Source organism: Tenebrio molitor, chromosome 1 (genome assembly GCF_963966145.1).
Source record: "Tenebrio molitor chromosome 1, icTenMoli1.1, whole genome shotgun sequence".
NCBI lineage: Eukaryota > Metazoa > Arthropoda > Insecta > Coleoptera > Tenebrionidae > Tenebrio > Tenebrio molitor.
In genome coordinates, this window is record NC_091046.1 from 10,665,082 (window position 1) to 10,894,647 (window position 229,566).

At 33.9% G+C, this 229,566-nt stretch overlaps 1 protein-coding gene and 2 long non-coding RNA genes across 4 annotated transcripts; 1 reads left to right on the forward strand and 2 right to left on the reverse strand.

The window, feature by feature from the left end:
• Positions 1-24,291: 24,291 nt before the first annotated feature.
• Positions 24,292-202,202, reverse strand: hig (hikaru genki). Of its 2 annotated transcripts, none has more exons than XM_069053161.1 (10): positions 154,147-155,156; positions 121,118-121,324; positions 110,476-110,567; positions 93,527-93,689; positions 88,387-88,560; positions 42,843-42,977; positions 40,473-40,616; positions 28,892-29,113; positions 28,635-28,826; positions 24,292-25,091 (listed from the first exon to the last, which is right to left on the reverse strand). In XM_069053161.1, exons 1-10 carry the CDS (start codon positions 154,214-154,216, stop codon positions 24,892-24,894), a joined length of 1,599 nt encoding a protein of 532 aa, XP_068909262.1. In that variant the 5' UTR covers positions 154,217-155,156; the 3' UTR covers positions 24,292-24,891. The 2 variants fall into 2 exon arrangements, with proteins under 2 accessions (XP_068909262.1, XP_068909253.1); XM_069053152.1 differs by lacking the exon at positions 154,147-155,156 and adding an exon at positions 201,936-202,202 and having other exon boundaries at positions 24,293-25,091.
• LOC138134744 (uncharacterized) lies at positions 108,734-109,475 on the reverse strand. The gene is made up of 2 exons (XR_011160808.1): positions 108,966-109,475; positions 108,734-108,914 (listed from the first exon to the last, which is right to left on the reverse strand). It is a non-coding gene; the product is annotated as an uncharacterized lncRNA (long non-coding RNA).
• On the forward strand, positions 136,468-137,638 carry LOC138122424 (uncharacterized). Its single transcript, XR_011156494.1, has 2 exons — positions 136,468-137,453; positions 137,506-137,638. It is a non-coding gene; the product is annotated as an uncharacterized lncRNA (long non-coding RNA).
• Positions 202,203-229,566: the final 27,364 nt, after the last annotated feature.

Consider the following 229,566-nt stretch of genomic DNA (forward strand, 5'->3'; position numbering starts at 1 on the left):
GAGAAGAAATATTAATTATTTTATCGATTTTCTACGATCGATTTACATATTTTGCTGCTTTTCATTTTTGATTTTTTATGTTTTTTTGTAACCTACCATCTTTATTACAACAAAAATATTAATGGCAAAAGCAACACGAAGATAATGTTCTTTATCCTGTATTTTTAAACTTTGTTTATAGAAATGGATTAAAATAAATGATTATACTTTAACATTGTTTGGAACCAACTACGCACTCCTGAATAAAGTGTCGAGGAATACATTGTATATCTCTGGATTGTATTTACAGTCAGTCAAAGAAAAGCGTGGCCGCAATCATTTCAAAATTGTTTATTCAAATTTCACGATTAGATTAAGTACCTAGAGCTGTTATCTTAAATGAGTACAAAGTCGCATTAATAGCACGTCCAATGTACAACTTGAGAGTGACTTCCTTGTTTGCCCAAATTAATGGGTTAGGTACAGTTGCGGAATTAAAATTTCGGGCACTATTGTCAATGTCATGATATAAACTCTAAAACAACTTTTACGTTAATAACCTCATTTTTTACTCTTGTCATGTTTTTGTCTTTTTGGCATTTAAAAATTGTCATTTTTGGCATAATAACGGGTAGGCAACATATCAAAGCAATGATTTAATTATACTCAATGCAATTAACTGAAAACTTAAAAATTCAAAATTGATTGGGTGACTGACACAGAAAAGTTTAATTTTTGAATGTCAGTCATGATGACAGTAGAAGGTGCTTTACAGAGATTTTGTTGAAGTGACAGAAAAATACTGCCCGAAATTTTAATTCCGCAACTGTACAATGAGGGACATGGAATCCTGGGCAGTCTGCTATTGTCATTTCAAAAAGTGTCAATCTAAATGCACCTTTACTGTCATTCATTATGATTGATATTTTCAAAAAAACTGTCAAATTAACTTAAGCTTGGTTATGAGTAGCTAAGGGCTAAGGTATGGTTTAGAAATTTTGACAACTGAATGACACATCTGTCCAGTTTTCCGTGTCCCCAATAGTACCTACATTTTTTCGATTAGGAGCGACGCTGCTCTTAAATATTCTCTAAGCATCTGGAGATTGAAATAACAAATTTAACATCATTCTCTTCTTTCCTCTTGGAATAGTAACCATTTTGAAAGATTTTTCTTTTCTACCAAGCCATTTTTTGTAGATGATAACAAGTTCAATCATATTTTTTTTTCATTTTGCTTAATCCAATTGTTTGCGAATGCCTTCGATTGTTGAAAACATTTTACGACACCTACAACTTTCTCAACTACAAAAGAAGACTGGATTCGAGAATCTCTTCGCAAACTCATTTCGAAAATATACAGTGCATTTTTTTTAACTGTTGCCATAGGGAATTGCATGGTAAAACTTATACCCCCTGTTAACTTTTGTTCTGATGAAAATATTCAAACCATTTTTGGAACAAAGTTGAAAGATTTTTTAAACTATCGGATAGATTACAATTCAATATCCTAAACTGTCGAAAAAGTTGTGAAAAAAATATTTGTACCACGCCGGAATAATAGTCCGTCGAGCGGCCGCCAGAATAGCGTCCTTGTCGGCTCAACCAGCAACTGCCTATCCCCACTTTTGATTTTTGTCAGTTTCATTTAAAAAATAAATAGCGAGATCTTCTGGTGGCTATGATTAAATTTCTTTATAAAAAAAAACAAAACGTAAAAACGTTAACGCACAAATAATTCAACACATTAACAGAAATTATCAAAGGAATTGTTCGAAATGTTTTTCTTCGACTATTTTGTAAATGTCGCACTGGAATGGGATTTGGTCAGGTTGAGCCGATAGGGACGCTATTCTGGCGGCCGCTCGACGTACTATTATTCCGGCGCGCTTTAAAATATTTTTTCACAACTTTTTCGACAGTTTAGGATATTGAATTGTAAACTATCCGGTAGTTTAAAAAATCTTCCAACTTTGTTCCAAAAATGGTTTGAATATTTTCATCAGAACAAAAGTTAACAGGGGGTATAAGTTTTACCATGCAATTCCCTATGGCAACAGTTAAAAAAAATGCACTGTATACCGTCTTCGTGCAATTAAATATTCATTAATAAGTAAGATCTTTTCTACAAGCTGAGCCTAGGTAACCCGAAAATTCAAAATGCTACAAAATTTCAAGCTTTTTTTGTCCCGACATGACGCCACACCTTTGCTTTTTCATGTACATACATAAACTTGTTGACAATGTTTTTTGCTTATGTGGTACGGTCGCTGGACAAATAAAACTGGGACACGTAAAATTTAATCTATGTAAATCAGACTATTGAATTGTCAATATATTTGACAGTGTCTATGTAAAATGTCATAACAAAGTTAACCTATTTGTGATAAAGCCGTAATTAAACGATGGAGATTTGTAAATTTTGAATTTATGTGATTGTCATTTTTGTCCCAGTTTTATTTGTCCATCGACTGTACATATCCCGTTGTTTTAATTTTCACATACAGGGTGTCCCAAAAATGGCGGACTAACGGTGTACTACGGTGTAGAAGAGACTACCGTAAACGTCAGAAAAATGTTTAAAAAATTCTATTGGACTTAATTGCTGATTTGGCGGTCCTTGAAAGTGGCACTTAACAGGAAAATTATTTTGAAATATATGTATTAAATTGTCATGACAGCTGCCTCTAATCGTACATATTATCACAAAGTACAGGATTACTCACTACCAATATCTCATCCTGCACAATAGTGAATTTAGAAGCTTTGGAAATCGAAAAAAATATTTTAAATCCACTACGGTAACATTGCAAGGTAATGATGTACGAGTACATCTTTGTTTACATTGTATTACCGTTAATAATAAAAATAATAATTATTTATTTTTTTGTCTTAAAAATGTTTTCCATATTTTTTTCGTGTATATTTAAACATCCTGGATACGGTAATAAGTAGTTAGTCCGCTATTTTTGGGACATTCTGTATGTACTACGGCATCTTCACCTATACTTGGGCCAACCAACAGATATAGTAATAAAAAAAAGGGGATGTGGCCTAGTTGCGTAGAACGATATACGCCGAAGCCTGTTTCACAATGAAGCAGGTTCTTTCTAACAAATAGAGAACCAAAAGTATTGAAAAAAAAAACTATTTTGTAATACAAATCGAAAAATGTCAAGGACAACAAACAAACATACGAGTACACACGTGGTCAAACTCCCGAAGCGAGGTTAAAACGAATGAGATGCCGGATGCCGTCAAGTAATTTTTGTGGATGTACATCAGGCTTTCGAAAAACTGCGCACATTTTGAATAAGCCAATTGGAAGCTGCTATTTAAAATACGCGGGCACTAGAGGGCGGTTTTATTACTATATCTGTTGGTTGGCCCAAGTATAGTTCACCTGGTTCCTAAATTTACTTTTTTATTAAATTAAAATAAGTGCTGTAATGGACCTTTACATTTATAAGAGATGGAAAATATGCGCAGTAGATTTGCGCATTCTGAAACAACAGTTGACCGCCAAACCATATTCCCATTGCTTTGTGTTGGTTTACTCGTCGAAGTTATTTTAAAATTACAAGCAATTGTGTGGATGAAAAGTTTGGAAACTTTCCACAATGTTTCACTGCAAACGTTAGTTTAGTTTTATTACCTATATTCGTGTTACTATTCAAATTAATAAAATCACGATTTGTCATTTACATTTTGTTCACTCTTTTCCGTATCCAGTCGCTATCACCATCTTTGTTGTCTGATAGGAGGCGCGCAGTGACGTCACTGTGTGACAAAGAACATCCTTATTTGTAAAGGTCCATAACCCAAAGTCACTACTCTTCCGCCAAAATCCAAACATTTGAAAAATCAAACCAAATATGCGAAATTAAATAAATTGGCCATGTCGTGATCCCCATAGAAGCGGTAATACGAATACCCTACGTTGTGTGTCCCCATTTTTCGTTTCCAACTGCGCTCGCATCGACAACCTAATTTCGGCCAAACACGTGCTCACGATCATGACTTTTCTTGTGGGAAATAAATGGCTGTTATCTGAAATAGACTACAGTTTATTAAGCATCACGCGTTTCTCCCAAGTGTTGGACGAAACACTTCGAATTTTGCCTGTTTTCCCTATTTACATTGCCTAAAATCATAAAGGACCACACGCTACTCGTTGATACATGGATAAGTCCTAATTAATACTACTGCCGTGCGTTATAGGAATAAACAAAGCAAAAACATACCTGTGATATACGTGTCGCGGTTAGGATTATACTATTTGTATTAAACTGCGCAACCCATTAGCGTCACACGTGGTGCACACTTATACGCGATTAACACGTATGCTATCCGCGATTCGTGGATGTCTAGTCGCGTTTTGACGCGATTTGGAAAATACCCAAAAGGAAAGACGGAATGAACAGTACAGGGTTATTATAAATGTTTGTAGTCGAAGTAGGCGTAAAAACTGAATGTAAAATTTATGGTTGACGCTCCACATAGAAAACATCAAAATGATGTGAATAAGTGAGTACGGTGTGTACACATTTAACGGTGTGTTCACACACAGGAATTAAATTGGGTGCAAAACAACTCAATATTTTTAGGATTGGTTGCAAAACAACTTAAAATTTTTGGATTCAATCGTTAATTAAAAAACCGCACCGCACTTTTCACCTAAAAAATGACAGACAGCGACAAAAATTGACAGTTCACATGAAAGCGGCAAAAATGTAATAACATGGGCATGGCCTGCTTCGACTACATTCATTTATAATAACCCTGTACTTACAAACAAACACTCAAATTTCAACTACAACATAACCGTGTGGTTCGAGAGCCGAAAGTAGAGAGACCCAGATGCCAGAGAGCGTTTAGCAAAAATGGCGTCCCACACTCCCAGCAGTCGAAACTCTTGGAGGACCTCTTCGTGCATCTTCGTCTCCCCTCCTAGTTCCTGTTATTTTTTTGTTTCGGCCGCGACAATTAGAATTCAAATTGGGGTATTATAGGGTGTAAAAATGCGTCGAGCTAAATACTTATCTAACCAGGCTTCCAAGGTCATATGTGCGTTTATCCTGGGGGGCTTTATTTGAAGTCATTCGCAAAGTTGCGTGTGCGCAAATCAGCAACATGCGAATGGTATTGCGCATATCGCTAAGCGACCGTTCACAATACCATTCGTATGTTGCTGATTTGCGCACACGCAGCTTTGCGAATGACTTCAAATAAAGCCCCCCTGAACTCTTTATTTCTTAATAATGATCAATTTTTGGATACCTAATCTAATTGCAAAATCAACAATTTTTGATAAACTAAAATGATCAATATTTAATAATTATTTTCTAGAATGTGGAGACCTACCTGTCACTATTTTCCTACATTTTAGTTTACAATAGTGTCGACAATGCCTTCAGTTCGTGACGGTACAAATTTTCGACCAATGAATGGTTTTGAGCGAAAAGGAATTATTGAGATGAAGGAGCAATCGCTCGTTGCTTGAGTCAGGGAAGAGTTCATCAGCATCGGCGTCGATCTGGACGTCCTCGAACCTCGAACGACCACTGGTCGAGAAGAGCGTCACCAAAGAGTTATAGCTCTCATTCAACAAGGGTAACCACAACATTCTTAAAACACGTTAACGTAGCACTGTTGCTGTGGCCTTCTCGTTCCCCAGATTTATCGCCAATTGAACATGTGTGGGATTCCTTTGACTAACTTACTGCCGGCACCGGCGCCAAGGGACTTCCCTCATTTGTTTATTCTAAAACAATATAGAGTACGTGAAAAATTCAATCAAATTGGTCAACAGCTGCTGGGTGATTCGTTTTTTTTTTATGGAAGCTTGTACGGAGATAAATGTAAATGCACTACATGCACTGTGTCTGGTAAATTATATCACATTTCGAATACAATCTGATTTAGTTTTTCAAGATCTTTATTGCAGATCAATTTTATTGCCAGTGTAACTTTTTGTCTTTCCGAATTCTCAAGCTCAGTTCTAAGATTTTTAAATTTTAATATCCATAAATCCCCCAATTTATCTAGTTACGTAGCTTCACCATTCTCGAAAAAAGTGAAGAACTAAGTTCTAAAGCCTCGGTTGCTAAGTAATAGTTTTAATACAGTGCGATCAACAGTTATTTACATCAGGCGTTGAGATTTTCGACGTGTGTCCGCAAATGCTCTGGAATGCATGGAAGTATTTTTGGTTTGTCCATCCAGAAGAAATTTTATCTTCAAGGAGGGCATTTTCTCTCGAAATTGTTTGGGGTTGTTGTCTTCACGTACTGTCTATGATTCCATTATGTTGCGAAAACTACTTTTATCCACTCAAATGATTACAGCACGCGCCTTCGGCTTGTGCTGCAAGCTGCAACCTTCATTTTCCTGGATAAAAACCTTCTTTACTTGCTCATGTAATAATATACTATTTTCACTACTAGTAATACACGGTGTCCCAGAACTCGCGCCCCAGAGAAAAAAGGAGAAATCTTCATAAAAGGACAAATAAATAATCCCAATGAAAAATTTTTCTATGTTGAACGGTATTCAAGAAAAGAACAGTTTAATTCGACCAATCAAAGCATTTTAAGCCATCCAGGTCTATTTCCCGTAATTGTTGCTAGGCTGCATATTTTATTACGTTTTCAATAAACTTTTGAGAAACGTCAGTGTCAAAATTTCATTCAAATAACTTCAAATCGCTTTAGTACCGCCATCGTGGTCAACCGTGCTCTTTCATCATGTATTCTGCAGCGGATTATGTGAAAATGTTGATAATTTACGGAGAATGTGGAAATGTTGATAATTTACAGAGAATGTGGAAATAAAGTAAATCCACATGCTCTATTTTTAAGAGCATTTCAGCAACGATTTTATATAAATTTGTGGGTTGGTCTATTACAGAATCGTGTGGTATGTCTTCAATAGAAATTAGTTTACATGTCAGCTAACTTCCCTCTTTAGGTAGGATCTTTTGAATTTCCTGCACGGTAAGCGCGAAACATTCACCCAGAACTTTTAATGGAGAATTTTTGAATGCAATAACTTTCCAATTTGCTTGAAGACATTCCACATCTTTTTTGTGCTATCGGCTAGTTTCAACACGACGGCGCATTACCATACTTCAGTTGACAAGTTCGAGAAATTTTGCATCAACAGTATCCTCATCGATTGATAAGTTCTGGTGGTCCACGACACTGGCCTGTGCGGTCCTATTGCCTTATTGCTACAGGAGAACAATTTAGGAGTTGCGTTCAGGAAGCTTTTGCCACAATTACTCCTGAAATGGTTACGAATTCTAAACTGAATCTTTTGCGACTGGCACGGTTATGCTTGCAAATGAATGGTGGCCACTTTGAGCACTTCCTCTGATTGTATTTATTTTTCGTTTTATAATCCCTTTTGGCTTGTGTTATACCTTTTCTTCCTGTTTTGTACGATAAGCTCACGTGCATTAAAATAAACAAGGTTGTTTTCAGAACCGCCATTTGTTGTTGTATTTAAAAAAAAATAAAAATACATAGATTCATGTGATCCATGGCGAATGTGACATCTTAAATGACATCTGCCTTAACCTAACATGTTGATGTTGACACTTTAGCGGACATGTCATTCTGACATTATTTAGTTGTGACAATTTATAAACTTAGCAACCGATTTTATTCACATTAACACCTCAGAGTTCCCTTTCTGGAATTGGTGGATCTTAGATGTCTCACAACTCTCTTATGCAAGCCATTAATTGTTCTTCGTTTGCATTTTTAGAATCGAGATTGTCGTCGGCATTTGTCTGTTTTCTCTGGGGCGCGAGTTCTGGGACAGCCTGTATAGTGTAACGTTATCACTTGTCATAGAACACTGTAAAGTTTCATTTTTCTACCTTGGCCCGGTGACAGGTAAATAATTTTTTATTATTAACCAGTGGTTAATATAATGAACAAATTCAAATCAACAGTCACATAGCAACGAAAGATTGTCGTTTATTTTCATAGCAACCGTTAAAATATGACAACTCGGATCGTCGTATCCGACAAAATAATTTTACCTACTTATTAATAATTATTATTATCAGAAAGGATTTTAACCCTCTACGGTTTTAACGTATCTAGTGGTGAAAACAATTGCATATACACCACGGTAGAAAAGTCCCTCCTTCGCTCCTTACATCCCTCGGCGCACCTCGGGATCTATTCTTGGCACTCTGGCTATAATCATGAACTTTTCTACCTTGGTATACAGGCTGATTCACGTAGCCCGTTCATTAGAAACTTTCTGATTTCCCCAAATCATATTAATATGAAAATTGGTAGTTGACTATAATCGACTACTCCAAGTTCAAATGAAATATTTTCAAAATGGTGGTACTTCTGGAAATACCGGAAATCGACGTCACCTTTATTTTTTTAAATAGAAAGGCCCCATTTTGACTTCACATTTCAATTCTACGTTAACTTTTGAGTTTAGAACGTCTTTTTGTCAACATTTATCTGTCATTCTTTTTGACCTATCTCATCTTTTTTGCAAAAAAGCAAGGTTGCAGGGCTTCATTAACAAATTTATAACTCTTGTACCATGGGAAATAAATAATTGATTGTATTGATGTTGGTAGCGTAAACTGTCAACTGACAGACGTCAAAAAATAAATCTCGCAGAGAACCAAGCAAATTAAAAAAAACGTTTAATTTTCATTATGGAATTTGGACTTCTCCGGCAGTAATTTTTCTAACGTCTTTTGTGCAATTTGCCTAATTTGCGGCGGCGTTAGTGATAAACTTTCTTCAGCATTCATTTTCAAACATCAAATGCGAAAATAAAAAAAATTCTGACGTTTTGAATTATTTTTTTTTCACAGCCGGCTAAAATTATGCCACATAAAAAATGTCACCAACCACCGCAAAATTCCCTACATTTAAAATTTTAATTTTTTTATTTATACAGAGTGTCCCCAAAAAAGAAGACGAGTCCATAACTCCGTTATTTATCGGAAGATTTTAATTATCTGTACACCAAATTAAATGGTTGTTAATAGGCTACAAAATGGCCTAATAAATTCAAGTATAGCCCTATGGGCTTCAAGGGTAAACTGTCAAAATATTTTTTTTTTAATGGGAATACTTTTTTTGTACTAATTCTGATAGAGATTTATATTCTGAAAACAACAATGTATCACAAATATACACTTAAATACCAAAAATTTACAAAAAAAAATGTAAAAAACCGCTACTATCGTCTATGTTCCATTTTCCGCTAAACATTGGCGGTATATCTGCGCAATCCCACATGTAAAATTAAAAATTAATTTCACATGTTATTATTTATCATTTGTTTTTCCAGCTACCTTAATTTGGTTATTACACTGTAACGCAGTGCATTTTGATAGCTTTTCGCTTAATGCTCGTCATTTGTTTCAAAAGTTAGTGTTATTTTTTTTAATGTGAAGTTATACTTGTGATACATTGTTGTTTTCAAAATTAAAATCTCTATCAGAATTACTAATAAAAGGTATGTAATCCCATTTGAAAAAAAATATTTTGACAGTTTACCCTTGAAGCCCATAGGGCTATACTCGAATTTATTAGGCCATTTTGTAGCCTATTAACAACCATTTAATTTGCCGTATAGATAATTAAAATCCGCCAATAAATAAGGGAGCTATGGACTCGTCTTTTTTTCTGGGGACACCCTGTATGTAAAATGGTATAAAGCGGCAAAATAGAAAAAGTAGTAGGTATAAAAGATTCGTTGCAGAAAGTTCTTCAAGCACTCATTTGTTCTTCAACTCGCTGCTACGCGGCTCGTTTCGGAATTTCAGATTCGTGCTTGAATAGATGCCGTCTGCAACTTATATTTTAATATACCTACTATTATGTCAAAATTTAGGAAACTGCACTTAACTGTGTTTTACGTTTTTTAAATAAAAAAACAAACAGCCACGTTAGCTTTGCAAATGTATTGTGGGTTGGATTTTCAATTCCGTCGGGCTCATTATCACTCGTGAAATACCCTGTATTTTTAAAGAGCACTTACGCTGCTCTAACAATTTTAACAACTTATACAGTGAGTTTTTTATTTCGCTGAACATACAATGTAAAATGGTTATGTTCAGTTCTAAAGTGGACAAGTCAATTCATTTGACATAGGCAACCAAACTTACAGATGCATTAGGCGTAGGTATGTTCAGTAATAAAAAAACTTACGGTACATATGTAGTTTATCCCAAAAGAAAAAAGATGCTAACATGTACTTGGATTATTATTATCCATCCACTCTTTCGTGTAAATTTGACAAAATTATGGGGTGTAAGTTGTGTAAATATGAAACTGGGAGTGTTTATTTTTTTAGGTATATAAAACACAACAAGAAATTTTAACTCACACATACAAAAATTAGTTGACTGCGGACAAGGATCAAAGTTACAAATCATATTAAGCAGACAGTACCTACTAGAAAATAATGCCATCAACCTTATTTTTTTTATCTTGTGGACGGATGACGAGTTTAGTTATTTTATAAAGCAGTTTAATTTATTGCAAATAACAGCGATACAATCTGCCACCATACAAGACTGACAATATCAGATTTGTTTGATTGATTGATATTTATTATCCAATAGCATCTATAGAATCTGCTCAAGATTCAAACTGGTTTATCGTCTTTCTGTCAGTTTTCATTAATTAGTAATAATTGTATCGGCGGTCCGCAAGAGCATCTGATCACTGTAATTGTATTAAATCTTGAACAAAGGGGTGCAGTGCTCTCGACTGTTGTCTGGTAAATATGTGGTGCGTAAAGTTAAGTAGTTTGTACAAACGAATTAGAAGTTTCTAGAAGGGAATTTATCGACGCCAAATTTGTTTAGTACTTAATTTACATTCCAGTCTCACTTAACTATAAAGTCTTTAAATTATTATGACTAGAGATCGCCCAGCGGTCGACCGTTTTCATTAAATTTTTAAGTTTGAACGTTACTGAGGTTTTTTTATCAAAGAGTATACCTCTATAATTATCGCATATAATTTTTTTGAATTTTGTTCTATTACGTCAGCTGCGAGCGTTTACAAATACGTCATTATGCACTAATTTTCGAGTTACATATTTGAAAAATACGAACGATAGGAAAAAGGAGGTATAGTTTGGCTATGCCATATTTAAAAAACAATAACGCGTTTTTTGACATTTCCTTAGGTTTCTTATTGCTATACTCGTACTGGCCAGGTTTCGCCAAGGCTACACAGTTAATTTGCCTATCTTTTTCAAATTACATATACCGGGTATCAACCACCAAACCTGGCCATAGGCACATTACACATATTAAAATAATATATGAGTTGCTATGAAATATATTATTGTGTAATGTCATATTGACAGCTATAATTATCATCCGTACAAACAATGCCATCAGAAAACTTTTGATGTATCATAGGTAACGTAGAAAGTAGAAATATGTACTTTTGAAATTTGGAAAAGGGAAGAACGATCACAGAGCAGTATTACGCTCAATTATTGGGCAAATTTGACGAAACAAGAATATGTTTCATAGCAACTCATATATTATTTTAATATGTGTAATGTGCCTATGGCCAGGCTTGGTGATTGATACCCGGTATGTATAAAATTGAAATAAAAAAATAATGCAAAAAATGAAAAATAAAATAAAGAACACGTGTTTCTTATTTTTTATACCTATTATTAGGGCACAGTTGGAAATTTTTAGTTAATTAAAATTAAAAATGGGTTTTATTACAAAATATTGAACAGAGATCTGTACAAGTAGGAGTTCTGTATGCTAATGTGTATATGTGTGTGTGTGGAGTCCGTGCCGAGCGTCCCATGCATTCATGACTCCGCATGGAAAAGGGCAGAAGTGCAGAACGGCTTAACACTCGGCCATCCTGACTAGGCTCGTCCCGGGCCTTTCAAGTCGACTGATTTCTGAAAACAAAATAGGCAAACAGTACCTTGAAGTTTGACTTGGTAGCAAAATAAAACTTTCAAGTTTTGAAACAGTACCTGTAACTTTAAAGTTGCATGTCGAATAAAAAGATCTCAACAGGGCTTATCTGAAGTACCATATGCTCACTATGAATCGTCGATCAAGCGATCTCAACAAGGACCAAACTGGGAGTCTAAAATTGAATATCAGGTACCATCAATCTCAACAGGGGTCAGCTTGGAGTCCAAACATCAAATGTAACCTCAACAGGAATTAGCATGGAGTCAACAAAACAAATGTGACCTCAACAAGGACCAAACAGGGAGTAGATAGTCGACAACCAATACACAAATCTCAACTGAGGTCAACTTGGAGTCCACACAGATAAGGAGTTTAAAATTTAATAGTTTACCCTGGAGGCACTTACAGATTAAAATTTTTGGATTGTACTCAACAAGGGCGAACTTCTGGAGTTCACAACAAGCAGCAAAAAAACACTCTAGAACTCAACAGGCGCCAGCTTGAAGCACACCGTTTTAAACTGGATTAGATTTATTGTACCACTGCAAACTAAAGTTTTAATTTTGAGTGTAGAGTCATAAATGCTCTATAAGTTAACACTCCGTTCTGTGAATGCAATAATAAGCAAACAGATAATTGTTTTCGTACTTGTATCTTTTAGAGCTTCCAGCCATGTAAACTTGGTAAATGCATCGACGGTTACCAAAACATAAACATTGTCATTAGCTGTTCTACAAAATAGTCCAAGATGGTCCAAATGGAGTGTATGAAATGGTTGCTCAACCTTTGGGATAGGATGGAGATAACCTCGTCTTTTGCCTGTTGGTTTCTTTGCGCACAGACACGGAATACAGGCATTAATATATTTAGTAACAAATCTCTTCATTTTTGCAAACCAGTAGTTTTTGGATATTGATTCATAAGTTCGTTTAAAACCCGGATGTCCGTTTTCGTCATGATATTGGTGAACAATCCTCCAACGAACGTCTTTTGGGATCAATAATTTATTTTCGTTGTTAACAACTCTACAAATTTTTCCTTCAACAATCCTATAATCTTTGGATAATCTGTACAAACATGTCATGTTAAATATTAGATTAAAATTCTTATATTGTATTGTATTGTAAGAATCATGGCCTCCAGCTATATTTAACCGGTCGGGCCAGGTAGCCACCCACCCCTACCAGAGACGACTGGCGGGTAGTTCTTAGTCTTGACCAGAAGCTTGTAAACTCTGAGACAATAAACAGCAGCCCTAACTTGTGTGTTTAAATCTAAAACCATCCAAATTAACAGGCATTCTGTAGATCAGACAATCGATCCTACAGAATCAAACATAATCCGTTCTCAATTTCATTTTTAATTCGCCCACACTCGTCATCCACGTTTTGAACACATTGTAGCCAATCAGATTCTTTTATCAGACTTGTAACAGGAGGTTTTCTGCTAAGGGCGTCGACGTGTTTCATTTGCGTGCCTGGACGGTAATTTACGTCAAAATCGTATTCGTATTCCTGCAGTTCTATCCACCAACGTCCAATTCGGGGAGTAAGATCTCTTTTTGTCCAAGTAAGTCTCAAAGCATTGCAATCGGTCACAATAGTGAACCTTCTTCCATACAAATAGTTTCTAATTTAATCTGTTTCAAAATAAAAAATCCACCAACAGTGCATTCTCGAAAATACAACCGACAACGTCGGCAACTTTTGTTTTTAATATGGTTTTTAGTGTGTCTGCAAGTGCACAAAAAAATGGGGTTATGAAAGAAAACTGTTGGACAGTCGTTTTGGTCGTAGTTCATGGTGTTTCTTATTCTCATTTTATTATTTCATTCAAAAAGTACCGAGCGATCATTTAAAAAATAAATCGAATTTGCTTTGGAGCCTATGCTATAGCATGGGTTGCCATAGGTAACACGCCGACTCGATTTATTTTTTAATTGATCGCACCGTATAATATGGAATATGGTAGCTAAAAGCTTTTTTCTACTTCCTTCTCTAAAGTGTCACATTTTGCACTGACAAATAGTGTACAAAACGTCACTTTAAAAACGATTGTTCATTAGTCACAACTTGGTGTCCATTCGGGCGTTTTCGGGATATTAAACACGCTCGAAGTTTCTTTAAACACGGCTTGAATTTTTTAGACATATTTAGCTCTAGATCAAGTTGCTATTTTGACGTTTATCAGTTTCGCATCCGGCGTGAAAGAAAACGTCATTGCAGTGGAATAATTCGTTGTATTTTTCAAATATGGACCTGAAGCCATCAACAGTTTGTATCCTGAGAAATATATATATTCCTATTTGGTATGTTCATTTAGTTTGTATGTTTAAATTAACGTTTAATAAAAAAGTTGCTTGTTTCGTTTGTGTGTTCCATTTGTTAATTTGGTCGTAGAAAAAGTATAGTATTCAACTCGTTTATAAACTTCTCTAGACACTTGTTTATTAAACACTCGCTCCGCTACGCTTCGCTCGTGCCTAACATAAAACGCGTGTCTAAAGTGCCGTTTATAAATCTTGTTGCATAATATACTATTTGTACATAATAATTATTTTGTGTTTCGTAAATAAACTCAACAGTTATGTCAAAAAAAATAAACTTTTTACAGGGATTTCTTTTTTTCTGCCAACATAATTCAACAGGTGGTGGATTTTTGATTTTGGGTAATTGTCACTTTAACAACTTCTGGAATTTTCACGTTTTTTCTGGCTAGACACCCTCAGGGCTTCCTCCTAGATCGTGTCCCACCATTCAAACCTTGTGCAAATGCCTTTTTTTTCTCTCTTGTTGTGTTTCAAGGTCGCGTCAAGGTCGCGCCAAGTCTTAGTATAACTAAAGGGTAAGGAAAATTTTCATTTGCACAAGGTTTGACTGGTGGGAAACGATGTCGTAGGATGTCCTGAGGCTGTCTAGCCAGAAAAAACGCAAAAATTCCAGAAGTAGTTAAAGTGAACAATTACCTTATTTTGATTGTCCGTATTTGAAAAAAATATTTTGACAGTTTAACCTTGAAGCACTTTGGGCTTTACATGAATTTAGTACGCCATTTTGAAGCTTATTCACAACCATTTAATTTGGTGTATAAATAATTAAAATCCTCCCATAAATAAGGGAGCATCCATAGCTTGCCTCTTTTTTTGGGGACTCCCTGTATATTATACATAAATTTTATCTTTCTGCACTCCTTCTCCACATAAACTTTAACTATATGCCAAATCTTACACTCCTCTTTGCGCGCAATTTGCTTAAAAAGGGGTACAAAGCTTTTCCTTCACGTATTAATACAGGGTGTTCTGGAAGTTGACGCGTTCCTTGCAATAGGAGGTACTACACATTATTCTCAAGAATTTTAGCCTAAATCTTCTTAGTAAAATGTTTGTATTAACGGAGATAATTGATTGTATATTTTTATTGTTTTCTAAAATTTTAAGTCCGGTCCTGTCCATTTCGCCGCTGTACTAGATTAATAACTAACCCCCCCCCAGAATGGTGTCTTTCCGAAAATCGCTTTGCAATACTCTCTGGACGCTGCAGATGCATTATGATAACGTGATAACATTGCCCATGCATTTGCAACATATCTGTGAGCTCATTATTTTCCTAATAATAAAGCCATTTCGACTAATTAGATGACAACTCTGACAGTAGTTTTGATTAACGTCCATGCTCATTTGATTTTTTTTTGTCAATTCCAATTTCTAACAAATCAGCGCAAATTTGAGCAGGACCGGTTTCAAAAATTTCAAAAAAATTAACTTATTGTATCTTCATTGCCGTACACATTTTACTACGGTGATTTTGGCTAAAATTCTTTAGAACAACGCATACTATCACATTTTAAAAGGAACGCCTCAACTTCGAAAACACCCTGTATATGTACAGGGTGGAACAAAAGTATCAAATATTGGCTGTAACTTTTTAATTTGACAATTTATGAAAAAATGTTTAATATAAAAGTTGATTGGTGTATTATCCTGCATCATCCGGTCTTTTAGTTTGTTCCTAAATTTTTTTGTTCGCTGCTATGGCAACCAACTTTGGTTTTTTAAATAGCACCCATACATTTTTTGTGTGATTTTCAAACAAGCGTATCTTTCTGTATTCATAAATACAGTTTTGCCATTATGGGGAAAAAGAATAAAATTAAAAAAAAAAACAAAGGTGATAAAATTAACTTACTAACTAATAAAATGCAATATCAAGAATGTTGACAATTTTTGTTGAACGTCATGCAAACCAAACAATTTATATTAAACATTTTTTCATAATTTTTTAAATTAAATATAAAAATTGTTTGGTTTATTATCATGCATCACGTTCAACAAAAATTGTCAAATTTCCATGGCATTCTTGATATTGCATTTTATTACTTAGTAAGTTAATTTTATCACCTTTGTTTTTTTTTTTAATTTTATTCTTTTTCCCCATAATGGCAAAACTGTATTTATGAATACAGAAAGATACGCTTGTTTGAAAATCACACAAAAATGTATGGGTACTATTTAAAAAACCAAAGTTGGTTGCCATAGCAGCGAAACAAAGAAGATAGGAACAAACTAGAAAGACCAGATGATGCGGGATAATACACCAATCAACTTTTATATTAAACATTTTTTCATAAATTGTCAAATTAAAAAGTTACAGCCAATATTTGATATTGATTTTGATTTGTTCCACCCTGTATAGATAATAGTTCAAATACGACTGCTTTTTTTAAGATAAAATAAAATTTTCATTTCTCGATGCATTTAGTTTTTTTTTGTTCGACACTGTCAGAATTTGAGAATTTTCTCCTATGTGAACGGATTTTGATAAATGTCACAACTTGTCAAAACGAAACGTCAAGCTAATAATTTTAAAGGTTATAAGCGATTTGGAGCCTTTAAGGGGCTCGTCGAACAAAAAAACGTTGTATTCAACTCGTTCGTGTGTAAATTGGGCCTTTTTTGGCACTCGTAGGCCTTTAAAACGCTCGTTTCACTCGCGTTTTAAAATGGCCTACGCGGGCCAAAAAAGGCCCAATTTACACACAAACTCGTCAAATAAACTACTATTATCTACGATCGCGTAAAAAGTAGGCACTTTTTGCACTAAAAATCGTTGTCAAAGTTGACGTTTAGAGAAACTGACGGAATTGTTCTCTAGAAGTTTTGGAGCACGATTTCTCGCTTTTATGGCACAGAACTGTCAGAATACAACAATCGAATTTGTTGGAAACATTGTTTAGAAGTAGGTTGCTAAACGACGTGGTTCTCAAACGACTTTGGTTATTCATGAAATATTGAACAAATGAATTATTTTATACAAATTTATGTTGAAACCGGTGTGATGATTTCAGGATCGTAGATAAAATGTTGTAAGACATACGTGTAAAAAGTTCCTTTGTTGCACTCACACGAACCCGTTCGTGCAATAAACGATAACTTTTTACACTTATATCTTAAATAACTATTTTTTTGTTGCAAGTAAAACAGACCCCCAATTTACAAAACCGTACAATATAAAGTTTACTCCCAGCGACGATACTTTTTTTTATATTTAACCACGGATCGTGCCAAAACAAATAGAACTTGTAATTTTACACAACATCAAGTTCATATAATATTAATAATATACAGTGTGTCCCCGGATTGAGTTTACAACGGAAATGGGGGTTTCAGATGAAGCAAAAAATGTTATTCCTCTGAAGTTTTTACGTAAAATCAAAAATATTTTTTTTTCCTCTTGTAAACGCAATCCGGGGACATACTGTATAATACCGGGTGATCAAGAAGGACTGTTTAAGTTGGCAGTACAATTAAGAAAATTTTTTAATTCAGTTATTCATAACTGGATATGTTTTGTTGGTTTATTTGACAAATATCTGATATATAAGGCATTCACGATCTTTTTGGGACCGAGTTGGCTATGACCATCTAGTGATTTCGTTGGCAGTACCTCGGTGATAACTAAATTCCCTAAAGGAAATTGACACTTTTTGTGTTAGGTTAGGTTGTTTTCAGTTTAGGGTTATATTTTCTGAATAGGTACATTGTTGCCGGATCTCTTAAATCTAGTTTGTCTTTTTTAAATTAAATTAAATCGTTTAATAGAAATTTTTTATCGTAATAAAATTATTTTGGCAATTTTGACTGTTCCTTTGACGGAAATTTAAATTATTTTTACACACTTAATAAATCATTTAGTTTCGTACGAATATTAAAATAATAAATCTGGCAATGCGGTGGCAAGAAAATGTCGAACAGACACTGACAGGAAAAAAAATTGCATCCGTTGCATCACTGAGTCAGTTAGTCCAACATGAAAAGAAAAAATCATAGCCAACTCGGTCCCAAAAAGATCGTGAATGCCTAATAGGTATAGCATTAACAACGACAAGCCACCAACAACCGGAAGTTACTCCTGTTATACGATTTAAAATACGATCCAGTGTTACCAACTCAAACAGTCCTTCTTGATCACCCCGTATATACAGTATGGAAACTTTAAGTGGAATAAAATTCATAACTTAGATATGGGCGATTTTTGCAAAAAAAAATCTCGAAACAGGTCGATTTTTGTTTTTGCTTGCCTATATTTTGGTGCCTATAGTTTTTGCAGGTGTCACTTGGCATACCCTTACATTTGAAAAAAAAAGTTAGGATATGCCAAGTGACACCTCGTTTGAAAGCCCGCTTCGCAAGGAATACAACGCACTATTTGTTTCCTGAATATTTTCAAAGCCTACATGCTAAAAAATAAAAACCAATTTTATAAGTTGAATTCTATTTAATGCAAAATGGGCACCGTTTCTTTCTTGATAAATTGCAAATCGATAGTAACATGCACCTCCTACGTTTTGTAACACTTCCGCTGAGATTTGCCTAATTTCATGCCTATTAGGTTGCTTAGGGTTTTCAATACTGTTCGATTTTAGGCATGCAATGAGGCAAATTGCACCGGAAATGTTACAGAACGTAAGGATGCATGTTACTAGCGATTTGCAATTTGCCAAGAATGCAACGGTGTCCATTTTGAACATTTGTTGCTTTAAAATAAATCTGTGGCGGTCGTGAAAAAGTAGGTAAGTCAAAAATGTTAATTTTTCAGGGCAACGATTCAAAATTCCACATCATTCCTAAAATCCTGTAATTAAATAGAAACTTCTTTCTACCTGTACTTGTTTTCAATATAAGTAAATTTTAAACTGTGAAAATCTGAATTATTTAACTCATTTTTGAAATTATTTGACTTACTTTTTCACGACCGCCACAGAAATAGTCTTCAACTTATAAAATTGGTTTTTATTTTTTAGCACGTGGGCTTTGAAAATATTCAGAAAACAGATACTGCGTTGTACTCCTTACGTGCTCCTTGCTACGAGGGCAATTTTTTGTGTAATCTACCTAGCCATGAAAGAAAACACATAGGAGAACCAAATAAATTTATTTTTTGCACGAGCGGGCGTGAAATTGAATTTTAAGACGCTGTTAGCGGGCGTAAAATAGCACTTTTCAGCCCTAGGGCCGGTTTTCAGCCCTAGGGCCATATGCCTTTTTATAAATTTTCGTTGACGTTAAAGGCAATAAGTTCAAGGCTGCTGAATTTGCAGCTTTTGCCACATCGGATGGTGTCATTTTCTTCGCCTTGTAACATAATTAAGCTGCGTTATTTACACAAATAAACTGAAACTTTCACGTTTTAATTGTGGTTTTCATTTAAATTTATAAATAACAAAACCATGGTTTTATTACTATGGATATACAGGACCTTCCAAGACGGAGCCCGGGTGCTATTGTATCGTCCCAAATGCATTTTCTTTTTTCATTTAGGAATGTATTAGCAGTGTCTCGTGCAAAAAATTTTGTATGTATGACAGGCGTAAAGGGCATTTTTGGCCCTTATCGTGTTAGAGCCCTTGGCTTCGCCTCGGGCTCTAATCTCACTCCGCCTACTTTACGCCCTTAATACATAAATAAGTATTTCTACATAACTACCTTCAACGCTTATACACTTAATACAACGTTTCTCGAGTTTCCGCATTCCTTCAAGAAAAAATTCTTTACGACGCTCTGCAAAATAAGCATCAACAGCTGTCTTTAGCTCATTTATCGGTGGTAAATTTTGGGCCCCTGTTTTTTTTTTTTTAGTTTTTTGAACAAAAAGAAGTCGCAGGGTGCTCAGTCGGAGCTGTACGATGGATGACGCAGTTCAGTTAATCCACATTCCTGAATTACAGCCTGAATATTGCATGCCTTATGGACCTTGCAATTTTCAGAAAGAAGCAAATTCTTTTGACGCCACGATGAAGGCCGTTTCAATTTCAATGCTTCTTTTAACCTTCAAATTGTCTTCAAATAAACCTCTCCATTGATTGTAGTACCTTTTACCATCTTTCAATAAGCAGAATCCCTTCCTCGGCCCAAAAAATGGTTGCCATGCGCTTTCCGGCCGAAGACTGTGTTTTGGCTTTTTTTGGGGGGAAGCGAACTTTGTGAACCCACTGCATTGATTCTTGTTTGGTAGGAGGGTTCCAGTGATACACCCCGGTACCAATTTGTGGAAAAAAAATAATAGGGGCTTGTAAAGCTTTTTCAATTTTCATGAGAAATTTCTTTCCTGACAAGTTTTGGTCTGGCGTAAGGAAGCTTGGAATTCAAAGTCCAAACACTTTGTTCATGCCGAATCATCGTGCAAAACTTTCCAAACAATATTTTCGGATACTCCATTTCCCCTGGCAATAAAAGTCAACTTCATCCGCCGATCTGACAGCACCAAATCTTCAATTTTTAAAAATCATGTCCAGTTCTTGCCTCAACTGGTCGACCTGGTTTTGGATCATCCTGTGTAGAGTCCCGACCCCAGCGACACTGCTCAGACCAAAATCTTATTTGAAATAAAGATGGGCCGTCATTCCCATACACGATGATCATCCTTTGATGAATCACTTTTGGCCCATTAGCCTCTTTTGTAAGAAATTTTATTCCAGTTCGATACTCGAGTTGAATTTCACTCATTTTAGTTTATAAAAAATGCACAGAAGTCTTCAGACATAACATATTTTGCTGAAACTTTTCTATTCAGGTTCAAAATGTCACAGCTATTTAACAGAATGACAATTTTTATTTTAACTTTTCATATTCATTGCTAGGTAGATTACATAAAACCTTTCAAATGAGGTGTCACTTGGCATACCCTGCCATTTGAAAAAAAAAAAGTTAGGAGTGGTTGCGAACTTCCGGAAGCAGATACGCAAAAACCATATACGTCAAAATGTGGGCAAGGGAAAACAAAAATCGACCTGTTTTGGGATTTTTTACAAAAATAACCTATAATTCATTAATTTTTGTAATGACGCACGAACTGGAACTTTTTTTTTGTTAAATTTTTTTACAAAATATATGAAAGTTCGACAGTTGGCAATGATTTAAAATGTCACTGCCAAAATGAACGAATTTCCAAAACGGAGTAAAGCATCAGTAAGCAAGCAGACGAAGCAGCACATTTTAAAGGCTTTCAACAAAATTAAGAAAGAAATTACTCATGGAGACAATGGAAATGTAAATACGTAAAGTACAAAATTGTAGAAGCAGTGGCGAATGTTTTTTCGGTAAATCCTAATCTAAAATAAAACTCTTCCTAAGTGCTGCACAGGCTTCAGTCCCAGAAGTATGTATAGAATTTTAAATGAAGGACAAGAACAAGGCTTATGGGAAACGTTAGCATCCATGACATATCCACAAATATTGTTAATTTGGTGGAAGTTTCGGATTCGGACTTGGAAAACAGCGACGATGACGAGGATGAGTAGCAAAATGCAAAATTATTTCATTGTTACGTTCAACTGCCTTTTCGTATTTGTGTAGTGCAACTTTGCTTTTTTCTTCAAAATAATTAAACACATTTAATTTCACAATATGTACTTTGATTGGGGCCAATTTTGACAGAACAAATGACGTGACCCATAACCTAATTTTTTAAAAGCCCAAATTCGCGGTAAAAAGATGTGTTCACAAGACAAAAGTTACTAAATTTAGTAACTCTAGTTCGTTATTACAAAAGTGAATTGATTATATGTCCAAGTTATGAATTTTATTCCAGTTAAAGTTTCCATACTGTATAACATTATAATAATCCTTGTGTTATAATAGTATATTATGATTTAATTTAATACCTACAAAATAAAGATTGTGTAGCGTTAGAGATAAACTGACAATGTACTATGGCGAGCATGGAATTTCGGACAGCAATTTACATGTCATTTAAAAAAACCCAATGTAGTCTAAGCTTTATTGTCATAAATGTCATAATAATTAGTTTTGACGGAACTTCAAAATAAACTGTCACAATTATGCACAATTATTTTACATTTTAGTTATTGATTTCCAAAGTTTAATAAAAAATACGGTTTAGTTCTCAGAAAATCACATCTACGCACTTGCAGTTGTTCAGAATTGATGAATGCAATTTGCAAACTGATATGAGACAATAGTTGATATTAAAATGAGGTTATTAATACGTCTAGCACCTAAAGCCTATTTCACATTTTATATCAGTCAAATTTCAAGTCTGCCCGAAATTCCGTGCTCTCAATAGTACTTAATTGAGGAAAAATTAGTGACAAAAGAATTTGTTGTTCCAACAATTATTGATTAATTTTTTACATATTCATAATAGTATATTATGATGCAAGTTTATAAGGAAGCCTTTAAAGCACGCGCGACGAGTTTAATAGCAGGACGCGTATCGGAGTGCTTTTAACGTCGCAAGTGCTTTAAAGGCCCTTATAAACGTGTAGCATACGCTATTTTTTATTATACCTGCACTACAATCTGAAAATTATAACAAAAAAAGTAAATTGAAATACCTTTTCCGAAGTAATCTGTGTCATTAATTGTTGATATAGAAACGGTCAATTGTTGTTGTTTCGTTGCTATTATAAATTGTGTATAAATGTCTATTTACCATTGTTCAAAATACAGGTGAATTTGTTGTTACCTAAGCGACTTTAAAGCCTTAGTGTTTTAATAAAAAATTACATATTTGAACGGTTAAGCAGTTAAACTAAACAGTGCTGAGATAGGCAGCAAAAAGTGACACAAAAATTAAATCGGCATATTCGTATTTTATTAAAAGACCGAGAGGATCTGTCGTCAATTCAGATGCTTGTAAAATTAAGGAAGATGTTCCGTTCATTTGGATACGTCCGCATCTGCATGTCAGGCACTTTATAATCTTGTCAAAAATAAATTGCTCCCTATGATTTAGGTACATTTGTTATTAGGTTGCCATAAATTTGGTTAGGTTGGAGGCTATGTGGTTACTGGTGATAAACAAAAGATATCATAACCGTAAGGTAGCGAATTCCTTGTAACAGTTGCATATGGCTCTATTTCCCGCTAAGTGATGGATGTTTTTTCGTTTCACAATCAATTTTGGTTTCTGGCGGCATATTTAGTTGGGCTTAATCTTTCAATTCATAGTAACCAACCTTAAGCATTCAAAATTACATTTGAAAATTCTAGTTACACACAACATGAACAACGTTATTTCCCTAAAAGTTCGAATTCTAGGGGGTAATTTATTTTTGACACGAGAGTAATGATGGAAATCGAACAGTGTGTCCAACGTTAAAAAAATAAATCATGGCCTCCCATTATGCCAAAACAGCGTGAACGGTGTTTATAAAGAAATGCTATTCAAACTGGCGAATTCTGGTACCGGTTAAAATTAATCTATCTATTTCTGTTACATCCAGTATATCGTTTACTATGAGTAAACATTCGGTAATAAGTTGCACAGTCCAGAGTTAAATAGGATTCGAGAATGTTTGAAAAGGATGTTCCAACTCACTCCTTTACCTCTGTCATTATTGCTTCAGTGGCCAGAAACTACCACGAGCTAAGTAAACTGATACTTTTCCAGAACAACCACATATTGATAATAAAATTTTAATAGCAGCAGGTACTGTAGTAATATAATAAAGTCTTCTGAAAGCCATTTGTAAAAGTAAAAGTTCATTTCTGTGCTTGAGGGCAGTACCTCTTAACTCAAGAAGACAATGTTATTTACGTTAATGAATTAAGTGTACAAAGACAAAAAGCAAGTTTTTCTTGCGATGCTTTAGCACATTTGTTAGAAGTCAGTGGCAACGTGCACGTTTATTATAGTCCACATCTTGGGAGTTCTAATTTAAGAAATTTGATGGCAACATAGTATTTTTATAACTTACTGTTACTTATAACGTCTGGATAATTGTGGCGATATTTGAGTTCAACTGCATTAACTCAACGAGTTTCACGTCGGACAAAGGACAGAAGAATGAGGAAAAACAGACAGTGCCAGTGTTGTGTATGGTAGCAATTCCTTTAGTCAAATGGTGCAATAAATTGTAGGTTTTATTGACAATATAAATTTATTACATTAACTTTTACAGATGAATATAAATTGACTACCTTAAGGCAGTTTTATTTTATTTACATGAAACACTCTAAAATAAATTAATGTCATTGTACATACACAATTCGTTGTAAGTACGTAAACGTTCATACTACAAATATCACTATGAATATCTACAATTTGATAAAAATTTGTATTCGGCATGAGATCATCATGTTTATCAACAACGTTGGTACAAAATAATCAAAATACTTACATCCTAATGAATTGTAAAATTAAGTAGAAAAGTTTGGATCCATCTTTGAAAAACAACAGTACCTAATCTATCGGAGGATTTTTTGAATAAATTTAAAATAAACAAGATCGACCAGAATTGGGTTAACCGATACGCGAGGAATCACTAATGAAAGTAAACAACAGTGCTCGTAACCGAATAACCAATTACTTCCCGTCAATTTCAAGGAAATTAAAGATGTAATTAAAGGGATTCCCGCAGTGTCGTTTTTGAAAGTAGAATCCGTTTTTTCTTTACTTAACAATTATATCACAAACATTCAGTTATATTAACAATTAAATCTGGGAGTAGTTGGTGCAGTTCGGTAATGGCGACGACCATTTTCCGTCTGGCAAACACTTTGGTCTTGCTTCCAGTCGAGCCTCGAAGCCTGGATTACAACTTATCTGCAGCTCGTCCCCTGGTTCATAAGCGAATTTCGTTGGTGCTATGAGGCCGTTGTCGGGCTCGCCCATGTAAGGGCAACGGGGTTTACCTGGAAACAATTTTTGCATTATGGTGGAAGTGTAACAGATGTTCAAGAATTGGTGGATGCGCCGGGAAAACAATTAACTCTATCGATTCCCGAAGTAATTAATTATCTCAAAATATTTACTTAATAAAAGGAAATCTCGTTTAGCAGCAGCAACAGATGTCGTTGCTAAATCAATGGAAATAGTTATTTGAATATCAAGGCTGCGAAATCATTCTTTGACGTGCCGAGAGAAAAATTGTGCCCGAGGTCGCTTGCGACCGAGGCAAGACAATCTCGAGGATTTCAAAGGATTTTGCAGCCAAGGTGTACACAACATTTTGCGTGCAACCGAAAATTTGTAATTATAAAATGAACAAATAAAATTTCCTTCACTTCCTTCATTAATTGTTGAAGTAAAATTTTCTCAAAGAAATTGTTATGTAAGATAACAATTTTTTTTCATTCATTGTTTAGGTAGTACAGTTGGTTGCAACAAAAAACGGGAACTGTCAGAATAAAATTGACACATTTTTACAATTTATTCATATTAGCCGTTCAGGATTGTTTTAAACACACAGCAGGCCAGGATATTTTTTTGTTAGATTGGTTTCATTTTTAAATATTCGCCTTGTTGTCAATTCTGTCATTAATTTAGTTAATAATAATTTACCCATTTTAACATATTAGGAACGTTCTTAAATGAGAACTGCGCTACAAATAAATATGTAGGTATGTTTTATTTCAATTAAAATTTTAGATTACTGTTCCTAATGCGTTCAATTAATTTAAAAAATGTAGCAAACTGGCAGCAGTGTTCGGTTCAATTATAACCTAAAATATATTTATTATGGCAAATTACAATACTACCAACTAAAATGTCAGATTTTCAAAGAAGTGCATTTTATAAAACATGATGTACAAGGGTGTATTTTTAAAATGTACCGAAATTTTACCTACGAAGTTGTAGGACAACGTAGAAAACTAAAAGCAATTAAAAAAAATTGTAGCTCAAAAAATAAATGTCGTTTTATTTTTTGACAGAATTTTTTAAATATTTTTTCCGAGTTCTACATGAAGCCAGTAGCTCGTGATTAAAATATCTGCACCCTTTTCAAAATCACCCTGTATGTATAGTGTGAAGAAACCTTCTTACGAGAGATAGGTTAGAATTATTGTCACAATCAATGACATTTTTAAAAATCATTTGATTAATTGTCAAGTAGACAATTACATAATTGACAAATGGACAAAACCAAATTTACATTAAGAACATTTTCTTTTCCCGTTTTTTTTTAAACCATCTGTAGGAAGGTCTATTAGAAAGAGAAGAATAAACTGAAGGTTGTCATTTAAAAAAAATCATTGCGCAAAAACCAATGACGTTATTTAAACAAATTGCACGTCGTAGGATGATATTTTTCGAAATAAAAACGACCTGTCTGAGCGATTTTCCTAAAAACATCACATAAAGTTATTATGAATTTTGTTCCAAACTTTGTATTCACACTATATATTGGGCAGTGTGAATAAAAATGAAGCAAAAGCTTCTACTTACAATTATTAAGTAAAAGCTAGGTTTGTGTAGAATAAAAATTAAGCCTTTGCTAAATGTAAAAAGTAAAAGCTTATACTTTAAGTATAAACTAAATTTTCCAGCATTTGCTCAAAACTGTGTGAATAAAATAAGTAAATACTCGATATATTAAGTAAAAGCTTAAATATTTCGAAGCCTGAGTTCCCCCTTACTTAAAAATTTAGTAGTGCTTGTTCTCTCGCATAATATGACAACTTTCATGAATCTAAGGTCGCAGAAATAGTATCCTGAACGAATTACAAGTCGAAGTGAAGATTACCACAATTTGTATCGCTTTAGGGAGGAAAATGTAAACTGGTTAGCTGAGCACTTTCTAGGGCAGAACAACGAAACTAGAGGAGGTGCTTTGAGTGCAAAGAAACAAATGCAAATATTTTTAAGGTTTCTTAGTGACCCAGGATTTCAAATAGGAATCGGAAAAGAAGAGCGAGTGAGTGCCTTTAATAGTTGAGATTATTAATCGCCCATTAACAAACGGGTTGATTACAAACATTTTTCGTTGACCGCAAACTTTTTTTTTGTGACAAAAATTAAAGCCAAATTAAAACCAATTTCATCTTTTTCGATGAGACCTTATAAAATACCTTCATCCTTTTTTTGTCCTCAGGGTAGGCCATTTTTAAATTTTTCAATACTTTCTATTCACTTTTCCACAAAGAGTGTCAGAAGACCATTCACATTCAATTTCACGTAAAAATCACGGTTGCTAAGAAAACCTAGTTACCTTTGAAAAATATGACACATAACCAAAAAGGTCGGCTTTTGAAAAAGTGAATTCGTAATTGTGCAGTTATGGAGCTATAAAATATAGAAAACCCTGCTGCACTACCTGCTGCAGTGTTGGTAAGTGCAAACAATCCATGTTCGAGGTTGTTTATACAGTGTGGAATAAAATGATTTACATTTAGTTACCTTTGCATTAGCCTTGTAAAAACACGAAATGCCGCTCTACAAAAAAAAAGCCTAACCTCAAAATATATATCCAAATTCCAAATGTGATTTATTGCGAAGGGATGATATGAATGCAAAGTTGAGATTGAAATTAAAAAGGAGCTAACAAAAGCAAATCACAGCTATACTAAATCACAAATTAGTAAATTGTAACAATTGTCAATTCGATTGATGACATTTATTGACAGAACTAATAGTTCGGCATTTCGAAAAAAAAAGTAGAGCGGTACAGGAAAATTTACATGTGCAAAAATTCCAAAGGTAGCTAGATGTAAATCATTTTATTCCACACTGTACATCAAAATATCATCAAAACGTCAAAATCGTAAAAATCGTTAATTAATGAAAAATAGTGTATTAATGAGGTTCATTAATACACTATATTTTAGACAAAATAATTCATTAATATTGAAATTAACAAGCGGTCAACGGAAAAATAATTTAAGCAAATGCTTAAATTTTCCAGTTTTTGCTAGTAAGTAAAAGTAAAAGGTTATTCACATCATTTTAAGCAAATGCTTTTAGCAAAAGCTTAAACTACGTAGCAAAAGCTAAAGCTAAGACTAAATACTAAAAGTAAAGACTTAATTTTTATTCACACTGCCCATTGTTTAAAATCACATAATCAGTGCAAATGTAATGTTGGCTGCATCACAAATTTCGTTAGGCTCATTATTACTCGTGACGCATCCTGTATACTTCCTCTAGGAAAAACAGTAAGTGTGTCATTATTGTTTATGGTAATACATACTGTTATTACTTATTACATACAGATGGAGGTGTTACATTATCGTTTATCAGATGTTTTTAGTTCAAAAGCGTTCGTTTAAAAAATATACAAAAAACAATATTGAGTAGTTGTTCGCCTTAAAAGCTTTGTGTCTATTATTCGCCACAAAAAATACGACAATAAGAATCAACATCAACAATGAAAGAGGCTTAACGTAATCCACCGGTCCACGATACATTTTATTACGAGAATTACATGAAAAATAGGAAAAAGGATCGTGCAGACTTACAAAAAGGCGGCGGATGGGACCAGAATCCGTTCTCCGTGCAGATGATGCTGGCCTCGCCTTCGAGCTGATGGGCTCCCCTGCACGCGAATTGTACCAAGCTGCCGACGGCGTATCTGCCGCCGTCCATTCCCGCCGCCTCCGACTGTATGAGATGGCCGTTAACTGGAATAATGGGTGGCGGACACTGGATGGCTGGCGGTGGCCGAAAAAAGTCCGCGTCATAAACGACGATAAATTCGTTACCACAATATACTTACGGACGCACTTCGGTAATGGTCCCGACCAATTTCCATTTAATTCGCACTCTATACCTGGTGGGCCCATTAGCCGATAACCCCACGCACAGCTGAACACCGCTCGCCCACCATAACTGTTGTTGTGTTCTTCTAACTGCAAATGGGGTTCGTATAATCCACCTGGCGTGGATAATGACTCGCATTTCACCAGTTCGCATCTTGGCACCGGCGCTGACCATTTACCTAATTGGGGAAAAGCAAACGTAAAGAAATCACAACCAGCCAAAATCATCCAACTTCTCTTTGAAACTTGACTTTACTTGGGTGTGCAAGAAATGTACTTATTTTACTATACTAGTTATCGACACAGTAGTGTCCTTTGGGTGTGTTTTCATTCAACGAAATTAAAAAACAAATGTAAATATTTCGTATAAAATTTAAAATAATAAATTTTTTCAAGAATAAATCTTAATATGCATCAATCTGAAAATCAGTGATTAAATATCAATAAGATAAAAATAAAGTTAATAAAATACCAGAAGAATCTTATCAGTATTTTTAAAATTCTCACATTTTTGTTCCGAATTTATTTATAAAAGATCCACTTCAAAAAAAATCTGGGAGAGTTAATGGAGTAAGTGGCATCTCTCCAAGAACAAGACAAACATCATTATGTGAATCTAATGCTTCAGAAGAATTGATGGTTCCGACCACCTCAAATAAAGAAATAAAAGCGACTTGTTACAGTTTTAGGCAGCGGCGGATTATAGGTTCTTAGCACCCTAGGCTGTGCTAATCAAATCTCCCCTTTTAATTGATGTAAAGAAAATACTTGTACCGGGAAAATGATAATGTAATTTCGGTTTATGTAATTTTAAATCAAGTAAATAAACAATTATAGAGGGTATTTCACTAGTGATAATGAGCCCGGCGGAAAATGCAACTTACAATACATTTCCAAAGTATGTGGCTATTTTAAATATCGCATTGTTTTAAAATGAAGTCATGAATCCATGATGACTTTGCTTCCAATAATTTTATTTGTCACAAGAGACATTTACGAAAAAGTCAAAATACGATGTTTAAAATGTATTCGACGATGAGAAAACAGACATGATTCTGATTTATGGCGAATGTAATAAAAATGCTTCTGCCGTTGCGCGTTTAGATATTTTCTCAAAAACTCTTGGTTTTTTCCCAATTTCATTTAACCAAGTGAATGATGTTTATGTCAAAATTTACAAAACTGTATACAGTTAAACAAACATGAAACATCATGCCAAATGTTTAATTATGTACCTAAAATCTAAAATGTGTAAAATTCTCGATTCTACTGCCAACAAAGTCAGATCGTTGAACTTTGGGTCGACTATAACTACTATAGGTACTATTTGGCAAATAATATTTAACTTTTGTCAGAGTAGAAAATTACCTTTCCGCTGCACGATTTGCTTTACAAACTTCAGCAGTATTGAACACTTTTAACATTTCCTAAAGCAGTAATTAAATATTTCAAGTCCACACATTTCTAGGAAAATTTTGAATCTAAATCTTCTTTCTACGCAGTCTGCAACGATGTTGCAATAATATATTCATCATTCACATTCATTGAATTTAAAAAAAGGCTTAAGCTATCTTTTCAATTCAACGTCTCGTTCTTGCGTTTATTCAGCTCACTAACCAACATGTTTGTCCATTATCACGTATTATGTGTTCCTAAACATTTATTTTTTTCACTCTGTGTCGTTCTGTCGTTCTTTGTCTCGCTGTTTTAAAAAATTTGTTCCATAACACACACATCTTTGAGTTGACACTGACAATGAGAAATTAAATTACATTATTCAACTCCTCGATCATCATTTAATTTACGAATGAGCACAATATCGAACGTATTTGGCAAATTTGTTGTGTTGCAGGATTCGTTCTTGCAGACCAGACTATCTACCAGACATGTTGCAGGCATTGTTATTGGCCTGTGATCAAAATTTTAATACCTAACCATAGTTCTTGGAATGTCTATAAAACCGCCGACTGCATGTCAATCGCCTTATGTCCCACATTACAGCACTACAGTGGCATCATTATAATGAATGTACCGATTAATAAAAGCTAATGGCGGTGGCTGTCGATGAAATAAACACCAACAATATTATGATTAGTGAAACATACATGAGACAGAACATAAAAACATAATAAACACACATAATTGACAAATTTGTATTTTATCTAATAAATTAATTTTCGATATTTTTAATGTTTTGTTTGGCGGTTGGTTGGGCGTCTTCGGCGGCGCCTCCTTTTCCCTTGGTGTACGTAAATATGTATTTAATCTTATGGTATGGATAACCGCCGCTGGTTTTAATGTTGTTTAAAACTAATCGAACGAATCTACGAGTATGATTTATAAATATGATATGATCTCAAGTCTAATAAAACCGTTAGTTTTAAACCACTTTAATTCTGTGAAATAGTGCATTTCACACAGTGGTATTAGTAGTTTATTTGACGAGTGCCAAAAAAACCCCAATTGACACACGAACGAGTTGAATACAACGTTTTTTTTGTTCGACGAGCCCCTTAAAGGGTCCAAATCGCTTAAAATCTTTAAAATTAGCTTGACGTTTCGTTTTGACAAGTGGTGACATTTATCAAAATCCGTTCACATAGGAGAAAATTCTCAAATTCTGACAGTGTCGAACAAAAAATAAATTCTCAATACGTGTTTATATGCATTTTAGCAAAAGAAAGATTTGAGAGGTTAACCTATCGTTTATGGCGTATCTTGCAACTATATTACATCACTTTGCATCTTTTTGAACGTATAAATGTATTCCGGAGAGTAATACTTCAAAGGTGAACAACTTCCTTAAAATATTCTAATCCAGGTCAGAAGATATCAGTTTGTCTTTGCAATAACTCCGGGATTTAATTTTTTTGTGTGTTTTTCTTTACGAGACTCCTACTACTGAGGATATACTCCATTCTTTATCTTGGTGAGTGGTCTTTGGGAAATTTTCAGCCGTCAAGTTGAATTTAGGGGTTTTTGAAAGTTCCAATGGAAAAGTGCGTTGGTAGTTGTTGAAAAATATTCAAATATTACAATAATGTACTTACAGAGACGCCGCAAAGTCTTTTTATTTATTATTTTCCTGGTTAAATTGCTCATAATTCATATGGACCGAGACCACCGACACATAACCTCAAACGTGTCATCTTCATATCGCATCGTTTTCAAAAATTTTAATAATTTGCCTGGGAATTTCAAAATGTTCTAGACCGGCCACACACTTTCCGGTCAAATTTGATCCGGTTTTTGGTTTAAGAATCCGGTTAATTTCTCACACCCAAACTTCTTTGCCACATTGCCCGGCACGGGACGGGAATAATGTTCGGTCGACGCTCGACGGTCGGATTGACCGACGACGGACGCCGATAATTTTCATATCGGGAACGGTTAAATTTAAGAATCGATGTGCACGGCTTATATATTTACATTTCGCGACATAAGATTGTGAGATTTGGAGATGAATGCTGGACGAAGATTCTGAATTCGAATGACAGCGATGACAGTTAATATTTGATTTACACGGCACACAAATTTGGTGGAAAAAGTAAAACTTACAAAGCTACCCATGGCTTGCTTGATCGCATCGACCACTCACCAAGATAAAGAATGGAGTATATGTATGTATCTACACTGCGCGTTTGATACGGGGATGGTGAATTCAAACGCCACAAGCGCAGTGAAGTCAAGAGAAAGGGTAACTTTGTAAAATCTATAAACAAATATTGAGTGATTCAAAATGATTGTGGATAAGTACGGCAACTATGTACGAAAATGTATGTGGCGACTCTGTAGGTAGGATAGAGTTGACATTTCTTTGACAGTTCATAGTCGTGCAATTTTGAAAATTGTCAACTCAATGTGCAATGGTATAAAAAAATCAAATGGACGTTTATGAAATGTCATACAAATGACAACTATTCCCCATGCACACACTTGCCACATAGATTTTCGTATAGAGTTGCCATACTTATCCACAATCATTTTGAATCACCCTATATATGAAACTGTGGTTGTTGTATTCATTTAACTGAACGATTTAATAATACATAATTACTCCAGTATTATAAATATATTAGATAAAAATTTAAAAAAAAAAATTGTATTATTTTTGAAAACCAAATTCTACAGCTTTTCTGTTCTAAAATTCTGCCCATTAAATCATTGACAAATGTCAAAAGAACATATTATTCTAACTTTGGTATTATAATTTAACAAAACTACAAAATATCTGACACTGAACAAATGCAGATATTACGCATTATACAGAGTGTCCCCAAAAAAAAGACGAGTCCATAGCTCCCTTATTTATCGGAGGATTATCTATACACCAAATTAAATGGTTGTTAATAGCCTACAAAATGGCCTAATAAATTCAAGTATAGCCTTATGGGCTTCAAGGGTAAACTGTCAAAATATTTTTTTTCAAATGGGATTACATACCTTTTATTAGTACATAATTCTGATAGAGATTTTAATTCTGAAAACAACAATGTATCACAAGTATAACTTCACATTAAAAAAAAATAACACTAACTTTTGAAACAAATGACGAGCATCAAGCGAAAAGCTATCAAAATGCACTGCGTTACAGTGTAATAACCAAATTAAGGTAGCTGGAAAAACAAATGATAAATAATAACATGTGGGATTGCGCAGATATGCCGCCAATGTTTAGCGCAAAATGAAACATAGATGATAGTAGCGTTTTTTTTTTTTGTGATACATTGTTGTTTTCAGAATATAAATCTCTATCAGAAATAGTACAAAAAATATGTAATATTTTGACAGTTTATCCTTGAAGCCCATAAAGCTATACTTGAATTTATTAGGCCATTTTGTAGCCTATTAACAACCATTTAATTTGGTGTACAGATAATTAAAATCTTCCGATAAATAACGGAGTTATGGACTCGTCTTCTTTTTTGGGGACAGCCTGTATAATAAATATAATAAAATAAATAAATAAATAAATACATGTGGACAATATACGAAGATCTTCAGATTTGGCAACTTATTTACCACATAACCTCAATCTTCCATTTTAAAATGATAATGAACATCTTGCACATGAGATATAAGAAAATATATTCTGTGTTAACTTTAAGAGGGTAAAACAGAGTGAGTTTTTAGTTATTTGATATAAATGTTTTAATATGGGCAGAAAACACACTGGATTTTTCTGATAATTTGGTAAAATTCAAAATACTATTTGACAAAAGTAACTTTCATAAGCAAATTAATACAAAATTCGTCTTTAAGCTTGAAAGGTTTAAAATTTCTTTTGAATGAGCAAAATTCCGATTAATCTTTCAATCAATTCGTTGAAAACGCAAAAGAAAAAAGCAAAACGTTGATGACTTTTAACATTTGAAATGTAACTTTTTTTATATTTTAGATTCCATTCAAAACTTTTTAATGAACGATTTAAATTGCCCAAAGTCATACTGTTTCTAACAAACAATTTAGGAGATTAATGAAATGTTGTTTCACTTTTATTTTTCACTTAAGAAACTCATTCAAAAAAGATGTCATCGGTAGTTTTTGATATAACTTGAAAAAGTAGAGATTTTTGGCAGAGAAAATTTACAGATTTCAATTATAAATAAAAATTTTAAATCCATTCTTTCTAATTTGTCCATTACACCTAAAATTGTCAATTTCAGTCCCTACTAAAGAGAGAGAAGTTTTTTCCAAAATTAAAAGTAATCAGAACTGTCTGTGGAATAAATTTATTTTTAGTTTTAATAGAGAGTAGAACTTCGGATAAGCAAAACAGAACGGCGATCATTTCATAGTATTCTGGCGATCTCACAAATAGCGCCGCGAGCCATAGCTCCGTTGTTTATTCTCTGACTTCAATAAATAAAACAAAATTGGTAAATGATTCTAACCAATTGTCCAAAAAAATGTAGTCAAGCATGTTGTTAAACACCTTGGCCGCGAAATCCTTTAGCAACCTCTAGATTGTTCTGTCTCGATCGCAAGCGGCCTCGGCGACGATTTTTCTCTTGGTACGTTAAAGAATGATTTCGAAATAAAAGAAATGAAATCATTCAACCTCAGAGAAATTTAGCTTTATGTAATAAGTGTTAATAATGTTAATGATTTTACGGTATACCTACTGGGTCGTAAACATCTGTTTATCTATCTCTGTCTGTACGTGTAAAGAGTCTCATAATGGGCTAGCTCTGTAATAGTATTTAACATTACTAGCATGGTAAAAAGGGTTTTTACTGACCTTCTGAAGCCAGTAAAAATTTTTACCGGGCGTTGCCATGCTAACATACTAAGGTTAAAATGCAAGAAATTTTATAAAAGATTTACGACCTAATATACCGTAAAACATTGTAAACTTCGTCCAGCGAGAGATTGGAAGATTTTAAATTGTATTAAATTAACCCAACACTACAAAATGCACTAGAATGAGAGCATAATTTCAGGGCAAAAAAAAAAGGATATAATTCAAATTTTACGTGCGCTAGGTACTACCGTACTACTTCCTCTACGTAGAGTTTAGTGCTTTTTATGTCAACCAATCTCTCGCTGGACAAAATTGACAATGGTCGACCGTTACCGAAAACATGCTCGCACAGATAACAAGCTCGCTATCGCTCGCTCATTAGGTGCCATGCTCACATGTAAAGTTCTATGTAACGGTTTTGCATCGTAAATAAGTATAACAAACTTTTTTTTACATTTTTACATTTATAGTTATCCACTAGTTATTACAAGAAAAAATCTGTGGAAAATTATAAACAGACTATCTTACTCGCTGTACTTCAAATAAAATCAAAGCTATTACGTATTGAATATGTATTTTGCTGAACAACCTGGTCCAGACTTCAAGAGCTTTGCGTAAAAAAAAAATATAAATCGGGTGTGGAATCATATAAGATATAAGATGAAGTGCAGTGTGTCAGCCTCGCATTTTTATTAATGTAGGTATAATTCTCCCAAGTAACCTCTGTTAATGACCAATTATCTAGTTCTTAAGATTAGGTACATTCAATGATTAACCATTTAGTCCAAACTGAAATGCGTGGGATAATCACTATTCTAAATTAACCAACTTTAATAGTTAGGTCTAATAATTCAAATTTCGCAATTCAGTTCTGGTATAACCATAAAACTGTCGGAATTCATTTGAATATAGAGAGCATCAAAGTTTGCACCATGTCTTTAAGATGTAGAGCACTATTCTTTCCTATGCAAAAGATTACCGACGTGCATTTTGATTTAATATGCAAGCGCAAAAGAAAAATGAAACTTAACAAGGGAACTTTTCAGGAAGAACCGTAATAATTTAAAGTTTTAGTATTTAATTTTTCATCCAACTCATTGCTTCAAATTATCACAAAATATGTCTTTCAGTAAATGTTGCTTTTAATTTTTCTCCTACGCCCGAGTGCTAACACTAATTAATTACTTATTCAGTGTTTATACATTTTCTCGAATAATTAATACGAGGGCTGATTTTTACCATTTCTCCAGCGCCGTTTTTGTTATTGTTATGGCTAAGAAGACTGTTAAATTTGAAGTTTATTTCAACGTTGCTCAGTTAGCGTTTGCGACATTATTTAAATAATTTAACCGCCTGATGACTATCACCAGTAGTAATCATGATAGCCATTTTGACCCAACGAAATTAGCCATCCTGTATATTTAAGCACTATTGATTAGCCTTAGTTAAATTTGATGCTTAGGGTTTCGGTTAAATGAAACCATCATTTCGTTTGTTCATGACTCGGGAAAATGTCGACATTCTCGCATCCCACTACCCAAAAACTTTGTGTCATAAAAAAATATTGTCGTTTTATATGGTACGTTTTAGGAGTACTGAAAAAATAAATATAAATGTAAACGTAAAAAATATATAACATTAAACATAAACAACACGAAATGGTAGGGAAGAAATAAATGTTACCATTTTACTTTATTACCTAGCGCAGCACTCAAAAAGTTCATTTAGACATGATGCTTGAGATTTCGCTTTATCATAGAAGGGTGAGTGGTGGCACACTCGTCGACAAAAAAGCGGACCAATGCTTGGATTTTACTGAATTTTATAATTTAAAAATCGGAAAAATTGCTTTGAATTTAACGATAATAATTTTAATATTTAATGTTCGTATTTTTTTTTTTTTTTGAAATTACAGCATTTGCTGATTCAGTAATTTCTTCAGGTTGTTCTACAGAAAAGTCTTCGACGTCAAGCTTTTTCCATAAACAAACTCGTCTGCACAAATGTTCACGGTTGTCCCAGTTTTATTTGTCCATCGACTGTACAAGAAGCTCACAGAATTAAACGAACGTTATGCTAGCTCAACTACAGATATTTTTTTAACTCACAGCAAATAAATTTAGGGAGTTTGTTTACATGAATGCTGAGATCTGTTCTTTAAAATTAAAAATTGTAACGTAATTTCCTGCGGCTTCGAATAAGCTTAAAACCAAGAACTTGTGTACCTCCTAAGTCTAGAATTGATGTTCCCTAACAAAAAATTTGAGACTTCATCTCATGTTACTCAATCTTTGCATAAAGTTTATAATCATCTTTTTGTTTTTGTTTTTACTATTTTTTTGTTGTTGAGAAAAGTTGCTAAGAATCCTTCTATAATGCATTCATTTTTGTAATGACGAACTAACTGGAACTTTTTTTTTAATTTTTTTTTTTACAAAATAAATGAAAATTCGACAGTTGGCAATGATTTAAATTGTCATATTATTGTCTTATTGTCACTGCCAAAATGAACGAATTTCCAAAACGGAGTAAAGCATCAATAAGCAAGCAGACGAAGCAGCACATTTTAAAGGCTTTCAACAAAATAAAAGAAATTAGATAATGGAAACGTAAATACGAAAAGTGCAAAATTGTAGAAGCAGTGGTGGATGTTTTTTCGGTAAATCCTAATCTAAAATAAAACTCTCACTAAGTGCTGTACAGTCTTCAGCCCCAGAAGTATGTACAAAATTTTAAATGAAGAACAAGAACAAGGCTTATGGGAAACTTTAGCATCCATGACATATCACCAATTATTGTTAATTCGGTTGAAGATTCCGATTCGGACTTTGAAAATAGCGACGATTACGAGAATGAGTAGCAAAATGCAAAATTATTTCATTGTTACGTTCAACTGCCTTTTAATTTAATTTCACTATACTTTGATTGGCACCAGTTTTGACAGAACAAATGACGTGACCCATAACCTAACTTTTTGAAAGCCCAAATTCGCGGTAAAAAGATGTGTTCACAAGACAAAAGTTACTAAATTTAGTAACTCTATAGTCTATTTTTTTTAAGAACGAAGCGTTGCGGGAGATAGGGACTAAAATTGACAAATCAGATTACTCTATTTTGCACCACGTGACAAGCCTTATTTACATTGAACTATAATTACCAAATTATTTTTAAAAATATCTAATCTTTGACATTATTTTTGAAATATGTCATAATTTTTGCGTCACCGTCAAATTCTCGTGCACAAAGTTAAAGTGTCGTTTGTTGGTGCACGATTTCAGTAGCATAATGGCAAAACAACAACCTGGTTCTGTTGTAAAAAAAATCGAGGGGAAAGCCAATTAGTAGTGGTCAGAAAATAATAATACATAATATCTACGCGAAATTTAGAGAGCAGAATGAAGCGCTCTCCAAAACAGAAATGGTAAAACGGGTGTCTGAAGCAGCGGGAATTGGTCTGACATTAGTTTGGCAAACCATTAAGGAAATGGAAGAAAGCCATGCAGTGAAATCGCCACCAAGTAAAAGGAATCGCAAAATACTTTTTGATGAAGGTCTGGCAGAGGTAGGTAACAGCCCAAAAGTGGCAAAATTGCATAAGTCATGATAGGTCATGTACTTCGTCAAGAAGAGGACATGTATCAATTAGATAATGTTGCAGACGAAAGGGAATTGGAATTCACCGTCAACACAGGCTCGAGTGACGAATCAGATGATCTTGAGTGGGAATTAGAAACAGGAGATGTTTCGACCGAGAACGATGTCCTTACTGATTACGTAGGTAATTCAACTCGATGGTGTATTTTTCCACTGAATAAGTTGTGGATTATTATCTTCGACCACTTCTAATGAATGCAAGTTTTCACTGCACTTGTAACAAAGGATTAGGTTGTTGTTTAGTTTATTATGTATTCCAAAAGAAAATTTAAGTCCTTTTTTATGTTCTTGTTTTATTTTCAAGTAAACGTAAGATTCATCGAATGTTGTTCTTGTTCTTAATTGAATTTGTAGACAATAATTTATAATAAAATGCCAAAAAACAAATAACATTGAAATTTTCTTCGTTTTTAAAATTACCCCTCTACTATAGGCAACCAATTTTACACAATTCTAAGAATTGTATTGTGTAAATGGGGCGGCCGATGCTGATGCCACCTACTTCGTTCTTAAAAAAAACACACTATAGTTCGTCATTACAAAAGTGCATTAATTATAAAATTTTATTTCTTCTGATAATACCCAACGTACATTTTTTGTTTTGTTAATAAACTACCACGTTGAAGTTAAACGGCTGCAGCAAGCTTCAAAAGCCATTAACTTTATCTTTGCTTGTCTAGAACATAGACAGTTATCCTCTGTGGGTATGCTGCTGAAGGCGGCGGAGCTAATAGCACGAGCAAAATTGTTCAATATTTACCTTTAAGTACATTATGCATCTTTTATTCACACAAACATTAAAAATAGTAATTACCCAGCAGAATCGTCGGCTACAGAATACACGTCGTGTATTTTTACATCAACAGTTTTAATAAAGAAATTCTCTTCTTGGGACACCTTTTCCATGAAAAAACCTTGCACAGAAAGACAAATACTAGAAACAAAATCACGTAAGGAGATGAAGGTTTGATAAAGGTGATAAATCTAATATGGATAAAGCTAACTCATTGTTAAGTTTGTCTTACAGTTTCTTTTTGTTCTCATTTTTGGTGTTTGCAAGGACATCTATAATGCACAACACTCAACTCTGACATCGCAATAAAACAGCAATTTCTTGAAATGTTAATATAGAAAAAAGTAGAGCAGATTCTGTGAAAATATTTATTAAAGATAATTCAAATATTGAAGAGATCTTTTCATCAGTTTTAGGGAAAATCCTGAAATAATTAATTGTAAGAGTATGGATATTATCTTAGGACATTTAGTTTCTTATCGGATCAAGTTAGCTGTAAAATTTCCCATCAGCAAAATTAAGTTTTTATGTTAGTGAGTTTTAAATGCTGAGAGAAAAACTCATCTGCAAATTTTCGTCGGTCCAATTTAATTACTTACGACGGGTAAATTTTCTACTTACTTTTTTTAATAAAGCAACACGGCCTCAATGAACAGAGCTTCATGTCAGAATGTAACATTTTTGGCAAGTACAAATGCTCCAATTCGTAACTTTGGTAGAAACATGTCTTCCTTTCAGGAGCAAAGCCTCGTGTCCGTTTCTGACATGGCCATTACTCAAGGGATCCGCGGAAACCCCGTTCCAAGTGGATTGAAAACATAAGTAGTACATGTCAAACATGACTCACCGGAAGCTTGACAGGTGAGATTAGCTGCACCGTTAACTTTGAATCCCATCGGGCACTGGAATATGGCGGTATGACCGAGCCTGGTTCCTTCCACCCTCACCGTCAGATGTGGTCCGGATACGGAGATTGGATCGCAGTGCACTGCTGCATGACGACAAAGATGATTAGCTAAAATTGGTCGTGTTTGGGAAAATTTAAATTGATTGATTGTGCCGGGCGGTGCATGACGAGCTGACAGAACAGAGAGGTATTCTTGTTTCCCCATTGTGTTATGCAAGCTACAAGTGTAACGGTTTTTAAAAAGTTTCCCCTTCAATAAAATGTACCTAATGGTTTTCAAAAAAACTCGTGCCGAAAGAAGTTCCTAATTTGTTTTCGAGTCATGACCACAATTATTTCTGCTACCAGAAAATAATCAGAAGAATTCCACAGGGATTTTTTTTTATCAATAAATGAATCATCCTTATACAGTGCGTGCGTACAACAATACAACAAGATATATACAGTGTTATTCACGAGAGACTTCCTATGAAAATTTCGTTATATGCAACCCAAAATACAAGAAACTACTAGAACTTGATAATTTGTTTAATTCGAAATAAGTTAGCAATCCAAGCAGCTTGGTGAATAAGATTAATCATGACACTTCCTCTTTACTTATTGAGATTATGAGCAAAAGTTTTTACAATTTTTTTTGTTTGCCTGGATGTTGTCTATTTGGAAATCGCCGTCTGTAAATAAATGCAGCTTGCACAATTTTTTTTATATTCTCCATATTATATGAGAATCATATCCTTCTTTTCACCTTTTGTGTACTATCGAATTCATGAAAAACTAGGACAGCAAAACGTCGTAGTTATCTCAACTTTTCAAAAATGTTGTAGAGTAACGTTTCTACGTACTTTATTTTAATTGGTTACTAATGTCCAAAATGTCAAGTAGATAACCTAAATACGTTTGACGTTCGATTGAGCATTGCTAAATTCAAACTGTCATAATGACAGACGTTGATATTTGACATTTTCATGTAGCCCAATTTACTTCAACAAAATTTTGCTGTACTAGTTTTTCATGAATTTGATAGTACAGTCGTTGACCAAAATAAAATAGGACAAAGTAAATTTCGATTGTGTAATTCCATATTTTTGCGAAATCCATCTCTTAGAAAACAAAAGTGTCAAAAATAAAAAAACAATTCTCATAAGTGTCATCATTCGACAATATTTCAAAAACTCACAATCATTCAATTGAACATAGTGACAGTGACGAGATGACAAGTGAAAAAATACAACCTAACTTTTTGTAAATCAATCGTCAAGTCAAATCAAGTTGTAATCTGAAACACATACGCCTCAGTTACACTACACAAATCTTTGAATTGTGAAACTGTCTAAGCTAACACTTTGTATTTTATTTTGGTCAACGACTGTACATACATTATGAAAAAAGTCTTGAAAAATTATGATTAGTTAAACATGTGAAAATTGATATGACAGACAATAAGGGCCAGCAATCGTTGAATTCAGTATTACTTTTTATAAATTTAGGATTTAGGAGGCTAGAAACTATTGGAAATTGTAGTTTCGGTTGCATATAACGAAATTTTCATCGAAGTAGTTTTTAATTCGTTCCTATCGTTGGTTTTTGGCAAATAGACCAATCTGTAATTCTAAGTGGTCATTTTTTGGGATAGATTACATTTTTCTATTCCATCCAGTGGCGGCGCAAGGGGAGATACTCAAAAATTTTAAATCAGGAGAGGAGTCAAATGTTATATATTTTTTTATCCTCTATCCAACACTGGAAGAAGTTTTTAAATTTGAATTTTAAATGTTATTTGCAACAAGGAGGACATCATTTCGAATATTTCTCTAATAACTTATTTACATAGGTATATGTTTGCTAAAATATGTTTGCAGTTTTGTCTTTTTTTAATGAGTTCAATTTTTCACGCCCCCCTTTCTAAGCGCGTACGCCTATGTCTATTGTCAAACACGGAATGTGTCATCAGAATGACAAACATTTGCGTTGCCAACATACGAATATGAAAAAACATCAAACCTTTTATAGTCACTTGGTATAAAATCGTGATAAAATTTATTTAATCTAAATAATCGCTTTTTTCTGTTTACCAACTGCCATGGACGTTTACACAACATACAGCAATAAAGGCCTCATAAACACTTGACCTCTCTTGTAATAAATCCTGCAAGGTTTTGCGGCCCGCCTTCAGCAAATGCTAGCAAAAGATCGTGTTACACTGGGAAAACTTTATTGGAAACTTTTTTTCTGACAAGTAACTAAACGGAACTGGGGCTAACTGTTATTGTCGGAAAATTTGCAGCGATCCACATTTTTGGAGTTACTTACCTGAGACTTGTAACGTGAGGCTGTTCGTGATTCCACGAGGGGTGGCACAAGTGAACGTCCCGGAGTCTTGGGGCTTCACATAATAAATCGATAATCTATACTTCCAATCACGCTCCTCCGACGCTATTGCCCAACCTGGAACAATTTGTTTGCTTCGATAAGTCTCTGACGAATTTACCTTGTGTTTCAAGACAACTCGAGCCGCAGGAACGGTGATTGAAAGGGTCGTTCCGGGGAGATGTAATCGGGTCTTTTGTTACTTGCCAAAGGAAAGTAACTCAATAATTTTGTTTGGGTGGATAATTAATAAAAACTTAACTAACGTGTCATCGCCAATGTCGGCGGCACAGAGTGGGACTGAATTTTAATCAACGTCGACCGTCGTTTATTATCATATAGTCTGTGCGTGGCGTCGTCGGGGCTATTAATTATCTTTTGTACCAGATTATTCAAAAATTGAGCAAAGAAGTTCAACAGTTAGTCTAACAAGTGACAACGGAAACTGGCACGATTATCATGCGATTTTTGTACAATGCGATCGACAAAATAAAAGTTAGGGGCGGCTATGGAAAACAAGTCTTTTGAAAACGTAGGGGGTAGTTGTAGCTTCAATCATACTAGCAGGAATGACAAAGAGAGGAAGAAGAAGTTTTGGCGAAACTTTAATAAACGAGATTTTCATGACAAATCCAGTCACCATTTTCTTCATCCCCGTTTCGAAAATAGGATTATGTCATGAATGTTTTGTGTTCTCTAGTAAAAATCATTTTGCAAAATACAATTCACCTAAATGTCAAAATTGACAAGTGACGCCTTACGATTTCAGAGATTTTGTTTTCAATAGCCGTCTCTCATCTCTTTATTTCTTTGTTGATCATATTGTTTTTTCTATAGCAGATGTTCAAGTGTGATTTTATCTATTCCAATCAAAACGTCAAGTAACTAGTATTTTAACCGCAAGGGTAGATAAAATGCTACTTTAACAGCAAGGATAGATATAGTATTTTTTTTATTACCCTCATACTAACGAGATTTTAAAACCTGACACGATTCGTAATGATAAAAAAAAATGTTAATAAGAAAATACAAATGCTATAGAAAAAAATAGAATATTATACACGACGATAAAATTTAATTATCTTCTCGAGCGTAATTAGTGTCTCGACTGACGTCTCGACGCTAAAAAACGCTTTCGAAGATAAAATGCAATTTTATCGTCTTGAATAACCAAATAAATAACTAATGTATCGAGTGGCATTCGTCAATCTGCAGACTCTGTAGAGTAAATGCAGTACCTATCTATCATTTGGAGAGTATAATAGTAGTTTATTTGACGAGTTTGTGTGTAAATTGGGCCTCTTTTGGTCCAATTTACACACGAACGAGTTGAATACAACGTTTTTTTGTTCGACGAGCCCCTTAAAGGCTCCAAATCGCTTAAAACCTTTGAAATTAGCTTGACGTTTCGTTTTGACAAGTTGTGACATTTATCAAAATCCGTTCACATAGGAGAAAATTCTCAAATTCTGACAGTGTCGAACAAAAAAAAAATATTTAAGTAAATTTTTACTAAAAAAAATTAATTCGGAGTTTACATCGACGTTCATTGAAAGGTATGAAAGGCTAAAGCGAAGAAGGAATGTTACGTTGAACGGTTAGGTTTACAAACTGAGGTCGTTAGAAAAGTCTTACAAGGAGAGGTCGCCAGATTTGGGACGGCTTTTTGAACAAAAAAAATCATAGTGGTGGCTCCGACTGCCCATATCACCACCGCCCAAACGCCCAAATTTACGAGAAAAAAAAAAGGCAAATTTTGAGGCGTTTCTTGCGCCCGCCGGCGCCGGTGGGCCAGGTCGAACGCTCGACGCTCCGGGTTCAAATCTTTTTTCCGAAGTTTGTTTTTTTTTATTACTGAAAGAAAGAAAACGCATTATTGACTCATATTAATAAAGAGGTAGCATTGGCTTTTGCTTGCAATAAACAAAAGCATAGCATATGCGAGCAAAGGTTAGAAAAATTGCTAGCAAAAGCAAATGCTACCTCTTTATTAATATCAGTCAATGTAACGTTCTTTATACTCTTTTTGTTTTTTAATTAAATTTTGTAAATCAAATTAAATTAGGTTGTAATTTTTTTATTTTTAAACGCCTTTAGCCGACTAGTCCACTTTCCGAATCAATTTCTACAACTTTAATGATAATTTTGAGTTATTTGAACTACGAGGGCGTATTGATATGTTCTTAGCCTAATATAGAAGCAATTAAAATTTCAAATTCAGAATATTTTATTACTCAACGTTGGCTCCTTAAATTAATACACTTAGTACAGCGAGCCTTTGATGCCTCTAACTCTTAAAAAAAAATGTTTTGTCTTGCTTTGCAAACTATACCTCCACAGTTTATATTACAAAAAAATGTATGTCCTTTTAGACTTTTTTTCAATTGAGCGAATAGATAATAGTCCGAGGGGGCTAGATCTGGAAAATAGGGCGGGTGTTCCAGTAATTCGAACCCTAGATCCCGAATTGTTTTCATGGCAATGTGTGATTTCTGTACAGGTGCATTAATCTGCAAAAACAGTACACCTTTCGGTATGATGGCCCGCTTTTTTTTCTTGATTTTCTCTCGTAAGCTCGTTAGTAATGCTCCAGTTAATTAGTGCGATTCTGTTTCAAAATTTAGCAATATTGTTATTGAACAACATTGATTTTGCATAGATGCGACCAATCAACAGCTTTATATCATAGCAACTACAACATTGTTATACAGGGTGATTCTGAAATAAGTTTGGGAAAAAAACTGGTAATTGGTGATGATGAGAAGAAGTCATTGACAAAAAATTTTTCTTTAAAAGTTTTTTCGTTTTCGAGATATAAATGATTGAAAATTTGGTCAAAATTGCTAGTACGCTGCTGAGTTAAAGGTGATTACCTGATTATCTTGGTAGTTTAGCAACAATAATAATCAAAGGTGCCCGTCAGTCACAAACGTAACCTTACTCACCTCTCGATCATTTCCATAGAAACATTTACAAAGCAGTGTGCTTGCACCTACGACTTTATTATGGAGTTGCTAATGAAGTGAACAAATTCGGATAAATTTTCCCTATTCATAGGCGTTGGAAATACAAGGATATAGGGTAATTTCCATCCTTTTGATTTCACCTCCAAAAGTCATTTACGCAGAATTATTTTGTGTCAAGGATACTCCACATTTTTTTTCCAAACTTATTTCAGAATCACCCTGTATAGCAATATTGGTAAATTTTAAAACAGAATCGCACCAATTGTCTGGCCCTTTTCTTGATAATAAATTTGATAAAAAAAGTGAAGTAAGAACCTTTCCAGTTGATTTTTGCGTCCGAAGTTTCTTTGGCCTTGGAGAACCACAATGCTTCCATTCCATCGACCGCTGTTTTGTTTCTGGGTCGTAAAAATGGACTCAAGTTTTAACCATGGTCACAACACGGCTCAAAAAGTCTGCATCTTCTTCAAAACGGGTACAGATTGAGCGCGATGCTTCCACCCGTGCTCGCTTTTGGTCTGCATCCAAGCATTTGGGAATCCATTTTGCCGAAATTTTTTTCATATCTAAATCTACGTGAATTACGTGATGGACACGTTCATACGAAATCTTTACTGTCTGAGCTATGCGTTTCAACTCAATTCGTCGGTCTGCTAATATCATGTCATAAACTGCATTAATATTTTCCGGGTAGACACCGAGATCGGTCTTCCTGGTCTCTTCTCATTTTCAACAGAAAATCTCCCTCTTTGAATAATGCAATCCAATTTTTCAGGGTAGCGTACGAAGGGTACTGATCACCAAGTGTATTGAGCATATCTTCGTAAATCTGCTTACCCCTTAACCCCTACAAGTACAAGTACCTAAGGATAGCTCGATACTCCAATTTATCAATTTTCACAATTGCAGTTGACATGCTATTTTTCAAATTTAATTTCTCAGCAACGCTTCAACTTCTTGAAGTGAAGTTTCACAGTGACAGTTCTAATAAGCCATTGGTTTGTTTTCATAGTAAAAACATTTTGATTTGTAAAAGGGAAAGGGCCTAGGCTAAGTGGATATCAATACCCCCTCGTACTTTAAAATGACAAATGGTTCCACGTCCTATATTTTTCGTAATTTTCAAGGAACTTGGTTTACAGGGTCATTATAAATGATTGTACCATCGTAGTTGGCTTTGAAAACCTACACAAATTTTGGATGTACCGCTAGCTTCGCAACGTTAGACAAACTAGTAGACAAATTTCCACTACCGCCAGCAGCGCTACCTATCGGCGATGCTATTCACAGTCATGTTATGAAGCTTGCGGCACATTCAACAAAGCCACCAACGCCTACTACGATGGGACAATCATTTATAATGACCCTGTATTATATGCTGGAGAACTAACTGATTAACTTTTTTCATTTTGTTCTTTATTTTACGTTTCCGTTGCTTCTCATTTGCTGCTTTCCCCTTTACTTCATAGAATTCATTCCTGAGTTCTGCTCCCAATCGGACGAATCTTGCTTAGGTATAGTGAAATTTTTTTAATAAACAATTGTCAGTGTCAAAATGAAGTAAAAAACCATACTGTACCATCCTAAAATTTGGACATATGGACCAGCTGTATAACAATTTGATACCAAATCATGGTTAAGGTTATGTTCACTTCACTTCCCGTACCTTTCTTCCGTGAATTCATTTTCAAAGCAAATTTAATGAGAAATCAGGAGAAACCTTTTCGAATTTGAAATAAACTCTCGCTCGTTAGGGCGCAGGCTCAGTTACATAAAAAAATGTTGACACTCAATGTGACCAATCGTATTATCATGAAAATCACAGTTTGGCTCATACCAACAAGACAACGTTTTGACAATTGTTTATTAAAAAAATTCCACTATATACTTGCATTCTGTGTAGTAGAAATGACAAAATAATTTTGAGTTTTGAAATTTACCACCCAAAAAATAACGTTCATAATCAAGACGGTAATCATGATGACAATAAAGTACGGATTACAATTTTTTTTTTTTGAATTGACAGACAATGACGGCCAAAATTTTTTGGCCGGCATAGTACATCATTTAAATCAAGTAACCAATTTTTATAAGGCAGATAATTTTATTTGAATATTACATTAATATTTGGTCGTGGTGCCGTTTGCATTTATAACTGCACTTAGTTTACGTGGCATAGACTGCACTAAATTCTCACTTTTCTTGTTCAGAAACTTTTGGAATTGGCATTTTTGAATAACTTAAGTGTATGATATAACGTTAATAGACGTCAGAACAACAAAATTACGCATGCAAATAATAAATAGGTGTACGCGATTTTTTTTAATACAACAATACATTAGGAGAATTCAAATCTTTGGGGATAAATACATAGAATGCTAAATATTTTAATTTAACTAGTCAGGGGGTGATTCACGAAACTCGGTAAGGCTCGATAAGGCGTTGCAAATTCAAAACCATGACAACCGACATTGTTGAAGCATTGTATCTGCCGTTTCGTTAACGATTTGCAAATTTGCAAAGTTTCGTGAATCTCCTCCTCAGTCGCTTTTTTTTGCTATAATGTCGGATGAAAACAAAATATTTCCATTTTGGTAATAATTATGAATGAATTGCTTGAGTTCTAATAAACTTCTAGAACTGTAAACTTTAGCAATGATCGAAGCGTCATAAATAATTGTCTGTTCATATTTTGTTTTTGCCATAAACATGACTTCACTAAACTAAACTCTCGTCTATTGTATAATATCGAATATTGGACTAACACTTGTCGCATTTTTCTGCATCTCTCACTCTACTTTGGCAACTTCACTATCTTGAAATGCTTTAAACCTTCGCTTGTCAAGTTCTTGTATTTCGACGCCACTCGTTGAAAACTTCAATCCAATGTCAACGCAATTACTTTTTTAAATTTTTTCATTCAAATTTTTTCGTCATCCGCTTTCAGTAAATTTTCTTTCTTCGTAACGTTTCATTATCTAATACAATTAAATTCTACTATGATTGACAGAACTGAAATTTGAACGAAATGTGATGATGATGAGTAAACAGTCATAAATGTAATGAAAATAAAATTCAGTAGCAATTTATTCAACACGTTATTAGTCTAATTTTTGTAATGTCCTGATGCTTATCTTATACAGTAGAAATGTATACAGTACTGTAGCCCGTTTATATGTCAAAGATCCACCACCTGTTGTTGCTTAAACAATAACCATCCCTATAATACCTACGTAATAACAAAGAGAGTACAAGGTGCCACAACTGAAATTGCACCAATGCGGTTTCCTTGTTTTAAAGCATATTTCCTAGGAGTTACTTCGCATTGGCGTACATTTTATAAAATATGGTATACAAGGGTGTATTTTTAAAATGTGTCGAAATTCTACCTACGAGGTTGCAGGATAACGTTGAAGACTAAAAGCAATTAAAAAAAATGTACCTCAAAAATTATATGTCATTTGAATTTTTGACACAGAACTTTTTAAATATTTTTTCCGAGTTCTACATGAAGCTAGTAGCCCGGGGTTAAAATTATGCTGGTTCATTCTGGGACACCCTGTATAACGCGATTTAAAAAATACAAATAGCCTTAATAGAAGAATTTAAAAAATTAACCTAACCTTCAAAAACGAACAGTTTTGTCTCATGTATTTTTGATTTAAATTGCGATGTTGGTGGATCATTGATAAGTGAATGAGCTTTATATTGGGTAATAAGTGCGGAAACGTACCAATTTCACACGGGTGCATCATTTTCGCACGATAAATTACAGGTGGATTGGGTTTATTAGATCAATATAATAAAAAAAAAGACAATTTACTCGTAAGTTAATTTGTCATTTGATAGGTACTATGGCGGCCACAAAATTTTGGCCGTCACTTTCTTGACATTCAAGAAAAGTGTAAATAAACCTTTAGCAATCGTAACCCTACTTTCGATTCTTGTCATTTTGACAATCAATTTAAACTGTTTGGAGCTCAGATATTCCAAAAATCCGACATGAATGAACAAAATTAGAGCAATCGTACATAGATAACCTGAGGTAAACGTTCTGTGTAGTAGAAATGACAAAATAATTTTGAGTTTTGAAATTTACCACCCAAAAAATAACGTTCATAATCAAGACGGTAATCATGATGACAATAAAGTACGGATTACAATTTTTTTTTTTTAATTGACAGACAATGACGGCCAAAATTTTTTGGCCGGCATAGTACTAGATACCCAGAGCCTAAAGATTTTTTTCCACAGCAATTTCTAAACGTTGTGAGCAATTATCAATTTTGTATCTTTCTATAGATCTACGGTCAAGTGCTGTTCAAATAGTTTTTTGAACTCACTAACTTCAAAATGACATTTCGCAAACGCAACAGTTAACCGTGAACGTAGATTCGCGCACTAGTGCTTCAAAATCATCCAAAAAACACTGGCTTTTTTGAGCATTCTGAAAATAATTTGACTTGATAATAATAAAATCTGGTTTACAAAACGTCATTTCTCCAATTTGGATGTTGAAAATTTCGAAAGAATGAAAATAAATCGCTATTAATTCGATTGACACTTGGGCAAGCGCCATCTATTCACTAAATTGGGAACTATTGGGTAATAATTTAAAAATGCTAATGTTCGTTTCAAAAAATATTGTACAAACCTCGATGCGCGAAGACGTTTCGGCACATTCGCGCAAATGAAGCACTCGCTCCTTCGTCGCTTGTGCCTCAAATAATGCGCTCATGTGCGAAAAATGTCTTCTCGCACTCGGTTCGTAAATAACTATTAGTTTATTGAAACTTTATTATTTTTAATTTTTTGCAGGCTGTTCCAACAATATACATATTCCTTCGGACTTGTTTAACTTTAATTTAAATACATATTCTTTGTTATTCACTTTTTCCTATCCATCAAACCTACAATAATATCTTGTTATTTAAATATCTTCCAGCAAGTGCTAAAGCACACTTTATTAGATAGAACTCACCTTTCAGTTTAGTGTGGCGTCTAAGAAATGCCCACTTAAAAATGTTTTGCTGTAAATCAATATCTACAATTTCATTCAAGAGCTTTTTCTCTAAACAAATAAAGAAAAAGAATGGAAAGGAATTGTGTTCCTAGTCATTTAATAATATCTTTTTCAGTGATTTTCACGGCAGACTGACTGTTGCTTTTTTCTTTTATGCGAAATAAAATACAATAACTGTCATTAACACCAGCAAAATGCATCCATATACAACCCAATGTACAAATTTTGTTTAATTAAAAAAGAAAAGAGCAGTTTAAAAGAAATACTCATTTTACCAGATGTGGAAGCAAAGACTTACGAGTAAGTTACAAATCATATAACTGACGTTAAACAAGAATAATCCATCACAACCCTTGTGTTGTGCGTTCGATCTTTTTTAACGTCAGAAGGGTTTCTGATTGACATAAAGTTCCCGAAATCAGCCCCTAAGTCTTGTTTTGTATTATAACTTTTAGCTAGCTAAGGTGAAACAATATTAAGACTTAGAGATCTCAGTTTCTTTCTGAAAATAAGGACATCTTGCAAAAACGTGCATAGCACAGTGGTTACCGCTAGGAAGTAAATACATATTGAAATCTGTACAAAAAGTAAGGTTCAGTTGAAAATGTTCAGACATCTCGTTAGAAGAAAGAGAAAGTATGTAAGGTTTACTTTTAGCAACGCTTTTTATGCAGCATTTCAAGCTTAATTACAGAAGCTTGAACTGTGGTCAATGAATTGTTTCGCATTCAGTCCTTTGTTGAGTTTAAGCTCTCTGATGGAAGTGTCGGATATAACAGTTTATGTTTCATAATTGGTTAACTTGTAATGCTAATTAGTAATTACGTAGTTTGCTGAATTCGCAGATAATAAACCGATTGCTCAACTCCTGTAAAACATTATTAATCAAACATAAAGAGAAATGTTGCGGTGACGGAAATTAATTAAAGTGCAATGAGAAATTGCTTTTTCAAAAAACATCAAACCGTGCGATAAAAAAGGAAGGTGAAATATGGTCATAAAAGTGTTTTGAATCCGAGTCGGGAACTTTGGTGTGGCAAAATGAAGCTGCGACGGAATGCGAAAACAAAAAGGACATTTTAGTTACTCACTTCTACAAATTCTCCCAAATGTGATTTTCATTTTTCACCGATGCTAAGATAAAGGAATAGTATTTGCAAGTAAAAAGCGAACTTAAATCCTGTTTCATTTCTGCAAGAATAATATTAGGGGAAATCCGCAAGGATGACGCATCGTAGGGGATAACGCCGCGAAGACATATTTCGTAATTACTCCACGTTAATTTTTTTAACGTTGAAGCCAATTTTTCATTTATTTACCATTAGGTCTGTTGTAATTTGCGCCGCCTCGAAAGAAACGTTTCAGGTTTTGATAAATTTCATGGATTAAAGTTCGTCCGGGATTGTCGAGGTAATGAATTTAATTTCTTGCTTACGTCTTTGATATTTCAGATTTTGCCCTCGGAAGGTATTTCGTTGTCGTGGCGCATTAAAAATATAATAAGCGAGGAGAACCGTTCGTGAGACTAAGCGCCGCAAATTCCTTGTACATATTACGAACAAATATTATTTGGCACGGTACAGGATGTTTACAAATAAGATAATCCTTAATAGTCGCAGCAATTGCCTCGCAGCTCAGCGGAAATACCGAACGAATCTCTTGAACGATGAAGGCTGTTTTCAGATTTCTGTTTATGATCAGTGCAGTGGCGTAACTTGAAGTTTATGATCTTTTCGTCAATATTTCCGAGGTAAATAGTTTTTGAAACTAAAAAAAACATTCTATCAATTAACCATAACCCCTTTGAAAGCACTACTTTTGACAGTTGGATCAACAATTTCAAATACATATTATTAAAAAAAGAGAAATCTAGATTTTAAGATAGTTCAGCTTCTGGATAAGACATCGACATATTGCTCATCTCTTTGAAAACATCAATATGTTGTACTTCTCCTACCTAACACAACATCTTTGATTCAGTCGATGGACCAAGTTCTGACCTTCAAACCATGACACTTTGGCAGTCTATAAAAAGTTTTCAAAACTGTTTTGGTTGAAATTTAAAGAAGTAAGTATTATGGGCCTTCTTGAGTTCCATAGCCAGAACTTGTCAAATGAGTAGCTTGGAGAGTTAAACAAACAGCGAGAGGTAGAAAATGAAGATCTTCCTAAAGAGCGTTCAAAAAATTTTGTTGTCCTAGTGCTTGCTTTATATTCTGTCAACGTGAGGCGTAGCTTCATCAGCTATCAAACTATGCTTATTAATTAAACGGCATTTATTCAGCGAACAAGCAGTGGTGTGAATGATTTCGTTTGACAAAAACAGTCCCTTTTAGAACTTACCAATGAAAGTTTTCTGGTTTTCTTAGTGCTACAGGATTGGTTTTAGTTTAAATTCATGATTTAATGATGGAAGATAATTTGCGAGAAAGTAGCAGAGACAGTGAAAGAAGAAAGACGGTTAGAAGAAGGTCCGAGAAAATGAAAGGAAAATGTACGTTTGATGAAAAACCTGTCACATGTTGATAACGGAACGGAGAAAAGATAGTGAAAAAAGAACTGAAAGCAGCAACTTGAGAGAGAAGAAAGAAATTAGAGTGCGCGTTATTGTGGATTTTTTTTTGTATATTTAAAAAGGTAGGAAGTGTTTCTAAGAAATTAATAAATCAAGAAAGGGGAGTTTGTTTTGACTTTCCAGTTCGTAAGTGAAATTAACTGAACGGCAAATGGAATTGATGAAGCTACAAAAAGCGTCCAGATCGGAAACGGAACCGATGAAAATTGCAAAAGATGTCGTCCACATAATGGAATCAGGGTGAAATGAAAGGAGAGTTTAGTTTTAGTTTGTAAATAGATATCGTACACTGCCAGTTCGTAGTAGAGTGAATATGGACGCAAGTTCGAAATACGTGTAAATAGAATCAATAAAAAAATACATTTTTACGTAAAATAGTGGAGTCAACTTTGTAGTAAAATAGTTATTTATTATACGAGTTTTATAAGACACCATTTTGTCGCACGCGTTTTTTAGAGCACGAGGAGCGCAGCGACGAGTGCTATAAGCAAACAAATGCGACAAAATGGCTTATAAAACAAGTATAATACAATATTTTTTCTATTTTGCCCCTTAAATTTAAAAAAAGTCCAAAACATAATGCTAGGAAAATCATATTTGGCAAATATAAGGGTTGGTAACACTGGTAAATAGACGAACAATTGTAAGTTTTGAATTTAAAGTGTCATGAAATGCAGTGATCACCTAGCAACAACTCACTATGAGTCACTGCCAACATTAAAAATTTAAGTAAATGTTCCTAACACCACGTATCGAAAAGAGCTCCTTTTCGAAACCCGTTTGAGTGTTATACTGACTGTGTTATAGGTGCAAAATAGAAAATAGTTATTTATTATACGAGTTTTATAAGACACCATTTGGTCGCACGCGTTTTTTAGAGCACGGGGAGCGCAGCGACGAGTGCTATAAAGCAAACAAGTGCGACAAAATGGCTTATAAAACGAGTATAATACAATATTTTTTCTATTTTGCCCCTTAAATTTAAAAAAAGTTCGAAACAATGCTAGGAAAATTATATTTGACAAATATAAGAGTTGGTAACGCTGGTAAATAGACGAACAATTGTAAGTTTTGAATTTAAAGTGTCGTGAAACGCAGTGATCACCTAGCAACAACTCACTATGAGTCACTGCCAACATTAAAAATTTAAGTAAATGTTCCTGAAACGCGTATCAAAAAGAGCTCCCTTTCGAAACCCGTTTGAGTGTTATACTGACTGTGTTATAGGTGCAAAATAGAAAAATGTATTTTTTTAAACAATTACGTTGTTTATTCACTCATAATACCACGAGCAGGCAAAGTTATGTCGATAATTGGTAGGTAAATAAAGAGCGATCAAATTAATTTGTAATCGAGTTATCCATGAATCCGAAATCGTATGTCGATACTTGAACTCCACGCTCCAATAATCACAGCGCGAAACACAGGTTAGATCTCGACATATCAATCGCAAAAGACTCGATTACAAATTAATTTGATCACTCGATAAAATGAATTCCATAAAAACGATTGTTTCTGACACTGCAGCTCCAGTTAATTATTTATTAATTACACACGATTTTAGCAGCAGCCATTCAATAATTTACAATCACCACATTCAAGCGGGAAAGTACAGGAGTAAAGCTTGCTCAATTGAGAGCAGTACAGGGTGATTCAAGTTTTACCGTCCGCACGATTAACCCTATTAAAAAATTAGTAAAAATTACGAAACTTTAGGGTTACATTCCCTTCATATAGGGCTTCAAACGTGTGCAATCAATTTTCCCGTATCACTTCATTCAGAGCCATAAAATTAAAACAAATGATTTTGAGCAAAAAAAAAATTTTTCCGTGCACACTCATAATTCACAATTAATTCAAAGAACACATTTATGAAATTCGCATCAAAAGAAAATTATTAGTTTTTGAATTATTCCAATTTTAACATTAACAGTGAAAACGGCCAAGATTTACAATTGCAGTGTCATAAATAAATACCTTATTGTTGGTAAACATCTGGTAATAAAGATTACCATAAATAACCCACATCAACCTCTTTTGTGAAAGTGACTGCCCAATTAAATAATAAATCATAGCTAAATTTTGCACTTTAATATCAAATTCCATTTATTTCAAAAACTGGTGATACTTTCATAATTTTAATGACATCAAATTTTTCCTAAATGTTTGAAAGGATTCTCAGTGAAAAATTATGTAAATTAATGTAGCGGTTATTGAATTAAAACAAAATATTTACCTGTTTCATTAAAAAATTGGAAATTTTGACAGAACGTTCTACAGTGATACACAATCATTCCTGAATTTTTTGAGAACTTTAAATTGATTAGAAGTGGGTGTTTTCGCTCGGGCGGTAAAACTTGAATCACCCTATACAAACAGGTAAACAGTAACTTGTCACCTCTATTGCAAATTACAGATAACCCGATCCTGATAAGAGGAACATTCAACTAATTTTCTGCAATTATTATATTTACGTGCTGAAGCACTAAATGAATTTAGGCCTTGACACTTTGACAGATTTTCCCCAAAATGTACACATTGTTCTTTTCAGAATAAAAATCTCCATCAGAATTACTAAAAAAGTATGTATGTTCCCATTTGAAAAAAAATATTGTGATAGTTTAGCGTTGAAACCCTTGGGGCTATACGTGAATTTAGTAGGGCACCTTTTAGTCTATTCACAACCTTTTAATTTGGTGTATAGATAATTAAAATCCTCCGATAAATAACGGAGCTATGGATTCGTCTTCTTTTTTGGGGACACCTGTAGAAAACATAAAGTGTAAAATTGTTTCTGAATATCTTAATTTTGACATTTCAAGGTCACAGAATGTCATTATGACGTTATGATTTCACTTTCAGAGATGTAGCTGAAGTAGTTCCAAATTTACATGTGAGGGCCCGACTTTACTACAGCTTCACTGTATATTGGATAGTCATACAACTGGTTACATAACCTATGAAAAATTTTAAAAGTTTGTAAAGAAACAAGAAATGAATAGTATATTATTTTATTTGTTACTAAATTGTAAACGTCATTTATTCGAACTGTCACTTGACGTTGAAAAGTCATTTTATCCAACATTCAATAGTAATATCGTGTTTTACTAGTTAGTTTTAATTGAGTAAACTGGGCTATAACTAGTCTGTTGTTTTAACCCACGTTGCCATTTGCACCGTGGGTTATAACATACATAACCCACGTTGCCATTAGCACCGTGGGTTATTAACGTTCATAACCCATCGGGAGCAGAATTTCATCAATAATGTCATTATCTAAAAATTTTGGAATATTGGATAAAACGTTGTATGGCATACGTGGGTTATTAAGTACTACCCACTCGAGGTAATAACCTACTCGGGCAAGCCCTCGTAGGTTACAAATACCTCTCGTGGGTAATATCTTAAATAACCCACTTATACCATAAATAACTATTTAACTGGCTAGTAGCGTTAAATTGACAGCAGACCAGTTATGAATTTAACAAGTTAGTAGAGAAATTTGAAATTTGGAAAGGATAGTAGCGTTTTTAACATTTGAACATTTTTATTTCTTTGTTTCATACAAATTAAAATTAAATGTACAATTAGAATTTCCGCTAATGTCGAACATTCCTGAAGCGGAAGTGAATTCGCTCGTCATTGGACAATTAATTGTAGAACCTCCCGAAGTGGAAGCCACATTTGTCGAAGTGGAAGCCACATCTGTTGAGTTTCGTCCAGGAAATATTTTTTTCGCAATTTCAATTTTTTTATTGATAGAATCATCCACATAACCTTCCGCAATTCCACTACTTTTCCATCCTCCCGCACGTTTTAGTGTCAAAATATCTCCACCTGCATCCACAACCATTGTTGCTGCTGATCGGCGAAATGAGTGACCTGTGTATAATTCAGGTTCTTGTAGCCCTAAGTATGTTGCAATTTTTTTCGGTACACCGCCAATAGTGTGCTGGCCAACATTGAGGGAAATACATTTGCCATTACGGTAGGTTAAAAAGAAACGTAATTGGTCTGCTTGACGAGGACGAAGAGCTGCATATTTTCTGTACAAAACACAAGGTTGAAAACTGCAGCCCTCATCTGTGATCGTAAATCTCCTTGTTGTTAAATTCTTTGTATTCCGTAAAGTGACGATAATATATTTCTCAACATCTTCTACGTTCTTCACCGTCAACGAGAGAAGCTCGTCACACCGGCAAGCACCAAAAATTCCAAAAATTGTAATCACTTTATATAACAACCAATAGTCATCAGGAGCTTCCACTTGCTCTTTTGTTAAAACCCTTGCCTTCTTCGGCACGTAACGCTCATTTTTTCTCTTGAGAAAAGCAATTACCTTATGAAATCTACAAATGTCAAGTTAAAATATCACTTTTTTGACAACGTCTGTAATAGGGAAACAAACCTGCGAACTTCAGCATTTTCTTTAATTTCCAGGCAGCTTTTTAACATGGACCATTTCGACCACAAAGAATTAGGGCTAAATTTGTCTGATAGTTGGTGAAGATACACCAAAAGAACGTCTTCCGTTACACCAGTTACGTTATTGTTTTTCTGTCAATTTTTAAATTCTTCATATTCTCGTTCATATCTTGCTAAAGACTTCGCTGGCAGTAAACTGGAAGCCACGTTTATAGCTTCCTTTTTGATTTCTTCTGGCACGTTCATTTGAGAAAAAATCTTGACGTAAATAAACAATTTGAACAAACGGCGCGTTGTCATAGTAATTGTACTTCTAAGGTTTCTGAGTTTTGAGCAATAATTTGGAAGAAAACAGAATTTGATCATTTTTAATTTTATTTAGTTGTTTACAATTTAGTAACAAATAAAATATTATACAAGACACGCCAGGTAACTGGTTTTACTGGCTCAAGGAGGTAACTGACTCGTCTTCGACTCGTCAGTTATATCCTCCATTCGCCAGTAAAAACCATTTTACCTGGCTTGTAATGTAAAATACTATAACGACTGGGTAATGATGATTTTGTACTGACATGATTCATCCGAGTCAGTAACCGCCATTACCCGCGAGTAGAATACTATACTTTCTATACGACTATGAAGAAAAATTGATAAATAAGTTTCATTATTAGACAACCTGAAACTGACGTTTATTATTTTATTATATTACTTTGCATACTCGATACCATTGCATTAAAATTGTGATTGGACTTCATAAACTAGTTGCTATGATATTTGCCGTGAGTTTTGAAATTATTATTCAACTGGGAAGGAGCCGTGGGTTAATGAACCTTGTTATCTAATTAAAAAAAAACACTTTAAGAATTACAGTATTGTACGGGGTGATCAAGAAAGACTGTTTAAGTTGGCAACACTGAATTGTATTTTAAATCGTATAACAGGAGTAACTTTCGGTTGTTGATGGCTTGTCGTTGTTCATGGTATACCTACATCAGATATTTGTCAAATAAACCAACAAAACATATCCGGTTGCAGTGTTATAAATAACCGAATTAAAAAATTTTCTTAATTGTACTGCCAACTTAAACAGTCCTTCTTGATCACCCGGTATAATAGGAGTAGAAATAGTAGTTTATTTGACGAGTTTGTGTGTAAATTAGGCCTTTTTTTTAAAGGCCCACAAGTGTCAAAAAAGGCCAAATTTACACACGAACGAGTTGAATACAACGTTTTTTTGTTCGACGAGCCCCTTAAAGGCTCCAAATCGCTTAAAACCTTTAAAATTAGCTTGACGTTTCGTTTTGACAAGTTGTCACATTTATCAAAATCCGTTCACACAGGAGAAAATTCTCAAATTCTGACAGTGTCGAACAAAAAAATATTTTTTATTATACCTGAATCATAATTCCTGTTTTTGACACTAAAATGCGTGCGAAAAAGGGCCTTTAAAACACTAAAGCTTTAAGGGTTGCTTAGGTAACAACAAATTCACGTACATTTTGAACAATGATAAATAGACATTTATAGAAAATTTATAATAGCAACGAAACAACAACAATTGATCATTTCTATATCAACGATTAATGACACAGATTACTTGGAAAAAGGTATTTCAATTTACTTTTTTTGTTATAATTTTCAGATTGTAGTCCAGGTATAATAAAAAACAGCGTATGATACACGTTTATAAGGGCCTTTAAAGCACTTGCGACGTTAAAAGCTCTTAAACTCATCGCGCGTGCTTTAAAGGCTTCCTTATAAACTTGTATCATAATATACTATTATTTAAAACCGATTTACTCATTTCTTAATTTTCATCTGGAAGATGTTTTCCCAAATACATACAGGGTGTATCAAAACGACCGCACCAACTATTTGTAATCGTATAAAGTAGAGTGAGAGGAACATGAAAAAAATAATACAAATGTTCTCCTGATGCTTTTTTGTGTTTCCTTATTTTTCCAAATTTTGATTTTTTTGTTGACATATACAAGCACATGATTAACTGACTAAGATTTATTCAAAAATTGTGTAATAATAGTATATTATATTATAAGTGATAGAAATGCATCATTATACAAGAGTGAGAATTTTGACCGTCGAGTGCGCTTGCGCACGAGTGGGACACTTCTCACGAGTTTCATAATGGCATTTCGATCACGTGTGATATACGACGTTTTATCTTACAGGTGCAACTATTGCAAAAATCCAAGAAATGCAGTTTCATTCAAGTAAAATGACAGCTGTCAAATTTTGTCACTTGTGAGTGATTTATGTCAAGTTAAATGGCAACTGTCAAATTAACTCACTAGTGAGTACTTTATCTCACTTGTCACCGAAAACAATGGTCTAAGGTAGCTCAAAAACTCCACCTGTAAGATAAAAATTTTAAATCTAGGTTTTTAAAAAAGCAAATGGACTAAAAGAAATATAATTTCATTAGTGAATGTTATTGTAATTGAATGAAAACATTTTTGGTTAAAATTTTCTAACTTTAACACACTGTAACTTTTAATTGAAGATAGGAAAACATTTTTTTCATTTTTTTTATCTTCTCTCTGAATTCTGTACAACTGCTAGTAGTTGGTGCGTTCGTTTTGAATCACCTGTATTACAGTTTCTCTGTTGCAAGTTGATCGTTTCTTCTGGGAGTTCTGGGCACGTTATATGGGTAATAGATTTGATAAGTGTCAGGCTTAAAGTAGTTATTGATAAGACTCTTGGAAAAAATGTAAATGTACGGACCATATAACCAATCTAATGGTAATGAGTTGGTAGTTTGACGCTCACTGTTCTAAACTTTTATGTTTAGGAGATTGTCTTTTACCTCAAATGTGATCCAAAATTATAAAATGTTGGGTGAAATGTGGACCTCGTCTTATCTGTTGAAGTATATGCTAACATATATGGCCGTATTGAGCCCTTCATAACGGCGATGCTTGGCATCTAGGCAGTTACGCCACTGTTTATGAGTCGTCGAGCTGTTCCACATGTATCACATCACTTTCTGTTCGATTAGTTTGCAAATTCCAGCGATAAGAAAAAAGAGCCCTTTACAAACGTAGTAAATTTTCATCTCGGCTTAGACAGGGGGAATTTATGTGTGCGATAATAGCGCGGCAATAAAGCAACAACAACTTGTATTTGTCAAGAGCGCCGAGGCGTTCGTTCACCTGGACCCCTTTGTTTTGCAACACATCAAAAAATTCCGAAGCGTGAAAGCAGGTATTAGTGGCATTTATCAATGTGCTTTTGTGGTGTTCTCGCCTTAAAAAACGACCCCTGTCATGAGCTTTTCTATTGGAAAGTGGGAGGCGATGAGGTGAAGGAAAGTGTGCCGAGCAGTTTATGAGTTCGACGGCGCGCCGATTACGTTGTTCTGACGGTCAAAATAAACAATGACGCAGTCGAGAGCTTTAATGAAAAGCCATTTGTTCGCTGTCTGTTTAAGATACGCTTACACCGTCAATTTTTACAGTCTCTCGGGAAGCTCATCGGAACCTGATAACATTTTATCAAATTCAAAGCTCCTACGTGATTTCGAAGGAACCATCGGGGTCCTCTTCGTAGATCTGCTGCTTCGGGTTCTTCGATGACTTTTTTCAGCTATTAATTATAACTTTCGAACTTTCGCTGTTGCAATGGAATTTAATTTGAATGTAAGATGAGCTCGCCTTCAAAGGAAATAATATATTCTAAAGTCGACTTTCTTGGACTTGCCTGATGTGTAAGAAAAGACGAAACAATAATCCTTTCTGAGAAATTGATACATTCTTCAGGGTGACTTATTTACTTTATTATACTTTTTTTCCATATAATATGTACGATAGGTATACAGATCACGTACTTTTTAGGCGTTAGCATAATTGTATCAAAAGTATCTTGATCATAATAACACCAACAAAATTTAGACCTTTTTCTGCATTTTTCAAATAGCTATATTAAATTTTTAATACAATAATAATTTAGCAATGTGCAAATACGTTCAATTCAAAAGAAGAAATTAACTACATAATTGCCTTGTTTAATGAACTATTTGTGTGAAGCTTGTTTAGGAAAAGTTATATTAAGTAAGAAATGTTCAACTTCACTGATTGGTGGATCGGATAAGGTACATTTGACGTTTAATATTTGCATAATATAATTTATACAATCCGTTCGTAAAGTTCGGAATAAAATATAAATTCGATAAAACTGTAAGTATTAATTTCTGATCTGAGAAAAATCCTCGAAGAGGTCAACTTTGTTTTTAAAAAGTGCATATTCTTCAGTACTTTTTTCTTCTTTTTCTGAGGGGCCTTCATACTAGCTAAACGATTAACGAAAAAAAAAATGATACCTTACATAACAATTTTTTTGAGAAAATGACAAATTTTACTTCAAAAATTTAATTTAATTTTTATTGTAAAAATTTTAATTGACTTCAAACAAAAATAAACAAACACGTAAAGTTAACAATAAAATTCAACGCAAATGTTGAAATTGCCTCCCGCCAACCATTTAGCACTCACCGACACTTTATGTACACTGCGTTCAATAATGTCAGGGCTTATTTGTTCCGTTCATTTAAATTTCTCCTCAAAGTTGGCGTTGAAGAGTCGATTGTGAACGCACTACGGATTACGGATCACAGATCAGCTGTTTAAATCTAACCTCACTTTTTGCGTTATTTGTGTTTTTACTCTGCAGTCTGCAGACTGATGAGTGGTGCGTTAACAATCGCTTTTTTAACCCCAACTTTGAGAAGAAATTTAAATAAACACCTGATACAAAAGGTTGTCACATTTTTTATACGTTGGCAATGCAAATGTTGATCATTCCATGTTTAACAATAGACATAGGCATACGCGGCTAGAACAGGGCCGTGAAAAATATTAACAAAAAAATAAAAGTAGGCGACTGGAGAAAATTCTCGAAATGATGTCCACCTTGCTGCAAACAACATTCAATTATTAAAAGCATTGGTCAGCATTTCAGGTCTCACATTTGCTACGGCATGTTCAATCGGTTGTTGCAGTTCTTGCGAATTGTTGAACCGAGTGTGAGTTAAAACAAAGAAACATCCTAAATGTAGTCCGGATTTTTGCCCGGAATTAATTTTTACAATCAGATAAATTAATACCTATGTCCATTTACCATTGTTAAACCTTCCATTTCGAAAGTAAGAAACAACAATGAACGTGTTGTGTTCAATAAAATCGTTAACAAAATAAAGCTTAAATAAAACATTAAAACCTACCCTCACAAAGTTTGCCAGTCTGTTTGTTTACCTCTAAAACCGGACGTATTTGCAATTTGTATTGAAAAATACAGATTTTTTCCCCAACCGTCTTAAAAGAGGTTACTTTTAATATCGTTTTCTGTTACTAAAGTTGATGTTTTTGTAACTGTACAAAAAAGTTACATGTTACTTTTACTTCCTAGTATTAAAAGCACTTTTAATCCTAGGCTTAAAACTTTTTACTTGCAACTAAGAGTTTAAAAGTGAAAACTGTCTCTTTGGTTACACGAATATTTCAATAAAACATCCTCTTTAAAGTGTTAAATGTACCATCGGTGGACATTAAAAGCTGGAACATCCAAAAATGTTTTATTGTATATGAAGCTTTGTCACAAATTGTCCGATTAACTATTGTCACATTGACATCATTCTCTTGTAAAATTAAAATAATGTCCAACTTGTCCGAGTTTTAATGTTTTTTGTTACCTACCGGTTTTGACCACCAAAAACTGATTCTGTGAATAATTAGTAATTAGTAATTACCAACTATTTAATTGGGAAAACAAACAATATCATTCAAAATGAAACAAACTGAACTTTAACTTGATGGTTTTGACAAATAAACGTCATAATTTTTATAACCTTTTCGTAAAAAACCAAATTTAATCGATACAAATTTTGTAATTTTTGACTTTATACAATTGTCATCTTGTCCCAGTCTTTAATGTCCACCGATGGTACTATGAGTTTCGTGCTTTTCATGATATGGTTCCTTTGCTTGGTTTGAAGAAAAAATAGTATGTGTCATTCGGATTAAAAGTGACTTTTAATCGCTGCGCTTCGCCTCGCTATGCAAACAAATTACCCGTAAAAAAAGTATATTCGTACTTATACCGCTTTTAATCCGAATAACACAATCTACTATTTGTTGTTTATTCACTGTGATTAGCTGTGATAAAACGAATGAAAGGAACGAAAACTGGACTGAATTAATGACACTAATATCAAAGGTGACGGTTAATAATGAATAAAAATTGGGCATCTGTTTAAAAGAAGCGACACAATAATATTTTTTTCCGAAGCTTGCTTGATCATTTATACAGTGTGGAATAAAATGATTTACATCTAGTTATCTTTGCATTACCCTTGTAAAAATACGAAATGCCGCTCTACAAAAAAAAGAAAGCCTAACCTCAAAATATTCCAAAATTCCAAATGTGATTTATTGCGAAGGGATGATATGAATGCAAAGTAGAGATTGAAATTAAAAAGGAGCTAACAAAAGCAAGTCACAGCTAGCGTTGAAAGTGGCCACCAACGTTTGTTAATTCAATTTAGTAAATTGTAGCAATTGTCAATTCGATTGATGACATTTATTGACAGAACTAATAGTTCGGCACTTCAAAAAAAAAGTAGAGCGGTACAGGAAAATTTACATGTGCAAAAATTCCAAAGGTAACTAGATGTACTTAAATCATTTTATTCCACACTGTAGATAGCCTGTATACATTTTCTATTGCGGATATTATCCTTCTAACGTGTAAACATTTCCAAAATACCCAACTTTTTTGTAGGTATGTATTTCCTTATTGTTTACAGATAAAAAATGGAAGAAAAACGGTTTGCGATAAAAATTTTCCACCAAGGCAGACCTTGCTTGAAGTAGAAGTAAAACAATCTTCAGGTGGAAGCCTCGTTTCATTTAACCATCACCATCACATTTGATAGTGAAAGTGACAAAAATTGTTTTGTCACTGCTCTTGGAAATTTGGATTTACCATAAGAAAAACGAAACGATAGCTTTAATTTTATGATGGTTTCTTTATTCTTGAAGATCTACAGATGAAGAAACCTAGGGAAATTTAAATTTTGTGTAATTATCTATTGTTTCAATATAAAGCCAATGAAAATGTTTGTAGAGTTTTATTTGTGTGGGCATTTTTAATCATTTTAATGATGTAATGATTATCCAACAGGAGCACAAATCCTGTTTAGATAATTGCAATTTTAATCAATTATGGTACGTACTGAAAAAAGGTTTTCTTGTCTTATTAGTGTGAAAAAAAAAATGGTTAATTTTGACGAATCTTGAAATGAATCTAATTTTTGGTTTCTTTAAAGAAATCTAATTTAATCTATAATTCTTACAAGTCACAATTTTCTTGATTTGTAAGGCCTCTGAATAAAAATCAATCTACGAGTTCACAATAGAAGCAATTTTTTTGACGGGGGCAACACATTCAGATTATCGGATTGTTTCTCCAGTTTGATAAATAGTTAGTTGTATTGATTAAAGACAGGCGCACCAAAAGAAAGGAAATAATTTAACGAATGTCAAAAAGTAAAAATATTTCAAGTATGCTGACCCCATCAACCCATTACAGAACATACGAGTTTGAAAAATTTACACCCAGACCTGTACGTGGCGTTTCAATCATTTCGCTTTATCCTGAACTTTAAAGTTTATCCCTACACGTTTCGTATCGGACGGTTATAAAACAGTTTCTTAAAAAAGAACATTACATAATTATTTCAACGGAAATTACAACCGACGTAAATACAGGGTGCCCATTTTATCTCTTCGCGCCTTACGGTTTAGCAATAGGCAACACATAATACATTGCACAGATATCTTGGTGGAAATTATTTATTTTTTAAAATAAGAAACATAGTTAGCCAAAGTGAAACATTTAATATGTCACAAAGTGCCATAACGCATAACCTAATAGTTTAAACTAGAGTTCCTCTATTTCCAAATTTTTGAAGTATTTGATGACTGATGTCATCCATGACGGTAATATTCAATGCAACCTTTTGAAAATTTTCAAAAACATTTTTTTTTAAACATAGCAATCTCCAAAAAGTAAATTGTGTTGCCTATTTTGTAGTTTTAAGGCGGGAACCGATAAAATGGGCACACTGTACTACTCTAAATAATTTGTTTCAAAATCAAAAATCCACCAACACTGCATTCTACATCGAAAATGCAACCGACAACGTCGCCAACTTTTGTTTTTAGTGTGTTTGCAAGTGTCGGAAAAACTGGGGTTATGAAAGAAAACTGTTGACAATCGTTTTGGTCGTAGTTCATCGTGTTTTATTTATTCTCATTTAATTTTTCACTCGAAACGTGTGATATGGTAGCTACCACCTTTTTGTACATAATAATTATGTTGTATTATGTAAATAAATTCAACAGTTCGATGTCAAATTTTGGCGGAACGTTGGGCCAACCCAAAAAAATGAAACTTATTCTAGGAATTTCTTTGTTTCTGCCAACATAATTCAACAGGTGGTGGATTTTTGATTTTGAAACAGATTATAGATGAGTTTACTCATATATCTCCACTGCCGTGATTAGCAGAACCTTCGTATCTACAGATATTTTCCAGTTACGTAAGTTATTTATACACACATTTCCTTAAGAAAAACCCACAAAATTGGCAGTTGAAACAATAATTATTTAACTTAATCATTATTAATACATTTTTCATGAATATTTTTTTCTATGAACAATTTCTCCCAATCAAATCGCTGCCAAGTCTGAGTTTTAGCCAATGATAGGCACTTGACAAGGAGTATTCATGCACTAGTACACCACCGACTCTATACAGAATGAGTCAATTGTGGGGTATTTCTGAACTGGTCTTTGATGCAACCAAAAATACTAATTCCAGCATTCACTAGATCTGTAATTTAAAAAAAATTAAAACATTAATCCATGATTGCATTGCTTTGAGAATTGTCACCTTTACTTGACAGTTTTGCTAAAACTTGGTTATGAACTGTTATGACTCAAACAATGAGAAAGTGGACATTGTTTCTCATGTACGATGTACGGGGTAGGTAAGTATGTCGTAAAAATGCCATGGTCGCCATGTATCTACAGAAGTATACAAATTTCAGCCACATTTTTGTTCATTTAAATTTTTTACAAAATGAGTTAGCCCTTATTGTTGAAACAGTTGGATGGGAATAAATGAACAAAACAACAACGTAAAGGGGTTCTAGCAGCGCCTTTAGATTTTTTTCTTGCGGGAAAGAGTCTACCAAAGACCTGTACTTACGATTGATGAACTCAAAGAAGTCGTGATGGGTGCATGCCCATAACGCCAGAGACATTAAACAACAACGTTCTAAGGTCCTCTTTAAATAGGGTTGACGCGTGTTTACTCCAAAATGGAATGAATGTTGAACAATTTTTACGTTAGTTTTCTTTTTACGTTGTCTTTTTGCTGATTTAATTTCCCACATTGTCATTATGACGTTTGTAGCCAAAAACGCAATTTTGATTACATTTATTATTTATGTCAAACACAGTATCAAGCGGTAAGTGGAATTAGTATTTTTGGTTGCTTCTAAGAAAATTTCAGAAATACCCCACAATTGACTCATACTGTATATGTAGAGTCGGTGGTGACTAGTACCGTGTGAACAACGATTACTGATTGAGTTGGCAATAAATTCTGGTGACTTTTATGTCATGTTCCAACGAGAAAACCATTTTATTATAGTATTGCCGTTATAACTTTTTATCTGCTCCGCCCACTAAAATTGACCAATCAGAATCAAAGCCAGATTCAATCTGTATACTTTTTCGTCACATTTGGCACGTAAAAAAGTTAAGGTTAGAATTTTGCTGTCAAGTCCACAATTATTGTTTTAGGTTCTAAAAAATAAAATGTCTTTAAGACAATTCGAATGTCAGAAATTTTTACTGTGTAAATCTGATCGTCTTAACAACCTATTTGATTGGTAACTAAGAAAATGAAATGGGCGGGGCAGATAAAATGTTACGTTGTCCTTAGTATAATAAAAGAGTACAAAAACCAAGACGTTTAAATATGAAATGTATACCAGCTGTCAATAGTGTCAATAAAACAAACCGAAATAGGTACAATTCACAGTCTTGAAAATTTCATGTACAATTTTTTATTGCCAACTGAACCAGTTATTGTTGCTCACCCTGTAGATACAATTATTATATAAATATTTTTTTTAAGATTTCATTAACACAGGGTATTTCTCGAGCCCGACGGAATTGAAAATGAAACCCACAATATATTGCAAACCTGCACATTTCCGCGTCCATATCCAGGTTTGCTTTGCAAATGTATTATGAGTTGCATTTTCAATTCCGTCGGGCTCATTTACTCTCGTGAAATACCCTGTGTATATTGTGACATCACTAATATATCAGATAATCCATAATTACGAATATAATTATACAGAAAAATGGTTGAAATAAATTAACTCGATACAATTAAGTAAAACAATTTTGTATAATTGGAACTTGTCACATGCAGTTTTATTTACGTGTAGATACGGTCGATGGACAAATAACACTAGTACACTAAAATTTAATCTATGTAAATCAGACTATTGAATTGTCAATTTATTTCTCAGTGTCTATATAATATGTCATACCAAAGTTAACCTATTTGTGATAAAACGATGGAGATTTGTAAATTTTGAATTTATGTGATTGTCATTTTTGTCCCAGTTTTATTTGTCCATCGACTGTACGTCAATATTTCCAAGTTTAATACATTCATTTAAAAATTAACTGGTGCATAAAATTAACCACTTTTTTGACAAAATTAATGAACCCCTCTCGATTTGTTGTAAACAAAGTTTTCATAATTGTAATATTTTTAGTAAGAACATTATTTAAAAGTGTAACTAATAAAATTTAAAAGCGACTTCTCAAAGACTACCTCTGACTGGATAAAACGCTCCAATTCTATTCTTTCAATCTTATCAATTAAAAACACTCCATTCATTAATGTAAAGAACCTTCAATTTCAAAAGATTAAATTTGAGATTCAAGCGTGCCAACCCCGGCTTCAGCTTTCGATTCAACATTCCTCCTCACAGTGCTATTTTAAGTCTGAAAATACACATTTTTATTTAGTTATAAATTAACTGTTGTGGAAACGTTTAAATAAATAATAGTGTTTTTTGTTTTGTTTTTACAGCCTCAGAGTTGCCGATAAAAATGTTGGCACATTTAATTGTCAATGTAAACAAATATATTTTGTTGGAAGACCCATTAAAAAGCGACCAAACAAAATTCCATCCGCTAAAAATAAATTAATTAAAAGCAAAAGCATATTTTTGCACAATTTTTCTCGTAATTATTCACTGTTCGTTGCACGTGAGTCGTAGCCTAAAATTGCGCTTCTGAATAAATCTGCAATGCCTGCAAGCTTATAATAACGCAATAAAAGGGAATTTCAGATTGGCAATTGAGGCAACATTTTATTGATAAAATTTGCGAAATAGCAATCCTCCAACATCGAATCTGCAAATTAGGTTTGTATTTTCATTCCACGGTAGAACTGCTCCTGTAGTTTTTCATTAGTTAATCCTGCCATGCAAAACTTATATATTATGTATTACCCCATATCTTGCTGGAGGGATGTGACCTATATATAAAGTTGAACTTTGCGAGGAAGTGACAAGAATAAATTCGACTCTTGCTAACACTGGGCACTAACAATTTGTTATGATTAGGGGAATAAATATCAGCTGCGCCGCGTTATTTTTTGGCGACGAAACGCCAGAGATAGATACGTTGTCCACAACTCGAATATTTTTATTTAAAATTATAATATTTTCTCAGTTCTGCTATTAATTTATCTCTGTCATAGTCGTGCCCCAATCTACAAAGAGCCGCATTAAATCAATTCATTTTATGTGAGAAACGTGAGGCATAAAAGTGTTTCTTCAGGTGCTGGCTGCAGTGCTGTACATTAAATTTAAATTATACAGGGTGTCTCAAAATTCGCGAATTCCGAATTCAGAGCGTGGTAGGGAAGGACCCAGTGGAGCTCGAAAAATACTTAGAAAGAAAAATTCGCTCTTCCTGAAGAAGATATAAGCACTTAAATTTTGTTCAATACATAGCAGCCTTCATATCCACTGTGACAAAATACTATTGTAGCTACGTTGCCGTTCCAAACATTTAAGATTTTTTTACTCCAAAGTAAAGCTATTCTTCAAAAAATTATTTTACGTTATTATTTTCCACAATCATCTACACCATAAATAACAATAAACACTGAACTTTTCAGCCTGTATTTGAAGAAAACGCACTTCAAAGAGTGCACCTTCAGACCAATGAATCTTTGTGGGGGGAATCACGATTTTTTTTATTTCTATATTTGGACTACTGAAGTGATCCCCTACAACGCTCTGCATTCGGAATTCGCAAATTTTGAGACACCCTGTATAACTACAATAAATTAAATTTACGTAAGTATATTTAATTAATTAAGGACATGTTTTTTTATTAATTCTGCAGATAATTTTAATTATGTATTTTGTTTTATAAGTGTAGTGGATAGTTTATGAAATTTTCCACGAGACACCTGATTTATACATATTTTCTATACGAGAGTTGTTTTATTATAATTACTACTGAGGTAATCACTATTTTGCGAAACTTGCAAAACCGTTCTATAGAATCATAATGACTTACAAAGGTACATTAAGTTGAAAAGACCTTTATCTAGAATGATAAGGGAAGTAAATAATTCTTACAAGTTCTAACAACTTTGTTTCTACTTGATAGTTCCAACATGGTATTGTTATTAATGTGCATCAAAAACCTCCAGCTTTTAAATTTTATTTGTAAGTATATGCACCACTCAACAAACAATTGTTCCCAAGAACTTTCCAAAATACTTTGAGGCACTCTTTAAATATTTATCTATATCACGGTTTTTTGCAAATGTATGTATTTTCGGTGCACCAAACTTCATAAAGGATAGATCCACCTTAATCTGAAACGTCCAAGCTTTTCCGTTGTTTTGTTGAGTTACAGAACGCAACTCACCGTGCCAGTATCCGGCGTTCATATTTTTGTTTTTCCAGTGATTTGTTGTGAAGTGAACAGTCGGTGTGGTATTCCCTCGAGTCGTAATTTTCTAAGTTTAAAATTCCAACCGTGCAAGGATATTTAAATTTACGTGGGTTATTGCTCACCTACGGGAACAGATGGTGGTACTAGTGCTAGCAACAACCCGTAAATAGTAAATCGCCGTTACACGTGAAATATACGGCGGCCATTTATTTCTAATTTCTCGTGTATTGGTTAAATTGACTTCATATGGGGGCCAAGATATTTATTCCGGACGAACTCAGGTGAAAATTTGAACTTTGAAACGTCAATTTATTCTGACCCAGCAGCGCACACGATAAAGAGTGAACGGCAAAGGAAACGGAAACAAGCTGTCGCGAAGCGTTTATAAGATTTAAATGATGCTCTATCCGGAATGATATCAAAGGGACTCGAATGTTGCGAATTCACAACTCAAGACGCTCTGATCTTGTTCCCCGAACAAAACAACCTAGACGTGTGTTTTCAAGATGACACATTAAAAACACGAAGATGACACATGAGACGGACGGCCTCATTCGAGACTTCCTGTTGAGTGAATTTCTAACGCGAGCTTTTAAATTACAGCTTGGAGCAGGCCAAACGCAGGAAGCTATTTGAGCGTCTGGATTAAAGTGTTTCAAAAAGACCGAGCGGTAAAATGAAAAATGCATTTTTCTGCAAAAATCACACCATATCCAGCAGAAAGCCTCATCGTAAATGCAGGAGTAAATATATGATTCCGAAACCAAAAAAAAAAAACGTCACTACGTACACAACAATTTTTTAAGGATTTTGCCCCGTTTTTAAAGGTAAATTTTAAAAAGCAAATATTTCAAGGATTCTACCCTGTAAAGTATATTTAAAAAAGTAATGATTTAGAATTTAGAAAGGAATGATTTGATAATTCAACAGTCAAGAACTATCAAATCAAGAAAAAATGACCTGGAAAAATAATAAGACTATAATAACCCCCTAAAAATTTCTAAAGCTCGTTACAGGGATGATGCAGAAAACCACACACCCCAATTAAATAAAAAAAAAATGAAACAAAAGTAAAAAGAGCTATAAAAAAATCACTGCTTGTTGTGTGTTAAGACTGGTGTACATTTTATAAAATATGATATACAAGGGTGTATTTTTAAAATGTGCCGAAATTTTACCCACAAGGTTGTAGGACAACGTAAAGACTAAAAGCAAGTAAAAAAATTGTACCTCAAAAATTAAATGTCATTTTATTTTTTGACAGAATTGACATGAAGCCAGTAGCTCGTGGTTAAAATAATGCTGGTTTATTCTGGGACACCCTGTATTTAAAGGTTTACCCTTTGAGACTTTAGGCCATTGGTGCAAAGAAGCCATCGATTTCATTAATGTCATCAGAAACCGACTTATTGCGGAATCAGGCGATCAAAATCAAAGAAATTCCTTTTCGAGAGGACTTCCCTTGCCATTCAACGTGGAAAAGCTGCAAGCAATCGGGGCTCTTTTCCAGATTCCGCATTATAATAGGAAATTTTTGTATTGTAAAACAAAAATATTATGTACTCAATAAATTGATATTTTTTGACTTCTTTGAGACCCTCAAAGGACCAGTCACTTTTCCGGGCTCAGGTTTTTGATTCGGGAGCTTAGGTATGGGTCCACAATGGGCGCCAGGCAGCTATCTAAAGGAGCGTCTGCGTCTTGTTCAGTTGCCGGAACAAGAACTCCGGTTTCATGCCGCAAATTAAAAAAAAGGAAAACAAGACTCGTATGAAAAAAACTGAAATGACGTTTCTTTAATAAATTAAATGAAGATATGTTCACAACGTACATAAATGAAGGAATTAATATTTATTCTAGGTTTTCATTTGTCTGTAAAATATGTACAAATAAAAAAATTGAACGTAAAGAAAGCTTTCCTTTTACAAACGGATAATTATTATAAATGATGGTTAAATATTATGAACGATAATGACGATAACGCATCGAATGCTATTCTACAAGTTACTAATTTACGGAACTTAAAAATGAAGTGGCTTTCCGCGATGCTGTCGCTCTCGGCGGTTAAGATTGCGGTCACTTATCTGCAACTCTGATCGTGAATCCTTGAGGATGACGAATTGGACGAGATGAGGATGATGAGAGGTCAAAACAACGAAACTCGGTAATCGGCAGTCGGCAATCGATAATCGCTAATCGGCAGTCGGCAATCGATAATCGCTAATCGGCAGTCGGCAATCGATGATCGGTAATCGGTAATCGGTAGTCGGTAATCGGCAATCGGTATTCGATAGGACCAACAAGGCCAACAGGACCCAACAAATCCAAATAGTTTCAACAGGACCAAACCGGACCAACAGCTTCAACACGACCAAACATATCCAAACAGGATACAACAGGACCGATAGAACTCAACAGGACCAAACTGGACGAGACTGATCCCAACAGGGCCAAACTGGACCAAACTGTACGAAACTGATCCCAACAGGACCAAACTGATTCCCAACAGGACCAAACTGCCCTTAACGGACGAGAAATGCAAAGATTTGATAATTACCTCTCTGAGTGAAAGAGGAGATCTAACAACGACTTCCTCCGGTAAAAATATGCAGATCGTTGCCGACTGTATCCGGCGATCTCTTCGGAGATGGTACTCGGTAGCGGTATCACGAGATTCCTCCACGACGATCCCGGAATCAAAAATTTTGCGATACCACGATGGACGGTGCAGCTGGCCTGCTCCGCGGTCACCGACCGACCCCTTTTTTGCAACCCCCCTACTTTGCAAATCTGCGTGGCGCGAGACCATCGGCACTTATTCCCCTTTGCAATAAGGCATTACGATTTTCGAATGTACAGCGCATCGAATGATGGTGCTTCCGCAGTACCGCTCGTGCGCTCTGACTTATCATAAGAATGATTATGGCGCCGGTTTGTTTACCCTTTTGGGTTTCTGCCAACGGGGAAAATTGCAAATGGTTTTCGGTAAAGTGCCGGTAAGTCCGCGAGTTTGTTTCGTCAGGCGGCAATCGTTGTTCTTCGCAGGGCCGAAGAGAGAGAAGAGACAGACGGAAAAGATGTAGTTCGGAAAGGAAGAAGATAACGTCCCGGCAAGTGACGAAAGTGTAAGTGAGGAAACATTGCCGTAACGTCACCCGTTGTTGAGAAAAGATTGAATGAGAGAAGAAGAAGAAGAAAATGAGGTACGAGACAGAGATGAATCGCAGCCAGACGATCCAAAGACGTGAGGCCGCCTAAAATTGTGGGGCGAAAACGTGTTCCTCCAGCCGCCCCGTGGCTTTCGTCCTTTCTAAATTCTAAATCATTACTTTTTTAAATATACTTTAAAAAACAGGGCAAAATTCTTAAAAATGTTAATTTTTAAATATACCTTTAAAACAGGGCAAAATCCTTAAAAAAATTTACTTTTTAAATAAACTTTAAAAAGAGGGCAGAATTCTTGAAATACTTACTACTACTTTACTTTATTTTACCCTACGGGCTTTAAAGGATTCCTATACTTTACAGTTCTAAATAAACTTACAATTCCAAAATCATTCTTTTTTCTTTTTTAAATTAACCTACATTTTCTTTTATTCCCCACCCCTCTCCTTCTCTATCCTTTCCCTCCTCTTCCATACCTCTTTCATCCATCCTATCTCTCTTCCGTCTTCGTTCAGTATTTCTCCCCGTTCCTTTTCCTCCCTTTCTCTCATTTCACCGCATCCTCTCCACATGTGCTCGATCGTCTCTCTCTCCTCACGGCACATCCTGCACATTCTTTCCTCCTCCTCCATCCAGTACTTATTTTCTCTCTCTTCGTTCCCACATCTAAATCTCGCCATCATTTTCCTTTCTTTCGTGCTCTCTCTCCCCAGATACACCGGAACCTCCTCTGTCACGCACCTTTCATACTCCCTGTTGTACCTCGCTTCTCTGATTCTCTCCCTTCTCTCCTGCTTGTCCGTATCTCTGTCCCTCTCGCTCAGCTCCGCACACATCCATCTTCCTTCCGCTCTCATTCTTTCCACTTCCTCTCTGGCATACCCGTTCCTCCTACAGTACTTCTCTCTCTCCTTCTCATCCGCGTTCTTTTTCTTTTCTCTATAGCACTCAGTCAGTATCCTGCATTCTTCCCTTCCGCCCATTCTGTCCTCGAACTTTGCCGCTCTCTTTCCCGCTTTTACTCTCAGCTTGCTCCTCTTGCACTCTTCCCTCTTGAAATACATATTTGCTTTTTAAATATACCTTTAAAAACAGGGTAGAATCCTTGAAATATTTCCTTTTTAAAATATACCTTTAAAAACAGGTCAAAATCTGTATAAAAGTGTTGTGTACTGAAAGGGCCTTACTAGTAGTAACGTCTCATCAAAAACATTGTATTTGCCACAAAAAGCAAAAAAACTACTCTTAGGTACCAGTATAATAATTGTCAAAATAAAAAAAGGATCACATGGAAATGTTGCATAAAATCTGGTTCACCCTCGAGTGAAGCCGGAAAAAAAATATTTTTTTCACTACTAGTAATAAAGTCTAACGTTATCGGTTGTCATAGAACACTGAGAAGTTTCGTTTTTCTACGTTGGCCCAGTGACAGGTAAATAATTTTTCATTATTAACCAGTGGTGAATAATGGAACAACCGTCACCTAGCAACGAAAGATTGTCGTCTATTTCATTGGTTAACGTACACGATTTTCATACCAACTGTCCAGAAGTGACAACTCGGACCCGTCGCATCCGACAAAATAATTTGATTAATAATTATTATCCGAAAGGGTTTTAACGTATCTAGTAGTGAAAAAAATAGTATATAAACCACGGTGGAGAAGTCCCTTATAGCCTTCGCGCCTTACAACCCTCGGCGCGCCTCGGACTCTAATCTTGGCGCTCTGGCTATAATCATGAAGTTCTCCACCTTGGTATATAATATACTATATTGTCGCAACAGAAACAAATGTTGCAGTTTAAGGTCCTACTAGTACGCACCGCTACTGCGCACGGGGAATACGTGCACGATTTCTTCTCCTACTTTCCTCTGTATTTGCAGTATGAACTTACACCGTTGCCAGATTTGTTAAAGAATTAACACCTTTTTCTCGATCACTTGCGGAATCAGGATTGTTCAAATTGTTCTGCTTTTGTTACCATAGGGACACAATTTTGTTTATGAAAAATTGTGAAGGTGTATAAATTCGACTATTATAATAGCCGTTTGCACCGTCGTAGCTTAAAAATAAGAAAAGCATAAAACCTTGGTTACAATTATTAAAATCGTAGCAACAATTGTTTTTAAGGTTGGTTTAAACAATGAAGCGATTCTTTAAAAAATTGGGCTAATCACCCTATTACAAACAAGACTACCAATAGAACTAAACAAATTAACAAATTGCTCCAAAACGCACATGATCGAGAAAAAGGTGTTAATTCGTTAATAAATCTGGCAACGGTGTAAGTTCATACTGCAAATACAGAGGAAAATGGGAGAAGAAATCGTGCACGTATTCCCCGTGCGCAGTAGCGGTGCGTACTAGTAGGACCTTAAACTGCAACATTACCCAAGTCAATATATATATATATGACATTCATATTAAGCATAACAGACCAGACATTATTATTTTAAATAAACAACAAAAGCAAGCATATCTTTTAGATATAGCTGTTCCAAATTCACATAATATAACACAGACATATAACACAAAAATTAATAAATATTTAGAGCTGTCCGTTGCTATGAGAAATCTTTGGTGTTTAGAAAAAATTTCGATTTTACCACTTGTAATTTCAGCAACGGGAATAGTACCGCAATCTCTTTTTAAAAATTTAAAAATTCTGGATTTAGATAACACATTGGTAGTTGAAATTCAAAAAGGTATATTATTATACTCATGTCACATCGTGAGGAAGTTCCTTAACATTGACACAGAACATAATACACAACAAAGTCAAAATGCGGAGGCGAGACGCCGGTAATTATGTTGATAAGCACTGCACTATTACTTGATAGTAATATCCGTAATAGTGTATGTACTCCGGCAAAATTGCCGTGCCGCCGGGTGGAGGTGGGATAGTGTATATATATATATATATATAATCAATACCCCTTTTTACCCTTGGGTGTAGGGGTTCATTATTAATTTTACTTTTACTTGTTATAAGTTATCTTAAATTATTTAACTGTGGACAAATCCGGACCAGCTTCTTTTGTCTTGCGCTATCTTTCGCGCTTCTCTCCAATTTAATCCTCGTCTTTCCATCACTTTGGCGACTGTTCCGTTCCAAGACTCGGGGGGCCTTCCCCTTCCTCTTTTGGTGTTTATTCTTGCGTCCCATATTCTTCTGACTTGCCTTGTATCTGCCAATCTGGTTAGATGTCCATACTATTTCAATTGATTTTTCTCGATTGTTGTTGTTACCGGTTCTATTCCTAATTCTTCCCTTATGTCATCATTTCGTTTATGGTCTCTTTTTGTTATTCCTAGTGCTCTCCTGTGGTATTTCATTTCGACTGCTTGTATTCTGTTTTTTTGTCTCTTTGTTATTACCCAAGATTCACTTCCAAATGTCAATACTGGACGAAATATTGTTTGGTACACAGTCATTTTGGTCTTCCTACTAATTTCATTCTTTCCTATGAAAGTTTTGCCTAGTGAATGGTATAGTTTTGTCGCCGCCGATATCCTCTGGTTTATTTCTGTATCTTGCTTCCCCTTGTTGTTTATTGTGACTCCCAAATACTTGAATTCATTGACTTGTTCGATTTTTGTATTTTCAATTTCAATGTCTACATTTTTCTCGTCTTTTGTTATTACCATTATTTTTGTCTTTGCTATGTTTATTTTCATCTGTTGTTCTTTTAATACTTTGTTCCATGTGTTGAGATTTTCTTGAAGTTCTTTCTCGGTAGATCCAAACACAACAAGATCGTCGGCAAAAGCACATTCAGAGATTTTAACTGTTGTTAATTTGTAGTGTCCAATTTTTACTTGCTTCACTTTTTCTTTGGTCTTTTTGATTATTTCGTCCATCATTATTATGAATAGTAGCGGGCTCAGCACTCCTCCTTGTCTAAGTCCATCTACGGTTATGAATTCCTTCGATCTGTTGTTTTTACTCCTGACATAGTTACGGCTATTTTGATACAAACTTTTTGTAGCTGTTATAAGTTGTGGGTCTATCCCTTTTTTTTCTAAACATTCCCATACTTTTCCCCTCGGTATCCTGTCGAACGCCTTTTCTAAATCTATGAATCCTAGGTATAATTCTGAGTTCTTCTGAATTGTTTTGTATATGCTCTCTTTGATTGTAAAGATGTGGTCTTGGATACTGTGGCCTTTCCTAAAACCGCTTTGTGAGTCTGTCATTTGTTCTTCTATTTCTCTTCTAAGTCTTTTTTCTAGTATCCTTTCGTACGTCTTTGCTACTCCACTCAAAAGTGTGATACCTCTGTAATTGTTGCAATCTAATCTATCCCCCTTTTTATATATTGGTATCAGTACTCCTATTTCCCAGTCGTGTGGAATTTTGCCTTCAGCCCATGCTTTCCTGAATATCTTCAGTAATATTTGGGTGCCGTTTCCTCCTAAGTGTTTTATCATTTCTGGGGTGATTCCATCGTGTCCTGCTGCTTTTCCGTTTTTTATACTTTTTATAGCTTCTTGTACTTCTGTTAATGTAATCTCGTTTTCTCTATTTCTCTCGTTATTTATTTCTGTTTTGTTCTTCCTTCCTTCTTTTACTGTTTTTCCTGTTGATTCTCTGTTTGTCTTTGTAGGGTTCAGTAATTCTTCGAAATGTTCCTTCCATCTTTCCATAATCTTATGCTCTTCTGTTAGTACTTCTCCTTCTTTGGTTTTAATGCTATTGATTATAGGCTGTTCTTGTTTCTCCGTTTTCAAATTTTTTAGTACACGGTAAAATAGTTTCTGGTTTTCATTTTTATTTTTTTCCATCTTTCTTCCAAAATCTTCCCAGGATTTCTTTTTTGCTTCTATTACTAAATTTTTCACCATTTCTCGTTGTCTTTTGTAACTCATATAGGACTCTCTTGTTCTTGTGTTTAAGTATATTTCCCATTTTGTTTTCTTCTTCTTAATTTCTTTCTTAATTTCTTCATTCCACCAAGCTGTTTGTTTTTTATTTTTATTTATTACTACAGTTCCGCATACTTTTCTGGCTCCTTCTTGTAGTATTGTTTTGAATGTTTGCCATGCTTCTTCTATGCCCATTTGTTCTTGTTCTTCTTTTGTCTGTTCGATTTTTTGTTCTACATATTCTTTATATTTTTCAGCTTGCTCTTTTTCTTGTAGCTTATACGTTTTTGTAGCTTCATGGCATGGTTTCGATTTATTCTTTGCTCTCTTTTCCGTATCTTGTTTCGTTCCGTCTGCTATTTTCGCTACTAACATGTAATGGTCGCTATAGATTTCAGGTCCTCTTTGGACCTTAGCGTCTTTTATCATTGTTCTTTTGTTCCTTTCTACTATTATATAATCTATAATTGATTTTTCTGCTCGGCTTTGTACTTCTCTTGTTATTTTATTTATTTCTTTGTGTTTATAAAAGGTGTTTGCTATGATTAAGTCGTTTTCTATGCAATATTCTATTAATCTTCGTCCATTTCCACTTCTTATATTTTCTCCATGGTTTCCTATTACTTCCATTGTGGTATTATCCTTTTTTCCAACTCTTCCGTTTAGGTCCCCTATGACGAATACTGTTCCATTACTTTTTTCCACAGCTAAATTCATTTCTTCCCAGAATTTATCTTTTTCATCTGTTTTTTCGTCTTCGTTTGGCCCATACGTTATTATTATTGTTATTGGGTTTCCTCCATTCTTCGCCTCAACTTTTATTATTCTCTCTGATATGTATGTCCATCCTAGTATTTTCTTTCTCCATTTCTCGTTTATCAGGCAACCCACTCCCGCTTTTGCTCTTTCATTTGTCGGTACTCCGCTGTAAATTAGGTAATACCCGTTTCCTACTTCTATTGATCCTTGTCCTTTTTTCTTTGTTTCCGTGATTCCTAGAATATCTACATTTATTTTCTGGCATTCTTCTATTAGTTCGTTCTCCTTTCCGCTTAGTCCTCTAATGTTCCATGTTGCTAATTTTCAATAATTCCTTGAGTTATCCTTATTTCGTGTTCCTTTTCCGTGCCGTGTCTTTTCCATTTTCTGATTTCCTTGTATATGTTTATCTAGTTTTTTGAATCTTGAGGTCTCTTGACTTGTTCTTTTTGTTCTTCCAGTCGGTATGTCTTACTGTTCCATGTCCATATTTTTTCGTTTATTGTTAGTTTCTTGTAGCCGATTCTTACTTTATTACCTTTTTCTTTTTCTGCATTTGCCTCTTCCCGTATCCATCCTTGTATATCTCGTTCTTTTTTGGTGAGGTCATTTGTTATAAAGATCTTTCTATTCTCGTTTTCCCGTAAGCATGATTTTTTCTTCATTATTTCTATCTTTTTCTCATATTTACTCACTTGTCCCACATACATTTCCTTATTGATTTTGTATACACTTTCTATCCCCAGGTTATTTTTGATCCACTCTTCTAGTTTTTTCTCCAACGTTTCATTTTTTTCTTTCGTCAATTCCATTCCATAAATTACTATGTTGTTCTTTTTCTGGTGTCTTTCCATTTGTTCTATTTTATCTTCCATGTATTGCATTTTGGTCTTCATTTCATTGTTTTCTCTCTTTATCTCTTTGTTTTCTTCAGCGAGCTTGTCTAGTATCTCGTGATATTTGTGGTTTTCTTTTCTGATCTCCTTCACTTCTTCCATGAGTTTTTGGATCATGCTTTTCAGGTCTTCCATTTCAGTGTCGCTTCTCTTTTTCTTCGGCGGTGTTCTGACTGTCTTTTTGCTTTTCTTCTTTGTGTCGTTGTTCTCTTCTTCCTCTCTTTGTCTTTTCCGGCTATCGTCTGTTGAATACCCTTCGACGTCACTCTCTTCTTGTTTTTTCATTTGATTTTATGCAGCACCTTCTACCGTTTGCTTGCTTTATGTGTTGCCTATGTCAGAGTAGTAAGGGGTTTTCTTCCGATTTCTTTCCTCGTACGAGAAAAAGCTTATCTGCTTTTTTGTTTCTCGCCGGTCACTTTACGATAAAGTTCTGCTACCGAATTTCACAGTATATTTTGCGTTTATTCGTACGGTTCTTTATTCCTTCCTCTGGTTTTTCCACTATCACTATCGTCTTTAATTACTGTCACTATCACCACTGAGTTTTGGTTTTTATTTCTGCTCGCAACTGCCAAATTTTTGGGTTGATTGCGGAGCGAAAATCACCGTGTTTACTCAACTTTGCCAACTACCATCTGTCTACCCAAGTCAATAATAATACTAATATTTAAATTAACTGAACATAAAATACAAGAACAAGAATTAAATTAATAAATGTATTAGATAAAAAAAAATATCCTCACGTTAATTGACATTTTTTTAAAACAATTCAATCAATACAAATTACTCCCCAAAAAACAAAATTGTTACAGATTTCCCATTTCGCAGGTTAGGTCAGGTCAAGCCCTTCATTTTAGTTGTGTTTTAAGTAATATAAGTACGGTACCTTCCTAACTTTTAAATTAATTTTAGTTGACACGAATTTGAGACGCAAATTCTAAAATAGTACATTATTATTATACGAGTTTTATAAGACGCTTGATTGTGACACGAATGTCACAGTGTGTCTTATAAAATGAGTGTAATATACTATTTTTTCTACTTTGGTCGCATTAATTTGATAAAAACTCAAAAATCTAATTATGAAATAATCTAGGGACTTTTGTGTGGCATAACTTATGGTGGCATTTCTGTGAAATTTATGTAAAATGTCGAATGTTTTAATTGTTAACAGGAGCTCGCTAGAGATGTCGGACGCCGGCCAGCGTGCTATTACAGCAATATACTATGTGAGCCCGATGCCGCTAAGGGCGCTAAGCCATAAAACGACCGAAGCGCTGACACATTCCAGTGCGTCCAAAACATTTCATCAATAATTAATTATAACCAGAAATTTTCCCTAGGCCATGCTACTGGTACTAAAATGTTACAATTCAACTTTTTGGATTTCCTCCTCTAAAGTACTGTCCCTTACGCAGCATCTTCCAAACATTATGTTTTCTCACTCTTACGTCCGCACACAGCTCTCAGAACGAGGATGGCCAATTTGTTAACGTGAGAGGAGCGCAAGTATCTTCCCGACAAAAGAAATTTGTACCAAAGTAGAAAATAGTTATTTGTAACGCGTGACTATTAAAATTTTCACTTGGAGTTGGCTTTGAACGAGTTTTTATTTTTTCTGTTACTTTAGACACACGCAAGAACGAACGACAAATATCAGTCAGTACAATTGAAACATAACCAAATTAAGAGAAAAAACATTTATTGAAATGTCAAACTTGTCAGTGTCTAAGGTGCAACGGAAAACAAAGAATGATCCATAGCCAACCCTAAGTGAAAATTTTAATAGTCACCCGTTATATCAAGGATGCGAAATCGTTCTTTGACGTACCGAGAGAAAAATTGTCTAGACAATCTCAAGGTCGTCAAAGAATTTCGCAGCCACGGTGTACACAACATTTTGTGTGCAACCGAAAATTTGTAATTATAAATGAATACGTAAAATTTCCTTCGCTGTCAATAAAAATAAAGTCGGCTCACATGTCACCACGTCGCTATAGAAACTCGCAAATTAGTTGTTATTAATTGTTATTTATTTACATTTTTAACATGCTGTGCTGCTAAAATTTCTAATAACCTCAATTTTAATATGATGAGATTTTTCACCCTAGGTCAAAAGTGTGCACACCTTTATTTTGGGTGTAAATTGCGGTGTTGTGGTTCTTTGATTAAAAAACAAACAATAGTTAGTTAGTTTGCTAGAAATTAACATGAATATAATCATTGAATATAATCATTGAATCCCACATGCTTACTTTTACGGCCGTCGTCATGGCAACGGCTGCGAAATTGAATTTCGCAGCCTGTTCTTGGTAACGAATGAGTTTTTGGTCGAGATCGTCAGGTCGAGACTTCAATCTCATTCGAATTTTGCGTACTTAATACAAAAATAACTATTTTTAAATATAATATTCAATATATATTATATATTATAATAAATCGAATACCATTTGTCCAAACGATTTGATATTTCACAGAACGAAAAACGTAAGTCATCAATACTGTTTCCTGTTATTTTATCTGATCACAACTTTGGTATTCTGGAAAAACTGCTTTTACTGCGAACCATTTCAAAAAATTTTCATAAATTACAAGACGGAACAACGCATTCTCAGTGGATTCGCCACCGCCGACTCAAACTTAAACAGTGTCGTTTCGATGAAAAGCAATAAAACAAATGGTTTCCGCGTGAAGCTGCAGGCTAGGAAAACATCTATAGAAAAGAAAAATATTAATATTTAAGCGGAGAGATTATCCTAAAAAGTGGCACTTTAATCGACGTTTTAATGGGGTCGTGAAATTTTTATAAGAGGAAGATGTCATCAAGTCTACATTTACGACGGAACTTTGAACAGCTTATGTCGTTTATTTTATACAAGTGTGAATTTGTCACGTTCGAGATAACTTTTCGGGGGTGTAGCACAATGTCCGAGGATTTTGACAACGGTCATTACGGAGATACTCGCGGTGTGCGAACGCAACTCCAAGTGCTACTAAGTATTAATATCCTAAGGCTCTCCCAAACTAACTAAACTTCTTGGGGTAGGTATCTACTAAGTGCTTTTTATTATAAGACATAAAATTATTTATGGTATCTCGTAATAAAATTATTGCATACGGTCCGAACGACAATGCAGATATAAAATCTAGACGAAGAGTGAAAATCGATGCAAGTATAGTCGAGATTAAAACCTGCGTCATAAAATGTTTGTGGTAATGTATTGATAACTACATGATCGCATAATATTTTTTGAAAATGTAATTTTCTACCTTGCGTCATTTATTTAACAAAAATATGGAAATTATTTGTAAAAGTGAACTCCTTATTATCTAGGGAGTTTTTATGACGATATTTGATAAGTGACTGACAACATTCGCAAGCCATTTTCAAAACTGTGAAATTTGATTGTTGACGTTTAGATAGTTATAAAATTAAACAGACAGTGACATTTTTGGCTTTCTTTGCTATTTTTTGACAAATTTGATTGGTTTGGAAAAGGTTTATTATCTGAGTTGTTTTCGTTTTTCAAATCAAATAAAAGTTCAAGTGTTTTATTATTTTGATAACGTTTGGTAATTTGACATGTGAAGCAACAGCCGCCACTCTTAAGAACTAAATTTCACCAAAAATAGTTTCATAATAAGATATACAGAGTAATCAACAAGAAAACAGATCACCTTTTGTTTTATCGAAACATCAACATCGTTGCTTTAAAACTGACGTTTCTTTGACATTTCACCGAAAAATCTACTTACCAGTGGCGTCGCGTTTGACAATAAAGCTGGTAAATTACCCATTCTTTCGAATGTAAAATATTGCTCTTGTTTATTTTATAAATTTTCTTCATTATCGGGTAATAATAATAAAATGCCCAATTATAATTTCAATGTCTAAAATTTATGAGGTATGATTTATTATAAAGTACCGTTTGAGACCACATATTACAGGGTGATTCACGGATAACAATGAGCCTAACGAAATTTGTGATGCAGCCAACATTACACTTAGACAGATTATGTGGATTTAAAAAATATATATTTTAATTTTATACAATATAGTCAACATGCCCGACATTACATTTGTCAAATTTAATCAAAATCATTATGTGGAATAATCAGTAAAAACACAAACTGAAAAACAATGGGGACATGTATTGCTGGTTGCATCATAAGCCTTATCAATATTTAATTAGTTCCTAATTATTATTACATAATTGTACCGTGTGATCAACAATTATTTAGATCAAATAAGGCTTTGAGATTATGGACGTATTTCCATAAATGCTCTGGAATGCATGGAAGTATTTCTGGTTGCATATACCTATTTCAATTTTGAAATTTTTGCCGAAACTCGGTCAAACAGGCATCAACGCGGTATGTCTATTCTCCGTTATTGAAAACATCATTACGAAAGTATGATAAATCTTTTATGTTCTTAAGTTAAAAAAAAAACATGTTTGTGTTAAAATTTGATTCATAGTGACAGTTGTTCGACGTGTATTAGCTGAGTTATACTCCATTCTTTATCTTGGTGAGTGGTCTTTGGGAAATTTTCAGCCGTCAAGTTGAATTTAGGGGTTTTTGAAAGTTCCAATGGAAAAGTGCGTTGGTAGTTGTTGAAAAATATTCAAATATTACAATAATGTACTTACAGAGACGCCGCAAAGTCTTTTTATTTATTATTTTCCTGGTTAAATTGCTCATAATTCACATGGACCGAGACCACCGACACATAACCTCAAACGTGTCATCTTCATATCGCATCGTTTTCAAAAATTTTAATAATTTGCCTGGGAATTTCAAAATGTTCTAGACCGGCCACACACTTTCCGGTTTTTGGTTTAAGAATCCGGTTAATTTCTCACACCCAAACTTCTTTGCCACATTGCCCGGCACGGGACGGGAATAATGTTCGGTCGACGCTCGACGGTCGGATTGACCGACGACGGACGCCGATAATTTTCATATCGGGAACGGTTAAATTTAAGAATCGATATGCACGGCTTATATATTTACATTTCCCGACATAAGATTGTGAGATTTGGAGATGAATGCTGGACGAAGATACTGAATTCGAATGACAGCGATGACAGTTAATATTTGATTTACACGGCACACAAATTTGGTGGAAAAAGTAAAACTTACAAAGCTACCCATGGCTTGCTTGATCGCATCGACCACTCACCAAGATAAAGAATGGAGTATAGCAAAGATACGAAAAATCTGACAGTGTTAAAGTCATAGCCGCCCCTTATCTAAGTAATTGTTGATCGCACCGTATAAATGCATATAGAAATTAACTTAGGACGTCAGTCGGTTATCGATTTATTGCATTAAAACTACCTAAGACATGCAAAAGCGTTTGTAGTGAGACAGCATTGCATGTTTAACAAAGTATATACGAGTACATACACAATTTGCTTCATTTAATAAAGCATAAAAAAGTAACTTCTTCAAAGAATATGAGCGAATATTTGAAATTTTATTGCTCCCTAGTTGTAATCGAAAGATATTTTTAATTTAAACTGAAAACTTGAAATTTATATACGAGATATTAAATTCACGTCTGCAATACAAGCTGTGCACTGATCAACTATTTCTATTCTGTAATAAACACATTTTTCAGACATATTCGTTGTTCTAAAAAACGTTGTTTTTAGAGTTTTTACTTTTAGTAATTCTACAATACAGTAAACGCATGATTACAAATCCTTCGAGTTTATTGGTGAACTAACCAGAATAGAGTGTTTTTCGTAATACTCCCAATCATCAGCCCACAGAAATGATCTTTCAATGGTACTTGTTAATAACGTGCGAAAAAAAAATCGAGTTACCTGGATTGTGCTATTTTGATGCTTTGATTGGTTCAAACCACCATTTTCGCCTACTCTGATTTTTTTTTTTATTTGATCGCACGGTACATCTTGTTGATTTTGAAAATGAGACTTTGTTTTCTTTATGTTTTCTTTTTTTCCGTTCAGTTTTTTGAACAGAACTCGGACAGGTCAACTCTATTTCTTGAAAGAAACCATTTTCCAATGCTTTTCATTTTCCCTCTCCTTTCCGGTCACGCATAATGAGGTCGCCATTTTTTCAAAGGCATTTTATGCTCACGTATCATGTACGAGTTTTATGCTGATAATTCTTGAGATGTCAATTTTAAAAAAGGGTGAAAGGCAATTCTAATTTTACACCGAAATTTACACAAAAAATTCTTTAACTAGAAAGTGATATTCATATGACCTCGAAATTGCAATATCAGCAAAATAATTCTCATATCCACAAACTAAAACTGGAAAGTGCACATTTTTTTCCAAATAAAATGTGATTGATGAACCACTTGGTGTTTGCTACAATTACACTTAGGTAATTGTTTTCCCGCTACCTAACACACTTTTTTCCAAAACTGACACAGTGTCATCATCAGAACCACGATAAAAACAGTTCCATTTATTTTATCTAATTCGGATAATTTTTATTTTTATCCTTAATACTTAAAATTCGTTGCCGTAGGTCCAGAGTTTCACAGTTATTTGACGTAATATTAGCTGAGTTAGCAAAGATACGAACAATCTGACATTGTCAAAATCATAGCCGCCCCTTATCTAAGTAATTGTTGATCGCACCGTATAATTGCATATAGAAATTAACTTAAAACTACTCCAGGGTCATTATAAATGATTGTCCCATCGCAGTTGGCGTTGAAAACCCACACAAATTTGGGATGTGCCGCTAGCTTCGCAACGTTAGACAAACTAGTAGACCATTTTACACTACCGCCAGCAGCGCTACCTATCGGCGATCTCACTCATGTTATAAAGCTTGCGACACATTCAAGTACGTCATCAAGGCCTACTGCGATGAGACAATCATTTATAATGACCCCGTATTTTAACCATTTTTCACTATTCTTATAAACGTTCATATCATTTGCACAACCTCTTCTTTTGTGTAAACACCCTGTCTAGAAGAATTTTTCGTATTCACAGTTTCTTCAAATTCTAAACCTGACATGTATTTCTTTTTTTTTTGTGTGTTTTGCAGATTTTGTATTCCAAACAACTTCTTTCAGACATCTGTGACGTTCTAAGAAACGGGTTTTTAAAAAGGAAAAAGGAAGATTTTTTTAATAAAGATTGGATAATCAAATATTATCGAACAGAATTAGATTAGTATTCTCTTCTTATTTTGAAGTTACACTAACAAAACAATAGAATAAATTGTTTTAAAATCTGAAAAGTTAGGTCATTTCTACTTTAACACGAAATGAAACACTTAAGAATGAAGTAATTTTTGAAACCAATAAAACGAGGGCATAGAAATGATGTATAAATGTTACGACTTCCTCTCACTGATTAATATTTTATAAATTCTGGTTTAATGTTTTAATTAATTTGAGACGAGGTTCGCCCCTTTATGCCTTTCTAAACGACAAGAACATTACGAAGTGCAAAGCACGCACGTAGATAACCCTTTCCTTAACCTCTTAAGTTGCTTCCGACGCCCAGACCCTTTGAGTAAATTAATATGCCGGAACAAGCCGCAAAAAAGTTCAAATAAATCGACCAAGTTCCGGGTCCCGACTTCTCACCCCTTCCCTTAATCCCCTCTTAAATATAACCGCTTCTGGCTTTTAAGTATGTCGGTGGGTTATACACACGCGACAGAACCGGAAAGCTGCACAATGGAAGCAAGAAATCAAATAGAATGTTTACTTTACCGGTGAGATATTGTCCCAGAGGAGACGTCCAAGTCCAATCTGGGGAACCAAGTCGACGGGAAAAGAGACATTCCAGGTGCACAGTCGAACCGGGAAACACCGCCAATTCCCCTCCGGGTTCCACCGATGCCGATCCCGATGGTATCCTTATCAACAGCGTCGGCGGAGCATCCTCTTCGATCATGAAAGACGAATTGAAATTTATTTAATTAAAGACGAACTCGAATCAGTTCTGATACAGTCAAATTGATTTTAGGCCGAACGGTGTTTGTCGGTCGCCTGAATGGCGTCATTTTCTTTGACCCCACCAACAGAACATGTTGAAAGTTACAGTGAAAAGACTTAATTTGTAGCCGGACGAAGTTAAGGACTAATGGCTCAAATTAACCATCCCGGTTTAAATTAATTTTCAGATCTGCCATGAAGGTTTCGACTTAAATAGGGAGTAAAGATCATATTACTGATTTAAATGGGATATTCTCTTGGTTGCTGTTGAAACATAAAACGCGATTAGCATATAAAGTGCTTAATTCGATTAATGCCCAGCCGAAGGATTATGACCCGAAATTCTAATTTATTTATTACTCATCAATTACTTGCTTATAAAATTAACCGGAAACGTTGCCTGAATAGATTAATACAAAATGAGATAATTAATTTCCTATAATACAAACGATACATTAGAAAATTACAAAATCAATATTTAATTAATCTACATGTGGCGTTTGGATTAAATTATCGGGTTCATGTACACATGTGCAATTAGATGGTTCACTTCTCTGTTAGGTGATAGTTGATGTTTATTTTTCCGGCAGGAAATAAAATGCACGTCTCTGTAAAAATATTTAACGCAGATCAATAGATGGCGAGGTGCCAACACACTGTCTTTTAAATGTACTCGACGAGTGCATTTTGAACTACGTAAAAAATTTGTCTCTTCGTAAAAAGTGGATTTTTTACAGTAGCTACATTGTTGCTCGCTCAATATTTCCATAATTTTTCATTTCAGAAATTTTCATAGACTTTCATCGCCTCACAAACTTCAACTAGTCGATTGTAATTATGTTAATCAGAAATTGCAAGTACTGAAGTATGACTAGATTCTGCTTGCAGTTCTATCTGTTTCAGTCGATCAATTAAAACATGAACACTAGCGCATTTAGATATCTTTAAAATTTTCTTCGTTTTCAGTTGGGACACAGCGTGTGATTTTTAATCAAGCGATTGTAGAGTATTGCTTTCCTTTGAATTTAGATTTATAAATGGACTTGTGTACGTGGATATTTTCAAATCACTCTGTTTAGATCTGTAACAAATATATATGTAGTAAGTGAGCATGGATCGTATTGTGTTTCATATTCTTTGTCTGTTCTAAGACGAAGTCTTTCAAGACTAAAATGCTTTCAAGAACATTCAAAGAGTGGGAGTTAACATTTGTTTCTCAGCAATAAAATGTGCATTTCAGTAAGCTTCTATAAAGGAACAGTTGTTCTATTTTATTTCCGGATTGCGAATTGAAATTGGTTGGATTCTGAACATTTTTTGACATTTATTTTTTCTTTAGTTTCTACAAATGAAGTAAAAATTATACGTTAATAAATTACTATGCATTCTCGCAAAAACGATTTTTTCCACTGAAATGAGTAATTTTACTCATGGAAATAACTTACTTGTTTTACTTCACAGGTTTATTTCTTTATGATGTAGCTGAGAAAAGTTTAAAGTTAAAGTTAAATCCGGCTCTAGCAAGCTACTATAAAAAATTGACAATACCAACGATCACAGAAAAACAAAAAGCAGAGACCGAAAATTGTAGGAGTTAGTAAGTGTGTTTAGTTTTGGGAGTTACATACATAACTTATAGCTGATTTTGATTCACTTCTTAGTCCAGAATTTCCTGCATTAAAAACATGTTTTTTTGTTTTTGAAACGATGAGACGAATCATTGTAAAGGTTTGTATTCAAAAATCCTCGAAAACTTTTAGAAAAATGATATGAGTACATTTCCCTGCCCTTATTATCGCTCCAGAATCCACTTTACGAACATCGCGAATTTTTTAAATATTTTATTGACCACATCTTCCGCTCAACACTTTGATTTTCAAAAATTTAACCAATTTTGGTTCCTATTCAATTCACAATGAACTGACTCAACACCAAAAAGTATTTTTTAAAATACGTAAAATTAAATATAGGAACATAAAATAATTTAGGTTGACAAGTGTAAATGTTCTCGTAGAGAGTTTTTGGTACAAGTTTTATATTTCACCCAGTGGCGGTGCAAAAGTTTTAAATAGCAGCAGGAATAAATCGATAAATTAAAAAATTAATATTCGACGAAATGGACCACGTATTGTTCATAATATTTTCTATGAATTTAATAGTATATTAAAATATAAGTTGCAGAAGACATCTTCAAGCACGAATTTGAAATTCCGAAACGAGCCGCGTAGCGGCGAGTTGAGGAACAAATGAGTGCTTGAAGGGCCTTCTGCAACGAATCTTTTATACAATTTTTTCTCTTTTGCCGCTTTATACCATTTTATAAATAAAAAAATAAAAACTTTAAATGTAGGGAATTTTGCGGTGGTTGGTGACATTTTTATGTGGTATAATTTTAGCCGGCTGTGAAAAAAAATAATTTCAAACGTCAGATTTTTTTTTATTTTCGCATTTGATGTTTGAAAATGAATGTTGAAGAAAGTTTATCACTAACGCCGCCGCAAATTAGACAAATTGCACAAAAGACGTTAGTCCAAATCCCAGAATGAAAATTAAACGTTTTGTTCATTGTTATTTATTAATTTGCTTTGTTCTCTGCAAGATTTATTTTTTGACGTCCGTCAGTTGACACTTCACGCTACCAACATCAATACAGTAAATTTTACTAGTCTATTCTAACACGCCAACGACCTATAAAAGCACTCAAATGACATCATTTGGGTGCTAGAATAGACTTATTCTAAACGCAAAATAGAAAAACACCGTTCGAGTATCTGTCACAATTTAATTTGAAAAGATATTCTTACGTAAGTATACTAAAATTTACTTTTAAATTCTTTTCTCTTTTAATAAAGCGATTTAAAACAATTCTTTCGCTATTAGAAGATATCTTAAAATTTTTCACTTGGTCAGCCTCTGCGTCACTATTGGATGGAATAAAAAAATGTAATTTATGCCAAAAAATGAAGATTTAGAAATATAATTCAAGATTCAAGAAATTTTATTCCTTACTTTACACTCGCACTGTATGTCCACTAAATCAGTTACATTGGTTTTACCATCTTGTTTGTTTTATTTTACTAAAGTTTGTGTCAACGTCTTGGCGTAATAAAAAAGAAAAGTTTTCTAACGAAAGTCAAAAAATTTTACACAGAAAACTTTTTGTCGAGAATTGTCTTTCAAAATTGGAAATAAACTAAATAAAATAAAATGAAATGGTATTGCCAAGTGAGCGTGAATACCATGCTATTAATAATTATTGTAATAGTGAAGCAGATGTTGTTTAATACATTCGGGATTTTGGCCAGGTGATTTGGAATCTGAACTACTGTGTGCCGGTCCATTCAAAACTATTGATCCTTCGATATGATCAATTCAAATTTTATTCCTCTCCGTACAACTCCTACAATTTTTCTCATAATCTAAAGACCCAGTTTATCATAACGTGATTCAAATTCTCTCAAGTAGTTTGAGATAAGATGGTAATTTATTAGACCGTGCTTAATTTTTTGGGCTTACTTCAAATTAATAGCACCTCGTTGTTTCTTCAGCCTGAATTTTTTAATGCTGCAAGGTATAATTTTAATCTACCCTTAAAAGTTGCTTTTCATAAATAATACCGCTATGTCGGAAGCTTCAGCAATTATATTGACAAAACAGTTTTGTATTTGTATATATTTTCTTATCTTTCAATAATTATAAAATAATCAGTAGAACTTTTCTTAAATTACAAGCGAAATAACGTGTGTTCAAAAAAATGTGTGGTCCAATGGCCTCTGGTGTTTGCTTTTGTTTCTGATAAGAGTTATAAGGTAGACGACCATCAATAAGAATTTCAGAAATAATTCAAAGAGTTTGGGAAGTAATATAAAATGAATCGTAAATTTCAATTTGCGATTTACCATAACAAATGAAGGTACGATCAAAATGAGGTTATGGATGAAGGATTTGTCAATTAAAGAGACTTTTGAAAAAGACAAAAAACACCACGGCCTGCTTGATCGCAAATTTAAAACTATACAGGAATGAAGCACCACAAATAGAGAACTTATATTTTTGTTTTGAGTGTCCATATATCTTGTAAGATCTACCCATTGGCAGCAGCGTAGGAGTTGAAAACAAATCTTAAAATGATCATGACACTTTCATTAAGAGAATGATTGTTCTCTTCTTTGTTTTCCCAGAAAATGTTTGTATCCCGTAGCCATAACTCATACAACATATTAAGTTTTAGTATAGACATAGTGTTTACGATATTTGTAAATATTTGCATTTGCGGCACGTCACAACAAAACTAAAATTGTTTAAAACTTTGCGTCCACGCAGTAGTGATTTTCGATAATGCACTAAACATTTATTATTCATAGGGCCGTTCTATAGGGATATTACGCAACTCTGAGGATCTTCAGTCAACATTTACCAGTTTGATCATAAACAAACATCCTGGGACTTAATAGTTTGCTCAGGATTACAGAACAGATGCGATTTAGTATTTTGCTTCGAGTTGGCTGTCAGAACACTCTTCTCGTGCTAAAATTTTGTTTCTGCTCGTTGCGTTACAATGTCACGGTGTATATGTTGTGACATATTGTAGTGGCTAGATAATTATTTAACGGCGAACGGTTAATGCCAGTGATTGACAGTGATGTGCATATGCGCCGTGTCAGACCAAAACTAATTTGCAAATTAATGCCATGCACTAATGAATAATTTCGGTGTCGTTAAGCCAGTTTTAATCTGGGTCCCTTACCGACTGTGACACGTGCATCAGCTCGTTTTCATGCATTTCTAACAATTCCACCCAAAGCACCTAATTTAAGAGTTAATAAAGCCCCGTCTGCTACAACAAAATGCACTTCATAACCGGCGGTGAAGCTCGTAATTGGCCTGACAACGCTAACGTGAAAACTTATAATACCTGTGAAGTTGGTCAGGAGAGTTGTGGGCACACATGATGGCAACCTCGACGACCAAACGCCGTTCTGACACCGCGGCGACGCCGTCCCCAGGAGCTTGTACAGCCCCAGCTCACGACATCTTATCTGAAGTTTGGCCTCGTGGGGAAACACCCATCCGGCGGTCTTAAACAATTTACATAGTTATACATGCCGGTTTATATTTCCTCGGGGAATAATATAACAATTAGTCCTACTACACAGAAGGATAATGCTATGTATCAACTGTGAAAGCCACTTGATTACAAGCACAATTCGAATTAATTTTAACCCGCGGGGACAGTGATTTTTTTTAAATTTTCCCAACAAAATGTACGTAACACCCTTACCCCGTTATATATCTCGCTTTTAAAGTCACTTGAAGGATTATTTTCTCTGACAAAAGTGAACAAAACGGTTTTGTGGATGTCACACATAAATCTTTTCGCAATTCCCTCTGGTAATTACGCCTCTCGGTTAAAAATGTAAGTGCAACTAATACATATCATATCTATATTTAAAGCATCGAATAACTGATATATCAAATCTGTTTCTTCTAGACGAAGAAATGTTACCACATTTGAATCACGTGTTAAATACAATTTCTTATAAAAAAAATTGTAGATATGTACTAGATTCACAAATTGAAGAAAATATTTATACCATCTTTGTTACTATTCTTATTGCTTGGGATTAAAAATTCCACAGGTAATATTAAATCTGTTGTGGACTCGCAGAATCCGCAAGATAAAATCGATCTGTACCAGGATTGCAACAAGTGGACAGAAAACCTGACAGCTTGACAAGATGACTACCATTTGAATGACAAGTTTTTTTAAGTGCATCTGTGACAAAACATTCTTTTACAAACGGTATGACTATCACGAAAGGAAAGTGTTACGTTATAGTAGTAGGAAACGATATTTGAAACTCACTATAAAATAAGCTGTTTGTCTCTTACAATGGTTTAAACTTGTCCGCTTCGGCACGCTCCGAACGTTTGCAGCATGATGGTCCGTACTCGAAATTTTGTAATGTGTACCAGGAATTTTGACTGTTTAGATAACAAATGGATTATTGAATTTTCCGGGCCCTTCTAGGTACAAACAAAAAATTTTTAATGTGAGTTTGGTCTTAGACAATTCATTTTTAAATTATTAGATATTATTGCGACCTATTGTCTATTATTTCGCAAAAATTGCAGAGCACAAATGCGTCGAAGACCCCTAGTAGGAAATGTTTAAACACGACCCATTTCTGAACTTTCAATTTTCAATAATGTCAGTAATTTATGACGGCCCACAGCAGTGGGCTGTCCCAACCGTTTCAACCCTCATAAAAGTATTGGTAGGTTATGAAAACCTGCTTAAACCGTTCCAAATAGGTATCGTTTCTTTTCCTACTACTCTACCGTATGTCCCCGGATTGGGTTCACAAGACGAAAAAAATTTTTGGTTTTACGCAAAAACTTCAGAGGAATAATATTTTTTGCTTCATTTGAAACCCCCATTTCCGTTACTATAATCTCAGTATTGATATACTGCATTCTTAAATTAACATTTTCTGTTAAAATTTGGACTTTTGTTTTGTTCAGAAGCTTAAACTTCGATGTAAGGTTGAATTATGTGCAGAAAATGGCGAAGAGTTAATGAAATACTTTTATATTCAATTATCGTTTGATTTAAAAAAAAAAGTAAAATATTTTTTCTGCATTTTCTTTTAATGTCTGTGTTGAAAAAGACTTTTTAATAACAGAAATGGGGGTTTCAAATTAAGCAAAAATATTATTCCTCGGAAGTTTTCGCGTAAAATCAAAAATAAAAATGTTTTTCCTCTTGTAAACTCAATCTGGGGACATACGGTATATCCTTGTGCTAATGGTAACGGAATTGAGGAGTTTTCATTTCTTTTAGTTCGAAGATCACAAAAGTCTAGAGGCTTTCAAAACGTGAAGAATTTTGTAACAAAATAGGATATGTAGATGGTTTTGGAAATTTTAAAAAATAATTAATAAAAAAAACAGGTAGTACTTTTGTACTTTGAATTATGTAAGGATTTATGTCTTTTCTACTGACATTACTTACAAGAGTTATATACTTTCATTCTACAAGTTTTTACGAGTCTTAAGCTGTTGTAAAGTGCATACTGAACCATTTAGAAAAAGGAATAACTTAAAACTTCTACTTTTACAAGGAAGACATTGTTTAATGTGCAACAAACATTTTGCAACAAAAATATTTGCTGGTTTCAAACAGTGTAAAGTGGAGAAACGTTTCTGCTAGTGAGGTGTAATGTTGTTTTAAATCATAATTATCGAGCAGACCGTGATGCGTTTTCGAGTTTATCACCAAAAACTTAAATGAAAAAATTAATCTGCATCCCTGCACGCATCACGTGTTTTTTGTTATCGTTAGCTTTTTAAACTGATTCTTTGCTTTAAAAAATTAAAATGCGACCGAATTTGGTTTAGCTGTTGTCGACATATTGTTAAATGAACACTAATTTTTTTGTATTTTATAGATTGGAAACAATGCTATTAACAAATGTTTCAAATGACAATGTTCCCACTAATGAATTTAACCAACATGTACGTTGAAACTAATCTAAAAAATGATGAATACATCTTTAATTAAAAAGTGCATTTGAATTTGATAAACATTTTTCTGTCCCTGTATACATTTCTTTTTTCTATTTGTGGCAGACATCCAACCACGACTGGAACATTATCGTAGGTATATTCTCTTTAAAAAACCAGGACTACATTAAATATTCGCTTTGAAAAAAAAAATGTAGATTTTATTATGATTATCGTCATATTCACCGCTTCTATTCCTCCCTTAATTCCGTTGAAACGCCATTCGCAGTCACAAGAAGTATCCCGCCATATTGGTCCGAAAGAATGTTTTCTTAGCATCATTGATTTCATTTTATTGGAAACCCTTTTATTCTAGGTGGTAATACCAGATGTTATTTCATCTTATCCAAAAGCAAAACGTGTGTTATTTCAGACTTGTTCATGCCCCCATAGAGAGAGAACAAATTTTATAGCATTGTTTTACAACAGTTTTTTTTTTTTTTTATTAAACTGATGATTGCGTCACGATTTTACTGAAATTTTATCACATTCACGGACAATTAGCTAAATGCTTTGAGCACTGTTGCGAAAATATTTGCTCCATATTCCCATATGGATTTTGTACAAATTACATAATTATATCGTTTTCACTATCCAGGCAAATTCAGTTCTGCCAAGAAGTAGACGTTCCGAACTTACAAATCTTAGAAATTGACAAATTTAAATTTTATTTGAGTTAGACAGAAATAAGATTTTTGTGGCTATATTCTCATTTCGTAAAACTTTCCCAATTCGATTTATTGTGTAAGTTTCTTCGCCAATAACGAAATTATTCCTTACAAGGGTGGTAAATTATTTTATTATCTGTATAGGGGAAAGTCTAGTCGGAATCGGTGTCTAAATTAATTAAGTTGTGTTATTGTAAGTTTCTCGTTGTAATCAACAAGCTGTTCAGTTGCTTGTATGGAGGGGTTAGATAAATAACTCAATATTCTTCCCCGTTTGGTGAGGTTTCTGGAAAAACACACTAGACATAAATGAATATTTTTGTTTTGGTGTATCTAATAATATTACTTCTAAAGTAGCACAACATTTATAAGGGGTACTTTGGTCATTTCTAATACATACACAAAAGCAAATGACGTTACCATTGCAACTAAAGTGATATAAATACAGGGGTATTCACGAATGATAATGGGCCTAACATCGTCCCGACGCAACCAAATAAACATGTTTCTCAAACGAGTCGATACCAGTTGATCTTTTTATTTTTTAATGAATCCAAGACTTCTTTTATTAAGACAATTTCCAGTTGTCATTACGTGACATCTACCAAACCTAAAACGTATTCGAATGACGAAAAAATTGATCTTTTGCTAATTTACGATGAATGTAGAAAAAACGCATATGCAGCAGTTCGATAATTTATGCGGAGCGGTATGCTGGTTTTCCGAAGTTTAAATAACAATAGCCTAAAAAAAATTACTTTAATTTAGATATCAACTTCATGTAAAATTAAAAAAAAAAAAAAACAAAAACAGAACAGAACAAACTGTTTAATTTTTTTTTTTAAATAAACATCGAGCGATCCATTGAATTTGTTATTAAAGTTGGCGCTGGAACTGAAGCCGTAGGTCTTTTTGAATCGATACACTTATTTGTGTATAAATTAATGCTATCGGTGGAGTTAAATGAAGTGCCCGTTTGTGGTTAGAACAAAATGGTGAACATTTTCAGCATCTGTTGTAACATTGTTTAATAAAATAAACATTACCATTGTAATTTTTCTCTTAATCCCTCGAATCCTTAATTCGCTATTTTCTGTTTTACAATTAATTGTCATTAAATATGACAATTGCTGTGATAGTTCAAAATTAGACATGCGTTGACAGTTCCAGCGCCAACTCTAATAACAAATTCAATGGATCGCAGGATATAAATGATCAACGCAGTTCATGGCAATGTATAACTGGTTGCGTTTCAATTTTTGTAAGGCCCATTGTTACTCGTGAATAACCCTGTAGATATTAGTCGGTTAGAAATTTCACCTTTGTCAAAATTCAGTGAACAAGTAACTATTTTTGAAGTAGTTATCTTGAGAAAGAAAATTTTGATGGCATGTTGACAACATCAGCAGATTAATGTCCTTTTTGTTTTACCGTAATAAACTACATAGTTTGCGGGATTTAAGAGGAGTAAAAAAAAATTAAAGACAACCAAAAAGCTATAAAACTGATTTCCGAGTCAACAACAGAAAACATCGATGTTGATATGATTTTGGAAGCTCCATGAATCGTTGTGAAACGAATATCGGAGGCTTGAACGTCGCATATGAACGCGTTTTTACACCATTAACAATGAATTGAGTAAGAGAGAATTATCAGCAAAATGAATACCAAATGCCTGAATGCTGATCAACAGGGAATGAGGGTGACAACATTCAGATCCATTTGCAGCCAATTTGAAGATAGTTGGAGCGTATAGTTACAATGGATGAAACTTGAGTTCATCATGGTGACCCAGAAACCAAAGGTATGTCAAAAGAGTGGAAACATGCTGGTTCTCAACCCAGAAAGTCTGTCGGAAAAGTTCTCGCCTCCATTTTTTTGAGATAAAGATGGAATAATTTTCACTGCAGAAGGAAAATCGTTGACGGGAGATAATTACTGTTCTTTGTTAACAAAACATCGATTAAAAATTATGGAAATATGTGGTGGAAAATTTTCTAAAGGTGTGTTGTCTTTGCAACTTGTTGCCCTTCAAAAATTTAATGAAATCCGTTTTAAAATTGCCGATAGCCTGAGATGACCTCTTCGGATTAGTCTCTATTTTAGAAAGTCTGAAAATGATGAAGGTCTATGTTCAAATAGATATTGATCGTGCTCTAGAGACCTAGTTTATAGACCACAAAAACGATTTTATTTACTTTATGAACATTGTATTATGTGCTCTTTGTGGGGTGATTGTGTGGAACTAAATAATATTATTTTGCAAATCCATAAAAATATAATGAAATTTTTTTAATAAACAATTGTCAATGTCAAAATTAAGAAAAAAACCACACTGTGCCACCTTAAAATATGCGCATTATGGACCAGCTGTATATTTCATAGTCAATTTTATTTAATGGATGAATGTATGAATGCACGTTTTTATTCAATTAAATCAGACAACAAGTAAAGTGAAAATATAATTTTTGGCCGTACTGTCACTGAAATCTACATAATTATTGCAGCGTTTATTCTGACTCTGATTCGTCGATTTGAGGAAAACAAAAACAACTAATTTATTGGTAATTAACAGTTTACACTAAATAAACATTAACTTCAGACTATAGAAAATTGAACTAAATTGAAATTCGCACTCTAACGCTTGTTAGTCACCGCCTTCGCTCTCCAATAATAATTCGTTATCACTCGCTAATTAAGTGACTTCCGGAGATGCACGTCTCCTTTGTATCCTGATGCGACCCTGTCTCGAACATTCCTGGTAGGCCTCTGCGCATCAAGCTGGACCATGAATCATCACGCCATCGAAACTGGCGACATCATCTGAAGATGTTATATGGAGTCCGATTCGAGCAGTCGAAGCGAGCGGACCTGTTTTACGGCGCGCGATAAGATAAGCGGCAAGTAAAAACGAGGTAGAATGAAAAAAAGTGATAGTGAAAGCGAGAGAGACGAAGATCACAAAAGGAAAAGAGAAGAAGGACGAGAATCAGAAGAGAGGATTAACCCATTTCGGAAAAGTAAAAAAGTGGAAAGATCACCTGTTAAAAAGGCAATGGATGAGGAAATGAAAAAGATGTTGGAAAAAATTATGGAGGATGTAGGGGAGATAAAGGAAGAGAATCGGAAGATGAGCCGGGAATTGGAACAACTGAAAAGTATGATGCGTGAAAAGGAAGAAAAATGGGAAAGAGAAAAGATGAATTAAAAGAAAAAATGACAAAATTGGAGGAGAAAATGGAAGAGCAGGAAAAAAGAGTGAGAAAAAAGAATATTGTCGTAACGGGACTGGATGAAGAGGAATGTGAGAACGAGAAGAAACTGGAAAAATGGATGAAGGCAGAATTAGAGGTTGAAGTAAGGGTGAAAGAGATGTATAAAATAAATGGAGGAAAAATGATTGTGGCAGAACTTGAGAGCTGGGGGGAAAAACGGAAAGTTATGGAAAATCAAAGAAAACTAAGAGAAAAAAAAAGGAAAGAGAGTGTACATAGAAGATGATATGACAAAAAAGGAGAGAGACACACAGAAGAAATTAAGAACGCTAGCCAAAGAAGAGCGAGAAAAAGGACTGCGGGTGAAAGTGGGTTATAAAAAGATATGGATAGAGGGAAAAGGTTTTAGGTGGGATGAAGAAAACGGGAAGTTACATACAGCAAATTTTTGAATAAGAGCGTAAGAAAAAGACGACAGGGCAGAAAAGGGAAAACGAACATGGAGAGGAATAAAGGAGAAAACGAGCAAATAAGAATAGTATTCTGGAATGTAGCGGGAATAAAAAATAAAGAGAATGAGTTTTGGAAGTATTTGGGAGAATTTGACGTAGTGGGATTGGTAGAAACGTGGGTGGAAGGAAAAGGCTGGGAAAGATTGGAAAAGAGAATGCCGAGAGAGTTTGAGTGGAAGTGTCAATATGCAGAGAGGGAAAGCAAGAAAGGGAGAGCGAAAGGTGGGATAATAATGGGTGTGAAAAAGGGACTGGAAGAAGAACACGGATCTGGAGTAAAAGAAGAAAGAGGGTTTATGGAAAGAACGGTAAAAAGAAAACAGAGAAAATGGAGAATTGTAACAATATACAGCAGAAGTATGAAAGAAACGAAGAGAATAATAGAAGAGCGAGTAAAAGAGCAGGAAGAAGGAACTCTGGTGATTGGGGGGGATTTTAATGCAAGAATTGGGGGAAAAGGAAGGCGGATGGAAGAACAACAAGCAACAATAGAAAGAAGACCAACAAAAGATGGAATAGAAAACGCAGAAGGGAGAGAACTGGTTAGCTTAGTAGAAGAAAGAGGATGGGACGTACTTAATGGAAACTGCATAGGAGACGAGAAAGGGGAGTACACGTATATTGGATCGAGAGGGGAGACAGTTATTGATTATGTTATGGTGAATGAAGAAGCATGGGATAAAATAGAAGAATTTAAGGTGGGAGAAAGAGTGGAGTCGGATCATATGCCATTGGAAGTGAGGACAAAAGGAAGAGAGAAACAGAGAAGTATGAAGGATGTTAAAAGAAAAATTGTGAAGAATATTTGGACGTAAGAAGGAAAAGAAAAGTATAGAGCAAGACTTAGGGAGGCAAAATACGAAGAAGGAGAAATAAACGAAAAAGTGAGGGAGCTGAGCGAGAACGTAAAAAATGCAACAGAAAAAAAAGAGATAGAGATAAGAGAGAAGATGGGGCTGTGGAAAAACGAGTGGTGGGATAAAGAATGCAGGGAAGGGAAGCAAGCAGCAAGAAAGAAACTAAGAAATTGGAAAAAAGAAAAAGCAACGAAGGAAGAGTACAAGAGAGCACGCAAGAGGTACAAATTAGTATGCAAAGAGAAGAAGGAAAAGAAACGGATGGAAGAAGAAATGAAGATGAAAGGTATAAAGACGGAAGAAGAGGTGTGGAGATACATAAATAGGGAAAGAAAGAAAAAAGGAGAAATAGTGAGTGATAGAATTACTATGGAGGAATGGAGAAAGTACTTCAGTGAGTTGTTGGGGGGTGAGGAAAACAGACAAGAAAAGGAAAAGAGACAACACAGAGTGGGAGAAATAGAAGAGATAACAAGAGAAGAATTAGAGCAACAACTAAGAAAACTGAAAAGGAAAAAGGCACCGGGGAGGGACGGTATACAGAACGAATCGTGGATATATGGAACTGAAAGGGAAGTTGATAGGTTGTTAGAGATAATGAATGGAGCGTGGAAGGGAGAGGGCTTCCCCCAGGAGTGGAAGGAGGGGATAATATGCCCCATATATAAGAAAGGAGAAAAGGATACAGCCAGCAATTACAGGGGGATCACGCTCCTTAATACGGCATATAAGGTATACGCGATGATTGTGGAAGAAAGACTGATGAAGGAAATGAATGAGCGGGGTGCGTTACCAGACGGGCAGGCGGGATTTAGGAAAGGTAGAGGGACTATGGACAACGTATATATCCTGAATCATATAATAGGAAATGAGATAAAAAAGAGGGGTAGCAAGATATATGCATTTTTTGTAGACCTGAAGGCGACTTTTGATAATGTGGAAAGAGACTTACTGTGGGAATACTTGAGAAAGAAAGGGATAAATGAGCATCTGGTAACAAAAATAGAAGAGATATATGAAGAGACGATAAGTAGAGTGAGAGTGGATGGAAGAGTGAGTGAATGTTTCAAGACGTATAAGGGAGTAAGACAAGGTTGTCCACTAAGCCCCAGCCTGTTTGCAGCGTTTATAGGAGATATAGAGGAGATGTTCAGGCAGGGGGGGTCGTGGTGGGCAAAGAAAAAGTGTGGTCTTTGGCATACGCGGATGATTTGGTGGTGCTAGCGAGAGAGGAGAAAGGTATGAAAGAAATGTTGGGAAACATGGAGAAATATATGAGGAGGAAAAAGTTGACGGTGAATGTAGAGAAATCCAAGATGATGGTGTTTAGAAAGGGGGGTGGTAGGAGAAAAATAAATGAGTGGAGATGGGAAAAGGATAAAATTGAAGAAGTGAAAGAATTTAAGTATTTAGGTTATGTGATGAATGAAAGAAACACAGCAGCAGCACAGGTGAGAGAGTTAGTGAAAAAAGCGAATAAGATAATAGGAGCGGTATGGGGGATAGGAGAGAGAAAATTTGGACATGACTTTAGAAGGAGAATAATGATGTTTGATAGTCTGGTGAAAAGCGTGATGATGTATGGAGCGGAAATATGGGGATGGAGAGAGCAAGAAGGGTTGGAAGGGGTGCAAGGAAAATATTTGAAATGGGTGCTAGGAGTAGATAGAGAGACACCGGGCTATATAGTGATGGAGGAAACAAAAAGGGATGGAATAAGAATAGAAGCAGGAAAGAGAGCAATAAGATTTGAGGAGAGGTTGATAGAGAGAGGAGAGTGTAGAAGTTTGCAAGAGTGTCTGAAAGAAAAAAGGAAAGAAATCGGAAAAGGGGTATGGAAAGAGAGGGAGGCATATTTCGAAAGAAATGGGTATGCAGGAGTGGAGATAGAAAGAATGCGAGAGGGAGGCAGAGCAATGACAGATGAATTGGTGCAGAGAGACAGAGATGTGCAAGTGCAGGAAAGAAGAACGAGAATTAGGGAATCTAGGTACAATGGGAAGTATGAAAAAATAATAACGGAAGAACTACCAAAGTACCTAGGAAGAGAGAGTAGAAAGGAGAGAGTGATAATAGCAAGATTTAGGTGTGGAAATGAGGAGAGAGAGAATAAATATTGGAATGAGGATAGGATTAGAGTGTGCAGGATGTGTGGAGAAAAAAAGGAGACGATAGAACATATGTTGAATGAATGCGTAGAATTGAGAGAGAGAGAGAGGAAAGTAGAGAAGAAATGTTGAATGAGGACGGAAGAGGGATCGAATGGATGAAGAAGGTTGAGTGGAGAAGAGGGACAATATGTGGGGAGGGATAATTGTATTTGGAAAGCTGCTAATTTGTTATTGTTTTGAATTATTGTCTTATTTAGTTAGTTAGTTTTAGTTATTATATTATATTTTATTGTATTTTATTGAGTTAGTGGGAAATGTCGAAAATCGGATAATTTATAAACCTGTATAGGTATTAAATATACATACAACAACATCTGAAGATGTTATATATGTATGTATATTTAACCCAGTCTGGTTTAAATTTCATTTCTAACAAACAATTAGCAATTCGGATCTATTTGTCTACAAAAATGTAAAAAAAAGAACTATAAATTAATTTCTAATAAAATAGCTATTTATGCAACGAGTTGCAAACTGAGCGTCTTTTTTGCACTAGACATGACAATTGGACCACGAGTGTTAACGAGTGGTCCAACATGTCGTGTGCAAAAAAATAGCCATTTTGCTACGTGTTTCATACAAGATTTTTTCTAATTTAGTTACGAAAAGCACACATTCTGATTAAAATCCTGTTTAAATCTGCTATTTCAATAATTTTCCGGGATAATACTACTAATATCACTAATGTTACTTTTTAACACTAGTGATAATATAATGTCCCTTTTTTCACTAGTTATTAAATGAAGCACGTTTCACAACTAAAATGACATATCACAATGGTTGCTTTTCGTAACTGAATTAGAAAAATAAATTTTAATAATTGTTGATTTTTAATTAATGTTTTCTTGGTTAATTTCCAATTGAATTCTATTGTAGCCACTCTTGTGAATGAGGTAGTAGATTTTGTATTAGTCTCAAAGTACAATGGAACGTTCTACAATATTATCAAGAAATTAGAGAACATTTTATTATTAATTCAATTCTGGTATATTTGTCATAAAGTCACCCATAGAACTTCTCATTAAAATAGTCCCTTATAATTAAATCGTTAAACATTTCAGCTTAGTTGAGAGAAGTTGTTTTGAATGCTCTCACTCTAATCTCGTTGACGGTTGTGCGAGCTTTATAGCTCATTTCAAGCTTATTCCAACTAGATTTTCATAAAACATGTGAGACGAGATTTTTAAAATGATAACATACTTAAAAACCTATTTTTTAAGCAGATCACAATACAATTAATTAATAACGGAAGTATGATCGTCTCCTTTCGTTTCCTGTTCCATACATATTATTCCCAGTATTGACAACTAACAAATTTGTTTAATTGTAGGAAGCTTTAATTAGGTAAATAAATCACAAACCTTTGATAAAAGATTCACATTGCCATCTTATTATTCTTTAAATATACAAAATTCATTAAACGAAATACTGGAGACCGTAATAACATTAATATTTTATTACAAATTTCTTGCTTTGCAGTACACAAATTCCGCGGCAGAAAGCGAAAGAGTGAAAGCATTTAATGCGCCGTCGTAATTTTCTTTAATTTTCCCATATTTCACAATTTCGACGGCGTAATTACTTTTTTGTTCCGGGATAACGTTATTTTAATGATTTATTTCAAAATATTCTCCCATAAATCTGGCGAGCATTTTTCTCAAACGCACCAAATTAATCAATCTAATTTATCTCACACGGACGGAAGTCTCTTCGTCAATGCTAAAAAAGCGTAATTTTAAAGCTGCGATATGAAAATTGCAGTGTTAAACCTTTGTGGATTACCGACATAAAATTGTTTATGTAGATTATGGAGAGTGTTTGTCTGTTTCAAATGTACCAGAAGAGCCATTACGGACCGTTTTATTCGTCAACATTGGCGGTATTGACTTCATGAATGTATTATTTTAAAACACTCGTGTGAAGCTGTTACATGTTTTTACTGCAAATACCTACATGGAAATTTCATATGTAACAGACAGTAACGCAATTATGTGTCAGGTACTGACGAACGCGTTGTGAATATACAAAGTGTTATGCCCCTTTGTCACTGAAACAAATTTTTCGAAAAAGAAAATATGAAATCGCACTTTTTATTATTCCAATAGAGGATATAATTTTGTGTACATATACTATAATTTTTTTGTTTAAACAAGTTACAACATCTCACCTACTTTTCCACCAACACCATTACACTTGTATTAACAACAGTTCTGTTCGTAAAATTTTTAACCAATTGTTTCTATAGTATTTAATAACTTTAAAAGAAAAATTGGGAAAGTAGAATGTGTAGTTTAATACATAGGAGTAGTTTATTATTCAATGAGCGGATCATGATGCCCATTACTCATCATGAGGTTGATTTTGTGTCACGAGCCGCAGGCGAGTGGCGTAATTCATCCGAACGAGTAATAGCCATTATTCGCGAGTAGAATACTATACTTTTTCTTCGACTATGAATTTATGTGAATACGTTTCATTATTAGACAAACTGACGTTTTGAAATTATTACTTTGTATAGTTGATACCATTGCATTAAAATTTGCGATTGGACTTGATAAACTAGTTGCTATGATATTTGCCGTGAGTTCTGAAATTTTTATTCACCGGGGTCGTGAGTAATGAATCCTGTTATCCAATGAAAAACACTTTAATAATTACAATATCATCCAATAGGATAATTTAAATTATAAATAAAAAAAAAATATATTAAATGCATTAGTGTACTCTGTTAAATTAATCATTTAGAGCATATTTAAGATTAGTTAATAATGAAATAAAGACATGACAGCTATACCTACTAGGTTAGGTTGTAACATTGAAGACACCAAAAATAGATTCTTTCAAACTTTTCGTGCGGTCACTCAGTATACATAAAGTCCATTTATTTTTTATTGAACTTTTCAAGGTCAAATAATTTAAATTTTGGCACTGTAATTATGTTTTGTAAATAGTGACATGCATATAACCAACATAATGTGATTTAGCAATGCTCAATTCAACGTTTACGGTGTTTACCTGCATGTCACTATTTACAAAACATAATTACAAAGCCAAAAAATATAATTATTTGACCTTGAAAAGTTCAATACAAAATGAATGGACTTTATATGTAATCATTTGTGTTACACAAAAATTAATGACTTTGTTATACTACAGTAATTAGATTTAAATCACATTGAAACTGTGTGAGTCACTATTGGATAGTTATAATTTGATTTAAATTTAATTCAAATAATTTGAATGTTGCAGTCAAACTAGATCATACAATTACAAATATATTGGGTTTAATTTTTTTCAATTAACAAACAAAAAGTTAGGTAAAATAAAGGGAAATAAATCCAGCCAATGTACAACATACATGGTGAAATTGAAATGCATCATAATATGTAAACACCATAGTATTTTACATAAGGGAATAAACCGAAAATGTGGTTAAACATTTTAAATTCATCAAGGCCAATTTAACGTAATTCCATCCTGAATGAGACGCTTCTGGAAGGTATAATAAATCGAAACATGAATAGCTGCAAAAATGTTTTAAAAACTAGGGATGAAATTGAAATACCCCCCAAAAACACTTTAAATACACAGGAGCCGCAAAAACGTACTAACGTGATAGCACTGATAAACAGGGGCGTACAGTCGGTTGCAAAAAAATCGAGTAAATCATAAAAATCAAGAGCACTGAATTTTCCTATTTTTAACACATGTAAATCAGGCTTTTCTGACTTTTAATGGCATGCTTTTTCAAATAGGTTATGTCTGACACAAGGAATGTCATCATGTCTGAAGTAAAAAATGAAGTTTTGACATTTTGCTTGTCTCGGTAATATTAAAACTGGCAACAAGAAGGATGAATTAAACTATAGAAAATTTGATGTATATACTCGATTTGTTTGCAATCGACTGTACGCTATTTAAATTTAACCTCACTTTTTGCGTTGTTTGGATTTTTACTCTGCAAACGGAGTGGTGCGTTCACAATCGACTCTTCAACGCCAACTTTGAAGATACATTTAAATGAACATTCTATAGTTTTTTAACAGTCGTATTTTTTACAACTTTTTTTTTTGTATCGGGTGTTTTTTAAATTTCACCTCACAGTAGGCGTTGAAAAGTCGACTCAAAACGCACTATACAGGTTACGGATCACGGATCAGCTGTTTAAATCTTTGATTTACACGAGTGGTGCGTTCACAATCCACTCTTCAACGCCTGCTACGAGGTGAAATTTAAAAAAACACCCGATATTACACCTGTTAAGATTAAGAGTAGAACAAAAGTATTATCTTTTTAGATATTTATCATCAAAATTAATATCTGTTTTACTAAATGTAGGGAATTTAATTATATCTGGTGGCTACATCTGCTAATGTTCTGTACTTCTGTGCCTGCCAACACCTGTCATTTAAAATTTGAACGTGTTAATAAAAATGTATCGCAATGTGAGACATTTATTAAACTCTCAAATTAGTTGTTATTAACTTTATTAACATGCTGCGCTACTAATATCTCTACATAACCTCAATTTTTATATTATGACATTTTTCACCATAGGCCAAAAATGTATAATGTTGCCAGCTCTATTTTGGGTGTAAATTGCGCGCGCTACTGGTCGTTCTTTGAGAAAAAAAAACAGATACGTACTTTAATTCAGTTTCTTTGATTCTGTTTTTGAATCGCTGATTGCAGATAGGGTACAAGTCAGTAAACAGAAATTTTGAGAGACACGCAAAAAAATTGTTTTTTTGGGACTTGCGTATGATAATTGATGGAATTTCAATCAAAAATCAAATACATATTGCAACACATCCTTTTCAGCAGGTTTCCCAAATATTTGCTTTACTCGCTTAAGACTTAGTGATTTTTCAAGTAATAATCACAAAATGCTAGAAAACATGACGTGTATCCTTTCTGCAATCAGCGATTCTTTTATTGTCCTATGAAGAATATAATTAAATATAGGTTGAAAATAGAAAATTGTTGAAAAAGTGGTCACATATTCTTTTTAAGTTTTTACCGGTTTCAGTATAGTTAAGCGTTGGTTTACATTCACAAAAGTTGGATGGTAGGTGAGTCATAACTGTACTAGTACAGTTATGCTGTAGTGACATGTCAACAACAATCAACAAATGAAGACAATATCTAACTTTATTCATTATTAATTCAAACAATCTGAACTAAAACCAACAATAATTACTTAAATAGACGGAACTCTGCCATAGTAAAAATGAACTGCACTTCATAGCATAGGGCATCGGGTAGTGCCTACGTCCATAATGATGAGGGGCAGAGGGGCTATATTTCTTCGACTCTATAAACAAAAAGATAAATATGCTACGAAACTAACACTATGAGCACTTACCAGTTCATGAAAATACGCCAACATCACTGTCATTTACACTTGTAACCTTATTTAGATCCTGCCCTTGTTTGAGTGTCTCTATGATTTCAGATAAGTACCTCCTGCCTTTCGGCCGATATTAAGCTATTTAAAGCTTGTTGTTCTTCATTTACGACGTTTTTCGGTAAAACACTATCATTCAAACTCATTTTGCGAAATGTCTGTTTGTATAAACAACCAAATGTAACTATGACACTCGAACATATCATGCAAACGCGATCAACTCAATCTATTTTAAGACGAGTGTTGGGATTTAATTGTTTTAAATTCTCTTCGGCTTATTCTGAAACCGGTAAACTATTGAACAAACCGCGGATGTTATGAATCATAACAACCTTAGATGTCTTAAAATCCTCGCTCTACGAGCTCGGATTTCAAACCGACATCTGCGGTAGTTATGATAGTCATAACATCGCTAGGTATGTTAATAGCTATTAATCATTTCGTGTACTTATATTTTGGTGTTTCCAACTCAAAAACACCGCCTAGTTCACATCTATGAGTATAATGTTTGTCTCCATTTAAACACAAACAGTAAATCATCAACGACAAAGCTTACAGTGAATTTAATAATTTCTTTCGGTTTTGTGCAGTAGAAACAAAATTATCAATATTTACAGATAAACTATTAGTAATCGCAGCACGTAGTCGATATACTAGGTATTAGCTGGAGTAAGAAAACAACATCTGAAGCTACTTTCAGCAAGGAAAATCGAAATTAAATCTCCCATAATAAAAGATTTGGGCAAACCTATTCACGTAGTAGGATCGTGTCCAAATACCTATTAACTATTGTTTGTTCTATTTACTTAAAACAAAGATAGGTTATTAATTAATAAGAATCCAGTATAACAGTTCTTCAAGAATATTTCATTTCATTTGGATTGAGTTTACTCGTCTGGAAAAAGCTCAGATTACTGTAAAGTATTAAATGAAAATTTCTAAATTACCAAGTCAAGTTTAATCATTCTTTGGAGTTACACTATTAGAAGATATTTAAAATTAACAAGAACTAATTATTTTCGGTTCATTCAACGTTTAATTTGTCGATTTGCTTGCTATACTGCATTTTATTTAATGTGAGGAAAGGTAAGAGAATGCTTTCAGACACATCCCACGTCGTATTAGTTGGCGCTAGGAGGGATGAATTAAACGCAGTCACATCATAAAAAATTATGATTACAAACGTGGGCTCTTTACCGGCGAAATAGCGGCTGCAACATAATATTATTTCGTCTATATAAAAATAGTCTTCCGTTGGCAAAGAAAAATAAGTACGAGTATGTAACTACATAACACTGGTTAATTAATGTGAATATTTAATTAGTCTGCGAAAAGCTTGTTAGGGCTGGCGTTTCTCTGTGATTAAAAACTTATTTTGTCTCCGAAATAATTCAAAGCTTTACATGGGCACCCACTCTCCATTCTGAAAAAAGCCACAGCAATCGTGCAAAAAACGTTTGATACTCACGTGGATCGAAACGTTCCTGAACGTGACGACCAAGTGGGGGTTGATGTATTCCAGCTTACAACTCCTGAAGAGAGGATGGAACCTGCCATTATCTGCAACGAGAACAAGAGGTAAAATTTCACATCCTCTATTTTGGTTTTCCATTCAACAACAAAAAGACAAACGAGACGAGTGTTTTACGTCATCGTGTTTTTCCTAGAGGAGCGAATGACCGACGTTGTTTTTGTCGGCTAATCGCATTAATGTGGGAGGGACAATACGTCTTGTACCATTAGGAGTGATTATCATACACATCGGATAACATCATAATCTGAATTCGAATGAAATAGAGACTAATGGGGCAATAGCGGTGGCAATTTAATACGACACGACAGGAAGTAAACATCGCCATTTTGGGGGGAATGCAACGTAATAAAGTTTATGCAGGACTCATTTCACCCCGACGACCTTTTCCTGGGTCCGTTTCAGAGCAAATAAAACACTTAGAGGAACCTCCCTCGGGAATATTTCAATTTCCTGCATAATTTTTTATACATGTTTTTTTATTGTGTCAGAGCTTAAATTACCTGCGATAAATTTTCGAATGTCTAACGGCAGCATTAAGTTCGTCCTGGGCCATGTGACGTCCGGCTAGGTTTTAGGTTGTCAGCTTGGTATGACAGCCAACCGCTGATATTACGTATTCCCTGTTCAGTGTAACTTTTCTAAATTTGACCGATTTAAAGTTCTAGAAGGAAAGTTTGTTCTCTCTTTAATGCATTCGTTGGAAATTGCACGCCAAGGAAATTTTAAATTGTAATGGAAAACAAGGAGCCGGATTTCCACCGGAATTATTTCAGCTCGCACCTGATCATCAAACCATTGCTAATTGGAACAATGTTTTTGTTCCGAACGGGCTGGATCTTCGTTATTAATGGCTTTTTTATATTCGCAATAAATTTTCAGATAAATCTATTGTTTATTGTGTGCTTGAAATCTATATCCCGCATGATAAACGACCCAACAATATTAGTACATTCGGTTTTAACACTCTGATTATCTAACACGATAATTATTATTTAACGCAGATCAACAACTAATCTCCAATGGTACAATCAAATAAAGACTGCGTTCTTTGCTGGTTAACAACAACAACAAACAATTTTACAAACTGCAATTTTAGGGTTGAACGGCGACAGAGTTGCACATTCAATCGACGGAAATAAAATATTAAAATGCAATTTACTTATTTCAATCATCGATGGTCTGATCGTTGCTCATGCCTATTTGCACTCTGACACAATTGATGCTAACTGAAGCTGTTTGTTGAAGCATATTCTAGTTGAATTTCTAATTTAGATAGCTTGTGTAATCTAATCGTAACCCTGACAGTTCTGTTAAACATTCTATCAAATTCTGTGCGGTTACTTAGACGTCTGTTAATTAAGAAACGGTTCATTCTGGTCCTTTCTCCACTATGATAGTGAAGAATGACCCCAACTTCTGAAATGACTTGCTACTTTAACTCCCCGTCTGGTCAATTCACCATTTTGATTAATTCTCTACCTTCATTTAACTTTATCTTGATCGACAAATCGTTGTGTGTCCCTTTTTTCACAACCATTAATTAAATAAAGGCAACTTGCTAAAGCCTAAATTTATTGTGGCAAGGGGAAGGTTTTCATTTAGTTTTTAAGGGATTTCTCTGCTGCTAAGTAGACGAAGTTGTAGCTTTATTTCGGTTTAATTACGTTAAAACGTCGTTTAATATTCGACTTAGCATAAATTGATTTAGGGCCGGTTTTTCAATCGATGATTAACATTTTGATTTGCTAATCATTACTTCTTGATTAATTTCAAATTAATCATGGATAGCGTTTTTCAAACCAAAATTCAATTATGATTAGCTAATTGAAAATTAACTGAAAGTTTGTTACGTTGGTATTAACTTTTCTGTCAAATTTGACAACTTGGTGGTTTGTGATTTGTAACAATTTCAAATTTAGGTAATTGTTTACTTTAGCTACTTGTGGACACCCTTAGGGCGTCCTCCTACATCGTTTCCCACCACTCAAACCTTGTGCAAATGCCCTTGTTTTTCTCTCTTGTTGTGTTTCAAGGTCGCATCAATGATCATTGATCAATGTCTAAAGGGCTAGGAAAATTCATTTGCACAAGGTTTGAGTGGTGGGAAACGATGTAGGAGAACGCCCTGCGGCTGTCTAGCCAGAAAAAATGCGAAAATTCCACAAATAGGTAAAGTAAACAATCCCAATTTCCGCATTTTCTCCACCTACTGATTGTATTTCTACAGTCTATGCCCCTTGTCACGGTTCGAAAATTTCATTCCGTTCGTTTTTCGTTTTTTTGCGGATTTGGCCGGAGTGGAAGGCCCATGGGTTCCACTAATGCTTGGGGATGCACCATCGTTACTCGAACACCTCGAAAGTAACCTTAAAAGTAACGAATTCAGTAAACTCTCGCTCGCAGTTAGGCTGAGAGTAATCGCATGTTACCGCGACCGTTTTGTTTGTGTCTCTTTCGTTCCCGATCCCTCATCCTCCCGTTCGCTTGTCGTTGTCGTTAATCCTTTCTACCTTGCCTTCTCTTTTGGTTTTCCTTGTCGGCTTTCTTCGTTTTCTTTTCGTTTGGCCCCAGCTGAAGAGGCAGCTGGAATCGTGCCCTTATCCTCACAATTTCAGCGGGACGGTAGCTATATACCGTCGGGTTTGTCAGGTCGCGAACCTTGGCCCTTCGCCAGAAAAATTTCGCTCTTTCCTATCTTCTTCTTTCTTCACGGCCTAGAGTTTATCGGAGTTGAGTAGGTCTTCTGAATGTACCGTTCACTTACCCTCCCCTTTTTTTGACACCAACTCCATAAATTCCCTTCACCTTCTCGTCCCTGGACATTTTTTTTTCTCCTTCTTTCACGGAACTCTCTTCATCTCCCAAAACACCTGGAGACGGTCTCGATCGACGGTTCTCATCGATGATCGACGGCGTAGGCCTTTTGGTGCCTTTGTTTTGATTTTTCTAACCTATCTCGGTCCCGCTGTCGCGCGTCAAAAATTCGAGCACGCACGCACCTGTCGGTTCACGATATTCCTTCGGTCGACAGCTGTTAAGGTCTGTTTTCCTTCACCGAGACTGGTTAGACCTTTTTTGGGCAAGGCGATAAGTTCGCGTTTCGATGCCACTCTTCCTCTTTCGCAAAAGTACCGTGACTGGGTGAACTTCGTGTCAGCGTTTCTTTTTGTGGATCGCACCGATTTTCGGGATTTTCACGAAGTCTCCTGTGCCCGTCAGAAGAGTTGCGTGGTTCTTCGTTTCGTGCTGGATAGCGTACCTTTTGGAACCCCAACTCAATCGGAATTTCCGGATCTTGGGAGTCACGGACTTTTTTTGGCTTTTCGTCGCCCCAAAAAAAAAGACCTCACGCCGACTGAGTAAGTCACAGTTTTCCCGTCGTACGTTACCTAATGGCGTTCTCTTCTTTCTATGAAAGGGTCTTTTAAGCGGATCTCTTACGAGGACCTTTTGCCGGACCCGTTCCAGCGGATCCGTCGAGTTTCCTGTTTTTCTGGCCTTCTTTTTTCATCTCCACCGGAATCAGCAGCGGCCTCAACGGCAGCAGGACCGCCGAGCCGCGAACCCCACAGGACGCCGAAGGACGACGCAGGAGGCTCAGGTCAGATCGTTCCCGAATATCATATCGCGCCTACAGGAACAGAGCCTCCAGTTTGCTCGTGCCGGGTATCTCCTCTCTCGAGGCCGCAGCCGTTTTTCGGCAAGGAGATAACGTCTCTTCTTTTGTTTTACTGTCTCTCTCTCTTGTGTCGCGTGTTTTATCTTGTGTGTGTGTGTAATTTGGAATTCAGACCTTTTTTTGACAATATTATTTGTAAATCCGACGCCGGTAACTTAAGAGTTGCGTTTTAATTCGATACCGTTTGTTTTGCGGTCGCACCGAGCTTGTACAAGTATCGTCGGCGGCTCGCAGGAATTTCATCTTTAGTTTTAATTTATTTTGTGCGTTACCGGTCAGGACCGTTCCTTGATTTTTTTTGTTTGCTGCAATCGAACATCGAACAGTAATTTCATTTTTTTTTACCAACAATCAATTGTACACATTATTTTTTTTTAATGTTCACTTATTGTAAATACTTATTGTACCAGAGGATCTAATTTGATTAAATTTGTTAACTGGGACACGTGTGTTTCTTTTCGGGTATCGGCCCCGGAGTATCGTCGGATCCGGATACTCCCGAAGCATCAGTGCCGGAGGATCCTGGCGCCCTTATCTTCTTGTCTTTCGGGTCTGGCTAATTCGTTCGCTTACCCCGCCCAAGACTGAGCTACCGGCAACAATTGCCAACCGCCGACCCAAAGTAGAAAAATACCGTGGCACCCTATAATACAATTAGGAAATCTTGCTGTGTTAAAGAGAAATAAGTGAGAACAGAGTCAACTGCTTTTATTGTGCCCTAACAGTTGGGTATCAATCTCTAACCATTTTACCAAGGATAATTACATCCATAAAGCAATTGACTCTGTTCTCACTTATATCTAGAAGTACTATAAAAAACTTTTGTTTACATTCGTTAATTTCATTTCGGTTTGGGGGGATTTTAATATAATTTGGACGCAACGCCGCTAGAGCTCTACTTGTGTACACCACAAGTCTCTAGCCACGCTCCTATTGCATAAAATCACAGACTAAAAAGCAACAGATTTTGAGGCGATAGACAGTCACTTCTGAAATAAAAATTTTGCTGGTATTTTAACCCCTGAATTTGATGCAGACTACTCCACAACACTCATCGGCTAGTTTGATAGGAAATAGCTTCTTCTTTTTTTTGTAACAATCTTTCTACTGTTCGCGAAGACAAACGAAAGCGACTAAAAAAATCTTTTTGGTCCCATTCTTTGAAGTGATTGGGCCTAAAGCGTATAGTTTTTGGCCTTCGTGGCTCTTCGTCACTACTATAAGCATTAACGTCATAAATATCATCAATCATTATTCTTTGCTCATGGTTTTACTATTTTAATAATAAATTTTCAATAAATCGGCAATGTCACTTTTGACGTTGATCATTAAATTCCGATTAATTCACAGAACATCGTATGATTAAGTTAATCAAGAATTAACATGAACTTTTTTGTTAATCATAGGTTGAAAAACGGTAACATTGTGTTAATTACAAATTAAACCTTAACCAAAAATTAATCATCGATTGAAAAACCGGCCCTTAGTGTGTTAATCAAGTGATTTCTAACAATAGAAGAAAGAAAGAAAAAAATATCCCTTGTTTAAAAAAATTATGTCTGCGTGTTCAGTGACATGAAATCAAAATAGACCAAGACGTGGCGCAAGTATCGGGTGTTTTTTTAAATTTCACCTCGTAGTAGGCGTTGAAAAGTCGATGTGAACGCACCACTCGTGTAAAACGTCAGATTTAAACAGCTAATCGGTGATCCGTAATCCGTATAGTGCATTCACAATCGACTCTTCAAGGCCTACTATGAGGTGAAAGGTAAATTTGTATCTAAAGAAATTGGTATTTCTGGTACTGGTGTACTTACCTAATACAAAAAAAAAACAAGACGTATTAGGCATTCACGATCTTTTTGGGACCGAGTTGGTTATGATTTTTTCTTTTCATGTTGGACTAACTGATTCAGTGATGCAACTGATGCAAAAATTTTTTCTATCAGTGTCTGTTCGACATTTTGAAATTTTAGAGATACACTCACCGGCACAAAAACGACTCATTATAATTTCTTTAATAAATGATCTTGAATTATATTTGTGTGTATTTTTCTTTATTATAGTTAAATTGGGATATTTTCAATGATCGGGAGTGCTATGATCACCATGGCAACCGAATTGTTTTGTTTAAATACATTATTAGAAAATTTGCGTTACTTCCACGTTGTGTTTTTGTCTGTTGATTTACGTGTTAAAAGATTTAATGTGACAATACGAGATACTAATTCAAAATGCTATTCAAATTTTGGCAATTTTTCATAACATTAAATTTTTTCTGAAGAATTGCTTTTATTTTTTTTATTAAACTTTTATTTGCTGTGTTTAATGTTTTGTTTGTCGGATATTCTTTGGCAAAGAATAACTTAAATAACACTTATCAATACAACATGATATAAAAAAATTTTTCTAAGACAACGAATTACTTAATTATATTAATAAAATTCAAAGTACTTAAGTCGTTTTTTGTGCCGGTCAGTGTACATCGTTTATTGATCAGAACAAGTCTTACAAGTCTGAAAGCTATGGCCATATTTTATCAAAATAATGACATTTCCTGAATATACTCGTATCAGTTACTTTAAAGAATGACGAAAAGCTCATTGTCGCCAATTTTTCGAGGTTTAGGTTATTTTCATCTTACTTATCTTGCTCTGGATAGTACTTGTTGGAGCTTTTTTTAATCTGACTTTTCAGTTGTTTTGCTGATTTCGCTTAGTCTTATCTTTGGTATGTTTAAAATACTTACAAATATTATGCCTCCATGTAGGAAGAAAATCTTTGCTCAAATGGATTTTTAAGATTTTGTAGTATTTCGAGAGTTACAACAACGCAAATAATAGAGCTCTATGAAACCCATAACGAAAATTACACTACCCGACATTTTTGAATTTTTTTTTATAACTGCAGTAAAAACACCTAATCTGGGGTAATTAGGGTCTGTTGATTCTATAAACGTCAACAGATTTATTCTAGCACGTCTAGATTCCGAGTTAGGAATAACATGTGACAACTCATATGCATTAATGTTATTTTTATTAAAACAGTAAAAAAACTTAAAAACCAATGATAATTCTATTGCACATTGTTAACAGACTAAGGACGATTAAGTACCAGTACAATCCAATACAAAACAAATTTATTTTTTTCTTTTATGCGGGCTATCATCTTCCTTTTGAAGAACCCAACAAAAATCACCCATCATAGCGGGATACCATATCCACTGGTACATATGCCAAACACAACTTAAGCCTACTTAATTTTGCACCTTCTAGTGTACTCTTCATGCTTGTAAAAGAAATGAATTTACAATGAATATATTATTACACACGAGTACATAAAAAATGTTCATAGGTGTCTAGTTCGCAAACGTGACGTGATGGAATATGGAAATCGGATGTCATATAGTTCTAATAAATGAAAGGTATAAGAAATTCTCATAGTTGGGTCAGTTAGAAAAATCATGTCGGGTAGTGTTATCTTCAGTTTCAGCAAAATGGAACTTTTGCATCTTATGCTGTTACTAGAGACCATTTCTGGACACAACATTTCCGATAACCGTTATACTCGTAGACACCAAATGCAGTTTATTAATACGTATATCAATAAGTAGTCAGGAAATCAATAAGCCTAGTGGTTCATCAAATTTCACCAGATTTCCTGGTTGACAGAAGTGGTTCCTAGTGCGGTTTTTTTAATAACATGAAATAAAACCAAATTATTTTGGTATAGTTTTAAAATGCTTTCATAGTGTATTACGCTACAAGGTTGGTAAGTGCAATATAATAGAATCAAGGAATGCGTCTCTTCTTTTCACTTTCCAAGATTCTGTTATAAAGTCGTTTTTAAGGAAATTTCGGTGGGTACTTTTCGATGGGTCACCGTTTATAGAATAATATTTAAATATAGTCAATTAATTTGTGACGGTTTTCAAATTGTTTTCAAAATCAGTTTTACCGCAGGTAAATACACATTGTAACATGTATTTTCGGCTCCCTAACTGGTAAACACACCATTGCCTTTCTCTTCAGGTTAAGGTAGCTGCGATTTTCCGACGGATATTGTAAATTTCTGAGGGATATTTACAACATCGGTGGCACGCACGGCCAATATTTTCTTTTTACAGTTACTTTAAAATGAAAGTATTCATACGTCACTTTAATTTAGTGTAAAAGAACACATTTACAGTCGGGATCAATAAATTTTGGACACGTGCTGTCATACATTCTAAAACAACCTTTATACAGGGTGTTTCTGAAATAAGTACATTAATTTTAACTGGTAATAGAACTCATCAAAAGGAACAACTTTTCTCTCTGCCATTTTGGCGAAAAACGTTGCGTAGTGGCTTAAAAAAATAGGAAAGATTTTCCTAAAACCGTTCATATCTCCAAAACTAAGCTACCTAAAAACGTGAAACAACCAGATTCTTACGAAGTGGATTTTTTGTTATACGGGTAGATTTATTTGAACTTCGATTTCGGCGTTAAAACACGTTTTCTGGATGAAAATGTATGTTTTTTTCATATTAGCGCTGATCTCAATTAGCCATTGCAGTATTTAGTGGCGTAGGGTTATTTTAGTGAAAAATCTCTCCAATTTTTTTTTGTAATTAAACATCGTTTTTCGGCAAAATGGTAGATAGAAAAGTTGTTCCTTTTGACGAGTTCTATTACCAGTTGTACTTATTTCTGTTACACGTTGTATATTAAGAACCTGAATTTTGATTGTTGTGTCAATTTTGAAAATGTGAATGTCAGATTTACCAATAAAACATTCAAGAAGTTTTAAAAATCAGACAAATGGAATAAAACGAGGTTTTAAATTTTAATTAATAAAAAACAGAAAATAAATAAATAAAAACTATAAACTTAATATTTTGTCATCGCTCATTTTGACAAATTGTAGATAAATTTGACAACAATTTCATCAATCATGTGTGACAATTTCAATAAAGCATGGTTTAGAGTAATTTTTTTTGTATGACAGAAAAATGATGTCCAAAATTTAATTATCGCAATAGTACATGTATTATTTTTCCGATAAATGTGTTTTTCGATTTTGCGTTTAGAATAAGTCTATTCTAGCACCCAAATGACGTCATTTGAGCGCTTTAATAGGTCGTTGGCGTGTTAGAATAGACTAGTAAAATTTACTGTATTGATGTTGGTAGCCTGAAGTGTTAACTGACAGACGTCAAAAAATAAATCTCGCAGAGAACAAAGCAAATTAATAAATAACAATGAACAAAACATTTAATTTTCATTCTAGGATTTGGACTTCTGCGGCAGTAAATTTTCTAACGTCTTTTTTGCAATTGGCCTAATTTGCGGCGGCGTTAGTGATAAACTTTCTTCAGCATTAATTTTCAAACATCAAATGCGAAAATAAAAAAAATCTGACGTAAAATTATGCCACATAAAAAGTGTCACCTACCACCGCAAAATTCCCCACATTTAAAATTTTAATTTTTTTATTTATAAAATGGTATAAAGCGGCAAAATAGAAAAAATAGTATAAAAGATTCGTTGCAGAAGGTCCTTCAAGCACTCATTTGTTCCTCAACTCCTTTCGCAAATGTGGTAGGCTACATTTTACAGCGCAAGGTTTTTTGATTAAAACACGACCGCACAGCGGGAGTGTTTTAACAAAACTCGAGCGATGTAAAATGCCTACTACATTAGTAATGTTAGTAATCTTTTTGGCCGACGACCCATTCATTACTAAACCAATAATTTTGCACAACCTGTCAAATACCGACATTTGATTAATGATTAATGAAATGGCAGAAAGTTATGTTATGATTACGATTTACACCACAAGATGGCACCATCAGGCTTCAGAAAACAAGTAAATCAATGCGTATCAGTGGTAGCGGTATCTTGTCTTAGTATATGTAAATGGATTTCATTTATGATAAGCTAACCTTTTTTTGGAGGGAAAGCTTAAAATTTTCACGTTAGCTTACACACTCCGTGCGATAAAATGAAAGATAGTTTGGTAAGTGTGTAAAAATCAAAATACCGTGGCTGTTCAAAATGTGTAAACATGTAATATGGAGTTGAGGAGCTCTTGGTGCCGCAGAAAATAACGCAGCATTTAGCTAACGAAAGGCATTCCAGTGTGACTGTTATTAATTTATTAGGTGTCTTGACCAACGACCAAATGTAACCATGACAACTACATACCGTAGTTTTTAGTTATCTATTGCGTTGCTGCCATTTTCATTTTCACTTTCTGAGTCTTTTTTTAATTGAAAGCTGCAAAACAGTTTTTGGTAAATCGGGGTCTATGTTATGCTGTGCTACGCCACTGAAACGCCTGTCCGTCCTTTTTGACACACCCAATATAAACGCCTTCACAGATTAGAAAATGTCAAATTTTTGAGGATAAAAATGTGATATTTATCAAATAAAATCTAAAAAACTGTGCTATCAAAGGCAGTGCCTTATGGTTCCAAAATATACTTTGATGAACATTTTTTTAAATACTGTATTTTATTCATTTATAAATCAATTAATATTTATTTAGAACATATTATTTTGCAATGTATGTATTTACTTATTTAGACTAAATTGAAATTGATATTAAAATTTAATGTAAATATTGCAAAAAAAAAACTTTAATGGTAGCCTTGTAATTGTTCTTGAGCATAACCGATAAGCAGCTCGTCGAAAATATCTATCGGCAACCCAGACTCAAGTGGAAGACATCACAGTACTTTATTCGTGTAATTTAATGAGGTAAACCGATACACTGACGTAAAATAAGAAAACTATGTTGGATAATGGCAAAAAACACCGAAACGAACTGATCCATCTCTCATACTTACGCCGGCTGCGGGATAAATTATTGTTTTTCCAGACGTTAACGGTGGAGAAGTCTGGAAAAACTTACCGTGATTATCGACGCACAGAGGACCCACCCACTGGCCCCCGATGCATTTAATTTTGCAAAGACGCTTTTCACCCAGTGGACCTATCGAACCGGAAAATTTCACTTCGCGAATGTGAGTGTAGTCTTTTCGAATTCTGATCTCCCCCTGTTCAGTCTCTGTACCATTCAGGGCTAGCTGAGGAGGGGGACAGGCGTCAGACGACGTATCTGGAAAAAATAAGCCAAATCAATTTATTGAATCAGAGACAAGCTTTTATTTTTTGTGCGACTTCACTCAACACTGACAGTGTTGCTTAATGGAATCAGTACAAGCTTAAAGTTTATAAGCGTCTAAGCTGTATTGTTTACCCTCAGTGTGTTTCCTTAAAAATTTCAGAGAAATATATTTTATTTAGACATTTGTACAATAAAATTATAGATCTCGCATAATTCAAGTATTTTTTGTTAGGTCCGTAGTTCATTGTAGGTTTTTAAATCTAATTGGCTAATTAATAAGAATCGAACGTACTAAACGTCCAAAAGTGCGATTTGTGCTAATGTGCTTGAGAGTATTTCCTCGCATTTAAGGCGATAAGAGAGAATTTATTGGAAGATGTGATAAACTTCGAATCTACAATGAAATTGAATTCTCTTTGGCCGCTACGATTAACGGCAGGTAATTAAAAATAAATGTAGACTGATGGTAAGTGTAAATATTTAATGCAGATGTGTAATTGTCAAAAATTTAAGGATCTTGAATGTGAGATTAGTTCATTCTAAATTAGTTTAAAACGACAAATAGCTTTAAGTACATAAGGTCATAAGTTTTGTGTATTTTGTAAAGGTATCCTGCAAGCAAGCAAATTTCAGGTGTTTATGTAGTATGAGTCGGAATGACATTTTCAATATCGTCTATCAGACAACTTTATAAAATATGTTGTAACTTTTGAACTCTTAGTTCCAACTCCTGTCACTTGCAATAAATGAAAAATGTATTTCCGTACACAGATATGAAACGGAAAGCGCAAAGGGATGATAAATTATCACGATTTTAATACTAATGCGAGCCAGTTCTTAATTTAAAAATGATGAAGTCGTTTTCGTTGCGAAAATAAAAGAATTTCATTTATCTCTTCTATTTCCCGATTTCATTTCCAATTTTACTCACTTCAGTTATTTCAACACAAGATGGTTTATGTTTCTATTGTTATGTGTAAAACAAGGAAATCCAGAAAGATTCAAGTAAGCGGTAGCATCTAGTCAAGATGAAGTAACTACGAAATATTTGTTTTCACATTCAATTACTGTTTATTTATTTGTTCATTGGATATATTTACAATAAAAAACAGATTTTGTAATCAGTTCTAGTAGAGAAGAAATTATCTACTTCGATGCATTCATGAGGTTTCACCAGAGCAGAATGAGATTTAAAAGTTATTTGTAACGTTTTTGTAATTATCATACCGAGATATCAAAAGTTATCTTGGTTAAAGGTAGTCATGGATTTTCAAATGATTGTGTCAAATAGTTTTTTGAATGTCAAAACCAATTTTCGACAACACTTCCATTGCCATCTAGAGAACCAGGCCTTAAGCCATATAGCGTGTGACGTCACGAGGAAGGCCAAACGTCAAAATTTGTTTACATTTTCAGAAAGTATCAAATACGGTATTTTTAGAATTTGCGTTTCTGATAGGTCTATTATTGTATTTAATTTGGAGTCGTTTATGGCTATCTATTAAAGCACTCGGGGTTTAATAGATCTCTAGATTTTTATCAATATTTCAGTGTATCCAATATTAATGTTCAAACTCTACTTTTTAACATCTGTTGCAGATGTAGTTGCATCTGTTACCTTGAATTACGAATCACCAATTAATACAAAATTCCCTAGAATTTGAAACTTTAATTTTTTTATTTAAAAAGGGTGCAAATTCTAAAAAATAACATAAAAAACTCGTTTTATAAGGGCATTGGCGCACTCGTCCCATAGAAAACTCCCCTACGGCTCGTTTTCTACTCTTGGGACTCGTTTGCCAAATCAACCCTTATAAAACTCGTTCTTTAATATACTATTAATTTAATCATTCTTATGGAAGATTGAAAATTGTGAGATAAGCAAAAGCTTGGTGGCAAGTGTATACAGCGTATACAGGGTGGAACAAAAGTATCAAATATTGGCTGTAACTTTTTAATTTGACAATTTATGAAAAAATGTTTAATATAAAAGTTGATTGGTGTATTATCCTGCATCATCTGGTCTTCTAGTTTGTTCCTATCTTCTTTTGTTTCGCTATGAACCAACTTTGGTTTTTTAAATAGCACCCATACATTTTTTGTGTGATTTTCAAACATATAATAATATCTTTCTGTATTCATAAATACAGTTTTGCCATTATGGGGAAAAAGAATAAAGTTAAAAAAAAAACAAAGGTGATAAAATTAACTTACTAAGTAATAAAATGCAATATCAAGAACGTCATGCATGATAATAAACCAAACAATTTTTATATTAAACATTTTTTCATAATTTTTCAAATTAAAAAGTTACAGCGATTATTTGATACTTTTGTTCCACTCGGTATAATAATTTCAGTTGACACCAGGGTATTTAATGTTCATCGAACGTCGCAAAAGACGTTGAAACCATGGGAAGTATTTTTATACCCTATCAACATTTTCGTGATTGTAAGTCGTTGTAAGTACAATTTAGTTGAAAAAATATTTGCTACACATATAATTAACATGTAAGAAACATTTGTTGTGATTTGGTAGTATTTAAATGATTCACAAAGTAAAAATTACACAAAAACAATAAATACACAAACTTAACCTCACTTGTAAATGATAATTTTCGCGTCATTAATGGCATTTTACTCCACGAAGCAGTAATAATTGTAAAGCCTAAACACTAAAAAAAGGGTGCTAACCAAAAATTTTACTGGTTTTATTAAATTGTGGAGGTTTAATTCATTTTTCGATGAAGCCTTTACTGTGACGTCACGATCAAAAACAATTGCTGCCTTAAGGCATGGCAATGGCACTTCCCACACTTTGCAGTAATGCGGAAGGATTTTTGTGCATGCCTTACAAATTGTGTTGGTATGTTTTGCGAAACTGGTTTTCCAACGGTATAACGTTTGTATAGTCGAATGTGAAAATCTAGGGTGCCATTCTATAATCACTAAATTGGGAGCAACTTTTCCGCTAAAGACAAGCTCGTTAAAAAAGCTTTCGACAAGTGCAATAATAAATACGGGGTGCCATTTGAAAAAATTGAGTTTTTAACATTTCTAGTTTATTATGTTTAAAAAATCGTAGTAGGCATATGCGACTGAGCAGGTTGTTAAGTAAACATTCAGCAGATGCGGCAAACATTCAGGAATGAAACAGCGTCAATTATTTTAATTTATGTGCAACGATTTGGAAGGTACGAATTTTCGAAGGGATCCCTGCAATTGGAAATTCTGGTAAAAAAGACGCCATAGATCAAAAAGGGTGGTAGATAAGTAAAAACGACCTCTATAGATTTGATTCATAATTTAGCATAGAATCCAAACTGAGTAGGTTTCATTTAAAAAAACATAACTTTAGTGTTTTTCTAATATTAGGACACCTGTATATACAGGTTGTCTCAGCTAAGACTTTCGAGCCTAATATCTCTGTTATTTTCCAACGGATTTTTGTGAAATTTAAAATGAAGATATTTTAGACGGTGAAGAATAAAATTTCAGTAATGCAATAACTCAAGTCTTAAAAACGTAATTTTTACATGCCTTTTTAAAATGTTGAATCACTTAAGATTTATATCAAAAAATTGATCGTCAATAAAAAATGCTGTAGGGAAAAACTCGTCCTTGAAAGACGTCTGGTTTGCAAGAAAAAAGCAAAAAACTGTGTTAAACATGGCTGCAAATGCAAAAACGTAGACGCGTATTAAACAAATGCGCACACTATCGCCAAATTTTGGTCACCCCTCTTCGCACAAATGCAGGTGACATATTTGACGTTTATCTTTCTAACCTTACAAACACTCACAAAGTTAAAGACATTTGGACGTAATTTATTATACTAGATGCTTTAATTCTTCCACAAAGGACTAAAACACGATCTGGATATTTTAGCAAGGTAATTTAGTTCACGTACTATCGCGGCCAAAATACTTTGGTCGTCAATGTGACATAAATGACATTCAATTGTAAAGCAAACTTTAGGAAGTTTAACCTTATTTTTTACTAGTGTCAAAATTATTTTAATGTTATCAGTGTCATAGGGGTGGGGTAAATCCCAGCTGCGGAGGCAGGGTTCAAAAGCAAAAGATCAACATGGTCGCGGTTTAGACAACCTTCAGGAGCAAGTAAGACGATTCTATATTTATCAAAAACTGGAGGTGCCATATTTTTGACAACAATAATTTGAAATTGTCATGTATATTGACATTAATATTTGATTTACATTTGAAGTGTCAAAAAGTGACGACCAAAGTATTTTGGCCGCGATAGTACGCTTCCTGTGTCTTCAAATAAATTGACGACTCTCTTAACCTTACATTTTGTAAAGCCTACATTTGGATAGTGTTCCACGAAAAAACGAACTGTGTCATTGAAGTTCTTAGGACACTCTCCATACGTAAAAATGATTTCTTTTTTCAACAATATTGAAATTTCTGCCGCTGTAGTCTATTTTTAGAGTATTTTCAATAAATTTTCACAATTTGACGTTTCTAATAAAGCGCGCCCAATTTTGACAGACTTTAAAGGATGTACAAAATGTTGCTTGGCAATTAATCATCAATTGTTTCAAAAGGTAACTGCTCAAATACCTTCAAATTTTACATTAAATTTTTAACAACAAAATCAAATTTTTTCGTCGAATCAGAAGAGCGATTATATAATTTTTTGTGCAGACACCTATTTTTTAATGTTTAACAATATAATAATAATTACGCTTAATTTTCAATAAAAGAAACATGTGTTAAAATTAAATTTTTTTTACTTGAGGTAATTTTATTATTACTAATTGAATCTTCACCGTCTAACATCTCTGCATTTTAAATTTCAAAATCCGTTGGCAAATAACAGAGATATTAAGCTCGAAAATCTTAGCTGAGACACCCTGTATACAGTGCATTTTTTTTAACTGTTGCCATAGGGAATTGCATGGTAAAACTTATACCCCCTGTTAACTTTTGTTCTGATGAAAATATTCAAACCATTTTTGGATCTAAGTTGGAAGATTTTTTAAACTATCGGATAGATTACAATTCAATATCCTAAACTGTCGAAAAAGTTGTGAAAAAAATAATTTATAGCGCGCCGGAATAATAGTACGTCGAGCGGCCGCCAGAATAGCGTCCTTGTCGGCTCAACTCAACCAGCACCTGACCATCTCCACTTTTGACTTTTGTCTTTTGTCACTTTCATTTAAAAAATAAATAGGGAGATCTCCTCGAGGCTATGATTAAATTAGCTTTTGGAAGGCAGAACATGTAAACATTTATTTATTAAAGAAAACAAAACGTTAACGCACAAATAACTCAACAAATTAACAGAAATTATTAAAAGAAATATTGAAAGTGTTCGACTGCTAGACAATGTCCCAAGCGATCTTGAAAATTTCTTCGCGTGTTTTTCTTGCCCTTAATTCCTCCACAGTTTCTGGTTGATCTTTTATTTTTTTTTAACTGTTGCCGCAGGGAATTGCATGGTAAAAATTATACCCTCTGTTAACTTATGATGATCCACTGCAGATTTGGTGCAAATTTTTGTTTTTGTAATCATGAATAAGACTACGTAATGCATACTGTTTGAACAACGAACGACAAGCAGTTTTATTTTACTAATTTTACTCTTCAAAGTTGAAATTAATGAACGTAAATAATTTGACAAAAAACGTAGTAGGCGATATGGGAACAAAAATTAGGTTTTATATTTTAATTTATTATTTATTTTAATCATAGCCTCGAAGAGATCTCGCTATTTATTTTTTAAATGAAAGTGACAAAAGTCAAAAGTGGAGATGGTCAGATCTCAGGTGCTAGTTGAGCCTAGTGTACCTATATAAAAGTTTACTAAGAGTAGGGCAAACAGCGTGATCCAATTTGATTGGTGGATCACTTTTACCACAGCCTATTTATTTATTTTATTAAAATATACGTCATTGTGACATTCATTGCCGTTCGTCAAATAACAACAATGACAGGCTGCAGTGTAGAAGGATGTAAAAACAGAAGCGAAGATGGTATAATTTTCAAATCTATCCCGAAAAACCCATATAAGCGTTCTATTTGGACAAAGCACATGAATAGAACGCCACCGAAGAATGGAAGAATATGTGCAGACCATTTTTCAGAAGATCAGTGGGAAATTTATGGGAAAGTACTGAAGAAGCATGCTGCACCTTCTATTTTCGGCTTTCCGAAGTTCTCATTAAATTCAAACATAGAAGAAAAAATGTGTGCTGCGTTACCGGATAATTTAAACCAATTTAAAGAAAATTTTGATCACGTCCGTCTCCAAAAAAAAATTCAGAATTTAAAGAAGAGATTGATGATTTTTAAAGTAAATAACAAAAAATTAAGTAATGCCCTCTACTTACAAAAACGTCAAAATAAAGAACTAAAAGAAAAATTGGAAAATGTTTTTACAGAAGATCAACTTCAGGCCATTAGAACAAAAAAATTCAGGAAATGTTCAAACGAAACTTTAACCAAATCACGGAAACGTAAATTTGCATGTGGAACCAGTGGATATACCATGTTGAGAAAAATGAAATTGCCATTTCCAGCAATTCGCACATTAAATTATCATTTACAAAATTTACAGTTTAAGTCGGGAGTTTTAGATGATGTTATAAATTTTATGAAAATTAAGATAGAGACATTCAATAATGATTTTGTTAAAGATTGCATGTTAGTTTTGGATGAAATGGATATAAAGCCTGGATTAGACTATTGCGTTCAAACCGGAACATATGTTGGCAATATTACTTTCCCTCAACATAAAGGTGTAGCCAGTAAAGCTTTGGTAATTATGCTAGGATGAATTTCAACCAGGTGGAAGCAAATAGCCGCATTCTACTACACGGGAGACAGCACCAACGGAATGATTCTAGGAGATATCCTACTAGAAATTTTTCAGAAAACCAGTGAAATAGGTTTAACAATTCATTCTGTTACTTCTGATATGGGGGCTGCAAATCAAGCTATGTGGAGAAAATTTTGGAATAATGGCTGGAAAACATCGTGCCACTAAAAATTTTATTATAAATCCTTCTGATGGACGAAAAATCTACTTCTTAGCAGATGGGCCACATTTATTGAAAAATATTAAGAATTGTTTGGTGCAGAACAAAAGTATACAGTTATCACCATATTTTGTAGAAAAATATAAATTACCAAGCAATCTTGTGAAAATTGAACATATAAAAACATTTTGTGATGAAGAAGAAACTGTGGATTTAAAATTTCCACCAAAATTAAGCGTCGATTTATTGAATACGGGACATTTCAACAAAATGAAAGTTTCCCATGCATTAAATGTGTTAAATTGGGAAATGAGGAAACAAAAAATTTGTCAGGATTGTATGTTGGCTTTAGGATCAAAAACTAAACGAATTACTATTAGACGTTATTCTAAATTTGTAGCTCTAAAGGAATACAAAGCAAGATGTCTGTTTTATGTGACGGACAAGACATTTCAGACTGCAATTTTAGTAGAAAAAGCATTTTCCAATTTAAAAAAATATTTAAAGAAAAATAGCTACAGCGGAAATATATTGAAAATTCTAAAGGATGGAGTTTTTGCCGATCCTGATTATCAGGCAATCAAATTTCGACGTTGTTGTAACATAAAATCAAAGTTTGCATTAAAATTGATGGTTTATCGTTTAAAAATTTATACTGCGAAATTAAAAAGGGAAATCAGAATCCGCCAAAAAATTAAATGGTTCAGCAAGAGTCATGCCATGAGGGATATGGTTCAAAATTTAAAACAATAGATTCGTATTTAGTATTTAAATGAATTTTTAAGCAAAAATATTTATTATTGTTCAATAAAATATTGTTTGGTTTGGTTTTCCAGTATTTTTCATTTTTTTATTTATTCTGATCCGTTAAAAGAAACTCTTGTGACGCTACTGACCTAATGACATTAAACTGACATAAATTTGGATCAAAAATAGTTGTCAAATATACGCGTTTGCCCTACTCTTAGTAAACTTTTATATTGAGCCGACAGGGACGCTATTCTGGCGACCGCTCGACGTACTATTATTCCGAAGCGCTAGAAATATTTTTTCACAACTTCTTGAATTGAATGTAATGAATGTAATGAATTGTAATCTATCCGATAGTTTAAAAAATCTTCCAACTTTGTTCCAAAAATGGTTTGAATATTTTCATCAGAACAAAAGTTAACAGGGGGTATAAGTTTTACCATGCAATTCCCTATGGCAACAGTTAAAAAAAATGCACTGTATACAGCAATATTTCCAAATGTGCAGTAGAAGCGTAGCTATCATATGGAAAAAAGGAAAAGTTGATATCTTTAATAAGAAACAAGTGATGGAGCTTTTTTGCAACTCTGGGACACCTGTAGTAGAGCTTCATCCCTAAATGCTTCCGGAAGGTTATTATATGTCGAGCGTTCATGCAACCAATGCAGGTCCTCTATATTGACAAAACTTAACGATTTTTTATTACAGCCAAGTTTCGCTAAAATTAAGAAAATTATTGTGCCGACGAAATCCACTGTACCAATTACTGTACCAATTATTTCCTTGTGGTGATCGCTTGGGAGAGCCCAAACTTTCCTCTCACATGATATTTTTTAATGAATTATTTATGTTTCTCAAAAGCAGTGCAAAGCAGATTCCGTGTCCAGTTTTATAATTACCATTCGTCAAGACATGTGTAAGTCGTTTTTTTTTCTTCTAATGATAAGCGAAGTTGTTGCACTTTGTGCGTCTAAGTGCAAGCTACGTTCCCGTTATTATAGGATTGACACTCTCATTATATTTAAAACGTCATTGTCAAGAAGTCATTACGATTTCGACCTTTTTGTGTTTCATGCTTTCATTACCATCGTGAAATTTTACAAAACCAAAATGAGTGGAACATTCTGTAGCTGTACAATTCTTCAAAGCAGCGTTAGTCTTTCTTGCTCTTTCAGCAGCAGTTTGTTCTAGCCCAAATTAAACTATGTAATAATAACAGTAGATACAGGCTGTCCCAAAATTGGCGTACTAACTACTTACTATCTATCGAGGATGTTTAAATGTACAAGAAAATAATATGGAAAAAAATTTCAGACAAAAAAAAAACAATTACTGTTGGTTACATACATTACATACATTATTAACGGTAATACAATGTAAACAAAGATGTACTCGTACATTACCTTGCAATGTTACCGTAGTGGATTTAATAGTAGTTTATTCAACTCGTTCGTGTGTCAATTGGACTTTTTTGGCACTCGTGGGCCTTTAAAACGCTCGTTTCACTCGCGTTTTAAACTGGCCCACTCATGCCAAAAAAGGCCCAATTTACACACGAACGAGTTGAATACATGGTTTTTTTGTTCGACGAGCCCTTTAAAGGCTCCAAATCACTTTAAATCAATACAAATACATATGTAGTATAATAAAATAATGCTAAAATATTGACACAAGTTTAGTATAATTTGTCGTAATTATTACAAAATTAAGCAACGTATTCATTTCCTTGCGCCAAATAAGTCTAGTTCTCGCTATTGAATACTGGCAATTACTTGTTGAACTACACATTCATCTACTGCTCAAGCGAACCAGACCAATTGGTAAATTCTAAACATTTCTAACTTTTACTATTAACTACTTTTCTTTCTTATTGCTTAGGGTTATCAAGCCACGAGTTGCAATTATTACTTTAGAATTGTTACTTTGGTTTCTAAAGGCAACATATCTCCACGAAGTTGCCACTTTTTAAGCACGTTGTGTATTTTAGGCTTCCGAGTGTTACACACAGAAAGAGTAAGTGTTGTAAGCCCATGGTATTTTGTTAAGAGCACACGAGATAAGCGCTTCCTTTCCAGATTAATGGTTTCTTATTAAGTGTTTTTGTCTGTACACGAGCGAACTTACATTTCATAGCAGACTCTAACTTATTTGATGATTTTATTTTTTGACTCCACATACTCGTATCACCGAATTTATTTACTTAGTAGCTTGTCACTTCTTTTCGTACTGAGTAAAATATGCCACTGCCGCAGTAAAGATAAATAGACAAAGAGAATTATTTCCGTCGTATTGTCTCAGTGAATTAAACTAGGACAAAGTAGCTCTGGTGTAATCTGTCACAGCGAAATTTGCATTCAAAGAACACAATTGTATTTTATTCCATGCATTCAGCCAAGTTTAACTCCTATGGCCCAACGGAGACATCAATCTGTAGCAACCTCTTGATTTTACCTTTTGTTGCCTTTAAATTAAATTAAGATAAATTAAAGCCATTAAAACTACGTAGGTAAGTGAATTTCTCTTCGCAGACCCCTAATGTAGTTGAAACGTCCTTTCTACTTTTTTGTTAATTAAAGTTGTTAAAACTTTTATTTCTATTGCCACTTTATTCTCTCTTCTAATCGTAAATTTCCCAAAGGGAGAGATTAGTTTTTATGGTCTTATAATTACTGGCCTTTCAAGAAATAAATTCGTTTCCTTAACAAACGTTCATTGAACGTTTCACCGTTTGCCGGAAAGTAATTTAAATACTGAGCCACGCGATAACTAAATGCAATTTATGCTAATAACAACAGTGTTTATTTATTTATTTTTATTATTTTCCTTTACAAACTTTTAGTGGCAAAAGCTGTATATTAGAGATTTTACAATTAAGTTCTTTGTGAAAACGATTAACTCTATTAATTCGGATTTGAAAGGTGCAGCTGGTCGGCACGATAAAACTACATATTCAAACGTATTTACCCAGCTTTAATTCAAAGAATTTAAATAAATGTCAAATAAATATACAAAATATTCTGCAACATCTGGCTCAATCGATAAGAGAAAACTTATTCAAAGAGAATTTTATGAGAGATAACGTATTTTTGCCTTATCTGTGTGCTTGGAATTTTTAACATGACTTTTGTTCGAATTTGTTATCTTGTAAGTGCACTGCAGAAATGAAATTCTAGATGACTAGATAGACGATTATTTAAACTTGACTCGTAACACTACAATACGATTTAGTTTTTAGGTAAAAATATTCACATAATTTTAAAACAAAACTGCGATGGAAAATGTTTTGGGACAAAATTTAAATATTGTAGATCCCCTGATGTTGTTGGATCCATTTACAATTTATCCTGTTTATCAATAAAAAAAAACTCGTCCTCCTGGTTAAAATTTTAATTAAAATTGATAAAAATCTACATCGCGGATTATTATTCTTTATTAATTCGACATGTTTTTAAAATTGTTGGAATATTTTTTTAGCGAGATTCAACCAAGCCACAACAAGGCCAACATTTTATGTTTTTATTATTTGTAAATGGAGTTTCAGATACAAATCCTTGTTTCGATTTATAGAAATGATGTGGCAAACTCGGTAAAATTTGAAATTCATACAATCAGCGTAGCGTAAACAATTCCGTATTGTTGGTAATTTGAATTTGAAAAATAAATCTTACATTTACATTGACAGGTTCTTTCATTGTTCGACGGATTCATTGAAATGGCATCGCGGAGCAATATTCATTGTAACAATGTGGTGATGTATGTGACGCGAATAATAACAACACACGAGAGAAATAAAAATACGACAATTTGCCGTTATTAATGAGAAATTTATACAATGGCGTTCGTTATCTTTCGATGTGCGCGAATTGTTCGAGCGGAAGTAAATATGTTGGATTCTGCAAACTCTTTCATAATCTTTGGACTGAAAAAATAATTGCTGAGGGTTGCAGCAGGGGGAGCAAAACGAGAAAAGTTGCCCCGGCAAGATTACTGAACTAACTTTGTATCTTGTTATAAATTAAATCCATTTTGGAAAATTAAAATGGCACACTCTGATAGGTCGCGAGTAGTACACAAGTAGATGATGGCCGATGTTTTAAAATAAATCAAATAAAAATTCAGTGTAGCTAGCTAATAGAATTTTTTTCTACTTCAAAATCCATGTAATTGCTGAACTAACCCGATTTTTGTAATCGATAAAAATTTAGGTATATTTTTTAAATTTCAAAAATATCTCGAATATTCTTCGTTGTGACCCATCACGTTTTTGCAGACGTACTAAGAAAGATGTCATCTTTCATAATAGGTCATTAAAAATGTAGGTTATTTGTTTTTTAAGTTTGTTTTATACAATGACATAAAAAATTTGCCAAATCGGACTATGGACCGTCATGAAGAAAGAAACATGTCTCCGGCTAAGCGCCAACCATTCTTCTGACAACGCTTACTAAGATCTAAGGAAAACTTAAATTATTTAGAGAGAACATGTTAGAAAATAAACCAATAATAGTAGAAGACATATAACACAAAAATTAATAGCTCTCCGTTGCTATGAGAAATCTTTGGTGTTTAGAAAAAAAATCGATTTTACCACTTGTAATTTCAGCAACGGGAATAGTACCGCAATCTTTTTTTAAAAATTTAAAAATTCTGGATTTAGATAACACATTGGTAGTTGAAATTCAAAAAGGTATATTATTATACTCATGTCACATCGTGAGGAAGTTTCTTAACATTGACACAGAACATAATAAAACACAACAAAGTCAAAATGTGGAGGCGAGACGCCGGTAATTATGTTGATAAGCACTGCACTATTACTTGATAGTAATATCCGTAATAGTGTTAGTACTCCGGCAAAATTGCCGTGCCGCCGGGTGGAGGTGGAATACGAAGATCAAACAAGAGAACAGCCGAATCAGTAGATAATCCCAGGGAAATTATGGAAGCAACTCTGTCCACATTGAGAATTTATATTTATTTTTTAGCCCAAAACCGAAATACTTTTCCCACCAGAGTACCTATTCAAAATTTAACATTAAGAAGGATACAAGTTGTAAATAATAATAAAAATATTATATTTCCGATAAAAATTAAAATTACAATTTTACCGATTTACTTATGGGATGCCCCAATATATGAAAGACGTAAGCGTAACAGTAGAAACAATTCTATATAACTTTTAGACCACTTTAGTTACCGCAGATATAATTATACAATTCGCTCCATCTTGGACTTTTTAGTAACCCATGGGAATATGGATGAACCTAAAGATAGAAACCGCTTTGTAAGCATATTCACTTTATTGCACACCCGTAATGGGTCTTTTTAGAATATTATTTACGTAAAACTTAATCACATAAATGTTTTGTCCTTGGCGTTACGAAAAAGACCCGGTCATCCTTGTTGTTCTTCAACTTTTCTTTTCATCAGGTAATTCCGTAACAAGAATTCGAGAGGAATCAGGTCCGGAGAATGTAATGGTCAATTAATTACAAATTTTGGTTAAACTATTCACTCACGAAAATTGGCCTTGAGAGATCCAACCGTGTGAACAGTAGCCTCATCTTGCTGAAACCACATCAATGCCTTATCTTCTACCTCAAAGCGTACAAAGTTTTCAATCACGCCCCCGACATTACCTCCAATGATCGTTCCTGTATTATAATTGTCATTTTCAAAGAAATGAAGCCCGATTATTTCCTTTGACGTAAGTTAGTCACTTACTTTTGCGTTCACTCAAGCGAGGAGCCATTGTTTTCGAGGGAACATTTCTGACACCAGCATAGATGGGGTATGCGCTTTGCATCAGAATAAACCACCCTTAATTTTCAAAATATTAAGATTTCGGTTCGTTATTGGGTTGTGAACAAATTTTCTTCTTTCTTACTTAGATTATCTGAAAGAAACATCAACCGCAGAATACGTTCCAAAAAAAGTTATCAAAATATTACATGCTTTCCAGATTCTTGAGTTACAAGCATACAGGGTGTTATGTATAAATTTTAACAACAGTACAAATCGCCACAAACAACGGTACCATTTTATTTATAATTTTTCTGAAAGCGATGTTTTTTTACATTTTGCAAACCTTTAATTTGACACTCCGCAGATGGAATAATGGTTAATTAAAACGTAGCAGACAGTAAATAGTATATTAAAAAACCAAGTTTCATAAGACTAGTCTTGAAGCACGAATTCAAGTTTAAAAAATGAGTGGCGTAGCCACGAGTTATTTAAATAATGAGTGCTTCAAGGTCTTATGAAACGATTTTTTTAACGCTATTTTTTTGAAATTTGCTCTTTTTATGCCGTTTTTAAACAATTTTTTTTAATTTAGTCGATTTAGGGATTTTTGTGGAGGTTGGCAATGTCTTTATTTTAAAAGTAAAAATTTGATCTAGTCGCCTTTTGTTTTATCCAAATTCTGTCAGATAATAATCAAGATAATCTTGCATGTACTAAATGTGAAGCTGGCATTATGTTCAACTAACCCCATTTTCGATTTTTGTCATTCTTGTCATCGTGACAGCGATAATCAAAATTAAAATTGGGAAAAGAAGCGTGCACCAGAGAGAAGTGCTACTACAAATCCGTTATGCTAGTGCGTCATGATCTGTAAGTTACGAAAAAGGCGAAGGAAACGCCAAACAGCTTGAAAACCTTCAGTTTGACAAACTGACACATCAGTCATAATGACAATAAATGGTCGCTTGCATTGACTTTTCTGAAATGTCAGAAATTTGCCGGCCTAAATTTATTGTCCGCCATAGTACATCCCCTAAAAATTGTGCTAAAAATACGGTCAAATTTTTCCACTGGACACTTCCTGTTCTTAACACATTTTCTAATTTAAACTGACATGCATGACAAGATAATTCCGCATCAAGCTTTGCCAACCAAAAATTTCGAAAAATGTTCCGTGAATCACAGATGATGACGTGGCGTTCGTTAATACGAGTATGTCTATTAAAGAATGAAAATGGAGGCAAAATAATTTTGTGTTATAAAAACTTAAGACTTTTTCGTGTAAAAGCCAGTCGGTTGTTTATGATGTCATAACCATTATTTTGACGAGTTCTATTGATGGTTAAAGTGAACGTCCACAACACCCTGTATATGCCATTAAAACCTTAGTAATTGAATAATTTTTCGTAGTTTTCTACATTATTTGGCCTTCAAATTATTTTTGAGTCTATTTGAAAATTCTTATTTTTAATTAACTAACAATGAAAATTATATATAGTTCTTTTTTAGCTTTGTTTGGTACATTTTCTTGTTCTAAAAGTCAGAATTTGATTGACATGATTTTTCGGTTCACCATGCGTCATGATAACTATACAGAGTGATCAACAAGAATCTAAATCAGAGCAAGCGTTGCAAATTATCGGTCACGTCGTAGCAAAATCATATGCACATAATCCGTGAAAACATGGGCGTAGACAATTTATGGTCTCAAACGCTATTTAATAAAAAATGATACCTTATGAATTTTAGACGTTGGAATTATAATTGTTCATTTTATTATTATTATAAGATAAGGGAAACAATTTATAAGATTAACAAGAGCAACATTTTACATTTGTAAGAGTAAGTAAATTATCATCTTTATTGCCAAACGCGACGCCACTGGTACGGAGATGCTTCGTTGAAATGTCACATTTCAAAATTCAAGGTTGTTGTTGTTGACAATTTAAGTGATTTAACCTAGAAAACAAATCTTCGATTTCGGCAAAGTTTACAGACGTTTATTGAAGTTGTAAGCAATAATTATCCCAGAATAAGTTGTAAAATGGGTTTTACCATTAAAGAGAAGGCATTTTTATTAGATTATTTTCGAAAGAGGGTGAAACAAGAAAATGAAAACTGACTTTACTTTGTACCCCCTTACACCGAAGAATTTCAAGCCAGATGTCTGAACCTGATGGTATTGGTTATCAACAAGTTTATCAATGTCTTAAAATTATAGTGCCTAATTTTAACACATCATAATCCATCATTAAGAAGAAGTCAGGTCAGTCCTTAGTTCAAATTTTAGAAACGGTGCAAAATGTTCGACAAATTATCAAGGAACATCCCTCAACTTTCGTAAGGCGTTTAAGACAGCAAGTTAAATTGTGTTATGGCACTTATCAGAAAATTTTTAAGAAGGATATTAATTTGTTTCCCTTTGTGTGTTGCAAGAAATAAAACCCACACATTACTTTAAACAAATTGACAGCTTCATAAGGGTTTTTGAAATTATGAGAGGCAAGTTTGATTCTGTCTGGACCACAATGGAGAACATTTTGAGCAGTTTTTGTGAAAACTTATTTTTTGACCTTGGAGTAATTTAAATGTTTTAAACACTGCTAGAAAAATACGAGTAAGTTCTCAATTACCCAAAAATTAGAGAATAATAACTTTTACACTTACAGAAAACAACAAAACAAAGAATTGTGAAAAATAATTATTTTTAAAATTTTGTAACTCAAGATTGTGCCTTATGAAGGAATTTTGTGTAACTGTGTGTTTTTTCCTTAATCAATAATAAATAATAATTAATTATAACTTGCTTTTAAATCTATTATTCATGAATTACAAAAAATTTATAAAGGCAATTAATAATAGATTTTTGAGAGGTAGGCAACCAACAAAACGAGTTGCACAGCAAGTAAATAAAAGCGGCTGATTCATGATGGAAATACGTTTCGATAAAACAAAAGATGAGGTAGCACTCTTGATTTGGTTTCTTGTTGATCACTCTGTACAGTTAAAATATTCTTGCATTTTGGAAACTATCAATGATATTTTCGTCTTCATTCTGTATCTTGTCTTGCTTAAAATGCTTTGTATCATTATCATATGTATTAAAAAATATTTCTTATTTCTATGGAAACTGTTAAGGAAGCAACAAAGAATAATTCAGTTGAACATTGCTGATACGTCAACACAATATCGGTATTAAGAAATAATTGTTATATGCTTTTTTTACAGAAGAAAAACAGGATAAAACGTTCGTTATTGCAGATATAATCTATCAGTGGAAATTTAGTGGTCGGTTTAATTCTGTAAATAGCGCACTCGTGTCTTTTATAAATCGTCCGTCGGATGAAAGCTCCCGGGTACGTCCCTCGACTGTTCCGATTCCATATTTGCGCTACACACAAAATACAAACATGAAATCAAGTTAGGGTGGTACTGTGTAAGAAAATTAGCGAGAAAACTCCGGAGATGAATGTTTATCTTGCCGATCTTGAATTTGAGAGGGAGCACAAGGAGGAAATGCAAATGCCACGAAATAACTTATGGGGCAGGATCAAAGGTGCCTAATATCATAAAATCTACATTAATTCTGTCAAAGATGGAATATTAAGTTCTCTTTTTGCTTTCGTGATAACGACTCGACCCCCACTTAAACGAGCAGAATCGATGGTTTGCGTTATGTTTTGTACCAAATTACAGTCCCGAAACGAGACAAAGATGAATAATTCACATTTGAATCGGCGGCTTGTTCCAGCCGGCATTAGTATTAAATTATTATTTTGTTACGCAACATCATTAATCATCCGGACAGCTCGTAGTGGAAGTTTAGCCGCGGTTGGCCGATATTAATTTGAAATAATTACTGGAACATCAATTGCGATTATGTTAGACTCATTTTAAAATACATAGATGCGAGTTCGGCGAACGCAGGACGTATATTGGCGCAATCTGGGCCTCAAAGGATTTCGCACGAAATGCACCACCGTCTTTCTATTTAAATGTATTTAAATGAGCACCTTTACAACCAATTTAGTCGAAGGGAATTGAAGAGAGAACACAAAAAACGGATGGGATTTCGCTGGATCATTTACAGAGCGGACTAAGTTAGAGCGGCGCACGGGATTAAAAATCCTTTTCTCTATTAAGCCCTCGCTCTACTAATTAGCAGATAACATTGTCGTCTCTGAAAACAAATGCTGCGTTTGGGGGGAGACTTTTTGGGCAGTAAAATACCTACCTATTATTAAGTAGATTGGTCAACAGGCTTAAACCCATTTACAAACCAACAAGAAAGAAAGAAGGAATAAAAATAAATTAACTACGAAGTAGAGAAAATTACTGCTTGACCCAAATAGTTCGTACTTCGTAGTTATGAGTAATCATCCCCAAAACGGCTGAAAATTAAGTATATTTTGGAACAAGTTTTGAAAAGTAATGTTTTACCTAACAAGTGTGCTTGACACAGTGAGTACTTAATAGCCATATGAGTTCCGTAAAATCACAGTTTGCGATACTATTTATTCGCATTTTATGTGAACATGTAAAATATTTAGTTTGTCATTTATGTGGATCAATGAACGTTACTTTAGAATGTTTTGTAAACACTCCGTATCTAATCAACCTCTCCGAATGCTTGCTACAGAAATTCGCCGACTTGCTTCACCTTACTCGTTGCTGCTGAGCTTGCAAAGTGGTGCAATGATTTTTACTAAAATTGACGTTAAAGAAACACTCTAACAACTAGTGAAAATCCCATCAGAGCACGTTCAGTAATTCTTTAATTAGGAGTGCCCAAGGGATACATACATAGATGTAAATTTTGAATTTTAAAATATCTAAAGATAAAGTTGTTTTTTCCTAGCCGTTTATTTCAGCGTTCAGAGCAATAAATGATGAACCATCCTCGTAAAATCTTATAGAAAAATAAACTTTTCAGAAATCATTCTCCGTAAATTGTGACTATGTAATTTCATTGGTTGACGCTAAGATATTGAGTTGTTATAAAAGTCTAGTTATTTTTCAGAAAACACAATTTGTAAGCAAATTTTATGACACCTTGGAAAGGACGTTAAAATCTAACATTCCTTTATAAAAGTTTGATGTTCCGATTTCTTTTTATATCTTAAATTCTCCTTGAAAGCTTAATTCACCGAGATACTACACAAACTACACAAGTACGTCAGGAAGATCAAGTAATAGTATATTACATTACGAGAGTAGTAAAGAACATTTTACGTACAGGTGGATGAATTACATACGAGCGACGAAGGAGCGAGTAATTTAAACCCACGTGTACGTAATCTCGTTACTATTCGAGTAATGTACTATACTTTTTGTACGACCCGTACTAGACTTTTTCTACGATCGGAATGATCCCCACAAAATTTCTAAAAAAATATTTTTCTACGACTTACAGATACAACAGAAATGTATTATTTTAGCAGATGGTTTCATTGTATTGGAATTGTTTTCTAAATATGCCAACAGTACATTCTCAGAAAAGGATTTTTTCTACGACCATTACTTAGAGATACATTATTTTAGCACATGATTTCATTGTATTGGAATTGTCTTTGAAATTTGCCAACACTACATTCTCTGAAAAGGAATTTTAATGTTATTCCTTTGTTTCGAATTTATAAATGTTTGATAAACACTCGCGAAATTTCTTTGGCAGTAGATTGTTTGAGCATTTCCATTATTTGCTTGCGCTGAACATTTTACAGCTAAAATTGAGTTCACTTAGTTAAGAAGCAAATAAAATAGTTATAAGTGTTATTTTTTATTAAATAACGATCGCGCTACGAGATGAAAATGTCAATTGAAAGAAGTCTAAACTGTCACTGAACGGCCGTTGCTTAGCAACAGTCATAGGTGCTGTCATCATAATTTGGCTAAATCGTAAAATTCCCTAACAAGTAGTGGGCGGAGTTAATTTACTGTACAGTGTACACGTACATAAGGAAGCGTTTACTACAGGGGTTGTTGGTGCGATTTTCGCTATTTACATTAGCGGTCGTAAACATTTTTTTTTTAATTATTTGTAAAGAAACAAATTGACTGATTATACAGTATCATTATAAATTATTGTAGTCGAAGCAAGCCATGCCCATGTTATGAAATTTTTGCCGCTTCACACAAACAGTGTGGCGACATTTTTCATATGAACTGTCAATAGCGTCGTATCGTATCGGGTGTTAATTTAAATTTATCCTCAAAGTAGGCGTTGAAGAGTCGATTGTGAACGCACCACGGATTATAGATCACGGATCAGCTGTTTAACCTTAGTGAAGTTTTGATTATTTAGATAGTATTAATTTTTGGCAATATTCCTTTGAAAAAATCATTCTTAAGGTTTTTTGTAATTTTCCACCGTGGAATGATTTAACCAGTAGATTATGGTTAAAATAATTTTGTGTGAGTATTATTAAAAAATGTGCGTCTGCGAGAGATAAGATTATGGAACTTAACAAGCCAATTTTTCAATTGTGTACACAGATGGAGATAACACAAATTTAGGGAGTTTTTCATTAAAATGCCGAACCTGCTGCCAACTCGAGCCAATTAAAAAACACATTAATTTCAAAAGAGCAAACCACAAAGTGTATTTTTCCAGATTTTTCGAACAGGCCCTATTATTTCTTCCCTGCACCTCTTGACGCCACCCAGTGACAACTTTATTTTAGTCGTAACATCATAACAAAGGAACCGCCGTGATACTCGTGTTTCCCGTACATTTGTATTCTAATGCACACCGAACAGCTGATTTTCCCCCTTGGCTCATTTCACCCATATTACAGTTTCGGGGGTTGTTTATTTGTAAAAGTTGTCGACTTGTCGTAATATAAGGCTTGTTTACGACGCGGAGTTTATTTGGAATAACACCGACATGTTTTATTATTTTACACCTTCAGTACCAACTCCCCAAATGATGATTATTTAAATTCTGGACAGAAACAACGGAATTTTTTTCAGAATCGTGCCCACGCCTCATTTTTCGATTGTGCATGACGCAAGACAAGCTCCATTATGAAAAAAAAACCTAATTTATACTGGGCTCGTATCCTTTAAATTCCGACTTTTAAAACTGTTGGGGGCAGTGGAGCGTGTTTGTTCTAGAACCGCAAGACTGGTCGTAGTTCACGCTTCCCTGCCACGCATTCGTCCCTCCTGAGGCTAGCCTAATGGCTTCTGGCACAGCACCTCATAAAAACAACGCGAATGTACTCCTTGCTTATTATGACAGGACAAAATGAAATTTCTGGTTATTTGGTTAAATGCCGTAAAACACCCTTCTACGGCAGACAGCTAGACGAGAAACTCATAATCTATGATAGTTCTTTAAAGTTTGATTGAAACTGCAAGAGATTACATTCTCAATTAGCGCTCCGCGAACATCTCAAATGAGATGCAATTAACTGCAGCAGACGCAAAGTAAATCGCCGTATTTAGAACAGATCTTAAATAAGCTACTCATTTACAAAATCCCCCAAACAAAATATAAATATTCCCAAATTTGTAATTTTGTGTTGGTGGTGGTGGTATAGATGAGATTTTTTAGAAAGGGCTTAACAGTAGCAGACGAATAATGGGGAGCACACTGCATTTGTCAAAGATAAAAATTTATCGTTGCCTTGAAATAATTAAGAAATTGGGGTAAGATTAATTGTTACGTCCATCATATTCACCTGATCTGGCTCCATCCATCTGATTTTCATTTTTTCAACAGTGTTTTTGGTCGAAAGAAACATGTTAAGGTAATTGCAGCTCGCAATATGTTAGCAAAAATGAATGAATAGCGTTTCCGGTAAAATTAGGTATTTCATGAAAATATTATAAAAGGAAAATAAAAAAATGTAAAAGCGTTCGAAACTTAAAGGTCGTGTTGGTCTGTTAGGATCAGGATAAAATTTAGCAGTTTTAACTGGAAAAAATGTTCGCAACTTCACACTTAGCCCACATTCATCCATTAATCAAAAATTGTTGAAACGTGCACGCAAGCACTCTCACTGCTATTCCCTCAATTATCGTAACAAGAGGATGGCAATAAATTAGAGCAGACTTAATGGCAACAGTAGTCATGCCTAAAAGGTTTCTAGCATTACTAGCATTAGCACGTATTAACAGACACAAAGAGCTAATAAGTTCCACTGGAGAGTCCTTGTTGACGTTACACAGCCAAATTAGCGGAACCGAAAGTTTTGGATTTAATGAAAATTTAAACGATACGATTGTCTTCGTTATTGGGTTTAGATTTTCGTAATTAATTAAAGCGGAGTCGGCAAAAATTTGAGATAAAGTGGCAAAAAGACTCAGTTCGAGAAGAAAGAAGTTGTGTAATCCGCTTCCTTGAATGCTTCGGCAATTTAGCCGTAATGGGGCAGATTAGTTATTCATAGTCGATGGTTAATGCATAAACAGTGACAAGAAGTTTATGAATTAAGCGCGGAAGTGGATACACATTTGCAGACATAAATATTTTTAGGAAATTACCCGGAGCTGACACAATGAGAACTGCAGAAACCGGAATAAAGAATCGAAAGAGCAGCCTCAATTTGTCTTGAATGGTTCGAGGATGTGTAACATTATGTTGCGATTCTTTTTGTACAAAGCTCTTTAAATAATGATTTACTGGGAAATTATCCGGAAATATATCCATATTTCAAACAAGATAATTATAAATCATTCAGCTTACTCCGAACAAAACACGTTATTTCGGTAAACCAAAAAAAGGGAATAAAAACAAATTTGACAGGAGCAAATGTAAAATATTTGCAGGCAAGTGCAAAACTTTAAGTGAACCATAAAACATTCAAAATCAGCTAATCACATGAAAAAACTTGCTAAAGCCTACAAAAAAGGGGTTGCTAAATCGAATGATGTATTGCATGAAGTGAAACCCCAAAGGCGAGGGAATGTTTTTTTAAAGAATAAATTTTTTTGTTTCGGTGCTTATTTAGATATTGATTTTGTATATGGTAATTATTCTCCCACAAAAACTTTAGAAAGGTACAGACAGATTATCCCTGTAATCATTAAAATATTTGAATAATGTATGCGAATTAAGAAATTAGTGATTGTGTCGTTTCTGCATTTAAACGTCTCTTAAAAGACGATTACATGATCCGCGACCTTTATTTCGCTCATAAATAATGTTTTTGAGGCCCGGTTGCATAAAGCGATGTCAAGTCCTTGTTAAACTTAACATAATGTCAAGCGATCTGATTGGAGGATATTTAACATTTTATTTAAATCAGCCAATCAAATGGGCGGATTTCCGACTTGACGCGTTGTTAGCTGACATGATGTTAACTGAGCTTTATACAACCGGGCCTAAATGTATTTATTTAGGAAAAATTCGTATCAAAATATAGAGTGAGCGCCAAAAATTTGGCAAAATGGAAATATTTTCCTCCTCGGGCAGGTTAATTGGTTTTTTTTAAATATACATTTTCCAATAATTTTGATTTTTTCAACGCTTTCCGTTTCCGCGCAATAATGTAATTCACAGTTTTTTTAAATCGCCATTCCCATTTTTTTTACAGATTTGAATACACTATTAAATTCTGATTTATGGCGATGTACGATTTATGACCTTTGGATTGGTTCATAAGATATCGATTTTTAAAAATGAAAACAGAATGGTAGGGAAATATCAGTTTAACATCAGAAAGAACTCACCTGAATTTCAATGTCAGTATAGCTAAAATAATTTTGAAATCAATAAACTCATACAACAAATCAAAAGAAAATCTAAAATGCACATTTTTGTAAACTCATCTTCTATCAACAAACAAAAACTATTTAAATTTATTTTCTTCTTGGCAGTACGCTTATCATTTTCAGAGAATTTCAGAATTCTAAATTAAGCACCGGAGTTTCAAAAATGTGCATTTTGGACGATCTTTTAATCTGTTTTTATATAGTTTTTTGATTCCACATTTACTTTGGTGATACTGAAATATTGTAATTTAGCCATGTATTATTTCTTTATTGAAGAATTTATTTTTTGTAGAAATTTCGCAATAAACTTGAAATTTCACTGCCATCCTGTTTTCACTTTTTCAAATAAATATGTCAGAAACTCCGAAGCTCCAAATGTTACACATTATATCGAGTGTTCAATTGAAAAGTTCATTAAGTATAGTGATGTCAACAAGAAATTGCTCCATAGGCTTCGAACTTTTAGGGAAATTACATTTTTCATGTTTTATGTAACTAGAAGTTACATAAAATTTTGAATGCCTAATATTGGTTACTATTAATTGAGAGAATCTTTGCGCAAGTCCAACTAGAAATATCCCCAGAAACCAAAACTGATTCTGAAACGAAAAAACATCAGTTAGCGAGCAATTAGCCATTTGCAACTGTTACAACGAATTCGCTGCCCTACGTTTTTGATATGGTTACGATGATATCTTTTGTTTGTCACCAGAAACCACATAGCCGCCAACATAACCAAATTTATGGCAACCAAGTAACCAATATCTCTAAATCCTAGGGAGTAATTGTTGACATTACTATAGTTTTTGAATTTTACACAACATTGTGAAGTATGTCTTAGATTCTTAGAAGATCAATGACAAAAGTTAGGTTAGGACCACTTTAAGAAGTGATAATTTTGACAAAATTTATTTTATATGTAATGTAATAATAATAAAATCTGGTTTACAAAACGCCATTTCTCCAATTTGAATGTTGAAAATTTTGAAAGAGTGAAAATAAATCGCTATTAATTCGATTGACATGGATAAACGCCATCTATTCACAAAGGGTACACAAATCAGGCATAAAGTTCGTTTCAAAAAATATTATACAAACTTCGATGCACATTCGCGCAAATGAAGCACTCGCTCCTTCGTCGCTCGTGCCTCAAATAATGCGCTTATGCGCGAGAAAAATGTCTTCTCGGACTCGGTTCGTCAATAAATTTCTTTTAAAATGATTCCATAGAGGATTCGACCCACTTAAATTTTTTTAATTCCCTCCCGTCTTGCGTCATCATTAGGTAGAATGGAAAATTGTAATTTATGTTAAAGGATGACTATTTAGAAATACAAATCGATCTGTACTGTACTTTTTTCTAACTGTCCATTTGTAAAAGAGTAAATTATTTACTAATTCATTTAATTTTAATTAATTCGGATGAAAAAGAACTCACAGAGAGTCCTTTTCGGTATCATAATAATTATTTGTATCACAAGGCCAGAAACTGCACGTTTGCGAGCATGAGTGCGGTTTGCAGTACGAGTCGTTAGACGAGTATTGTAAGTACGAATGCTCGCAAAACGGTTTCTGGACGTGTGATACACAAAATTTTTCGTGCCGACTTATGCGGATTTTTGTTAAATGGAAGTTAAAGCACTTGTTCTAATAATTGGTATTATGGACTTTTTTTGTGTTGGCAACACTTACATTTAAACATTTAAATTTTAAAATCAACATGGCTCTTGTTTCCTGACATTTATTAAATTTAATTAATTTGTTTTGTTTTTGACATTTTCCTGAAACATTTGTTGTAATAAATACACCAGCCCATATTCAAGAAGTGGCTCGAAACGTAATTTTAATTAATTAATTTTAGTTAAATATTGCTTCTTTGTAGTTTGTACGTTGTTATAAATAGAAAAACATTTTTAACGAGCCATCCACAGAACAAACATTGACGTTTGATAGAATTCTGATAACAAATGCCAACCGAAACCGATGACAACTCAAAATCCCTACATTTTGCCGGACTAGGCCGGCAACGCATGTGTTTCTGGACGATTTCGAGATCTACAAACTACCGAATTCCGGCCGGAGGCACAAAAAAGATATAGCCGAAGGTAAATATTACTTCGCTGACACTGAATTTTTTTAGAAGCTGAAAGAAAGATTTTACATTGCAAGTGACAATGGAAAACTTATGCTTTTGATAGCATTGCTAAATAGCTGGTCATATTGAGGAACTGAAAATGAATTTATTTTCAATAACTACATTGCAAGAAATCGAAAGATTTTACCGAAAGAAAAAAAAAGTTTTCCTTATCCTTTACCAGAAAAAGAATTTCACAGACATAAGAAAAATGATATTTCGATATGGATTCCAATGCATGTTCAAAAAGGACAAGAAAGAGAAGAAATACGAACTTTCCAAATCAAGTGTCAAAAATGACTGCACTATAAAAATTGTATTAAAACAAAAAAATCATGATTATTGCAGTTGAAAGTTGAAACTGTAATTAGAGGGTACTTGCACTGAAATCCTGCGCTTTTAGAGCTCGTCGTTAAATGCACTCTCTTGCAACAAATGTTGGATCACGAGGTCGCATACCAAATTGTTTGACTTCCACCGATCAGGAAATTGAACATCCAACAGCGCACTTACTTGTTGATAATACATGGTGGAGCCCAATTGTGCTAAAACCACATGTTTACTCTTCCATATCGCGCAAAGTCTTGCATTTCTTCAAATAAAATAACTTCCGTCAGATTTACACAGATTTGTGTTGTTTAAGTTCCTCTAAATCAATATAAAATTGACATGAAGTTCTTAAAATTATTGTAAATACTTTTTAAACCAAAAAAAAAGATGAGGATCTTTTGAGATAGCTTTGGTCCAAGGAATTTTAAATTTTTAAGATGTAGAAATAGTACGATATTTTGATTTTATGCACAAGTAATGACGAATAACTTAAAAAAAAAAAGTGTTTGCAGTGCTGGTAACGAGAGGAAGAAGAAAGGTCTCGAATGGTGGTGGAGAATTTATTATTTAAGTTATCATTTGAATGTTTATGGCCCGTAATGTGGTGATATTTACTGACGACCAGTTAATATTAGGGGTTTATTGTTGGTAAAATAGCGTTAGTTGTGCGAAGCTGAAACCGCCCTTAAAGCAGAGGACGACCAATAAAGTCTAGACAAAAGATTATGGCAAGTGAGGCATTAATCAGCAAAAGGCTGACTCTGTGTTTATCGTTGTTGTTTAAGGGCTTCCATCAAAACTATTCGGGAGTATTCGTGACTGGTATCCTTTACGCTCAAACTGTTCGAAGTTCCTACTGTATCCTTTGTAACTCACTACAATACCACACACAATGACAAAAACTTCACAATACATCTCTCTGCTGTGCTGCTAGAACGCACACATTACAATTTTGCATTGTTTATAGTCTCAAAAGGGTTTTCATTGTGCCACAATTAAACTATTTTGAACCGAACTAACTCGAAATCTGTTGGTTGACGACATCAAAAGCGCAATCGTACTCTGTGCATGTGGACATTCGCCACCGCCATCAGTAGAAAGAAACGAGGGTGCGAGGATAACTAACCGCATTCCAGGACGAAATTTTCACTCGTGCCGAGGACATTGTCGCCTCTCGCAGCTCTAGGTCGTCGCTCGACAAATTCACCATGAAGAATCGACGAAAAAACTACCCAGATTAGAGTGAACAATGTTCGAATGAGGTAAGGACATTTTTCATACGACACTGGCACATTTCCTGATGTGACTTTGATCTATTGACCGAAATTACAATTCCCGTTTGTCTGTTGCAATATGTAGCTTATATTTAACGTTTCTTGTTGTGTAGGAAAGACGCAGACGGAATATAAAAGACTTTAAGGACAAAGGCACAATTTCAGCGTGCCTTTCGCATATTACCTGCCTTGTATAATTTGTCTCGCGTACAAAGCAACTTTTGTATTAAATTTTAACAAACTTCAATAAGAGACTTTATAAAGGTGTCACGCTATCTTTGATCACGATTTTAACTCGCCTATTTCTGAGCTTTAATTGAAATTCTTAAGATCAAAGTACACTTTCGTAGTTGCCAATAGCTCTTTTTATTACATTTTTATGCACAAAGAAATATATGGTCGCCCATTTTATTTACGGACATTTACTACTCCTTTATTTCAAATGTATATTTTTTGTATAGATGCAATGCAATAAACTCTCATTGTCAAGAGGAACTATTATCAACGTTAATGAATTTCTCTAATTGGCAACAGTCGTTTAAATCAAGAGATCTATTGTCACCAACAATCCTTTGCAATTAGAATACTGCAAAAATAATCGAGCTTGTAATGTTTTTTTTTTAAACAATATTACAAAGTTACCGGAGCAAGTGGTATTCAATGATCCAAACCTTTACTAGTAAATCTACATGCATGTGGGCCACTACTGAAAAAGAAGCAAGAGTATAATGTAAGCTTAACTTTTCGAAAAAAGTCAAAAAAATATTGAAAAATAATTTTCAAGGTCACGTAATATGACCTGTCTTTTTACCTATCCCTTCAGAAATCTGACGCTGGAGATAAAATTCGGTTACAAAAACCATTTATTAATTTACTAAAATTGTGTTTAACCGTACTTAATGCCAGAATTATTATTTATTTCTTTGGTTAAAACCTTCATTTGAGTTTTTTATTCAAGGCAAAATTCGTTTTGATAAATAAAACCAAAAGCTTGTCAAATAAAATTTGAAGCTAACGCATGCAGTTGTCATATCCAGGCATGTCCAGCGTAGGAATACGTAGGAATACCCAAAACATTTTGCCAGTGCCAACATAACGATGTGTTTTTCTTGTCTCAAAGGTAATTTGTTGGTTTGTGTTTTTTATTACATTTCGTTACGTGATTTAATTAAAAAAATACGATTTATCTGAGAAAATACTATAGAAAATGAAAAAATTAAATTAATATTTGTTACAAAAAATGTGATTACTTTTGGTACAGCATTTTATTTGTTTTCATGTATATTTTTTTATTTTATAAATGTACGAAAAATTTGAAGAAATAATGAAATATTACGATATATTTTTTTGCTACCTTTTACGAGCATAAGCGAAAAACGACAAAGTACCAATTTTCAGGCACTATTTAAATCCATAAATATAACTACCGCATTCATAGACTACAAAAAAGCCTATGATTCAGTACCACATTCATGGTTAATTAAAATTCTTAAAATTTATAAAATTAATTTGGATTTGATTAACTTTTTATCACATGTAATGACATTTTGGAGAACTACTTTAAATTTATCAATAAACAATACTAAATTAAAATCCGAGCCTATTCAAATTAAACGGGGAATTTATCAAGGAGATTCTTTAAGTCCTTTATGGTTTTGTCTAGCCATTAATCCTTTGACAAATCTATTAAATAGCACTGGATACGGTTTTAATATTAGACATAATAATACCACACTATCAAAATTAAATCACCTTCTTTATATGGATGACATAAAACTTTATGCATCTAAAAAGAATCACATTTTATCTTTATTAACAATAACTGAAAATTTCTCAAATGATATTAGCATGAGTTTTGGTATTGATAAGTGTAAAACGCAATCAATATGTCGCGGTCATTACGAAAATTTAGAATATATAACTAAAGAAGGAGAAATAATTAAAAATTTAAATAAAGGAGAATTTTATAAATATTTAGGTATTAATCAATCAAATCATATTCAACATTCAATTATAAAAGAAAATTTAGAAAAACAATTTTATTTAAGAATTAAATCTATTTTAAAATCAAAATTAAACGGTAATAATTTAATTAAAGCAGTTAATACATATGCTGTTCCATTGTTGACCTATTCTTTTGGTATTATAAAATGGTCCAAAACTAATTTACAGAATATAAATATTCAAACTAGAGTTCTCTTTACAAAATTTTGTAAACATCACCCCAAATCTGCTATTGAAAGATTTAATTTACCACGCGAAAATGGTGGCAGGGGTTTTTCAAATCTAGAAATTCTACAACATAATCAAATTGCTTCACTAAAAAATTATTTTCTTAATAGAGCTCGTGATAATACTTTTTTTAATGCTTTGGTTTCAGCGGATAAAGGCTACACACCTTTAAATTTAAGTGATAATATAATTTCAGATATTGTTGAGCCAAATATACCTGACACTATAGCAAATATAAAACAAAAGTCTTTACATGGGAGATATTTTAAAGAGCTAGAACAGCCAGAAATTAATATTCAAGCTTCTCATGCATGGCTTAGAAAATCAAATATTCATCCTGAGACTGAGGGTTTTATATTTGCAATACAAGATCGTGTTATAAATACAAGAAATTATAAAAAACACATATGCGGTTTACAATCGATCATTGATAAATGTAGGATTTGCGGAACTGAAGGGGAAACCATTGAACATATCATTTCTTCTTGCACCGTTTTGGCTCAAAGCGAATATAAAAAACGTCATGATATATTCGCAAAAATTATACACATGAATTTAGCAGTTAAATTCAATTTATTAAAGGATACACAACCACATTACATTTATAAACCAGAAAGTTGTTTAGAAAATGACAATTACAAATTATATTTTGATCGGACAGTTTTAACTGACATTCACATTCAGCATAACAGACCAGACATTATTATTTTAAATAAACAACAAAAGCAAGCATATCTTTTAGATATAGCTGTTCCAAATTCACACAATATAACACAGACATATAATACAAAAATTAATAAATATTTAGAACTCTCCGTTGCTATGAGAAATCTTTGGTGTTTAGAAAAAATTTCGATTTTACCATTTATAATTTCAGCAACAGGAATAGTACCCCAATCTCTTTTTAAAAATTTAAAAATTTTGGACTTAGAGAACACATTGGTGGTTGAAATTCAAAAAGGTATATTATTATACTCATGTCACATCGTGAGGAAATTCCTTAACATTGACACAGAACATAAAACACAAAAAAGTCAAAATGCGGAGGCGAGACGCCGGTAATTATGTTGATAAGCACTGCACTATTACTTGATAGTATTATCCGTAATAGTGTATGTACTCCGGCAAAATTGCCGTGCCGCCGGGTGGAGGTGGGATAGGACTACTTGTATAAAGTATATTTTTAAAAAATCGATCTAGATCCCAGTGATACAGTAGGGTAAGGTTTTGTTTGGGCTGTAGTTTCACGGAATCTGTTGTTGGGAATACAAAAATAAAAACACTGCTTCAAGGCAAATTCATCGAGCTTTCGAGTGATATATTTTTTGATACCTTATGGGGCAAAAACCGAAGATGGAAGATGAATAGAACTCTAAAATAAACATTCTTTACAAATTGATCTTTTTTTAATCAAATATTTTTTTTACATTTTTATAATTATCAATTGAAACGAAAGAGTGAGTGAAATTGTTTTTGTGCGATTAATTCCTACATACATCCTACGCCAATAAAACGTCCTGCTACTTACTCTGTCATCTGTCAAAAGTGATTAAAACTGCATGCTACTCCGGTCAGATTCAAATTGTTTTTAATAATTGTGTTTTTAATAACTGTAAGTATTATAAAGAAATAATTAGCGTTAAAGTTTGTATCCTGGAATTAATCTTGCCAAAAATAACACGACATAATTTTTTATATCTGATATAAATTTCCCAATTTTCACTTTTGCTTTAGAATTTTACTCGTTGATATTTGGGCATTTTTATTCAAAGGTTAAATAAACCCTCGAGCTAAAGCTCTCGGGAGTAACCAGAATAAAAATGCCCAAATTCCACTCGTAAAATTGTCAAAGCAAAATGTGAAATTGAAAAATTTATCCGATAAAAAAATGAGGTCTTGTTATTTTACCTTCAATAAATATTTTACAGTTTTTTGAAGAAAGAACGACCGCTGCTCTAACACTCACAGAACTTTTTTTTTGCCCTACGAGCTTTCGGATTCATTCAATTTCCAAAATTCCGCTTCGCCACTGTTCCTTTCTTTTTTCCTCGTTTTGCCCTTTGACATAGTCATTTGTATTCTTTATACTGGGTGCCCCAAAATTCGCGGAACAACGTAGTAGTACGTTGTTAAGTAGTCATTAAGAGATCAGGTAAAAATGTTTAAAAAAATCAATCTTCTTTTTTGTAGAATATATGGACCTATTCGTTACACTAAATGTGGCAACATTTAAAAACATTCTGTGCATCCCAATAGTCTGCAAATATTTCATTTTTGTTGTATCCTTGGAAATGAGAGGGAAAAATCAAAGCCGTGTTGCCGTACGCTATTTGAGGTAAAACGAACATAAAATCACTACTTGGAAATGTTGGAGAAAATAGTTGCAAACCTGATCACAATCGATCAAAATTATTAGGCCACTGGCTAGTAAAAGACAAATAGTCAAAATCTTTTTTATTATTTAAAATAAATGAGATCAAAGCTGCATCTTCTGGGCCCCCATATCTTCAAATCTAAGAGGTATAGAATTTTTAAATTATTTTTCTCGTTTTTTTCTAACATGAATTGACATTACCTCATTGAGTTGTTCCGCGAATTTTGGGGCACCCAGTATAAGGGGTGTTTTTTTAATTTGGCGTTAAAGTAGGCGTTGAACTGTCGTTTGTGAACGCAGTATACAAGTTACGGATCACGGATCAGCTGTTTAAATCTTACGCTTTTACACGGGTGGTGCGCTCTCAATCGACTCTCCAACTTCGACGCCAAATTAAAAAAAACACCCTTTATAGTTTATTTTTTAATCAAAGAACCACAACACCGCAATTTACACCCAAAATTGAGGTGACAACATTGAACACTTTTGACCTAGGGTAAAAATCTCGTCATATAAAATTTGAGGTTATTAGAGATATTAGTAGCGCAGCATGTTAATAAAGTTAATAACAACTAATTTCAGAGTTTAATAAATGTTTTACTTTGCGAGGCATTTTTAATAACACGTTTAAATTTTAGCTGCGAGTTTGCGTACTTTCAAGGACATTAAAAATGACAGGCGTTGGCTGGTATAGCCAATAGATATCATTAAATTCCCTATGTTTAGTAAAATTTTATATTTGCAAACAGGCCGTGGTTCTTTGATTAAAAAACAGACTATAACAATTTTCTATTTTTTGCCAGCTCCGTTCCTCTACCCATGTTTCTGCCAGCCCTACTATCTCAAATTGTCTCACGTAGTCTCAAAATTATCCTTTTTTTTTAACCCGCTATGTTCCAGTATATTACCCTCACTTTTGCCGTCTTCGTTATACAGAGTGGCTACGAAAATTGGATTCACTTTTCCACATTTGCCCAAAAGATGGAACTATAAGCAAAAATTAAATGAAGTTGCTGGCAACATTGTTTTTTTTTACGTTATAATGTTTATTCGTTGCTCAATATTGAAATTCATGACAGTGACATTAACAATTATTGTTTAAAAAAGTGACAATTGCACAAAATTGTTGCCATTTCTTTTTTTCATGCTTAAATTTTTACCTTAAATTTTTTCTGAAAATGGCAAAATGAAGAAAAGTGACTCCAATTTTCGTAGTCACTCTGTATTTTTTGCTATGTCCTTTTACCATTTCCGTTGTCTCCGTTTTCTCCATCCCATATTCCTCCCTCTACTGAAAAACCTCCGCGTTTCTTCATTCCATCTCCACTGTACTCCCTTTATTTCCTATATCCCACTTTTACTTCTTTCCCTTCTCTTTTTTATTCTTTCGCGATGGTTCTTAGTTTCTTTTGTATCTCGCGTTCTTGTCTTGTAAGGCCATTGTCTGTGAATATTTTCTCTGTTTCCTTCTTTTCTCTCAGTTTTCCCTTTTTTATCACTTTTTCTTTCCCACTCGACTTTTCCATTTCCACTATTACTTGATCCTTGTTTATGTTGTAGCAGTCTTTGACTTTAGCTTCTTCTAGATTTTCTTTTATAAAATTTTCTATGGCCTCTTTGATCTGCTGCTTGCTCTTTCCTTCACCTCTCCATCCGTTTATCACCGTGTTATTTTTTTCTTCTTCCTTTTCTTCATTTTCCATTTCCTTTACAGCAGTGCTACTCAGACATGTTGTTTTTCTCTTCCTCTCATTTTTGTTCTCTATTCTTTAACGCTTCCCTCAGTCGGTCGATTTCTCTTTTAACTTCTTGGTTCTCTTTTCGCATCTCCTTTATTTCCTCTTTTATTCCCACTTTCATTTCCTTCAGCTTTTTTAGTGTCTTTTCTATTCCCTTGCCTGTTTTCTTCTCTACAGGTGATCTTGCTTGCCCCAAATACCTCCTTTTCCTCCTCTTCTTGTCTTCCTGTTCTGTCTTTCCCTGTTCTTTTCCTTTTTTCTTTTTTCCAGAAACACTTTCACACTTCCTTGGTTCATATGAAAAATGGTGGAGGTGCCGGGCTGGAGACTTTAATGGTGCGTTAAAACGGTAGCGTATGAAAAATGATTGCGGTGCCGAATAAGACACCTCTTGTTATCTCCTGCTGGCCTGATGATGTTACCAATTAAAACTGCCGTCTTGGCATCAGTTTTGTCGTATTTCCTTCCGATTTGGACACCGGGGCCTCTTCAGGTGTCCGCGGGGCCTTGAAGGCTTGCTTGTCTTCACTCCATTTCTGAGTTCGATGCCGGTAAGTCGTACACTCGGGTTGTCAGAACTCAGTAATAATCACCGCTTGACACCGGCACGTGCAACTTTCTTTTGTTGGGAAGATTCTTGCGCTCGGCTCACGTGAACAAACTGGCCATCCTTGTTCTGAAAGCTGTATGCGGGCCTAAGAGTGAGAAAACATGATGTTTGGAAGATGCCAGGTAGGGGATAGTACTTTAGAGCAGGAAATCCAAAAAGTTGAATTATAACATTTTAATACCAGTAGAATGGCCTAGGGAAAATGAGACTCACTAGGAACCACAACAGTGGCGCATCATGCAATGGGAAATTTTCACCGTAGAATAAAACGCAGTTTGTGATGCTCTATGAGCAGCATTACGCCTGGAATTTGTCAGCGCTTTGGGAGTTTAAATTTCATCCTGTATATTAGTAATAAAAAATACAACAAGTTTCATGCTTTAGTCGATTCCAATATATTATGATCCAAAACCATCTGGCAGCATATCTTTTTCACAAAGTAATTCCTCTATGAAATGTCAGTTTAACCCGAAGCACTAATCTAAATTTAGTAAAAATGTATTATGCTGACTGAAGTTTTCAGTCAATATAATTTTTTTGGCTATCTTAGTCTACGTTGTATTCTTTTCGTATTCTGCATTCAAACAGAATATTATGGAAATACAGATGAAATAGTTTGTGTCATTCATTAAATAATTTGAATATATAGACACGGCTAAAAAATATGTTTTAAAATATATTCATCACCGGAATAAATGACCCTTCCGTTTTCAGAGGCAAGTATGTCAAACCAACTGATGAATTGCGATCTTCCGGTGAAGCGACTCAATTTTAAACAGATCGTCAAAATGGAAATACAGCCAGATACGAGTACATTAAAATTAATGTTGCGTTATGGTTTGATTTATATTTATAAATCACATATAAAACATAATACGGCGAACAGCAGAACAGAGCACAATATAGCGCACAACCTCACAAAAGACATGGTGAACCTTTACATGTGAAATGTTAAAGAGAAAATTATTCATACACTATGAGGCGAATACAAATTTCAAATTACCTCCTTTGCATGTTTCTTTTTTAATAAAGAGATTCCTCATTTCTTGGCCAACAAGACAGAGTTATGCCGATGTAGTAACGCAAATCTTCAGCGTCATAATTCAAAATACGGTTCAGCTTGTCTCGGGAAATTTTGTATTCTCGTGTGCAACAATGTCTTATATTGTTGCAGCAGTGTTTCTTATTGTATGCATAAATCCCGGAAACGTTAATCCGTTCCGAAGCTTCTGCCGCAATAAATAAATTCACTTTGCACTCACGGTACCCATAACAGCCCAAATGGCCGATATTTCGGATCAATAACAGCAAGTGAAAGAGGATAATAAGCGGATATAATTAAACGTGATCAGTGAAGCGTAGACACCCTCAAAAAATTAAAAGCAAACACTCCAAGTCCAAAATTACTTAAAAAAGCAAATGAAACGTTGTTGTCCCTAATTTGTAAAGGAATCAATAATTCAAACAAAATTATTTATTAAAGCGAACGTGACCCGAATTCTAATGGGACACAACAACTGTCTAAAATTAAAAGCCAAATAGCTGGAGAAGAAAATCACCTTCCTGTCTAGAAATTATTAATTCAGCCGAAAGGGATGAGTCCGGTCAAAGTTAATATTTAGGGTCGGCAAACCGTGTCAACTCGATGGGTTGCATAATTCAGCTGGTTGTAAAAGAGGTTGGAACATTTCTCAACTGACATTAAATTCCAAAATTAGTTACGTAACTTTCATTCTGAATTAAAATTAGCCATCAGTCCAATTTTAATGAAACACATTTCCACTCGCGGTAAGGGTTTTACAACTGCCCCTGCGAAAAGTTAAAATTCATTCTCAGTCGATAGTTACTGATGGATGGATTCGTTGCATGCTGCAGGATTGCAAAAAAGTTTACTTTGTCAACGTGCACACAGACGTAATAAAACCTCCATTATTGCAGTTATTACAGTTACTACAGAAGTTGTGAGTTACAGTTTGTTACTTCCGTACATGTAAGGTGATTTTCACAAAAGAGTGCAGAAACCGTGAAATATTAATGCACAATTTTGATGTTGGGTTGGCTGATACAGTGTTTCGAAATTCTGAAAGTTGGTTACAATTAATCTCAACATTTGTAAATCTTTCTAAATTGGGTACAACCAACTTTTATGCAGATTAAATGATTTAATTTAATGACATGCTTTGGCGATCACCTATAGAAATATTTTTTGTGTTTAACTATTGAATTGTATCTAGTTCACAAATTTATGAAAATCTTAGAATACATATAATAATAATAATCTGCGACCTGGTATCTGACATGGAGATAGGGGTGGCTGGTCATTAATTTATTGCTCCGGGTGGAAGAGGCGGTGATCGAGAGATAAAAAAATTAAGAGCAAAAAATTAAGTTCCTTGATGGTTTTTTATTAAAATATTTTTTTTGGGTGAATCTTACTGTGCACAGTAAGAGATCAATAAAGAATCTGATAGCAGCGATCTATGAACCTATAAACTTTATGAACTTTCTTCTGCACGAGAAAAATTGACGTCATTTTTTCAATCAAAACCATGAGAAAAAGTTCATATACTGTTGTGATCAGGTTCTCTGTTGATCTCACTCTATTGACTGTATTACGAAAATTCGTCTCAAAATAAATTTCACTTTAATCCTAAATAAACACTCTTAAGGATGCTTCATTATCGTGTTAAATTCGATAAATACAACTCCCAAAAACGTTATTTAAAACTTTACTTCAGCGTATTTTATGAGAAAAATATTCTCTTCAGCTCTTATCTGATTTTACAAACTTATAATGACTAATGGAACTGAACCACGTTTTCAGTTAATTCACTTTCAAACAACTCTTGGAATATAGAGATAAACAAATACCAAATTTTATGCATGATATAGGTACACGAAATTACCATAAACAATGAAGTGCAATAAATATTAAATTGAATTCAGCTTGATTTTAAAATTAACATTTATGAAACTGACGTTTAGTAAAATGCTAATACTGTTTTATTTATAGAAACATGTTCAAAATTTTAGAAGATAATTGATCTATTTAATAAGCTCGCCCTAGACAATAATTATTTCCGACATGATGTGGTAATAAATACCGTAATATGAAGTTGCGGTACGAATATCGTATACAACGTTTTATCTACTATTAATTAATATTGTGAGAGATAATTATTAAATGAGATAAAATTGTATTATAAAAACTAAACTTTCACTTTACGACACTAGAGCGGCAAGGTATATCATTATGATACTCAATGAATATAATAAGTTTAATATTAGGTATTGTTACAGCGTGAAAAATAATGAGTTGGCAATGAAACAATTGAAAAATATTGGTGGTTTTTTGTCTCGTAATTGGCACTGACCGGATGTTTTAACTTAAAAAAAAATAGGTTATGCCGGTTATGTTTATGCTATTACAAAAATGAATCTTTAATGGTAAATTTCAAATTTGCCTTCAACACTTGCCAAAGCTGACAACCGGAAATCCGTTTAGATTACAGTGGTATGTATGTACTCGTAATACCAAAATAATTCAAATTTTCATTGTTACCAACAGATTCATTCTTGATCACGCCGTAGTAGGTAAATGTTATGAATTTAAATTGTATTTTGGTATATACTAGTACATACAGGGTTATTCACGAGTAATAATGGGCCTTACAACGTTGAAACGCAACCAGTTATACATTTTCATCGCCTTGGTGGATCATATATTTATTTAAAAATGTTTAATACATAATGGGCAGCATGATTTCCTATTCGTTAAGCGTTTCATTAGCTAAATAATTGATTAGACAAAGTGAGAGTATATGCCAAGCACTATGTTAGACAGAGACAAAACAATTTACCGACGTTCTTTAACTATAATGAAAGGGAAATCATACGGCCCAGTTGCTTTTAGTTTTTTTTAATTTGACAAAAAGTTGACATCAATTTTTTTTTAGGTCATTTTAGGTTTCATAGACTTCACGTAGCGACAACTGGAAATTGTCTTACTAAAAGCAGTCTTGGATTCATTTAAAAATAAAAAGATCAATTGATATCTAGTCGTTTGAGAAATATGTTTATTTGGTTGCGTCGGGACGTCTTTGGGCCCATTATTACTCGTGAATACCCCTGTATATCTATACCAAGGGAATTCTGGTTGCTTACAGACTCCGATGAACTATACTTCCCATGTGGCTTACATGAGGTCAGTCCATAGAGTTACCAAATCTTCAGAGTTACTTAATCCGGATAGTTTAGAGACTCTCGAGATCGCAGTTTGAAAGAGCACGTAAATTAATATAAAACATACATTTTAATAGGCTTAGATTTGAAATACATAATTTAAAATATACAAAAATTTATATGTATAGTATAAAAAAATTACTCATAAAGAAATTGAAGCAGATCTTGTACGATCATAGTTTCGTACTTAAACTTTGTTATGATCAAGATATATTTCCACTAATGTTGATTTAAATGTTTAAATATATCGTCAAAGTTGGAGTTGAAGGATCGATTTTGAACGCACCACTCGTCTGTCTATAATCCGTGGTGCGTTCTCAATCGATTCTTCAACGCTAACTTTAAGGATAAATTTAAAATTTTTAGGCAGCGAGAAGCGAATACGAAATATTTATTAAAAACCCATAAAACCATAGATTGTGCTTTATAATTTCATAATATAACTCATATTGTAGCGTACCATACCGGCTATTGGGAAACAATTTTCATTTTACATACAAACTAAATTAATTCCACAAAAACTGTAATCCTGCAGTGGCAATTAAAATAATGTTTGTCATCAAAATGTTGGACAAATACATTTAACGATCAATTGGCACAAATAATTTTTAAATAAAACCAGCAAATACAATTTTATTTAAATTTTACGGCGATACAAACGTGCAGTTTTGTGTTGTATGTTTTAAACCAAAAATTCATTCAAATTCAAAACAGAATTTTTGTATTAATTTTTTTTAATAAAAAATTTGTAGTTATTTTTTGCAGTGTGCCTTTTCAATTGTCGAGTAGTTCGTTATCAAAGTGAGAACACAAGGTTATGAATTTGTTAAATATTTGTAATATAATTTAATATAATAAAAAAATAATATCAAATTTTGTTATTGAAAAAAAAGGCATCATTAAACTTGAAATATTTATAAAATTCTCAGTCAAAGATCGTATCTAGATAAATATTTGAAGTTATTTAGAAAAGTAAGGGATTGTCGAAGTCTAGACGTCATTAAATGTTCAACCTGTTGCCTAGTTTAATATAAAAATCCATTAATTCGAGCTCTCTTGTGTAAGTCGTATATAACGAGGTTAAAATAAACAAAAAAAAAAAACAAGCCATTCACATTCTTGTCCGTCTTCAAGTTATGACGTTATAAATAAAATGTTTTATAGCCCAGACGAGAAAATTACAATTTTAATTTTTTAATTAAAAATATGATCATGAAGAAATTTATTGCACAAAAGTTCGCCAAACTTTGTGCGAACAGTTTCCAAATTAGAATGTAATAAGACGTGTATGCAAATTGTAAAGCCTCGAACGACAGGTCATTGAACAAATTGTCAATTCCATTCCAGGGCGTATTTTTCAGGATTTGGTGAACTGAGAATCTAACCCTATTGTAAGGGATTTGATATATTGAGTCCAAACCGCAATATCGGTTTCAAGACTATTTTACATCGAAGTTACGATCCTAAATCCGGCTCAGTTGGATGTGGACATCGAAAGTTATTCTAAAAACAATAACTTGCCTCAGCAATAATTGGCAAGAAGAAATCCATCAAAGCGAAAAAAACTGTCTTAACGTTTCGTGCTCGACTTCAGAGATTACCTTCTTGGCAAACTAGCAAACTTTTTGCTTGATGCGTAAATAATTTACGAGAAAAGTATCTGTCGGCAGATTTAAATTGCGTTCAATGGAGAAAGAGGAAATGGGAGAGACAAGCGTTTCGATAAATTTAATATTGCGTACATAAAAACACAATTAACAAGTTTTAATAATACAAGAAGGTGGGTCTCGAAAAATATCCCCTGGAAGTAAAGTGGCTCTAGATTTCAACTTCTACAATTGTATTTAATGAAAGCAGGAGACGAAAGTTTGTCCTTCCGCGCTTCAAGCTGAGAAGGATGACCAATTTGGGGCCGGGCTCGTTCCACGTTTTATATTCCCCACAAAAGCTTTCAACTTTGCGGCGTTACATTTCATGCATATTCACTTAATTACAAAAATACAGAAATAACTGAAATGCTTTCATATAATCGAGTGTGATTTGTAATTTATTCGTGCAGCAGAAGAGCGTTCTCCTGAAACTGTCCGTTTATTTTATGTGTATACAGGGACCCATCCATTTTTTACAAGATTTGTGTGCGTGCATTATCACTTATCGCTGATCAATTCGCAAGCAAGAAATCCGGGCTTGAGAAGGATATTTGCAGATGTCGGGGGCTATAAGATCGATCCCTCCACCGTTGATATTCGCTGGAATCCAAATACACTTCCTCGAATGACCAAACTATGTAAATATATTTTGCAACAATAACCCAGAATGATACTTGCTTTAGTTAACTAGGTCGAATGGTTCTTGAACCACTGTCAACTTTATGTCTCTTATTTGTCAAAGAAGAAAAATGAGAAAATGAAATTTATATTCACATTACATTAGTTACCTGGTACAGTTAGTCCACTTTACATAATTTAATAGTTATTTAAGATATAAGTGTAAAAAGTTATCCTTTATTGCACGAACGGGTTTAAAATACGAGCGAGGTACGAGGGAGTATTTTAAAGGATGTGAGTGCAACAAAGGAACTTTTTACACGTATGTCTTACAATATTTAATTTACGATCGTGAGATCGTCGCACCGGTTTCAACGTAAATTGTATAAAATAATTATTATTGATTGAATATTTTATGAATAACCAAAGTCGTTTGAGAACCACGTCGTTTAGCAACCTACTTCTAAACAATGTTTCCAACAGATTTTTAGTGCAAAAAGTGCCTACTTTTTACACGATCGTAGATAAAAACATAAAAATACACATCGCAAGAACAGAATGACATCAGCAATATTTTTTATGTTTTACATAAGTACAGTATCTGTCATCATAACCAACATGACGCAATTTCAGAAATTTTAAAGAAATTGATGTGTATACGTTATCAAAATTTGAAATATACAGGCTGATTCACGTAGCCCGTTCATTAGAAACTTTTTGTTCTAGCTGTGAAATGTAATTTGTGTTGGATGTTAGGCTGTATTAGGCTCGTACTCTTATGTGAATAATCCTGTATAATACAAAGTGATAAAGAAGGACTGTTTGAATTGGCAATACAATTAAGCACATTTTTTTATTCAGCTTTTTGCAACACGGCAACCGTACATGATTTGTTAGTTTATTTGACAGATATCTGACGTAACAACTGACAAAATTGTAGGTTATGAAAATATAAATTAAAGGTACACTGTTTTTCTTTTCGTTTTCCTCTTTTGTCAATTGTATTTCACTATTTCTCAAAACTATTTCCTATCTCTATTAAATGTCTAAGGCCCGGTTTCTGGAAACAATTTTATCGGGTCAGTTAATTAACTCTCCGATAAATACAAAAATCCTGTAATGCAATTGGTTAATTTCTAACGTTTCTCTTGATTTAACCGGTCAGTTAGTTATTGGGCCGTTCCAGAAACCGGGCATAAATGACGTAAATATGAAATAGTTTTGAGAAAACCAAAAGAAAAACACTGTAAAAATAAATTAAGCTTGAAACACAGAACAATTATCTAAAAATTAACTAAAGATCGAAGTGCGCCCCATTTTGCTGTAAACATAAATTAACTCTTCTTTTTAAGCTCTCGCAGAGATTCACCAGCATATTTAATTTAATTTGAAATGTCAAATGTTACTTGTCAATGATGCGGCTGTCAGTGACAAGCTGTCAACAATCGGAAGTTACTCCAGTTGTACCATTTCAAAATAAAATTCAATATTACCAACTCAAACAGTCCTTCTTGGTCACTTTGTACTTTTATTTTTACTACAAGATTTATGAGCAAAAACGTACAAAAGACAACCAAAACCACTAGAGCTTTCAATATTATTAAAATACATAAATTTATTTGCACATTGTCTGAAAATAAGAAAAATTCAGAGTTGTAATGCCCTAGAAAAGCTTGTTAAGTAGAAAAAAAAAAAAAGTTTGAGACAAAGTGGCAACGTTTAGATACACACATCGTTATAAAATTTAAATTTTTCGTTGACTCTTAAAGACAGATTGTTCCAGAAACATCGTAAAGTCAACTACAATGTAATTAAGTCAAAAGAACAAAATTTAAATTCGAACAAGTTGATTGGACGATTGGTTTAATTTTGGTGTTTCTGATAATAATCGGAATATCAACAAAAGATTGGAACTACTTTTTGCACTAGCCCTCGATCTGTATCGGGTGTTCATTTAAATTTCTCCTCAAAGTTGGCGTTGAAAAGTCGATTGTGAACGCATCACGGATTACGGATCATGGACCAGCTGCTTAAATCTAACCTGACTTTATGAGTTATTTGTGATTTTACTCGTTGGATGAATGAGTGATGCGTTGACAATCGACTCTTCAACGCCAACTTTGAGGAGAAATTTAAATTAACATCCAATATAATCACCAATCAGTATCGAAAGTCACTTTTTTCTGATTAATTTTTCGTTTTTTTTTTAATAATCTAAAATTACTGTTAGTTTAAAAACACACTAAGGGCCGGTTTCACCAACGTGAGATAAATTTAACTACAGATTAAAATATACGAAAACATTGTTATAACAATAGGTAACTAAAGTAACGAAGCATTTTAAACTACAGTTAACTTTAACTAGCGTTGGTGAAACCGGCCCTTAAATCTTTATTTTTAAATTGAATTCCGCTAAACTTGGAATTTGAGGCTTAAAAATGATCTTCGTGGAAACTTGAAATTTAATGTAATGTTTAAGACTTCCTAGTTTCCATCTTTTTTTAGCTGAAACACGACTCAGGGCATATAAGAGTCACCTCATAAATTATAAAGAAAAGATTTCTGCTAATTTGCAGATTGCAGATTTAGTCCAGCACGTTTCGGCGAAAATTTTCGTGTGCCAACAACTGTAAAAAGGTGGCAAGGTAATTTACTGTTGGATCATATCATTTGGGCTTCAGCAGTTTTAATTTAATTTTTGAAATTTTATCTACATATTTTACTTGCTCATTTTAATTTTCAGCTTGTGAGCCAACGAGACGAGAAAATTCAAATTCACCAGAATCTTGCACGTTTTTATTGCACAGAACTGTCAGAATAAAATAATATAATTTGTTGGAAATGTTTCCAAATTATATTACCCCAAAAACATTGTTATGTATTAATTATTATTATATGAATAATGCACATCGACACTGATCTTGCAATTGGTGCAATGGTCTGGTACTGGGTGTAGGAGGTACAGTGATGGTATCTTGAATCTGGGCATGACTGGCTGTTCCTTGCAAAAATTCATTTGAAATAGCAATTTCATTTTTCTCGAATTCTTTTATTGGTTGCCTTTCAGAAGAGGATGAAGTACGCTAAGAATCCGTTTTCACTTTTAAACACACACCACTGTTGGCGTGACTTCTGAGGAACCAAACCTACAACTGCCTTTTCTGCAATGTCTGCTATCTGTGGAGGAGTGCTCGGCAGATCGTTTGCGTTGTTATCACCATTATTATCACACATTTTACCTTTACTTTTCAAAAACAGTAATGGCGACTGAAAATTCTCAAAAATTGTTTACAAGTAGGTTGCTAAACGACGTAGTTCTCAAACGACTTTGGTTATTCATAAAAATTTGAATCAATAATAATTATTTTATACAAATTTATGTTAAAACTGGTGCGATGATTTCACAATCATAGATAAAATGTTGTAAGACATACGTGTAAAAAGTTCCTTTATTGCACTCACATCCTTTAAAATACTCGCTCGTACCTCGCTCGTATTTTAAACCCGTTCGTGCAAATAAATGATAACTTTTTACACCTATATCTTGAATTACTATTACGCACACAATCATTTTTCGTTTTTTTTTAATGTTGCAAATTGCACTGTCAAGCAAACCCACATCAACTTTACAGTATAACCAACCAGATAAATTCGACAAGATAATTTAGTGGAATAACCTTCAATTAACGGATATTTAATTTACCTAGTAGAGCATGTAACTTGGAAATCCTGGACGATGTGCTTTAATAATCCGTGAAGCTTAAGCTACGCGAATCATGGCAAGCTCTCAACCTTATTATTCTCTTTCGAATGCAAGTTCACACAAGGCTGTTCACTTTAAAGGATTTATCTGAAACATGCCGCATGATCAAACATGTACAACGTTTAAAATATGGTCCTGATTCGACAAACTTGTAATCTATAAACGTGCTATAAATTTGTGTTTGAAATGTCTGTACTTCTATTATAAAAATTAACTCACATTGCCGTCAGGGATTCGTTGTTAATCAGGAATATTTATTATTTAACATCCTGGCAGCTATAAATTACTTCTTATAAAATGTTAATTCGGGTTAGCTTGCAGTTTTTGTGCTGGGTTTTAATTTAAATTTCATTAGAATTTTATATCAACTGCTAATTACCTTATAGGCTCTTTCAGGTGGGATGTTGCCTAACTAACCCTATTACTTGTTAAATACTCAGCTGTGATAACTTAATAAATGACAATTTTTAAATTCGTGCGGAAAGAAAATGTTGCTGTTACCGTTTTACTTAATAGACAGGAAGCAGAAAAAGATTTGTTTCAGAGCTTGCCTCAAATTTGCATCTAAATCCAAATTACAAAATTACTTGGAAGAAATGAAATATGAGGTAATTAATCTACTGCGTACGCTTCCACTGGCGTTATTGGATCATTTATGATTTCCGCGTATTGTACAGCATTTGTTTGGAACAAAGAAAACAAATACAAGAATAATAATTCGCTTGTCCGACTAACCAAAATATTGTTTCCGATCACTCAAGATCAAACGTTCTCGTGTTCAAAAATTTAATTAATAAATCTGTAAAATAAAATATTGTAAAAATTCTTACACGGTTTCAGAATAATTATTCACTCTTTGAAAATGACAGTTCACTTTATGATTCAGCAAGGGTGACTACAATACTCCTGCAACACGCTGATGCAGTTGTACTGCCGTGGTCTTCTGGTTCCCCAGATTTATTGCCAATTGAACATGTGTGGGAAACGATTTGCATTCGGTTGGATAATCTGTTGGCAGCTCCAAGAAACTTGGAGCAACTTCGATGACAAATTAGAGAAACTTGGGATGAGATACCTCAAGCTGACACACGAGTAAGTCATTGTTTCATCATTTGTTTAATAAATTGTTTCTCATACAAAACTAGTAATCAACCATTCTGAACAAATTTTCACATTGAGAATGTAGGTACTCGTATCTCGTCAAACAAATGAGTGAACAGCTGCGGAGTCATTTATTATTAACATTTTTGGTTAATATATTTTTTACGCAGAATATAATAGCCTAATGGAGTCCATTTCGGCTCAGGGACGCGAGGGTCGCGGGTTCAATTCCGACCCAGGGCGATTCGGAAGTCACGTTAAGCCATTGGTCCCTGTCTATTGAGTTGGTCATCATGCCCCTCATAGATTTGTAAAGAATGTCCCCTTACTAAATTCCAGCAAGGTTTCTCCAAACTACATCTACTTACCGAAGACGCCCTAAATTGGCTACAACAAATTAAAAACATATAATTTACCATAATTATTTTATGAATTTCGAATTTTAATTGTAATTTTCTTCATACGAATATATATATATATTTGTAAACCAGTCCTAGACTGTGTAACAAATTTTTTATAATAAACTTCGATCATTTGTTTATCACAAAACAATACAGGTAGCGTGAAAATTTCAATACAGTCATTGTTTAATGTGTTTCACTTGTTGTAGAAGCCAGAACCAGAACATACATATATGTATTTCGATTTATATTTTTTTTATTTCTGTAATATTTGCCTACCTCAAGAAATACGTTATGAGATTCTCGCAAGCCAGTTATGTATAGTTATATAAAAAAATGTGTAAAATAATGTTTCACACTGAAATTGGCAATAAACAAAAACATTAATCTGTATCAGCTGCAAGTAATAGCCTCAACGGTTTACTGAAACCTTATTTTTTTATAAATCATGTAAAATAAATGATGTGACTTAACTATTACACCTACATGATAGTTGAATAAACAGTTTCTGATTCAAAACACAAAACTTTGAAAAATAAAAAAATATTAATTACAATTATATTGTTTGTCAGCCCATCAGGAAATATTCTAGTCTAAATAAAAGAAATCGTAAGCAAGAATACACAAATTGTTAAATAAATTGCTTGCTCTTCAATGTTTAAAGGCATTGTAATTTATGAGCTCGATGCCTCCCACGTCCAGATACTACATTAAAATCCTACAAGCAATTGTGTTTATTATAAAAGAGGGTACAATTCGAAATGTCACTTCTGATCCAGGGGAAATTGGACACATCAAAAAGTGTTAAGTTATCGCATAAAGGTCCACAAATTCGTAGAAAAAACGTTTAAAATGGACTAAAAATAATTGAGAGATCTAAATCTGCAAAAATCAATATATCAGAGTATAGGATGTAAATATCGGGTGTTCATTTAAATTTATTCTCAAAGTAGGCGTTGAAGAGTCAATTGCGAACGCACCACGGATTACAGATCACGGATCAGATGTTTAAATCTAACCTCACTTTTTGCGTTTTTTGTGTCTTTACTCTGCAGACTGACAAGTGGTGCGTTTACAATCGATTCTTCAACACCAACTTTGAGGATAAATTTAAACGAACACCCGATATGTTTATGAGACTAGAATAGTTATTTGTGTGTCGAGGCCCAAAAAGTGCATCTTTTTCGTTCGATCTTCGGTTTCGCGATTTTGTCATAATAGTTTTTCTCGTCATACAAAAAATAATGCACAAAACGATTGTGTGATTACAGGTGATTATAATTTATTTAGAAAAATCTTATTGTGATGCGTTAGATGATTAGGTCAGGTCAGGATCAATTGAATGAATTTTACTTTCTTGTAGACCTTATTACATTATAATTTCCATTTCCTGTATCCCTTTTAGCAGATAGCTGGTTAAGAAAATAAAATTAATTTCAAATTTTATTATAAAAATGTTTTTAAATCCAACCTGACGGGACCCACAAGTTAGATACCTGGGGCTGAAAAGTCGTTCAGTGGCAAAAGTTGTTTTCTACACTGAAACGGGAGATAACAGACCGAGCACAGCAACAAGCTGACAGTCGAAGTCAGGTTGACTCGGTAGCCCAAAAATCGATGAGACCAGATCAAAATCAAAAACCAAAGAAAAACATAATCCCAACAAACCCTCTATAAGTTGTGTTTTGAGGACAAATCTGTCAAATACACTGACTGGCACAAAAAACGACTCATTATGATTTCTTTAATAAATGATCTTCAAATTATATTTGTGCTTATTTTTCTTTATTATAGTTAAATTGGGATATTTTCAATGATCGGGAGTGCTATGGTCACCATGGCAACCGAATTGTTTTGTTTAAATAAATTATTAGAAAATTTGCACTACTTCCATGATGTGTTTTTGTCGGTTGATTTACGTGTTAAAAGATTTAATTTGACAATACGAGATACTAATTCAAAATGCTGTTCAAATTTTGATAATTTTTCATAACATAAATTTTTTTCTAAAAAATTACTTTAATTTTTTTTTTCATTAAAATTTTATTTACTGCGTTTAATGTTTTGTTTGCCGGATATTTTTTGGCAAAGAATAACTTAAATAACACATGAATACAACATGATATCAAAAAAAAATTCTAAGACCATTAATTACTTAATTATATTAATAAAATTCAAAGTGAGTCGCTTTTTGTGCCGGTCAGTGTATTAAAAACCTCAATTTATATAAAAAACGTAACGGTACCTAATTAAAATTTAAAACATGTAAATGTGATTGCAGTAACTCTCAAATATGTAAAAATTGCTTGTACGTCCCTGTCCCTTCCCCGCGGACACAGCTCAAAGCTGCGAGTCGCCAACACCACAAAACAAAAATTACTAGCAGGTAACTTTGCCAACCTTGTTTTTTTATCTAGTGGACGTATAAAAATGAACTCGACTTTACGTGCTTTGTCGAAGTGCACATTTACACATACAAAATTGCTTAAAAAAAACTACCCGGAATGGCTCTCGACAAATCACTCCAAAAACTAGCAGAGCAATCACATACACGTCCTCTCCGTGCACTCGTCCCAGCGCACTGTTTCTCCTCAAAATAAAAATAAATGAACACAAATTTTTGGTACAGTTGCGGAAATAGAATTTCGGGCAATACTGTCAATGTCATAACATAAACTCTCTTGTCATGTTTTTGTCTTTTTGATATTCAAAAATTGTGATTTGTAACATAACGACGGGTAGGTAACAGATGAAAGCCATTATTTAATTACACTCAGACCAATTAACTCAAAAAGCCAAAACTGACACAGAAAAGTTTAATTTTTGAATGTCGGTCATGATCACAGTAAAAGTTGGTTTACAGAAATTTTGTTGAAGTGACAGAAAAATGCTGGGCGAAATTGTGTTTCCGCAACTGTATACCCTTCCTTTCGTAAAACAACAGGATCTATTTTTTTCTTTTCTCACAATTTTCTTATTTTTTCTTATAGCATCTAAACTGATTTTAATTTCTGTTGAGGTCACACGTTTAAAAAAATGATTTTTTGTTCGACACTGTCAGAATTTGAGAATTTTCTCTTGTGTGAAGGGATTTTGATAAATGTCACAACTTGTCAAAACGAAGCGTCAAGCTTTTATGGGCTCGTCGAACAAAAAAACGTCGTATTCAACTCGTTCGTGTGTAAATTGGGCTCTTTATGACCCACGAGTGCCATTAAGAGCCCAATTTACACACGAACGAGTAATATAGTATACCAACGTTCAATATGCTCGAAAAAATACGTGCAATAAGAATAATAAATTATTTAAAATTCAGGATACTTTGAAATTATTAAAACGTTAGCTTAAGGTCAGGTTGTAAAATTTGCAAATTCTCATCGTATTTCCGAATTTTACAGTTCCTATTTTATTAAATAATTTTAATTTTATTAATTAAATTAAATTTTATTAAATAATAAATATTATTCACAATCGGTTAGTAACGTACTGCTTTTCGAAAGTGAGCGGATTACCCCCGTACAATTCAACCGGTCAGTAATGGTGAAAAAAGGAGTCAGTAATGAGTCGTAATCGGTCAGTAATGAAACCCGTAACTGACCTGTGAGGGCGCTATTGTCGCACCAATCGTGAAAATCTCTGTACGTTTTTTCGGTATCGTAATTTGCTTTTCTCCGGTAAGAGATCGAGTGTTAATAAATTGGCGTGCGGATTCCCGCAATTCTGGGAAGGGTTACACTCTATTTCACTATCGCACATTTTGTTTGTTAAAAAATCTGAGCAAATGTCAATTTAGTTTGACTTTTGTGAACTAAAATTTAATACAATCTCAATCGTTCGCGCCTACTAAGTTTTAATATTTTGCCGAAATAAACGATAATATTGCGGACGTTGGTTTTATTTATTTTTTATTATTATAATGTTGCTTGTTTTATTAAATGATTGATTGTGAATAAAATAGTATACAAACCTCGGCGAAAGTCCATTCCTGTCTCGAGAACTAGTTCACCTCGAGGGCAAGCCTCTCGGTAAACTGTTGTTCTCTCGACAGGAATGGAACACTTTCCTCCTCGATATGTAATATACTATTACACACCAATAACGATTTAGAAGATTAATTTAATTTCATGTACGGTTGGTGGACAAAAAAAACTGGGACAAAAATGACAACTATTCAAATCGAAATTTGGCAAATTTGCACCGTTTAATTCAGGCTTCCGAACAAATAGGTTAACTATGATATGATGACATAAGACAAAAATGCCACGTGTGACACAAACATCAAATCGAATTTGAGATGTCATCGGTTTTCAATTCCTTTTTTAAATCCACACAATTTATAAAAACACGTAGGTAAAGGTAAGTTGAATATATATTGCATATTTGTTAAAAACAAGTTGTTAACGGACAAAAAACCTAAACCTAATACTTCGTCATTGCACTATTATTATCAATGACCATCTGTAATCGGCGTGGCATTGATGATACCAACTCCCTGGTATATTCGGGTGATATCTCGTGCCAAGTATCAACAATTTTTTGTTGCAGTTGTTCGACAGTATTTGGACGAAACTCATTTTTATACATAATTAAGGTCATACGGTCCCAAATATTTTCTATCGGATTTAAGTCCGGTGACTTGGAAGGCCACGGTAAAGTACGCACCCCTTGCTCATCCAAGAACTCTCTAACAACCCGGCTCTATGAACACGACAGTTATCGTCTTGAAATATAAAATTTCGTTCACCAAACACATGTGTGACTCAGAATTGTAACATAGACCGGTGCTCTTAGCCTCTCCTCCACAATTGCACAAACTCCTGGGCCCCTAATGCTGATGCATCCCCATACGCTGATTTTATTTGCTGCACATCTATTATTTAATTCAGATTTCTTTATTCTTCTTCTTGTTGTTTTTAAAGAAGCAAGAAAATTCGTCTCCTGTCGAGCTCTGATGACGGTTTAAAATGGATGTAAACGAAGAAAGTTTATCATCTCAAAATCTTCATTATCTGTGGTAACTTTTGGACGGTCAGAGCCTGGTCTTCTTACAATGTTACCAAAAGTTTGAAGTTTTTGTTTGGCAAGCCAACACTGTGTTTTTGCTAATGTTTAGCTCGTTAACAATTGCTCTTATGGTAATACCCTCCCCAAGGCGTTGTCTAATTACGTGTTTTTGTAATTCTGTTAGATTTGGCATTATATCTGACAAGATAACTGTCAACAGTGATTTTAAAAGTCAGTTTTATTTTGACTTTATTTTGACAATTAAGAGCTTGATACAAACGTAAGAAATTTTGCGTGTCCCAGTTTTTTTTGTCCACCAACCGTACTATTATGGTCGTCACTAATGTCATTTTTGTCATTTTGCTCTGTAATTGGTTCTTCTAGAAGTGTTGGGCAAATAAACATTATTATTATTAAAGTCTGTAAAATGTTAAACCACTTCAGATTGTGAAAATTCTCACCTCTGAAGAAAAGAAATACGTAGTCTGATTGTAAACTCAATTTCAGTAGTTACTTAAAGTAACTACACCCTTTCGAGGATGTTTAATTTTCATTCCACTTTATGACTTGATTTATTAAAAAGGTGTTTGAAATTGATTGAATTTCCCAAAGGAAAAAGAAAACGATTTCCTTCAAGTGTATATTAATTGAGTTTTTCCGTAGCTTCCGTTTCCACAAAAACATTTAACGAGAACGGAGAATAATCGGCTGGTCGTTTTTTGCCGTCATATTTCATCTTCCCCCCGGATGGATAACCTTCTTGGGCATTATTTTTAAATCGAAAGCGTCGTTACTGGATGCGTATAAGGTGGATACTTCGGAACTTTTAATTCGGAGCTTTTATATGTGACAGGCGGTTTGTTTCGGGAGTAACAATTTTATAAAGTACGTTTAGGTTGGGAGAACCATTCCGCTTCGCAAACAGACACATATTTTACCAACGAAAAAGGATCACAACCCCCAGCGTGTTGTTGATATTTATGAATGTAATTATTTATCTGCGAATGCACATGAACTCCGCCGTTTTGCACAACACGATGGTGAACAACCCTATTAGCATCGAATTCACGACATCTGCACCATCTTGCGCCCCGATTCACGTAATTTCAGTTTAGGGATGACCAAAATAAGTCACATTTAAAATTCAGAATAAGCGCAACGGATATATGTATGTATACAACTTGATATTTTAGAAGCCGTGCGAGATAAGCTACAGATAAAATCTGGCATGTTTATACAAGTCGTGATCCAAGTTCTAAAACTCGCACACATACATACTTACATACGTGTGTGCAAGAATAAAAAGCTCGGACGCTACACAAATAAAAACGTAATAAATGTTGTGTTGTTATGTGCATTTTTATGCCTATCCCTTACCATACCAGCATTCATCATATTTAAACAAAGTGGGTACCCAGATTTTATGTCTAAAGGGGTGCCATTCCGTTACGATCCTCAATTATAGGGGATACTGCATCGTTGGATACGGAAATCAGAATCATTTTACGTTTCGCATGACCTCCTGGCCCCAGACATTAAAGTGTATCGCCAATTTCAAGTCGATGGTGAAAAAGGGTCTCTCCAACATGATAAAAAATAACCGACAGGATTATAACATGATACTCAAAAATTCTTACATGTACAAGTATGTGTTTTTTTTTAATTTGGCGTCGAAGTTGGCGTTGAAGAGTCGATTGAGAACGCACGAGCTTGTTAAATGAAACATTTTTTTTCTTTGAATTTTTTACGAAAAGTGTCACAAATTGATTTAAAATTTGGAATAAATTAGCTATCAAAATGTATACCCGCCTATAGGTAAGAGAAAAATTTTCTGTTATAGAAACGGAGCCTTGTCAAAGAAGTTACATTGTTATAGAAAAAATTAAATATAGTAAATTCATTTTTGTAATGACGAACTAGAGTTTCCATTATCTCCATGAGTAATTTCTTTTATTTTGTTGAAAGCCTTTAAAATGTGCTGCTTCGTCAGCGACAATAATATGAAAATTTAAATCTGTCCGATTTTTATTTATTTTGTATGAAAATCTAACAAAAAAAGTTCCAGCTAGTTCCTCATTACAAAAATGAATGTATTATATGTAATTAAAATTTAAATTCTCATGGTTACAAAAAAATAGAGACTAAATACGAGTACAAAACGACTCGCTTGATAAAAATTGGGGGCAAAAAATCTTGCAAAACTTGCCAATTTTGCAAAATGTTATGGAAAAAAGTTTCATAAATTGGCGAGTTCTTCACTGGGTAAAAGTAACACACGTATTTCAGATCACCTTGTATACATATACAGTGAGGGGCTAAAGTAACGCAACAATTCATAAACTGTTGAGTTTTGAAAAAAGAGCAAAAACAGGTCGATTTTTAATTTCAATTTCACGTTTATTGACGTAATTTTTTTTTATACAGGTGTCCCTTGTAAAGTTATGACGTCATTATCAATTTTTTTAAATAGCAACCTATATTTATTCGTCATCATTTTGATAGGTCTCTTAACTGTCAACATAAAAGTATAAAAATTTTAACCCCTTACATTAAAAAAAAAATGAGAAAAAAATTGTTGAAAATGCAATTTTTTTTTATTATTTTCTTTATTAATGACTAATTTACTAACTATAGTCCAATTTTTACCCTTTTGCGATGACGTCATTATCTAGTAACTTTACGTATGTTTGAGCTAGGATCAGAAACAAATTTGAATTGATCATAAATAACTATAAATATGTCAAATTTGTTGACAATTGCATCGAAAGGTTATGTTTGTAATCAATGTAATAAGTAAAAGAAATTAAAAATTGTCAAAATGACAGGAGCATAAACTAACCTCAAAGTGATTATCAATAAATAAACGTGCCTTTTTTTTTTTGTTTTTTTCTGTTTCTGTCGTTTCAATAAAGAGAAAGCGAGGAAGGAAATCGTGACGTCACCTCAAAAGGGTAAAAATTGGACTTTAGTTAGTACCGAAAGGCATTGCTATTAGGTTAGGAGCATTTGAAGCTTAATAGCAATCCCTGTCGGTACTAACTAGTTAATAAATTAATCATTAATTCATTCATATTAAAAATATTTTTTAAATTTTCAACAATTTTTTTCTCAAAATTTTTTAAATGTAAGGGGTTAAAATTTTTATACTATCATATTCAAAATTGATGTTGACGTCATAACTTTGACAAATAACGCCTTGTTTAAAAAAATGTTACTCCAATAAACGGGAAATTGAAATTAAAAATCGACCTGTTTTTGTTCTTTTTTCAAAACTCAACAGTTTATGATTTATGGAATTGTTGCGTTACTTTTGCCCCTTACTGTATGTACTTCAACCTTTGTATGTAACGGTAAATTTTGACTTTAAATCCATAAAAGTCAAGAACCCTCTAATTCGTGCTTCTTTATTATAGATGGGCTCAAATGACCAAAAGGTTGCAACTGGCTCAAATTGAAAGTTGCATATTTCGCGATGTGTATGCGCGAAAGATCATAAAAATGCAAGTTTTGTTTTGGTTTTTTAAGGTCTAAAAGTGCAGTTACCGTCTAGAACATATCGTTATAGAAATGTATGATACAAAAGGAAAATGTATGATACAATACAATGTAAAATTAGTTTTAACTAATTACCGATATTAGACGAGAGATTTCAACTAATGCCACACCCACACAAATGTAAAAAAACGAAATCGGTGTTTTTAATAAAAAATAATTAAATTCAACGTTTACTCGGATTTGTGCCAAATTTGATGTAAAGATGTAGAGGTGTTGGACAATAACAAGAGCAAACAAAAATGTTACAACGGACTCAAACAAATCCAATATGGCCATTGCAGAGATCATAAATGAGCAGGATTGAACAATCGATCGTTCAAACGTAAAAGAAAAATATTTGTTTGTACTTATTCGTGTTGATTCTGTTTGTGAGATTTCAACGTATGCATGAGTGAAAATGATTCAATTATTTTGCAAATTAAATGGTCAAAATGTTTCACTGGTTCGGTAATTAAATGAAAACAAATTCAATAAATTGCAGAAAGTAGGAGTGCATCTTTATGATATGTAGACGAATACTTTCTTACTGTAAAATTGTTAAACAGTACCTACAAAAAATATGTACATTTAAAGCAAGTTGTTTGGAGAGGTGAAAAGGGTTACGAGCAGAATACAAAATTACATTTGACAAACGAACACAACAAAAAATTGCGGCCATTGATCAAATTCTTATCAACTGTTTCTTATCCAAACATTTTAAAATAAGAAAGAAGTAGTGGTGATCCTACTTCCCACGGGAGGATTTCGCTAAACTATAAACAAACAAAAAATTAATTTTCATTGATGGTTATTCGAAGCAGATCGAAATTTACCTCGAAGGAGCCACAGCAACTACTGTTATGATTATGAATTACAAAGATATTACAAAGATATTCACGTGTTCAAATAGTTTTTTTCGGCCTCCGTCTAGAAACACTAATGTTTCATGCGTCTAAATCGTCTGGAAACTAGCATTTCCCTGCCTAGGCAAGAAAATCGAAACAGGAATTTTTAATGAAAGATTTTAGGTTGGCAGCACAAAATGTCAATGTCATGTGGAATTTTTGTACAATTTTTTAAGTGTAAAACATTGATGTCGGGCAAATTTGTATCCTTTATCGCAAGCTATACATTGTGTATAGCAGTAGAGGCCGAGGGGGTACCAAGCGGCGTCTTAATAATAACAGAGAGGACGACGACGGTTTTGAATATTTGAGGAATTGACTGCTTTGGTCGTGACTGTCGCTTCTTGGATCCTTTATGCTGCCAATGAAAGAAAAATAAATTCCCCATTCGGTAATTTTTTAACAAAAATTATTATATTTTGCTTTAAATAAATTGTCGGCCGAAAAAATTTTGTGTATTACACGGCTAGAAAATGTTTTGCAAGTGCTCGCACTAGTGCTCGCACTAGTGCCGCCTCGGCTGCCGCCTCTGCTCCACAAACCGTGCTTGCACTTGCAAAATAGCATTTTCTAGCCTTGTGATACAAATAACTATTTTCTACAACCGCCAAAAAAACGTGACATTTATGCATCGTTATCAAGTCGCAAAGTAGGTATGTCATTTTTGATAGTGAAAAAATATTTGTCAAAAAGTTTCCTTGGATGCTAAAATAGTTATATTTTAGCATCCAAGGAAACTTTTTCACAAATATTTTAGCATCCAAGGAAAATTTTACAAAAATTAAAAAAATCAAAAATTCTGAAATGCGGTTGTAGAAAAATAGTGTTTGTATTTCGTGCACAAGATGAATGTTTTGTTGGCGCATTCGAATGAGTTTGAAGTCTCGACCTGACGGTCTCGACCAAAAACTCATTCTCATGCCCCAACAAAAAACAATCATTTTGCGCACTTAATACAAAAATAACTATTTTTTGCATATCGTAATGAAAGATTGAATGATTTATTAAATTATTACATAATAAAATTTCCGATAATAATGCGGAATCTGGAAGTGCACTTTTTTACACGAAAAATCGTAGTGAAAGTAGTACTTTTTGCATCATTTTATTCCATCTCCTTGGAGATGATTGTCAAAGCATACCTATCTTTTTTTGTAATTTTTCGTAAATCCTTTTAGACCAAATTTCTCAACTTAAGTACATACATCGATATGCAAAAAAATAGTGTGTACAACACGTTATGAAAGTCTCTTTTTTTCACTTATTTGCTTGATTAACTCGGGCTACGCCCTCTTTAATCAATCTGCAAATTCGTGAAAAAAAGTATGAGTTTCATAACTAGTTGTACAAATAACTATACCTACATATCCTCCTTGTAGGTAAACTACATTTTTGATTTTCCTCCGTTAATAGCTGTTTGTATATCAAGGCCGCGAAATCATTCTTTAAGGTAGCGTGAGAAAATTTGTCGCCGAGGCCCCTTGCAGGCGAGACAGGACAATCTCGATAATGTTAAAGGATTTCGTTGCCAAGGTGTACAAAACATTTTTTGTCCAACCGAAAATTTGTAATTACATATTAAAAACAAACAAGCAAAATTTCCTTGACTGTCAATAAATACATATAAATTCGGCTTACATGTGTAAATAAAACAATTCATTTTGTAAATAATCGTAATAATATCGGAAGAGATTTGTAGTGAAAGTAATGTTTCAGTTTCGTGTAGGCACTCCTCCTCCATAGTTAAAAAGTACGTATTATAAATTCTGCGATTTCTAATTTCATACCTGAAAAATCTAAACGCCAGTCTTACTTGGAAACTTTGATTTGTATCAAGTATTAAAATGACGTTTACTTTAACGGCTGTCGTTAAAAGTAACGGCCGCGTAATTGGATTTCGCGGCCTGTTTTAGGTCCGGGAAGTGCTCGTTTCGCGTACGGTTGCACAAATAATTTAACTATCCTTGAAAAGAGCCGTTTTCACTAAAATGTAAACCAATTATTTCAATGAAATCAATAATATTTTTATATAAAATGCAATGTAAAATGTAATTGCAATAACTCTCACACATCATACAAAATTCGTTGCTTGTCACTGTCACAAATTTATATCAACGAACTCTACTTTAGAATGCTTTGTAAATACGCTGTTACTAAGCAACCGCGTAGAATGCTTTCTGCAGAAATTCTCCGACTTGGTTCACCTACTTTGTTATTACTCAGTGCCCTTGCAAGATGATCTAAGAGTTTTATTGAGAGACTGAATCACTCTAACCATTCGTTACTATACATATTAGTTATATGTATTAAGTACCAAGTAAATAAAACATATCGTAATAATAGTTTATTTAACGAGTTTCTGTGTAAATTGGGCTTTTTTTGGCATGAGTGCCCACGACTGTTAAAAAATCCCAATTTACACACGAACGAGTTGAATACAACGTTGTTTTGTTCGATGAACCCCTTAAAGGCTCCACATCGCTTAAAATCTTTAAAATTAGTTTAATGTTTCGTTTCGACAAGATGTAACATTTATCAAAATCCGTTTACACAGGAGAAAATTCTCAAATTCTGACAGTGTCGAACAAAAAAGTCAAAACATATTTTCAATTGAGTACAAAATGTCAGTATTCGGTTTGTAAAATGGCGTGTTAAAAATTAAAAGTAGGATTGTCTTGATTCGTTTTGTTCGGAAAAGTACCCAAACTCCAGTTATGGAGTAGCTGCATTATTCGATATAGGAAATCAGAATCACTTTGAGTTTCGTATCGCCTCGTCGCCCCGAGCATTAAAAGTTTAACACCACTTTCAAGTAATTTATCTACAACGGCCTCCCTAATTCCGGAATAACTCCCGAACAACTCACCTCTGTTTAAACTAATAAAATTCTCATTTTACGATTTAATGAAAGACATGTTGGCGGTGGGCGCATCTTTTTTATTTAAATTCGCCTTGATGGCGTATTAAAGCGTGGTAAATTAAATCTGCCGATATTAAAAATTGAAGGATTTTTATTAGGAAATTTCATCGAAATTTTAAAATATATACCTACGTGCAGAAGGCAGAAACAATATCCATTATATTTCCCTGTCGTCGGGCGGATGAAAAAAGCGACAGTTGAAAAGCTGAGGGTAATGAGGCATGGCAGGTGTATCCATATACCATTAGCTCTCAGGATGAGAAGAGAGCGAACCTCAAACCGAAGGTAAGGTATAGCCGATAGTAGATAAGGATGCCCCGATTTATATTCCGAACACCAAATAAATCAAACCAGGGATGAATTCTTAATATAAAGATGTATTACGTGTGTTGAAGGCAGACGTTTATAAAGATGGGTTCCAATTTTTGAGAAAATTATATGCCGACTCGAGACCAGATTACCGCTATCAATAATAACAGAAATCTGAACGTGGTGGTTTCGGGTCTTTGGATATTAAATTAAATCAATTCACCCGGTTTGCAACCAAATCTCCACGTCTTTGTTCTGATCCGGGCTGGCATGCACCTTTGTGAGATAAACAATAAAACCGATAGGTAGATAGATACGCGTCTGTACACGCTCAAATCAGATAGATGCAATTGGAGTAGAGAATTGCGGCGCAAGCGAACGCTGCTTAGGCAAATCGATCTGTCCGCAAAATTTACGACCACTCCACAATAAATAAGATACGATGCTAACTCTCGTAAATTTACACATATTGCCATTATTAGCCATAACAGGTGAATATTCGAAGTCACGTCTTTGATAACGCAGTTCTTATCGAAGTTGGGAACACTATATCTTGGTTTGTTATTTATTAGGTTATACGAGTATAAGTATCGGGCCTTCAAATAAATATATACATATTTAGAGTAGGCGTAGGGCGACATTCTAATTCTGTTAACAGTGTAAAGTAATTTTTGTAGGTAACCAATTATCGTCCGGAGTTACACAGGTTACATAGTAAGCTTTTTTCCAATTTCATATTGTCATATTTCCTTTGAAGGGGGTGGGGGGTGGTAATAGAGAGAATCCACTATAAAAATTAAAAAAAAAATGTTTTATTTTCTTATGTCATTTTCTACGCTGGAAAAATGTTGCAAACAATTGAATTTCTATAGGTTGCTCTAAATATAAATTTATTTGAAGGCCCGTTATAATAGTGACAATTGTAATGTATTTGTGTTAATGCAGGCTGACTCCCAAAAAACACCGCGGACCACATCTCTGTTATTTATTGTCAGATTTCAGCACATAAAAACAATACTACAAAAAGGCTCTGATTTTGATTTTTTTTTCTACATTAACTTCAATGTCAAAAGACAGTCAAATTTCTTTTTTCAATGACCACCTATGATGCCTAAAAGTTGAAAAATAAACAAAATATTGATCAACACTAACACGGATTTTTCATTAAATTTAAGTCAGTATAAAAGAATAGCAAATAGTCAAAATACTTGGACAAATTCAAAAAGATGGCGTCAATTTGAGCAATATTTTTGTATACAAAAATATTGCTCAAATTGACGCCATCTTTTTGAATTTGTCCAAGTATTTTGACTATTTGCTATTCTTATTATTATTATTATTTTGATGGTTTTCGACGGTACACTTGAAAATTTTATTAGAAAGTAATCTAAATATAGATAAATATAGAGAACTGCGCTGGGAAGTGGGAATATAATTTGGTAAAAAATATTTCTCCACGACCCCACACCTCATCGGTAGTTTGTCGCAGTTATTTAATTATCCGTGATTTTTTCGCTAAATAATTAACTGTATATCTTTGGTGTAAGATTTTGATCTCAGTTTTCAAAAATTTTCGTTATCTAACTCACGTCTATAAATTGCTTTGGCAAAATGCCAATTATTACCAAATAAAATTATATTAGACATAACTGTCATTTTGAACTGGTTTATGAATATCATCAAAACGTCAAAATCGCAAAAATCGTTGATTAATGAAAAATAGTGTATTAATGAGGTCCATTAATACACTATATTTTAGACAAAATAATTCATTAATATTGAAATTAACAAGCGGTCAGCGGAAAAATTGTTTGTACAGTTAATTTCAAAATTATAGAGTACACCAAATTTTCTAGAGTATGAAATGCACTTACATTTTTTGTCAATGTCACTTTTGACAAACATATTGGCTAATCTAACTGAAAACGCGAAAGTGCTCATTCTTTCTAAATTACAATTACAATTTATGGTGTTCTAAAATATCAGCGACATTTTATGTTGTCAACTTACCTAACCTCTATAAAAAATATGACGTCCAAATTTCAAAAAGGCATCTTTACATCGACTTCTTGAATTTTGAGGTGCACTCTATAGTTTTGAAATTAACTGTACAAATTGCATGTTTGTTTAAAATAATCTAATCAATTACCATTCGAACTTAGAATTATTAACGATTACGAGTACATATCTCTATGCAAGTTAATGGATAAATTCTAAATTCCTATAATACAGGGTGTTTTCGAAGTTGAGGTGTTCCTTTTAACATTTGAAAGTATGCGTTGTTCTAAAGAGTTTTAGCCAAAATCACCTTAGTAAAATGTGTACGGCAATGGAGATACAATAAGTTAATTTTTTTGAAATTTTTGAAACCGGTCCTGCTCAAATTTGCGCTGATTTGTTAGAAATTAGAATTGACAAAAAAAATCAAATTAGCATGGACGTTAATCAAAAATACTGTCAGAGTTGTCACCTAATTAGTCGGAATTGCTTTATCATTACGAAAATAATGAGCCCACGGATATGTTGCTAATGTATATGGGCAATGTTATCACGCTATCAAAATGCAGCTGCGGCGTCCAGAGAGTACGCAGAGCGATTTCCAGAAAGATACCATCCTGGGCCACGTCAGTTAGTAATCTAGTACAGCGGAGAAATAGACAGGACCGGACTCAAAATTTTAGAAAACAATAAAAATATACAATCAATTATCTCCTTTAATACAAACATTTTACTAAGAAAATTTAGGCTAAAATTCTTAAGAATAAGTACCTCGTGTTACAAGGAACGCCTCAACTTCGAAAACACCCTGTATAGAAATACAGATTAATAACTGACGTGGCCCAGGATGGTGTCTTTCTGGAAATCGCTCTGCGTACTCTGCTACGCTCTGCGTACGCCGCAGCTGCATTCTGCTAACGTGATAACATTTCCCATACATTAAGCAACATATCTGTGAGCTCATTATTTTCGTAATGATAAAGCCATTCCGACTAATTAGATGACAACTCTGACAATATTTTTGATTAACGTCCATGCTCATTTGATTTTTTTTTTGTCAATTCTAATTTCTAACAAATCAGAGCAAATTTCAGCAGGACCGGTTTCAGAAATTTCAAAAAAATTATGTAACTTATTGTATCTTCATTGCCGTACACATTTTACTAAGGTGATTTTGGCTAAAACTCTTTAGAACAACGCATATTATCACATATTAAAAGGAACGTCTCAACTTCGAAAACACCTGTAGATAGAGTTTTATTTATATTTTTATGTTGAATATTACAGGGTTATTATAAATGATTGTCCCATCGCAGTTGGCGTTGAAAACCACAGGTCGCCCTCTTAACCACAAGATCATTTCTCCTTTCTAGAGGGAACATCACACACTGAACTTCAACACTTTGTTTCTGCTGAAGAACAAAGCAGTGAACAGATAGCGAGCACCCTCTCTAGCACGGAAGAGACTGGTGGATCAAACTCAATGGATTGAGAACAACACACAGTTGCATCTCAACACATCTAAACTCTCCAAAATGACAACACCCACTTCTACTTCATCCCCTACAGTTGATGATACTGAGACTTACTGGCGGGATCTGTCCAGCCTATCTTGGCAGCTGATTGAGGCTCCAAGTTTAACCCGGTTTAGAAAGCTCTGTGACGGAACTCTTGTATGGTGGAAGGTGCTGACGGGCAGCATGGAAGTTGAGGTGAGGAGAGTCTTGAATCAAACCGCATATAGGTTTGATCCTTCAGGACTCAATATTTTACTTTATTTAGGTTTTGTAAATCAACTAATTACTCTTCTGTATTTTTGTCATTATAATTTTCCAGTAATTAGAAATGCATACAGGATTATTTACGTAAAATGAGGAGCTTGACCAGGTAAAAATGCAACCTAAAATACAGTTTACAAAGCATTCATTGTGTTTTGGTATTTAAGAATTAAATCAGGAATCCAAGTAGGTATGCTATTACATAATTTGAAAAGTATATCTGTCATTGCATTTTTTCGTTAATATTTAATATTTGAAAATGTGTTCGAACGATGACAGAACCGACATAATCCTACTTAGCTATTATAACTTTTGTGATTTTAATTGCTTATTATTGTTAGATAATAAATCATATTTTGTTAAGAGAGGTATTTTTCTGTCAGAACTTGACATTCATTAGGCTAACATTAAAAGCTATGTTTTATGTGCATTATGATAATGCACTATTGCGAGCACGGAATTTCGGGCAGACTTGAAATTTGACTGATATAATATGTGAAATAGGCTTTAGGTGCTAGACGTATTAATAACCTCATTTTAATATCATATTGTCACATATCATTTTCACAAATTGCATTCATCAATCCTGAAAAGTTGCAGGTGCTTAGATGTGATTTTCCAAAAACTGAACAGTGTTTTATTAAATTTTGGAAATCAATAGCCAAAATGTAAAATAATTGTGCATAATATTTGTGACAGTTTATTTTGAAGTCCAGTCAAAATTAATTATGACATTTATGACAATAAAGCATAGACTACATTGGGTTTTTTTAAATGACATTTAAATTGCTACCCGAAATTCCATGCTCCTAATAGTAACAGGGATCGAGAGAGCTTTATTTATAAATTGTATTTTGGGCTCGTCATCTTACGTGAATAACCCTGTATAAAGAAGGAAAATTAACAACAATAACAATTGTCTAAAAATAAACCGTTATTTTATTTCTTTTTTAGAAACGTCTAAAAAGATGAATAAGAACTCTGACATGAGGACAGAGACATTACGCTCGTATGATTAGTAATTACATTTAGGCCCGGTTTATTCACCTTCAAGTAAATTTATCTGGCCAGTAGTTGCTATGATCTAGAATCTGCTATTGGTAGATCCATGGTAATTACCGTTCAAATAAAGTTACTTGAAGGTGAATAAACCGGGTCTAAGTTTCATAACTTCAAATGGATTTTTCATTTTATAGTTTTTATGTCTGGGGAGGGACGCTTTTGAAATAAAGGCAAAATAATTATTATAAATTATAATGTATGAAAAAATTCAGTAGGGAAACATTTATTTATTCTCAATCTAATTCGAAAATAATAATAAATATGATATTTCCTTTGTGTCCTTTGCAATCTGGAAATATTGATTATTGAACATTTGCCAAAAATGGACTGTTATTCGCTGTATATAACGTGTTATGAAAATAACCTCAACTAGGCAACTAGCCCATAATTGAATGCTTCAGATAAATCAAAAAATGTTACCAAATGATTTGACTTGTCCATTTAAAACAATATTCACAATTTGATGATTTACCTGCATCAACAATATACAGATAGGTAAAAGATCTATTACCATGAATCGCGTGATTAAAAGTCACGTAAGAAATAAGCACGGGAATACAATAATTTAGTAGTGAAAATTCTTAAAATAAATGTCTAGAACTGTCTAACAACTGCAATAAAAGAAATCCATCACCATTAACAACGGAGGTTGTGATTCTGGAAATCATGTAATAGTTATTTATGTTACAAGTGTTGAAAACGATCTATTGCTTTACGAACGGTAATATGGCGCGAGACGCAGTCGAGCGCTGTATGTGCTGCCTTTTGTAATAAAACACATTTTTGAATCATTAACATAATAAATACATATTACTTCAACAAAATTATGTTGGTAATCAATTTAGCACTAAATATGTCAAATGTCAATCTGCCAGTGCTCGAATTTCAAATTCAAACGCAACTTTATAGCTTGCAAGGTCACCAACCGAAATTTTTATAAATAAACCCCCCAAACCTAAAATTAACACATTTTAGCATTTTTTAAATATTTACGAAGCACCTTTTGTTTTATAACATTAGAGACATAATTGTCTTTCAGTAATACTTGATTTGCCACAATTAGTTTATTTTTTCTTGGCTTAGATTTCTTGTTTGTCCATTGCAGCACTAGAGTTTTCTCATTTCCATTGCCGCACGCTAATCGTCCACTTAAAATGCCAATTGCAACTACGGCAGCACAAAAAATATATAACATGATTTGCATATTCATTATAAGTTATTCTGAGATTGTACACTTCTATTCAAAAAAAAAAGCGTACACGTAATGAGGGCTACTGTAAATGGGGATAAAATTAATTAATCGTTTCCAAGACAACGTATTACTGACATTTTGTATGTATGTATGTCAAATGTGTGAACACTGTTTTTTATAAATTTTTAAAATGTTGTTAGATTGTTGAGAGTTGCCTTTTTCCATAAATTTGTGAATAAAAGTTTGAATTGTGTTTGTAGTAATTGGTAATACTTGCCTAATAAATAAGGCAAAACATTTATATACATTCAAATCTCTGAGGAATACATCGATCAAATGCAGCTATCATCACGGATTTTGTTACAGGTTTCTAAGTAACAACAATTAAAAGATAGGTTTACGATATGGCAATCTAGCCAAAATTGTGCTCACTACTTGTACGCTTTTTTTTGAATAGAAGTGTACCTTACGATGGGTTAATCTAAGATTATGAAAAGTTAAAATCGCCGTACTATTCATCACTAACGTCCTATACCTGTACAATGAGAAATAATTCAGGAAGCAAGACAAAGCAATTAAGCATGCCACTATCATTGGTTGCTCTGTAATTACTCCAATAATATTGACTTGCCTCCCTCTCATCAAAAAATACCTCGACGGTCTTTGTAATCTTTGTAGTTACAACTGTCGAGAGAGAAATGTTAATAGACGTTCTTCTGCTAAAGTGTTTCTGCTTATCGCCCAACCCTTTCATGTCCATTCGCTAAGATGATGAAATTCTAATGTGCAATACCTACCGTTAACCTGTTTCTCTTTTAGCGAACATTATCGAGACAAATAGATCGTGAAAAAAGATAAAGTTGTGAGTTCACTGCCAAAAATGTATTGCTAATTTGAAAGCAAACCACACGTTAAAAATAACTCAAGAAAATCTTTCCATCAAACTAATTACGTACCTACATGCACGTAAACTATTAATCGTAAGTCCTTAAACTGGCTTGTACTAGGTACTTAAATTATCTCCAGATAAACATGTGCAGGGCAGTATTAACAACCAACTCATAATGCGAAACTAGTTTAAAACTCCAATTCATTTGGAAATATGTATATTAGCAATAATAAGTACATAATTATCTCGGAAGAAAATATTTTTTTAAATTACGTCAAGTTTATATGTATTGCCGAATCTGACAAACAGGAGTGGGGTTTCATTTCATTTAACTCGGTAATTTAGAAAGTTTTACTTTTAGCAATTTCAATTGACGTCAATGCAATATTGCTTTAAAAAGCAAACCATTCCAGTTTGATGTGTACCTAATACGTAAAACGTCAATTTCCAAATGACAACTTCTGATCATTTCACCAAACCGATTCAGCATTTGCGACGAAAGTTCGACTAGAGGTCAATTCATCGGTTGAAATGTGAAAATATTTACCACACAAACATACATATTTATATTTGAGCAAACTTTAAACGGAGGTATTGATTTTCGCCTTGTAAGTTTTGAATTCTATTTATTTAAAAAAAGAGCTAATATACGAGTGTCTTAGCGATTGATGGTAAAAAACAAAATAAATTTTGAAATATGCAACTGTAAATAGTGTCAAAAATAGGGTACAATTTGATTAAAAATACAAGATACACAAAATAACAAATAGAAGGAAAACGAAAGAATGATTTTAGATCAACTTCTTTCTCCCTTTTGATATTTCCTGACTATATACATTTTCCTTCCATTTTCCTCCATGTTAAATTTGCATCTGTTTTCATGGTGGATAATAGACAAAGTTTCAAGTAGTTTTCACTCAACACTGTTCTTATTAACGGTACGTCTATGCTTATGTATGCATGTAATTATTAAAGGTCTGTCCCAAACAAGATTCACAACGGACATAACTACTGTGGGAAATTCACGGGGTACGAAATTACGAATTACAGAAGTCAGGGCTTTAATGTCAACTGGTGTGTTGTCTTGTCTGGTTTAGCAAACTAATTTTTGAACATAAAATACCAATCTAAATTAAAACATGTTGCATAATATTTAAATTAATATACAGGTGTCTCAGCTAAGACTTTCGAGCCTAATATCTCGGTTATTTTCCAACGGATTTTTCTGAAATTTAAAATGCAGATATTTTAGACGTTGAAGAGTAAAACCTCATTAATGCGATAACCCAAGTCTTAAAAACGTAATTTTTACATGCCTTTTTAAAATGTTGAATCACTTAAAAGATTTATATCAAAAAATTGATCGTGAATAAAAAAATGCTGCTCGTCCTTGAAAGACGTCTGGTTTGCAAGAAAAAAGAAAAAAACTGTGTTAAACGTGGCTGGAGATGCAAAAACAGATGCGTATGAAACAAACGCGCACTATCGCCGAATTTTGGTCACCCCTCTTCGTATAAACGCAAGTGACATATTTGACGTTTATCTTTCCAACCTTACAAACATTTACAAAGTTAAAGACAACATTTGGTGGTAATTTATTATACTGGATGCTTTAATTCTTCCATAAAGGACTAAAATACGATCGGGATAATTTTAGCAAGGTAATTTAGTTCACGTACGGTTCCTGTTTCTTCAAATAAATTGGCGACTATCTGAACCTTAAATTTTATAAAGCCTACATTTGGATAGTGTTCCACGAGAAAACGAACTTTGTCCTTGTTCAGTTCTTACGACACTCTCCCTAGGCAAAAATTGTTTCCCTTTTCAATAATATTGAAATTTCTGCCATTATAATCTATTTTTAGAGTATTTTCAATAAATTTACACAATTTGACTTTTCTAATAAAGCCCGCCCACATTTGTCAGATTTTAAGGGGTGTACAAAATGTTGCTTGGCAACTTTTTATCAATTGCTTCACAATTGCTCAAATACCTTCAAACTTTAGATCAAATTTTAACAACAAAATCTAATCTTTTCGTTGAATCAGACAAGTGATTTACTTAATTGTTCATGTAGACACCTATTTTTTAATGTTTAACAATCTAATAATAATTGCGCTTAATTTTCAATAAAGACAACATTTGTTAAAATTACATTTTTCTATTTTGCACCTATACACAGTCAGTATAACACTCAAACGGGTTTCGAAAAGGAGCTCTTTTCGATACGCGTTTCAGAAACATTTACTTACATTTTTAATGTTGGCAGAGACTTATAGTGAGTTGTTGCTACGTGATCACTGCACTTCACGACACTTTAAATTCAAAACTTACAATTGGTCGTCTATTTATCAGCGTTACCAACCCTTATACAGTTATTCTAAATGAATGTAGTCGAAGTAGACCATGCCCATGTTATTACGTTTTTGCCACTTTCATGTGAACTGTCAGTTGTGTCGCTGTCACTGTCATTTTTTAGGTGAAAAGTGCGGTGATGAGGATTTTATTTATTTTTGTTAAATTAACGACTGAATCCAGAAATATTGAGTTGTTCTACAATCAATTTTAAAAATATTGAGTTGTTTTGCACCCAGTTTAACACATCATTTTGATGATTTTTTTATGTGGAGCGGCAACGGCAACCATAAATTTTACATTCAGTTTTCACGCCTACTTCGACTACAATCATTTAGAATAACCCTGTATTTGCCAAATATAATTTTCCTAGCATTATCCTTTGAACTTTTTTTAAATTTAAGGGGCAAAATTATTATACTCGTTTTATAAGCCATTTTGTCGCACTTGTTTGTTTATAGCACTCGTCGCTGCGCTCATCGTGCTCTAAAAAACGCGTACGATAAAATGGTGTCTTATAAAACTAGTATAATAAATTACTATTTTTAACTTGATGTAATTTTATTATTTCTATTATTTAACGAGTTCGTGTATAAATTGAGCTTTTTTTGACATGAGTGGGCCAGTTTAAAACGAGGCACAAAATTTTTAAAAATAGCTTGACGTTTTATTTTGACAAGTTGTGACATTTATCAAAATTCGTTCACATAGGAGATAATTCTCAAATTCTGACAGTGTCGAAGAAAAAAAAAGCCTAAACGTGAAATACATAATTTCTATGCTATAAAAATGTTCAAAATAGCGGCGATTTGGGTATGCGTTACATCACTGAATTCACAAAAAAATACTCTTTTCAAAAATATTAAATTTGACCTCCCCTGCCATTAAAAAAAATAAATGATGTTAGAAAGTTAAAAAAATCTCAGATGATAGAATTTGAACACTTCTAACTGTGTGCCAAATTTCAACGAACTCTGCTAAACCGTTCTGAACATATTTAGCTGTACCCATGCTTTTTAGCGACCCTCTATGTAGCTGGTACATGATAAATTCACAATAAGTCACATCAATTTGAATTGCATGTAAGCAGCGACTTTCATAAATATTAATTTATTATCCAAATGAAAAACAACTTTGAATGAACAGTATATTATTAGTCCGCACAAACACTTTTGCAAAACAAACGCAAATATCTTGCTCCTGAATACATACTCTTCGTTGTAAGATATGATAGCTGCTTTAGACAACGTTTACGTTACCCTTTCGCAATTTGGAAAGAATTGCAAAACCAGACAATGGCATACGTACATTTTCAGAGAGTAATATCTTGTAAAGCTCTTTATATGAGATTTCTACAAATACAGCTTAGCCACTTACATTGCTTAAATAATGAAACACATCTACAAAGTTGAATAGTCCTAGTACGCACTGTGTAATTTAGGTTAAAATGAGTGTCTACATTGCATTTGTAAGGAAAGGTGTTGCAGAAATAATGTTTGTACTTACCTACTATAAAACAGATTACTTTTAATATGTATAACGTTAATTTTTGCAAGTCTGTGTTGAGATATCCTTGAGCAAGATTTGCATTTTAAGGTTTCTTCTTTGTTGTTAATAATGATACGGAATAACATATTTTCCCGTTGTTGAAACAACTTAAAACAAAAAATGAAGCCTACAGCATCGTGTTTAAAAATAGAAAATAAAATACAAAGGTCGTGTAATGGTCACATTTAAAGTAATGAATTTTTAATTTTATTTAAAAGCACAATAAGAGCATTCGCATAAACAATGAATCTATAGAATGCGCTCTATGAGAGTGACAAATTTTCTGAATGCAAATTTTTAGATGGGTTATTTATAAAATCGATTGCAGTGTTGTCAGTCGTTCATACACCTTAAAAAAAGCACCTCTATACAAGAAAATCTGAAACAACAATCGAGTGTTTTGTCTCAACGACAAAATACATATTTCTTAAATCAGGCATCGGTTTAATTTTACTTATCAAAAATTCTGTAATTGTTCAAATCGAAAAATTGCTTTAATCATTCTGTAATTATAATTTTAAATTTCAGGACAAGCTCTCAAATCTCTATTTGTATGTACAGAGTGATCAACAAGAAAACAAATCAACAATCTTTTGTTTTATCGACACGTCTGTCTTAGCTTAACCTACACATATGTATACTTGCTATTACACAGTCGTTTTATTGGTTGCCTACCTCTCAAAAAATCTATTATTAATTAATTAATTATTAGTAATTAATGCTTTATCTTCAATGGTAAAATCCATTTTACCACTTATTCTAGGACAATTGTTGCTTACAATTACAGCAAACGTCCGTAAACTTTGCCGAAATCGAACACTTTTTTTAAGGTTAACATCAACACCGTGGCTTTAGAACTGACGTTTCTTGGACATTTCACCGAAAAATCTACTTACCAGTGGCGTCGCGTTTGGCAATAAAGCTGCTATAAATTACCCATTCTTACGAAAGTAAAATATTGCTCTTGTTTATTTTATAAACTTTTTCCGTTACCAGATAATAATAAATAAAATCCACAATTATAATTCCAACATCTAAAATTCATGAGGTGTGATTCATTATAAAGTTGAGTCAAGTTGCAAAAAACCACTTGTCATTTGCAACAGCATTTTTTCAATGTTTTTTAAATTTCAAATGGCTAATGCCATAAAAATGCTGTTGCAAAGGCAAAGTGGTTTTTTGCAACTTGAGTCAACTATGTATAGAGTTTGAGACCACAAATTGTCTACGCCCCTGCATTGGACGCTTATTTGCATAGGATTCCGCTATGACATGACCGACAATTTACAACGCCCGCTCTGATTTGTTTTATTTTTTATCACTTTGTGTAGGTAACACTCGCTCCGTTCGTGTGTGAAAACTTCCCTTTTATAAAAAAAAAAAAATATGTTTTATACATATGTTGCACAAAGAACAATTATTTTAACTGTGTTTAATAATTATTGAAAAGAAAATAATGGGTGATAAAACGTTTGTAAGCAGTTGTGATTTTTTAATGAAGTGATTGACAAGATCGATAAAATTATATTTAACCCGCAACCGATCAATGTGATTAATTCATGGAATATCCCGACTAACTTTAACATCTACTAATTCCATTCACCCCATTCTGCCAGCAGTCAAAACAAATTTAATCCAGCAGTGCTTATTAACAGTGCGATTGACATCACTTTGTTCGGTTCCCATTAATCTCGTCTCAATCGTAAGCTGTTTGTTATGACTATTTATGTGCAATTTTGGTCCTTGGCAGGCAGGCACACGCTGCGAGGACCCGTGATGATTGGCTTCCAGAGGCGTTGCTCGGATTTATATGAACAAAGCTGTACTGCAATTATAGTTGTTCCGACGTGATTAATGACAGTTGCGTAGTTGCCCCGTCCCGACATTTGCTACATAATTTAAACCATGTATCATTACGCAATCTGCAAAATTAATTATTCACGTATCAAGTGAAGGGCGCGGGTTCCATTAGACGACTTCCAAGACGAAAACCTTCATTCACGCCGGGAGTGGCCGGAGTTCGTGCTCGCCAAAAATTCAAAATAGTCCTCGATGAAGTTTTTAGCTTGTGTAAATAGAGGTGGTGCAATTAAAAGTTTAATTCCTCGAGCTCGTTACGCCAAGGGTTGAATACCTACCTTGAGTTCCGTCACAAAAGAAACTATTAAACCTTTTAAGGAAATAAGGCGAGAATTCTTACGCGGATTAAAGTTGAACTGAAACGACTATACGGGCTCGGGCTGTGAAAGTAACACTACTGGAACTAACTTCAAGAATGAGGCCTAATCACATTTTCTCTGCACTCTGTTCTGCGTAATGCATCATCTTTCTTATGAATGCTCCTGGGGAAGTGTTATAACTGGGTTAAGAAGCAATTACTTTGGTTAATGAATATCTGCATGAAAATTTTAATTGCCTTGAATAATGTAACACCCCTTTTGTAGAATGACTTTCCAGCTTTGTTACATTTTTTTTAAACTCACACTATGAGGGTAATAACGCAAAATAAATTACTGCGACCCTACAGTCGATGAACCAATATTTAATTGTCATGTTCGTTTTGCAATTATTAATGCCATTAACATTCCCGCGCGTCGCAATAATTTGTTAGATGAATGCACCGAATGCACTAATAAAGTGTGCAACTCTTATCTGCATACCAGCAAAATTTATACCACAAGATATAAATAGTTTTATCTCGCCCCAATTTACAACCATAATCACTTTTGGCTCGAACGAGCTGGGAGTGTTGTACGAGTTAATATTTTCAGAATCTGTAAAATTCTCACGGCGCGAGATCATAAACTAGATCATACCCGAAGTACTTTACCGCGCGAATTAATTACTGCATGATAAATAGCCGTCTGCGTTTATGAGAAAAATTCGTTTTAATTAGGCCGAGATGTAAGGGCTGATTTTAAAGGCCCGGCCCCAGATCGATATAAAAAGTTGTTTTTGAAAGTTGAAGTCGTTACGATTCTGGAGCTAAATCGGAAAATAATGAGACCGACTCGGTAATTAAAACAAATTATTTGGGCAAACTTTATTTATTGACTTTTTTAGGCAATTTTTTCGCGACACCCTCACAAAGCCATTATGTTGAAACCGCCCTCCGTCACTACATTATTTACTTCATTATAAATTTCAAAATGGCCTTCTCGCTTTTTCCCACCAGCGGGCGGGGAAAAAACTCGTATGGGGCAGAGTCGGCAGATATGGGAAGGTGGGATCATGTGTACGTACGCACAAACCAGTTTGTTTTTTTGCCACTCGACTGCGTGATAAAGCATTCTCGTGAAATGCACTGTTAATCATTTAAAATGTTTTGTGGTCGTTTTAGCTGGATGCACACGAAATTTCATAAGGGTGCAAAATTGAGTTTTGTTTTGCGCGTGGGTTTGTTTTGAGGTTCGCGGGCTTTGGTTAAAATGTAAATATAACAACATGTTATATCATAACTTGATTTTATTGATCTGGTGTACAAGGTGCTGCCAGTTTAATCTAAGAAAACACGAGGAATAAAACTAATTAAATTTACTCTTCGACGATAGTTTCGTTCCCGCTCGACGTCGATGAATTTTAGTTAAAAGTCAGAGGGTAACTGTTCATTACAAGGCATTATAGTTTTATTTGGAAAAGGATCCCCGCGGGGCAATTTTTAACGTAAAGGTTAAGTACTTCAAAGACGCGAAAAGCTCTTGCGTTTTTATTGCTTTTTCTATCATTCATACGACTCGCGCATACAACAGAAAAGTGGAACGCTAACATATTGCAATAAAGTTGCACTAAAATTAAATTTTTTATGAACTTGAACCGACAATAATGAAAAACATAACATAATGAACTGTCTGGTTTCTCTAATTATTGTCAAAAGCAAAAAAAAACTACAGCCGAAATGAAATGATTTAAAAAAACGTTTGATGCGACTAAAATTTAAGAACGCATTATTAACTATATGCCATTCACGATGTTTTGGCATAAGGGGAGGCTATGATTTCATTTTTTAACGTTGGATACATGTTTGATTTCTGTCATCTCTGCTGTCACTAAAGTGCCTGACATGCGGACCTATCAAAATGAACGTAACATGTTGCCGAATTTACCGTAATCATAATTAAGCGACATTAAAACGTATTGATGGTGTTTGTATTAGACTGCAGAACATATTTTCAGTAAGTTACAGTGAAGTCAAGTTCTTTTTATGTATAAATTCAATCGTAGGTGAGTACAAAATAAATATGTAGCACGGATAGTGAAGGAAGAAACAACGACCCAATTGAAATGGCACAGGGGTTTTGTAAGCCCTATTATAACTTCGCGATAGAGTTGTGAATTTATGGCTTGAGTCTATTTTAAAATGTACTCCTGAAATTTGCCAACATTTTTGTAGATATTGTGAAGAACTTATTTCGAAAGATTGGGCAAAATTAATGGGAAATCTTTCATTTGAAAACGTTCTTCCTTTAATAATTTCATTAGGAGAATCTGACTCGGAATTTGATGCAGGTAATGATGATTCAGAATTTTCTAATGAAATTATGGAAGTTGAATAGTTTTGTTCTTTTTTTTGTCATGGACGATGGGTGTGTAAATATTTTGCAGAAAGATTCGAATAAAGTAAGGCTTAATAAGTAGGTACAAGATTTTATACAATCTAGTTCTAGGAACGTTTTGGTTAAAATAAAAAATTCATTGACAAGTTACTAACTGGTTGGTTAAGACACTGTATAGGTGGGTTATCTAAGTGGTGCAGGAGCCACTTTAACTTTCGGTCCCGGTCGCTACTATTCTGTAGTCTGTTCAAGTCAGTTTCCTGTTTTGTTAAATTGGATTAAAAATGTGTGAGTATTTTATATTGCAAACTAGTAAAACTGACAACAATGCACTAGACAATGACACAGTTTATAACCTCAAACTTAGAAAAAAATAACCTAATTCAACAGACAGCTTTACTGCCAACTTAAATGCACTTTTTCCATAGCCTCCCCTTATGCCAAAACATCGTGAATGGCATATAACTACGTAATAGCAAAACTTGAAAAGATGACAGTTAAGTAAGTTTTAATCCTGAAATATGTATATACAGTTCGGTCACAAAACATCAGCGGTAAATGTAATAAAAAATCCTAAAACGTCAGTGACATTTAATACACTTCGTTGACAAAATAAAAATTGTCTGTCTGTTATTTCAATATTTAAACAAATTTTCAAACTTTGTGGATTACTTATACAGAGCGCCCAGAAATTTGGTAGCAAGTTTTTCGATTGGTCCCGCAAGATGACACTTTTTTACAGAGACCTTTTTTATGCATGGCAACGCCGCTATCTAAATTGAGATAAATAAATGTCAAGAATTGTCAAACGTAAAACATTCAAATTTAAATTTTATTGAAAATGTTCAAATTGACCACCATTATGTTCAATGCATAACTGAACCCTTCGAGCAACATCTCGACAAATTTTAGTGGGGTAAAAATTGTTCGGAAAACCTCCTTAACATATTCTTTTGAAAAAATTCAAAAATTGAAAGTTGCAAGATTGAACAAATTTGGCTTTTCTCAAGTGCCATCTTGTGACACTTTATGTAAAAGTTGCTACCACATTTCTGGGCGCACTGTACGATTAGAAGATATTTTAGCACTGTATAGAATTTTTTTGTGTCTGTCTGGTTCTGTTCAAAAACTAATATCTCGATTTACTTCAAACAAAATTTGTTACAAAGGGAAAATTCCTGTTTTTGTTTTGCACTTTGTAAAGGAGGTGCACAGAAAGCAGCATGACCGACAGTCGCCTAGCATCTTGTATTTTTTTACATTGAAGTACTAAACCGCAAAAATTAATTAACTTGTGATCAGCGGAAGCCCGACGGGGCGTGACTTCCTCGAGGACGATCCACAAAGGCTTGAAGAAATGTGAGCTTTTCCAGTTAAAATAAAAAGAAGAAAAGTTTGGGATTTTAAATCTGGCATCTCCTGGACTACAACACCGGTATTCACTTATCAATCAATTTTTTCGTGTGGTATCAATGGATATTTATTTCAGAGAAAAAAGAGAAAAATTTACAGTAATTATTATTAATTAGCAATTAAAGAGTTATCGACTTAATTCTTCTCTAATTTGGCTTGACCATGTAAAGGTTGAAAATTCTGACAAACAACAAAAATGTTTATCTTCGAGAGGTCGAAAATCATGCCTTTGTGTATCTTTATAAAAACGGTTGAAGTGGCTTCTTTTTTTGTAACCGCACTTCAAATCCTAGCAGTTGAAGTGTCCACAGGCGGCTCGACAGATTCAAATGTACGGTCATTTGAAGCACTTCTCACGATTTATTTATCAATAATTACACGAAATATTTAATAATCAAATTATCCCTATTAAAAAAGGCTCTAAAAGGGAAATAACGAAATTTTTACTCAATATTTAACCGGTGCCACTATGATGTAACACGAGTCGCCCATGTGCATGGATGACAGATCTCAAAAATACCAAGATGGTCGTTCAACGTTAAAAAGTAAACTTTAGACTTTAGTAGAGACGTTACTAACATTACTGAACCTTCAATTACTAATAATATAGCACAAGAGAATTAGGAATTACTGATGCCTTAAAATTTGAAAATTGTAAGTTTGAAAATTGTCATTTTACTGTAAGTACACAGCAAAAGAAAATAAATGAGTTAATGTCCGATTTTTTTTTGTAATCCGCTTGAAGATAAAATAGTATACAATCATTCAGAGTAAAAGGTCTTTTAGTGCTTCGCCCAGTTGCGACCTCGACTTCGTCTCGGTCTTCAATCTCCGAGCTTAGCTCAAAAACTCTCACTGCTACTCCTTTTCTATCTTGATAGAAAGAAATTTTCGACATTTAATTCTTTTCAATATAATAATCTAGATAAAACCCAAAATATTTTAATTGGTTTTCCGTAAAAGAACTTGTAACATTCTTTTCTTTGTCAGTAAAATCACTATTTTGAAATTTTAGATCAGCAAAAAGGCCATAATTCAGCCATAAAAGCGCTCAATATGGTTTTAATCAATTGCTTTAATTATCTTCACTCACCATTTTGGCCAAAGATTTATCACACACCGTATTTCTTAAAATTGTTACACATATTAAGTGCTAAGTTGCTACAGCAGTCCTATCACGAGAAGAGATTTTTTCTACCATTTCGTTTCTACTAGTAAATGTCGTCATGAGGATCAGAATCTTTCAAACCTTAGACGAGATGAGATATCTCAACTATTATTCAACACACGAGTTTAGAATTTAATCTCTAAATTCCTTCACAGTGGGTAACTTTATAACTGTTATTTGAACACATTTTTAATGTACATTATTAAATTTTTGACATGCTGTTGTTACTTTCTGTTAAGAAATGAGTTTGTCTATTTATCCTTCTGCCTAAGTAAGTTGCAACACTAATATCGTGCGATCGAAAAAAAAAAATTAGAGTTGGCTTTGACCAAAAATTTCAGTTGACAATTCGTAAGATTTCAATTATCAGATGTCAGTCTTAAAAGTAAGGTTAGTGATTTTGAGAAAGTTGAAATTGAATGTTCGAAATGTCTACCTTCAGCTTCCAAACATAATCCTACTCTCTTCACTTCATGTTTTCAAATGACCTTAGCAAAGTTGGGACATCAATTAAATTGCAGTCATCAGTAATTACTTGCATTAATTCGGGAATTGTGCCAGGCCTGTTTTTGAACACGTTGTTTTTCAGGTATGGAAAACGAAATATGCCTTGAAGTACGGAAACTTTTGTTGAAATTTCTCAAAAACTTGAGGTGTCGAATAGAACCATTCGTCTTTCTCCATTTCTGAAGTAACACTGCACAATGAACATTTTTTGCTCTAAAGTGAATATATTGTAATAATAAATTTTAAGTCAATAATCAATAATGACAGTTACTATTGTAAATGACATCGGATGACATTTAAATTAAATTTTTACGTGTTGCCAACTGAAGTGTATTAATCACGGCCTTCTCGATTTTTTTTATTTTCAATCGCACGGTATAACTTGGATTGCAATTGCTCTATAATTGCTTCCATTATATCTAATAGTTAACTCACTCCTACTATTTACCGATTCCATCAGAGATTATAAGTACGAATATTTTAAAAAATACTTATTTACTTAACTTAACATTTAAGTATAATGTATTCCAACTTTAAAAAAACGATGCTTGGCCATGACAATCTGACAGATTTCATCCTGTATATCTGAATAAAAGTTTGGTTAGGAATTTTGAAAATTTTGAAGGTACAGTGTTGCCATACTTATGTTCCGCTTTTTTGCGAATCGATTGAAACTATATTACAAGAGATTAATAGAGAACCCAGCATTTTTTATTAAAAATAGCAATTGAAAAAAAATCCAAATCAAAATGTAAACATCTGGTGGAGGCTTTAGTCGTTGAAAGAGTTTCAAGAACGCTTGCTTTAGTTTAACAAGCAGAAAACGGATAAGTTCTCCAAAATGGAATCACTTTTTTTAAAAGACATCTACACTTTATCTCCTCCATTATTTCATCTTCATCATTAGATTCCGAATCATCTTCTAATGTTTAGTCCACGAATAATTTCGTTCAGATCTATTTTAAAAAATGGTTCCACTTTTCTGATTTTCCTCTTTTTGTAGTTCTAGAATCCTCCAGATCCTTTTTTGTAATTATGCAATATATAACAGTTCTTCCCCCTATAAATTCATTATACAGTTCAGGATTTCATCGAATACAAATTCATTGTTCTCACATTGAAGATATCCATCAATCTGTTCTAGCCCTTCAACACAGCACGTTTTGTCTCGACAAACACAACTTTTGGCATTATGCACTTGTAATAAACCCTTTAAATTATTACTTTGTGTTGTCTAATTTAAAATAAATTGGAAAAACGTCAAAATGACATTTATTGATAACTTTATTTACTTTTTGTTTTAGAATCATCTTGCAACATAGCACTTCAAATTTAGTTACAAAAGATTTACAACCAAAATGAAATTAAATATAACTACTACTTTCCTCAATACTGCCAATTTAACAAAATTAAAGCATGGCAACCTATCGTTTTTTTAAAGATGGAATAGATTATATGTATTTCATATAGAATACCTTCTACTACCTAGTTCTACCTAGTAGTAACTAGTAGTAACCTAAACAATTAAAACTTATGTAAAAATAAGATGTAGGTACTTATAAATGTTACTAATTTTCGTGTTTATTCAAATTAAATACCAAGTAATCCACTAGCTAAACAATTATGAAGATGTGGTTGCTGCAATATCAATATCAAACCACTTTGATTACGAGAAGTGATAACTGAACATGAGCACTAACAAGAATTACGCAGAAATTAATTAATTAATTATATTTGAAAGTCGCAGTTCCCTAGTTTACGATATTAATTAATTATTTATGTCTACCAACATGTTTTAGCCTCAAAAATAAAATACTTTCAGTAATTATACAAACAGATCGTCTTCGTATACTGATGAATTGATGATATGCTTTAACCACGACCAAAATTTAAAAAAGAAACCAAAAAACATGTTCGTTTGTTAATTAATACACAATAAAAAAGTATATGGGGGTTTGGAAAAGAAACAACTTTATTCTACGAAAAATTGTTATGTGATATCTTCCTATTACAAAATGTGATCATGTTTGAAATGACGTGATTTTACGACCATAAAACCAACCGCATTTTACAGCCCATAGAAATAATAAATGACCTGTCTGAGAATTTTTCATAAAACATTTGATGCCCGTTTGAAGAAATTATTCAATATTAAACTCTCCATACATTAAATAATATGAAAACAATCACCGAATTGAATTATTTATCACTAAAAAAGGTTCCATAGTACGTAATGATCTTCAAGAATTTTAAAAGATACAAGTTTAATTTAAAGCATTAAAATGGTATGGCGTCATCTTAGTGCTTAAAGAAGCAGCATCATTATCGGATTTAAATATTGTGTCAATCTTATCGCTGTAAATACAATGACTCAATGTAAGTGTAGAAGTTTTAAAACAAAATGAAAACTGCAAAGTCCGGACAGTTCGGATAAAGACAGAAAACGGGTCGGAGAGAATTGTGCGAGTTCTTAAACTTTTCAAATTAAATACGTATCTTGAGCTATCCGATTCGGTTCGGATTCGAATAAACAACGGCGAATATCTCTTTGATCACTAAACAAATTGCATAAAACTGTTGACCCATTAAAGTTGGATTAGTTTAATGGCGCAATATCGATTCCAGCGATGGTGTTTCGCGGCTTATAAGAGCCGAGCCATTGTTACTATCTGTAGAACGCTTAGTTATGACTAAAACCATTTATTACACACTCAAACACGGTTGTAATGCTACAACATCAGAAAGGAATTTGTGGGGTGCGAAATTCGCCAATACCGCATTCGTAATGGAAGGCTCTTTGAAAGCAGTGTCAGTGACACACGCCGAGTCGCTGACACTAGTTTCACAGTTTCGAGTTACCTAAAGCCCAAGCTTCGACTTGCACGTCCGAAGGAAATTTGATTAAATCTGAAACCGTACGTTCCCAAAAATCCAATCTGAATGGCATTTCGTTATTTCTTATTGATCCGCAACGCTTATTAAGTGCTGCTATTTTAAGAAAATGGAATAATAAATAGTCTTTTCGAGCCATAAACGGCCGGAATAAATTGAGCCTATAAGGAATAGGCGTCTGAACGTAAAAGGTGCACGTCCGTTGAAAATTTTATGAGGAAAAAAGGATGGCGGCATCTTTGTATTTTACTTGCTCCACTTAGTGAGACAATAATGTTCAAAAATTGCCCAAGTGTTTGAGACACAGATTTGCTTATTAGATGTCTGTAGTAAGAAATTCCCTGAAGACAATATCGTCACGCAAGACCGGTTTCATCTGAAGTTCTTAGTTCATTTTAAAATGAATCCTCGACGGCACTCTTACCGCAAATAAACGGATTTAAACTACAGAAAAAAATAGTGACATCATCGAGCAAAAGCTCAAGAATTCCTGCGACATGCAATTGCGCTAACCCGGCGCATCCACCAATTTCCCAAACGAGTTAATTAAACGAAAGTTTGAAAAGTCCCGTTTTGCAGCACATATTAAAATTGTATTGGCTCTAGGGCACAAGGAATAAGAGAGCAAAGTCAACTTTTAATTCGACAATTCTCGAACTTGTTACGTACTCGAAAGAAACTTGAATGCAGTCGGATCCTGTTTCACACTTCTTATAAAACTGCAGTGGACTGCAGGATTATTTTGACGAATATTCTTGACACAACAAAATTGCTTTCCAGATTAGCAAAGTGCACATGCAAATACCTACGGCGGCGATTAAAAACCGCTTAGAACATGTTCTACGAAAGCATAATAAGCAATTTACATGCAAGATGTTATAATACCTTCTTGTATTACTCTCGCGTGAATTGAAGTGGAAATGGTTTCCAATAGCAACGCGATAAGCACTGACTTGTTTACCACGAACATTTCGACCGCGACAATTTTTTTATTATCGTGCTATTGGCATCATCAGGAAAGTCCAACAGCGACCATCCGGCGTATTATGTACGTAACATCGGAGCTGCCTGAAGAAGAGGTGTTGTCACTGCAAGACCTGGTGACGGACTGATGTAAACAGAGAAACTTGAACCGTGGATTCTGTACGATCTACGATGAACAGCTGATTGCTCAAGAAACGCGCAAGCGCCGCTCAGATTCTCATAAAATGCATTTATGCATTCGCACTTGCAACTAATTGTAATATGTTGGGTCAGCGGGCTTTTACTTGAGCTTAATCCGCCTCACCGCCCCCTCGGAGCCCGCGTCTCGAGGTAAACACGAGATGCAATTTTCTGCGTTAGTGTAACGTGCTGTATACTTTTATACATAATACAGTAGTTTATTATTTAACATAATCAATACCGGCAAATATATTTGCCGTGTATAAACTCCGGAGAGATATAATTCCTCGGGCGTGATCTCGAGTGGTGTTTTTGCACGAAAACTAGGAAAACGCACAACGCGACGGTAGCATTTTCACGTCGGAACGACGCTAAAAACTAATGCTTTTGTGTGAACCGCATTTCAAAGAGAACATTTCAACACAACAGGACTCCTCATCGTCAGTATTATCCGTAAATAAACAATGCGAGGCATTTCGGTTTGCGCATTGATTTGTTTGGTTGCACTCAAAAGCTTTCGCATAATCTTCAATATTGCAGTTGTGTCCTTGAATATTTTATGCAAATGGTGAGAGCACAAAAATTGAAGTTTAATTCTTCCAAAATGTTAGATTGTTGGACGCAGACTTTGTGACACGTGTCTTATAGCAGCTGTCACAGCGCTCCGTTAGCAAATCGTTTATAGAAATAAGCCAATAAAAATGAAAGTGGACTGGGAATGATGCATTCTTACGAGTAGGATGACAAGAGATAATCGATTGGATATAAATCTCTGTTGTATTACGTTTAATTAACTCCCAAAATAAATTTAGAGTTGAATGAACACTAGAATAATGTATAGGGATCCAATAGTTTTGTCAGTACCGATGATTTTTTAATCGCTTGTGGTGAGAAATCTAAAATACGCGACTTACACAGCAAGAACTTTTATCTTCAAGCGGTCGAAAATCGCTCCTTTGTGTATCTCGATAGAGACGGTTAAAGTGTCTTTTTTTCTGATCGGAGTAGAAGTACTTCAAGTCTTAGGAATAGAAGTGTCCCAGAGGCGGCTCGACCGAGTCAAATGTAAGGTCATTTGAAGCATTTTTCGCGATTAATTTATCAATTACAGTTATCAATTACACGAAATATTCAATAATTAAATTATCTCCCATTGAAAAAAAGCGAAATATGACAATTATTATCCAATATTTAACCGACCCCACTGTGGTTAAAGACGCGCGTCCTTTGTGGGCGTGTCCATGGATGTCAGATCAGATGTCAAAAATAGCGCAAGATTGCCCTTCAGTGTAAGTTGTAATCGTTTGCTATTTACGTTTTGATAATGTTTGTTATATTTAGCGAATATTTGAAATACCTACTCTCATGTCAGAGTCAGATGCATTGAAACGAAATGCAGGGCGACGGCTCCATAATTGAGCAGATCGCGGCAAACTTAATACTGATCTAATCCAACCACAATCTCGGGCGAAATGTGTATAATTTCTACATAATTGCTCCTGATGAAAAGTATCTGGGTGCATAGGTAAAATTTCTGAGTTCGCTAGAGGAAGAATTATAATTTATTATTATTGTAGGTTAGGGTGAAATTACCCATTTAACAATGGGAGATGTCGACAATTTGGGCTCTGCTAACTTAGTAAAAGTTCAGGATCTAAAAATTACAAAACGCGATCCTTCACCATTTTGGGAAAATTTTACCTGGAGATTTGCTGAAAGCAGGTATATACAGTTGTGTTTAAAAAGGTGTTGTACAGGATTTGTAGTGTGAACTTGTACGTGATTTCGTAAAATTAAAAAAAGTGTTGTACAAGCTTTGTTGCATGTTCGCTTCCTAAGAACACCTAATAATGCTTATTGTACACAAAAATAGAAAAAACAAGTTCCACATAAAGACAAAAACACATCCATGTTTTGATATTTTTTAAATCCGATACACACAACTCTAAAGTAGTTGTACAACACTTTAATGAACACAATTGTACGGTCGGTGGATAAAAAAAACTGGGACACAGATGACAACTGTTCAAATTCAAATTTGGCAAATTTGCACCGTTTAATTAGGCTTGCTAACGAATAGGTTAACTATGGTTATGATGACATAAGACAAAAATGCCTTTTTTGTTCGACACTATCAGAATTTGAGAATTTTCTCCTGTGTGAACGGATTTTGATAAATTAAACATGTCAAAACGAAACGTCAAGCTAATTTTAAAAGATTTAAGCGATTTGGAGTCTTTAAGGGACTGCTATAATTAACTAGACTAGTGTAAACTTTATAAAATTGTGAATTGCACTATATTAATGAAATAAAATGAATTTGTATTAACTTTAAACCACAAGGACTACAAAGCTTTTTGTTTCAATATTTAGATATACAGTGTTTCTGAAATACGTGTGTTAATTTTAACCAGTGAAAGAACTCGCCAATTTATGAAACTTTTCTCTATAACATTTTGTAAAATTCGTAAAAGGATTCCAAGATTTTTGCCCCACAATTTTTACCAAACGAGTCGTTTTGTGTGATTAACTAGTTTCTATTTTTTGTAACCATGAGAATTTTGATTACATTTTTTTTTTCTATAACAATGGAACTTTTTAACAAAGATCTGTTTCTATCACAACAGAAAATTTTCGCCCTTAACCATAGGCGGGTATACACTTTCATGGTTAATTTATTCCAAATTTTAAATCAATTTGTATTGCTTTCTCATAAAAATGTTATAGAGAAAAGTTCCATGATTTGGGGCCTTCTTCCACTGGTTAAAATTAACACACGTATTTCAGAAACAATGTGTTGAAGGTTATTAATCTCATTATAATAGGCTTCTTTCAATATAACAATAATTTAAAATATTTTTCAGTTAATTATTTCTCGTGAGCGTTAAAGTCTAATTACTCCATAAATATCTTCCACACAAAACCTTTAACCTTTTTATTAAGACATCAATATTTATAAATTACAGAAACATTTCTAAATCATGAAAACGTTATAAACAATAAAGAAGAAACAACCAATTTTTAATGTTTAATTATGAAAAACTAAGAATATAAATTAATAATGTGCGGTTACACATGGTTATTAATTATATAGAGTACGCCGGGAACCCTATTCTCCCTAATCGTTAAAGGGTAAACAATTTATCGGAGAACGTTTAACTCTGCAGCAATTTAACCTGTAATAACTTCGACCTCGACTGTTTTAAATGGAACACGTTTAAGAATTTTATAGGAAAAATGTCAGAACAATTTTGATCAATATGTCAAAGCGATTAAGCAACTACTTGGCTTTTGTTGTGACGTTTAAAAAACATTGATGTTAGATAATATGCAGAAAAATGAATGCATTCATTATCAGCAATAAATACACTGTATCTTTTGTTTTGATCAAATGACAAGTTTTAGCAAAAAAGAGTTTAATTTTGAGACTTCGATATAAAGTGATACATTTTTAAAACCGATGTTTTTAATATTCTTCATTTTAGTGGCTATTACCACTACTTCAAATGCGAAGAATAAAGCATGCCCAAAGTGAAAGGTAAACCTAAAGAGTTACTGTGAGCATCAGAGAGTCATCTTCACCGACCCCCGACAAAAACTGAATTGCTTTTCGCAAGCCCTCCAGTAGATGAACTAAGTCTGCGACAACCCCAGCCTCAAGATCAAACGAGATGGAAGATCTAATGACAGCCGTCTTCAATATTTGTCTGCGTGATAGCCAATTTCCACCTCGTGGAAGTTCGCTGCCACCATCTTGATTGCGTAACATGGCGAAGACCTCACAGATTCCTCATCATATCGCCCAATCTGCTTCCTGAACGTGGCGGATAAAATCTTAGAAAATCTGTAGACATCAAACTAACTAATCCCACCCGACTCCTTCGGATTCAACTACAGCGCTACACCACTTGACTAACCACAGATTTACCTTTCTGGTAAATCACATTTGTAGCACTGAAGTACAAAAACTTTCGGGTTACGGTTGACTATCAGATAAAGAAGAGGCCTTCTGCTGACTACACAATGAATGGACAAACCACAGAATCACGACGATAGCAAGGAAGATTCGTCAGATGAAACTCATCGTCATCGCGCGTTGAACGAGTACCTGGAATTCAAACTTAACCATATTAAATCAAATTGGATACTGATAAGTGATAACATCATTTGGTACCATCAAATCCCAACGGGATTTCCACCATCAAACTCGCTGTCCTAATGACCAGCTGATACCGAAAAACTCTTCGATCCCTACCACGTAGTCACATTTTTCCAGAACCGCATTCTGAACCTAAACGTTACACAGATTTGCAACAGGACAAATCTTTTGCTCAACATTCGGCTACGCGTCTGATGATGAGCCCAAAAAACACTGGTGCACACGTACAACACGTTAATCCAACCGTGGTCAAGTATCGTGTTGCCACGTCGTGTTGCCATTTATTCAACCCTGCATATAACGGGTGTTTTTTTAAATTTGGTGTCGAAGTAGGCGTTAAAGTGTAGATTGTGAACGCACTATACAGGTTACGGATCACGGATCAGATGTTTAAATCTTACACTTTCACACGAGTGGTGCAATCTCAATCGACTCTCCAACGCCTACTTCGACGGCAAATTTAAAAAAACACCCTTTATAATTTCCACCTACGCAAGATCTTTCGACTCTCAAATAGACATCCAGCAACTTCAACACCCTCCGAACAATGAATAATAACAACAAATTGCTATTGAAAACCTTCAAAGATCAATTAAGCACCACAATCGGCTAGAACGTCTTCTCAACAGACTTCTGATAATTCCAAAACAGAAACAAAAACACCCCTAACCACCCTTTTGGCAATTATCTACACGGACTTCTCTGCAGAACCACCAGCAGCATAGCCTCACCAAAACTCGTCATCGGTACTTCCCCCACATCCTAAAGTAGGAGCAAGTGAATGTCGGATCCAGGAATTCCGCGGGCCCGGATTCTCGAATCAATATCCCGGATCTTAGGACTGGGGGAGAAAAAAAAAGAAACACACTATTTATCAAAAAGTATTGTATTCATTATTACCTCGAAGGGATGACATGGAGTACGAGTATATCCTTCAAAAAATTTAATGAGATCGCTACCAAATTTGAATTTTGGCATCTTATTTGCACTAATACTGGATAATTTCACTAGCCGACAAACATTCGCTCTAATTTGCTTGACGTTGGCAGAAATTTAAATTTAATAGTCATCTGATTGGACAATTTTTTTTTTAAAGAAATAAGTAATTTTTTGGTAATCATAAATTAATTTTTCTATATCCCTTCTCCGATAATGTTATTTCGGGTGCATTGCGCATTTGAAAAAATTGTCAACAATTTGACATGCACTCTAGATAGTACTACCGATAATCCCTCATTGCTAGAAAGGTTTTAAGCTTCAACAAGCATCACACCATCTAGAATTAGGAACGAAGGAATACAGGGTGACTTTGAAAGTTGTGCAGATATTTTAACTAGTGGTAGAACTCCACAATAGGTAACGATTGAGCCCAATAATGCCTTATACAAATGTTAATGTTTTTAGAGAAAAAAGGGGTAAAACTTTTTCAAAAAAAGTTTGGGAACCACTGAATTTTATGAAAAAATGGTTTAAAAAAATAATAGCTGCCTTTTGTTGTTATTTAATTCAAAATTAAGGGCCACTTTGACAAGAACCTCAATCTTAACCTCAATTTAAATCACAAATGGCTTTCACCAACCTGGAGAAAACCGATATGGTTTTGATCTATGGCGAAGTCCGTGGTCATTCAGAGCTAACACAGCAAATCTACGGTGAAAGGTTTCCTTAAAAGATACTTCCCAATGCATTAACCTTTGTAAACGTTGTGCAGCATCTTCGCGATTTCGGGCGTTTCGAAATGAATAAGCGCAATCTTGGCCGCCAACGAGAAGATCGCATTTTAGTTGCAGAAGAAGAAATTCTTCACGAAATTGAAAACCAGCCACGAACAAGTACTCGGCGTCTTACCTAGGAGTTTCTCAGTTTGTAGTTTGGATGCAAGTTCAACACGCTGCTCAGAAAAATCGTCAAAACAGAGGCATTCTGAATCGAGTTCGGCTTTCTTAGACACGTCGTGTTGCTTGCATTGCAAACGATGGCAGGCATTTTGAGCAATTTCTTTGATGTTTAATTTTTTGCTTTTACTCACAATTAGTCTTTTTACTTTATTGCTTAAGCGTTTGTTGTTTACTGAATAAGTTGCAGGCACTATTTTATCATCACTTTACAAATTTTATCAAAAATTCATGATGAAACTCAAGAAACTTCAACGATTAAAACCATACATTACCTCGAATCACAGAAAAACTTGACATTTTAGGTTGGTCGTGCATCAAAATTGCTCACTAAATTTGAAAATTTTCAGCGGTTCCCAAACAAACTTATTCCTTTGATTCTCTTGTAAACCATTAACATTTGTATAAGGTACGTAAGTTGAGTTATTGTGCCTTCTTTTAACACGTACTACCTCAGGTTAAAATATCTGCACAACTTTCAAAATCAGATTGTATTAACGTGATAAGGCCGATATGTAGCAATAACAGACAAGATTTTACTATCAATCGAGTCTGTTATTTGCGTATCGGCCGAATATCGTTCAGTACTTTTCATTATACTAATAATACTCAACATTTAACGATGATTTATTTGTTAAACTGACATTTCTCTTTACTTCAAATTAAATCTACTTGTCATCTGTGCCTTAACCGTAGCAACGGTAGCAAAAAATAACCGCCTTGACCTGTTAAATTTTAATAACGACCTAGTCTGTTATGGGTGTCATATCAATCAAGAATTGAGTACTGTTAAATCCTGGTTACAGTATGATATAATGAAATAGTATATTAAACCATGAGTTTTATAAAACTTATGTTAACACACGAGTCAGATTTGCAGCACGAGTGCCTGTGCTCTTACGTTTTATAAAACGAGTTTTTTATGTTATTTTAATTTGCACATTAAATACATGTTTTTTAGAATTAAAATCAATTTTGGTAATTTAAGGAATTTTGTGACAGTTGGTGACACATTTATTTATTTCGTGGTTAACATTTAAAGTAAAATTCTAAATTTGAATCTAGACTAAACATAACTGTCATTTTTCGCAAGTGAAATTGCAATTAAAGATGAATTATCCAGAAATGCGGCAAATAGCAAAGAATACCAGAGTCAATTTGCTGCCGGCAATGTGTGTTACCAACTGAAAAAAGTTCCTAGATTTTGAATGTGTTAATAGCTTATTAACGCATTCAAAACGAATGCGTTAACAGCTTTGTTAAAACAGCAAATTAGATAAAATAAATACATAATGTAATAACTAATTAAGGAGCGATATTACTGTTGTATTGACGATATCGGTAAATACCTAAAACTGGTTGCAACAAAGCTCAAATACCTGTGAATATTAATAAATTGGTTGATTGAAGATTTGAGCACGTACTTTTACAAATTCAAAAATGTAATTACATACTCCATAAACCCTCGGCGAATTTTGATTGAATAATAGATAATTCCCACATTTTTGTACGTTCTTTACAATGATACCCGCCTCTCTGTGCACAAATTGACAGAGTCAAACTTCAATAAAAGTATCTAAAACTAAAAACAACTCGTTAATGTTTCTTGAAAGTTTCACAAAAGCCAGCTAGTTAATTATTTAACATTTACATAAAATTCACAAAGAGGATATCAGCATATTAGTGAAATTCGCCGTTTAATAACGTAGCGATCGAACACTCAACCACACTCAAAGCCATCAAGGCACCATCACCCCTCTTTTGCTAAGGATTAAATTAAAAAATAATTGTGGGAGCAGTATCATGTTATAAATTTGTTAATTAAAAATAAAAAGAATGAATTTTGAAAGCATGTGACATTATTACCTGGGTATCATCCTTATTACTTTTTTATACTTCTATCGCATTTTAAAAATGAATCTGCTGAGATGTATATTTAAAGACTAAAATCACTCCAAAAATAGTGGGAACTTTTCATTTTCCTCTTACACACTGTTGAGCGTAACGAAAATTTTTACCATCGGAATTTTTTCGCTATATGTTTTAATTTCAATCTTGTGAGGGTTTATAATCCTTTAGTATCAGAATCGGGAAATTTCAAATTTTCTGCTGTCTTGGCACGTACAGTTGCGGAATTAAAATTTCGGGCACTATTGTCAATGTCATGATATAAACTCTAAAAAAACCTTTACGTTAATAACCTTATTTTTTACTCTTGTCATGTTTTTGTCTTTTTGGCATTCAAAAATTGTCATTTGTGGCATAATAACGGGTAGGCAACATCAAAGCGATAATTTAATGTCAGTCATGATGACAATAGAAGGTGCTTTACAAAGATTTTGTTAAAGTGACAGAAAAATAGTGCCCGAAATTTTAATTCCGCAACTGTAATATTGTATTTTAATTACTACAAAGAATCAGAGTAGTACAGCAACTACTACTTCTGTGCTAGATAACACTCTTCACTGTTGTTCCACTGAAATAGTTGTTCATTTATTTATTGTTGAAAACAAGAACTAGATCAAAATTTATAATAAATATGTATAATGAAAATTATAATGAACTTGGACGTGATTTTGCTTCTATTAAAGGTATTCAAACTTTTGAAAGGCACTATAACTTTGTTTGTAACAAAAAACATAAATTGATCATTACTGGACTAAAAACTAAAGAGTGCGAATGTAGTTCTTGCACGGGATACCACGTTATAGTACGAGATCCCACTGCATGATTTCTACGTTCATCTGTTTTTTAATCAAAATAAATTTTTTATAGATTATTATGAATAGAGAAATATGTTTTTCTGCCGGGTTGCCTATCAAAATATGGTCGCAAGTATTTTTTAATTAAAATTAAATTAATTATTTTTTTCCAAACCGTTTCGTTCACTTTTTTTTACATAAATTATAATTCATTTCAAAGAGAGATGTGTAAAGAACTTTTCAGACGACCACTGTGAAATATGGCACATTTCACACGGTTTTTCCTTAGTGAAAATTTAAAATTGCAAACGATTGCAACACGAACACGAACGAACAGCCTAACCGTGTACAATGAAAAATTTGAGAAATCTGATTGGCCGACAGCTGTGTGTTTTTATATTGTACACGGACCGATGATTAACGATGTCTATCTCCGCGCAACGGCATAATTATTTTGTCCGCAGCTCTGCCGAATGATATTTGAAGGGATGCCGAATATATTAGGGTTTTATTTGTGGTCGTCGGAAAAATATCGTGTATACCACGTGTTGAAAATTCGATTTCACACTCGTTTGCTTAAGCCACGCGCCCACGGCTTGTGGCTCAATTCTGCAAACTCGTGTGAAATCTTTCATTTTCAACTCTTGATATACAATATACTATGAAAAGTTTGAGTTGCCATTTCTCACTTGCCAACTTCACGTCATTTTTGCTCACTTACATAGCGTCATTTTTATTTTAACCACGCACAATGCATCCTTGTCTGATGCACGGTGTGGTGCGTTAACTCTCTTTCGCTCTTATCTATTTTTAACAGTTACCCCTATTTGCGGCCACTTTTTCATAAGCAACCGTATTCCATGGTGTAGAGAAAAAAATTAGCTTTAATTTGATATATAATTTATGAGGATACGTTATGAAGGTATAAATTAAACAGAGGGGTACATGTTTACACCCGGTTGCCAAGGGGTTGCGGCCAACTGAGAAATGGCAACCCAAACTTTTCAATTTCTTTACACATCTCTCTTTGAAATGACTTATAATTTATGTAAAAAACAAGTGAACGAAACTGTTTGGGAAAAAATTATTTAATTTAATTTTAATTAAAAAATACTTGCGGCCATATTTTGATAGGCAACCCTGCAGAAACATATTTCTCTATTCATAATTATCTATAAAAATTTTGCTTTGATTAAAAAACAGATGAACGTAGAAATCATGCAGTGGGATCTTAGACTATTAGCTCGAGCCAATTCTGATAGTACTTACTTGTCAGAACAAGCATATTATGTAATTTCAAAATTATAGAGTACACCTCAAAAATCAAGAAGTCGAGTTATTACAGTTTTTTCCACATGTAAAGATGCCTTTTTGCTCTACGCCTTTTTGAAATTTGTTATAATAATACTGGGCTACCCTTCGGATCGACCACCCTTGTTCTAATTTGAAAAGAATGAGCACTTTCGCGTTTTCAGTTAGATTAGACATTTTGTTTGTCAAAATTGACATTGATCATTGACAAAAAATGTAAGGGCATTTTACACTATAATTCTGAAATTAACTGTATGTATCGGATGTTTTTTTTATTTCACTTCATAGTAGCACTATACAGGTTCACAATAGACTCTTCAACGCCTACTACGAGGTGAAATTTTAAAAAACACCCAATATATTCAAACATGTAAGTATGAAGTTAATAACACGAGTAGTTTACCTGCAACTTGTAGCCAATAACAATTCATGTAATAATTCCAGGGAAAATTAATGATTCAAGTGGAATGTGTGGAGAAGGAACAGTTTCAGAAGTATTATATAGAGGTAACCAGCAAGCCAGCGCACTAACCACACATGCCTTTGTCAACCGCAGAATGCTACAAAAGATGTGGTCAAGAGAATACGAAGTTTAAAACTTGTACCGTTGTAAAATATTAGACAGCTACAAACGATTCTCTTGAAAACAGAAATAATTGTTTGCTTTCATCTTTTACAACGTTAATTATTGTCGCTGCTTTCAGTATGAAATAAATACAAACTAATCCGGATGAAACCGTAAATAGAAATGCAATCTAATTGTAATAAATGTTTGGGAGACATCGTAGGAAACAATCCGTTCAAACTTAAATAGGACGTTCGAATGCCTGTTCCACAAAACACAAATTGACTTTTACGAAAATTATGAAATTTAACTGTGAATAACTTTTCTTATTCTCATCGCAAAGACACTCGAATAATAATTGCCTAATAATACGAATTTTCAAATGTTCCATTTCGATTTTGAGTATAGTTATTAAAAATAAAATGTTGTCTTTGTGGATCGCATTAGAATCTGGTGTCTACTTTTTATAAGATTTCACTTTAAACTATTGTAAAAAATTTACTTAGAGAAAACATTAAAACATGATACAAAAGAAACCAGAAAGCATTAAATAATTACTATAACGTTTTATGGCCTAGGGGTCTAGAAGTATATGTATTTTTATACAGCGTGAACATAAAGTTTGGAATAAAATTCGTAATAGCATTATGTGACGTTTTTAGGAAAATTGCTCAGACAGGTCGATGTTATTTCGAAATTTTGCAATTTATTTGAATGACATAATTGGATTTTGTGCAATGACGCTGATAGAGCTTCCTACTACCTAAACGATGAATGAAAAAAAATTGGCACCTTACATAACAATTTTCTTGTGAAAATGACAAATTTTACTTCAGAAATTTAACTTAATTTTTAATGTATGTATTTTTTTTTTTTGTTTAGATGGGTTTATTTAAAATAGAAGATTTATTTTAATAAACCAAACAATTTAGAAGATTTACGGCAGAGAATTCAGGCTGAAATGGAACAAATAAGCCCTGACATTATTGAGCGCAGTGTACAAAGTCGGGAGTGCCAAATCGTTGGCGGGGGACAATTTCAATGTTTTCATTAAATTTAATTGTTAACCTTAGATGTTTGTTTGTTTCTGTTTGAGCTCAATTAAAATTTTTTCATTAAAAATTAAATTGAATTTTTTAAGTAAAATTTGTCATTTTCTCAAAAAAATTGTTATGTAAGGTACCAATTTTTTTCATTCATCGTTTAGGTAGTAGGAAGGTCTGCCAAAATGAGAAGAAAAAGTGGGGGTTGTCATTTAAAAAAAATAATGATAGCATCATTGCGCAAAAACCAATGACGTCATTTAAACAAATTGCACGTGACAGAATGGAATTTTTCAAAATAAAATCGACGTGTCCGAACGATTTCCTTAAAAACAACGCTGTGCATAAAACATCTTAACATCTTAATGATGAAAAATAATGAACGACAAGTTATAGTCAAAAAGAAACGATGAAAGAAAACAAACACAGGTGCACTCTTATTGCTAGTACATGTTTTTGCGCTGAATAAATTCGTAAACAGCAAAATACAATTTTTGCTATCTTCAGGTCTGCAACAACGTCTATGAAGGTATAAATGTGAATATGAATACATTTGTTTGAGCAAACTTGAGTGAAATGGAGCATATATTTGTGGGAAACGGATTTAACTGAGTTGTTTACCAAATAGAAATTTATTATAAAATAGGTAGGGAGTTCCCACTCGCTGCATACTCAAACACAGGGGACACAACATGTCAGCAAACGCAACTTTATGTATTTATGTCATCTACACTCCCAATTACTGGTTAAAAGCAGTCATGAACGTGTAAATTAATTCCATTATTAATTGTAGTTGCGCTGAGTTCATGCTGATTTATATGATAATAAAATAAATGAAAATTTCAACAATCTGATAAATAAATCCACAACATTTTAATCACTCATAAAATTCGAAGCCATTTAGTTGAAAATCACCAAAGAAATTTTATGATCGTTTTACAGGGTGCGAGTTAGTGCCGTTATTAAATTGTATGTTTTTGCAGAACATACTTCGTAGCATCGGAAGAACTTTATGACCGAATCTGTCTGCATAAGCACATAAAAATGAAGCATCCGAATTTAATGGGGTGTTTTATAATTTTGTTAATTTAATCAGTGCGGTAAATAGAGCCGTTGTAGTGCGAGAATGGCTTTTGCCGTGCCGAGATAACAATACGGCAGACATAATGTTGGAGTTTGTTTTTGCGCGGATACGATAGGAGGACGAGATCTTAATTAAATGCAACACACAGAGACACCCTATTAAAGTTCATAAATCAAAAGGTAAAATAAATAGCAAAAAGCAAAACTAATAACAGTTGTGCACTTCTTATTAGAGAATGGAGACGCCCCCGTGGCACAAGAACTTGTAAATTAATTTCTGGGATTCAGCGCTTCATTTGGCTACGACTATATTTCAACGTTACCCTTCTAATAGATTTCCATTAACTTTTTTAATCTCATAAACGACTTTAGAGCTAACATGTGAGATTGAATTTAGCGTTTCTGAACTAACTTTATATCGCATTTAACAGTCCCTGGGTTTTTTCATTCGATTTATTGGGATCCCCGGAAGAAATTTATTTTTCAAATTCCACCCTCGTCGTCGAAAAATGCTTTAATGAGCTCGAATCGAGCTGCTCCAACTCGTATCATTGAATGTGTTAATGGTTGTTATCCTTTGTTTACGAATTCAAAATATTTAAATTTTAAATGTCCTATTAAAAGTGTTTTAAGGGCCATATTTAAATTGTAAATATACTTTTAATAGCGCCCGCCCCGGCCGCCGAGGAGATCTTTCAAAATCAACTTCGCTCCGGATATTAAAATTTTTCCTATGCATGATAAAAGTCATAACTTCGAATATCCTTCGGCAAAATATTTACCACGCAGTAATTAAACTTCACAATTAAAACGTATCTTTCTAATTCCGAAGCTACGGTTTTTCTTTTTATTAAACAAACACCTGCAGTGTTGGTTTTATTAGATCCGTATTAAACAAAAGACCCGAAAGCTGAAAATGTTGCGGAAGCGGAACACGGTACTGGCACAACGTTATTTGTCTGAAAGGAATTCCTCCGACCACGGTGAAACACGCATAAGCAAGTTTTGTTTATGTTGATGAAATCTCCATCTCGTAATAAATTTTCTGGGTTCAACGAAAACCGGCACGAATATTGTTTGATTTGGAGGTATTGTTCGACTGGTGCAGGAGGGAGTGCAGTAAAAGAATCATCGGGAAGTTTATTGGACCATCGGTAATTTGGCAGCCCCCAAGTTTCGTAATAAGTCGGTCGGTTGTATCATCAGCTAAATTACTCTTCGTCGCCCTCCCCGATCCATAAACAAGAGGGTGAAAAAAATTGAAGAAGATCGCGAGACGTTTCCACCTTCCCGCCACCTGAATTGAGTCCTATTATCTGAGGTAATCATACAAATGCGTGCGCTCGACCTACTTGAGGGAACATCGGAAGATAAAAGAGACTGTTAGAGCACTTCAATCTCATGTAGGGTGGTGAAGGGTTCGGATTCCGATTGGATTGAAGTAATCAAAGCGCGGTTATCCACAATAGCTGAGAACCAATCTAATAATTTTCCGCTTCCATTTCCTCGCACTTTTACGAGTCCTTTCGTATGGTTTATGTTCCTTATATCTTTCAGTATCACCTCTCGTAAATATAAACGATTTTTATTATTTGTAAGCTCCCTATGTTTTCACGTCGCGCGAGGAGACATGATAAGCGTTTTTATAAATTTCCGGACTTTTCTCGCAAACTTTCTTCAGCACACCTCAACAAGCTAAATAATGTATTGTATGGAAAGACGGCAATCTGAAATTACAAACAATGCCGCCATTGTCGCCACCGACGAACCTTCCGAAAACACCGAATAGTGTTATCTCGGGGACAATCCCGCCCCCAACGCTAAATTTTTATTAGGTACTCCACCACATGGTTTACTTAATTCGATAACCACGTCGGTTATTAAGAGTAACAGATCACACGCGCCGCCAAAAATCACAACTCCGCAACTGTGTCTGTGTACAGATGACTTATTGCTTCACGATTTGTTTACCGAATAAATTTAATAAGTTCCAAATAGCCGACGGATTACAGAGCAGAGTCTGATTGATACAACAATAAATTGACGGTGCATGTGCGTTTTAATTTTAATAAACCGATAACACTTCACGGCTGCAGTTTGTACCCTGCGAAATCTGCAAATGAATGTTTAATTAATCACGAAACTCTATCGCGTGTACGTTTTAGTTCACTTTAAATGCTACGATATGATGCAGTAAATTAAATTTTTTGTCAAACCGTCACTTGCACAATCTATAAATATGCAACGCATCTAAAGTACTTCGGCAGTGGACTTTTCATTTAAGCGTTTCAACAGTGTTAAAGCTAAAACCGTGTCCGCAAAATTTTTAATTTGCAACGAAACTTCCTAATGGAGACAACAAATGAGCTACATTAGCAAACGAGCGAGACCGACTACCACAAAAAGTTTGCCCCATATTCGTCAAGCATGACAAAATATAATGTACTATAATTACGCGAAATCCTTTGCCTTAACAAGGTACGTGCATTAAAAGTACATTTGGAAGTTTCTGTTAACGTTAATTAGAAAGTGTTGCAATAAACTTGAGGCGCTAAGTTGGATGTGTTTTATTAATCTTTATCTTTAAATTAAGTGAGCACAGATTCGTCATAACAGTTGGGTCGCTGTTTGTGAAACAGTACAAAAGACCATTCGATTAAATTTCACCGAACATTCGTTAAATCATTTTAAACAAAGTTATTTGCAAATCTACAAAAGAATATTGACAACTTTTGTCAGTAGTCAGAATGATTCACGAGTAATAATGAACCTAACGAAATTTGTGATGCAACCAACATTACACTGGCATCTATTATGTGGATTTAAAAAAAATATATTTTAATTTTATACATCTTGTGTCAACATGATCGACATTACATTTGTCAAATTTAATCAAAATCATTATGTGGAATAATTAATAAAAACACAAATTATAAAACTATGGGGGAGATGTATTGTTGGTTGCATCACAAATTTAGTTAGGCTCATTATTCTACTCGTGAATCACCGGTTACTGCCGTCAAATAATCTTGAGATTGCTTAGATTTAATAGACAATTAACAATATATTTAAATTTATTATCCTGTCATAGTTTTAAGAGCAGATTTTTTTATTCTCTCCGTTTTTGAAGAGCTTTTCAGTAATGTATCGTAAAACAGATGCTGTCGGTTGTAATATTAGAGAAAATTAAAGCCTTGAAGTTAAAGTGGTAAAACTCTGCACTAAAGTTTCAAGCATGGTCGTTAATTATTTACGTTTTTGTCTCCATTTTCATTTCAGCATAATGAAACTACATATTTATTATTTGTTTTTAAACTTCAGTTTGATTGTCCAGTCATTATTTAAATATGCGCTTACATCTTTAGATCTTCATCTTTGGCTTCGATCAATACAACGATAATAATTTATTATTAGGTACATCTTGATTTGAATAAAATTAAAAGAATGTTTTGTCATGTTTTGAATGTGTAAGATTTCACAGATTTTGAGAGCATGGTAGAGAATGTATTGATGAACGGGGCAGAGATCTGGGGATGAAAGGAACAAGAGGTGGTAGAGAGAGTGCAAGAAAAATATTTGAGTGGACAGAGAAACGGCAGGTTACATAGTGAGGGAAGAGTGTAAGAGGAATAGGCTCAGAGTGAAAGCGGGAACGAGGAAGACAAAGTTTGAGGACAAAATGGATGGAAGGGAAGAGTGCTGGATATTAACGAAATGTTGGAGAGAAAAGAAAAACAACACGGAGAAAAAGGAGAGAGAAAGAGGAACGGGTATGTCAGTGAAGAAGTTAAAAGAAGGCAAAAGGAAGATGGAGAGTTGAGTGAAAGGGACAAAGCCACAGACAACCAAGAAAGAAGGGAAAGAATTAAAGAATCTACCTCGAGTTTTTTATTTTACTGAACATAGGATTCATGAATCTGTAAGTTTGGTTGCCTATTTCAAATGCATTGACTTGTCCATTTTAGAACTGAACATAGCCATTTTACGTTGTATGTTCAGCGAAATAAAAAACGCAGTGTAGATACAACAGGGAGTATGAGAGGTTTATAACAGAGGAAATTCCGAAGTACCTGGAGAGAGAGTGTGCAAGAGAAAGAAAAATTATGAGATTCAAATGTAGGAACAAGGAAAGAGAAAACGTGCACTGGAAGGCAAAGAAGGTGCAGAATGTGCTATGAGGAGATAGAGACAATTGAGCACATGTGGAATGGATGCAGCGAAATGAGAGAGCGGGAGGGAAAGGAACGGGGAGAAATACTGATTGAAGACGGAAGGGAGATAAGATGGATGGAAGGGAGATAAGATGGATGAAAGAGATATGGAAAAGGAAAGAAAGGATTGAGAAGAAGTGGGGTGAGGAATAGGAATTAAAAAGGTTGTTTTTGAAAAATTTTTAGTTTATGGTATCCAGTGCGTTTTTTTAACTGTTGCCATAGAAAATTGCATGGTAAAACTTATACCCCCTGTTAACTTATAATCCACTGCAGATTTGGTGCTAATTTTTATTTTAGTAATATGCCATTAATAAGACTGCGTAATGCATACTGCAAAAAACATAGTAAGCGAAATGGGAACAAAAATTAAGTTTTATATTCTAATTTATTATTTATTTTAATCATAGCAAGTCTACTATAGTTTGTCCAGCGAGAGATTGGTTGACATAAAAATCACTAAATTCTGTGTAGAGAAATTAGTACCTAGCGCACGTAAAATTTGAAATATACCCTTCAAGCAGCAACAATTTGCCCTGAAATGATGCTCTAATTAATGTATTCTAGTGCATTTTGTAGTGTTGGGTTACAAGTCTACAATTTAAAATCTCCCAATCTCTCGCTGAACGAAGTTTAACATTTCAGCCTGCTAAAAATGATAACGGCAAGAGAACACTTTTACTAAAATATTTTTTTAACAACTTTTTCAACAGTTTAGGATATTGAATTGTCCAACATTGTTCCAAAAATGGTTTGAATATTTTCATCAGAACAAAAGTTAACAGGGGGTATAAGTTTTACCATGCAGTTTCCTATGACAACAAATGCACTGTATTTTTATACATTTATACTGTAACTAGGAATCCGAAACCCCATAGGGCAAAATAAAGCATTTACAGTAACACAGTTTACAAGAGACAATAAATATACAGGATATTTCACGAGTGCAAATGAGCCCGACGGAATTGAAAATGCAACCCGCAATACCTTTGCAAAGCTAACGTGGGTATTTGTTATTTTGACAAAAATGTCATATTCGCTTGATTAAATGAAATTGTGAAAAAACAAAGAGTTTTTTGGGAAAATATTGATTCTCTGCATGAACGCGCAACGGCAGAGGCATTTTTATTACATTCGCCATAAATCAGGATCATGTTTTCTGTTTTCTCGTCGTTCGAATACATTTTAATCGTCGTATTTTAATTTTTTCGTAAACGTCAGTTGTGACAAATAAAGATTATTGGCAGCAAAGCTATCATGGATTCGTAATTTCATTTTAAGACAATACGGGCCGGTTTCACCAACGCCAGTTAAAGTTAACTGTAGGTTAAAATGCTTCGTTACCTTAGTTACCTATTGTTACAACAATATCTTAACCTACAGTTAACTTTAACTGGCGTTGGTGAAACCGGCCCTACGATATTTAAACTAGCCACGTTAACTTTGGAAATATATTGTGGGTTGCATTTTCAATTCCACCGGTCTCATTATCACTCGTGAAATACCCTGTATATATTTTATCAGAAGAAACCTGTCGTTGGGTTAATAAATTATAATATGTATAATATCGACGTAGACGATTTGATCTCTTTGTGAGGAATAAGCACAAACACAGCGAGATTCTGATAAAACTTTTGTTTAACTGAATGATTGTAATGTCTCTTGCAGGTTTGCAAAATAAAATGTTTTAGAGGCAAACATGAACTGGAAGCAAATAGGTACAAATAAAATATTGATTTTGATTAAATATGCAAGTATCAAGTACGTCAAAGTATAAATTTAACGTTTACATTTCACATGTTCTGAAACGCTGGAATCAATAATTATTTGCGAACTGGAGCAAAATGTCCGAATTGATAAGTTTACGGATGGCGTGTAGGTCGCAGGTCAGTAAACGCTTTAATTTTAACGGCATTAGTCGACAAGGATTTGATTTGTTTGTTTATTATTCATTGTTAGCAGCTCGCACTACAGTACTTAACCAAAAACCAAAGTAATTTAATTATTCTAGTCGTATTCATCCATATTTAAAACTTCACAACCGTAACGTCCTCTAGGGAGACTCGCTGGAAAATTACTCAAAATGTAGTTACACGGGATGGCAAAAAAATTAATTTAATCATAAATTTAAAAATGTCCATGTCGCATTGCGAGTGTAATGACCTTTTTTGTTTTATGTCGCTATGTGACAGTGAACTGTAAATATTATTAATGATAATGATACACAAGATAACAAAACCTAAATGTTCACATTCATTTGCTATATGTATACTTTGTCCAGCGAGAGATTGAGAGATTTTAAATTGTATTAAATTAACCCAATACTACAAAATGCACTAGAATATATTAATTAGAGCATAATTTCAGGGCAAAAATGTTACTGCTTGAAGGATATATTTCAAATTTTACGTGCGCTAGGTACTACTTCCTCTACGTAGAATTTAGTGGTTTTTATGTCAACCAATCTCTCGCTGGACAAACTTTATAAATATTATCGGTTTTTATTTATGTTTTTCTTTCCTGTAAATATTATCTTATAGATATGTTTTTAAAATATAAATATTTATGATTTCCAATAAGAAAAACTTTTTGTTGACATTTTTTTGTTCTTTAAATAAAAATAAATTTATATGTAATTAAATTGGGATTGAAAAAATTCAATGTTAATATTTTAGCTACAAGTTGGAGGGTAAAAAATTATATGCATGTATGTACTTAGTTGTTGATCCTGTTTCAAGTAAACTCATTAATGTAAATAATTTATTTGCATCATCACCGATAAAAGAATTAGGAGTACATACATCATACTTTATTTTAAAGTTGGGAGGACTTGCACTTCTTGTCAGCAACGGCCCTAGCCCTTTACCGGGGAAGAGCGAGATTGTCTTTCGGCGCCCTTTGGTCGACAACTCCAAATCAATTATAATTCAATTTCTGATAATAAAATACAAATATTTTCAAAAATTGGATTTTGGCGCCCAGTGCCACTTGGCGCCTAGAGCGGCCGCTCCACTCGCTCTACCCCAGGGCCGCCACTGCTTCTTGTTACGGAAGTGTGTAATGAAAGTACAAAATTAATTTCTGATGAAATACTTCAACCTGATTCATACGTGAAGTTTTATTAATTTTATTTCACTGAGACAATAATGTTCCAACCTGTGTATAATACCACTTGCTTTACAAGTGGAATAACAACTCTTGTTGCTGTCGTGTATGTAAATTTCCCATTTGTAAAAAATGGATGTGCTTTATACACATGCTCTATAAGTCTTTATCAAAACCCAACTCAGAAATATTGTAAAGAGATTTTAATAGTAATTATACGCCAAGGTAGAGAAGACATTTTTTTAAGCCGAGGGAATAAAGAAGCGAGGCTTAAAATTGTCTTCTCTAGCGTGGTGTATATATTATTTTTTTCACTACTAGATCCGTTAAAACCCTTTCTAATAATAATTATTAATTAAATTTGTTTGTCCGATGCGACGATCCGAGTTCTCATTTTTCAACGGTTGCTATGAAAATTGAAAATCGTCTGTCTACGTTAACCAATAAAATCAGAAAATCTTTCGTTGCTAAGTGACGGCTGTTCATTATTGACTACTGGTTAATAATAAAAAATTATTAACCTAGGGAGAGAAATTCTACTTCTGGGGTCGATTCAAGTCTCAATAATGACGCCTTCTAAGACTAGTAGTGAAAAAAATGTTTTAAAATAATATTTCACTCGACTCCTGTTCACAATAATTATGGGTGCCCCTTGATATTAAAATTAATTGTTTCTTATGCAATTATTGATACCACAACCTACAGCCATAGATTATTGAAAAATAGATATCTCAGGTGATATTTTTTAATTCAAAGAATTTGTTTTGTTATAAATAAGTAAATATTTCAAACGAGCGATAAACATTACTGATAAGATGATAAGACTTAGTTCTTTTAATCATGAGCCACACAAAAAAACTTGTTATAATTTCATTGCCAATTGATTGTTAGTGGTTTTTCAAATGACGGTTATGTTTAATTAAAATGGCATAAAAGTATCGCATATGTGTAAGGACTGTAAGGCGTGGCTGTTGAATTGAAATGGAAACTACATAATAGATTTTCGTACATAATGGGAATTATTTATCCCAATACCAAACTGTCATATCCGACTTGTTCGCAAGATTGATGGCATTTTTCTTGGATTTCGTTTTAGGAAGCAATGAACTAGAAATAAAATACTGTTTCAAACTCCACTGGAAACAATATACGTCACCATTTGAACAATATAAATTAAGAGTGAACGGTGGAAAGGATTTTTAAAATGTTAAAAAGACGGTTCGCTTCGAGTTAAAAGAATACTGAATCCGTTTTGTGAAAAACTATTTCACAATGACATACGCCGTTTTTGTGTTTCTATATTACAAAACGTAGACGAAATGTAATTGCAGAAATTGAAAGAATTGTTTTTGCAGGTGCTGGGTTATATCGTGCTCTATAGGGAAACTATGTAGAGCTAGTGTGTGCAAAATTGTGGAAGAACTGTGTAATAAAAATCATTTTTTCACTACTAGGCTCAGAAGGCGTCATTATTGACTCTCGAACCGAACCCAGAAATAGAATTTCCCTCCCAAGGTTAATAATTTTTTTATTATTAACCAAGGAACCCATCATTTCTTCTTGCACCGTTTTGACTCAAAGCGAATATAAGAAACGTCATGATATATTCGCTAAAATTATACACATGAATTTAGCTGTTAAATTCAATTTATTAAAGAATACACAACCACATTACAAATTATACCGGGTGATCAAGAAGGACTGTTCAAGTTGGCAGTACAATTAAGAAATGTTTTTAATTCGGTTATTTATAACACTGCAACCGGATATGTTTTGTTGGTTTATTTGACAAATATCTGATGTAGGTATAGCATTAACAACAGCAAGCCATCAACAACCGAAAGTTACTCCTGTTATACGATTTAAAATACAATTCAGTGTTACCAACTTAAACAGTCCTTCTTGATCACCCCGTATTTTGATCGAAGAGTTTTAACTGACATTTATATTAAGCACAACAAACCAGACATTATTATTTTAAATAAACAACAAAAATTCACATAATATAACACAGACATATAACACAAAAGTTAATAAATATTTACAGCTCTCCGTTGCTATGAGAAATCTTTGGTGTTTAGAAAAAAATTCGATTTTACCACTTGTAATTTCAGCGACGGGAATAGTAACCGCAATCTCTTTTTAAAAATTTAAAAATTCTGGATTTAGATAACACATTGGTAGTTGAAATTCAAAAAGGTATATTATTATACTCATGTCACATCGTGAGGAAGTTCCTTAACATTAACACAGAACATAATAAGTCAAAATGTGGAGGCGAGACGCCGGTAATTATGTTGATTAGCACTGCACTATTACTTGATAGTAATATCCGTAATAGTGTATGTACTCCGGCAAAATTGCCGTGCCGCCGGGTGGTGGAGGGTTAAGAAAAACCAAGGTCAATAATGAACAGCCTTCACCTAGCAACGGAAGATTTTCGTTGATTTCATTGGTTAACCACAGTGGAGAAATCCCTTATAGCCTTCGCGCCTTACATGTAATCTTGGCGCTCTGGCTATAATCTTGAACTTCTCCACCTTAGTGTATAATATCACGGGTGACTAATAAAATTTTCCCTTAGGGTTGGCTATGGATCATTCTTTGTTTTCCGTTGCACCTTAGACACTGACAAGTTTGACATTATAATTAACATTATAGGTTATATTTCAATTGTACTGACTGACATTTGTCGTTCGTTCTTGCGTGTGTCTAAAGTAACAGAAAAAATAAACTGGTTCAAAGCCAACTCCAAGTGAAAATTTTAATAGTCACCCGTTACTATTACAATTTACATACTCATACTTTCAACTTTAACTAAGAATAATAACACTGGTTTACACGGTTTATATACCTTAGCTGAAAATTGTAATTTCTTGTAAATTTTGAGGCACTGAGTTCAGAAAAAATATTCAAAAAATTCTATCACGTCAGGTTAAAAAACTATTTAATCTTTAACAATAATAATACAAATAGTAATTCCTAAATCAAAAAAATCAAAAATGACCTATTTTACTTTGTTTCTTATAATTTTCTGCATCAGTTTCCCTTATAAGAGACCAACAGTAATCCCCTAACATACTTTCATCCCAAAAGCCTTTGTGCTGATCTCCAAAAAATTTGAGATCGTGATGAAACCGCTCGCCCTGCTCGTCACTCGTGCTACCTAAGTTTTCACGAAAGAAGTCCAACTGCGAGTGAAGGAAATGTATTTTAAGAGACATATTTACACCCATCTAGTGATGGGTGCACTAATTGCGGGACAATTTCCCCATATTAGTCATCTTTTTTATTTCTTAAAAATTCTTTGGCAACATTTTTAAAAGATATCTAAGCATTTTTTTCTTTCAAAGACAAACAGGATGGGGTAGGATTTCTGAATGTAGAATCTACTTTGTGACAGACGGAACATCAGGACAAAGAATTTTATGTTTGTTTTTGGAATTTATACCTAATGTCCGTGCCATGCATAGATAGCAGTCGTTTTCGTGATTCACGGGCTCTCGCCAAAATACTGGAACTCCAAATCGAAGCATTTTTTTTCCAGATACCCATCGTATTAGAGTTATCCTGCAGCTTTCACAAAAAACGTGTGAAACCCATTTCTTCTCTTGATTTGTTATTGCAAAACCAAATTAATGCAGATATCCTGATTTCAGTGCTTCTGATATAGGTCTTCCTTTTTTTGCAAATATAAATTGTCCACAAACGCAACAAAAACGATCAGAAGGTGATTTACACGATCTACTATTATACATTTTGTACAATTTAGGACATTTTCTGATACCAGATGTCTTAAAACAATGAACTTTAAATCGCAGGCATTCGTGCAGAGAAGCAGAAATATTATATTTTTTAGCAAAAAACTGTGAGGTGATAAAAAGATTTTGATTATCATTTGTGTTTTATAGAAGGCAACTAAACATAAAAACAAGGTTTTGATAAAAGGTATATAAAAAAAATAATTATTTGTAAACTAGTGAATTAATAAAAGATAACTCTAAACTAGATTAGAAAAATTATTTTATATTAAATGTTCTATGTGCCTTCCGTTCGCATTTATACATAGGTATTGAGTATGTTGGTACCATTCATAAACAGAATTCAGTTTTTCTGGGTTATTACGAATCTGATTTGCAGCGTCTGCTATGCGTTCCCTTTAACTTCGTACACCAAATCTTTCGCGTGGCCCCAAAAATTAAAATCCAAAGGGGTTAAATCGAGGATCAGGGTTCGGGGACGCCATCGTATTGGAATCAGTCAGAACCAGCCTCACATAAACGCAGATGTAGCTCCACAAAAGTACAAACGAGACGTAAGGACTCCTTCAGGGAAACGCTCTCCATCGCCTTGCCGCTCTTGAATTACCACGTACTTGGCCATAGAGTAAATGCAAATCGGCGTATTCTTGTTTTGTGAGTTTCATAACTTTTTGTAGGATTCGCAAATTTAAAATTAAACTTGACAAATGTCATAGGTATTACAGGTACCGTTGTTAAAGAAATTGCAGCCAAGTAACCAGAATGACCTTTTTAAACCCGATTAACTCATTAGCGTACTCTCGTGTCAAAAATGGATTACTCCCTAGAATTCGAACTTTTAGGGAAATAACGTTTTTCATATTGTGTGTAACTAGAATTTTCAAAAGTTATTTTGAATGCCTAAGGTTGGTTACTTTGAATTGAGAGATTAAATCCAAATAAATATGCCGCCAGTAACCAAAATTGATTGTGAAACGAAAAATCATCTATCACTCAGCGAGAAATTAGTCATTTGCAACTGTTACAATTAATTTGCTGTCTTACATTTTTGGGATATCTCTTGTTTGTCACCAGAAACCACATAGCCTCCAACCTAACCAAATTTATGGCAACCTAGTAACGAATATCCCTAAATCCTAGGGAGTAATCCATTTTTGACACGAGAGTACAGCAAATTTTGACCAAATTTTCAATTATTTTTATCTGGAAAACGAAGAGACTTTTATTAGAAACATTTTTTGTGTATGACTTCTACTCATTGTCACCTATTACCGGATTTCTTTTGGCAGGTTATATCGGGACCAGCCTGTATATTTTGTAGTAAAGTTGTAAAAACCAGAAGCAAGGTTAAGCTAGCAAAAAGACGTTTTTTGAATTCCGTTTGCTTCAATTTCAAATTTTCAGTAGGTTAAAATTTCACCTGAAATTTGTAATTTTGATATGTAATTCATTGTGTAATTGCTTAGTTGTCCATGGAGGCCATTTTGAACACTTCATTTAATTTTTGTTGAAGTAAAGAACCTTGTTATAACGTAAATAATAAATCTATCGTTATTAAACCGATGCCCCACCCGATAAATGGTACATTCTTTAAAATTTGAGATCTTGAGGAGATGCGCTACAGTTTCGACAAAAAAAGAATTGAGTAACACAAATCTTCGAAAATCGTCCTTAGCAATATCTCTCGATCTACACTTTCTCAGGGACCTGGTGTTGTTTTAAAGAATGTTTGATCGGTTTTATTTTGTGAAAATTCCAAGGAAAAATATTACAAACAAGAAGTTGTAGGCAAATACAAGTTAGTATATCTGGAGAAAATGAAAACCGGTTAAAATCTTGATCTCATCTGTTTCAAATAACGTCGATAGGATATTAACATTGTTTTAAAGAGCATTTAATCTGCCACAAACTCTGAAAAATTCAAAGAAAAATAATTCAGAAACAAGAAGGTTATCTGCAAATATATCTTGGAGCATCATCTAAGCACCGATTTTCCAAAACCATTTCTGGCAACTTGTGTTGATCTTAACTTTTTCAATAAGACATTAGCCTTTTTTAAAAAGTATTTGCTTAACTGTACACTGAAATTTTCAACTGCAAATGTTGAGAAACAACAACAATGGAAATCTTGCAGGATTGTAACGCAACTGGATCTATAAAATTGAAATTTTAATATTGTTCACTTATATCAGAAATTCAATTATGCATTATAATTTACAATTTTCCTTATCCGACGTTCCACAAAGAAACAATGACAAATTAAATGAGTAGGTATTTTAAACTTAAGTGGAACAATTCTAGTTTACTTTACAAGCCACAAAAAAATTAATACGTACTCGTAGGACACAGTAGTGGCTTTGTTGGTAAAAAATTTTGGTCGGTCTATTAATCTATATTGCCAAGAAACGTGTTGTACTTGAGTAAAGAAACAGTAGGACATTTTTGTCTTATTTTGTCCAAATGTAGTGAATAATTTTCTTCACTACATGATTATCTACCGTGTGAGCAACAAGTACTGATTGAGTTGGCAATAAATTCTGGTGATTTTTGGTGACTTTTATGTCATGTTCCAACGAAAAAAACATTTTATTAATAAAAGATTACAAAAACCAAGACGTTAAAAAATGAAATGTATACCAGCTGTCAATAGTGTCAATAAAACAAACCGAAATAGGTACAATTCAGTCTTGAAAATTTTATGTAAATTTTTTTATTGCCAACTGAAACAGTTATTGTTGCTCACCCTGTATAATATCTAATGGCCTTCTATTAATAATGAAAATACGTGGACATTCGTGGATTAATTAGTAACCGGTAATTAAAATTAAAACTAATGAAAAATGTAATTGACCTAACTAATACCAACGTGACAGAATGACGTGGAAATTACTTCATATTTAAATTTACATTGTAAAATTAGTCTTTTTTTTATTCATCCTTTAGGTAGTAGGAAGATTTATCAGAAAAAGAAGAAAAAAGTAAGGGTCATTTAAAAAAATTGATGATGATGCGCAAAAACCAATAACATCATTTAAACAAGTTGCACGTCACAAGATGGCATTTTTCGAAATAAAATCGACGTGTCCGAGCGATTGTCTTAAAAACATCACATAAGGCTATTATGAATTTTGTTCCAAACTTTATGTTCACACTTGCTACTCCTGCAGCTCTGCACTATCACTTAAATTTAGCAACACAATGAAAACACACTAAACCGTAGACACTAAACGATGAAAATTTGGAAGTGACAAGTGACGCACAGTTGACCGTTTCTCGCTATTATTCTCTTTCATCTATGGTTTCTCGCTCGCTCCGCTAAACTCGACTACCGAGATTTTAGCGTGTTGCGAAAGATTTTAGCGTGTCGCATGAAACTAATTCACTGCCCGGGAACAAAATGTCTGTGGTGCGCCTAAAGAAGTGTTCACTTGAATAATTAATTCATAATAGATTTCTAGAGAGGTAGGCAACCAATAAAACGATGTGCATACGAAGTATAATTATCCATAAGACCAAA

Excerpts from the sequence above, each read along its gene's own strand:
- hig (XM_069053152.1), bottom strand. The coding sequence starts at position 202,020 with ATGTTCGTGGTAAACAAGTCAGTGCTTATCGCGTTGCTATTGGAAACC. Across the intron at positions 42,978-88,386 it reads TCTGGGACAATATCTCACCG|GTTGGGCAATAGCGTCGGAG; the intron begins GTAAAGTAAACA and ends AAATTGTTCCAG. Across the intron at positions 28,827-28,891 it reads ACCATTACCGAAGTGCGTCC|CCATCCAGTGTCCGCCACCC; the intron begins GTAAGTATATTG and ends GGCCACCGCCAG.